The 264,157-nt window shown below is 39.9% G+C and overlaps 15 protein-coding genes, 1 long non-coding RNA gene, 1 other non-coding gene and 1 pseudogene across 52 annotated transcripts; 7 read left to right on the plus strand and 11 right to left on the minus strand.

Annotated features, from left to right (window-relative positions):
• Nucleotides 1–1,378: 1,378 nt before the first annotated feature.
• alkbh3 (alkB homolog 3, alpha-ketoglutarate dependent dioxygenase) lies at nucleotides 1,379–12,336 on the minus strand. The gene is made up of 10 exons (XM_086299425.1): nucleotides 12,222–12,336; nucleotides 10,037–10,122; nucleotides 9,718–9,827; nucleotides 9,587–9,621; nucleotides 9,402–9,449; nucleotides 8,624–8,727; nucleotides 6,102–6,190; nucleotides 5,645–5,854; nucleotides 5,189–5,284; nucleotides 1,379–2,783 (listed from the first exon to the last, which is right to left on the minus strand). Exons 2-10 carry the CDS (start codon nucleotides 10,110–10,112, stop codon nucleotides 2,664–2,666), a joined length of 888 nt encoding a protein of 295 aa, XP_086155551.1. The 5' UTR covers nucleotides 10,113–10,122; nucleotides 12,222–12,336; the 3' UTR covers nucleotides 1,379–2,663.
• Nucleotides 12,337–13,092: 756 nt separating this feature from the next.
• On the minus strand, nucleotides 13,093–32,358 carry hsd17b12a (hydroxysteroid (17-beta) dehydrogenase 12a). The gene is made up of 11 exons (XM_086299426.1): nucleotides 32,059–32,358; nucleotides 21,623–21,669; nucleotides 20,297–20,372; nucleotides 18,446–18,553; nucleotides 17,517–17,581; nucleotides 17,274–17,318; nucleotides 16,817–16,851; nucleotides 15,880–15,961; nucleotides 15,667–15,732; nucleotides 14,816–14,965; nucleotides 13,093–14,670 (listed from the first exon to the last, which is right to left on the minus strand). Exons 1-11 carry the CDS (start codon nucleotides 32,225–32,227, stop codon nucleotides 14,530–14,532), a joined length of 984 nt encoding a protein of 327 aa, XP_086155552.1. The 5' UTR covers nucleotides 32,228–32,358; the 3' UTR covers nucleotides 13,093–14,529.
• An 802-nt stretch (nucleotides 32,359–33,160) lies between these two features.
• Nucleotides 33,161–92,341, minus strand: LOC147325114 (uncharacterized). 18 transcript variants are annotated; one of them, XR_015130274.1, is made up of 11 exons: nucleotides 91,638–92,341; nucleotides 87,634–87,661; nucleotides 87,053–87,178; nucleotides 81,279–81,513; nucleotides 61,367–61,647; nucleotides 54,247–54,297; nucleotides 54,046–54,122; nucleotides 39,873–41,084; nucleotides 36,363–36,438; nucleotides 35,795–35,828; nucleotides 33,161–34,174 (listed from the first exon to the last, which is right to left on the minus strand). It is a non-coding gene; the product is annotated as an uncharacterized LOC147325114 (long non-coding RNA). The 18 variants fall into 18 exon arrangements; XR_015130270.1 differs by lacking the exon at nucleotides 61,367–61,647 and adding an exon at nucleotides 71,343–71,583 and having other exon boundaries at nucleotides 91,638–92,340; XR_015130271.1 differs by lacking the exon at nucleotides 54,247–54,297 and having other exon boundaries at nucleotides 91,638–92,340.
• Nucleotides 92,342–101,116: 8,775 nt separating this feature from the next.
• On the minus strand, nucleotides 101,117–108,820 carry api5 (apoptosis inhibitor 5). Its single transcript, XM_086299427.1, has 14 exons — nucleotides 108,531–108,820; nucleotides 107,478–107,639; nucleotides 107,211–107,304; nucleotides 107,055–107,120; nucleotides 106,646–106,797; nucleotides 105,483–105,689; nucleotides 105,242–105,346; nucleotides 104,519–104,608; nucleotides 103,518–103,699; nucleotides 103,272–103,365; nucleotides 103,068–103,124; nucleotides 102,822–102,901; nucleotides 102,549–102,691; nucleotides 101,117–101,834 (listed from the first exon to the last, which is right to left on the minus strand). Exons 1-14 carry the CDS (start codon nucleotides 108,600–108,602, stop codon nucleotides 101,755–101,757), a joined length of 1,584 nt encoding a protein of 527 aa, XP_086155553.1. The 5' UTR covers nucleotides 108,603–108,820; the 3' UTR covers nucleotides 101,117–101,754.
• Nucleotides 108,821–109,355: 535 nt separating this feature from the next.
• On the minus strand, nucleotides 109,356–122,023 carry samm50 (SAMM50 sorting and assembly machinery component). 2 transcript variants are annotated; one of them, XM_086299429.1, is made up of 15 exons: nucleotides 121,852–122,023; nucleotides 120,838–120,948; nucleotides 120,441–120,542; nucleotides 120,262–120,349; nucleotides 118,636–118,742; nucleotides 118,341–118,471; nucleotides 117,943–118,030; nucleotides 111,874–112,002; nucleotides 111,643–111,714; nucleotides 111,454–111,540; nucleotides 111,155–111,225; nucleotides 110,662–110,731; nucleotides 110,425–110,578; nucleotides 109,955–110,096; nucleotides 109,356–109,538 (listed from the first exon to the last, which is right to left on the minus strand). In XM_086299429.1, the coding sequence occupies exons 1-15, from the start codon at nucleotides 121,870–121,872 to the stop codon at nucleotides 109,493–109,495; spliced, it is 1,419 nt and encodes a 472-aa protein (XP_086155555.1). In that variant the 5' UTR covers nucleotides 121,873–122,023; the 3' UTR covers nucleotides 109,356–109,492. The 2 variants fall into 2 exon arrangements, with proteins under 2 accessions (XP_086155555.1, XP_086155556.1); XM_086299430.1 differs by having other exon boundaries at nucleotides 110,425–110,571; nucleotides 110,664–110,731; nucleotides 121,852–122,022.
• A 126-nt stretch (nucleotides 122,024–122,149) lies between these two features.
• On the minus strand, nucleotides 122,150–123,692 carry efcab10 (EF-hand calcium binding domain 10). The gene is made up of 4 exons (XM_086299432.1): nucleotides 123,414–123,692; nucleotides 122,858–123,022; nucleotides 122,495–122,585; nucleotides 122,150–122,396 (listed from the first exon to the last, which is right to left on the minus strand). The coding sequence occupies exons 1-4, from the start codon at nucleotides 123,514–123,516 to the stop codon at nucleotides 122,351–122,353; spliced, it is 405 nt and encodes a 134-aa protein (XP_086155558.1). The 5' UTR covers nucleotides 123,517–123,692; the 3' UTR covers nucleotides 122,150–122,350.
• Nucleotides 123,693–123,888: 196 nt separating this feature from the next.
• Nucleotides 123,889–128,226, minus strand: uqcc6 (ubiquinol-cytochrome c reductase complex assembly factor 6). 4 transcript variants are annotated; one of them, XM_086299435.1, is made up of 3 exons: nucleotides 128,136–128,226; nucleotides 126,655–126,786; nucleotides 123,889–125,212 (listed from the first exon to the last, which is right to left on the minus strand). In XM_086299435.1, the coding sequence occupies exons 2-3, from the start codon at nucleotides 126,760–126,762 to the stop codon at nucleotides 125,102–125,104; spliced, it is 219 nt and encodes a 72-aa protein (XP_086155561.1). In that variant the 5' UTR covers nucleotides 126,763–126,786; nucleotides 128,136–128,226; the 3' UTR covers nucleotides 123,889–125,101. The 4 variants fall into 4 exon arrangements, with proteins under 4 accessions (XP_086155561.1, XP_086155559.1, XP_086155560.1 ...); XM_086299433.1 differs by lacking the exon at nucleotides 128,136–128,226 and adding an exon at nucleotides 127,307–127,449; XM_086299434.1 differs by lacking the exon at nucleotides 128,136–128,226 and adding an exon at nucleotides 127,307–127,361 and having other exon boundaries at nucleotides 126,655–126,820.
• tdg.2 (thymine DNA glycosylase, tandem duplicate 2) lies at nucleotides 127,561–134,744 on the plus strand. Of its 8 annotated transcripts, XR_015130286.1 has the most exons (12): nucleotides 127,776–128,171; nucleotides 129,079–129,428; nucleotides 129,750–129,949; nucleotides 130,074–130,143; nucleotides 132,548–132,683; nucleotides 132,782–132,864; nucleotides 132,975–133,069; nucleotides 133,155–133,326; nucleotides 133,505–133,661; nucleotides 134,130–134,210; nucleotides 134,309–134,356; nucleotides 134,443–134,744. XR_015130286.1 is itself a non-coding variant. In XM_086299431.1 (9 exons), the coding sequence occupies exons 1-9, from the start codon at nucleotides 128,083–128,085 to the stop codon at nucleotides 133,609–133,611; spliced, it is 1,302 nt and encodes a 433-aa protein (XP_086155557.1). In that variant the 5' UTR covers nucleotides 127,776–128,082; the 3' UTR covers nucleotides 133,612–134,744. The 8 variants fall into 8 exon arrangements, 1 of the variants encoding a protein (XP_086155557.1); XR_015130284.1 differs by having other exon boundaries at nucleotides 134,130–134,356; XR_015130285.1 differs by having other exon boundaries at nucleotides 134,309–134,744.
• Nucleotides 134,745–135,703: 959 nt separating this feature from the next.
• Nucleotides 135,704–143,100, plus strand: LOC147325120 (G/T mismatch-specific thymine DNA glycosylase-like). 2 transcript variants are annotated; one of them, XM_086299440.1, is made up of 11 exons: nucleotides 135,704–135,862; nucleotides 136,482–136,556; nucleotides 138,392–138,558; nucleotides 139,256–139,542; nucleotides 139,645–139,714; nucleotides 139,973–140,108; nucleotides 140,200–140,282; nucleotides 140,373–140,467; nucleotides 140,890–141,061; nucleotides 141,411–141,563; nucleotides 141,934–143,100. In XM_086299440.1, the coding sequence occupies exons 2-11, from the start codon at nucleotides 136,498–136,500 to the stop codon at nucleotides 142,059–142,061; spliced, it is 1,350 nt and encodes a 449-aa protein (XP_086155566.1). In that variant the 5' UTR covers nucleotides 135,704–135,862; nucleotides 136,482–136,497; the 3' UTR covers nucleotides 142,062–143,100. The 2 variants fall into 2 exon arrangements, with proteins under 2 accessions (XP_086155566.1, XP_086155567.1); XM_086299441.1 differs by lacking the exon at nucleotides 136,482–136,556 and having other exon boundaries at nucleotides 135,707–135,862.
• Nucleotides 141,972–147,430, minus strand: LOC147325121 (patatin-like phospholipase domain-containing protein 2). 3 transcript variants are annotated; one of them, XM_086299438.1, is made up of 9 exons: nucleotides 147,140–147,430; nucleotides 146,349–146,581; nucleotides 146,196–146,261; nucleotides 145,292–145,501; nucleotides 145,147–145,207; nucleotides 144,888–145,058; nucleotides 143,989–144,130; nucleotides 143,759–143,857; nucleotides 141,972–143,543 (listed from the first exon to the last, which is right to left on the minus strand). In XM_086299438.1, the coding sequence occupies exons 1-9, from the start codon at nucleotides 147,342–147,344 to the stop codon at nucleotides 143,285–143,287; spliced, it is 1,446 nt and encodes a 481-aa protein (XP_086155564.1). In that variant the 5' UTR covers nucleotides 147,345–147,430; the 3' UTR covers nucleotides 141,972–143,284. The 3 variants fall into 3 exon arrangements, with proteins under 3 accessions (XP_086155564.1, XP_086155563.1, XP_086155565.1); XM_086299439.1 differs by having other exon boundaries at nucleotides 143,378–143,568; XM_086299437.1 differs by having other exon boundaries at nucleotides 146,196–146,581.
• An 858-nt stretch (nucleotides 147,431–148,288) lies between these two features.
• On the minus strand, nucleotides 148,289–163,778 carry LOC147325122 (patatin-like phospholipase domain-containing protein 2). Of its 2 annotated transcripts, none has more exons than XM_086299442.1 (9): nucleotides 163,129–163,778; nucleotides 157,710–157,942; nucleotides 151,336–151,401; nucleotides 150,795–151,004; nucleotides 150,668–150,728; nucleotides 150,319–150,501; nucleotides 150,048–150,189; nucleotides 149,560–149,667; nucleotides 148,289–149,260 (listed from the first exon to the last, which is right to left on the minus strand). In XM_086299442.1, exons 1-9 carry the CDS (start codon nucleotides 163,313–163,315, stop codon nucleotides 148,975–148,977), a joined length of 1,476 nt encoding a protein of 491 aa, XP_086155568.1. In that variant the 5' UTR covers nucleotides 163,316–163,778; the 3' UTR covers nucleotides 148,289–148,974. The 2 variants fall into 2 exon arrangements, with proteins under 2 accessions (XP_086155568.1, XP_086155569.1); XM_086299443.1 differs by lacking the exon at nucleotides 163,129–163,778 and adding an exon at nucleotides 159,267–159,315.
• Nucleotides 163,509–167,870, plus strand: LOC147325123 (uncharacterized). The gene is made up of 7 exons (XM_086299445.1): nucleotides 163,509–163,786; nucleotides 163,869–163,993; nucleotides 164,067–164,133; nucleotides 165,822–165,978; nucleotides 166,533–166,675; nucleotides 166,921–167,031; nucleotides 167,296–167,870. The coding sequence occupies exons 1-7, from the start codon at nucleotides 163,634–163,636 to the stop codon at nucleotides 167,473–167,475; spliced, it is 936 nt and encodes a 311-aa protein (XP_086155571.1). The 5' UTR covers nucleotides 163,509–163,633; the 3' UTR covers nucleotides 167,476–167,870.
• nucb2b (nucleobindin 2b) lies at nucleotides 167,684–174,674 on the minus strand. The gene is made up of 13 exons (XM_086299444.1): nucleotides 174,517–174,674; nucleotides 173,834–173,971; nucleotides 173,445–173,552; nucleotides 173,217–173,349; nucleotides 172,657–172,760; nucleotides 171,044–171,229; nucleotides 170,698–170,788; nucleotides 170,498–170,556; nucleotides 170,307–170,399; nucleotides 169,920–170,009; nucleotides 169,437–169,607; nucleotides 169,142–169,196; nucleotides 167,684–168,838 (listed from the first exon to the last, which is right to left on the minus strand). Exons 2-13 carry the CDS (start codon nucleotides 173,969–173,971, stop codon nucleotides 168,726–168,728), a joined length of 1,341 nt encoding a protein of 446 aa, XP_086155570.1. The 5' UTR covers nucleotides 174,517–174,674; the 3' UTR covers nucleotides 167,684–168,725.
• A 5,307-nt stretch (nucleotides 174,675–179,981) lies between these two features.
• pik3c2a (phosphatidylinositol-4-phosphate 3-kinase, catalytic subunit type 2 alpha) lies at nucleotides 179,982–223,100 on the plus strand. Of its 3 annotated transcripts, none has more exons than XM_086299447.1 (33): nucleotides 179,982–180,130; nucleotides 183,594–184,836; nucleotides 197,444–197,541; nucleotides 198,822–198,982; nucleotides 203,238–203,358; nucleotides 205,874–205,985; nucleotides 206,129–206,208; nucleotides 207,131–207,194; nucleotides 207,613–207,759; nucleotides 207,877–207,910; nucleotides 208,148–208,388; nucleotides 210,192–210,314; nucleotides 210,428–210,595; nucleotides 210,892–211,009; nucleotides 211,589–211,731; nucleotides 213,180–213,371; nucleotides 213,499–213,592; nucleotides 213,755–213,849; nucleotides 213,986–214,166; nucleotides 214,272–214,376; nucleotides 215,568–215,660; nucleotides 216,259–216,388; nucleotides 216,637–216,773; nucleotides 216,947–217,116; nucleotides 217,861–218,017; nucleotides 218,637–218,746; nucleotides 219,226–219,433; nucleotides 219,535–219,659; nucleotides 219,936–220,053; nucleotides 220,141–220,222; nucleotides 220,492–220,598; nucleotides 220,716–220,841; nucleotides 221,045–223,100. In XM_086299447.1, the coding sequence occupies exons 2-33, from the start codon at nucleotides 183,676–183,678 to the stop codon at nucleotides 221,225–221,227; spliced, it is 5,184 nt and encodes a 1,727-aa protein (XP_086155573.1). In that variant the 5' UTR covers nucleotides 179,982–180,130; nucleotides 183,594–183,675; the 3' UTR covers nucleotides 221,228–223,100. The 3 variants fall into 3 exon arrangements, with proteins under 3 accessions (XP_086155573.1, XP_086155574.1, XP_086155575.1); XM_086299448.1 differs by lacking the exon at nucleotides 179,982–180,130 and adding an exon at nucleotides 180,226–180,341; XM_086299449.1 differs by lacking the exon at nucleotides 179,982–180,130 and adding an exon at nucleotides 180,589–180,690.
• Nucleotides 194,406–196,233, minus strand: LOC147325126 (uncharacterized; annotated as a pseudogene).
• Nucleotides 223,101–224,750: 1,650 nt separating the features above from the next.
• On the plus strand, nucleotides 224,751–227,649 carry rps13 (ribosomal protein S13). Its single transcript, XM_086299450.1, has 6 exons — nucleotides 224,751–224,858; nucleotides 225,348–225,396; nucleotides 225,495–225,573; nucleotides 226,481–226,650; nucleotides 226,847–226,947; nucleotides 227,576–227,649. The coding sequence occupies exons 1-6, from the start codon at nucleotides 224,836–224,838 to the stop codon at nucleotides 227,607–227,609; spliced, it is 456 nt and encodes a 151-aa protein (XP_086155576.1). The 5' UTR covers nucleotides 224,751–224,835; the 3' UTR covers nucleotides 227,610–227,649.
• LOC147325128 (small nucleolar RNA SNORA19) lies at nucleotides 227,120–227,252 on the plus strand. The gene has a single exon (XR_015130671.1). It is a non-coding gene; the product is annotated as a small nucleolar RNA SNORA19 (small nucleolar RNA).
• Nucleotides 227,650–232,923: 5,274 nt separating the features above from the next.
• Nucleotides 232,924–237,017, plus strand: LOC147325129 (uncharacterized). 2 transcript variants are annotated; one of them, XM_086299452.1, is made up of 4 exons: nucleotides 232,924–233,375; nucleotides 233,918–233,968; nucleotides 234,089–235,227; nucleotides 236,099–237,017. In XM_086299452.1, the coding sequence occupies exons 1-4, from the start codon at nucleotides 233,213–233,215 to the stop codon at nucleotides 236,321–236,323; spliced, it is 1,578 nt and encodes a 525-aa protein (XP_086155578.1). In that variant the 5' UTR covers nucleotides 232,924–233,212; the 3' UTR covers nucleotides 236,324–237,017. The 2 variants fall into 2 exon arrangements, with proteins under 2 accessions (XP_086155578.1, XP_086155577.1); XM_086299451.1 differs by having other exon boundaries at nucleotides 232,931–233,375; nucleotides 233,918–235,227.
• Nucleotides 237,018–264,157: the final 27,140 nt, after the last annotated feature.

Genomic DNA, 264,157 nt, shown 5'->3' on the forward strand with positions numbered 1-264,157 from the left:
CAGAATATTTACATGACAAACTTTTCATTACAGCTCAGGACTTTGAGTCTGCCTAAGTAAAATTATGATCGTCCATGTGTGACTGTTGTCCACGTGTGTTTCTCTTACTGTTCGTGGAGGTTTGGTTGCTGTTTTGATTCTGTTGATATTCTGTGTTTCTAAGGCTTTTATTTTTCTAGTCTGCATTTGTCTTTCTAATGTTCACTTCTTGTGCTTCTTCGGAAATCGCTTCTCCTTATGTGTTACCAGAACTTTAACCCCCTTTCTTTTCACCGCGGCCTTGTATCTTCTCTGTCTGCAGTCTGTCTTCTTTGTTTCTACCTGTGGCCTGTTTCTGTCAGTGTTTCATTGTATAAATACAACTTTATATATCAACAAGGCTTTTCTTAATTTCCTTGGTCTTCATTTTTATGTGTGCATGTATGTATATGGGGGAGATATTTGGCTTTAAAGGGATAAAGGATAATTCTCCTTCACCTCCACTGCTTGCATGCCTCCATGTCTGGTGGGCCACACCAAGATGTGTGGAGAGGAAATGAGGATGTACAAACTCTTTCCCTTTGTGAGAATCTGCTTTGTCATCTCCTTTTTTTCTCACGATTCTTGGGCTACACTTGTGGATTCATTGAGTCGGCCAAAAAAAGGCTCACTATTATCTATTATCAGTTTATGTTCAACCTGCTTCTGTGTCCTGTGTTTGGGCCTTCTCATTCAACAACAGGACAACAATCCTTCCATAAAAAGTTACTAGTAAAATGTTAATACACAGAATGTATCCCTAATTTATTATTATAGTAGTTTTATGTCCAAACAAAAAAAATCAGGAAGATAGCTTAAGTATACAGAAAGCTCAGTAAGAGCTGTAACCACACAGGGTCAAACTTTTAGCTTTAGGACTTTGCCAACAATTCCAAAAAGTGACATGGATGGCAGCATACCATTTCCCTGTGTGCTGCTTGGTGCATCCTTGGCTATGTGAATCTGCCTTGTGTAATGCATTTGAGATACCTGTATCATTTGCATGACCATGTTTTTAATGCCTCTTCTTTTTTTGGATGCTTTCATCGAATACAAAGACACAAAAGCAATTCCTCATCAAGGTAGCATTCATGTATCTGAAAAAATGAACAGAAATGTTACAGATGCTGTGTCTAAAATTTTTTTTTATGTAGAATAGACATGCTCCATCATAGTGGTTTTATGACTGTGAAAAGTAGATGCATTCTTGGCCTTTGACAAGTGCAACGGATGGTAGATGGTACAAGGGTAGAAGTGAACCTAATCCGAACCAGGTTTCCAGAGACGTGAATATTGAGAGACCGTAAAATTAACCAGGACAGAACCTGACAGACAGAAAACACAACAAACAACAAAAAAGGGCCTGTAAGTTTTTTTTATTTACCAAAGAAGAAGTGTAGTTTGCAGGTTTTAGAACTTATGTTCATTCAAAAGCAGGAGCAGGTGCTGATATGAGAACCATCAACGAATAGCACACATGCATAAACATTTTAACAAACTTTGGGTCCACCTGTAAACTCCTGACCTGATTAACTCTGAGATGGGAAACACAAGTTTTGGTTCCCAAACTTTAACCGATCAGTTATTTCAATAAACTCCAAGAATTCATAAAATGAAAAAAAAAGACTGATCACTGCTCAGTGTCTTATATGTCTAAAGTTTCCTACAGATATATGACTGCTACACTAATGCAGGGTAAATGATTCATTGTGGAGGAACTGCTGACAACCTGACAGCTGCCTTAATGTCAGTGCAGTCAGTCCTATAAAGAAGGAGAATGTACAGATTTTATTTTGACCTGATCTGTCTTTTTTCTGAAATGGAAAACCCAGTTTCCGTCATCTCTATGTGAACAAACTCAGAGTTTTTAACCAAACAAGCTGAACCACAACATACAACAGAGAAAGGAACAGTTGAGGTTTCCAGCAATCCCCAGTGATTTATTACCAAATATACATTCATTTGAATAAATAAATTCCAGAATCTAACATTGTAGTGTTCCCTTGACTTTGAACATGTTTCAGCAACAATGCAAAATGAACTCGCTCTTTAAGAGACTCATTAACTTTTATTCAAAAGAAAAATAAAATGCATTTCAGTGGTTGTGGCCACTTTACTTCATTCTTCTCTTTTTGTGGTAGCTCTTTATAAAAAGCTCCAAAGATAGAAAGCTTTAAGTAAATTTACTTAAAGGACATTTCCTTACAGTGAGTACTCAGATCTTGCTTTAGGACAAACTTTTCAATAACATGGTACTATTGACATCACACATTTTGGCTTCAAACTAAAACTCAGCCTAAAAAATGTGGCTCAAATGAAAATTGAACAAAAGGTCAAGTTAAATCAAATAAACGTACGTAACTCACCAAAGCAATATTCAGACCAAAGAGATGGATGTTGTTGGAACTTGTTCTCATTCACAGGGCTGGTGTGGCTGTTATTGTTGTAAAAGGGGCCATTTGGCTCTTCTGATATAATACTAATATCAGATAATCTTGACTGCTCACAACACTGATATTAATAATCACTTACACAGTCTGGAAATCCAAGCAGAGCCGTTCACACCTCAGATCTAGCACTCTGTTTGAAATGTAGAATCAGAGTTTCTTCAGCTTCAAGTACCCGACTCTGAGGAAGATTTACAGTCACTTGGCTGTGAATCGCATTTTGGTACCCGGCCTCTGGACCTCTGGCTCCGGGTAGATAGTTCTGAAGGTCAAGTTGATGCGTGGGCCCCTGTCATGGTACTCTTTAGCCACTTGATGCTGGTGGGAACAGAGAGACTCATAAGCAACATATTTAAAAGTTACACTACATTTTTATGAAAGAATAAATGAGCAATTAACAATCTTGGGCAAGTATTGCTCTATTAAGTTTCTATTAATGGGCAACATCTACAAATTTTCCACTAGAATCAAAAGAAAGAAATGTATGAATAGCCATGAGCTAGGCCAGCTATATTTTGTTCTATGTAGAAAAAAAGAGTGTAAAGTGATAATAGACAAATCTGAGAAAACAAACGAACAACAACACAAGTATACAGTCCGGAGAAACACCATCAGACATGGAAAAGTCCGATTTATTCACTTGTGCAAAGCCAGCACTACTACCTTTTGCACAAGAAAATAATGGCCTTCATACATTTTGTGCAGCTTGTGGACTCAACGACACACACAAGTGCAGAAACACCACTACACCTCCATCAAAATCTGAGAAGGAGGTGCAAGGTTTGCTTATACACAACAGTGTGAAAAGAAAAAAAGAGCTACGTAAACACAGAATGATTCCTGTATCCATTTTCAAACACGTGAAGTACTTTAGCAGGACTGATGGGTTTAGTTAAATATTTAGCCACCACTTCTAAACCTTGCTCCGTGAACCAGATGGTTTTGTTAGGCCAACCATGACTGCAATAATGGAGATAGAATTAATGTCTGAAGTGATCTTTTTCTTGAAAGAGAGTAATGAAGCCCCTGTTAAGTTACTCAGGAGGGTGTCGTCATAAAACACCTGTGACCTTATCCTCTCCTTCTTTCAGCTCAAACCTTTTTCATCTCCTTGCCCCAACTTGTATCTCTCACTCTCTCACCTCACTTAGTTTTTAGTAAGTGAACATTGTGTAGTGGAAAGTTGAGGATAGCTCCATTTGGAGCCCGTCCTGATTTATATCAGTGGTATTGTTTTGATCATTGAATTCCTCTAGCGGTGGACAAAACTTGTTTAAATTTGCTTATGTAATAAACCGTTTTATATATGTACAGTCAGGTGGAATTTTTTTTCTCCACACAACTCTGTATAGTCCAGTGAAAATATGAAAGTGTCCTTATTGCTTTCATAGGAATTAAGAGCCAAGTGTGAGCGTCTCTCCAAGCGTCTATGTTTTGCTATGCATCCTTGAACAAAGTTTAAAAAGATACCTAAACAGCATGGCCCATTTTACCTGCTCTGCAAACAGATTTGGCCATAATGAAATTCAAGCAGCTGTAATATGCTATAATAACTCATTCTCATACCTGAGTGTGATCCAGTTATTTTCAACAGAACCCAGCTACTCTCTCTGTTACATACACAAGAGCCTTGCACTCATATAAATCTGGCTGCTCTGACTTTGATCGTAAAAAAAAAGAAAAGAAAAGAAAGAAGACTCTCATTAGGTTGAAGCCTTACTCTTCTCTCCAGGCCTCTCCATTCATCCTTGTTACTGGTTGTCCAGGCAAGAGGAACCTGACTGCCTTCACCACACATCTATATGCTCACATGGTGAGTCAGAAGCACTAACACTCCTCTATCGCACAACAGCGAGGAGACTATTCAGTGTGAATGTCCAGTGTTTCATTAGAAGTGTTTTTTTCAAGGTTGCTGTTTTAATAATAACTTAGTTTGTGCAAGAAAGATAATTTACAAAAGCATCACAGTACAAAACTATATGTAAAACAGGCTGAAAAGAACCTTAAAAACAAACTATCAGTGTTCTTCTGTTATCTGAAGATGTATGTTGTTCATTTTGACAGTAAATATAGTATAATGGATAAAATCATTGTTACCAAGCAGGTTAATTAGGTCCAACAGCTAAGCCAAACATTGAAGTAATAATATGTGAGTTTTATATTTTCATTTTTCTGCACTTTATCCTTACAAATGGAACACAGGAACCAACTCATAATATGTGTATAGTTGATTTCTAATATGTAATGTGAGTTAGCTAACAAATAAATCTGGCAACGTGTAGTGCAGGGGTATCGAACTCCAGGCCTCAGGGGCCTGTGTCCTGCAGGTTTTAGATCTCACCCTGGGTCAACACACCTGAATCAAATGATGAGTTCATTAGCAGCTTCTGGAGAACTTCAAGACATGCTTAACCATTTAAATCAGCTGTTTTGGATCAAGGACAAATCTAAAACCTGCAGGAAACTGGCCCTTGAGACACCCCTGGTGTAGTGCGAATGACCCGGCACCTTAATTTCTGCCTGAATCTATCCTGTAGCTGGACTCTCTTTGAATAAAGCTTTGGTCATACTCACTGAAGACCCAGCAGCTTAGTAGCGATTACTATTACACTCACACTCACTTTTTGATGACAAAGTTTACATCACTCAGCCCTAAGCAAACCTTAGCGGGCTTGTAGAGCGTGATCAAGGCTTGACTTTATTGCCTGGCTGGTGGAGCCTACCTGCCAGTCGTCCTGTGTGGCTCCTTCCATCAGCAGAAGTGTGCCATGACTCAGAGGAATCCGAATCCGCTCCACGTAAGTGTAGTCACCCTTCTCCTAAAGGACAAAAACACACAGTGCAGTCCAAAGGTTAATCTTCAGTCTATATGCAAACACCTAATGCTGATGCTTTGCTTCACACAGTTTGCAAAGCATCTCATTTTTTTGGGCATCGAATGTGAAATGTGTCCATTAATCTGCTTCACTCTTCCTCCCAAGTTGTACTGTTTCCTGAGGCAGATCAAATGTGTCCATCTAACTTTAATGCACAAGGAGATTACTTCTGATTGGATCACTTCCCAACTCGTCTTGCCTTTCTTCACAAGTTAAGTTAGTTGTGAGACGATCTCATCTTACCAGAATACTTTCATCTTGTTTTTATTATAGTTAAGAATGAAACCCAGTGAGCTAACTCACCGGTGGAGGCTGCTTGCGGAGACTGAAGACTCTGGTGTCGCCCAGACTAAGAGAAGCAATAGTTGGCTTGGGACCCAATGAGGCTTCGTCGTCACTGTGCCAGCCAATGCTGTCATGGCCATCCCGATACAAGTTACACAACAGGGAGTTGAAGCTACATCCAGTCGCATGCTCCACTGCCTTGCAAAGGTTTACCAGCAATGGATGCCACTTGGAGGAAAAAGCAAGAACAATACGCAGAGTTCAGCAAATGAATGTATGACAAAAGGATAGAAAAACAGAATGATGAATGAGGAAAATGAAAGACTCAATGTTAAAATAATATAACAAAAGCAAATATTTCACTCTGTTTAGATCAATTTTTATTCTCCCTACAATTAGACTACAAACCAAAGACTTTGCCAGAGATTGTGTGAAAAAAAAAAATTCTGTCACATTTTTGTTACAGTTGTCAAACCTGCATGTTTGCAGCCATTGTGGAGCGAGCATAGGTATATGGGAGCTCTCCATACCAGCAGGTCAGCCTGGGTTCCTCGTATGCTTCACCTGGACCAGAATACACGCACACATCCAAACAGATCAGGAAATTGCCCAGATTAAACAAGAGACAAAAGTTTTTTTTGGTATTGCACAGTGGGGGACACATTTCTGTGAATATTTAAAATCTGCTGATATTTGATACCCAGTCTTAGTGCACACACACACACAAAAATAACGTGGTTATTTGAAAGCTTAAATAAAAGAGCTGTGCTAGTATTTCCGGGTTAATAACAGAAATTTTATCTGATGCACACTGTACCGGGCCCCTACGGTCCCTCCTGCATGTGGTTGGTCCACAGGAAATGTGTCCATGTGGCTCTTTTGAGCTGAGCCTGACCAGCACTGCAGGCTAATTCCCAACCATCAGATGCTCATTGACAAGGCCCACCCTTGGGTCTGGCTCCGTTAACCCTAATCTGAGTGTGGTACACTGGCCCACTGGTTTTTCCTACATAAAGGTCTTGTGAATCGCACTTCGTCTGTCCCTTCATCTAGAACCAATTTGCCTTGGGAGACCCTACCAGGGACAAAATGCCCTAACAATATGGGACCTAGGATCACCAGAGTACACAAACCCCTCCACCACAATGATGTGGTGATTTGTGGAGGCAATCAGGTGGCAGTCAAAAGCGGGGGACTTGGCGGTCTGATTCAAACTTGCTGAAACGGGCTTTGGGTATATGGAACACCACCTCCCATGAACACGAAGAAGTCTAAGCTACCGCTTCAGGTGGAGAGATACTGGCTAGATATGGTAAGGCTTGCCTGAACACACAATTACAACCAGTCTCCTGGAGAGGGGATGGATTCTGTTTCACTCTGGAGTTGCACCTTAGTGAGAGGCAGGGGTGGGTACACTTGTAGAAACAAGCTTCCATAGCGTGGCTTTGCTCAGCTCTAGGGATAGAGTGGGGGGCTCGGCCCTTCAAGAGTGTCTTGGAGTAGAGCTGCTGATCCTCCACATCTAAAGGAGCCATTTGAGATGGGCATCTGACCAGGATGCCTTATGGGTACCTTATAGGTGAGGGAGAAGGCAGACCCAGGAGACACTGGAGAGATTACACCTCTTGGCTGGCTTGGGAACATCTTGGTATTCTCCCTAAAGAGCTGTAGGATGTGGCCAGAAAGAGGGAGGTCTGGGTGTTTCTGTTTAGACTGATGTCCACAACAACCCAGACCCAGATAAACTGCAGAAATGGATGGATTGGTCTTTTGAGTATAAAACACTCAACCACTCAAACCCCAATCCAGACCTCTGCCTGTGGACAGTTTCATAGAGTAAACCATCAAATCAATCTCTATATTGCGTCAGTAATTTGATGAAGGCAATTCAGTCAGGGCAGAAAACTGACAAATTTGTTCTTACTGGATTTTCTTTCAGTGTCTAACAAACATGTACAATAATCGCCTGTTTTGTCACTGGTTTTCTAACAGGGGTCACGTAAACATCTAAATCCAATTTCTCTGTCTTCCTCTGTGGGTCTGAGTGTACCTCCCTTTCTTGGGAAACCAATAGTTCTCTTCCAAGAAACAATTTTTTGCCTTCGGTGTATTTTGGCCAGCCGTCTGGTATCAGAATACGGTGAAACCAAAACAAACTGCTTGAGCAGCCATTGCTTTTTATGGTGCTGAATTATTACATTATTATTTATCAACTCTCAAATGCCAGAAAGATAAGCAAAAGCCAAACCCATTCAAAGTATCCATTTCAAAGTTGTGAGACCAAATGATCGGAAAAACTGAGTCAGTGCATTTAAAGGTTGTTTTAAAGCAGGGCAGGATAAATGAAGGAGTGGTGATACATTAAAGAGCCAGCCACCACTTCTTTTTCCACTCTTCCTTAACCCAAACATTGATGATTTCACACCCTGTGTCTGTGGTGAGTGTTTGGAAATCATGACCACTTGTCTTCATCATTCTGTTTGTTTGCTGTGTAGCTACTGCAGAATTGCACAAAAGATGGACAAGAGCCAGCTGAGAGAAAAGGACGATTGTGAGGCAAAGTCTGGCTTCATCTCAGCACATTCCCCTGTATATCGTCTGTCACCGTATATGGAATACAATGTGAGTGTTCTCAGTGTCAGCTTTTTTTTCAAAATAAAGTTCATACACAAATTACCACATGAGCAAGGCACCTAGTTGGATTTGGAAAACTTTGCATTAAAAAGCTATAATTTAAAAAAAAGAGTATATTAAACAATCACCCAAATCTATTGCCAACAAAAAGTATTCTGTTATTATTTAGAGATCTTTAAGTACTTTTAAAATACATGTACCGAAAACTGTTTTAAAAGGTCACCACTGCACATACATGAAACAGGAACAAACCTGAATCCAACAGCAAACTTCCTGCAGTGGGGAATCCTTCTTTACGCTCCTCTCTACAAACCACAAACTCACATTTCACCTAGTTTACAATGTTAAGAAACCAGTGCTCACCTTGTCTGTAGTTGGTCTTTTGGGACCATGGAAGCTCTGCAAGCAGCTTGCTGAACATCCAGTCGGCCTCTTCTGGGGAGAGAAATCCAGGCAGCAGCCGCAGCCTCGACAGATGAAAGATAAATAGACACAGACTAAATCCCCATAAACATAAAGTAAGAGTATACAGTATGTACTTTACCCTGGTTTTCTAAGAGTTTAAAGTCTGGGCATTCCAATTATTTCTGTAAGGCATAAAATTCCTCCTTAACAATATGAACGTGTAACCTTAAATACACAGGGAAAAGGCTCTTGTGTAAAATAGTAAAATTTTTCAACATCCAGATCAAATAGCAAAATCAAATGACTGACAGTTACTTTTGGTTTATTATCCACTACAACCATTCTGTTAAGCTCACAAAATGACCTGCTGAAATTCAAACTGAACCTCGGTAACAAAATACAGACTACAATAACATTGTCTCTCTGTAAATCAGATTTTTCTAATAACAATAAAATCAAAATTGACATGCTAAAAATCTATGTGAAAATAGCCTAATTGTACCTTCCACTATATAATAAAGCACAAGTTATGAAATATACTTAATTATTAAAAACAAAGCTCATTTTATGTGTTTTACTGGGGACCATAAAGTAAAAAGCATGACTTTTATTAAGAAAAAGCATATTTATTATGCGACCACTGCCACCTAGTGGATTTAAAACTCAGGCACTGATTTGTGCAATGTTCAATAAACACACATTCAGCTATTTTCCATTTAATTGTTTTTTTACACACCTGGACACCCCTGATGGTCCATGGCTGATCTCAAAATCACCTGCCTGTCTGACCAGAACAAAATGAATCACGTTAAAAGTATGTAGTAGAGGACTCACTAAGCCACCTTAAAAATTGTGTGATTAAAAACGTTATCTGTCATAAAAACAAAGCTGTGGAAGTAAAGATTGAAATTAGTAACTTACTCTATCATCTTCTCTGGTGGCACATCTCTAATTGGCTGCAATAAAGGAAAAAAAAATAAAAAGTAGTATCCTCACATTCATTTTTATTGGCAGCAAAGACTCATTTTGACTTCTTCACGTGGACAGTCTACCTGGGAGGGCTGGAGAAACTCAAAGGTTTTAGTTGTTTTCTGAGGCCCAAAACCCCAAGAACCAGAGGCCACGTTGGCATTTTTGGATTCATTGCAATTTGGGCCTGCACCTGTTTAAAAAAACAGAATAAAAATCTTGTTTCCTACGTAAATGTCAGCCCAATTTATCACACTTATTTAAACACATAACTGTATTTCATAAGAGAGGAAGAAAATTCCTTATATATATATATATTTTTTATCTACCTCTATGAATGACCTGAGCTGGCAAAAGCATGCAAATCCTGCATTTCACAGTACACACTACACTTTGATTTACCTGTTGGACTTGAGTGTTTTGGCAGTCGTTTCGCCCAGCAGCCCTGAACTCTGGCACGCTGACGCTTATCTGACATCACATCAAGTCTATGATGTGAGAAAGAAGAGAAACAGATTCATTCACAACTATAGGATTTCTTTATTTGAACACAGAAACTGGCTCTGTACACGCCATATCATAAAAAGGAATTCACACAAACTGACATTAGGGAAGAATCGAGAACAGTTCCTAACTAAGAACCAGTTCTAGATTATCTTAGCTACCTGACTCTAATCTCAAGCTTATCAAGCTTTTTAGTCAATGCTGGCATGTTTTTTTTGACAGCTGTACATTGCAAAACGGGAATGTCAAACATTTGACAGTGGAACGTTTTCACGCATGTGAGCCTTTATTCTATTCAGCAGTTTCAACACTGTGAGATAATGAGACAAAAACAAATCATGAAGAGTCAATATCAGAACTGATAAAGATCTTTTACAACCAGAAGTATTTGGACAATATTCTCCCACCTGTACAACACCACACTGGAGTTCAGTTCATCTATCAAGATTTCCTTCTTTAATTCAAGGGGCTTAACAAAAATACAGCATTAAAAATTTAGGAGTTATAGCTTTTTAAATGTTTTTCGTATATATAGCCCCCCAAAATTAATTGGATAAATTAATACAATTGTAAACATAAGGACTGTTTTTAATACTGCTTTATAGTTAATGACTGTCTTAAGTCTAGAACCCACAGCCTTTGAGAGCCACCTTCAATTGCTGCTTGGTTGTGGGTCTCCCAGTCTTCACCTTTGTCATCAGTAATTTAAAGTTTCCTCCAAGTGTCAGGTGACTGACTAACTCAGCTTTTGAAGAATATTTAATTTCTTTTCCTTGAAAAACTCTTGGGTTGCTTTTGCGGGTTATTTTGGCTCATCATACATTTGCAAGTCCTGACCAGTTTTGCCGCATTTGGCTGAACACGAGCAGAGAGTATAGTCCTGTACACTTCACAATTCATCTTGCTATATGTACCAGCAGTCACATTAACAATAAACACTAGTGACCCGGTTACAGTGGCAACCATACGTGCCCACACAATAACATTATCTCCACAATGTTTTACAGATAATGTGTTATGCTTATAATCGTGAGTTATTTCTCTTCTTCTGTTCCCGTCATTCTGGTTAAGATTGCTTTTATGTGTTCGCAGAATTCTTTTTAGCTTAAGTGTGAAAGCTGTTTTAGATGTTTTCGGACAAAGCCTGATCTTGTTTTTACGTGCAACCAGTGATTTACACCTTGTTGTAAATTTACATTCATGAAGGTGACTCTGGACTGTAGACTCTAAGTACACCATTGACTGAGATCCATAGACCTACCTCTGTGAGAATTTTCTACACTTGCATCACTCTTTCACACCACATATTGAGAGTTCCAGAATAAAGACATCATATGCAAGCAAGGAAACAACTCCAGAAATGTTATCTTCTTAGTCCATCATGAGATGAGAGAACAGACTTCACCTGGCCCTGAAACTGCTTATCATCCATTTGTCCAATTACCTTTTAACCTCTGAGCAACTTTGTATAAAAAATGGCTGTAATTTCTGTATAGTTACCACAATCCAAAAAATCTAAATTTCAATCACGTCTTCATAATTTTATTTAAAATCCACTCTGCCACTATCCAAATACTACTCTATAAGTCGAACGGAGAATGGCACTCCTACTAATGTCTTATCAATGTCTACCCCTGCATGCAGTTTTTTTTCCCTTTATGTGAGTGCGTGGAGTGCTGCTCAGATCTGCAGTCCTTTGTGATGCGTAATCAGATGTTGTGAGTTATATATTTTGTTCGAGTGGTAGTTGTACTACGTTCTTTTCCCTCTGTGCCTAATGAAAAGCACAATTTGTTGGATTTGTCGTAGAATCTTAAGGTTTCTGAGAATAAAATATGCAGCCATCAAATTGAACAAAGCAGCTTTTAATAAATTGTTCGATAATTAAACGAAATAATTTGTCCCTTTTAGTTAAAGGATAATTTCGATAGTAAACTGGCTATTCTTAACTGAAATACTTGATTAGCTTGGTGCTCAGTATACGTAACAAAAAGTTACTTTAAATAACACTTTTTAAATGTCATACTTCGTAAGAAAATACCAGGACTAACTAATGTTGGGGAAAAAAACTTGAATGACTTACCCAAGTGGTCGCTAAAGCATATCTACAGAACTAAGAGAAGATGGGTTTTTTTTTTAATTTAAGCTGTAGCGCTGTCAGCCATGGCAAGAGTGTAACAGGGAAAATAAATCCTACCTGGAACCGAGATGTGAAACTATAGTTCCGTCTCTAGCTCTCCTCTCTCCCGCTCTTTTTTTAAAATATATTTTTAGCACAATTTAATGTGAACTATGTCACGAATAAAACTAATAATACATTTTTGTAGAACACATAAAAAGTGAACGTATATTAACACATGGACACAATGAACGTTTCTAGACAGTGAGAATTAACAATTTAAATAAATCATTTTAATTAGTGACCATCATTCATTAGAATATCCAAATGGTGCAGGTGAAGGCAAGACAGTTGTCAATTAATAAGCTTCCCTTTTCAAGCTTAATAAGATTGGGCTTCAAAATGTTTTTAGGATAAGGCTTGATTAGGGGACTATGCTTTAGGCATTAGACTTTCCAGGATATTCTGAGCCTGTCCACTTTTCATTCTCCTTACAGGGATTCCCGTTGCATGCCTCCAACAGATCCGTGTTCCTGAACTTAAGTTACTGGCACATGATTTTTCCAGGGTCCATTCTTTCCTCTAATCATATTAAGAATTTGCTCATAGGGAGCACATATTTGGTAATATGATTGTAGGGTTTCTCTTTGTAATATTATTTAACAATTGCTAATAACTTGTTATTTGGTGCTATATAATTAAACTGAATTTCCCCAAGTCTGGAAATTAAATTTGCTACATCAAGAAATAAAGACTTTTATATTGTGATTTCTTATCACAGATTTTTAAAGTCGTTAAAAATCTGCAAGACCAAACACCAGGCAAGACACTGTGCTATCTGCTAAAGCTTTTATTAACAAACAGTAGAAAAGACAAGTTGCAATCGGCAAGATAAATGTAAACAGTGCATTTTGATGTACATATTCCAGTTTGGATCTCTACGAAATGAATGGCGCTAGAAAAGCCACTTAGTTGAGGTACAGCTCAATATGGGGGACTGATTTGGGAAATAAAGAGAAACAGTTCCCCCATTTTCACAGCCAACATTTGGTGTCATGTGAACCAGTCTTCATGTAAAAAAAATGTTCCACTTTGTCATTTCAACTCTAACTGGATGTAAATTTGCCACACAATTAATGATCTATCCAACATAATCAGATAAAAAAAAAAAAAAAAAAAAAAAAAAGGAAAAAAAAAACCAGTGGAAAAAACAGACAAACAAAAAAACAAAATAACAACAAAAAACTGATTAGAGTAGTAAGAAAAAGAACAATTCAGTAGTTCCTTTGGACGTAGCACCAGTTAACATCCTTTCATAATAAATGGAACCATTAAGCACCCGTTCACAAAATCAGACCATTTCCATCATTAATGCCAGAAGAAATGATGGAAGAGTTAACCATCAGATGCTTTGGCTTACAACAAATATTACACTGATGCAATTAAAAACCCACCACAAAGTGTCATTTTAAACATTCAATCAGAAAAAGAAAAAAAAAAAAGAAAGAAAGAAAAGGAGGCAACATAAGATGAGCTCAGTGGTGCAAATAAACTGGCACAACAGAAAGCAGGCACTGCCATCATTTAACAGCTCAATTTGTAAATAGAACTAAGTTAAAAATTTGTTGTTGTTTTTTTTTTAAAGTCAGAGTTTGGCTTCTGTGTTCATACAAATATAAAATAAATAGATCATAAATACCGTTCAGCCACAACATTTAAACCACCAAGTAAGGTGAATAAATTTGATTATTTTTCCACAATATAAATTTTAAACATTTATGCAGACCGAGCATACCCCTGTCCATGCAGACAGTCTGGAGCAGTTTTAACAGCACAAGATATACCTAATCAATTTTCAGCAAGTCGTTTTAATGTTGTGGCTGATTGGTGTAGCCTATAAATTTATATAAAAAGATGCCCACCACCATTTTCCACTGCTTACAACAGCAGGGTTAACAAATCCCTCTGTTTTTGGCTGTATCATTTCCACCATCAGTGTCAGTGACTAATATCAATGTCCTTTTCCAAAAGCAGCATTTTATCCTCATTTCACTTCCAAGCTTCTTTGGTCATGTCTGCCCAGATAAATATAAGGATAGAAGGTTGCAGTTTTAGTCAGAGCCACACGTGCCCTGATGTGCAAATTTACTGTAGGCACAAAAGGTGAAATCTCAGGCAACCCTGGCGGATAAATCATACACATTCCCCTCTTCCTTAAATGCTGCAGTGGGTCACAACAATGTGGCTGCTGGCAGCGTCATCAGCCACAGTCCTATTCAGTTTTCAAACTCTGTCCGTTCTTCTGCTCTCGCAGTTTCCTCCTCTGCAGGTATCCCGTACGCTGCAGGCGGTTCATTGTGGCTCCCAGGAAGATAACAATGCTGGTTGGAACCAGCTTGGTGGTCACCCAGCCCTGGATTCACAATTAAAATGAATTTAAACTGCAACTTTAAAATGTGTTCAGCATTCAAGCTTTTCAATAAGAATTATTCATTTGGGCCCCAACATTTTGCACATCTATCAACATTACTAATTTTGTTGAGGTTGCCATCTCTTACCATGACAGCATGAGGGAAGTAGCCATTGGTCTGGCTTTGCAGACCCACAGTGGTGAGCTCAGCTGCTACATAGCGCTCTGGGGTGGGCTTGTCCAAGGTGGGTTTCTTGATACGAGTCATTTTAGTGACCACAAAGAAGGGGAGCACGCTCTGCAGGAGCAAGAAAAAAAAAAAAAGATGCAGCAAGCTTAGAAAATATGCAAAGCACTCCCAGCAGACTGTTTAAATCACGAAAGCTAAACTAACTTCGGGTAAGCCATATTTAATATGTAACATGCTCTTTAACCCAAAAGACAAAATCTTTGCTGTAAAGTGATGATTTGGAATGCAAGGAAAAAACAAAAGGCAGACCCTGAACTTTGTGTTATACTTAAACTCCTATACCTGGTCCAACCACAAGGTGGCACATGAGTGAAGACTACAGAGTTCTAAAAACAGAACAAACCAGCTTTATGTGGAACATCAGGTTTAAAAAAAAATGCTTCTCATTAAAAGCAGAACACTTCTGTGTGTTCATTTCATTACTCCTTCAATGAAGACTCTTTGAAAAAAGATGTTTAACTTTGTTATTAAAAACCTAAGTGCATTAAGATTTCCAAAACTTGCAAGATTCTGTTTCAAGAATAGGGCTGACTGACTTTGGTCTAACAGCCACTCCAGTCTTTACTTTGTGTCCAAAAGAGTGAAGTTCAGAAAAGCTTTTAATGACCTTTACATGATTTTGTACAACATTTTTAAAAGTTAATGTGCACACACGCTGACAAATAATGAAAGCTCCTAGTTAGTCTCTCATAGATCATAGACTCATATCCAGGCTTCAATGATTGTCATGTTTCTCAGACTCTACTTACCTGGATGAGGATCCCCTGACGTCTGTACTCCTCCTGAAGGCCACGAGAGAAGAAATCCACAAACGCCTGCACGAATGAAAGATCGCCAAAATTACTAAGACAGTCCAAAATATACCAAAAAAAAAAAAAAAAAAAAAAAAGGTTGTGTTCATCTTCTCATTTCCTAGAAAAGAAGTCTTGCCTCTTTAGAAGTGCCAAACACACTGTACATACCTTAGTTGCAGAGTAGACAGTGAGCAGAGGCAATGGGTACATGCCACTGGCAGAGGAGATGTTTAGGATAACACCTTTGGACCTGGGGAAAGCACAGGAAGGTAAATGTTGAACTTATTTTGTATGTGAAATGAAGATGGCTCTTTTTGGGCTACAGCACACAGAGATCATCAAGTTCCAGGAACAATCATCACTTAAAATTACACATTACAGGGTTGATTTTTACTTGCATATTTGCCACATCAAAACAAACAAGCAAACAAAGCCTAAGTCAAACCTGGAATTTCAGTATCATGACAATCCTACATTAAAAAGCTTTCCTGAAACATTGATCACAGATCAATGGCTACACTTTAAGACCTTATTTTTAATCATCAAATCCACAGAATAAGATTTTTACCCGTGGAAGCCCTGTGTCTATGCATGCTTATTGCACCGACAATTACAAAGTGATACTGCGCACGCACACACACACACACACACACACACACACTCTAAAACAGTGTGGTAGTGGCTGTTTGCGTTGCCATGGCAGCCGGTTGCTGCAGTGATGTAGTGGAGACGCTCCAGCCTCACACGGCACCAAATGTGCCTGCACTACCATTGGCTGGCAGGAATCACATGGGAACGCAGCAGCCAATCGGGTGGGAAGAGCACTTTGTGTGAATTGAAAGCTTGTCAGCATTGCGAACAAAGGAGAGGGAAAGAGATGCAGTCATGGAAAATGCTAGGTGAAGATTTCTTGTCCCCCCCCTAAAAAAAAGCCATCTTTTCTTACAGTCATCTCCTAAATACTGCTCTAAAAGAAAAGGGTGGAGGGGTGTTGTTAAATATAAAGATTCCCTGAGTAGCTCGGTGCCACCATCCATCATTTACTACAGGAATATTTTGACTGCAGTAATGTCGCAAAACATGGAAGCCCCATCATATAACTCACCTCTCACACATTCTTGGTAGCACAAGACGGGTCATCTAAAAATAATAACACAAGTTCAGTGAAAAATCAGAGACAATGACAACTTAGAAAGGGGGGGGGGGGCAAAACAGAGGATAGTATTTCTTTTTAAATAAAAGTCTAAAAGTAGGGAGAGAGAAATAGAGAGAGAGAGAGAGAGAGAGATGCGTGGGTGGTGAGCACAGACAGCGTTGGTGTAGTTCACCGTTGCTTTGGGAACAACTGAGACACTGCAGGTACCATGGTAGGAACAGCAGAAGAGGAAAATGAAAATGGAGAACAATGACAACAGGGGGAAATAAAGCCTGAGCCATACAAAAACTAATCCAAGCCAAAACAAACAAACCCCAAAACACCAAGTACATGCATAAGTGTATGTAGTTTGCAATCACTGGGCTCAATCCATTCGGAAATTTTTTTCAGACAGAAACACACTTACCTGGCATACTGAGGTCATGTTGACGTTGATCATATTTGTGATGAACTAAAAAAAAAAAAAAAAAAAAAAAGCAAAAAAAAAAAAAGCACCATTTGTGTTGATTGCCTGCTCTTAGTTGTAGAGACAAATACTTAGTATGTCTTAAACAAGCAGGAAAGACTAAAAATATCGGGACTTTACACTTGCAATCACAGAAAACATGCAATAACTGAAAGTTCCCATCTTTAAGTAAAGATTACTCACATTATCCAGAGCAGGAATGTGGAGGTAGTACTCCGGGTAGGGGTAAGACACACCAACATTGTTAACTGTTAATGACAAAAGGGGAGCAATCATCAATTATTCTGCTATTTTAATTCAATTAAATATAGCTGGAGAACTGGAACCACCTCAATTATTCACCACTAGGTGGCAGCAAAAGCAAAAAAGGTAGAAACGGGCATTCAACTCCACAGTAGACACAGCCACACCTTGTAACCAGTAGAGCACAACTGGTATCATAAAAAGAACAAAGGGTTCCTTAAATGTAAAGCTGAAAATGACAGTGTGAATTCTGGAGCCTAAGCAATAAAGAAAAAAAAAAAGCAACAGCTGAACCAAGAGTGCATCTATAAATATGTAACATGCCTTGAGAAATTCAGTTTGAAAACACTTGTTTTATGAAACACATGAAGATTAATCTCAGGACAAACAAAAGAAAGGTGGAATATATGAAACGAGTCCTTGACTAAATTATTATGAAACTATGCTGAAGATGACCCAACACCGCTAAACATGACTGAAAAGCAAGTACAAGTCGCCAGCTTTGCCCTTAATGTTAAACTAAAAAAAAAAAAGTGCCTAAACCTGCTCTTCAGAAGAAGTTCAGACCAACTTCATTTTTATTTGATTCGCACATGCAGAACGTAAGTATGAAACATCTGCCTTCACCAAAATCTTCAATATCAAGTTCAAATTCTATAATAAGCACGGCTTGATAAACATCGCACCCACATGCTAAGGAAGCAATTTATGATGACTGAATGTATATGATAGGGGAATGTCCATTTTTTTGTTGACATCTAAAGAGAAGCCGTGTGAAGTTGTCTACAGTAAAGTGAAGATCAAGGAAGCCTCTTAATGCTGTCCTCATCAAAAGGTAAAGAAGAAGAAAAGCTGCAGTCAGCCCTTACCAAGAACTCCAATCTCCAGACCAGCCAGACCTTCCTCAATCTTCGAGTAGATGTCAGTCTTGCCAAAGTCAACAGCAATAGTCCTGGTCTCCACTTTAAACTGCTCCTCTGTGAAGCAGACACACGTTTCAGTTATTCATAGTTAGTGATATTTAGGAATGGAAGCATAACCCCCCAGAACCCAAAACCATTAAAAAAAAAAAAAAAAAAAAAATCCAAGTTGTATTGAACAAATTGTGTGACAACAAGTTTTAAAAAAAGGCAAGGAGGATGCATGACTTAGGTTTTGTTTAAAAGCATTCATGCAAGTGGGTGATGCCTTCACGTCAAATATTCATATTATGTCTCACAAATGATCCAGGACTTTGTTTAAAAGCTCATTACACGGCTCAACAACAGTGCAGCTCTGTGTCTCAAAACCTTCAAATGAACGTAGATAGCAGCATGAAACCACTCTGTGACAGATCAACTGCAGAGGGCACTGTGCACCAACAAACCAGCCTGCTGGTCTCCCCCTCCGTCATGCACCCTCCCCCCCATTCCTTCGTCATGTTTGACGTGCCTGCTGCAATTAGAATTTTGTCCAAAGACTCGTTTAGCTGATAGGCGGCCAAGGGAGTTACAAGAGGAAAATTCCTCTGATGTGCCTTGGCCAAAACCAGTAGTGTGTCAGTGTGTGTGCAGTCAGACTTGAGACGAGATTTACAGGGGGAAGAGAAAAAAAAAAAGAAAAAAAAAAAAAAGAAGCAGAGGGCCTCTCTGAAAAATGTTTATCGACTTCAGATCATCATTAGCCATCATAGCTACTGTCAGTGAGATTGCTAAATGCGGCTGGTGATGTGGTGATGAAGCACAAATATTAATTCACTGATTGCTGAACGGGATAAGTAATTTGACGTGGTTGATGAGTGCCATCGAGAGTCAAATGAAATGACTGCAGTGAGGAGAGGAAGAAGAAAAAAAAAAACCCATGACGATAGGTGGGACAGGGTGGGTTGTCTTGGTTACATGTTAAGGAGGGACATTTTTGTCAGATTAATCGTGAGGGAGGAGTGCCAGAGTTTGGCACGCTGCACCCTGCTCGTGACTACCCATCAGCCCCCTCTGTGGACTTTAAGCACGACAGGGGAAATTGCGCTGTGGGAGACGTCAGAGACATGGAAAGAGAGAGTTGCAGAGAGGACACCATTAAACAGCAAAGGGGGTGGGGGTCTCTGTTTAGATCTGGCAACTGGACAAAATAGGAGAGGACAAAAGTTTTTATCCACCCACACCCAAAATCATACGGACACTCATTTACCATTCATCATGTACTCAAATATGGGGAAACCTCATCCGTGTGAAACATATTGCAACAGAAATACGTTTGAGAGTTTCCTCAATCAGGCCAGATATTTGACCCGTCAGCCTTAATCCACAAAGGAAATAAAACACACCCTGCTCTGTTCGCTTACAAGTTGGTCAGTGTTGTAGCAGAGTAAACCTTGAGTTGGCAGGGTGCACAAAGCGTGAAATAGCGGGATTTGGAGAACAAATCTAAATAGTGAAACTGCTCTCAACAATGCTACAGTCTGTAAAACAAATTCTTTTGAATATGCACACTAGTACCTTCCCCAACAAAGTGAAACATTTCAGATCTTTTTGTTTTAAAATAAGTAAACTTTCTGGCTAAAGTCCAACTCCTCATTTTCAATATCTAAACACTTGAGGAATGGAAATCCTGTAGCTGACGGCCCGTTAGGCAGCACTGCGCTGTCATACACGCATCCTCATCATCCCACTCGCTGTGCTCTCAACCCTGAACAGGTTGAAGAGACAAATACACACACGCACGCTTTTATGCACGCTTACCAATTGACCTGGCCACATCATCCAGCTTCTCCTGAGAACGACTGATCAACATCATGGCAAATCCTCGACGAGCCAACTAGAGCACAAAAAACAGTTAGTGACACAAGTTCAACCATACTTTCAACACACAGAGGACAATGTCACAGTAGGTAACAAGCCATTAGCTGTAAATGTTTGTTCTGTAGCATTGCAGATGAATGCAACAGATTTTGTTAGTCTATTATATTCTTCCATTCAAGATCATCTTCTCAAACCTGTCATCATTGCTTCCACAGCAGCTTTTTAATGTCACTCTCCGGAAATTCTGTTTGTAAAACCACTTTCACTGCGCACAGTGATTTCTTGGCACACAAACATGTGCAGAGTACACAACCTTGCTTTAAATAAATTTAAGGTGGAGGATTGTTGCTGGTGATCAGAACTTCAACCATGAGCAAAAGGTTTTCAGCTGAAGAACCCACAGAGTTTCCAAAAGTTCAGATAACAAATCAGGTCGGAACAGCCTTTAAACAGCAGTAATTTGGACTGCTGTGACTACAACTGTGTACCACACAAAGCTTAGAAGGCAAATTTGTGTTTTACAATACAATAATTTTTCAAAGAAGGAAACCCAGCATACAAAAATAATGCAAAAAGTATCCAGTACAAAGACTCAAACTTTCATATATGAACACATTTGTTCTGTCAACTGTGTTGTGGAAATCCTTCCAACTAAAAAGGCTTTAGACTAGCGATTGTGACAATTCAGATCTTTGTCCTGTTGACCACTTATGTTGTTTGTTGCTTCTACAGCACAGGTCGAGCCCTTTGACTGAATCTGGTGTGAATCTCATTATTTTGAACCGATACACAAATAAAGTAGCATTTCTATCAAGTGCTTGTGCACAATTACCAATATACCTAAACATTTAAGGAACAAAATGCTGCCCATCACTGCATGACAAACAACAAGACACATTGTAGCCCTAACAGTATGAGTCAAAGGCTCTACGTGACCATGATACAGCCGGATCTCCCACTCTGTTATGTGCGAAGACACGTGGCAGGGTAGCCCCTATTCAACGTGTGGCTGTTACCTTGTACAAGCACCAATAAGAGAGAGGTGTGTGTGTGTGTGTGTGTGTGTGTGTGTGTGTGTGTGTGTGTGTGTGTGTGTGTGAGAGAGAGAGAGGGAGGACTTTTACATGTTAATAGGCCTTTAAGAGCTCTCCCCTACGAGTGTACATGGTGTATATCTATATACACACACACACACACACACACACGTGCATGAGTCATAGATTTTCAGTGAAAGAAATGAAATAAATAAGGGTTCGGGAGCCTCACCTCCTCCGCATAGGATTTCCCGATTCCATCTGTGGCTCCTGTCACAACTGTAGAGAAACAGAAGCCAGGATTCAGTACAGATTCTCTTGAGACAGTGACACAGCAAGGCCGGGGTCAAGTTGAATTGTATTCAAATAATGAGGAAGACTTCAGGACTGAAATAACTAGTTCCCCAATCTAGGTAAACTAAATTGAATGAGCCACAATTCATCATCAGAAGCAGCAGGTGACTGCAAAACGGAGTCAGTCTGTCACCATCTTATCGGACGTCATCTCTGCATGTCAATCTCTGAACGACATGTACATAAGTCTGATTTATGTGGCAGACACGCCCTACAATACTATTCACCTGCCGTTTAGGGAGGCCTTGCTTTAAGTTCTATGACGACAGCTTTTCCGATAAGTCAAGTCCAGTTTGACTTAAATACTCACCGATTTTCAAATTAAGAGTATATGCACAAGGGGTGCATATATTGCAAATTGTAGGTGAAAGCAGCAAAAATGAAATTGTTTGGTAACAGCAGAGAGGATTAACAAAAAAAAAAAAAATACAAGACAAAAAAAAAAAAATTAATGAAGAAATGCCAAAAACACAAGGAGACCACAATGCAGAGATTGAGGCTGATGTTCAGAGTGAGTTTTCCCTCACCTTGCAAAGCAAACGGTTATTTTTAAACCTTCACTGCCCATCAACCCCAGCCTCTGCTTGACTGATAGAGGATTGTGGGGAGAAGGGAGAAAAAAAAAAAAAAAAAAAAAAAAAAAAGGCTGTGAGAGTGTGAGGGGTACTTACAAATATACAAGCACATAGTTGTAAATCATTAATATAATAGGAAGGCATGATGAAAGATTAATGGAGGCATAGGACATTCTCTGGCAAAGAGCTGGAAAAAAAAGACAAGATGAGAGAGGGGATGCAGAGAGGAGGGAGCGATGACGAACATAGAGCAGGAGAAAGAGGAGGGGGAAGTGGGGTAGGGAGAGTGGCAGTGGTGGGGAGGGAGAGGAGGGATCCTAGGGGTGGCTAAAAATAGAACAGGAGCGAAGCAAGAGAGCGACTGAGTGAAGGAGAAAGACACGGAATAGGGATTGCGGTGGAGGAGAGGGAGATGGGGAGGGTAGAGGGGATAAAGGGGAGTGAAAGGAGTGAGAGAGAGTAGCACAAAGTCGGAAGTGAAAAAGAGAGCAGGATCCCTGGTTATTTTTAAACGTCCCCCCTATGTTACGAATGAAATGCTCCTAGCAGAAAAGCTTCAATGGGCATGGGATGTACCAAATCAGGCTCTTGATGCAGATGCAGGTGGCAGCTTAAAAAGGCAACAAGACAGCCGCTGCAAGGTAAAAATGTCTATAAAAATATATTTTGTGGTACATTCTGAAACAGATAGGGTTTATTTCCTGTGAGCTACAGGCCTTATTCTTTTAAATAAAGCCATAAACGCACAATATAACAGTAAGTGAAAACTAGAGATGGACCGATCCGATATTACGTATCGGTATCGGTCCGATACTGACCTAAATTACTGGATCGGATATCGGAGAAAAATAAAAAATGTAATCCGATCCATTAAATATCACGAAAGCACCTCACAAAACTTGCAACACGCTGTAACTCACCTCAGAACGTTAGCACGTCGGAGCAGTATGCATCACGTGATAGAGCGGCTGTGGCATGCGGGACCTGTGGTGGTCTGGATAGCATTTGGAGCTTTGCTAGCAACCCGGCATTTCATCTCCGACAAAGTTATCCCGAGAGAAGTAAAGCAAGTGTGTAAGTCCATCTCTGAATGTTTGTAAAGCATTCCTGCGTTAAGCTTAACAAGCGATATATGGAGCGACTGCCTCTTCTCGCTGCTACTTCAATCATGAAACTGCTTAACGATCAGCTGATCGGCTTTTCTGTCGCGAGTCCGTCTCTCTGGTTTGTTTTTGGCCCACTTTGCACCAGAAAGAGGAAACCAGCGGCTGAACAACAGAAGCACGTTTAAGCTTGATCAGCTGTTGTTAGAATGTATTTAATATTACTTTCTACTCGAGGATCTTTTTCTACGTAGCTGACGCTGGTAACTGTGCAGGGGCGGATCTAGCAAAGTTTAGCCAGGGGGGCCGATAGGGCATTAACAGGGAAAAGGGGGCACAAAGACATACTTTTCTTTCTTATTCTCATTTAAAATGTCGAGCTTTTAATAAATAATTATCTGACACCCAAAGTTTTAATTTGATGCAAAATGAATAGAAGTCCATTACTGTATATAGTGACTATTAAGTCTAATATATATACCCTAGTAAGCTATAGTACTTTTTCCTTTGGGAAGGTACCATCTGTGCAGTCTGCAATTCTGTTGAAGAAAGATGTTGAATCTATTTAATATTTCTTGAAAAATAATTGATTTCTGTGCATTTTTTTCACACTGCATCAAATTAAGGTTAAGCATCATGAGGTGGAGCGTGAGGGGTGGTTCCCCATTTTTTATTTATTTATTTTTGTTGTTGCTGGGAGTTGGAACCCTATTAGTTAGGTTGCTTAATATTTATGCTAAGTACTCTTTCAAATACCAGAATAGGGAGGATGGTGTAGGTTTAAGTTTATTAGATTGATCAGTATTGCTGAACTATGAAATAATTTTTTTTGCATACAGGTATAACAGAATAGCTTTAGTGTAGTTGTTGTTTTAAACTTGAGTATGAACTTATACAAAATGCGGCAAGATATTTAAAAAACAGTTTTGTTGATTAAAAAACACTATATCGGATTCATATCGGTATCGGCAGATATCCAAATTTATGATATCGGTATCGGTATCGGACATAAAAAAGTGGTATCGTGCCATCTCTAGTGAAAACATCATCCTTCCATGAGACGTGCTTAGCGAGAACTGGATCAGCAGCCTCTTTCCTGATGACCTTCATGCGAGTTTTGATCTTAGCTCTCATCTGTTCAAGTATAATGAACTCAAACAAAGATGAGTGTGAAACTATTTTAGATGACAGAAATGAGCACAGCTGGAGTCACAAGGTTGCTGGAGGTAACGGAGAGAGAAAGCTTTTTCTGAAACAACTTGCATCAACATTTGAGGAAAAGCCCTGACTAAAAAGGGGAAAAAAAGGACGACAAACTGATAAGCCATGAAACCAAGAATGACAAGAATGACAGCTGAAACCAAAGTACTAGATGAACCAGTTGAGTTTCAGTACACTGGGGAAAATTCACCCCACAGATGGGCAGCTGGGACACGAGTATCATTTTCTTGCATGACTAACCTGCGGATTACACTTGTATGCAGGAATGCATCAAAAATGCAGCAGAAATGCGTACGCATCAACGCTGCTTGAACTTTAACCTGAAAGAAGATCCTGTGCAAGAATACATTTGCATGCCTTACAAATGCATCATCTTTTGCAACATGACATTACTCATCTGATCTATCACTTAGATACATGCGCTCAGGTTATGAATATCAAGCATTTCAAGAATACAAAAACCTTTAACATTTTTTTTTCCTGCCCTTAAAACCCATTTGGCCTATCTTCCATTTGATGAGCAATGATTCTGGAGTGACAATTAGAGAGTGGAAACCTAAAGTTTATAATGGTGATGTGATTTGTTTGCTGTACAGGAAAGTGGGAACAAAAGTCAACAATGAAAGAGAAAAATACTCAGAACTCATCAGAACTCTTTAAGGTCACCATACTGTGAATTGTGATTTTCCACAGTGCATCAGACAACCAAGTCCACCCTGCACACTTTCCCCAGGCCTTATGCCCCCTCGCCGCACTCTCCAAGTCCTCGTGCTGCACTTATGAATGACTATACTCCTCCCACCCATTATATAATAGGACCATTTTCTCAATAATAATTTCCTAGGACTGAGTTACAGTCAAATGTGTGTACGTGTGCGTCTTCACCCGTGTGAAGAATGGGGAAGCTAGTACAGTGGGATGACGACACGGTTCTTCTGGTTTTAAGAGATTTTGTGTTTGAGCCATCATAAGTGGAGCTAAGCTGCATAACCTGAAACTTACAAGTATGGAATTATGTAAGGAGAACACAATGTTCAAAAGACACAGTTCAGTCAGTGACACCCATGTGCCAGTGGCCTCCCAGCAGGAGAGAATCGCTCTTACGTGAACAAAAGTGACACACAGATGCAATTTCGCAAGGAAGGATCTACGCAAGCAAGCACGTGAGTGACCGTAACACTGACGCCACACGCTGGCACCATTGTGTGTGCACCACTGCTTCTCATTCAGCTCTGAACCCAGTCCCCCCCAGTGTGTCTTCCCCCACCCCACCCCATTTCAACACCTCAGAGAAAACTGGTCCATCATGTAGGCTTTGATGCGCCCTGACGGGGGCGCGTTTGCACTGCAGCTCTGCTGTGCTTAGTGCTGCACAACATGTCCTGAGGTATTGACATCCCCCCAGCCTTTTCCGTCTCCCTCCCTCCCTCTTCAGCAGTGGAGCAGCCCTGCCACTGCCTGCTCACTATTTCGAGGGTCTAAAAAAAGCAGCAGGAGGAGTAAAAATAGCAGCGCCTGCACTGCCTTGTCTGGGAGCTGCCTGCTTGCCTGCCGCAACACCTGAATACCAACAAGATCCCCCACAACCATTGTCACAACAGCCAGGCTGCTGCTGCATCCCGATCTCTCCAACTGAAGCCCCAACACCAACTAAAGCACTGCAGGCTAGGGGGAAAATAAATAAAACAAAAAGGATATGGTGAGCGGCAGGCAAAGAGCACAATGTCTTCATCTCATGATATTTAAAGGATCTTCGGTTTAGACTAACCTGCATTGCATGAGCTGTTATATGAGAGGGTAAGCAGCTGTTAAAGGACAAAGACACAACATCCAATCTTTATTAATATACCGATCATTCACTGGCACAATGAGAGTAAAATAATTAGTTTTTAGGGGTGTTTACCCGCATGGTGTAGTCTTATTTCATCTCAGAAAAATGAACTTACAGACAGGAGGGCAAAACTAAAATAATTCTATAAACTCCCCAGAACCCTCCCCGCCACCAACACCAAACCCCCAATTAAGATTCTCAGTGAGGAGAGACTGCGGTCCTTGTATGCCCCACTCCTGTTACGTACTGTTATGTAATCTGTCGCACCCTAAACTTGCCTATCAACGAGCAGCCCCTCCTATGTCTCCCAAAAAAAAAAAAAAAAAGGGGGGGGGGACGGAGGGAGGGATGCAGCAGAAGAGCCAAAGACAAACCCGCCCCTTCCTCCAAAGTCTACATCCCTTAACCAAAATACCCCTCCCCCCCTATTCTCCAGCCCCCCCACCCACACAGCTTTAAATAGCAGGGGAGGCAAGTCACATGGTTGATATAAAATAAGCTTGAACAGGGAGAAGAGATGAGGGGAGGGTGGGTGTGAGACAGAGAAGAGAATGTGTATTTCAGAGCTGCCAAAGATAGAAGCAGCATCTATATTTGGGTACAGAGCAAAAAAAATAGTCCTGTCCCCCTCTCCCACCTTCAGTCACATGCCTTGTTTAAAAATCTATTTCTTTTCACACAAGTACTTGGTTTGAGACTAGATGATTTCTGAGCTGGAAAAACTTTGCTCTTTGACCGTGTGCTGCTAAGGCAAGGATGGAATGTGCAGTGTGTTCAGTAAGGAGATTTGTTTTCACCTTTCAGACAAAGCGTAAAGCATGTGTTTAATGGTATTAGTCCATTGGTACAAGGACAATGAAATAGCATGCTGTACAGAACTAAAGTGAATTACACCCATGCTTCTATTACTTACTAAAAAAAGAAAAATGATAACTTTCAACCACTTGTATGCTTGATTACATCTTTAAAACAAGTGTAAATGTAGCAGTTAGTTATGTACCCATCTTCAGAATCAGAATCTTTATTGTCATGAGAACAACGAAATTAAGAATGGTCCCCAATCATTGCATCATCCCTAGCAATATCAAAATATAAATAAAACAATAAAATTCAATAAATAAAATAGATCGAATACTTAAAATACTAATAAGATTTAACAGTAAAACATTCACATACATTCCCACACACATGCTTCAGACCGTGCATAGATTAACACAAGAGTGGCGTGATGGACATTTTTTTGTAGTATTCAGATGTGTTATTGCAGTTGGATAACAACTGTGTTTGAGTCTGTTAGTCCTTGCTCTGATTGCCCTGTACCGTCTGCCTGAGGGCAACAGTTCAAACAGGGAGTGGCCAGGATGTGAGGTGTCTTTTATGATGTTTTGGGCCTTTTTAAAACTTGATACAGTACATTATTGTGCATAGGTACAACCCAGAAAGAATGACACCCAAAATGTTAGCAGTTCATTTCAACAGACACTTAAAACTGAACAAACTGCCTCGCTGGCATGTTGGCTCGCAACCAAATTACTGATGTAACCTGACACGAGGCAGTAAAACCAGCAACAAGAAATATGTTGCTGGTCCAGTTACGGCGCTTTCAGATGACAGTTGCTGAACTGTTCTACATCTTGGTTATGTGTGCATGTCTTAAAATGTCAGTAATCTGGAAGGTGCTGGAGCTTCAGCTAGAAACACTGCAGCCAAATAAATGTAATTCATTCATATTTTAACATTTGGAGGGATTTCTGCTAGTTTTTTAAAGCTTAAGGGCTTTAAGTGGCAGTTTGAAAGCAGAAATGTTTAGTGGAGCAACAGACAAATTTGTAGTAAAGTTGTCTAAGTTCTAGAGACGCCAAACAATCATGCAAGAATACAACTGTCAGAATTTAGTCGCAAATGGATCCAAAATACAGATAATATACAAAGAAAGGATCAGATGTTTAACTGCTCTTCTATGAGCCTCAGTTATTGAAACCCCAATACATTAATTTTCAAGTGATGCAGAATTGTGAAACAAAAATAAAACTGAAGCCAACATACTCAGAGGAATATACTGTAGCTATAAACAGACCCACTTGCTGTATGGGGAGATGGGTGAAATGAAGTGAGGTGGGGGGTTGAGATGAGGAAGATTTTTCTCTGCCCCCCCTCTTTTTTTTAAACCCAACATCCCTGGCTCAGGCACGTGTCACAGAGCGTGTTCATCACATGAACAGCAGTGTTCTCCTCTCCGCCCACACTCACACAAAGCAGTAAGGGAAGGCACATTCACAAGGATAAAGTGGAGACCCTGCCTCAGTTGAAACGCACACACACAAAGCTGGCTTTCATTCACACATGTGGATGTTTTTTTGTTTGTTTTTTTTAACATGAATGAAGCCTTATGTCTATTCACAAAAAATGCACTGAAGATTACTCTCCCATAATAATCAGCACTGAAACTCTGGTTTGCCTGCTGGGTCTGTTGATAAACTCGCAATCCCTGGTTTATTCTCTGAGCCGAACTGAGCAAAATTCTTGCATAAGTGCTGACCCAAGCCTTTGTCACTCATGTGCTGAGCTGATGAATGGCTGCATCCTTCTTATATAATGGGACCATTTTCCTCAATAAACTCTGCTGTCAAGGGAATTGGGGGAACAGGGCCGGAGGGGTGGATTCCAGGGCACATGTAACATCACTATGCCCCCCACCTTTGCTTTAGCAAAAAAGGAAAGGGGGGGGGGGGGGGGGGGGGGTGCATGTCTTTGGTTCAGTTTATTTCCCTGTATCTACACACATGCAACAGGACCGACACCGGCTCCCTTACATAATACAGGATGCTGGGGGCTAAGACTGGAGGAGGGAGCACGGAGCAGAAAAACCAGAAAACCGAGGGCTGCTGCATGTTAGACTGGAAAGCTTCCCTACTGGAACTGAAAGCAATGCTAAATGCTAAACAATTTGATAACATTATACCACCAAATATTAAATCCTTTAAACCGTTATCAAATGCCTGAAAGGCAGATTTGTGCAATATACCCCCCCATGAATCCACAAATAATCTTAAAAAGCTGCTAAATAAAAATAAATAAAAGGGCAATTAAATGTAAATTTCAAATGTCTTTTAGAGAGCTGCCATTCTTTTGCTGAATATCTTTAACAGAACTGAGCTGTAGAGATGGTTCAGACTGGCAGGGGATGGGGAGGGTGAGTATGTGAAAACAGTGCAATAGAGAGGCTGGGGAAGCCGCCTTGACTCATACTGCAGCGCTGCTGTTCAGCCACTAGGAGTCCCATCCACTAAGGGGAAAACCACTGGCAGAGGAACTCCTGAGAAATCCCTGCTCTGCTCTGCATATGAGAGCAGCAGAGTTTTAGCCCAACACAGACAGCGTGTACAGTGATTACGAGGAAACAAAACCTTACAAACTAATATCTGAATAGAAAGCGAAGCAAGTTCTTCACCTAAACCTACCTTCAAACGTTGAAACTCGTTTCAGCAGGAAATACTAGTCGCCTCCTCTGAGATTTTTATAGAAAGCAAGCCCGTTCTAGAAATATGCATCTAAAATAAAGTACAATGACCCCCTCCCCCACCAAATACAACTTCACATACGTTTAAGAAGCTATACGTTTAAATTGCATTTCTGATCAAATACTTCAGTTCAGTTTCAAATGTGTTCTTAGACAAAGAAACTGTATATGACAGACGGAATATTCACTGTCATTAGTAAATAGAAACTCTAAATTCTCTAAAATGATAAAAGTTATAAATTCAGAGGACATATTGTTCTTGTAGGAAACTAAAACTGAACAGCACTGGCCAAACCCGCACATCTGGTGTAACCGGCGGAGGCGCACGCCTCATCCCGATCACACATGCCCCCACCTCTCCTAACGCGCACACCTGTTTTCGTCCTGCCATCTCCGACCGTTGTGATTGGAAACGTACGCCAGACTTGTCAGACTGGTGGCACCAATTGGTTTCAGGGAGTGGCATGTTCACATCTTACGTAAAGCGTAAGAGAAGAACAAATGTGACGGAGTGGGAAAGTTCCGTAAGAATCCTTTCCAAAAAAAAAAAAAAAAAAAAGATCCATGTAATCTTCTAGTTTAGAGCATCCTTTACGCCCCTAACTCAGGAGCTTTACAAATAACGAAGATCACATTTATTTGAAACGCACACAAAATGGGCTGTGCTAGAATAAAACTGTATAATGAAACATTCGAGGTAAATAAAAATGCAGGAAAAAGATTAATGCGAAGTTTAGTGCTGCACTTGATAACATACTGTGGGTGGGTGGGATGACGTGAAGGTGGCATTCCTATATGGCCAAAGGATGACGAAGCGATGAACAAGCGCATGACTCATCGGTGTGCACCGACATTCCTCCGCATATTCCATCAGAATCACTTAAAAACGTGCATTAGTCGTTCTTAAAGGCATCCTACCGCCCTACCTTTGCGTCATACATTTCAGCCCCTCTAATGGCGCAAAGGGCCTCAATTAAACATACATTTTACAAAACTGACGGTTTCGTCAAGAAGTGCGCCACAATGTACAGATAAACATCTGTGTGACTGAAAGAAAAAGGAAAACAAGCATTTATATTATCCGCCTGGCTTTTGGAGAGGAAGGGGGTAGAATATCCACCTATCCCGACGCGAAAGAGAGCGCCTGCCAAACTGCGCAGCAAGACGCTCCAGACGCAGCAGTCTTCTCCAAACAGGGACTAGAGAAGTGGGTCAAGCCATGGCAGGGCGATTCCTATGAGACAAGTCTCTATCAAACCATAACGCACTTAGGTATGACTCCGAAGTCACTTCCGTTTTGACAAAAACGTTTTTTTAGTGTAAATTATACAGTCAAATCCAATAATGACACATTAATCTTATGAGAAAGGTTTGCAAGGCAAACCGAAGGACAGGACAAGAAGACCTGATTAGTGAGAAACCGGCGACATGAGAAATACAAAAAATGCCGCCAGTATAAATATGCTGTGGAAGGGGAACACATTTTTCAGGCACGTTTCAAGAATTACGGGTAAACCACTGAAAATGACATGCAAGATGATCTAGATGTAGGTCACGTTTTAATTAAGCATATGGGTTTGTCCTACATCATGCGGATGGGTTAATGTGGTTCAGTAGTGCTCCGGCTAAGAGCTCACCCACATAAAACAGCTCTGTGAAAAGTGCGCATAGCCTGCGCAATTTGGCTCCTGGCTCACCAATGTGGGGCATCCCCGCACCGTTCCAAATGTGCTTTGAAAACGCTGACTGGAGCCCTTGGCAGGAGACTGTGTGCTGTGTTTGACGTGAGAAGAAATGAAAACAGTTGGAGGTAATAAGGACAATTATCTTCTCAGTCAATCAGCTGCTTACCTGCGCCTGTTACGCAACACCAACTTCCCCTTGAATGAATCCACAAAAAAAGAAAAAACGCAGAACGCAGTTTTTTGTGTGCCAAAGTCAAGTTTGCGCTCAATAACCTCATTCTGGTGCTCGAGCAGAGTCCACCTGCCTACTTCTGAGCTGCCCTCTTCGTGACCGTGAATGTGCTGTAGGTGGCTTGGAAATTGATGTGACCCTACTCACCTGCCCATTTGCCTAGCTTCGGAGACAGCAGCTGTCCATTTCCCAAAACCCAGATCCTAAAGCCTGTGAGCAGCCTGTAGAGCAACCACAGCGTCAGGGAGGCCACAGTGAATGCACCGACCCAGAAGAGAGGCGTTTCGGCCCAGCTGATCATTTCCTCAACGTTCATCCAGTTCACGGCAGCGGCTCTCGGTGACTCTGCGTGTGTGTGAGTGTGTATGTGGAGACCTCAATTTTAGGCAATGTGCTCTAATTTCCAAGCCACAACGTGAGAGAGTCCCTTTATAAGGAGGTTGTAGCATCACACACACTCCCCCAACACTTGTCTAGCCTGATTTAAAGTGCACCGCCCACCTCCTACTCTGCACCGCCCTTCCCTGTTCCTCACTGCCTGCAGTAGGTGCCCGTCGACTGATCCAGCCCCTCTATAGGCTGCTTTGCGCGTCAGTCAAAAGCAGAGCTTCCCCCATTCATTCGATTTTCTGTATGAAATGGGGTGGGTCAAAGGGAGACCGGGATGAGGAGTGATTGGACAAACATTACGGCAGCTCCCATCCTGAGTCAGGTATTGGCTCTCACCAGAACAGGTTTGACGGTTTCAGTCAGGATTATGAAACCCTCCAAACCCACGCCTGCGAAAAAAAACTGCCCACACCACTTTATGAATGAAAGGATGCTCTCATTGGTGAAAAATGTGCGCGTCCTCCCGCCCAATGGAGAGCATTTGGACATGCTTTATTGGCTGAAGTGATTGCCAATCAGTGAGGTCAGCCTGTTCCTAGCTAGATCCGAGTTAGTCATCTATTTTAGGTATTCTGTTTGCATCACACTGCTGATAACTACTAAATATGCAGAGATAAGTGCGGCGAAGGGTTTTTTGGTGCCCCGATTAAGTTCTTTGTTCCAGATAACTCCGTCACAGACATTTCTGTCGTAACATGCAAAAATGTGCTCCCCAAAAGGGAAGACTACAATGCCCAACCACACTCTTGTTAGCCACACTCTCGCGAGATTGCCCGATCGTAGTAAGTTCCCCATCATCCAAAACATTGAGCAAGGATGAGATGTGTGTGCGCGCGTTACATAAACATTGAGACAGTCGTGTGAATGTTCCGTCGCTTTATTTTATTGTTTTGTCTACATTTTCATACACACAAATGAGCCAGTCATGCTTACAGAGTCCAGATGTTTCACAAGAACAGACTGCCATGATTTTAAGCTCGGCAGTATGTGCTCTGTTTCCCCAACTCCGACCCCGAAAGGCTATTTGCAGCAGCTTTTGGAGTCTCCAGCACACCCATCTGCCGCCATGCTTCCTCTCTCTCTCACACACACGCAAATTAAACGTAAAATTGTGACAAATAAAAGGTCTGCGAGACAAAACGAGGGCTGTCATGTACTCAGCAGAGGGACAAAAGTATACGAATAAGATTGTTTGCTTGTAGACATAATGCAGCTGCTCGTATTCTTTGACAGAAGAGAAGAGATCGAAGTCAACGTGACACTGACGAGAAGGAGCAGCAAGTTGTGTAACAGCTTCAAACAGGGTAAAATTAAGAGTATAGTGACTAGCTGTCTCTCAATCACCCTTACATACAGCAGACATAAAATACATTTACAAATGTCGTGTTAAATTCTCATCTTTTACAAAGTAATCTTTAAAAAACACATGTTTAAAATATTTTTTAATACCGATTTACATCCTGCAACCTCAACACAGCCAATATCACATAGCTGAATTAAATAATAATACATAATAATCAACACACAGGCTCTGACATAAGGCTGTTTATTCAACAAATATATGCAGGCAATTTCTTAACATTAAAACAATAGACTTAATGTTTAATTGTGCCAGGGAAATGTAATTTCCCTGGCACAATTTATGTAAGAAAGATAGTAGCATCACATTGTCTTTAAATGGATTTCAAAAATATATATAATTTTATTTATTTTTACTAATGACACACACACACACACACACACACACACACACACACACACACACACACACACACACACACACACACACACACACACATACACAGGCACACGGTCTATCAGATGTTTTGAAAGTCCACAGTCACGTCACGGCCACGTCCTCGCAGTCCAATAGCTAAAAAGAGGGAAAAAGTTAGGATTTAGACGTGCACAATTTCCCCGTGAAAATGTTCACACGTGTCTGTATCTGTAAGACTTTAAACACGCAGAGAAAGTGAACCACACACATTTGCATATCAGTTTCCCCACCGACTCTTCACGTGCACGATGTTGGATTATTTTGGCACATTTAATATTAAATATACCAAAAGGTACAAGCATGTTTTTATTTGTATGTTTCTACCAGCTTGTCACGTAATCACAAATATAACCACAGCTTCGGCTTGTTCCTATTTCAAGGGTTTTATTTTGTGTACATGAAAATTGTACCCACCCCACCCAGTATCGATAACCCTTAGCACCTCTCATCTAAGTCGCACAACACAAAGCACTGCCCATGTTTAAGTTTCTGCCCCGCTCCTCTCACCACACTGGCACACAGTCTTTCGCACACATGATCAGAGCCTATGCTAACCACATTTTACCCCCACACACCCTAAAGCCACTGTGCACTTTGGCTTCACAGCACCACAAATCCGTTTTTACTCTCACAATATTTTCTTCCCTTCCCTTCAGCATTAGTTTGTCCAGATGTAATCTGCAATATTCCTAAATTGATTATGAAACATGAATTATAAGGGTAGTAACAATTGCTAGAAATTAAGAGGTATATGGTAAATGGTAAATGGCCTGCATTTGTATAGCGCTTTTCTAGTCCCTAAGGACCCCAAAGCGCTTCACACTATGTATATATATATATATATATATATATATATATATATATATATATATATATATATATATATATATATATTTAAAAAATCCATAACGACACAAAGTTCAGAGTAACGAGTGACGTTGACAAAGTATTAAAAGAGACATCGACGGTCGCTGCTGAAGCTAGGAGCCTTTCATTTCATATTTTAACATGAATATAAGTAGCATTTAAAATATGAAATATTTCTTCTAGCAGTATTTCACTTTATATTTAAATAGCACTGACCAGAATTTAGAAGAGACTCAAACAATGTGTCGAGGTTTCCTTTAATTCTGAGCCCTTTGTGCGTTGCTGTCCACCTCCGTGGTGCTGAAATGCGCACGGCCTAAGACGCACAGAGAGCGTCCTTCAACGGGAACAAAGCTTCATAAAAGTAAACAACTGACCTCTGCTCTACACAGGTCGATCCACGTCTGTCATCAGACATACATTTACCAGACATGACCAGACTAGTCCTGGGATGCCATTTACGCACAGCTGTCCACCCCACAGCGACTACTCCCTGTCCCATTTGTGCCTCTTTACCTGACAATATAACGTCTGTAAAGCAGCACGTTTATTTCAGCCCGAAACACAACTTTTATCACAAGCCTTCCAGCAACACAGCACAGCAAAATGGGGCGTAATTCTCCTTTTACATGCCCCCAATGTTTTCCGTGAAAGTGGCAACACTCAGGACTTATAGAAGACGCAAACGGTCTCTAAAATCTGATCACTCCATTCACAAATATCTGCCCCGAGAGTCATATTCAAAGCCTTAAAAATATATGACAAGAGACACAAATTCAGTGCAACTTCTCTACAATATCATTACCAACTATTATAATTAAGTTTTACATGTTTTGATTTCTTACATACCTGCGGTCCGACGGCGGTAACAAGGTCACAGGATCTTTGAGAATGACCGATAGCATAGTGGCAAATACACATGTACACACACACACACACACACACACACACACACACACACACACACACACAGAGAGAGAGAGAGAGTCAAATTTTATTTTCATCAAACATAACAAAGCAGTCTAACAATCTTAAGCAACTCGTATTTTCATATATTTTATAAATGACTGACGACTGAAACATCACAGCAAATATGACTCATCTGGGTCGTTTCTTTGCATTTACAATTTAAGCAATTTTAGCATAATATACACACTAAAATATAAAACCATACTTCACAGTATATTTTAACAGTCTTGAGAGTAGAGACGTTTGCTTTTGCTTGTGCCCCAACGTTTTAAAAAAGGTAAAATCAGCTGTTTCTAATGAAATTATAGTATTTACAGTTTCCCTCTGTTAGCTAATAAACAGTTTCTAAGGACAGGCTTATGGATAGATTATTTTAAAATGCATGCAGTTTGACAGGACATACATTTACTCCTGTTTTTATAAGATAACATATACAACACATAATCACCTGCCATGTGTGTGTCCAGCTGAAGAGCCACCCATGAGCATGTTCAGCCTCCTGTCCATGTGTGTATCTCATTGTTCTGCAAGAAAAGACATCATATTACAAACTATTACATTTACTGTCACTGTACATACAGTGGAGTCTTTTTTTTCTAAGTGAAACATGCTCAAGCACACACATTAAACAATGGCACACACACACACACACACACACACACACACACACACACACACACACACACACACACACACACACACACACACAATCGCATGGGCAAGCAAACATATTTATAAGAAGGAATCCAAACATTCCACATTTAATATTTATTCCTGTCTATACCATCGAATCAAAGTCTTACTATTACAGACAAATGAAAAGAAAAGAAAAAAATGTCCATTTTGAAACTGAGCACAGAAACACACACAACTCTGAATCCTGCATGTCCACAACATGGAGACACACAGACGTACAGTGTCTGCACTCCCACTCTCACATATGCACACACACACACTCACAGCATCACACCCTGCACCTCCTGAAACATATAGCTTTTAAACTACAAAAAGCATCCCTGAACATATAAACTGCTAATTTACCACACACCCCCCCCCCCCCCCCCACACACACACACACACACCCACACACACACACGCACGCACACACACACGCACGCACGCAAAAATCACCCTGGATAATAATGACTCTCCTTCATTACAAACACATTAAAATGAACAGAACAGCAGCTAATTTCTACCCAAAGCTCTGTAAAAAGTGTTTGTCATAAAATAGTTTTCTCTCAGATATCAAAAAAGAGAAAAAAATAAGCTACACATTTATGCGTCACGCATGTCACACACTCTTTCTCACACATTTTCAGAGCCTACACTGACCACATTTTACTTATGCACACCCCAAAACTACAGTCCACTTTGACACTACAGCACCACAAACCACCTTAAAATAAGCTTCACATTTATGCATCACACGTCTCAGTTTTGTTCAGCAATGTTCAGAAATGCCTCGTAGTGCAACACACAACTAAAATTAGTGTTTCCTAAATTGTAAAGTTGTACCCAAGGATTATTAAATATAAGGTTATAAGTTTGAATATTTGTCTATCTAAGCTTTTTCTGCTGTGGTTACATACACACACACACACACAGATTGGAGCCGTTAGGCGTGCGTGTGTCTATGTCTGGGGATCCTTCTGCATGTTTACAGTTTCAATTTTGCCTTTAAAAAAATCCAAACCACAAAGCATTGCTCATGTTTAACTTTCAGCCAGTCTCTCCTCACCACACAGCTACACGCTCATTCTGACATATTTTCAGAGGCTAAGCTGATCACATTTTACCCACTTACACTCTAAAACCACCGTCCACCTTGACGGCACCACAAACTAGTTTTTACCATAACCTTAAAATAAGGTTACCTTAAAATAAGCTTCACGTTTATGTGTCATACGTGTCACAGTTTTGTTCATAGATGAACGCCTCATAGTCCCACACACAGGTAAAGTCAGTGTTTAATTAATATAATATTATATATTTATTATATCTCTCAGCTTTGTCTATTTCACACACACACACACACACACACACACAGGTAAAGTTAGTGTTTAATTAATATAATATTATATATTTATTACTGTTATATGTTTAAATATTTGTGTATGTCTAGGTATCTTCCTGCAATTCTACATTAACAATTTTATTAGAAGTGTTACTTTTTCATGTCCAGCTCTGTGGGAATGAGTGGGTTAATGTGTATTATGTTGCACACACTTGGAATATATCTACGTAGGTGCTCAGAAAGACATTTAGACAAACACAATTTCCTACACACACACGGACAACTATTGACGCTCACGTTTTTGAAGGCATTGACATTCATGTGCATGAAGTCATTCTTACACACACTGTGCACAATTTTACATTTAGTAGCTATATACGAAAGTGATCAGAAACAGAATTTCTGTACACACACACACACACATAAACATGCACACACATACACATACACGCACACAGAATCTAGTAAATTAGAAAGCAATACCACCATGTGAGCAAAATTTAAAGGAGTTAAAATAAAATGTATTTTTTTTAAGTTTGGCATTAGCAGTTTTACATCTGCATTAAAAGCAGTTTCAAATTTACATTCAAATTACACAACTTTTTACATTTAATCTGCTGCTTGACATTTCAGACGTTTACAACATCAGTACGATATCTCAAAATGCCATTTTGCCACTTCACCAGCTCTTACTGTATCTGCTGTGAGGAATTTTCAAAATGACGCACAGGACAGCAAGCCACCTGGCACCAAGTGTGTGCCAAGGCACAATAACCTCTGAGTTAGGTGCTGACCCTGCAGTAGAATTTCTAAATACTTCATATGTGAGGTATTTAGGTCTCCAGTAAGTACATATATATGTTAATTTAGGCTCTCAGATTGTCTCATATTTGCCTTTAGAAGAATACTTCAATATGATGAAGATTTAGACATATTTTTTTTTATTCAGCCAGTTTCTAAAGGTGTCTCTCTGCAAACCTTGCCACTAACCTTCAAAATTAAAATAAATTAATAATCCTTGGTATTATGATACAACAGTCCTACAATAAATCAGTAAATAAAATCAGTACAACAAAAAGTGATTGAAGGTTTAAAATGGTTTAAAATGAAAGATTGGTTTTAGAGAGGTTTAGATTCAGCTTTATCCTGTATTGTATTGCATTATACTGAAAGATGTTTCCATTATTTTGTCCACCCTATTGACATCAATAAACAGAACCGTCCATCAGTATAACACAATATCGCTTTTTTCCATTTAACAATTTTTATTACAAATATCAAAGTTTTTACAGTCCTCATAAGATATTTTTGGGAAATGAATTCAAACTGTATCAGAGTGTGTTAGTCTTTCCTTGCCGTACCTTATAAACTGGTGGTTGACTGTGTAAGCAATCATTAAGCTTAAATCCAGACACAGAAGCATCGGTACAGACTCAAAAAAACCCTTCGGATCATTTCTTGTCAAGACATTTTTACAAATTTTGTAGAAAATACTTAATCCTGTAGGGCAGAGATTTACCCAGCGCATGTTTTCAATGTTAAAGGGACTTTAGTGCCGTTTTTCCTAGAAAGCTGAACTTCTCTGTTTTTTTAAGTGGTCTTCCCATTGTTTTCATGTCCTAAGTCTTCAATATAGAGTTTAAAATTCTGGCGACATACAAATTTTTATATTTTCTTGTGGTTGAAAGATAAAGAACTCCGATTTGGTATTCTGGAATTCAAAACTCTTCCCTAATTCAGGATCCAAAGTTCCTTTATGGGGTCCCTAAAGAATTGGTTGTCAGGGTTTCTGGGTCGTTGACCCAGTATTTTCAGTTCATGTTCACTGTTTATCCTCTGTACGTTCCACTTCCTGTTTTGTGTTACGTTACTCTGTGTGCATTATGTTCTAGTTCTTATTCCATGCATCATTAGTTCAATTGTGTTCAGCTGCTCACTCACCTGTCACCTATCAGTCATTGTTCAGCCAGTGTATTTAAGTCCTCAGTTGTCTCCTGGTCGGCGTCGCGTCATTGATGTTGTCACTGCTGTCTATGACCCATGTTTGCCTTCCAAGTTCAGATCAGTCAGCCGTTCATTCAGTTATTCAGTCAGTCAGCCATCTCCTGTTTTCGTCATTCGTCCCTCACAATAAACACCCTGAATCTTCACCGTGAGTCCTGCGTTTGAGTCCTTTTCTCCACATCCACTCAGCAACCCCTGACATTGGTTTGATAATCAGAGAATTAGTATGAGATTTAATTTATCAATAGCTGATAGAATGTCTTAAAATAACAAAGTTTTACTAACAAGAAATAAAACAAACAAACAAACAAACAAACTCCATAATCAGCGATGTCACCTTAGGTCACATTAGGCCGGGGTAGTGTTTTCGCCTTATGTTCCAGAAGCTACTTAAGAGCTGGAATACAATTTATCTACCTGCATTGTTTAATCATGACTAAGTCTCTCTCTTTCTGCAGCTTTAAAGAGTCTCAAATATGCTGACGTAGTCTAAAAGGTGGTTTAAAACTGGTTCTTGGAGGTGTACTTAAGCGGAAGCATAATTTCCCTGCATTTACTGACATAAACTGGTTGGTTCATTGCTATAGATGTTTTTTTTTTAACTGAGATTATTCCTGCTGTGCTTGTTGGAACTTGACTGGGCTCTTTTCCTTTCCTTGCTCCACCTTTTTTGCTTGTTTTTGCAATTTGTTTTCCACCTGTACCTGTGCAAACTTGCCAAATGTATTTAGGGTTTGCCTTGATTTTCTAATTTTTGAAACTGAGATAATTGTTTTCTGAGTTTGTGGTGGAAAGAAATGACTTTAGATTTTGAGAAATGTAGTTTCTTCAAAAATTATAACTTCACATTCAATAAGAAAAGATTTCATTCATACTAGAGCAATCACAGGTCACACCCTGTTTACTTTGCCCCAGGATTAGGCCACTCTGACTGGTTCTGAGTGCAGGGGGTGTGGATGTGTCTTACTTAAACCTGTTTGACTTTCTGGAATTTCAGGCGGTGCTGATGGAAACAAAAGTGTTGCTTGATCTGAGTGTTGCCCGTCCAGCTGCTGCTCCCATCCTGCTGGATCCAAGAGCTTTTGTTTTCTAACCTTTTCTTCTTTTCTGTCATTGGTCGTGTTAGTTTCCATTTTCTTTCTTTTTGACCTAATAATACACACAAAGATTAAAGATAAATCTCGTGCACACACTGTTGGGAACATCCACACATACTGACCCCAAATTATGTGCAGCAAATGACCAGGCTACAGCTAAGATGCCATAAACATATATCAAGCAGTGGAAAATAAACATGCAAAAAAAAAAAAAGTATAGCTTTCATATTTAATCAGTGCTCGGTGTTGGGACTGTAATTAATGGTAAAACAGTCAGCCAGGATAACAGGGCTGGGACTCTTTGTTGGTGTGGGACACAAATAGTGGGTGTCCTGCTTTTTTCAAGCCCTCCAGCCTACAGGACAGGCCGCTCACAGTTCGCCTTCTAAGCAGGACTGATTTTGCATCTGCTGCTATGTTATAGTGACACACACACACACACGCACACGCACACACACACACACACACACACACACACACACACACATACACACACACACACACAAACATTAAGTATTGAGTAAATGTGACAGTAACTTTATATAGTATGTGAGTTACACAAAATAGTCATGTAGTAGCAGATGAATACAATTGCAGACACACACCAACTGACATGCACAGTCAGTCTATGTGATGATTTTTATTAGTTTCAGCAAGGAAATACAGATGCACACACACAACAATGATGAATTATAATAAGCGCTGTGTAATTCACAAACCATAGCCAGTGATCACTACAAATATTTAAAGCACATCATGTAGATATCGTTTTTGTTTTTTACTCCAAACTGACGATTGTACACCTCTCACCTGCTGACATTGCTTCTGTTTGCATGTGTACATGTTGTAGTTGAACCCCATCACACAAAACTCAGTATGGTTTTGTGTGTTGAAGATTTTATAGTATCATATATCAACTATATACAGATCTTTTATGTTTTTTTTCTTGTTTTTGATATATGTATACATATATATACATTTTATTCATGTTTTTTCTTAAACCTAGAACAGCAAAATAATAATAATAAAATATAATCCTAGCTTGTATCTGTGGATTAAGACTGATAATGGGGTTTTTTTGTTTTGTTTTTTTACGTTTACTACAATTAATATTTTCTTTAAAATGAGCGTCTCCATTTAATTTTTAAGGTCTCAGTGTGAACCTTCAAGGATGTCTGTGAGTGTGTGCGCGTCTGTGCGTATAGATCCTCATAGTTTTATTGTCTCTTTTATGACAGACACACACTCACTGCATGTGCATGTTGCTTGATGTTCTGTGTATTGTAATGTAAAACCAATATTAATATAACTGTAGTACTTTTCAAAAAGATGACCACAAATTTTCCTCTTTCATAACATCTGTTATCTAAAATGCCATCATTTCTAATTTCTGAGTGTTTGATGTCAACCTTTTTTGGAACATCCTTGCCATAAAAGCAGAGATGCAGGAGTACTGCTCTGCTTCTCAGAAGCTCTGTGCTTTCAGCTGTACAGTCAGCCATTTTCTGTCAGACTAGAGGAGGCTACACTGCTTATGACAGGCTTTTATAGCCAATTTTGCTAGGGAAAACCCCCCCCTCTTACATCTAGATATGGAAACAAGATACATGGAGATATGGAAAACAACCACAATAATGACACAAGAGGAGGTTTTTATCCTCCAACCTCTCATATGCCTGACTACCAAGCCATAGAGTGTTTGCAGCAAAATGGCTGCCGAGCATCGGGTCTCAATAGAGATCAAATAAAAAAGCAAGGACTCTAATTTTGTCTCTATGACATTAGAGTTTCTGCTCTGTTTCTGTTTTTAATTTAATAGTCGTTGTTAATCTTACAGTATCACATGTGATGTGACTGAATTCAGAAAACAAGAAATTGTTTTCAGTAGGCAGATTAAAAAGGATAAAATCAAACAAGGGACTCACAGAACATTTAAAACAACCTTTTAGCTGAATGAGGTGTGAAATTATGGTGTTTCTTTCTCCATCCACACTGAGACAAGCTTCCTGTAGAAAATCAGGTATTACAATTTGACTTGAAGTTTGAAGCCGCAACACTGACGTACATCTGTTCCTTTGTTTCTAATCCTTTAAATCATAAAAATCTCCACAAACAAGTAAGAGCATATAAGATCTTAAAGGAAATAACACTCCTCCCTGTTTGATCTCAGCACATTAAGCACTGAATCTTTGTATTCATGACAGAAAAGTTTCTGCACTCCTGGTGATTGTTAACAGTCCCACAGTCAGGCACCAGTATTAAATTAACTTGCTTGAAAGAGCCAACACAGGGTACAGCTGAAGTAACTCTTACCTCTTTTGTAAAACCAAATAAATATTGTGTGGTTCTTAATCCCATGGTAGTGTGGAAATGGAAAGTTGATTACAATTTCTTGCAATGTCCTTTCTAGACCTTTAATCTACCCCCCAAAAAACTTTATAAACTACAAACAGTACTCCCATAGAACTTGTTTCATATTTTTCTGTCATACACACTGAAGATATATCAATGTGCAGTTTTCTGGGGACCAGCATCTTGTAGACTGAGCAGGGGATTGAACCATCAACCTTCCAGATAGTGGATGAATAAGTCTGCATGCTAAGTTATAGCCAACCAATGACTAGCTGCATGAAATTACTTTAAAGTTGATATCTACGTTCTTTTTTTGTGTGTATGTGTGTGTGTGTGTGTGAGTGTGTGAGAGAGAGAGAGAGAGAGAAAAACCCCCCAAAATAAAATAATAAAATATCAACATACTCATCCATTAAAACAGTTATGGATTTAGCTACATGTGTAGAATGCATAAGCCTCGACAGAGAATCACAGTTAGGAAAATATACACAACGAAGAAAAAGTATTAAGCTGTGTTGCATATGGTTTCATAGTTAAGTAAGAAACTGAAAACATTTTTAAAAATTGACAAAGAAAAATACTGAAGTATGTACCATAGCAGGTAAAAAAAGATGCTATTGTATAAAAAAAGATTTACAAATTTTCCTCAACATGGCTTTGAATGGTGTAACTCAAATCATCATGTCAGCCTTCAGTTAATCCATAAAGGAGACATGATGAAACTCGGTATTCCGAAGTAGGTAAGTAAGCATAGGACTGAAGTTTTAGATTAAAACAGCATGAAATTTGCACAGTGAAGTGTAAAAATCCTAAATCACAGCAGTATAAAATGATCTAAACAGGTTATTCATGAACGCAAATGACTAATGATGCTGAAACAGTACAGGAGGCCCTACAGTGACCATGTCCTATCAAGATGATTAGAACACAAGAGGGTTTGCTTTTCCTAAGTTTGGATAGCTGCTGTTGTTTTGTTTATTTTTTTCTGACTTATACCCAAGCCAGCAATTAATGAGAGTTAGAGACACTTAACTACATTAGAGACAAAATATAAAGTTGTTTAAAAATCCTGTATTCCTTATTACGTTCAACAGTTTTCCTACAATCAGATGAGCTTAAAGTTATGTCAAACAGTCAGTATGTTGTGAATTCACATATAAAATAGCAAAATGCCCCTTTTAGTAAAGGTAGTGTGAGTATTTGTGACTTTTCATAGCATCTAAAATATATATTAAAAAGAGGAAATTATGAAAATTATGAAAATATTATTGCCTAAAAATGGGATTCATCAGCTCTATGGAGCTGTGAGACAGATGAAAAACCTTTTGACTCAACAAACTAAAGTATGTCATGACAATGTGATGTACGTGCAGTAGCAAAACATTTGATCAGCACTGAATGTTGAGCAAAGGTTGATCTGTCATTAACAGCACAGAACACATCTGTCCATATCTGCACAATAACAGGTCCAACATTCAAAAACTTTGCTGTTCAAAACCAAAAACATTTGCTCAAAGTTTTGGTGCCACCTCTAAAAACAAGAACCAGGATAAAGAGAGAGCAAAGAGCAGCTGCAAACCAAGGACATTCATTTTTATTCAATCTGAAATCATGTGATAGTGATAGATGGAAAGCTGAGGCCCTCCCTGTAAGCAGAATACATGTAAAAATGCATGTTGTCTTTGTCTGCTTACATTTTACTCCAGCTACAGCTAAACATAATCGCATTTGTTTTATTTTATGTATAAATTAGATCTTAAACTACTGGAGGTCGCACACGTGATGATGCTGAACGGATAATTGGAGGTGAGCTTCCCTCCCTCCAAGACATCTACAGGAAGCGCTGCCTGAGGAAAGCGGGGAGGATCATCAAGGACTCCAGTCACCCCAGCCATAAACTGTTCAGACTGCTTCCATCAGGAAGGAGGTTCTGCAGCATCCGGTCCCGTACCAGCAGACTGAGAGACAGCTTTTTCCATCAGGCCATCAGACTGCTGAACACGTCATAGACACCTCAGCTTCACTACTGGAACTTCAACATTATGCACTCCACACTGTATATAAATGCCACTTGTTTTGCACATATTCAACTCTGTATATTTTATATATTTTATTATTATTATTATTATTATTATTATTATTTTACTATTTAATTTGTAAAAATGTGTATACACACACACACACACACACACACACACACACACACACACACACACACACGTAGGAAAATATTTAGTATACACATCCAGAAATGCATACACTATTATATATTGTACATATATTTATTAGTTTCAGGTTGGCCATTCTTGTATTTTGCTCGTTTGTGTTGTTGTGTTTGCACATCTCTGTTGCTTGTGGGGCTCGCACACAAGAATTTCACTCGCATGTGCTGTGCCAGTGTGCCTGCACATGTGATGTGACAATAAAAAGTGATTTGATTTGATTTGATTTAATTGTACTCGTGTGTGATGAGTGTCCAAAAAGAGAAGAGCTCTGTTTACAAGTTTGCTAAGTGACTTAATGTTACCTATAGATAAAAGCAAAGAAAACAATTTCCAAGAAAGCAAACAAAACCATTGAGACGCATTCAGGTACAGAAGGATCCATTAAAACTCTTTAGCTTACAAATTTAGCTCCAGCCTTATTAGAAAAGAAAATAACAGGACTGCTGAAGCAGCTGAAGAGTTCCCCACAATTACACTTTTCACATAAGGGAAAAGGATGTGGAAGTGAAGGAAAATTGGAGCTTCTGAGAACAGAATTACCTCTAAGATTCTTTGTATTCATTTCTATTTAATAAATTAACTGAATTTTTTCTCCGTTTTTATCTAAACATTATCATATGTGAGATGAACCTTTAAGCAGGTTTGCTTTCAAAGTTTGTTTAAACTTTTGTTTTCTTCTTTACCTGCTTGCATCGTACTCTTTTCCAAACTGTAACTTTAAAGTTAAAAAGATACCATAAACAATCAACAGTAAACAAGCTGTAAGTCTGGACTGCTGGATTAAATGCAATACTGTTTAGTGCTGTGGAAAAACTAGTGTAGTGAATATGCTGGGAAAAGACAGTGGATTTAATCTGTTCATTTTCCACATTCCAGTTTTGCCTAAATGTAATTAGATTTCTTTTATTTATACATTTGAGTGCCCAACAGCTGAGGAGCTTTGTTTACAAGTTCATTGAATGTCATCTGTTGGGAAAAGCAAAGACAAAAATCTGCACATAACCATTCAGAAGTCTCTAAGTACACAAGACTCCATTAAAACTCTTTAGTTTGCAAATTTAGCTTCAGTCTCTTGAAAAATGAAAATAATAAGACAAGATGAGCACTTGAAGACAGTCACACAATTAGAATTTATGCAAAGGTGAAGTACACATGCAAGTGAAGAAAAATTACTTTGAAGATTGTTTGTATTTATGTTTACTCCTTTGTTTTAATAAGTTATGTTAAAATCTAAAATAATAAAGCACAGGCTTTGCAATTTGTCAGTTTGGTTACACGCTGCAAATTTAAATTATAATGTTGAATTACTGATGCACACCACTAAGTAAGACACGTATGAGTTTAGCACTGCTCTGATCCTGTGGAAAGACTGTAGTGGAGTGGCATACTGGGAAAAGACAGTGGATTTGATGTGATGGTTTTCCAAAAGTGATCTCTAAATAATTTGAATCTAATTTGTTTTGTTTTATTGCATTTTTTTAAAATCTAGAATTAATGAAAGTAGTAAACGAGAGGACTATTTCAATTCTATGCTTTTTTCTTAAATAAGTATCCTGACAATGTCATGTACACTATATGGTCAAAGTATTTAGCCGCATGTCTTAATCTTTTAATTCAGTTGTTTCCAGTATAATTTATCACATTCTTTGTGACTAGATTTGTTGAAACACAGTCAAAGCTTAGTTTCTGTTTTTTTTTTACTCTTTTTTTCATGTGTGTCATAAATTGAGCTGACAGTTGTATTATACTGCTTTTAACATGCTTTTTTAGTGGTTTTCTTTAATTGTAATCAGTGTATCTGTGTAACACAGCTTTTAGTCAAGGAAACACAAACCCTGAATCCTTCTTATTTTAGTCTCCTGTCCAGTTTTCCCCCCTGTTTATGCACTGTTTAGTATCACAACTTAGAGCACATCTTTCTGGATCATTTAGTTCAAAGTATGGAGGGGGTATGGCTGGAAGAATCTAACCAGGTTAGTCATAAAATTAAACCTGCACATTAGTATCCTAAAACCTTGTGGGGAGGCTCTTGGGTGATCTGTGATGATCAGCTGATCCTGTTTATTTTTCTAGAGCTACACTGTACTTGAATTTTCATGTCAGGGAGACAGTACAAAAAAGACTAAATGCATCAAAACATCATCATCAAAACAGGAAAAACTGCATTTACACAAGAAAAATAAATGAGCTAAAAGAATGTATATACGTCATCATTCATGCACCCTGTTTATCACTGCTGCTGTGTTCAGACTACAACCAATAACTACACTGAATGACTACATGAAACTAAAACCAATGGTTCTAAACACAAAAAAGGTTGGTTACTCAGTTTTATTTTTTTGGTTTTCTCTCTCCTGTCCAAGTTCTACATTAAACTGAATTAAGGAAAAGTAGAAGCTAAATTAGACAGAAAAATAAATATATGTCTTAGTTTGACAGACAGAATATTTAAGTTATTTGAAAAATCTTTTTTCTTTTTGACACTCAAAAAAGTTCATAACTCACCATAATCAGGTGGGCTTGAGGCAACCAGTGTCAAACCCTCAGTACATAAGAACTCACATTTATGCCCTGAGTAAATTACCTTGTTTACGAAGTAAAGTAGTGCTAAAAACATCCAAAGGAAGGAAACGTATGAAAAACAAGAAAAGAAAAGAAAAACAACAAGAACAAGAACAAACAGAGAGCAGCTGCAGGGCAGGGACATTTCCACATATGACGTTTGAGATTTTATGAGTGATAAATGGAAAATGGAAAGGCAGCATTTCGTGTGTGTGCGTTTGTGCGTGTGTGTGTGTGGCTGGAGGATCATTTTAAACCACACGTAGCCAAAGTAAATACACTTTTTAAAATGTACCCTTGTATTCTTTGAATCAGGTCAGCCTGAGAAGATTCTTTTTAAGAATCAGTTTTTGTATTTTACATTTTTTGTACTCTTTTGTTTAAATAAATTCATTGTGCAAGTATCTTCAAATTCTCTTGTTCCTGTATCATCATTATAATGTGTAAATTAGCTTTTGTGTCCCAGCAACTCAGTGTTCATACCTGTGAGAAGGTCTACAGGTATAAAGCTTTGGTAACTACACATCTGGTGACCCTAAAATTACTCTTTCTATATTATTTACATTACGACAAGCCACATGAGTGGACGTTTAGTGTAAATGGACATCTGCTCTGTCCTGTGGAGAGAGCATAGTGGAGCAAACGTGCTTGGGAAGACTGGGAATTTGATCAATTAAGTTTCTAAAATTTACTTCCAATTAAAGGCAATCATAGTTGTTCCAGTTTATCTATAAATGTTATATTTTATTTTATATTTTATTTTTTGACTTTCGACAAATTAAAGAGTTTCCTGATAGTGTGATGAGAAGAAGTTTGTTTACAAGTTCACTGAACAATTGAATGTTACCTGTCAATAAAAGCAAAGAAATCTTTTTCCAAGTAAGCAGACAAAACCACTCAGAAGTCTCTAAGCACACAAGAGTCCATTAAAACTCGTTAGTTTACAAGCTTAGCTCTGACCTCTTGAAATGAAAATAACAGGAAAAGCGGAGCAGGTGAACATAATTGTACTTTCCACCAAAGTGACGAAGATATAGAAGTGAAGGAAAATTGCCTTTTCTAAGTAAAATTATTTGTAAGATTATTTGTACTCAACTGTATGCATTTGTACTCGTTTATTTAAAAAAATACATTGTCCAGCATATACATTTTCTCTTGTTTTGATCTGTGACATGAACTTTTTATTAGAATCTCAAAACATTTTTAGGCTTTGCAAGTATAACTTTGTCCCATTGTCGTTTTCCTTCTTGTCTGCTTTCATCTTAATCCTGTCCGAGCTTCAAATTTAAAGTATAAAGTTAAATTTCTAACACATCCCATAAACAATATAGCAGCCAGTGTGGACTGTTGGATTAGGGTCAGCACTGTTGTTAACCAACTAAAAGAAATTATATGTTTTACTAATAGATTTTTATCGTAAACTAGAGGAAATAGTAAACATGGCCACCAAGATGTTTGCGCTATTTTAAATGCACCATTTTGACTTTTTATCAATTAAAGTGTCCTGACAATGTGATGAATACCCAAGAAGCACATTTTGGACACTTTGTACAGTTTAACACAATATACACTCGTGAGTAAAATCAAAGGAAATATGTGCCCACAACATCCACAAGTAGCTTCCTCTTAAAAGAACAATAAGAAAAACAAACAAAAAACAGGCAGCTCCAGATCAGAGGCATCCGCACATAGTATGTGGACACCGTTTAAGATTGTACAGGCTTGTGACAGAGAGAAAGAAAAAAGTTATTTAGTTTTGTCTGAGTCATCTCAGGCTGAGAAAAGATCATCTGTATACTTACAGAATCATTTCTGCATTTTCTTTCATAGTGTAGAAGTACGTGCAGTGCTTTTTATGTTCTTGTCTCATTGCTATGATCTGTAAGCTGAACTTTTGTAGGAACCTGTAAAGATTTTAATGAGGTTTTTGGTGACACTGTTGATTTCTTCTTTGCTTGTGTGCACCTTAGACCCATCCAAGAATCAAATTCCAAATATATGTTAAAATGCTATTGCAGACCATCAACAGTATAGGTATGAGAGCAAACTGTGAAAAAAAAATAGATTTGATCCATTAACTTCCTTACAACTTAGACTAAATAAAATTATACTGATTTTAGTTATGCATTTTAGCTAAAATGACTAAAAGGAGTAATGATGATCTTGGAGATCAAATTCCCAGCCCTTTTTCCTGAAGTAAGACCTTAAATCTTCCTGATATTGTCTGACTCACATCCTAATGGCAAATTAAGACAGCAGATTAAGAATACTGTACATGTCTGGACAATTCAAGTCACACTGCTCGTACTATGATCCTCATATGTTATAAAGATCCGATAAGTTGAAAAGAGTTGGGGTTTTTTAAAATATATTTTAATTTATATTACTTACACCATTATTTCCTATGCTGACTCACTGCTTGTTTGCTCTAGGCTTAGTGAAACTGTGATGCAGTTTGTCAGCTCAAGCTTTTTTTTAATGATTTTCAATCAAAATTATGTTGTTTTTATACACAAATAAATGTCTATTAGTGAGGTAATTGTAACATTCTGTGCAAAAAATCATTTAATCAAAAAAGCTTGGTGTAAAATGTGACAATATTTTTGTATTTCTTTCTCTTTCAAGCTGTAATGAGTGTATGCATACCTGGCTTTGAGAAGAACTACATCGTGTAGATTTAAGTTTTACTCTTCCCTGTGGACAACACAACCATGTTTTGATGTTTACTGCTGGTTTTGAACCGAGAATCCTTGTTGACCTCTGTGGTTATAAAACTTTTTCAAAGGTGACTGCATAAACTTCAAATAGCATGCTGTTTCAGAGCAAAAAAGGAAAAAAAAACAGTTTGTTTTTCAGATTTTCCTGTAAAAACGGCTGTCTTTAATGGGCAAATCTGTAAAGTGTACGCAGGAAGCTGGAGTTAGGTTCACATATAATTTGCTGCTATAACTACTCTTATTTGGTCTCCTGTTGACCACTTTTCTGTCTACCGTTTAGATACACGCAGTAATTGAATAATACAATTTTCCCCTCAGTGGGTGAGTCTAAATTTAGTGAGAACCTTCATGAACTGCTTATCTAAACCTTCATTTCTGTTACTAGTTACTACTTGTGTTTACTAAATAAATTTATTAACAAAATTTATAAACTGATTTATGTGTGTGTTTTTGTGTGTGTGTGTGCCTGTATATGTATTTGCCACTATGCAATCGGTCATTCTCAAAGTTTATTAAAAATGTAAGTAATTTCAATAAAACTATTGTAAAACTGATTTAGGAAGATTAAGACTCCTAGATATAATTGAGAAAAATATATTTTTGGTTTTAACTGCGACTTTACACAAGTGACCTTGAAGATGTTAAATTTCATAGTCAGTCTAGGTGTATGTCTCGATATTCACCCCACAGTATGTGCACAGTTACCCTTTTCTCTAAATCCTCTAAATTCCTTCAGTCTAACGGTGAGTCTTCTTCTAGATTGCAATTACAGTCTTCTACATAAAACACAAACCAATTTGTATTAACTCTAAATGTTTAGAATAAAGAAAACATTTAAATATACTGAAATCATCGTATTGCAGTAAGGTCTTGTGTTATTATCTGAGTGAAAAGTGATCAAGGTAGGTCAAGTCCTCCTTAAAACAATACTTTTCTCAAAATTATTTTTCCCATATATTTACTTTGTTGCTTCTAGTAACATTAACCTGTACCTCTCATATGTTAACACGTTCCTCAAGAGGCTCAAGACAGGAACATTTTGAGAGTTAGCGATCAGTGAGCCTCGTGGTGCCTCATTCTTTAGCTCCATAGGATTTCAATGCACATAATTTTTAGGCTTTGATTGAACTTTAGTCGAGGCCTCATTTAAAGTTAGACTGTGAATTATTTCAAATTGAATGTTTCAGAGAATAATATTTTTATGTCGTTCAGACATATTATTTATAAAAATTTTACAAGAATTGATCCTAAATTTGTTTGGCTAAGGCCTGTGGCCTTTGTTTCCTGATATGACACTAATGGCTTTTAAAATCTTTCACATTGTTCCAGCTGAACTTATACCTCCAGAACAAATAATGCTGGTTACATCTGTGCGGTGGCAGGTAAGTGAATTTCCAATAAATCTTGAATGTATATTAACTGTCTCTGTTGCCTGCTCTTGGGCCTACTACTGAAAAAATTATGTGTCCCACAAAGCAACATTTACAGTAATGGAGGACATAACCTGCTACAAGAGCAGAAATTATCCTGCCCAAACAAAACTTAAAATCAAAGATTAAGATTTGCTGCTAATAAATTCACCTTAAAGTTCTATATTTTCTTCTAGGTTTACCTTGACTAATTATACATTTTGATACGGGGTGCACACGTGGTAAAACCCATGAAAAGGCAAAGTTCAAAATGTCTTAAATGTTAAAAAATTGCAGCAATTTCTAGTTCTGTTTTTTTTTTCTCTTCCCAAATATCTTTTAGAACCATTATAACTATAAGAAAAAGTCATATGTTGTTTTTATGCATTAGTCCTTTAAGTTTTGAGATAAAATGTACCCAGAAGAAAACTCAGTCAGGAGCCTCTAATTTTTGTTGCAAGTGTCAGTGAGGGAGTTTTAATGAAATATTCTGTGTGTTGCTGTAGCTACTGATAGTGTTTTTTGAGGCAAATATAATTTTGTAGTCTCTGAAGGAAAAGGCCTCATGTGGACTCAGTATATAAGTAAACTCACATTCAAAATGTTAAATACATCAGACAACACATGAATTACAATACAATGGATCTGAAACAGTTGATGAAAGGACTGTAGTTTCTGGATGAGTTGTTATTAATAGAAAGATTAAACAATAAAACAGCAGCTACATATTTTGTCATGTTTGTCTGCATCTGTGCTTTCTTGTTTGTAAGAAGAGAAGTTATAGTTATGAGAAAATACAAGCATACATTTTAAAAAGCGTATTTATTTGGCTACATGTGGTTTAAAATGATCCACCCCCACCTTCAGCCACATACACACACACACATACACACACACACACACACACACTGCTTAATCTTTTTTCTTATCCTTACCTCAAACACTTTTATTTAACTTTTAATTTCATAAAAATTAAATCTTTGAATTTTTCAAAGCTGTAAGCTATAAGGGATCACTACTTTCACAAAATGGTTTAACATCTGCATTATTGTAAAACTCTCTGATTAGTGTTTCTCTTCACACTCACATGCTGCTTCTTTAAGTTGCATCAGACCTAAATTGCTTTTTCCACAAATTCCAAAATAATGTTATTTGGTAGTTAGAACACGGTTAAATTTTTATTTATTTATTTTTTATATGATAATCACTAAAAAAATAATTTAAATAATAATTTCATCGCCCCATGTTACAAAACCAAATAAATACTGACTGAAATAATATGACAGTGTGATTTAATTAAAATAAGATATTTAATTATTTATGATTAAAAGCAAATGATAATATTTAGTTTTTTTTAAACATGGTTATTTGTGCATACCTGTGTTCATGAATGAATGATAATGTTAAAAGTCCGCTTGTTCACTGTTACTGTTTTAGACTACGTTACATGTTGGGAAAAAATAAACAAGATAGTACTTCAGCAGATTTATTAATAAATGTGTGTGTGTGTGTGTGTGTGCGTGCAGTGAGAGGGATGATGACGAAAGATCAAGTGGAAGAGAGAGTGTGAGAGTGAGTCAGTAACTGTACAAAAGCATCAGTATACGAGTGAGAATTTACTTGTGAAATTGTGTATTCCTGACATATGCAAACACTTGCGAGAGAGTAGTGTGTGTGTGTGTGTGTGTGTGTGTGTGTGTGTGTGTGTGTGTGTGTGTGTGTGTGTGTGTGTGTGTGTGTGTGTTTACCGTCATCCATTAACTGTGAAGACAAAGTGAGGAACAGTTTGTTATCACGTCTGATTCAACTTGTTCGTGAACATCTCCTGTTTTGGAAAAAAGAAAAAAGAGAAAAGAAATATTTATTTAAATAAAGTTGAGGTATGAGACTAAGCTATAGTTTGACTTTATAGTTTGAACTGACTAAATTAAAAAGTAAAGTGAAGTTACTCTATTAAAAGTTGTTTTGTCTCATCGACAGTTCAGTCCTCAAAGTAACAGCTGCAAAACAGGAAAACCATTAATAGCTCCTGTCTGTACATATGCATGTGTGCATGTGCATGTGCATGTATGCCCATTGATGGGACAGCATCAGTGAAATATTTCAAGGAATAATTTAACCCGCTGACGTAAGTGTTTGAATGGGTTAGAGGAAGAAAGGCTCGGATGTGAAATTTTGTCTATTTATATTTGTGCATTTGCGTGCGTCTGTGTGAGAATTAAATGGATTGTATGCTGTGATGCTTTATTCATCTCTGTCTATGAAGCCACAGAGACACCCTCAGAGTGCTGTTGACGTCCGGACATGCACTGGTGTGTGTGTGTGTGTGTGTGTGTGTTTTTGTCTGAGTGCATGTGTTCCTCCCTCCTTCCTACTTTGCTGAATCACTTTTCATGACCACCTATTTGGACAAGCAATTTTTTTGACTCACTTGACAAAAAAAGCAGATCTGTGTTGGTTAGGTGAGGCTAGACAACAGATAAAAGCCTCAGATTCAAAGTCAAATACATTGTCAGTAAAAGTGTCGCTCAGTGCTCCCCTAACCAGACAGAAGGGTGGAACAAGGTGGTGGAAAGGCGGCTACAGGACATGCAGACGAGGTGATCTAAACTGTGCCTTTTTTCCCTTTACTATTACATGGATAAATGTCTACACAGAGCCACACGTCTTTTTAAAAATATGCCAACTTTATACCAAACAACCTTAAATTTAATAGACATTACTGTCAAATTAATAGTTTTATCATGGTTCTCAAAGGTAACAAAGGCTCAAATTGCCCTTCTTTTATCAAAAATAATCAGCTGTAAAAAAACAACAAGAGTATTTTCCACATTTTTTAGATGAGCCTAATCCAAAAAAGGAGTTGTTTTTATTTTCCAGAAAAGGGTGTTTTTCTTTTGCTTGTTAGCTGTAAGAAAGCAAATGCTGACCAAGAGTCTGTGCCATGATGATCAAGGATTTGAGCAAGAGAGCTGCTTCATATGAGGAGCATGTTATTTATGTACTCTAACTGGGACATACATTAACATAGACTAATCAAACACATATCTTGGGTACCCCTTATGCTTACTGAAACAAGTACCTGGCATAACTTTACATGATCATGTGAGGTGTTTGCATACGCAGGTATCGTACATGTGTGAGAAGGGGCTTGAAGGTTATAGCCTAAACTAAAGACACAATATTACAGCCAAGGTCTTGATTCACACTCAATCATCCAGGTAAGGAAATCACAGAAAATTGATTCTGCTCATCTGGACGCCGCAGTTTCAGTGGCGAAACCATTTCGTCACTCATCCAAGAGGCTTCTTCAGTCGCAGCTGACTGCAGCTTTCTCCAGCCTTATAAAAAGTATATTGGCATAATGACCAAAACTAACACCATTGCCTACTAATGGGCTGTGAGTTCTGTTTCATGATCGTTAATATACAAAATGTCATGAAGGGGGGTAATTAGGGAATGGGTGTGCAGCATTGTAAGATGCTAAAACGGGAAAAGAGAACAACCATTCCTGAAAGAGTTCAGTTGAGTTCACCATCTTACAATGCTGGAACTACAGCCATTCCCCAACTCTGCGAATGGCACTCATGGCCATTGATCAGTGGTCATGATGTTTTGGACATCATGACAGTTTCAGTTTCACTGAGCTCATGGCCCATTGTTAGTCAGTCTGCTAGTTTCAGTCATTTTGCAAATATACTGTTGGTCAGGTTGGGAAAACCTGCAGTCAGCTGAGACTGAAGAGGTCACTTGGCAAAACGTTTCTGCAACTGAAAATGCTGCGTCCGCGTGAAGAGAATCAACTTCCTGGGATTACATTTAATCCTTAAACTATCCTGATCAGGGAATACTGTGGATTTAAAATTTGTGCAACACTCTAAACAGGAAATCAAAACACAGGAAATAGTCCCACTATTAGTCCCTTAATAGTTCCACCTGTGAGTCAGATGACAGGAGATTTACACACCTCAGCTGAAGAAGATAGTATCGATACCCACACATAGCCCGGGAAAATAACCTGAGAACTCTCACAATGTCATATAACTCTATGAAACAATACTTGAAAAGTGAATCAGCATGAAGCGCATTTACAGTAATTAGAAATTGTGTTAAAGAGATAAAAACATGACAGCGTGTTTGGACTTCTCATTTCAACTCATATTAAACCATATAACAAATGAAATCTTACTACTCCAGACTCAATACATAATGAAAAAGCTTATGACAAGGGGAGGAAAAGTCTCAGTAGAGTTGCAAAATAATGATAATGTAATATTTGTAAGTGTAAAAGCTTGTCTTGTCTTTCAAGGCTCAAGTGGCATAACCATGTAAAAGTGTGGATGACATCAGTAGGGAAGCTGAAACAGCTGGATGGTTGCCATAGCATCCAAAGTACTGCATACGATTGACAAATTTAGAAAACCAAACACTTTGTGGATTTACTCATAATGCTTTGATGGAACAGTAAATTTTAGACAGCTCAAACCAAAAGTTCAACCACAGAACTCAAAACAATAGCACACCTGATTACCTCTATTTTTGTAAGTCAACAAAGGTAAAAGAAGGCAAATATTTTTATTAAATGTTATATTTTAGATCCATGAGTAATTTAAAAACTATTTTAGCATTCTAACATGAAGAGAATAAAAATGTTTAAAAAAAACAAAACAATTTCAGCACCAAAGCCACAAACATATCACAGCAAAGAGAACACCTCTAATACTGGAGCGTGTGTAACTTTTGACATTTACAGATTACAGTCCCAGAATTTCATCCTCATCCTCACTTAAGACAAAATAGCAACCTGTGGCACAAAAAGATGAGGCCAACAGAAAAGCGCCAAAATCTGCAGTTGTTTGAGTCTTCACTTGAAGCTGCCTTCCAATTCAAGTCAGCCCTCACAGACTCCCATGGGAAAAAAAAGTCTGTTTATAGCATAGTAGCACAGACACAATTAGGACTCAAATTTATGGGTGTACCTCCTTTAATTGATAAGTTGCTAACACACAGCTGTAGGTCCATGGGTCATTGAACTGGACCTCTGTGATGATTGTGATGGGACCCTTTAGAGGATTTTTAATGGAAACTTTCTTAAAAAAAATAAAATGGCTTGCTGAGTAGTAAAGCCTGTACAAGAAGTTTATGCTTCACTTTTATTGAATGAAACACTTGCATTTTGCTACATTGTTACTTCGCACTAATTGGCAGACTTGTGTGCCTCTGCATTAAACTCATATTTTCAATGAATGTATTGCTATTGAACCTTGCTGATCTCACTCCAACCAGTGTTTCAGAAGGGTAAGTTCTGGCTACAATAAAACAAAGTCTTAAAACTGTAGGGTCCAAAAACCAATGGGTGATGGCACAGTACTATCTCCATCTTTTACAGTGGGGCAAAAAAGTATTTAGTCAGCCACCGATTGTGCAAGTTCCCCCACTTAAAATGATGACAGAGGTCAGTAATTTGCACCAGAGGTACACTTCAACTGTGAGAGACAGAATGTGAAAAAAAATCCATGAATTCACATGGTAGGATTTGTAAAGAATTTATTCGTAAATCAGGGTGGAAAATAAGTATTTGGTCACCTCAAACAAGGAAAATCTCTGGCTCTCACAGACCTGTAACGTCTTCTGTAAGAAGCTTTTCTGTCCCCCACTCGTTACCTGTATGAATGGCACCTGTTTGAACTCATCATCTGTATAAAAGACACCTGTCCACAGCCTCAAACAGTCAGACTCCAAACGCCGCCATGGCCAAGACCAAAGAGCTTTCGAAGGACACCAGGAAAAGTATTGTAGACCTGCACCAGACTGGGAAGAGTGAATCTACAATAGGCAAGCAGCTTGGTGTGAAAAAATCAACTGTGGGAGCAATCATCAGAAAATGGAAGACATACAAGACCACTGATAATCTCCCTCGATCTGGGGCTCCACGCAAGATCTCATCCCGTGGGGTCAAAATGATCATGAGAACGGTGAGCAAAGATCCCAGAACCACACGGGGGGACCTGGTGAATGACCTGCAGAGAGCTGGGACCAAAGTAACAAAGGTCACCATCAGTAACACACTACAACGGCAGGGAATCAAATCCCGCAGTGCCAGACGTGTTCCACTGCTGAAGCCAGTGCATGTCCAGGCCCGTCTGAAGTTTGCCAGAGAGCACATGGATGATACAGCAGAGGATTGGGAGAATGTCATGTGGTCAGATGAAACCAAAGTAGAACTTTTTGGTATAAACTCAACTCGTCGTGTTTGGAGGAAGAAGAATACTGAGTTGCATCCCAAGAACACCATACCTACTGTGAAGCATGGGGGTGGAAACATCATGCTATGGGGCTGTTTTTCTGCCAAGGGGACAGGACGACTGATCCGTGTTAAGGACAGAATGAATGGGGCCATGTATCGTGAGATTTTGAGCCAAAACCTCCTTCCATCAGTGAGAACTTTGAAGATGAAACGAGGCTGGGTCTTCCAACATGACAATGATCCAAAACACACCGCCCGGGCAACAAAGGAGTGGCTCCGTAAGAAGCATTTGAAAGTCCTGGAGTGGCCTAGCCAGTCTCCAGACCTCAACCCCATAGAAAATCTGTGGCGGGAGTTGAAAGTCCGTGTTGCTCGGCGACAGCCCCAAAACATCACTGCTCTCGAGAAGATCTGCATGGAGGAATGGGCCAAAATACCAGCTACTGTGTGTGCAAACCTGGTAAAGACCTATAGTAAACGTTTGACCTCTGTTATTGCCAACAAAGGTTATGTTACAAAGTATTGAGTTGTATTTTTGTTATTGACCAAATACTTATTTTCCACCCTGATTTACGAATAAATTCTTTACAAATCCTACCATGTGGATTCATGGATTTTTTTTTTCACATTCTGTCTCTCACAGTTGAAGTGTACCTCTGGTGCAAATTACTGACCTCTGTCATCATTTTAGGTGGGGGAACTTGCACAATCGGTGGCTGACTAAATACTTTTTTGCCCCACTGTATATACAGTTTCTAAAAGTCACAACAATATTAATAGGCAAGTGCAGACTTCGGGAGATGCACACAGTGGAACGATATCCTTAAGGGATGTTACTTAATCTGTAAAATAGCTAATAATAATAATTAATAACAAAACAGAATCAGTGTCATCAGCTCACAAAGAGATAAAATATCACAGAATAACTGAATATTTATAGAGATATAAAAATGTATTATATTTATTATGAATAGCTCTTGGGGGTTTTGTACATTTTGAACATATTCTAACAAATCTACCAATAACTCAAAATCAGAGTATCGTCAGCCATACAAATAAAGAACAGTCATGGTTAAAAAAAAAAAAACTGCTGGCAGGGTGTGAGAAATGAACAGTCGTCTCTTGCAACACACTTTGAAGCCCATTATCTTTTTATGATATGTAAGAAGAAAGAGAAAATATTTTAACAACAAGATATTAATTGCCTGACAGACAGAAGTGATCACAAGGCCAGTTAAGTGACACATCAGTTAAATATGAATGTTTTTTATTGTGATTTTTTTGTTGTTGAGGAGACTCGATATAAAAAACAGTTAACTTATAGCTAATATCTGATAGTTGTAACTATTTATATTCTATAAATGGTTCAGCTTTGTATATGGTAATGGTAGTTCACATTGATCATTGAGGTGTCTTAGAAACCAATCTGTACAGTTTAGATGGAAGTTATAACATGACACATTCACATTAAAGGTGATAATTAAAGATATGAATTATAGGTATTTTGGTCTCCCTAATAAGGATGGTTTACCTGAAAACAGCTAAGTAGAAATGTTAGGGCAAGTCTCCAAACTTGTTTGCAAGACACTGCATATAATTTCATGTAGCTTTCATTCATGCAACTGTTCTTAATAGTTCATGCTGTATACCCTCTTGGTCCCAAGCATGACCATATGTAATTAAAACAGTCACAGCGATCAATAATCAGGCTATCAAAGGCCTGGCCAAGGTAGAATTTAGATTTCATCACTGCACATACACTCACTAGCCACTTTGTTAGGTAAGTATGTTCACCTGTACATTAAGTCGATTATCTAATCAGCCAAATAAATGGCATCAAAATGGGGAACAAAGGTAATTTAAGTGACTTTAAAAATGAAATGGCATGGTTGCTGGTGCCAGATGGACTCTCAATCTCAATATTTCAGACTGACAAACAGAAAATGCCTTGTTGATGTCAGAGATTGGAGGAGAGTGGCCAGAGTGTTTCAAACTGACAGTAACTAAATTGATCACTCGTGATGATCAACGTATGCAGAGGAGGATCTCTGAGCATGCAATATTTCAAACCGCAAAGCAGCTTGACTACAGTAGCAGAAGCAGAAAACCCCAACAAGTGCCTTTCCCGACCATGATGGTGAGTTCACTGTACTCAAATGACCTCTACAGTCATCAGATCTCAGTCTAATTGAGCACCTCTGTGATGTCGAGGAACAGGAGGGTCACATCATCTATGTGTAGCTGAAAAATCTGCAGCAGCTGTGCGATGCCACCGTGTCAATATGTAACTAAATTTCTGAGAAATGTTTCCAGCACTTTGTTGAGTCTATGTCATGAAGGATTAAGGATTTTTGAAGGTGAAAAGGGTCCAACCCAGTACTAGAAAGGTGTATCTAATAACATGTTCTATGACTTAAGATTTTCAATTTTGAATTTTTTTTTAATTACTCCAAGTTGAATCTTACTTATTACTTACTTAACTTATTTAAGACTGTACATAAAATACATAGTGCTGACAATTTAATGCTTTTATGACTTATGTAAACTGTCATTAACACCTAAAATATACATGATGGAGAAAGTGTAGCGTTAGACACTTCATTTATACAAAGTGCATTTCCTACTGGCTACCTGCCAGTTCAAAGCAGCTTCTTAAAACTTTCTGTATAACAGTGAAGTCCCAGCTAAAAGCTAGCTATACCTACCCGGGGTAGCGGTCATGGCCAATTAGGGGCTCTGTTGGCTCTCAGGTGACTGTTTCCTCGTGGCTGCGTGCAGCGGGGTTAGGGGAGGGTCTGTGCTGACGGATGTGGGTTACTGACCTGGTAGCCTGGCTGCCCCTGGGTGGGTCCGGGATGGGCGTGAGATTCTGGGGGCGCTCCGTCTCTGGGCTGGGGCCCTGGCTGGGCCTCGGGGGCTTGGGTCCTGGTTGGTGTGTTGCCGGGGTTGTGGGCGGGTGGGTGCATGGGGGCCCAGCCCTGGCACAGGGTGCCGCCGGTGCGTCGAGCCACCTGGGGGGCTCTTCAACTGGTGGGGGAGGTTGTCACATCTTGGGGGAGGTTGTCACATTTTGCAGGAGCTTTCCTCTCTTCAGGAACTCTCTCTGCAGGAGGGGGAGATACAGGAGAGGTGGAGGAAGATCTCAGCCTGGGTGTTTTTTGTCTTATGTACACAGCAAAATCTCCAGTGTTAAATTAACACTGGAGAGTGTCTATATGGGTCCACACCTCTGAGTGTTAAATACAACACTGTTGAGTGTTAAATGAACACTTTTGACAGTGTTATATGTTTAAAAGTAACCTAGTCAGTTTTGAAGATTAACAATGGCTAACACTGAGCAGTGCTGATTTCCTAACACTGGAAAATAACTCAAAATGTTAGAAATATTCCAGTGTTAGGAAATCAGCACTGCTCAGTGTTAGCCATTGTTAATCTTCAAAACTGACTAGGTTACTTTTAAACATATAACACTGTCAAAAGTGTTCATTTAACACTCAACAGTGTTGTATTTAACACTCAGAGGTGTGGACCCATATAGACACTCTCCAGTGTTAATTTAACACTGGAGATTTTGCTGTGTAGTCTGGAAGATGAGTGGATGGTGGGGTGGGTGCAGTTTTCTCTGTGGTGGGGTTGGGTGGACTGTCCCGGGCTCTGTGGGGCCGGGAGGCGCTCCTGCACTGAGCCCCGGTCTGGATGGGCCTGGGCCCCCTTTCCCTGGCGGGTCGTGGAGTATGGGGGTGCCTACTGGGGTCAGCGGGGGAGCTGGCCCCAGGGAGGGGTCACTTGCCCCTCCCTTCCTTCCCTCCCCATCTCCAGCTGCCTCCCTCTTCCCGCTCCACCACAACCACCCACACATGCAGGGCCTTGGAGTAGGGGTATGTCACCAGGGTGCAGAGGAGGCTACCCCCCCCCCCCCCCCCCCCCCCTTCCGGCTGCCTCTGGCTCAATTTTATCCCACAACTTAGACATTCACATTACTCACACTCTCATTACACATACATATAGGATCTTGGGGGTGGGCACGATACACGGAATCCAAATTACCATCAGGGTGTACACCTCACCCCTGGCGTCGTTGCCCACCTCTCAATGTTAAATACACTTAGACATTGAGGGCTAGCAGGAGGGACCATGCGCTTACCTGCTGCTCTCTGGCAGGTAGCTCCATGCCCTCCTGGGTTTTAAATGCACCTCAGAACACACATGCATCAACACTACAATGAGCGGGTGGAGGGAGGTTTGGAGTCTTCTCTCACCCCCATTCTCTGCGGCCTGCTGGAGCGGGGGGGCTAGGAGGAGGAGTTGGCCGTCCGACTGCGGTCTGGAGTGTGGGGCCTCCCTGCTGCTGCGGAGTCGGGGCGGTCTGCCTCCCCCCACCGCAGGGAAAAGGGTAACACCACCTGGGTCTGGGTGCAGTTCCCCCCTCCAGGGGCAAGGGTACCTAGACCCGGTTCGTAGAGTACGCTTGGGGAGTGTGATCGTGTGTACAGCGTCTCTTTATGTCTGTCTCCACGTTGGTTGAGTGTGGAGTAAGTGCATATGAGAGCATGAGGGTGGGAATGGATGTTTGTATCTGTGTGTGCCTGTATGTCTGTGTCTATATGTCAGGTTGGGTGTCAGACGCCACCTCTCTGGGGACACCTCAGGCCCTCCAAGGTTTGGAGGCCTATCTCCCCCCACCACCACTTCCCCTGCCAGTGGCGGACTCCCTCAGACATCGGTGCGTTGGTGGTTCTTTGTGTCTGGGGATGTGCGTCCAGGTACACACCGGCTCACTCCTTGGCGGCCGCTTATCGGGGCCTGGAGCCTGGGGCTCGCTCGGGCCACTTCGGAGGTGGGGTGCCCCCGGCCTCTTGGCCTGGGGCTCGGTCACTCAGGCGCAGCTGGCTGCCAGCGGAGCTCACGGGCGCGTCACTGCAACTCCCCCTGGCTTCTGCTCCGCGGCTGCTCAGTGAGCCCTCATCTGGGACTCTCCTCAGCTCTTTCTGGGACAGTGGCGCGGCTGCCCCTCTGTTGGTCTTCCTTGGTCTCTTGTGTTCTGGAGGCCTCTGGATGTCTGGAGTTTTGATCTCCTCCATACCTGCTTCATGCCCTGGAGGACGGGGCTGTGGCCCCCCCACACCCTCTAGCAGATCATTACATGAAGGAACCTTTAAAAAAACAAGCGCGTCCATGCTCACAGGTGTACACACGGGTGATCACACCCACAAACTACACCCTTTTTGGCTCCTACCTCAAAGCACACTGTGTTCTGTTGATCTTATGTGCTGCACAATAATGTTTAATATTTAGTATTTACTGTCATATTCCCATATATCATTGTGATGTTGTTTATTCTATTACTCTTGTTTTCTTCTGCTTGTTTTCTTTTTTCTTTCTCAACAGGTGATCCAGGTGATTGATATACGCATTTTTTTTCTCTGCCCATTCTGTTGGTTTGTGTCTTTTGCCCTTCTCCCCCGTCCCTCTTCTCAGCTGTTTTTCTTTCCCTCTTTCTTTCTCCCCTTCTTTCCCTCAGTCAAGTCTGTCCCATATTCAGCAAGTGAAAATAAAATAAACAATAAAAGGTGAATCAAATGGACCATTACAGCAAGGCTGGGATGGTCAATTTGGTAAAGTAAATCCGTTGGGCATCTTTCTTTGCCTTTAGACAATAATTCTGATGGCAAAAGAGCCAAACGGGACAGGCAAAAATAAAAAAATAAAAAAATAAAAAAATTTAAAAAAATAAATAAATAAAAGCTAGCTATACGAACTCTTTCATATAGAAAACTCTTTCTGTTTGTGTGCTGTGTTTTATTTTTTCTTTTGTAGGTACTTGCTTTAATCTAGTATTATAGAAAATACATTTCAGACTGTTACATGAGTTAATGCCTATCAAGGGACGGGTGTTGGAAATTAACATCATCCATACACATGGTCGGTACACTGGCCATAACCTCTGCAACCGCCAGTGTTAATCTGTATTTAAAGCTTGCAAATTGTATGATGATTTGAGCTTTCTGACTCACCATGTCACATAATTGAAATAATAATTAGTATTTTATAAAAAATAAAATAAATAAATAAATTGTAAAAGATGATTGTTGCGATTAACATTATGGTATTTATTAAAACTGAGAAAAAAAGAGAAGATTGCAGAATAGTCACAGAACCAAATTCAAATTCAAATTTTATTTGTCACGTACACAGTCATACACAGTACGATATGTAGTGAAATGCTTGGACAACTGCTCGTGACCTAAAGAAAACAAAAAAGGAAAAGGCTATGAATAAGATAGGAAATAAATATGAAAAATTAAAAAGGGTAAATTTAACTAGGAAGGAATAAAATATAAATTAAGGTTAAAAATGAAATAACTGTACAACACAAATTAGAATGAAGGGTAAATTTAACTGGGAAGAATAAGATAAAGATAAATATATAAATTAAAGTTGAAAATAAAATAACTGTACAACAAAATACACAATACACAATATAGAACTATATAAGAATGTATGAAGAAATCTAAATATAAATAAATATATACACAATAACAGCAGCTGTACAACCAGCACCTCATCTCACATTTTTAATAGATTAATGTCTGTTTTTGAATAGTTGGATACAACCAGAAAGAATTGAATATTTTCATTTGTTTGGCAAAATTATTATTTTTAGATTAAAAAAGGCAAGACCAAGAACATTTTTATTCAGATTTTTTCTAGTTCTGTACTGTTGGTTTCATACTATATATACATTTCATCCTTCTCAGAACACAATCTGGTCCACAGACCCAGAGTTCTAAGGCTTGTTGTTGCCCCATGTCTATGGGGAAACATAAGTTGGATAAAAATCAAAGATGCATTGGTACAAGCTGATACTGTAGGAGCTCCAAAAATATGGTGGAGTTATATTGGAAGATTTCCTTGGTGTCCCTTGGTGGGAGGATAGTTTGAGTTTCCTCTATGTTGAGAACCTTTCTGCATCATCAACAGGTATCTCAGGTTCACTAGCTTTTCCCCCCCTCTTCGTGGCTGTTGTATTTGTCCTGGGAGCCTGGTTGCCTTGAAGGTGAAAATGGATGGCTACACAAGGAGGTACCCGGTTCTTGTGGGCTATAGCTTTCTGGAAGCCCACCTATTTGGTGATTTCTGTTGGAACCTTGTCATGTCCTCTCTCCCGGTGCTTTTGGACATCCTCCCAAGATGTGGCTCAGTGTGCACAGTACTGCGCCACATTGCAGGCATGATGAGCTTTCCTCCTTCCCCCAGATCTTTAAATTGCTTGGAGTTGGTAGATCAGCCATGGTGCATGGTAAGAAGTTCTTTCCAGGACATTAGTCCAGCAAGTGCTTGGTCCCACTGCATCCAAAAGCCTGGAGATGCAAGCCCCATCGCCTTCACCCGGCAGTCATCTTCTGCTGCCTCTGCACCCAAGCAACCTTCACAGACCACACTGATGATTTCTTGGGGCTTCCAGTATGCTTCTGGCTCCAATACTGCTTCTTGTGACTTCCACTTCCTGCTGCATCCAATAGATTTGTTGGCCTGTTGGACATTCTCGTCTTTTGATGGGAGGAGTGTACCCACTGCTCTTGCCTTGGTGGCTTTGAATTCTTCCACCAGTGATGAAACTGGTAATGGCTTTTAAGTGCTTTACAGGTTTACCAAGCTAAAGGGAATTAGAATGCCCAACCATTTTCTCAGAAATTTGCTGCACAGCCTTTCCTTTGCTTCCAATTGTGGCATGGGGAAGGCATACAGTAGGAATAGCCATTGTAGTCTGGGTATGATGTCATACTGAAAGCACCAAACCTTGAACTGTCAAGCAGCAGGCTGTTGTTAATTGATTTGAGCGAAGTACTTAACTGAGATTTGGCATCCCTGGGATTGCCGGTGTCCTTCAGGGAGCTATCATAATTCTTCCCAAGACATTGGATCCCTTGCTCTTGAGTTGTTAGAATCTCTGAAGGTTACTGAAAGTGTTTCTTGCCCATTTTCCATTAAGGATGCTTCTGGATTTCTCCTGTTTAAATTCCACCCATGTCCATGTTGCCATCTTCTCCAGTGCACTCAGGATCCACTGTGTTGCCCTGGAATGATGAAGTCATCACAGTTAGATTGTCTAAGAACACTTGACAGGCAGGATGTCTTGTGCTGTCCTCTGATTTAGGAACTCTTTACCTTATCGTGGCTCAAGGGCGATCGTGGCTCAAGAGTTGGGCGTTCGCCTTGTAATCGGAAGGTTGCCGGTTCGAGCCCCGGCTTGGACAGTCTCGGTCGTTGTGTCCTTGGGCAAGACACTTCACCCGTTGCCTACTGGTGGTGGTCAGAGGGCCCGGTGGCGCCAGTGTCCGGCAGCCTCGCCTCTGTCAGTGCGCCCCAGGGTGGCTGTGGCTACAATGTAGCTTGCCATCACCAGTGTGTGAGTGTGAATGGGTGGATGACTGGATGTGTAAAGCGCTTTGGGGTCCTTAGGGACTAGTAAAGCGCTATATAAATACAGGCCATTTATCCACCTGCCACTAGCAGTAGAGTCATTGCAAACAGGACAACAGAAATTGTACATCCTGCTATGATGCCCTTCTCCAGCCTATGTCACTTAAAGGTAAAGTTTTCCACAGCGAACCTCATCTTCAATCTATTCATGTATAACATTACAAGCTGCACTATCTCTGGTGGTATTAGATAGTTCTCTAATGCAGGTTGAACGAGCTGTTGGATTACATTCAGGTAATGCTTTCACTGGATCCAGCCATACATTAGAGAGTTTAGTGTTGTTACTCTTTGCTTTCTTATTAATCTAGCCAATCACTGATGCATGCTCCATACAACTAGAATACCCTAACTCCTGCTTTCTGGGCACTAAGATCAATGTATTCATTATTGAACAAATAAGATGTCAGTCTTTTAGCAACAGTGGACCAGAATATTTCCCCCTCACCATCCAGTAGTGAATTCTCTTGAAACGCTTCAATCCCAACTGACATCTTCCCTTTAGGTACAAAGCAGCCCTCAGCAAGTGTCCAGAGGTTGAGCTCTTTCCTCTTTTTCCAGAGTGTGTGTAAGGGTTTGTATAAACTTTTCAGCTGAGGATAGTTCTTGTAGATCTTATATGAGGTCCCTGATGGTCCAGGGGTGAACCAGGGGTGAAGCTTGGGCTTTTTTCACAACTGGTCTCACTTTGTCCATAGTAAATCCTGCTATGTTAAACTGGATGTGTGGCTTTAGCCTTGGTAACTGGTAAGGATATTCCACCAGTGGAATGTTTCTGAAGAGATCATCATGTGCTACCACTACACTCTCTCCATTCACATTCCTTGTTTGAGCAACATGAGTTGCCAGAGGGCCAGAGCACTGTGGTGTGCCTCCTGGCTCAGGTCCTCCACTGACTGACAAGCATAACTCATATACTCAGAGATTGCCCTCTGGGTCCTTTGCATTGCTGCAGTTGGTGAAGTCTGATGCTTAAATATTCTGCCATAGCTGGAGCAACTTCGTTTTACCTCACGTACCTCTTTTGCCCAGTTTAGTTTTGTAGTTCTTACGCTGCTTTCCGGGTTTTTGGCTACATGGTCTGTCCATTCTGGCAGAGTAATACCCCCAATCTGCCTAGCCTTATTCTCTTTCTTTAGTACTTGTAGTTTACTCATGCAGAGTGCTAACTCTAACACTATTGCCTGCTGCCTTTCTGAGCTGTTTTCTGTTTTTTCACAGATGTCTGTGGGTCTTCCCCCACTGCCAGTGGGCCTTTCCCCGTGGTCACAAGAATGCAAGTGAGATAAACATTGACAATGCATTGCTACAAGCTGACGTCTTTGTAGCTACAAAATATGGTGGAGCTAGACCATAGCAAGATTTCCTTGATGTCACTTGGTGGGAGGATTGTTGGAGCTTCCTGTATGCTGAGGACCCTTCTGCATCATCAGCAGGTATCTCAGGTTCATAGCATTTCGCTCCTTAACCTGTACTCTTCAAAAGGCGGTTAGGCTATTTCCCTAAATGACTTTCTTTAAGTGCTTCAGTTGCAAGGAGAGCTTTTGCAGAAAGTATGGATGTTGCATAGGACCTCAGCAGCCCATTTCAATGGGAAAAATGTTTGCATGGCACCCTTTGATGACAGCTTCACCTATCAAGTCCAGGTACTTTGCTTTGTTTTGCTGGTTTAAAATTGCTAGCCTATCCTCCCATGGTATTGTAAGTTGAGCTAATAAGATACACCTACGAAAAAAAGAAAAAAAAATTAAATAGAAATATACATATGCAAGAAATTTGTGAGATTCAAATACAATCTCTCTCATAGTACAAACTTGCTAAACAAAGGCTACGTTCACACTGCAGGTCTTAATGCTCAATTCCGATTTTTTGATCAACTCCGATTTTTTTTGTCTGGTTGTTCACGCTACAAATAAAATGTGACAGCAAACGCACTCTAGTGTGAACGGTTCATGGCCCTTAAAGCGGGCCGCATGCGCAAAAGAAGACGTCACACACAACACACTCTGTTTACGGAAGTAAAAATGGCAGCTACAGAGCTTGTAGGTGTTGTTGCAGCAGTCTATCAGTGTCTGCACAGTCGTAACCGACAGAATTTTGACAAATTAATTAGAGAAAGAAAGACAGAGAAAAAAGAGAGCCTGTGCTTTAACAATTGCCGCCATGCTTTCTCGTTTGTCTTCTCTGGCGCTGATAATTGGCAGCTGTCTTGTGTCAGTGACGTAAAAGATGGATTTAATGCGACATGACCATTCAAACAGCAGTTGCTTTCTAAAACATCAGATATCTATCGGATTTGGTACGATATACGAAAGTGACCTAGGTCGGATTTGAAAATATCGGATTTGTGTTGTTCAAACTGTCATACCATGATCGGATATGGGTCACATAGGGTCAAAAAAGTCAGATTTGATGCGCTTTCGCCGTGCAGTCTGAACGTAGCCTAATACTCATTTAAAATATTTAGACTTTAATCACCTCTTGTGTCACCTTTTTGGGGTTTTTGTTTTTATTTGAAATTTAGCAAGAGCGATGAAAACAAAATGCAGATTTCTGATTGTGTATATACATAGGATGAGATCATATTACAATCCAGTCTTGTTCAAATACGAATCCTTTGTAGTGAATACACACAGAGCAAACTGGAGTAACCAGCCCTTCAAGCCAATGTTTTGGTCAGTTAAATGTTTTGCTGTTTTTCTATGATGTCATCAAACCATGATGCTAAGGCAATTTCAACTTTCCATGGATTTAGTAGCAAAGAGAGAGAGAGAGAGAGGGTCTTACTTTTCTTAAAGCTCTTTAAGAAAATATAGCATCATCAATGCACATATAAACTGACATATAACTGACATAGAAAATTAGTTTATATGTCAGACAGTGCAAAACTAAAATGCATTCAGTTTACAGTTATGCATGCTAGATAGTGTAGTGGTAAGACTACACATCTTTGGAGCAGGAGTCGCAAGTTTGATTCCCACCCAGTACCCAGTAAGGGTCCTGGCTAGACCCCTCATGCTAACCAGAAAGCCCTGGAATGGCACAGCTACATCTGTAGCCTGTCTGCAGCACGGACACAAGAGCATTTCACTACACATTGTACTCTGCATGATACTTTACGTGACAAATAATAAAGCTTGTTTGTTTTGCTAAAAAAAATATCAAAAGTGTGCTAAAAGCGTTCATTCAGTGTCTAGTTAAATGACACATTTCAGTCTGCTATTTGAAGACCATGGTTTATTTCTAGTCTCTGAATTGTAGAGTACAAAACCAAAGACCTTTGGCATAGACACTTCAATACAGAAAACAAGTTAACTTCCAACTGGAAGTCAACCTCAAAAAGTTATCCAACCAGAAAACAGGAGATAGATATTTTTCACCTTATTTTGTTTCAGTTTAGGAACAAAAGCAACTTAACAAATTGTTTAGCTTCAAAACAGGATTAAAAGGATTAAAATAATGGATCTTTCTTATGAAAGTATTGTCAAGGTATAAAAGTTACTGAACAAAGGAAGGCCAGAGCAAGTGTAAAAGTCCAATGAGATGGACATCTGAGGTTTTTTCATAATGATGATCGCTAAGCATATCATTTTAAAAACAGTAACACATCTTTAAACACTGGCCTGATTTCATGATAACATATTCACAAACAGGACTGACGTGCTCACAGTGTGTAATATCTCCATCATTGAGGTAAACCTGTGTAATTCAAATATTGAGAATTTTCCTAACGCTATTCCATCTGTCACCACAGTTCAGTTATGCACTGTCTTAAATATTGTAACATACAGCTTGTGGCCAGTTTTTTAAACATGCCTCGATGTTCAGATGCCTGTAATTTGTTTTTACTGATACAGAAGTCTTTCAGGACAAAGGTCATGTACATCAAACACACATACAACAAGTTTCTAATCACATATAAATGGAAAGGCAAAATGATCGTGTTTCACTAGATTACCACGTTTAAACTTGGCAGTCAACAATGCCCCACTGCTAACTGAACAATGAGCTCTGTAAAACAGGTTATGGCATTGGATTGCTTTAGGTTGTACAGTTGTACCTGGTAAAAATTAGCCCTGAGTATAATTTTAATGTTTTCAAAAAAAGAGGGTGTGATTTGTCAATGTAGTCCATTCCCTAATATCTCTCCTTTTTCTAGTGTCTGTTTGTTACTTTGTTTGAGACACGTATCTGGTGATGATACAAAAATGTTTGATTTTGATTAACAGGATGACAGCGTTGACCTTACAACTAAAAACATGTTCTTTTTTTGTTGTTTGTTTTTTGTTTTTGTTTTTAGGGGGAGTATGTATGTACCTTAATCCAAGAAGCCAAGGCTGGATCAGGAACAATTAGCTGCACGGGGTGAGGAGATGAAGGACACGGGTGTGAAGGAGACGAGAGAGACAAAGTAGCAGGCATTCAGGGTGGAGAAATGGAAGAGCAGAAAGCGAAGGGGTGGGAGGTAAAAAAAAAAAGAAAGAAGAGAAGAGAAGAACTCATCTGCTGGGTTTCAGTCAGTCAGGATTTCCCCTCTGTCAATCCTCACTTCAGGCCCCTGAGAGAGATGGAGTGAATGAGAGAGAAGGATAAAGAGAGGGAGAGACAGAGACAGATGAGAGGGAAGGGGGAGAGAGGGGAATCACAAGTGAGATGGAAACTTGGAAACAGGAGCAGAAGAGATGAGGGATACAGGCAAAAACTTGAAAACATGGAGAAAAAAAGGAAAAGAAAGGAAAGCAGTATGAAACTGTAAATCAGATCAAAGTAGAAAGGATGGTGATAAGGGACGGGATGGACTAGATGACAGTTACAGGTAGCATCGGTGTAGCTACCAGATGAGATGATATGTCTTTTTCTAATGTCCCTAAACCCTCAAACCTTTTATATGTCATTCATGGTCAGCAGTGTAATCACATGCAATCACCGGCACTGGTCTTCCACACCTGTCCTGTATTCTGATTACCTGCACATATGGGAATTGACCGATAATGATGAGATATAGGTTATCCAGAGCAACTTATCTAATCCAAAACTGACACTTCTTACACCACATAAAAGCTGCCATTTTTATTTTGAATCATTTTGTAATTTACTTTGCTTTTAATTTGACATAATCTAATTAATTCCTACCTCTGCAACTTCGCATAATACGGAATAAGGAACTAAAGCAATATGAAGGTTTGTAGAGCCAAATAGGACTGTAACATATTTTTTGTTTTGCCTACCAAAATATGGTATTTTTCATAAGCATATGCACTTTTTTAAGGCACTACTATAACTAGAAGGAGTAGCTATAGTGAGCTCTTAAATAATGCACTGCAGGAGGCAAGCTGGATACCTCTACCTCCTCAGAAAAGTGACCAGCTTTACTGTGCTCTGCTGTGCTGTGATAATGTACTGCTGTAAGATACATGGAATCATAAAATATGTGAATTTATATATAGTGGTGAAAATGAACACATACATGATTGTGATTAAGAGGTTCCTCTACTGCCCATCTTTAGCAATATTTACTTGTTCTAAATTTGGCTAAAGTCCACTTCAAGGTTGCCTCCTTACGCATCTCTGAAATTCCTCAGTAGAGCCAGAGGCTGAAGGTATTGTTTCCTATGCCTTTAGAATATTATCCTGAACTCTCTTTCTGACCACTTTCATGAGGGCATTTGCAGTTTCGTTGTGGACTTCAAGGTTAAGGTCTGTCCTTTGACTGGGCCTTTGCAGCATTTTATACTCTTTTTCTCAGCTATTCTGTTGTACCTGATGTTCTTGGAATCATTGTCCTGTTGCATGGCCCAGTTTTGGTTAAACTTTAGCTATCGGACAGATGGCCTCACTACAAGCCCAAACCATTCATCCTGCGTGACAGTTGATCTGAGGTGTTTGTGTTGATTTGGTTTTAATTGGGTACTATGGCCAAACAGCTCCACTTAGTCTCTTCTGTCTTAGGGACATTGTTCTAGTCTTGTGGTTTATTTAGATTCTGCTTTGCAAACCTAAGCCACTTTTTTAGAGAGAAAAGATCCAAACAAGGCATACTTGTTCATTTTTTTTTTAGTATACCATCATGACTTTATCATTTAAAATGCTAACTGAGATGTTGCTCTTGCTTTTTTGTAGTCTCTCAGAGCATTTCACAGTCTGACCTTGGGACCTTGAATTTGTTGGGATGTACACTCTTGGCAAGATTGGCAACTGTCTGAATGTTTCCTACTTCTGAATAATCTTTTTCACTGCAGAATGATGGACATCAGATCATTTGAAAATGACCAGATAAATCCTCCCAGATTGAGAGAAAGCAACAATTGCTCCTCTAATATCCTTCATTGCTGATGTATTTCCAGTCTTTCTAAGATCACTACAAGCTTCTCCTTACTGTCTTAATTCCGATGGTAGTGGTAAGGATGCACCTTTTCTCTTAATTTTTTTTGCCAATTACATGAAATAATGTGGTATGTCATGTGTTGGTCAACTCAGATGAGACAGTTTGTCGATGCAGTGGCTGCCGCTCAGCAGATCATCTACAAATCAGAAGGCTGGTTGTTGGTGGCTGCACCACTCTGTATGCCAAAGTATCCTTGGGCAAGATACTAAACCCTGAGTTGCTCCCTAATGCGTTCATCGGAGTGTGAATGTGTGTTAAGGTTAGAAAGCTCTTGTAGAAAAACAGTGTTTTTATGAATGCGTGTGTGAACGGGTGAATGAGACATGTTGTATAAAGTACTTTGAGTGCTCAAGTGGAGTAGAAGAGCGCTATTTAAGAACCAGTTTAATTGCCTAAATTTAAGGACCAGAAGTTTTTTTTTATTGTTATTATGTCCAGATATGTGAGTACGTACTTGACTGTATTTACTTAAAGAGCACGGAGGTACAAATTTGAGGTTTGTGTATGATCTTTCCATGCTGACACACATTTATACATTACTACAGATAGATACTTAATCTGTACATAATGGTAACATTTTAATTGAGACACGCACATTAACCCAGTGTGCAGCCACATACAACTAATGTAGTAATGTGCAGGTTGAACACTTCCACATATTTAGGGTTCTGCTACAACAGCCATTTAATGTCTATAATTTAATGAGAACCAGAATACAACTACTTAAACTTTTTAACTAAATATAGGCTGGTGTTTGTAAGAAATTGAGAAGACTTTTAACCTGAAGATTTCCAAATCAATGCATACACTCAATCTGCAATTATAATCTGAAGAATTCATTTCATATTCAAGATAATCCATTGTAGCCATACTCCAGTGTCTGTTCACAGGCTGAAATAATTATCATACAAGTAATGTGATTAACAGCAAAGCTCATCAGGCTCAGATATCAATGCAAAAAAAAAAGAAGTACAAAATGCACACACACTGTGGTATCTTGGTGTGGATAAATTAATGTATGTTCTGCATCACATGTGTGTTTCATCTTGTGTGCAGGCCTACAGCTCGGGCGTATAAAACGTTGCTCAGCTAAAAATAAATAAAGGGCTCGAGAGAGAAGCGAAAAGCATTGTGCGCTGTGAGTCACGGCCAGCAGTGGTGGTGACGATACACTCCCCCCATTACACACACACACAGAGCCAAAATCACACTTTCTCCTCCCCATTCAAATGCTGAACCATCCGGTTCTCAGCATCATCACACCAAGATCTCCAGAAGCACCAAAAGACTTTGCTCTACACAGTGAGACACACACTGCAGCGAGCCAGACAAAAATATTCAGCCATTATTAGAAGACAAACAAAATACACAAAAGCATCAATTATGCAGAAAGGGCTCATTTCTGTGTTGTCTCTTGAAGGTCCCCGTTAAACTCACGCTACTTCTATTTAAGGTTTATAATATTGAAGTTTAGATTTATTTTTACATTTTATTCATATGAATAGTTACCTAAAAAATGGATAACGCATCGCAAAAATTAATGAAATGGGACAAACAATCAAACACACTATAATTGTGAACCCATGAAAAAAAAGTTAAGCCCTGTAGCGAAATTTCACTTGAAGGGAGGATTATTATCACTTTGTTATGCATGTTTTCTTAGATAGATACTTGTCAGTATGCCAAGGTTCATCACCATCACCATGGGTGGACTCGTTGTTTGTTTGTTTGTTTGTTTTTTAGTTTTGCATGACAAGCAGGGATTTTTTTCTTTTTTCTCAACAAAAAAGAGAGAAAAAGTCACCAGTTGGATATATGGGAAAAATGGATTTTGTAGAGAATTTTAGCCAACATATTGATATAAGATTGATCTACAAAAAAAATGTTTTCTTCTTCTGGCAGCTATAAACTGTTCAGTTACAACCTGAATTTAATTAGTAAAACTGAATGAATTTCAACACTCAACACTGACTGGCCAACACCAGCACAGTATTTAATTCTGTGCTAATGCTGCAGTGACTGTCACTTTGTTCATGACCGGCCACTCCTGCACATGCAGCTCAAGAGCAGACTTTCTTAGAGCCCCATAGTTTCCATCACAGGATCTGCACTTAAATCTTTGGCAACTATTTGTGTCAAAGTGTATCAGATAAAACTAGTTTTCTCACGAACATCTAGACAAAGACCGTTACTTTTGGATTATGGTAAATGGCCTGTATTTATATAGCGCCTTACTAGTCCCTAAGGACCCCAAAGCGCTTTACACATCCAGTCATCCACCCATTCACACACTGGTGATGGCAAGCTACATTGTAGCCACAGCCACCCTGGGGCGCACTGACAGAGGCGAGGCTGCCGGACACTGGCGCCACCGGGCCCTCTGACCACCACCAGTAGGCAACGGGTGAAGTGTCTTGCCCAAGGACACAACGACCGAGACTGTCCAAGCCAGGGCTCGAACCGGCAACCTTCCGATTACAAGACGAACTCCCAACTCTTGAGCCACGATCGCCCCGGATTAATCGGATTAATGTGCTCTAGCTAAACAAAGGAAGTCAATATGGGTTTTTACACAACAGAGTCATGCCTTTGCATTTGTTTCATTGTCCCTGAGCAGCTTGCAGTCACTGACTCATCTATGAATTCTGTATCATACAAAATACACAGAGCACTTGATGTCTGAAAGTTGAAGTTGAAGCAAAGTCGAAGCAAAAGTGAGGCTTTTACTGAGATAATGATCCTAAACACACAAAAGCATCCATCAAAGGAAAAATAGAAAAGGTTAAAAAAAACAACAACAATTATGTTCTTTGTTCAATCTTGCTGAAATGAGCAATACTTTCAAAGAAACATCTTGCAACTGAAGGGATTTTGGAAGAGTAGTCAAAAATTTTAGAAAGCTGAATTAAGAGAATGGTAACCATATAAGAAGTTATTTGCACCAAAGGGGCCAATACGAGCTTCTGATGAGTTGTGCTTTTATGATTTTCTTGTGGAGTTAATTATTACAACAGCTAATTCCCCCTTTTGGATTTGCTGAAATACACCGATTTTATCTGTAAGTAATAGTTCAAAGAAAAACAAAAAAGATACCAGCAGCAGATTTGACAGCACAACTGGTTGGGACTCAGTGGCGCAGTGGTTTAGACTGTCGCCTCGGTCACTTGGATCTGCACAAATACATCTGCCAAGTACAACTTTTGAATTACATTAATGTTAGTAGACTGACAAAGAACAGAAGGAGATACCTTGATTAATTTGTGATTAATTTATGAGAAAAACTGACTGGGCACAGCAACAACAACAGTAATTGTAACTGACATATGTTAACATACTCTACATATGGGATGACTCAAAATAGACTTATCAGGGCAGAAACACAAGAGTTCTTAGGGTGTCCTGTGGTCATTTTGGGTCGATCATTTGTTCAACTGGACTGGGACTAGGGAGTTTGAAGGTCAAGTAATCCCCTGAGCTTTTCTCAGCCATTCCTGAGTTGTGTGGATGGTAGAACAGCCCTGCTGGGGGAGGAAGCTCTCCCGTGTGGTGTGTGCTTGGTCACTGTTTATGAATATGGCACTTAATGCATGTCAAAGTAATATGCACATATATGCCAAGGCCCCAGCTGCACACTGTATTTTAAAGACATGATCAGTGTTCATCACGTCAGCTCTCAGTGTTTTAAAGCTGTGGAAGACTTGCGTCTAATACCACTACAACACAACACAATCATACGTGTGACACACACAAAAAAAGACTCCATATGCCTCGTACAAAAATATATGAATAAGCATTAGAATGAATGAAGTTTAATTTGATTTTGAAGGTATTAACTAAGGAGCTCTGTTTTTAATTCAAATTCCAAATTCCATTAGAATAGTATCTAAAGGAGGATCTGGGGTTTTTCCACTAATGTAGCATAATGGTGATAGTTCAGTGATGTCCGTGGCAGTCTCTTGCACTATTACACCTCCTAAGTGGGGAACGTAACTGTAGGATGTTACATGGTAAAAACATATGCGCATGTTTTAAGACTACATACACCTGTCATTTTTAAGAAAGCATAAAAAATTCCTATGAAACCTTTTTTCTCTCTAATGGATGCAAATTTAACCATTAGCTGGGGATAGTAGGTTAGGTTAGTGACTTATATCAGTGCTACATTTGACTGAGTTCTAAAATAAAGCGTTATAAACTATGCACTGAAGTTGTCACTGCTCACATAGTGATCTTAAAAAACTTAGCAGCCCAACAGATGGATGGACAGGTCAATAAATCGCACAGCTTGCGCAGACTGAGAATCATTTTCTGTTTCATATTAAAAGTTCCTTTTTGTGTTGCCGCAATTGCCCTCGAACTTTATCCATGCTTATTATTATAACCATAATAAACATCAACAATAGCATCAACAAAATCAAAGGTATCAGAAGCACTAAGCTTCTGTAGCCTAGACAAAAGCACTCAATGTAAACCATCTATTCTCATTCTCCAAAACAAATATTAATTGGCATAGAATAGCAAAAAAATTTATTTGGTGACTATTTCCATTTCAAGACTGAAACACAAACCATTTTGCTAAATGCAATATTCCTCGCATAGGGGATGCCTTTGCAGGACTGACTCAAACTTTACTACAGTAGCCACTTTCCTCATCCTGAAGGAGTGTGTCGCTTAGTGCAAACATGTCACTCATTGGGTTTTTACCATTTTCTAAGAAACTATGAGACAGTGATAGAAAATATACAGTGGAAGGCTTTGGCATACACTCTTTATTAGCATCAATTAATGTCATTCGGGGATTTTGGTCTTTCCACTATGAACATTCCCATCAAGGAAAATGTGGAGCTGCACAAGCCTTGTTCAGAGAAGCTACAATCTTTAACCACAGAAACACAAATAAACAGAGACAACTCATCCATGTTCAAAGGTGAGATTGATATGGCTTCAGTCCAGCATAAGGTAGACAGAACAAACGTGCTGCCATTTACAGCGCTTGTGAATAAAACAGATTTGATAGATATATGAAACGGACGTGGTTATTTTTCCTGCTTGCGAAACGAATGATGAAAATTATGAATGAATCCCCCTGGAAAAAAAGATAGAAGGATAAAAACAAAAGTCATGAAAAAAAAAACCATTTGTTGTTGTTTAGTTCTGTTACATGACTACCTTTAGTGTTTGTATTTCAAATAGTTGATTGACGGCAAATATTGAGGTTACACTAAAAATAAAATGCAGTCTGTGATAAAGCCCTGAACGATAGCTTAGCCTATTGAGTCAATCCACATAAATTTTGAGTGCATCCACATGTGGTTTTCAAGACTGCTGAAACCAAATGGATGCTGCTGTCCATGGGATAATCCTCAAGGATAAATGCTTATTATCTGTTTTTGATGAGAAGCTATAATGAAGCACACACCCGATGTGTTATTAGCATCCGGAGTTTAACATAACTCCCTCTTTTTTGTAGCACATGTCTTCAAAGCCCTTTGGTCTCACTTTTAACCATGACGTCATCCCCCTAAATATAGCTCCGCACTGGTAGCTAACAACAGAAAAGATTACAAGAGGAAATTTAGGAACATGCTGTGATTTGTCATACACAGGTGGGATGATGTCAGGAAAAAATGCTCACCACTCATTTCAGGTAAAATATATCACGTGACTCTTATGAAGGTGAGTAGACTATTAAATTATGAGTATATGATCACAGCAGAGTGTGTATTTTGACCTGTAGTTGATATGTATACAGTTTTTAAAATGCGATGAGATTTTTGGCTTGTGTTTTTTTAAAACAATGGACACATTCAGTGACAATCACATGACAAATTATGTTACACTCCACAGCATGAACACAATCACATTTTTTCATTGCCAGTTGTTACCCCTACCAATTTACTTTTCCATCGTGGTGATTTACTGTTTGAAACATTATTCTGATTCTCTGTGCACAAGAGGGGGGAAGCAATGTCAGCATACAGTTTGATACGGCTACAGTCCCAACAGCATCATACGACACTGAGCTAAGACATCAAATGGTTTTGTGGTGTGATTAAAAATAAGAAAAAGAACATGCCAATTTTCAGAGAAAATGATGCTTATATTTTTCAGACGTTCCCTTATTCTAATTTGGTGTGACGAGAACTCTGAGGCCATAAGTTATCAGTTAACTGGTTTGTTTGCCTAGATTTCAAATAGAGATATTTTCCCACAAATCTGTCTGATCATCACCACAGGTGTATTTGCTTTTGAGATTTTTCTGTGAGATTTCTGACACCGCCCAAATGGAAACTACTGGTAAGTGGAGTTCTGCTGTGGTCACAGCATTAGAAAATTGCAACAGCAACTTACTAGACTTGGTGTTATGTGTCAACATTTTTCCACCAAAGAAATAGTGTATTTTGCAGATTATTATGATAAATTATTTCATACAGGTTTGCTGTATGGAGGCAAAAGTACTGGAGATGGAAATTTCAAAATATGTTCAAATAAAAACCAAGATGTCTTTCTGACTAAACAGACACACACACACACACGTATCCCACATGAAATTCCCTAACTTTCAGAGCCATGATCATTTACTGAACACGAAGAAATTATGACAATTTTGTACTAATATCAGGCTAAAGAAACAGCTGTAAGAAATTCAAATTTGCAATGCGCTGTGAAACTAATTGTTGTGCTACTTTAAGCTGTGTGAAAATCATATTTTCAGGTTTTTATCCTCACACACACACACTTACACCTGCTAAACAGCCATATTATTATTTTGACAGTTACAGCATATTTCTCAATCTTGAACTACCACTTCCTGTCTAAAAAGTTGTGGAACACCTGAATACACCATCTGTTATATAACAGAGATGAAAAAATAAAGCTTTCCATAGGTTCCCCATGGGGAAGAACTAATTTACCCAGAGGGCAAACACCAGTCATTACACATGATCAGACATGATTGTATTCTCCATAACATTTAACTTGATCTCATTTTTCAGTTTACAGTGGGAACATATAATAACTTATAATAACTTCAACAATAACAATGGATTTTCAGAAGCTGGATGACACTTTTTTGCCCCCCTCTTTACAGAGTTATCACAAAGGCAAGTAAATCTAACATGACGCCAAGGTTTTGCCTGAACTGTGTACGATATGATGACTCACAATGAGAGGTGACATAGCAGGTAAGAATTTACATCTTCTGGTGCCAAAAACATACAGTATGAGCCAGATACAGTGCAAGTTATAGACAGGATTAAAGCACACCCACGCTCACACCAACTCCAATATAGATTATGATAGAAAAAAAAATAAAAGAAATTACAAACAAGCAAATGCTCATCATATACTTTGACATCCAACTGTGAAACCCATACCACAAATACCACTGAGTATCTAATCGGTTCTCTTGAAACCACGTGAACTCGACAATTACAACATCAGACTGACAGCTAAAACTTGCGCATGGGCTTCTTTCATACTATTGCACATATAGAGGTGATATAGCTAAAAAGCACGACGGACCCGTGTGACAGATTAAACAGAAAAAAAGCAAAAACTAAAACACGAAAAACCACTAACTCACTAATACACAAAGTACAATGCAGATGTATAGTGCAAATTTACATTGTGCTACTTCCAGCTTCTCAATAAATCACAAGATCACGGCAATTATTTTCCATTTGACTTAAAGCTCCATGATAACTTTAACATATAAATGATAGAAATCTAGAAGCACGAGACCCTACACAAACACAACTCTTGCTCACATGCACCGAGCTGTCATTACGAGCCTTACGCAAAACACAATTTGAAGGGTGATTTGTGTTTGACGTCATCCTCAAACACATTTCAGCCCGTGCAATTACCTGTCTCAAGATGGAGAAGAGAGAGAGAGAAGGTGAGGGAGGACAGAGGAAAGGGGGAGGAAGGAAGGTCGATCGGTCGGTCCCTCTTTCAGTCGATCCTCGGTGCATACATCCAAATCGTAGGTCACCTTTTCTCACCGGCGCCCAGCTGAAGGCTCCAGCAGCAGCAGTCAAGTCCACCTGAGCTCCTAAGTCACCCCGTTTCCATCTTCACTCATGTTGTCATTGTTCTCTCCTGCAAGACAAATGGACAAAGCGCACATGGTGAGACTTAATCGTCTAAAAATTCGCAGGCCTAAAGGGACAGACGGAAGACATAATGTGAACGGGGGATTTGGGGACGGGGGGAGGGGGGGGGGGCAACTTATCATCAGACGCACCACCACAAACCATTGAGAAAACCGCTTTTACGCGCTGAAATGACGCGAATCCTCGCAGTAAATATTCAGTAATTAAGCCACCTTTGAAAGGTGCCAAGATAAGTTTTCATTCACATCCCCACCCAGAAAGCAGGAGACAAGCCAGTGCCCCGTATTCTTGTAGACAGGTGTGGCTTTTTATCATTATGGCTATTAAGGCAGAAAAACGGAAGGCGAGTCCGAGGGTCAGAGGTCACGCTTTTTTGTTTTACGTAATCTCTGTGGTCGTTTCAATACGTGTTTATGCTTTCTTACACTTTATTGCCAGTTCATTAATCCTGCTCTATGTTTTACACTCTTTAGATAATTTGGATTATCTAAAGAGTGCCTCGTTGAGATCTATGCGTTGCTCAAGAGTTGGGTCAAACGTCACTCTCGAAATTAGAAACATGTTCTGGGAAATGTATTTTTACACGGTGGGTTATCTAGTACGTCACGAACTTTTTTTCCTCCCCCCCACCCCCATCTCAGTTCATTTTTCTGGGAACTCTGCGTTTTTAGCCAAAAGACACGGGGCCGCAACTGAGCGCTTTGTGATTAAGTCGTTTTTGTTCCCTGAACTACACTTTTTTCCTCGTTTTTTGAAACTATATTTTCCTGTCAGCGTGAGTGGGACTCAGCACATTTAGCCAACCGTTTTTTCCATCCTAGGGTTACACTTGCTGCTCTGTGGATCTGTACTGCAAATACGCGGAAATGTTTATTTATTAGGATCATTAGTACACTTGATTTTGATCATTCACACTTTTCATTCCCTTTACCTGTGATGGGACAGCAGAGAGGAAACAGGGCACAAAGTCGCGTGTGTTTTTTCTTCTCCGCCCTAAAATGAATTGAATCTCCTTTCGTTCTTTTTACTGTGTCTTCTGAAAGAGCTGGTGCTCATGTCTTGCTTTTATTTTCATCGGCATGACTACTTTTGCTGCAGAAACCACTTACTGCATTCACACGAAGCTTCATGAGCCATAGTTTCGTGCTACTGAAGTTGGTAGTATAATGACCCAATCGCTAAGCTGACGAGACTAAAGTTGATCTTTTTCATCTTTTTTATTTTTTATTTTGTAATCTGTTGGTTCGTACTGGAAGGACGTGTTCGTGGCCGGCTCTCTGTGTGCTCTTTGTGGGGAACGTTGACAGGGGAACAGTGGTGGGCGATGCTTGAGGTGGATTAACTACTATTCACAAAACTGTGAGGGAGACACGTGCATTTTCAGTGTGTGTGTGTGTGTGTGTGTGTGTGTGTGTGTGTGTGTGTGTGTGTGTGTTAAAGAGGAGGCTGTTTGAATGTTCACGGACGCTACACACACAGAGTAACTACGTGTATGAGACAGGGATGCAGCTGTTCCTTATTCCTCTCCATCTGCCAGTTTGGATGGTCTTGTTGGGGAATCCCTTGCATATGCACTTTGCTTACAGGTGTGTGTGTGTGTGTGTGTGTGTGTGTGTGTGTGTGTGTGTGTGTGTGTGTGTGTGTGTGTGTGTGTGTGTGTGTGTTTGAATGTTTCCCACAGTTTCTTTTTTGAAGGGAGTTAGGGGTTCAGTGACGTCCAAGCACCACACCCTCCAGAACACACACACACACACACACACACACACCTCCACGTGCAACTTGCAAGGGTCTCCCCATGTTTACACTCTGCCCTGCTGGGCCTGCTGTCACTTGTTCAGCGTGGTCGACGGGGTTGGGTTTGGGTGTGTTTGGCTGAAATAATGACTTGATGTTACACTGCTCGAAGTTTGGGGTCCGCCGAAATGTTTGTTACCAAAACTGTATTATTTATTTTGTTTTATGAGCACAAAGGCACGCAAGAGTTTGAAGAAAACTTGGGTGCGACGTGGCTGCAGAGCTTCGACACAATTTCTAACAAAGAAGAAAACTGTTGACTACGAAAAAAGGACACACTTAGGGCTGAAAAAACAAACATAACAAAAACCCCACAGCCGTGGCAATGATAAAAACGATAAGAGTAAATAAAGACAAATATGAACCAAAAGGAAAATCTGAGTAGAAAAAATAAAAGAAGTCCCTTAAAAGGAAAGATTGTAAAATTCCAGAGTGCTGTCTTCTGATGTCGGTGTCTCGGCGCGGCGATTGCGCCCTCCGCAAATGCTTTTTGGGGTAAGGGCTTCCCAGATTAATAGTTATGAACAGCAAGCCCAGACCGCAAAAAGATTCGTGAAGGACATTATCTGCTGCTGCTACTGCTGCTGCCGTCCTACGGAGACTCCGTGACACCTCTGCTCTCTGCTTCCGTGAATTTATCTCCCATCCCGACTCGGTTGATTATATCTCCAGCCTTCGGAAACCCGAGGCGAGTGTATCCTTCCAACATGCACGCACACACACACACACACACACACACACACACACACACACACACACACACACACACACACACACACACACATTAGGAAGAGAAAGGATGGAAGAAAGAAAGACAGTGGAAAGAGGGGGGTCTCCGGATGCCAAGGCGGTTGCTGCAACTGAGAGCTGTCCAAGGTCCTTTCGCTCTGATTCCCCACTCCTCCAATTTAAATCCTCCTCTATCTCCCTTCTCGTCTCTCAACCAATCCTTTCTCCTCTCCCCTTCCCCTCTTACTCTGTTTCTTTCATATTTTCTCCTATTTGCTATAATTATTTTTTATCCAAACGCTCGGATGTGCAAAGCCCGTGTGATCCACGGGAGCTGTGCATCGATGCGTTTTGTTGTCAGTGTGCTCTGTATTATATTCCCTGGTCCGTGGTGTGTCTCCCTATAGTGAAGCGCTGGCGCTCTGCAGCCGCTCCAGAGCGCTTGGTGAGGAGGGAGCAAGGCTGTAAACTGCTGGCAATAAATAGAGAGCAGGGAGGGATCTTATTGGAGCAAACTAAACCTCGTCATCAGCCAATCGGCTTCTCGCTCATATAGGGACCCCCCTTTTTGAAAAAAAAAAAAAAAAAAAAAAGAAAGGAAAAAAAAGATGGCTAACCAAATTGTGGTCTATGGCAGAGTTTATACTTTGGATATATGCATTTATATTAGGATCTACGACTCTGATGCGACTATGTCAGTGTTAGCAGTTTCTATTTTTCAGCCTTTTTGCGTTTGCAGAGCCTCTAACGAGACTGCGAAAACAACCGTCGCTCCACGCGTTTTATAGTGTGATAAATAACAAACGTATCAAACGCTGACGATAATAATAAACATGACACGTGACAACAGAAATTAGCTATTTTCACCTCATCAGAAGTAAAGGCATCCTGGACTTTCCTTACGCGCCAGCTACAAGCTGTATACAAAATAATGAGGGAATGCACACAAACGAAAATATGGTACAAAAACAAAGCTAACAATAATAGCAACCGGACTTTGGACAAGTGCGAACAAGCTTTGTACAGCCCTCTACATCGCGTCACATCTTAGCAAGTAGCATCTGAGGCGACTCATGGTCACCTACAGAGTTCACCGGAGGGTACCACTGCAAAAACCGACACGGGGGTCTCCGTGTAACAAATTCAGTCCCTACGATCCTTCAGTCATTTACAGGTGGGAAGCGAACATGACATTAACCATATGGCATGCGATTCACTGCAGTAGTTCACAGCTCACACAGCAACAAATGTTTAACTTAACAAAAACAACAACACGTTGCTGAGCATGGCGTCAGGAGTCAAAGAGTTAATCACGACCGTAAACCACTCGTCCTCACACATACAAAAAGTTGAAAGAATCTTTAATGATCTTCGTTTTAGAGGAAGGACAAATAAAATGAAAAGAACAACTTACCTCTTTTCTCTGGAAAAGTTCCATGTTTAATTTGTTTTTTCTAAGTTGCAGCTTTCAGTGCACCCCCTTCCCACCCCCCTTTCTACATAACCCCCTCAACTCCATGCACCTGGAAGTTACTGTATACCCCCCTCATATTTTCACCGCCCCACTATCACTGATGACACTGGTCTGCATTCAACTTGGCTCCCAGCATCCCAGCAAGCACACACTAATCACACGCTTATGGAGAAAGGAGGTATTTGGAATGTCGGGGGGGGCAATGGTTAGTGCAAATCCAACCCCAGACTCCTATCCTCTTCCCTCTCGCCATGCGCCCTCTACCCCACCCCTACCCCCACCCTCCCCTCCTCCCGGTGTAGATATTTTTTTATTGGGTGGTCTTTTCATTTGCAACCCAGTCAGTCACGATTCTCCCCCACCGTCTGCACTGCACAGTGACTGCCTCTCTTGACGCAGCCAACGCGCACATTACTCACTTTAGCAGTCACGACTCGGGAATCCGTGTTTTTTTCACCGAAATTACACTCTTGGCGTTGAATTATTGAGCAAAATATGGTCCCTCGAGTGCGTATTTGCGGGTTTTGCCCGAAGAAGAACGACAGAATTGATGAGAATTTCTTTTTGGGGGGTTTGGAGAGGTGGAGCAGTGTATCGCAGGTGAACGGGATTTTTGTATGACAAATACCGGTGGCTGGTTGATTTTTATCTGTTTTGTTATTTTTTTGTTTGTTTGCTCGTTTTAATCCACTGTAGCTCTTTAGCCAGAATGCAAATGTACTGAGGAAATTGGCCAAAGTCGTGCACAGACTCGGGGTGAGCGCGCTCGTCGAGTCCCCAGTCGGGCTGCAGAGCTGTGCAGACGCCTGTAGCCTTGTTGTGATCTTTCCGTTCGCTAATTTAACACAGCTACCTTAAACAAAACGGGCTGATTCCTTCACAATTTGTCGTGGAGTAGATGGCTCTGATAGAAGCCCTCGCCGGGATGAAAAGTTATCGTGGGAAGAGCTCTCAAAAAGAAAGAAAGAAAAAAAAAACCCACAGAAAACCCTCAGCTATTTCGCAACTGCTCTTAAGAGCACTGCAAACTCTTTCAGTTCAAACCGCTGGATTGGTAGGGATGCGAGAATATATCCTTTATGATTTTGACTGGCACGCCAGGAAATCACGAGGCTGACGCCAGCAGGAGAAGAGCTGATCCAAGTCAGTCCGGCTGTACCTCTTTCTCTCCTTCTCTCTGCCCATGGCATCCGTCGAGCCAGTTCAAACTATACAGGCTGGAGGAACTGTATTAGAAACATCTTTCTTTTGGGGGGGGGGGGGGGGGGGGGGGGTGGCGGCGGCGAGTGTCCCTCATTAGTAGATTTGGGCAACTTAGATAAGGTGGGGTGCTTCAATACTCTTTCCAGGACAGATGATTCGCTCAGTATACGAGCTCCTGGTTTCCAAACAGGAGTAAACAAAGCTTCTGGCTGCCGGGATCAACACCAACAAGCCCCCTTAACACACACACGCATCCATACAAACGCACATACAGTGAAGCACACCAGCAACAGCCCACTACTGCCACTTGGTGTGGTTTCAGCACCATTGCTGCTGGACAGCTCCCGGGTTTCCCCATGCGGTGTGCCTGGTCTCTGCTGCAGCAACAGCTCCTTCACATCACTCCCTCCTCTTCCTCTTCCAGCGTCGCTTTTCTGTCAGTAAGATTCCTCTTTTAAAAAAAAGGGGGGGGGGAGAAGACGGGGGGAAAGGCGTCCTTAAGCGCTCATCAGAGAAGGGTTCCCCTCGCTTTCGCGGTTAAGCATAGAGATGGGAGGGAATAAAATAAATATGTGATAGAGACTCAACAGCGCCAATAGACAAAGGGAGTTTTTGCACTAGCTTATTTACTAAAAGGGGTGATTCCTACTCTGCAGGAAGGGTTGCTTCGGCTCTACAATCAAACATGGCTAGTAAAGCATGCCAGCAAAATCCATGCGTAGGACCGTAAGTTAAGGGGTTGTTTTTTTGTAAGTTTTATTTTTTATTTTTTGTGCATGAGCCAAAGTGTAAGGCAAAATTGGAGGAATAGAAACCGCACAGACACTCGGCAGCATGCACAAGCAATTACCACACAACAAAAAGTACACGGAATTAAATAAGTGTGTGTGCAAACGTCTCACTCACCAGTTTGCAGTCACGTCCTTGTTCGACACTGCAGAAAGAGAAAGACAAGAATTGAGATTTTAGTAAAGGGAGGGGAAAAAAGAAGAAGCCGCAACAAGAGTCTGGTAGAAATGCAACAGATTAAGTCCTCCATTTGTTGTTATGTAGGCTTACAGTGGCACGTCCAAGTTTGCTCAGGATCGCCTCCTTTTTATACAAGTGATACCCGTCTGTCTATTTCTGGCGCACGATCAAAACTATGATGCTATTTTTAGGTCACAGTACAAGGAAGGAGAAGAAAAAAAAAACACCCACAAAAAAGGCACTGCTTGGGATCTTTACGTGAAGAGCATGTAATGGAAATTAATTTTGCTTCTCCAACTCTGCAAAGATCCCCGAGTCCCCTCCGTTGCATCATTGCAGTGATTTTTTTTTCCTTTCCCCCCCCCCTCTCAACCCAGCGTGCCTTCAACAGCACCACCACGTCCGTCTCTTCCTTAAAACACGCCACTTTCAGCACCTAACAACTGAAATCTGGAACTCGTCGACGCTGCCATTACCATCGACAATATTTGATGTCTTGTCGCCCTCTTCAGAATCTTCTCGTCCCAGTGTCACTTCAGCAGCTGAAACTCATGAACGCTAAATAGGTCCAAATGCTGATCAGCACGGACTGCCCGGCGGTCCCTGAAGGATTTTATTTTTTCTTTTAGTCGACATACGACATAGCACTCTTATATTTAATAATTAAGCTTTGCTGACGAGAAGACGAAAAATAATAAATAAAAAGCCTTTTTTTTCTTTTCTTTTTTCTAAGGGCTGCGTCAGTTACTAGGCATTGACGTCACGTTCAGATTCTCTCACTTTACAGCCCGGAGAGTCTGATTAAAGGCTGCCTTTCTGTCATCAGCTCTCTTCGAAAATTTGCCATGTGGAAGGAAAAAATATGAGTGATAAAACACGAGGATATACTGGTGGGTAATATGGTATGGACTCGTGGAAACTGCAGCTTTAGAGTAGGTTATCTCTTGGTGAATACCCTCCTCTAAGCATCTGGCTTTCCAGCCACCCTCCTCCCACCCATGTCTCCCCCCCCCCCTCCCCACACACCAAGTGTCGGTGCTGTTTTGGTCTTGGAGAATTTATATCCCAGCATCCAGTGCATTTGGCGGGCAAAACACCCGTATCTCTACAGCAAAGGAGAGGAAAACACAACCTTAATCTCCTGTTTTCCACCGGTCATGCCCACGCACCAGACCCCGCTCGCCCACGGAACAAACCCCCGGGAGCGCACACTTGTCGGTGCAAAGGTGTACAAACAAACCTCCCTCCACAGTATGCTCAATCTCTCTCCCAGCCCTCTTCTGTATCTATAACATCTTTACTGTAAGACCCTCTTTACGCGCACCAGGCCGTCCATCTGCACTCATGCCGCGTGGACATTCACGAGACTTTATCCGATGGGGCGGGCTGGCCTATGGTGGATGGTGCTAGGGTTTTAGAAATGAAGGCAGTGAGTACCAACTGAGTGGCAGCTACCTAGAAAAGTCGGCTCTGAAAGAGAAAAGGGCTGCGCCCGTCGCATCGGTTTGTGCTATTTTTATCCCTGCCTGTAGGCCAACTGTATGTCCGTGACTGCTGGCGAATGCATGTATAGGGACACGCTCAGAGAAGGGATTTAGGATATCCTGAATACCGAGATGACAAAAATGCACCCCGAGTAATCAAAAAATGAAAAAAGGAGTTTTATTCTTTGCGTATTTTGTAGTCTCTTTGGCTCTTATCACAAATGTATGAGTATAAAACATGACACAGCAAGTAAATATCTGATTTAGCTCACACAAAACAAACATTGGCTACACTACATGCAAGCACGTATGAGCACATACAGTGGTCTACAATCATTCAATCAAGGAATAAGCAGTGTCAGTGGGAGATGAAGCCAAGGTTTGCCAGCGCAGTGCACGGTGATCACCGCGTGGTGTCGACAAACCCAACCAGAGAACCTCCTTTAATTTTAACCCAAACTTTGTCTATCCCCACCACCTCCACCCTTCCAAAAAAAAAAATAAAAAAAAAAATAAAACATAAAAAAAAAAAACCGGAACTCCTGACTCCAGCGAAAACCAAGACACAACACACTTTTTGTCCGAGTTCACATCACAACGAGAAGGTACTGCTCATCCTTCTGTTCCTTTCACTATCACAACTACTCCGACACAGGCAGGAGGCGTGCCTTCTGCAAAAACCACACAAAGATCTTTGTACACCAAGTCTGTCAAATGGATTTCTCAATTTTACCGGCCACACCTGCACAAAGTACAAAAGATTCACTTTTAAACGACCTTTAAGGCAAAAGAACAGTACTGTGCAGCGGCTTTAGCCACTCGAGGCGATTAGCTGCTTCTAAGCAGTTTTCGTTGAGTCATTTCCTCCCCCCCGCATGCCAACGAGTTCAACCATAAAGTCAAGGATATAAAGAACTATCTACGGCAACCAGAAGAAATAAAAGTCCTGGCACCGATGGTGTGGCATCCAGAGAACTGTGATCTATGACAGTCTGAAACCACAGAGTAACTGTGGCAAGTTTTTGTCAAGGATATTCAAAATGTGTACACAAATGAACGTAGGTGAAGTGGTGCTGACTTGAAGCCAAATGTTACACAAAATACTTACTGATTCAGTTTCCGATTACCGCTTTTTGTACGAGGTAAACTTATCATCAACCTGTAACAACCTCTCCGCATTGGCACAACTTTAAAATATTCGTTTTCACAGCATCAAAGAAGTAATAACAAACTATAGAAAATAAAACAGCCTTATGCGTTTATTTTCACGTCATTAAACATTTTGGACCACAGTTTCTAATTTACCTTAGGATGTGAGTGCGTAAACGAACAGGGAGCTCTCCGTGGTGCTGAACAGCTCAGTCGCTGTTTGAGCCATGTGAGGGCAGCTCAACCTGCCTGTTCTGCTGAATCTTCTAACTTCCCTCCCAGACTTGAGTTTTATAACGACGCCACCTTATGTTGCTCCGGCGAATGCAAGTAGCATTTTGAGACTCACGGGACTAACAAATGCGGTTATATCGCGGCCATGAAAGAAAACAAGACAGCATGTACCTCCGAGGCAGCTGGCGACACGTGTGGGCTGACGCAAGTCCGCTGCAGAAAGTTGTTTACAAGTGGAGGACTAAGGACCCATAACCTATAAGTTTATAACTAATACTCACGAATGAGCATCTACCATGCAGTTCTACTTCTTTGTCACGACGGGGGAGAACGCCGTTGTTGAGGCCGTAAAAGAAAAATCCATAAATATATACAGATTATGTAAACACAGCCTTGGGGAAAAAAGTGTTTTTTCCCAAAGTTTCCCTCTCTGTCTATCTCTTAGTAGTTACTAGGCATCTCAGTAGATCAGGCAGCCTGAAGCAGAGGATCCCCAACACGTGAATACTCCTACGCATTACCGCAGCCCGCTCTCTTTGAGTGTTTGCAAAATCCCATCTGCTGCCAGTATGCACACACAGACACAACCAAAAAAAAAAAAAAAAAAAAAACGTCTCACTGCTATTTTTAATACCCTATTCTGAACGTTCCCAAAGTTATCAGTGCGCAGACACCAAACGGCATCCCCTGCAATGACCCTTAAAAAAAGTCGCGCTGAGTATCCCTTTTGCAGGGAATAAAGACAAGTGGTGAGGTTAAGCTTTAGCAGGCAAACATTCACGACTACAAGCAGCATGTAAACGGATAGGCAACAATGAATACGTCCTCTTAAATGATCTGCATAACATTGCGGTCTTTTTTTTTGAGTCCCAGTGAAGGCGAACCTCACTTTGGATGGCGTTCCCTGCCACTACAGAACGTCTCGTGAGAATGCTGTTACCTTTGTCTTCAGATCAACCGGTTATGATGGGGGTGACTAAGTCCCAAAATATCCAAGCACGGTCAGGCTGCAAACTTCCCTAACTAGCTGCCCACGAATTGGGTTTCGCGCAACAAATAACAGAAAAAACTTACCTGCAATATTTCTTGCTTTCTGTGTCTTTATAAACTCTGTTTGAATACATGATTTGAGCAGAAAGGGGGACAGGGCAGCCTACAGTCTCTCCTCCTTCGCCAGGATGGAGAAAGTCAGTCCGTTGCGCGTCCTCTCCCTGTTGTTGTCGGAGGGTAAAATATTTGGTGTTTGCATTCAAGATTCAAGGACCCTGCTCAAAAGAACGGTGGGTTTGGATGGATGGTCTCGGGGAGGGGTGAGGGGTTTGGAAATGTAAAGGTGGCGGTGGTAGCCGGACAGGAGGGGAAGAGCACAGAGTTACAAATGTGCGCCTGATTATAGAAATAGCCCGCCAAATCAGGGGGACTTCACGCATTCGGGGAGGCGCGCCACACGATTCACCTCACGCCAAATACTCTTTTTTTTTTTTCTTACTGTCTATGCGTAGGCGTGCGTTGGTCTGCGTGTGTGAATTACTTCCAGACAGGGACGGAAAGCATGAATGGTGCAGGGTAAGCCCGACTGAAAGCTCGTGCAGTTATTGGAATTTCAAAAAAAAATAAGTATATAAAAAATGAATAAATGATTCAGGAGGAGAAAAACAGTCAGTGTAAAAACACTGGGAACTGTCTTGGGTGTTTCGACAACGAGATCTGAAAGCACCTCTCTTCCACTCCTTTCTCTCTCCCCCTCTCCATTTCTCTGTGCCTCTCTCTCTCTCTCTCTCTCTCTCTCCTCCTCCCTGGTCCTCTTCTCCAGCAGTGTGCTATTGACCTGCATTGACGTCATTGCGTCATTAGGTATCCCTTAGAAACACTGTCTTTCAAAAATAGTATCAGATTAATTCAGCTGGCAAGAAGAGAGGGGTGGGGCTTATGAGTGTTTGGGGTTGGGGCGTTTGGGGTGGGGGGTTGGTGGGTAGGTGTGGATGAGATGTGCCAGCATGTTTTATTCGAAGATTTTTACCCCCATTCACCACCATGACTGGGGCTGAGCGCTAGACCCGGCACCTCATGTCTGAGTGCTAAACAGTGGGGAGGGAGAGACACAAAAAACGAACTCTAATTCAAACTGAATTTCATATACCCTTATTAGCCACTGTTGCCGCAAATACACAAATAGGCATGGATAAATTACAGCACAAATAAGCAGAACACTGATTCAAATACAAATGATTCAGAAGATATACAGGTAGTAACAGCTTCAGAAAGTGGGTCAAAAATGAATTTCTCCCTCCTTGTTGCCTGTCTGTCTCTCCCTGCCTTCCTCTGGTCTTTCCAGTCTAAATATATCCTCCAGCCTCAAGCTGACTATGTTGACAACCTTTTCCCCATTTAACCTGCAGCTCTCGAGGTCCAAGGACGGAACACCATGCAGAAAGACAGAAATAGAGAGAGACAAACAGGTCTCACTAACAATAATTTTACAGCCTGTTGGGACACTTAGCAATGTAATTAGGCAACTCCTTTTAAAATAGGACTGATTGTTTTCACTGTTTTAACTTTGGCTTAAATTCTTAATGTATGCCTGCAACCACAGGACAGTTGTTACTGTCAGCACTTAACAGGTCCTTTAAGATGCTGGATCTCTAAAGGGTACTGTCCTGTTTTCAGTGGGACATTTTAACCAGCACAGAGGGCAAAAACAACATTTCCATTAAGCATCAGTAGAAATTCCAGTAAGTTTTGACAACAAGCTGCTATCTTTGTTGTCATTATACAACATTAAGGATATCAAAAGTAATTGCCAACTTTTGCGTCAATGACACATGCGTGGCTATAAAGCACACAAATGCAAACAGATGATGTTTAAGAATTTTTAGACTCATGTCTCCTCTGAAAGGTTGTTCTGCCATTCACGCAGCCTTCAGTAAGTCAGCATGAAAGAGAAGGAAAAAACGAACGAGAGAGAATGTGATGACAAGAGGTAGAAAAAGAGGCAAACCAAGAGACCATGGCTAAAATACTTCACTATCACAACTGAATTAGACCTTATGATTCATCATCTTGAACTGAGAAGCACATAATTCAAACACTGTAACAATTTAACACTACAATTCTTAGGTTTATCCTGTGAGAAATCGTGTGCCAAATATTCTAAAAAAAAAAAAAAAAAAAAAAGGGTGTAAGTGCTATTTGGGAGGAGGAAGGTGAGGTATGTAATCTTCAACAGGGAAGAAAGATTTTATATCTTCACCTAAATTTGTGAATGTGTCATTAAGCAGCTTAAGTTACTACCAAAAAGAAATGGCAGATTAATGGTTTATCAAGAAAACATAGGTCATCTTAAGTGTCCTTAACCTCCTAGGACCTGGCGTCCATATATGTGGACATGACATTTTGGGTTGTCTAGACCAAAATACAAGATTTTGGAAGGGCCTGATATCCACTTACGAGGACATTATACTTCCACTGTTCTATCAAAATTTTAAACGAATATCCTCATATGTGGCTCTCATTTTTCTTAAAAACAAAAATCTAGTAATTCTTTGTTTTTACATTCATTGGGTCCCAATATGCCCAAATATCAAAGATAAATTACAAATGTATGCAATGGAAGAGCTCGGGTCTTATAGGAGGTTAAGAATCTTTGCTCTGGAGGTTCTGTAGCTGCACCTAACCTTCAACCTCTGTGCGCATGAAATGTTTCCTTTCATTATCCAATAAGAAATCCAAAATGAAACAACATGGAAAGAAGTATTGTCACAGGTACAGGATGTGGGGCTCAGATATGTGTAATCACAGGACATGTTGAGGAACCCACATGGGGAGAAATGTATCACAGAAGACGTCATCAGCACCAGTGGAAGTCACGCAGCACTCAGGGGTCAGTGCCAAGGCTGACGACAGTGATAGAAAGACAGAGAGTGATCCTGGGTGTGACTAAGACACTCCAATCATGGAAAAAACGGTGTGCTGTCCTTTCCTCCTCCATAATAACATAAACACACGACTCAGGCTGTTTGAGAGGAAATGTTAGTCTTGAGCAAAATGAAAAGACCACTCTCTCACTGTAGCCTATAAAGCTTCAACCCTCCGCCTTGTCCCCTTTTAGGGCATGTCAACAATAATACCTTCCAAAAACATCAGCTTTGGGTGTGTGATGGCCCCTCATCTTTTCCACTTGGATCTTATGTGTGTATATGGCTGTGTATCCATTGTATACACACAGGTCCTTTTAATTTGTTTGATGTCTCATGGCTTTCCATTTCAACTTGGGGGCTGCAGTCTCTCTAGGAAACAGTCGGTGTTTTGATCTGATGTTTACTATTGGGCCCTGGAGATGAAAGCAAGCATGCACATGGAAAAAAAGAGGGCTGCAAAAGATTCTTAGCAAGATGGTTGCAATGCTTTAGGCACTGCAACCATCACAAATATAGAAAGACGGCTTGATATAAGTCTGTCTAAAAAAAATGCCCTAAACATAAATAAAAAATGAAGATAATGTATAAAGGAGTATGAATTTGAAGTGAAATTAAGAGAAAAATAAGGATCTAAAAATATATATATATATATCGCAATTTATTTATTTATTTTGCCAGGTCCAAGCAGATGGTTGGTAGCATACAATCCATGTAACATTTGGGTGACGGCAGTTCAAGTTTCTGGTTCTAATGATTCGTTCAAAAACTTAATGAAGCCCAAAATCAAAGGAGAGTCTAGACCAGAAGATGCATTTCCATGTTTACTGTGTAGAACCATTTTTTGTTGAGAGTGTGTACACAGGGATGGCTGGCCAGGTTTTGTTTGAATTTCAAGCCCAGATTAAGCACCCTCTGCTCCCCTCCCTTCCCTGCCACCTATTTATTTTTCCATCTCTCCTGCCTAAATGATGTCAATGGAAGCAGAGTTATAGTGCTATTTATAGAACACCCCCCTCCCACACTCTCACTCTCTCTGTCACACACACACACCACCACCACAAACACACACACATAACGCTAGGCATCCTTAGCATCAGTCGTGTGTGTACTGTATGTGTTTGTTTTCCATGCTTGGTTATGGTCCGTGCAGGCGCACTTCCCTCTGCAGGAGGAAAAGGAGAGGGGGGCGAGAGAGAGAGAGAGAGAGAGAGAGAGAGAGAGAGAGAGAGAGAGAGAGAGAGAGAAGCCATTAAAAGGGACAGAAGCTAAGCGCGCCCTCTAGTTCTTATTCTTCTTCTTTGTCGCTGCTCTTCATTCACTCATTTCATTCATTCATCCCATTCCCGCTCACTCATTCACAGAATTCTTTTCTTCCCGCGGAGTCTGTGAATGGACAGACAAATGAGTTTAACGCTGAAGAAACCTGTTCAGCTGCTGTCATTTCTGGTTGGTATACTTTCCGTGCCGTTGGAATCTCCAGGTCGTGTCCATGTGCACACGCATGACCGTGCGGGTGTGAGGGGATGGGGTCAGGGGTCGAGGGGTGTCTTACATATTAAGTCTCACGGGACTACAGAGCACATAGTGTTCCCTGGGTATGGGTTGGAAGCTGTACGCATAGACCAATACTCTCTCTCTCTTCCTTTTTCTCTGTCTCTGTCTCTACTCGAGCCGCTCTGTCTCTTGACATTCACATGCTAGATTACGTAACGTAGTTGGGTGGTGGTGGGTTTGGGGGGGGGGGGGGGGGGGTTAAATCTCCTTCCATCACAAATAAATACACGGTTTGCTGCACAAGTCTCTTCGATTGAGAAGAACTCATAAGTTTTTTTTGTTTTTGGTTTTTTTGGTTTTTTTTGGGGGGGGGGGGTCTTTTTTTTTTACTACCTTTTTTTTCTGAAAGGAGCTCGTGATAAACCCCTCATGCCCCCACCACCCCTACACACACAGATTCAGAAAGCATATTTTCAAACACATCTTTCATTAACAGGATAGTGTAAGCAAATTCCTACCTGCAGATGATGCACGTCATCTTGTCGCTTTACGGCCTGATATTTTTTTTTCTTTTTTTTTTGGGGGGGGGGGGGGGGGGGTCCAAGGGCCCAAAAGCGAGAAACATAGAAATCGATATATGCCCCTCTTTTACATCCTAAAGCACGACTTTGGCTCTGTTGTGAGGCGTATAAGCCATTCCCTTGTCTACAAATGTTTCATGCGTGCTTCTTGGTTGTAGTGCTTATAGGGTCTAAAGGTTCTCTTGATTGCCCAAAAAAGCCAAGCCATCCTTGCCTGTTTGGCCATTTGCGTTTGTCTTTTGCGACCTACTGGATTAAAGCGTGCCTTCGCGTACACACACATGTAAACCCTCCCCGGGCTTGGCGTGCGTCTAAAACACGGCAGCGGAGAGAACGGCGAGTTAGTATTTATAGCGAAACTGTGTACATCCACAGCGGTCACACGTGTAGCAGCCGCTTCTCTGCACTCCTGCTGAAGTTGACATGTTAACACTCACTGGCTGCTATATTTAGCCCAGCCTCACAGTGCTGTTACTATTCCCAGCATTGTACATGAGGGGGCGGACGGTGCGGGCTTTTTTTCTAAAGGGAAGAAAAAGTTCCCTTCTCACAAGTGATTTATTTTTGCACGCACATTCCGGCGTGCTTTCTGCCACTGACACCTTATTAATTCAGGGACGCTGCAGTTAGGGCTGTCACGATTCCAATAATAAAGGGCGATGAGATAAAAGATTTAAGATTTAAGAAGAAAAATATGTGTGATTGAAAAAAAGGCAACAGCAATGAAAGTGTAGTCTGCAGGTGACAGCTGAAAGAATCAAACTACACTTTTATTCTGGATGAGCACACTGTTGTTAAACTCACACCTTCTACACTTTGAAAAGACACATAATTTTGTCCTCTAAATTCGAGCCGTTCCACGACAATTTAGTCAAAATCTGCTGTCACAGAGCAAAAATAATTGAATAAATAAAAAAAGTTGCTGCAAGCAAAGCTTCTTTTAGGTGCAGTTTGAGGTAAATCTTACACATTGTGTTTTCAGCATCGAAGACAACTTCTTCAGGCTCCATCTACGCCCAGAGAGCTTCAGCACCTTGGACAGCTCTCGTTAGGCACACAGACATTCATGAGGGCAGGGAAGGGTGAAAATCCAGGAACGGTCATCTGTGGTGGATATTTCTTTACATTAAAGAGTTAACCTAATGATGCTTGATGCCAAAAGTGGGGAGTACTTAAGTTTATTACTTCAGGGGATTTCTCATAGATACCTTTGGTTGGTCATTCTTAATGTCTTAATGTTCTTACCCCCGCAAAAATCCCCTTCACTCTTATTCCCATTCTAACTTCTGTATTTAAACAGCACCCCTATAAATTAAATTTAGAGTTCATGTGAGGCTTTTCATGCTGTTGGGTATAGAGAGGACACTTGAATATTAGAATAGATAGAGGAAAAAACCTGATAAACTGCTTTACTTCCAAGAAGCAGTCTTCCTGTCTACTGCTCTCCCTCATGTCTGTTCCTTAACTTCAGAGGCAGCTGCTGCAGTTTATACTCAAACTTTAAATTCTCTTTTTTCATGCATGCATTCCTGAAAAAATAATCACAAACAAAATTCCACTGCAGTCAATCACAATTCTGCATCGTATAGTGTACATGAGTGGAGCTTGGAGGACAAACAAGGAGCTTGTTAAAAGTCATGATACAAGGTGCCACGACACAACCTAGTACATTTGTCAGAACTGCAACAATTAAATGTACACAATACACAAAGTCATATATGCTCATAGCAGTAAACAATAAAATACACGGAATAAGCTTAACTGCAGTATGTTTACCAACACACACCCATTTATGACAGGTGTAGATTTGGTCTCAGCTCCGTTGAGGTATGAAGGCCTTACTTGATCACCCCACCAACAACACCCCCTCTCAAAGGTTGTTAATGAAGTGAGGAAACCCATCGAGTTCCACCGAGAGCTTCAAGACTGTTGATTTACCTTTACTTCTACTCTCACATGGGTTCGTACAGTCGCTCCTTCCCTCTCTCTTTCTCTCTGAGGGTCGTCTTCGCTTCTTCTCCCGCTGCTGCCGCCCACTCCTCCTCCACCATTTGATTATTTTCAGCTCCGTCATTGGTGTCTGTGTGCGTGCGTGTGTGTGCGTGCGTGCCACACAAAACGCATGTGCCAGGCATTTGCTGGCTGGCGGCTGGCAGGCTGGTTTGGGAAATACCTGGTCACGATCAATGAAGGGAGGGTTTTTCTTGGTCTCATAGCGCCCCCTACTGTCCCCAACCAAACTCTGCCCCAACGGCTTACCATAAACATAAACTTAGACCATAAACGCTACATAAAGACAAAAACGGTACAGTAAGAGCAAACAGAAACGATCAGACTATATTTAGTGTAAATATATTTTTTCAAGAAATGAAAAATAATGAAATAAAGAAAGGGAGAAAACGTACATTACCACGAAATTGTGCTAGCCATTATATCACAGACATTTATGTCGGTTATTCGTGGACCATTAGCAGTTTTCTAGAGTACACCAGCACTCTACATGGCAAGCAGTGACCGACACAAACAGACCGGGTGGTAAATAATTCACCTTCAGTCATGACAAAGGGGGCGAAGCTTATGGGGGTGAGTGATTTAGGAATATTATTACTTTCTTTGCCCGGATCTCAGTGTTCCTCCATGCGCCTGAACACGAGCAGCAATACAAAGAGAGACAAAAAAGACACCGTGGAAGGTTTAAGTGACTCGTTCGGTGGAATAAAAATAGATCTGGCAACGTTTGGGAGGAAAACCCTGGCCTGGGTCGCCCTCTAGGGGGGAAACTCTGCAAAGACAAGAGACAACCTGTGGACAGGTCTGGTTTGTATTTAAAATAAGATAAGATGACCTTTATTAGTCCCACAGGTGGGAAATTTGTTTCGTTACAGCAAAAGTGCAAAGTTATGTGCAAAGTTATGTAGCAGAAATTAGAAAACACTGGAATGCAATAAAATAAAATACTATATACAATAGAATAAAATAGAATAATATATACAATAGAATACAAATGCTATATACAACTCAGTAAGAAAATACAACGCTTATTTGTTCCTGCAGCAGCTGTGCTGCAGTAAAGCAACCAGAAAGAACATATTAAAAGATGCCACATTTATATAATGATCACTTTTGAATGCCGGATCATTCTTTCAGTGTAATTTAAATGTTCCTCCACCTTATACTTGGATCGCATTTCAAGCAGTGAGACAAGCTGAATGTTGTGTTGCGCTCCTCTCTTAACCTGTAGGCTTATATTTTCTTGTTTTTAACCGTTCGGACGATTTGATTTTCTCACTGTAAAAAGCTGCCACAGACGATTCAGAAAAATGGAGAGTTTGAGCGCCCCCACTGCTTCAAAACATCCACCTACACACACAGCACACGTGTTTTCACATGAGGACCTGTAGCGCCCACTGAGAGCTTACTCCGTGTGCATGTGTTTGTGTCTTGAATCTTTATTAGAACAAGTTTTGAACGGTTTTTTTCCCGAACACATTTTAGGACTTGCTTTAAAGTTACTATTCAACTTCAAGAAGCAAGATTAAACACATAAATACATGGTAAAATCTATTTAAGATTAGAAATCACGACAGCCATGCACCAAGTTAGGTTTGCTTTAGAGATGGACTGAGGTAATCCAGTACAGCTTGCCTCGTGTGTTGCTTCAATTACAAGTAAAACAACGTACAAAACCCTTTATCCTCAAAAATTCAGTCACTAAACTGTGAATCCAAACAACTGACTAGAGGGAGACGGTTAAATGTGTGTTAAAAAAAATAACATGTACTAAAACACCAGTTTCAATTATATTCAAGGAATAATATTCCTTAATCTTATCACAAGCACGGGTTGTGCAGGAAAGGCAGTCATATCAATGGTGACCACAGTTCCACATTATAAGGTGAAGTATTTAGGCAAAAGCCAAATCACAACTCTGGGCTTCAAGGACAAACACGCAGATGAACTGGGGCTATATCAAGCACCAGTAAAGGCTTATAAGTTATTATGTTGAACTGTAAACCAAAGTTTGTAGTTGATCCTGAGACTAAAAATATAAAGCTAAAAATACACAAGTTAGCCCCTTCTTATTACGATGCCTGTATGCATGTCTCAATGTGCCTAAAAGAAGCACATCCTCCACCACCTGGGTGTTTAAATAAAGTCTGTATTTAAACAAGGCAGCAACTATTTATATTCCTTTCTATTACTGAGAGCCAAATTCTACCCTTTTCTTCTTCAAAGCTCTGAGACACACACACTTACCCGATTGGGGAGGGGAAGACTGATGAAGTCATATAGACAGGGGAGAAGGCACTCATGTGTATTCTATTTGTAGATGCCAGAAATCGTGGGCTAAATTTATCCCGTCTTCACTCTGGTTTGGTACAGATTTACGAGAGCAAACAGAAAAAGGGAAAAGGAAAGGCAGGAGGGTAGAAATGCCAAATGAGATGAACAGGTTTGTGAGTGAAAAGGTGGTGGGGCAGAAAGAATGGAAGGAGGAGAATTCAACAAGCTTGGAAAAGGTTTCAAAGTTTGATTCAAGTAGTGCTCTGATAAAAATCTGAAGATTTAGGGTGGAGGTGTTTTGTGTTATCCTGATGTGATACCAAATTTGCAATCTGACAACAAATACAACAAAACCTTATAGTTCATACTTCCATACAAGTTTATCATAAAAATCCAATGAAACTACTTCATTGATTCATACAAAGTAGCACAATCAGCCAATTGAAATTAAACTCAAATAAAAAAAAGAAAACCAAGATTAAATAAAACAGAAACAAAAAGCATTCATTAACATGTTGCAAAACAAGAGGATCATCATCTTTTTCTACTACAATCTGACAAAAATATTTATCGGTTACAACTTGGCAGTCTTTTGTTCCACAAAAATACACAGAATAATGTTTAAAACTCGAGGGGCAAAAACACATTTACATTTTTTTTATGACCACACATGAGAAGAATACAGGAAGTAAATGCTGAAGTGGCAAGTAGAAAAGTCTGTTTTCTGATGTTCTGAAGGCAGAATTCCCCTCCCCTCCCAAAACATAGCAAATAAAAATCCTCCGTACAAGTTAAAAAAATAATAATAAAAAAAAAAGTTAAGTAGATGAAAAATAGTCCGTGGTGGTGTGGGAAAAAAATCCTGATGTGATGCAGTTCTATGAGCAATATGTACTCTGCGTTTGTGTGTCCGCCTCAGTAGATCCGGCCTCGGCTCCTGTTGCCTCTGCCTCCGAAACCTCTTCCGCGGCCTCCTCTGAAGCCACCACGCTGCTCTAGAGTGAAAAATGTCAAAAACAAGCAGGTTAGTGTCATATTGGACTTCAATCACGTTGTAAAAATGTCTTAACATGAGTGTGGCAATGATCTGATGGGGAGTTGTGTGTCACAAACACATTTAAAATGTGCAGTTTTTCTCCAGTAAGCCATCCTTTTACCTAAATGAGATCCTGTTGCCCAACATTGATACGTAAACTGATATTTATTGTCAATGTACTATGAACTTATTTGTACAGTAGTGTAGGTATTTGTAGACAAAGGGCAGGATATTTGGTGGTGGAAATGTTCTGACTTACATTAGACTGTAGTCAGAGCAGTACTAAGCACTGTCATTGAGCAGTCTTTGGCTACATGAACTTCAAATGCAGTATATCTTTTAACTGTATACTTTCTCCAAGTGGTAGTGTACAATCAATATCATGGGGCTACACACAGTTTTGTTTTGGAGGAGTGTCTGGGTAAGTTGCATACTAGTAATTCTTCACTAGCCAAAGATGTCCACAAAATGACCCACATGTGAATTCCACTCAAGTTAAGGGTTCCAAGATTAACCCAAAGTCTGGGCAGTTATCCAAAGTTATACTGCAGATTCCAGATACAGAAAGGAAATTCTATTTGTTTCCTCTACTATAGCTGTCTTGACATAAAATAAATAATGTCAACATGTGACACAACAGTGTAAAAACCCCAAAGTGCCACCAAACACTCACCATAGTTAAAGTTTCCAATGGAGGCGCTGTACTTGCCACTGGGAGGATTGTAGATCTGTCGTGCGTCCCTCCGGGACTGAGGAGAGATCTGTTTTTTTGTGCTGCCTCCTGATCCCATCTCCTCAGTTGATGGACGCTTAAGCCTAAAAACAAGAAGAAAGGTATATGAAGCTCCAATTCAGATTCCACACATCAAGCCTCACTGCTACATTACAAGTATTTCTAACATCTCTGACTAGAAGTAACATTAACAAGAAGGAGGAGCTGACTTACGCTACAGCCTCTGCCTTCTGTACAGGTTTCCAGGACAGAGTGACTGTGCTCTTGTATGATGGAGGGTTGTGGAAGAGATCCTGCAATGGAGAAACGAAAAAAAAGAAGAAAGAAAACAAACCCAACCAATTAGAAGACAGAACACAGCAATCAGCAAATTACATTTTATTCATCTGGTTTATTAACTGACCACAAAATATAAGCAACCTAGTGTGGTTTATTAAATTAGACAGGCTCACGCCTTACCTTGATGAGGACGTTGATGTTGTTTGTGATCTTGAGGGCCACCACTTTGATCTTGTTCTGATTACATAAACACAACTTAGTCAATGATACTTTACAGCAGGGCTGTTGAAAGAACAAAATTACCCTTTTCTGATCTGTCATTGATTGCTTAGTTAACTAGTTCCTAGTATATTAAACAATTACATGTCAGCTGACAGATGTTACCTCTTCAGTCTTTAGAGCATCTCCCGTCTTTCCTTGCAGTGCTACTCGCAGCTGTCTGATGTAAACTTGCAGGCCTCTGGCAAAATACTGTAACCTGTAAAACAGAAAGTACATTTAAATTTATAGTGACTCTATTAATTTAGTCAAAAGTCTGCCGATGATCTACGTCAAACACAACAGACTTGCTAAAATTCACACTTCGTGTAAACCATTTGATTTTATCAACAAACTGAGTTGATTCCTCACCTGATCTTGAAGTCTTTAAGGCGCTCAGCGTCCACTTTGTCAAGAAGGAAGTCTGGCAGCTTCTTGCCCAGCTGGTGGAAGCTGTACAGGAGACACTCTACATAGCTGAACTGTAGTTTGGGTTCCTCGCTTGCCGAATTCTCACCATTCTCCACTTCTTCTGGAGGCAGCGGCATAAACTCCTAAATAAACAAAAAAAAAAAGTATGAAAAATAATGAAAATATTATTTGGATTAACGCAGCATTTGTCTGAGGAAGCTCAAACTTTCATGGTGATTTGAAATAAATGAATACAATATTAGACTGTTCCCCATTCAGACACTGGAAACATCTGTTAAAACAACATTTCAAACAAATGATGTGCCAGCATGTCAGTGTTTTCAGACAACTTTTTAATAAAAGGAGTTTATTTTATTGTTATTTAAGTACATGGGAAGAGCATTCCTTTTTTTTTTATATTAAACTAGGTATTGAGAATGGTTTAATTCTATTTATATTGGTACTGACGACTACATTTTGGGGATCGTATTGTCACTAAAACAGACCATATCCTTCTGAGAACCAAGGGGGAAAAAAAAGAAAAAAAGAAAAAAAGAAAAGAATTTTCCCGCTTTTTGGTGATTTCCTTCCTCTTTGGAGCTTAAAGAGGCCACCCAAACACATGCGATATCAATGGAAAGCCCAAGATGTCCTCTATTTAGTACATCAGGACTAAGCAGGGTAGCTCAAATGAGTCAAAAGATACAGACCAAAAGCAAATGTCCAGAGGACATAACTGAATAGGCTGATTATCAGGAGGATATGGAACAATGTAATCATGGAAAAGGAAAGAGCAAAAACTGACTGACCAGCCTGCATAAATGTTAACATAAAACAAAAATTAAAAAAAAAATAAGAACGTTTCAGAATCTGAGAGAAACTACTGGTGGACTTGGATGATTCTGATGCATTTCCATGTATTCCTTATTCAGTCCAAGTAAAACAGGACAAGTCTTTCTTACCAGCAGCTTGGTAAACAGCATGTTGAGGTTGGCCTCCAGCTTTTCCATATCTCCACAGAACGGACTCATCTCAGCCAACAGCTTTAGCACCTACACAGAGACAGAGATAGAGAGAGCTTAGCAGATCTCAGTGTAATATGCATCGCTAATGAGAAGCATTGTTACATGGTGCAGACTAATGACCCATTAGCAACATGCATTTGGCTAACACCCCTAACAGGTGGCTGTCATGCTGCCTTTGTTTACTACTACAACTACTCACCAAATGTCAAAAGTTATGAATCTTGACCTCACACCAGTCACCATATTTGTCATGCCAGTCATTGCTGGGCTGAGCTGAATAAATACAACCTAGAAAACTATACTTTGTGTGCACCGCTACTGACCAGCAGAAATTTGGGGGTAGAATTACAGGTTTTCCACCAGAAAAGTCTGAGAGGGTGTGATCTGAATGTGGTTGAGGAAGTTTGTTGTACTCAACATAGTGATATCAATTTGCGCTTGATAGGTGCTCTGTCATCTTTAGAGATCACTGAGAGAGGGACACCCAGCAGGTTGATTTCCTCTTACAAGATATAAATACTGATAATACACAACTGTATTAATATTAAACTAATTTCACAACATCCACATACAACTACATAAGAGTGAGCGTGATACACTAACCAGTATTACATTTTAAACTCACTTCAGGATCACTCATTTACAGTTAAAGGTACTCACTTCCAACTGAATGTCCAACTCAGCCACAGGACTTGTCAGGGCGCTGAGGTTTGGCAGGACGTGTTCACAGAAGTAGGTTACAAAACGTGTGGAATGGACATTTTTCTACAAAAGACAAAAAAAAACCCAAAAAAACATGACTAATTATATAAAGTAACATAACTCAAAGTAAAAGTACATTTTAACTGAATAGACCATTGATTTTAACACCTCTGCTTTAAAGTGCATAAGTTGTACTTACAGAGAACAGTGGTAGGGCCTGGCGTGTACACTGCAGCAGGCGGTCCACAGTGTCAGGGTCAGCTGGGTTGAGGGCCTGCTCCAGGAAAGCTTGCTCCACCACCAGCTCCACCAGCTGCTGCCTCCCATTTACAGTCTGCAGTACCCGTAGACCCGACACTACACGCATCAACAGCACAAACTCCTCTCCTGTCACATCCTCCATCACCTGCAGAGAAGAGAAACAACTGCTCAGAATGTGTTCTTGTCTTGTTATGCAAAAATGTTCATTTGTGACTTGTTGCAACTTGTCAATTTTTTTTTTTTTCCTACAGCCAACCTAAATTTGGTCAACAAAGATTTTTTTGCAATGCTAAATGCATGGTCCAATACCTACTGGACAGCTATACATGCCAATGAAGGACTGGGCCATATCATACCGTTCACGTTAATACCGGTATAATGTTGGGCAACGATAAGAAAATTAAATATTGCGATAGAATATGGGTAAAACGCGCATGTGCAGTGCCTTTGTTTTCATACGCACATGGCGGCGATGGAGAATGAGAAGGGCGAAAGCGGATTGTTGAATGAAACGGATGAACCAGAATTGGTTTGTAAAAATGCTGCAACTTCAGTGGTGTGGAACTGGTTTAGCTTTCGTCCATCAGATACACGACAAAGCACTATTTTTGGTAGAGCATGTTAGCGGGCCGTCGTTATTAAAGTGTTTTTTGGAAGATACGGCACACTCAAAATTGGTCCTTTGATTTACATAAAAAAAAAAAAAAAAAAAAAAAAAAAAAAAAAACAAAAAAACACACAGCTGCTTGTTTACGTGTTTACTCGCCCTTCTCTACGAAGGACCACTAAGGGTAGCTCAGTTTCGATGAAAGTAGCCAATAGGCAAGTGAGAGAAACTCACCTCTGCTTTTTAAGGTCATACCCAAAACAACTGCACTTAAATGGATTAAGCAAGGGTTGAGGGATTCACATCGTCACAGGTTAGTCGATGTCAGTAATTAACAAAACAAAGACAAGATCATCAGGCACACCCAAAACAATCAGCACTCTATACACACCCCTAGTCTAGACAGCCACGTGTCTTCTCATGTAAATTACCCTTGTTACATTCAGACACAGAGCAACGATCACTCGTTAATCAGTTCTACACTATCTACAAACCTTCTTTGTTTCTGCAAAGACGTACTCCTCCACCTCCTTTGTCATGACATCCTCTGGCAGGGTCTTCAGTTTAGTTGACAGAAACTTGATGGCCCTTTCTCGCACTATATCCTCTCCCTGCAGGATCTGAGAGAAGAGTCCCCCAAGGGTTCCTGAATGACAGAAAAAAAAAAAAAAAATGTTGTGATATATATGGAGTGTCCTTTCTGAATAAACATTTAATACATGTGTTACAGCATGATATTACGCACAAGTAAATAAGTAAATATATTCTCAGGTAAATGTTTGCACTCCAATATCCCAGGGTTATAAGCAGAAAAAAAGCTGGCAAGGTGAACAACGTCCATTTTAATAATTAAAACAGGCCTAGCTGCATTTCAGTTTTCCCCCAGGGGAAAGAGAAACTCACCCCTGGCATCCATTTTGAAGATAGAAATAAGTGCTGCATTCACTTGGTTAAACTCAGCCGTATCATCTGAAAGCACAAAAACGTCAATAAACATTAGCAGAGATAAACAATACTGGTGGGGTCTGAGTAGCTTTGTGAAATCTGAAAAATTGTTACCTGTCTGAAGAAGCTGAGTGAGAATATCTGCAACTCTGGGGATGTTGTCACCAGTTGCAAAGCGCGGGAGCTCTTTGATGGCCTGACGTCGGATCTGGTCAATGAAAAGTACACAGAAAAATAAATAAATAAAATAAAAATGAATATCGGGAACACATTCAGTCCCTGAAAGATCCCCAATATCAATCTGGAAACAGGCAAATCAAAATTTGTAGCTACTGTTGGAGGTATTTAGATTCATGGCTACATATGTTAGTTAATACTCACCGAAACATCCTCATCTTCACAGAGATCTAGTTGGGCATTAATAGCTGCATCTGCAAGTTCAGGAAAGCTGCTGAAGAACTTGGGAATAAACTGTGCTGCCAGACGCTTCTCCTTGGGGCCACCCTTCACACCATCCACTATTACCTGGTAGGCATCTTTGTGCTGCAGAATGATGGGACATGGCAGTCGTTACTTGGGACAATAAATATACCCCAAGGTTAAGTATAGATCGAGTTAAACTCTGGGGACATGGGGATTCGAGAAAAACTAAAAGGTAAGAAATAAAGAAATAAAAATGGCATACATGTTGAAGGAGCACAGCATACTAGTCACTTTCTTTGTTGTTCTACCAACAAAAATCGGTTAACTGATTTTCAAAAGTCAATCTAATGATGGGTCTGGGAAAAAAAAAAAAAATCACAAAAAGTGATTACAGTTCTGTAGTTTTCAGTTTATTTGCAAAATGGGTTTGCTTATTTTTTTAAGTTTACCTCACTTAATCTTTTCAGCTTATTATATGAATAGTTATTAAAATGAAATCACTTTGTAAAAAAATCTAGCTCAGTCACAATAAACATATGCACCCCAGATATATCCAACATATTTTTTAAGATGTCAAAATGTTTAATAACGCTTTCATTTAGCTTTTTAATTTCTAAAACCTGAGCTTTATCATGGTTTCTGTATATGACCAAAATGTCCACGTATAGGATAACATCCTAAATGAGATAGATCGCGGTGAAATTTGAATAAAACTATCGCCGCTTCCTATTTGTGGCCTAAGTGAAAAAGTGTTTTGCGAGTGGACAAGTTTAAAACTTCATCTTGAAAATAATGAATGTAGTAGTAAACTTGGTTTGGCTTATGGATCGCCACGGCGAAGCTATTAACATTAGCCCGGTCATTACTATAACTAGCTACAGTTAGCTTAGCACACACAAACAAATGTTATGTAAACCAGAAAAGTTATCAACGTTGAAAGTAAAAGAATACACTGCTGCAAGGCAACATGAAAATGTTCAGTTTAAAACGTACAAGGTGATGTTTATTTACCTGACTGAGGTTGTCCTTGGCATCAGCAAGGATCCCGTAGCTACGATAGAGATCCTCAATTGTGACCGCCATCAGCGTGATTTCAAGCGACTGCTACTCACAGATAAGACCTCTGAAAAATCCACAAAGTAAAACCCGTCGCAGGTTGCTTTTGCTCCGCGCCGGACGACTGCGAAACAAACAACGCCGTAATGTGGAGAGCTACCTTGTCAGGAAACGGGACGGAAAGATGAAATTTCAAGAAGCCCCTGAATGAATACCCCTACTGCCTGTCTTCTTCGCGCTACTCTCTGGCGTGCTGGCTAAAAAAAGCTACGGAATACCGAGTGCAGCGCATGCGCGGGTTTGGCCAATCGCATAGCGTCAGCAGGCACGTGACACGAGTGTGCGCCAAATCGATGCGCAGTTAAACTACTCATGTCAAGAAGTTGTGTGGTCTGTGGCCCTAAACTAAGCGTAAACAGATAATACATTAACTAATAAGTACGGGTAAAGTAATACTATTTTTATTGGTATAATGCCCCTTATATATATACATATTTTTTTTGTTTTACACTGCTTGTATAGGCAGTGTAAACACGTTTATGTTTCTTTTAAAAAAATATATTTCTAATCAGCCACACAAAAATTCTAGTTGCACAAAAGGAAGGAGGCAGTGGTTTAAGGCTGAATGCCCATCGGTTTGTAGCATGTATTTGTATATGCCCACAAGGCAAAGTTACAGGTCTTAATTTAGTCTTTGGAAATAAAGACCTAGATTCATAGAGCTTTCTTTGTCCATCCGTAGCTAGTTTTGTGGCATACTCAAGGTCAGGTCTGTTGACCAGTTGTTTCATTTCTCACTAATGTAATGATAAGAAAACACAGATCACAACAGAAAGTCAGTGCAAATAGTTTTATTGAACTAAACTGGTTGCAACAATTATGTACAAGCAATTATCTGGCAGGAAAGAAATGCAGTTTTATAAGAATCTGATTCCCGCTCCAAACTGGACCCCGTCACATATCCTGCAAAGACAATAAAGAATCATTGAAATGTAATTGAAAGACAATTATTAGCTTATTTCTGTTGCACATCATTACAACTGCAATGTAATACAGATTTTTTTTAAGTAATCCATTTCTTAATTTTCCCATAGCAATGTTCAGACACAGTTTCACACTTGTCAAACTTAGAGTAATAAGTTCTTTAGTGTCACATTTAAACAGATCTGTAATGTACAGTAAATTAATTAGTGACGTTAAAGAAACCACCACTATACTTAATTTGATTGCGGTCAGTTAGAATGTGTTGTTCTTTTCAGACTAAAATTCATCATTCATCATCTATTTACAGTGATTCTATTGGCCTAATATTTCTTTAAAGAAACCGTAAATAAGTCCCAATCAGCTTAGCTTAGACTAGCTGATAAAATTAGCATTACCTGTCTCCACTTTGGACTCCCATGGGAATGCAGTAATTCAGCTCAAGCCTGGCAATGTTCCCCAAGCGCAGCACAATGCCCAGTCCATATGACCAACGTATACATTCAGCCAGTTTCTTCAAATGCGCTTGTGGCCCCTCACCTGAACAAAAATGTACATATGAACCCAACCATATAGGCAAATGCATGTATTCATAATCTGAGCAATACTTGTCCTAACAACATAAAATCCTAATCCGGTCTTGGTAAAAAATAAGCATAAGAGAGAGATAAGATAAGATAAACCTTTATTAGTCCCACACGTGGGAAATTTGTTGCAGAAAGTGGACAGTGCAAAGTTACAGTAGCAAAAATTAAGAAAAACAATGGAATAGGATAGGATAATAAGAATAAGATATTATATACAATAGAATAAAACACTACGTTGTCAGAAGAATTACACATAGTGCTCATCTGTTTTAAAAGCTCACCATAGTTGAGGTTACAAAGGTTCCCGGCATTGAGGAAGAAGTGGGTTCGGAAGAGGTCACCAAAGCCTCCCATGCCTGGTCTGAAGGGTAGAGGGGTGTAGAGGTGGAGGCCTCCAGCCCAGTAGGCTTCTCCCCCCAGGTAGTCACCTGCCATACCAGTAAAGCCAGCACATAACCTTTCAATTAATCATCAAACTTCATTCTGGTTACCAAGCAGCTTATCTGAGATAATGCCTCACCTTCACTCTGTGGGCCCATACTGTACATACTGAAACCCCTGATACTGGTGGGGCCACCAAGATAGAACCTAGAATATCAACAAAGTACAAAACACACAACAAATTTAAATTAAACTGAACTTTATATGTCTTTTGCTAAAGCAATTGGAACAGACTCCAGCCCACCCACAACCCTGAACTGGATAAGTGGAAGAAAACGATTGATGGATGGTTTTAGGGATAAGACTAGACAGTTTAAATTTTTGAGCCACACCAGAGTCAGACAGTCATTAAGGGAGGCAGATAAATCTGCTTTGAATTAGTAGAAAAAGATCCTATTTGTAACTACAGACACCACCCAAGTTTCCCATTATAAAAAGTGGTCTTTTAAAGATTTAAATGCTAACCATTATAGATGTTGGACAGCAACATCACTTTCAACAGCCTAATTTACAAAGCTCTAGGACCATCAAACCTCTGGTTAGTAATGCCAGTGTGCTGTGAGTTTTTACCTGTCTGCTATACTTGTCGGCTTATCACCAATGGGTAGAAGCAAACCACCCCACAATGAGGCAGAAAGGACCTGAGGGAAAAATTCAGTGTTTAGTCAAGCTGAATCAGCAAAAAGAGGCCAGCCGTTAACAGGCCATTTTTTCCATTACTTTATTATTGGACATCAATAATCATTAATCATATATAGTCAATGAATTGGCTAGTAAAGCTATCTAATCAGCACAACAGCCTTTTTAACAGGCTAATTTTAGGGAAGATTTTGTGGCAACTGACTGAAATGTAAAATGAAAAATCTCACTGAGTCCCAGAAGAGTGTTTTGTTGAGCTGGATCTCAAAGTCTTCCTTTAAGAAACTGGCATCTCCCCCAGTGTAACCAGCAAGTTCCTACACAACCACCAAACAAAATGTCAAGCTTGTGTATGATAATAGTCACTAACTTTCTACATAGCATTTAAAATAGATCTAATTTAGTGGTGAACAACAAACCTGATGGATCTTCAACAGACCACCCTTCCTGGGAAGGATGGAGGAGTTTCTGGTGTCAATCACCATACCATGCTGCAATTCAAAACATCATATTTGCAGGTTTATTTCCATGGAGCCTTTGAGAAAATTCAGGCTTTTTCCACTTTTCAAAATAAGCATTTAACTTCACTGTAACCTCACTGTAAAACAAATAAATTTTAATTTAAAAACAAAAAACAAACAGAGAAATACCGAGAGTGAGGACTTCAGAGAATGGCCGCTCTCCTCCCGTATAGGAAAAGAGGCAGTGCGGGCCAGACAGCCAAGCTCTCTCCATACTCCTTCCCACTTCAGAGTTTGGCTGGTCTTCCACACAGGAAACTATGGGTATTGATAATCAGATGTCATTTAATAACTGTTGTTTGTATAGAATTCAATTCTGTATAACCACAGTCTATACATAAAAGATGGACAATTTGATATCAGCGATTGATTAATGAAAACCCATTGTGAAAGCATTTTTAGTGTTGATTCCTGATTGTTTAGAAACTGGATGAAATGAACGATGGGTGGATCTGATTGAGAAACAAAAGAACAATGACGTCTGAAACGGTAACGACTGTCAATCACGCGATGACTGAGACACACCCTAAAGCAGTAAGTAGGGGCTGTAATTTACAAAATGAAAGTCTTGTTGTTTAAAATAAAGACTTCAAACATGTGACTGAGCCTTTGAATTTATCAGGAAATTGTTTACCGAGTGAGCTAAATGGCCCTTTTTCCACTTCTACACAATCTAATCAAACTTCTTTTGGCAAGCAGAGGAGACGCCTGCTACTGGTGATCAGGTTTATGGCTCTTCAGATTTAGCTTGACTTTCCAGAGTTTCCAGAAGCTACATTAATTTTTTTATTAGTGCTGTCAATAGATTAAAAAAATTAACTAATTAATCTCACAATTTTCTGTAATTAATCGTGATTAATCGCAATTACTTGATTGATAGCTGTAATTACACTTTTTCAACTTTATATTTAAGCTTGTAACAGACATTTATGCAATATAATGAAGTCAATGGGGAATAAACACAAAGAATGTATGCTTACACTCAAAGAGAATTTTAATAGTTTTCTTTTAGCACAGGTTCAGTCCTGTGAAATACAATTTAAAAAAAAAAAACTATATATGTATATACACACACACACACACACACACACACACACACACACACACACACACACACACACACACACACACACACACACACACACACACACACACACACACACACACACACACACACAGGGAGTGCAGAATTATTGTTGTATTTTTGAGGAATAATGTTATTATTGAACAACAACCATGTTCTCAGTGAACCCAAAAAACTCATTAATATCAAAGCTGAATGTTTTTGGAAGTAGTTTTTAGTTTGTTTTTAGTTTTAGCTATTTTAGGGGGATATCTGTGTGTGCAGGTGACTATTACTGTGCATAATTATTAGGCAACTTAACAAAAAACAAATATATACCCATTTCAATTATTTATTTTTACCAGTGACACCAATATAACATCTCCACATTCACAAATATACATCTCTGACATTTGTTGTTAAAGACTAGTAGTTAAACATATGCCATTTTATGACCAGTAGTCAATGTAGTAAATTAGCTTAACAGCTGCAGGCCATATATTATCCTTTAGTTCTAATGGTGTGCTATGTATGTAGTTTAGTCTCTATTATACTCTTGAATAAAAGAAACATAATCATTTGTAGTTCATTAGACAAAATGTGCATTACTCTGTATCCTTGATCAGCTGTGAATGTCTGACACTGTTTTCTTGAGAATGTTTTATTGCTGAATCATGTGAAGAAGGCCGTAAGAGGGAGACTAGGTGTCTGGGCAGAAGAGATAAAACCACATTCTTTACCCCCCTTCCAATTTCACACAGAAAGACAGGGAGGCAAGGTCAGGAGCCAGGCTCACTAAGAATTAGAAAAACATGTGAAGATGCAGCTTTTATGACAAAGAGGGGGGCTGGGATTAGCTATAAAAGTCTGTGAAAGTTGCCACCATTTTGAGACATGCTGTCGAACCTCTGCAGGCATCTCTCCCGTCCGGACGTTGTAATGCTCTTATTGTTGAAATGTATGGAAATAAATGATTGTTGATTGAGCATTTATACACCGAGTATTGTCCTTCCTTCAGCCCAAAGATTCAAAGAATTGGGAGAATTCAACACATTCAAAAACAAAACAAAAACAAACCAGCGACCAATATAGCCACCTTTCTTTGCAAGGACACTCAAAAGCCTGCCATCCATGGATTCTGTCAGTGTTTTGATCTGTTCACCATCAACATTGCGTGCAACAGCAACCACAGCCTCCCAGACACTGTTCAGAGAGGTGTACTGTTTTCCCTCCTTGTAAATCTCACATTTGATGATGGACCACAGGTTCTCAATGGGGTTCAGATCAGGGCCCTATTTCAGGAAGCCGGTTTAGTGCAAACTCTGAGTAAGTATACCCTGAGTTAACGAAAACTCTGGGTTTTCGGTTTCACAAAGCGAGTTTAGATTAATTCTGAGTGAGTTACTATGACGACACACTCCGTGAAGCTAACCTGCCCCCTAGCAGGTTTACTTCAACTAACCCTGACGTTCTCCGCCTCTTTGTCAGAAACCTGACTGTAGGAAGTGTCAGACATGGCGTGCTCCTTCCTTGAAGAGCCAGTAGATGCTGAAGCCCAAATTCTCCGCAGAGCTCTCCGCCGGGAGAGAGTGATTAGAGCGCGTTTGGACATTTTATCATTTCCTGATGATTTCCTGTGTGAACGTTACCGTTTTTCAGCACAATCTACAATTTATTTGAATAACATCCTCAGGCCTAATATTGCTCATGTGACACATCGCGGACATCCTCTCAGTTCTGTACATATTATTTGTATCGCACTTCGGTTTTTTGCAAACGGGAGCTTTCTGTATAATATTGGTGACGCTGAGCACGTTTCCAAGGCTACCGTCTGTCGGGCAGTCAGGAATGTTACAGTTGCACTGAAACGTCTCCTGTACTCGTCTGTGGTGTTCCCCGGTCATAGACCCACAAGATTTATCAAAGAGGGATGCCACAAAATTGCAGGTAGCAGGATGAACAAAACTTAATTCATGATGTGGTGATACTTGAACTACTACTTAAATTTTACATTTATTTTCACGGTTCCCAGGCGTGATTGGCTGTATAGATGGCACTCACATTCCAATCATTGCTCCTTCAGTAAATGAAGGAGACTATGTGAACAGGAAGTCTTTCCACAGCATCAATGTACAGGTACATAGTTCCCTGTAGCATTTCAAACTAACAAATTATTTCATTATTAGTAATGGATGCTAATTTGTGTTCTCTGCACTGTGAAGATCATATGTGATGCTGCCAACATTATCACAAATGTGGAAGCCAAGTGGCCAGGCTCTGTGAGTGGTGGTGGTGGAGGAGGACCCCCACCTGTTTTTCGGGCCTCCGCTTTTTTTCTAGTGGCCATAATGGGTCACATTTGAGCATACAGAGTAAGCAAATATGTACTTGTAATGCTCAGATAATTTCAATAAGTGCTTACAGAGGGGAAATTAATGTAGCCTCTAACTGCAATTGATTTACATCGGACAAACAGACCAAGCACTATGGCTCATAATACAATTACACCTTACCTGTTTGGACTATATTTTTATATTTACTTGCTGCCAGGAACGTTTGGGGCCTGTTGGGTTGCACCTGCGCTCACATCACGTCACAAAATAAAATGTATGAAATAAAAAATGAAATAAAATATAATAAAATAACGTGTTAAATGGGTGGAAATCCCTAGATCAATGTTTAAATTAACACTCACGCATTGACTCTGTCGGCTATGTTTTGCCATGCATGCTCCCTTTCTTTTGCAGCTGAGGCTGTGTTACTTTTTTTCTGCAAAATTTGCATGTTATCGGCATATACTGCCATCAGAATTTCGGCCTCAAGCGCTGTAAAATACATTGACCGCGCCTTCTTTCCCTCCGTCTCCATGGTGTCTCGCTTAATCTGTGCTCCACTAATCAGGGCTTTATGTATCCTCGTGCGCGCGCTTAATTTGGGGTTAAAGCAACTCCGCGTTGATTGAACTAATTGTTATCAGCCTTTCTGAAACCGAATATTCCGAGTTGGACAGTTCGGGGTTACTCAACCCTGAGTATCGTTTTTCACTCTGAGTTTTCTAAACCGGCTTCCTGAAATAGGGCCCAGGTGAACGAGGTGGCCATGTCATTAGTTTTTCTTCTTTTATACCCTTTCTTGCCAGCCACGCTGTGGAGTACTTGGACCCGTGTGATGGAGCATTGTCCTGCATGAAAATCATGTTTTTCTTGAAGGATGCAGACTTCTTCCTGTACCACTGCTTGAAGAAGGTGTCTTCCAGAAACTGGCAGTAGGACTGGGAGTTGAGCTTGACTCCATCCTCAACCCGAAAAGGCCCCACAAGCTCATCTTTGATGATACCAGCCCAAACCAGTACTCCACCTCCACCTTGCTGGCGTCTGAGTCGGACTGGAGCTCTCTGCCCTTTACCAATCCAGCCACGGGCCCATCCATCTGGCCCATCAAGACTCACTCTCATTTCATCAGTCCATAAAACCTTAGAAAAACCAGTCTTGAGATATTTCTTGGCCCAGTCTTGACGTTTCAGCTTGTGTGTCTTGTTCAGTGGTGGTCGTCTTTCAGCCTTTCTTACCTTGGCCATGTCTCTGAGTATTGCACACCTTGTGCTTTTGGGCACTCCAGTGATGTTGCAGCTCTGAAATATGGCCAAACTGGTGGCAAGTGGCATCTTGGCAGCTGCACGCTTGACTTTTCTCAGTTCATGGGCAGTTATTTTGCGCCTTGGTTTTTCCACACGCTTCTTGCGACCCTGTTGACTATTTTGAATGAAACGCTTGATTGTTCGATGATCACGCTTCAGAAGCTTTGCAATTTTGAGACTGCTGCATCCCTCTGCAAGATATCTCACTATTTTTGACTTTTCTGAGCCTGTCAAGTCCTTCTTTTGACCCATTTTGCCAAAGGAAAGGACGTTGCCTAATAATTATGCACACCTGATATAGGGTGTTGATGTCATTAGACCACACCCCTTCTCATTACAGAGATGCACATCATCTAATATGCTTAATTGGTAGTAGGCTTTCGAGCCTATACAGCTTGGAGTAAGACAACATGCATGAAGAGGATGATGTGGACAAAATACTCATTTGCCTAATAATTCTGCACTCCCTGTATTTAATATATATATCATTCATTTCTAATCTATATTAATTGCAATTCATTTTGCATGAGCAAACAGACTCGGAAAAAAAGGTAAAATATATGCACTTAACATGTTTACTGAACATCTTGAACATTCATGTTAAAAAAAACATTTATCCACTCTCTCTCTGTGTAACGCTTGGGGAGGCACTTCAAGTCCTTGAAATGAGGAACCAAAGCGCGTGTTCTCAACGACATTAAAAGGTCTGCAGTTTGTTGTAATTCACTTGGCAATTGTTTTAGTCAATATGTCCGAGGTAGACTTTCTGAGCCCCCGATGCTCCGTGAGTGGTTTGTCGCAAGCTGGATGACGTGTTAGCCAAAGTCCTAGCAGCATCCCTGACTAGAGTATGCTTCGCGTCAATGTGATATTTTAAGCTGCAAGTGCTTCAGTAAAAAGAAAATTCCTTCTTGCACAATGTGATTGGTTCAGCTGCCCGTCACTACCAGATTTACTGCCCATTTGCGCGTGTGCGAATGTAACTACTTGGACAAACTGCTAGAAATGTGTGGACAGAAACATTTCAGGAATTTTGAGTCATTCTGCCCTCCATACTCCAGATGCGTTAATAGCATTAAAAAATGTTTATCGTGTTAATCGTGATGGCGGCTTAATCTACGTTAACGCGTTAATTTTGACAGCACCAGTTTTTATATATGTCTATATTTATAATATAGCAGTTTCCTTACAAGTAAAAAAGAATAATGATTAAATAAAGGCCTATGAAATGCTAGAGACAACATATTATCCAAGATATATATATATATATTTATTTTAGATTATGCAAGAAAAGTCCAAACTATGTCTTTGGAGCAATACTGCAACTCAGAAATGAACTTTATGGCTCTTAAAACATTCTTATACTTTCTGGTAGTTTTTCTTAAACTCATCTAATTTGAAATATTACTCAAATGTGTTAATTCATCAAAACCATGTTCAAGAATGTTCCAGTTTAAATAGGTTTAGTTGTACAAAACAGAAATAGGCAGGTATTTACGCTCAGTTCTGCAGATATGCCTCGATCCGTCTCCCGCAGTGAACTCCATGGAAACTGACCTGTGACTTTGTAGACATTCAAAGTGATACTGAAAATGATATGAAAAGTGGAAAACATCAGTACAATAATGCTTTGCAATTACAAAATACACCCACTGAAAGTTACGGCAAAGAGTGCTCAAACATTTACCTACTTAATCCACAATGTCAACAACAGCATAGTGAGGGTACTTACAGCAAGTAGAGAAACACGTATAACATTATGATTTAATACATTTTAAAATATTTAATTTTCTAGACTGAAAAAAATGTAAATTCTACTGTTTAACTTGTTTCTACATTGATATTGGGTGACTCAATACAGGTAATGCCTATGTGCACATCATTTTCATGTCTTACTTGCGTTCAAAGTTTCCTGGTTGGGGTTTGAAGAAAGACAGACCGTATGATGTCTCTTTGGTACCATAGGAGAACTGGAATGTCAGTTTTTCTGCCCGACCCAATACATTGGGTAATTTTAGGCCTAGTACCTGAAATGAAGGAGAATCAACAAACTGATCAGCATTTTCCTAATATTTATAATATTCAAAATACACTGAACTAAACAGCTGCATTAACACACACAGAGAAAAATATACAACACTGCATTACTTTCAGAGAGTGGAAGATGACATAAGCTCTTTTTGGCACTAACCATACTGCCTTCATTGTTTCCAACCATTGTGTTGTAGCTGCCTGTCATACGTCTCAGCTCTGTGACCTCAAAGGTCACATCAAGGCCATTAGGAAGAGCATCCTCCCCTGAAGAGAAAACAAATCAAAATATCTAACTGCTATACATTTACTCAGAAGCAATTACATCAATGCAGTACCAGTAAGGAAGTAGTAGAGTTCTTTCCAGTTACCCGGGTTTGTTTATAAACTTGTATAAACTGATGTGGAGTGTGTGTGAGCAAACTGCAGAAGTGCAACAATTTTTCTGTTGTGTGTCAACATGGTAACCTGCATATTGTAGAGACATGTATTGGCACATTAACCAGCTCCTATAACTCATTTAAACCTTAAGCTGAATCTAGAGACCTGAACCTGAGATCAATGTTGTTTCACTTCATGGACTAAAGGTTTGCCAACTCTAGTTTCCACTTTAAATGTCAGTAGTCTTGGTATTCATATTCTGAATCCAGACAAGTGACAAGGTCAACTTTGGGCCACTGGATGTAAACTGTGAAAGTTGCAGGGTGGTAAAACACTGTTTTCATGTTTGTTACTACACAAGCATGAAAATGTATGTAGAATTAAAAGTATTTCTAGTTCTATACAAGTTAGTTGTGCCTTTTCCAATATGATCTGTAAATTTATGTGTATATCTAGTAACAGCAGAAAATGAACATACAAAAACAGAGCTCTATTGCACAGATTTTGGGGACTAAGCTGTCTTTAACTTTGCTTTAAATATGATGAGATTATCTGTCCTAAGAATAAACTTGTTTTGCATTTACAGAAAGGTGAAAACTGAAGGAAAAACATTGTAATTATGTAGTTATTATGCATTGGTTTTATTTCTCCAGCCCACTTGAGAGCAAATTGGCATGTATATGGCCCATGACCTAAAAGTGAGTTTGAATAATGTATTCAGCATGAACAATAAGATCAATTGTCTGCTATTAGTCAAAACTAACTTGTGTTTATACATTACTGTGACCCAGAAAATTGGCTGGCCATATTTTAAGACAACTGTATTCATAAATACAACATTTCAAAAAGGTTCAGTTACTTTTTCTTGCCACTATATCTCACATGAATAAGCCTGCAATTGGACAGTCATAACTTTTAGATTTATGTGTGGACAACAAGGAAGAGCATGTGAATAGCTGTCTATGGAGTAAATCTGGAATAGTATGGAGAAGAATTTGAACAGATGCACAAAATCTGTGTGTTAATCAGTTAAAAGAATATATTAAAAACACTTACAAAGAAGTATTTAGATGAGACAGGGTGTTAAATACTTAAACTCTAAATTTTGATTGCAGTGGTCAAAGTTTAGTGTCATAACTATTAACATTTAAAGCTTGTGTGCATGTATATATTACACTCTATAACAAAAAGAAATATGATGAGTTAAATAGAGATATGAATGAACAAGCATTTGCTTCCTCCTATGTCTTTTTGAGCAGGACATGGTCAACATTTTTCATCACGAGAATAGGTTGGCTTTCTTCCATTTCTTCTTATACGTTTGAGATAAAGACTTCATTGTAATATGTCTGATATGTAATCATAACAAAGTCATTTTTGAAGACCACACAGTGACTGCCAGTACCTCGTGAGGTGTCGATAACAACTTCAACTTTTCTGAAGATCCCGAGACGCAGAAGCTTCTGTCGCGCTTCATGGGACTTTCGCATAACCTGCACAACAGTTTGAACCATGTGTTACAACTACTCACAACCATAAGCTGAACAGGAAACAATCATTTCACACATATTAATATGTACCTACATCAATCAAGTTCTTTGCCTGGAAAACATCTGAGATTTCATAAGTCAGCAGGTCCTCTTTGGTTCTTCCAAGCCCGTCTATATGCACTTGTTGAACCACAACCTGAAAAACAGAGAAGACAGACGCACAAAAAAATGGTAAAGATCCCAAAGAGAAAAAAATATACATTTATTTATATATTTGTATTTACATAAATGTTATTATTTAGATAAATTGGCTAATTGTAATATATATATAAATAATACTAAATAATATTAAAACAATGATATTGTCAAGAAAACACCTTTTTTAAGAGTTATCAAGCAGAGTGTAATTATAGTGTAAAGATGGGTATTGCAATGTGACAGTGGTAATCAGAGTACGTCCCATTTACAATCTGGCACAGAATAAACCTTACATCTTTATTTTCAAGAACTTCTTGTTTCGGCTCTTGGTCCATCTCCGGAGCATCAATGTCGTCAGCTTGAACTCCTAACTCTGGCCCATGCATGGGCAGAGGGTCTAGGCTCTGCAGGACATAGTAAAATGGATATATTGGATAATTGGATATATAATTACTTCACAGAGTGTTTTACTGAACAAACAAAAATGACTGTGAAATTAATTGTGCATATATGTGAATATGTGCATAGAATCTATTTTATTTTTACAGGGTGATTCAGGCTTGGGGCTCTATATACTGTTGGGGACATTGAGGTCAGGTCTGTGGAAATACTTCTAAAAGGTTAAGGTTTCATAACGGGAATTACAATAATTTACTTTTCTTTTTTTTTAATTTTTAAATTAAAAATAAGTTCTCCATCATTTCCAAAATTCAGATGAAAAAAATCAAAACAAATATTTAAACTACTTACAACCAAAACTGTAAAAAATTTTTTTACAGTTTTGTTGTTGTTATTACTTATTAAAGCAAGTCAGTAAACTGCATCTATCTGGCTCAGTTTTAAAGATATGGTATCATCGATAAAACATGTGAGACACTCGTTATCCTATTCACATATGACCCATTTATTAATAAACCCATACCCGCAGCCCTGTACTAGATAAATACATAAACATAATAAGTACAGCAGTGGGGGGAAAAAAACAACCCTCACTTAAGTTCATTAAGCACACCAAAGCCTTTCAAACTGCAGCAAAAGGAAAGACACCACTAGCATGCTATGAGTCTAAAACACACAGTTGGAATAGCTTCTTAGCATTTTACCGTGGTTAATAAAAAACTACAACTTGTGGCCTGAATGAATCCAGTCTCTGTACAGTGAGCTGAATGCCTGAGCCTTGTTTGTATCTTGTTGAATTACAGTGCAGAGGGCCTCTCACTCCAGCAGCCGCTCTGTCAGATAACTCACTTAAACACAGACACGGAGGTCAAAGTCCCAGCTCGCACGTTTAGCGGAGTTTTGCTTACCCTGGCATGGACGGTACCCATGCTGAGCTCCGCAGGGCGCTGTCCCAGCAAAAACTGACGAAACTTTGAGACGAAAAAGATAAACTAATTTAACCTACAAGTCACCGGAGAAAGGCGAGGGTCCTCCGTATAAGGACGCGGACATGTCACTTCCTGACCACGCCTTCTACCAGTGCGCGTTCAAGACAACCACGACGGATAAAGGGAACGCAGTCAAACTGCAATAAATACAGTCGTTATTCCACAAAAACTGTTTTACTGCGGTTCTAGTGCTAGCAGAAGTACTAACAATCGTGAATATAATGTTAAACATGAACATAGATGTGGATAATGACAGACAGAGGTCATTTCAACAGGCTGTATTGACTACAAACAAAGGCAAAAACAAACCATTAATGCTGTGCCTTTTTTGGTTTGAATTTATTGGTAGATAAAGATACACATTTTAACATTTCAAACTAAACAGTTCAAAGCTGGGCTGGGCAGTAGCCTCAACACTTCACAGCTGTACATAAGTTGCTGAGCACCTCTCCAGACCTTGTGTCCTGTAACAGAAAAATAAGTTAACAATCGCCCTCGCAAAACGCTGCGTATTAAAATTCTGGTAAACACTGTGTTTGTACCACTGCTAAGCTCTACTTACGCTTCTGTTTTGAACGTCTCATGGGATATCCGATCTTCATTTACACCATCGGGACATTCATTGATGTCTTTTATGCCCATCATTGTCAAAGCTGTGGGGATGAATGGTTATTATTATTACAATAACATTTTGCTATATAAAGAATGAATACATTTGCTACATAATTTTGAGGTCTGTGAAGAGAAACAATAAGGGGAGGACGTTCAAACTCGTCACAGAAAGGCCCCAGACTAGATTTGAACCCAGTATCTTTGGGTTGTAAAGCAACAGTGCTTCATTGTTGATTCCTTCATTTTACGTCTCATTCAGCTCCATCCCAAGTATTTAAGGTGTCGCTTCCTGTCCCTGTAGTTCAGCACTCACCTTGTTTGTACTGGACAAAAGAGATGTATTGTTTATTATCAGGGTCCATAATCCTAAAGACTACATCCAGGTTAGAGTCATCGAACAGATTTGGCCCAATCACACCACTCTGTTGAGACAGCTTTAGCTGCTCCAGTTTTTCAATAAGAAACTCCCTGGGTTTCTCTGAAAAAATACACAAGAAACAATGTAAAACAAAACAATCATGGTGGACATATGGTGATGAAAATTAAAAGCAAAATGTTAGTACCATGTTAGAGTAACACAAAACAGACATTTCTCTCAAGAGAAAGAGCAGTTAACCAATGAATATTTTATCTAGCACAAAATAAGTATGTAGAGCAACAAAGGCTATGTCTGCAATATTTTACAGCTGGATTTCAGTTCATTATAATCCCCTGCTCAAAAACTGTTCTGGGTAAACAAACAGGTGTTTTAGTCCTTTAGTTTCCCAGTAAGTACATATGAGCTAACTTTCCAGCTTTTGCAGTAGCTTTTTGTTTTTAGCACAACCGGATGCAGTGCCTGTATAAGAAAAGACCAAATAAGCTCTAACCGGGTCTGTAAAAGAAGAGCATGCTAGTCAGGTTGTCCATAAGCTCGATGAGTTTGTGTTTCTCCAGATAAACAGCTGCGTCTTCCTCCCTCCGCGCCGCCATCTTTTCCCCTTTTGTTTGAACCTGTTGCTATGATACGCAGGTCGGGGTCAGCCTGTGTCCAGGATGTTTTCACTGGGTTGGCACACCGAAACCATGAACAGGGAAGAAAAGATCTGTCTATAAACTATCGAACCTACAATTTAAAAATGTACGGCATGGAGTACAAAGCACGACATCTGCATCCATATAGCGGAGCAGAAGCAGAAAGTAGCACAACACAGAAATACGTAAATAAAGTATGAAGTACTGTTTTTCAGTAAAGTACTTGAGTAAACGTACTAAGTTACATTCCTTCTGTCTTAGCCATATTCTTATCCAACAGTGCTGAGCAATACAAGTACTGGTGACTGTGCTTTTGTTGTGACCACCAGGTTTTTACCACTTTGTAAAGTACTTTATTGTGAAGTTTGTTCTTGGAAAGTGCTACATAAATAAACCTTACTTGCTTATGAACTGGTCAGAAGAGAAGCAGGGCAATAATATTTGATCGGAAGCCAGTCTTCCCATCAAATATGCTGCCTGAAACATTATCTACAATACTTGCATGGTAAAGCCATTTAAACAGCATTTATATAACTATCAACTGAACACGATTAATAAATGTGTAAAAGCTAGGCCCAAATTAAAGTTTTTAAAAAAACCTTTCTCCTCTGGAAATTATAACACCATCTTGGCTTATGTGTAACCCTCTCAGTTATAGTGTCAGTTTGTATTGATAGATAGGAGCTCCCTCAAACAATCAGTGTTGGGGTCTTATTACTTTACTTATGTACTCCTTCGTAAAAAATAATTTGACACTCTACTTCTCTGTAGCACTTATCAATTGAAAGGCATTATTTCCATTGTTATTTAACCTTAACTTAAACTTTACGCCTGCCAACATGTAGGAGTTTAGACTTGTGATCTTAAAAAAAAGGACTGTCAAAAGCTATTTTGATGAAAAGCACTTCAAGCTTGAATACAACAAAAAATGTGATCAAATGAATGCATTGCATGCCACACTATACTAAGAACACTTCATATCCCCCTCCCTAACCAATTACAGTCAACATTAAAAATCATAAGTCTCATGCTGTCATCCAATGAGTGGAACAACTCCCCCGCCCCAAAAAATATCTATTAAATTTTTTTGTTCCAAAAAAGGAAATTGTATGCATTTCAGTTTAAATCACTCTCATGTACCACAAAGTGCTGCCAAAATTCTTGTTTGATGTCTTTTTTTAATTGAAAACATTTTTATCTCCATGGTGGAGGCCATAAACTCTTTCATGACTCCAACTCCCGCTATATGTTTTCATGATTAAAACCTCAGAGTATTTTGCACTTCAACAATGCAAACACATTCAAGAAGGAAGAAGAAATGCAATAACAGCGGGGGGGGGGGGGGGGGGGGGGGGGGAGACAATCCGGATAAGATCCTTAAGATCCCTGATAGCCAATGGTATGGTACTTTATTCTTCTCCTGTTTGTCCCATTAGAAGAAACCACAGAAGATATTTATGTGCAGACATCCCACACATGACATAGTGGGGCTAGTGCTATCCGCTTCTTTCAGTGTCTGTCACACAGAGGATGTAGATCCACATCAGCCGGTATCTCGTTCAGATTTAACCTTCTTTAAGGCTTCTTCTCTGACTTTGTAGCCCTGCAGCTCCGTTCGAAGCTCACCAGGCTTTGGTGGGACGTCTGGTATACTCTGAAAGAGAACAGCAAGCACGTTTAACTCAGCCTGACAGGTGAAAGCTCATTGGTTGGATGCATCTGTGAATACAAACTGCTCACAAATTCCAACCACAATTTCCCTGCATAATATGTCAACTCTAACCAAAGAATCGGACATCAACATACTTCCAGCTGAGAAACAGTGACAGCAGCTTGAGGTGTCTGGGTTGGCAGTGATGCCATTTTTGATGTGATGCTCAGCAGAATGGCTGAGTTGATGGATTTTGAGTGACCACCACAACAGGTAGTAAACGCAAACTTCTCTCACCCCAACCGGTCACAGCAGATGGCCGCCCCTCCCTGAGCCTGGTTCAACCGGAGGTTTCTTCCTGTTAAAAGGGAATTTTTCCTTCCCACTGTCGCCAAAGTGCTTGCTCATAGGGGGTCATATGATTGTTGGGTTTTTCTCTGTATCTATTATTGTACGATCTACTGTACAATATAAAGCGCCTTGAGAAGACTGTTGTTGTGATTTCAACATTATCTTTTTTTCCCACATTAAGGCAACATCAATACAAAGAAAGACTGCAGTCTTCCTTTGAAATCAAAGGAAACAATAAAGATGTACTTTCATATAGTATGGTGGGCCAATGGTAATGTCTTTGTCAGTAAGGAGGCTGTAAAACTGGTCATAACACTGCTCTACAAAAAATATTTTTTGTTTGCTACTTATAACTTCACAACGTCAGCTCTTTATCGATCCGATATAAGCTTACTGATCAGATTTCTGAGATACACGTCACTGACATTCTGAAACTTTTCAATATCAGTGTAATATAATAATAAAACATCTGGAATTTAAAGAATGTACCACCAAAATTGTTTTAAAGATTATTTCTGTTTAATTAAATTCCAAATAAAAAGAAGTCGGTGTGCTCCAAAAAGGTTTAAGGCACTTGCTTATACGCTTGGACCGCACACCCGTCTCTCTCTGCAAGAACAAGCAGTTTATGCTCAGATTAAATTTTCGCTGCTATTGGTTTTCTTTTACTTTGATATTTCTACAAAATCATTTCCCGTGTTCATTGCTGACATCATCAAGATTTCCAGATAAAAAGGAGAGATGAGAATGTAAAAAACTCTGTTAGCCTGCACAAATGCTTCCCATGCTGCTTACTCACTTTCTTTTTGAACTCATCGTCATGCACCAGTTCAGGGATTTCAGGACCAAAGAAAACAACTCCCTGAATTTTGGCTTCACTTTTCTGGTGACCAGAAAACCTAAATCTTGGCATCCTTGATGAAGGTCTCTGCATGGGATAGACTGAAGTGTTTGTTCGACCAGGCCAATGTTTGACAATGTTTTCCCATACTAGACAGTATAGTACAATCCTGGGTCGATTTGGTAAATAGAAGCTTCCAGTTTTGGCCTTTGTTTACTTCTGTTGATACCTAAGGCTTAATTTTGTCCCTCACCAGATCAGGCAGGTAGTATTGATGGACAGCCTGTGCTCCTGCAAACATGGCCAAAACACTGGCTCCTAACATCCGGACGTACCGAGCCCAAGACACCCCAGCTGGCATCTTCACAGACTGATCTGACTCAACCTGGAGGAAAAGATAAGTGACCAGGTTCAAAACACTGGTCAAAAACAGCACACAATATATGAAGAGATAGAAATTAGTATAGATAAACAATACATTTTCAGCTCTCCTTTTCAATCTGGTGCTAAAAATATAAGCATCCCCTTTTCTTCTTAAATAAAACTATAGCTGTCTACTAAAATTAGCACCACTGCCATTTAGTTGAAGATGTTTAAAAACTCAATACAACGCCGGGACGCTGTGCATGCAGCACTGTCAAAGTACTACCATGTAGCTAAAGTATCCCTTTTCATATTACAAATGTATGGCAGACTGCACATATTGTACAGATGCACTGTATATGAATAATTCACACATCCACAGCCGCTATCCATTCACATGATGCTACTGATTAGCCATAAAACACGCTGTTTAAAAACATCCAAACACGGAGACTGTTAACACAGAACTACACTTTAAAACCTTAACTTAATTGTTCCCGTCACAAATAAGTAAATGTCCACAGTCTAAAGCTCATTCTTACTAGCTTAAAGTCAAGTGTCTGTCATTGAGGACCAGAAGCAGATCGTGACGTTTATCTAACTACTGGCAATTCTTTGATAGAGAGTCCTCACTCTGTCTTTTTTTCCATGGACTCTTATTTCCTCTCAATTGTACGATAAATCCGCCTCTGATTTTATGGAGAAGTAATGAGCTTTCCGTAAATAAACCATCTTCGGTTGCAGTACTCTTCTACAGCATAAACTCGTATTGATACACGGCGATAAGTGCCGTCTGTCGCCGCTTAGCGGTAGCTTGCGTTATCTCGCAAAGTTTTAGTACAAGGCTCTATAATAAGTGTTATGTGTCAGATTTCACGAATACAGTTCTAAATGATCTGCAATGTTCTTCTTAGTTTTCTATCGATTATATGACGTCACCGATGCATTTAAAATACTCGTCGAAATCCGATCCCTGCAGTACGCACAGTGACCACAAGGCGGCGGTAAGCATTTCAGCCAACCGGATCAAATCGAAATGTTGAGCGTTTAAATGGTCTTTGTTTTGGGAAGACTCCCAGTCCCTATTTCCTTATTTGAAAGCTAAAGAAATGTATGACAGGTATGTTACTTTACCCATTTACATTTATGTTTGTTAATATTAAATTGCGTTTTTAAAACAACTGTAGAACTTCGAAATCTCGTCAGTTTGCTGTTAGCTAAACCTTCCTGTAGCATCTGCCTTTGTGCCAACAAGCTACTGTGTGCGCTTTACCGCTTACATTTCTCATGTTTATCCATGAGTTTGGCAGCAGAATAAATGTTAATGTATTCAAATAAGTCAACAGTTAAGATGGAAGAAAACCAGTTTACTTCACTGACGGTTCCCTCGGATTATTTTCAGCAGTGGTGAGTTGGTGTTGGAGGTGGCAGGAGGTCTGGGGAAACTTGTCATGTTATCTCCTCGACTCGTTTTCATTTTCATGCATGATGGAGGAAAATAAATGTCATTTGACACTCGACATCATAGCCTACACATTTGTATACTTTATATTTAGGATTGTAGCAACTGATAAGTGTAATTGTGAAGGATAATTGACTACCGTAATCCATGATTCCTGATTAAAGGGAAGTAGGGGTAATTATGTAGGAATAATATGAAACAGAAATACTCTGGATTTAAATTTAGGCATGCAAAAGAAAAACAATACTTGTGCAATCTGAATATCTTGATATATTCTGTTATGTTTGTCTGACTAATTTAAAATATTTTTTCTTACATTTTTAACATACCAGCGCATTATCCAGCATTTATTACACCTTTGTTTGCTACAGGCCTTTTTTTAACTGCACTTGTAAACTTTGTCACCTGTAGAGAGTCACGTCAGTTCACGCAAGGTTAAAATGAATAGTTTACACATTTGGCCTCTGTTTGTCTTTGTATCGTCATATTCTGCAAAAGTATCTTCATTCCATTCTAGTCAACCTTGTGATTATTGTAAAAATACACAATTAGAGGTGCAAAAAGGTTAGTTTTTGTAGGTTGCATCATCAGAAATGATCAGTAAACTAGATAAAAGCAATGAACAATAATTGAGGTGCCTGTTTTACATAAAAAACAGTAAATGAAATGCAGAAAATATGAACTAGTGGATGTCAGCGCATGTGTTTTTGCAAGTATTGTGTCCTGTGTTTAAGTTTTATTCACCCACTTCTCCACACACCACATTTTCCTGATGTACCTGGATCCTGTTTCATGTCCCTTTTTTTTCTTTTCTTTTTTTGCTTAACTTCTTCACGCCCTCATCTCTACTAGGTACCAGTCCAGCCAGCAGTACCCTGAGGTACAGCATGTGGCACCCTATCCCAGCATGGACCATTACACTGAAGGTCCCGTGGATGAGCCTGTCATGGCCGAGCTATCTGTTCACCGGGATCCAAATTTTTATCAGGAACCTTTTTACACGAACTACCTTCCAGCCCCAAATCATTACCCGGAGCAGGTGTCTCAGCAGAACATCAGAGAGCACCAGCAGCACCCAGATCTTGCACTCCTGCACCACCCACGGCATCAACATACACAACACATACAGCATGCTCAACACACACAGCATACACAGCAGCACGGGCCAAGTATTCAGCACCAGCCTTCAGGTCCACCTAAAGGTAATGGAAGATGCTACAATCACAGTAGTTCTTCCCAAGAAGTTTCAGATCTGATGTATTTTAAATATGTGTGCTGCCATTTGTACAAAAAACTACTTTTGCCTTCTGTTTCCCATAGAATAATTTGGAGACATTTAACTACAGTTTAAAGGAATGAGCTGCATATGAACCAGACAAAAGACATCATAAAATACAAATCAAAATTCCTCAATAGGTTGTTCAATATACGTTCTCTGAGATCCTGTCACCTGTATTTTAATTGTCTTTTTTTTATTTGTTTGTTTTTGATTCAGTACTCAATAAATTCCTCTTCTTTCTTAGACGTGACACCAGTGAAGAAGAAGAGAGGTCGACCTCCGAAACAGCAAGCGGAGGATGGTCAGACACGTGAGGAGGACGACGAGGTTGAGGCTGCCAAAAAAGCCAAGAGAGCTCTCAACCGCTTCAACGGCATGTCAGTGGCTGAAGTTATGGCTAAAACACTGCCAGATGTGATTACCTACAATCTCGACATTTTGATAGTGAGTTATTTTGTATTTCCAGTTTTGTTCTGTGTTTTTGTTTTTTGTTCTAATTGTGATTTAGGTTTGTGACATGGCCAACTTGCAGTCTTTAGGTCTTTAATTATTTTGTGTCTCTCCTCAGATTGGAATTAATCCAGGCCTATTGTCAGCTTACAAAGGACATCATTACCCAAACCCAGGGAACCATTTCTGTACGTTTAAATTCAGTTTCATTACCGACTATAATAAATATGAGCCAGTGTTCATTTTCAGTTCTACCCTGTTTGACCCACTCTGGGTGCATTGTCACTATTGTTTTATAGCTAAGGCTTGTTCTAAGAGACCTTAAAGGTGGCCAAGATGCCAATATGATGATGAAATGCAGCTGAATGTTGTAACTTGTCAGGTTTGAATGCAGGCAACAGAATACATCAAATTTTAAAGAGCTTTTCAAAGGTGAATATTGATGTTTAAAGAGTCAGCAAAACATTTATGCAACACTATTTCTGATGTATCCCCCATAGAGTATTAGGATTTGCTAGGTAGGTTTTTCAGAATAAGGGAGTGTCCTTGAAGTTTTTAGATGTATCCACAAAAGTTGATTCTGGACGTTCATCTGGATGTTGCGTTTTCAGTGAAAGAGACGTTTTACCACTCATCTAGGTGACTTCTTCAGTCTCAGCTGACTGCAGGTTTCAACAATCTTATAAAAAGTACATTTGTATAATGACTGAAACTAGCACCACTGAATGAACAATGGGCTGGGAGGTTGGTTCCTTGATCATTAATATGCAAATTCTCATGACCACTGATCAACAACCATTGATCAAAGCTCAGTGATCAAAGACCAGTGATCAATGGTCATGAGTACCATTCACAGAGAGTTGGGGAATGTCTGCAATCACAGCATTGTAAATTGGCGAAAGATGTACCCTTAGGCCCCCTCCTCGATTCAGAGATGGTCTTTCCCTTTTCACGTAAATGGCCTCCTTGACTCCGTGCTCAAACCAGCGTTCCTCCCTGTTCAGGATGTGTGCATCCTCATCATTGAAAGAGTGTCCACTGGCCTGTAGGTGTAAATAGACTACAGAGTCCTGGCCTGACGAGTTAGCTCTTCTGTGTTGTGCCATCCACTTCGCCAGAGGTTGTTTGTTTTCCCTGATGTATAAATCCTGGCAATCCTCCTGCCACTTAACAGCATACGCTATGTTACTCTGTTTGTGTCGGGGGACCCGATCCTTGGGGGGGGGACCAATTTTTGGCACAGCATGTTTTGGGGTTAAAAGCCACAGAGACATGGTGTTTAGAAAAAATGCGTCTCAGTTGTTCCGATACTCCTGACACGTACGAGATCACTACAGGTTTTTGCTTAGGCTGCAGTTGTCCTTCTCTCCTAGATCGGCTGGAGCTTTTTTTTAGGCGCCTTCTCAGCTTTGACAAATGTCCAGCTGGGATAACCACATTTACTCAGGGCCTTCTTGATGTGATGTTCTTCTGCTTCCCTGGCCGCTGTGTCAGTGGGGATGGTGTTTGCTCTGTGTTGCAGTGTCCTGATGACACCCAGTTTATGCTCCAGTGGATGATGAGAGTCAAACCTTAAATACTGATCCATGTGCGTAGGTTTACAGTACACATCAGCTTTTAGATGTCCCCCATTACTGATGGAAATAGAATAGAATAGAATAGAATTCAACTTTATTCTCATTGCACACGTCACAAGTACAAGGCAACGAAATGCAGTCTCACAGTCTAAGAAGAAAATTGCCACTTTTCATATCCTCCCTGGTGAATTTGATGTGTTGGTCCACTGAATTAATGTGATCCATGAATTGTGGTACATCCTGAGATTTGATTTTCACCCAGGTGTCATCCACATATCTGAACCAATGACTTGGTGGTGTTCCAGGGTAGGATAGCATGTACAAATTGGCCACGATGGGTGAAACTGGGGAGCCCATGGCACACCCATGTTTCTGCCAGTAGAACTGACCCTTGTATGTAAAATAGGTGGAATTAAGACAAAGTTCCAAAAGCAAACACACTTGGTCGATGCCGAGAGTGGTTTTGTTGCTGAGTTGGGGGCATCCTGTAATCTCTTACAGACTACATCCAACGCTTCCGTGACTGGGATGCACTTTCTCCGACTGAAAACGCTACGTCCAGATGAACAGAATCAACTTTTGTCGATTTACTTACCTGGATGATTGAGCATGCATCAAGACATTTTTAGATGTAGCTACTTAGAAATATTAGCTATAAAATTTTCTGTTGCTTATTTCAACTTCAGGATGTAAAATATCAACATGGATCATTACTTTAAAATAAATATATTTATATATCTCACCTGAAGTAGCTCCATGCTTGTTCTGCAGGCTTATTGCCTTACAAAGTAGTGTTGATCAGCTATGATCATATGGTATAAAAAACAAACAAACAAACAAACAAACAAACAAAAACAAAAAAAGTAGCAATGTCTGCTGATAACAGTTCTGTAAATTTAGAGCTTCTACAACTGGAAAACATGATTAATCAGGAGGAAAAAAGCTGGTTTGAGTCCAGTGTTGTGCTAGACGGCCACTTGGTTGTTTTTATACTCAGCTCCTCTTTTCTGTCCAGGGAAATGTCTGTTTCTGTCAGGTCTAACTGACCAGCAACTTAACTACATGCATGACCAGAGCCTGCCAGAGAAATACAGCATCGGCTTTACCAATATGGTAGAAAGGACCACACCTGGCAGCAAGGATCTCTCCAGGTAAAGTTAACTAAAGCGACTACAACTAAATGCAAAACAGACAGTTTGTAACTTAAAATAAAATTTGTCCTCTTTTTTTTTTTTTTTTTTGGTCCTAGTAAGGAGATCCGTGAAGGAGGCCGACAGTTACTTGAGAAGCTACAAAAATACAAGCCATTAATAGCAGCGTTTAATGGAAAAGGTAAAATGATGCAAACAATTTTCTTTTTTCCATTTTTGTTGAAGTGTTTTGATACTAGCACTAGCTGATTGATTTTATTTTTTGAAGGTATTTTTGTGTAAATTTCACAGGTATTTATGAAATCTTCTGCAAAGAAACCTTTGGTGTGAAGGCCAAGAACCTTGAGTTTGGACTACAGCCGTACAAAATTCCCAAAACTGAAACGGTAGGTGGAAACAGGAAATGATTTCAACATAAATCTGCTCAGCTATACAAACAACAGACTTCATAGCATTTGATGTTCTTTTCAGGTGTGCTACTTGATGCCGTCATCGAGCCCCCGCTGTGCTCAGTTTCCTCGTGCACAAGATAAGGTGCATTTTTACATCAAGCTGAAGGAACTGAGAGACCAGATGAAAGGCCTGGCACCGAGCCGTGAGGTGGAAGAGACAGAGTACTCTTTTGACCTGCAGCTAGCTAAAGGTAAATATCACAGCTGCACAGTACAGCTGAAACATGAGGCATTCGATTGCTATTCCGTCTTTATCTCAGTTAAATTCAGAAAGGGACCTGCTTAAAAAGATGTGCGTCTTTTCAATTTTCACAGATTTATTTGTCTTAAATAAATCATTGACTCCCTGCTGATGTTTTTGTTCTGCAGAGGATGCTAAAAGGATTGCAATCAAAGAGGAGCAGCTAGATCCAGAGTATGAAAGCTGTAGTGCACTGCATGAAGAAACCAGGCACAGCAACAACTCCTCGAAATAAAAGAGATTCAGGGGAGGAGAAAAAACAAGCCTGCCTACTGGAGCACTCAGGTAGTGTAGTTATCATGTAGTCGGAAGTTGATGAAATGGGACAACTAAACAACTTTTATATAAAAATCTAAGGAGATTTTTATGTACTTCTTCTGGCACTTCCTTTCAGAAAAAGAAAAAAAAATCCAAGTGTGAATTTTAGTAAAATAAAGGTTGGCACATTAGCATTAGTGAACTTTTGTTTGTTTCTTTTACCTAAAGAGAATAATACTCATACAGTGTAGTTTCCCTTCACGGTTTTACTCTGGAACCACATCCCACCTGCAGTAGCTCTGTGCTCCATCAGTGGGGTCTGCCCCACAGCTTGAGAACCACTGGATTAAACAGTTTGGAGCAAATGACATAAAACACATGAAACTTGACAACTTGAGATTGTTTAATCTGTGTGTTTATTCTATCAAAAGTAGCTTACGTGTCCATCCATCCATTGGTTGTTGTTGTTTTTTTTTTTCTGCTTATCCAATTTAGGGTTGGAAGGGGGCTGGAGTCTATCCCAGTCACAGCGAAAAAGGCGGGGTACACCTCGGACAGGTCGCCAGTAAATCACAGGTCTAGAGACAGACAAACTTTCATGCTCAAATTCCCACCTAGGGCCAAATAAGAGTTTTCTTTCAACCTAACCCTTGTCTGTGTTTGGACTGTGAAAGGAAGCTGGAGTACCATAAGAGAACCCAATGCGAGCATGGCGAAAACATGTAAACCCCACACATAAAGGCCCATCCACATTATATGCTCATCAGCTTATAATGATGTGTAACACCTCGGGACATTTGCTCAACAGATACCAAATACCAGCTGACCTAGTAGCCTCACCAAGGATGAGAAGTAACACTGTGAGAGAAGAAGACCTCTGTTCCCCAGACAGTGTCACGCACAAAACAGAAAAGCCCCCACAGCACTCACACATGTGCATGTTTTTGGTGTTATTGTTTTTTAAATACTATTTATTGAATTTTTATTAAACATGTTTCCAGTGACTTATTTTGTATTTTCATAGACTTGTATTTTTTTTGATTTATTGACTGTATACTCTGGAATTTCTAATGTGTAAGTGCAGAGTTATTAAATCTGTAAATTAACGCTGGCGTGTTTCTATTCTCTGATTGTTTGAGTTATCATGAGAAGCTATAAATGTGTTATAACCTATAGGAAAAGAAACACAGTCAAGCATTCATAAAGACTGAATAATGCTTATTTTTGAGTTAAAAAAACATATTTTCAAAGCTTGATGAGAACAGGAGCATTTCATTATTTAGAGTTTCTCTCATGCTTCTTGAAAGCCTTGAATGAAATACTTGCATCAAAATACCTGATTCATGATTTTGTGAGAATTTTGCATTTTTATTTTGCACTGGTCTTTAAAAACACTTGAGTGTGAAAATGTTTAGGCTTCTAAAGGGAATAATGAATCTCATTTTGAAAAGCGGGATAGTCGCTGTTAATTTGCATACAAGTCTCCTAAAAACAAGGTCTTAGCAGGCTAAATTTACTGATTTTTGCATAACTCTTGCATCCAGCATGAATTTAATAATGGAGATAATTAATAACTAATAATAAACAAGAAATGTATGTCAATGTAGTCTTTAAACCTGTAAGATGTAATAAGATGCTGCAATAGTGGTAGCTGAGCTGTTACTACTTTATTGTTATGAATCATCTTATCATTTCTAATTAATTCTGTAAAAACAATGAAACTGTCCTCTTATTTTTCCTTGTTTTGTCATAGCTGTGGGACTGTTAGTTGTAAATAAAATATTTTAATACAGAAATGCTGCACCTAATTGCAAAATTAGGGACTGATGTCAACCAATAGACAGCAACCTCACGGAGTTTAAACCGAGCAGCTCATACCAATCCGAAAATAGGGGCGTGTCGTTTTCATTTCTAACGATTTATACCGTCAAATTTGCATTAAAAACACTATTCTCCGATATGCTTATAAAAATAACATATCAAAAAATATTTTATAATGCAAAAATATTCAATAGGGCTATTTTTCCCTATTACAATAACGAACAGTTTTCATATTCATCCCTACATCTTACCCTTAAGATGTTCCGGTGTCAAAGTTGAGTAGCAGGATTGTCATGTCTTTGTTGCATCTGTTCCACCTCAAATGTTATGAATAGAAGTGTGTGAATATATGGAAAAATAATAACCATCTTACCTTAAAAGAAGTGTTTCATCAGTGCCCTCAACAGGTATGTTTTACGTGTAATAATATTAAGAAATTGTTTACAATTTCATGGGGAGAAGTCTTAGTGGAAGCGAAGCCATTCATCCATGCTAAGTTAACTGCCCGGCTAGCCGTTGGCTAACATTAGCTGTACTTGTGGCACGGCTACTGAATAGCATTAAATCTTAGCATTTATATTACCACAAATAGTCATCATTATCTGAATTGATAGCCACAAACGCGAACTTTTACCTCATTGCACCGTATTCTAAACCTGTTTTAAAACAGGAAATGTATAACCGTTTTAATTCATGTTAGCTTGTTAGTTAGCATAGCCATGGAAGAAAAGGGTAAACATTTTAGCAGGTGTATACTGTATGCTCTATTTAAAATATCCACTGTTATAAATACTAAATCTATTCGGCTATTAGTAATTTGACTTTACTTTAATGTATCACGGCCATTTAAGTTATCTTTTGTTGGTGTTTGTGTTTTGGTTTATGTCTTGTACAACTCCACAGCCTGACTAAAGTATGCTGTCACATGCGTTCAATTTCATGTACTGCCAAACTCTTATATGTTAAACCACATGTACATCACCTAGCTGTGTTTCTTCAACATCCGTATTGATTTATTTAATAAAGTCAAACCACCCAAAAGATGGAAGAAAAGCTGAATGGATCACTGCCTGTTGTATCTCCGGAGTACCTTCAACAGTGGTGAGTCTTCCTCCTCACCACAGTGTGGCCAGACTGGACCCAGATTATGTCAGCTGCCCTCTAACTGGCAAAGTGTGATACTATGAAATGAAAGCATGTGCACATAGTTGCCCGTTTGACATTTTGTATTGTTTTTTACATCATTATTTTTAATAATATGCCATTTGGGATCATGAACAATTGTTATAAAGGTGTATATTTTCTTTAATCAGAGCTCAGTGTTCTTATGATGTGATCTGATACGTGGAACACAATTGGGGGAAAAATGTGGTTGTGTTTGATTTGCTAACACAGAGATGTCAAAATCATTTCAGTTCATTTACAGGATTTTTTAATATTCAAGCTGTTGCTTTTCTTCAGGCACAAGAATCAAGAGGGGTTTTTTTTTGGGGGGGGGGGGGGGGGAGTTTAAGCAAAAACCATAAGTTCAGTTGAATCGGACATATATTAAATGTTTTGAAAAGAGTATAGAGTCAGGTGCCAGTTTTTCTGCTCTACCTACTATATTTAGAAGTGATTTAATTCACAGTAAACCTGCTTTATAGCAGAACCACTAAGGCTGTTGATGTTTTTGTTTAGTTTTAATTAGATTTAATCTGTTTGTGCTATACTAAATAGTTTATGAAGTTGCACTACTGTCAGAAATGCTTGAAATTAAACATGTGGGATCTTGTAATTAGTAGAAGTGAACCAATCCGATATTACGTATTGGTATCGGTCAGATACGGACGTAAATTACTGGATCGGAGAGAAATAAAAAATGTAATCCGATCCATTAAATATCAAAAAAAGCTCCTCACAAAACTTGCGACACGGTGTAACTCGGCTCATAGGCACGTCGGAGCAGTGTGCTCACGTGATAGAGCGGCTGTGTGTATTTGTAGCCTCACTACCAAACCGGCATTTCATCTCCGATGAAGTTATCCCAGAGAGAAGTAAAGCAAGTGTGTAAGTTCATCTCTGAATGTTTGTAAAGCATTCCCACGTTAAGCTTAACAACCGATATATGGAGCGACTGCCTCTTCTCTCTCACTCTCCTGATGCTACTTCAATCGTGAAACTGATTAATGATCAGCTGATTGGCTTTTCTGTCGCGAGTCCGTCTCTCTTGTTTGTTTTTGGCCCACTAGGTGTTGAATCTATTTAATTATTCTTGAAAAATAATTTATTTCTGTGCATTTTTTTTCACACTGCATCAAATTATAGTTGATTACGTCGATTAAGCATCATGAGGTGGAGGGTGGGGGGTGGTTCCCTTTTTTTTTTTTTTTGCTGGGAGTTTGCAACCCTATTAGTTAGGTTGCTTAATATTTCTGCTAAGTACTCTTTAAAATACCAGAATAGGAAGGATGGAGTAGGTTTAAGTTTATTTGATTGATCAGTATTGCTGAACTATGAAATATTTTGTGGGCAGTGTATTTTTTACATACAGGTATAACAGAATAGCTTTAGTGTTGTTGTTTATTTTAACTTGAGTATGAACTTATACAAAATGCAGCAAGATATTAAAAAAACCGTTTTATTGATTAAAAAACACACTATATCGGACTCATATCGGTATCGGCAGATATCCAAATTTATGATATCGGTATCGGACATAAAAAAGTGGTATTTTGCCATCTCTAGTAATTAGATGATTAAAATCAATGTGTTTGCTCTTTTATCACCACTCAGCTAAATACAAAAAGACCTAAACAAAAAGCACATAGTTTATGTAATCCAGCTAACATCTGTTTTAACTCCACAGTGCATCTCACACAGCCAACTTGATTGTTGTAAAAATACTTAACCATTTTGTGCTTTTGTTTTGTTTTTCTAAATTTCCTCCACCTCAGGGTTCGGTCTGCCCAGCAGTTTCAAGCTCTCCAGGCTCAATATTCAGACGTCATTCCTGAACATCAGTTTCACTATACAGAGCATCAAGCTGGAGAGCCAGCTATGGCAAACATGGTTAATCCGGAACCCGTGATGGATCAGCTGGAACCTACCAACTTGACAAAATGTACTTTGATATATTTATTGTGTTAACACCTAGTTATAAGTTAGGATCAGGGTTTAAAATGGGCTGGAATGATATTCCTTCAGTTAATCTGTAATTTAGTCTGATAGGGGTCATCAAAACATTATGAGTTAAATTGCCTATCTGGGCACTAGGCCTTTATGTTTTGTTTTCTGCTGCATGATGTTCAGCAGGAGCAGGTAAATTGGCTGGAGCTACACCTAAGCATGATGTGCTCAGCTTTAAAGGCTTCCTCCTTCCTACAGTCGCTCAGAGTTCCTTTTGCTCATAGACAGTGACAAGGGAAGTAAGTTTATTAACCAAAGCATGAATATTGTGTAGTCAGTAACTCAGTTGTGTAAAGTATGTATTGATAAGTTGGAGGAAGGAGGAAGCTTTGCTAGGGCAGCTGACCGCAGCCTGTTCACAAAGAAAAATCTACTGCGGGTTATAAACTTTTTCCCCTTGTTGCACTTTATCCTCAGTTTAGGATCTAATGTTAGTTTAGTGTGACAGTCTTACCATTATATATGGTGTTTTTTTTTAATAGAATTTATTTGCTGTATATTAGGGCATGATGATATATAGAAATAGTCTGCCAAAACTGCAGTTTAACACCACACAAGAGCAAATGACTTCCAACAGTATTTACATCATGGTCTCTTATCTTTTTTTATTTTTGTTTTCTCAATTCTTGTAGCTCCAGCTAAAAAGAGAGGCAGACCAGCTCAACCCAAGGAACCAGGGGCACCCACACCACCAAAAGTCCCAAAGGCACGAAAGCCACCAAAAGACCCAAATGCACCTAAAGCAAAACCAGGTCCAAAGCCCAAAAAGGCAGCTCAGGCTGATGGGAAACAGGAGAAGATTGATGAAACTTTCAAGAAGGTAAAGAGGAAAGTAGACCGCTTCAAGGGCATGTCAGAGGAGGAGGTCATGAAAAAGACTCTACCAGACCTGCTGGACTACAACCTAGACTATGTCATTGTAAGATTCACTTTTTAGTTGGATAATTATATATTATGTCTAGTTCACTGCTAGACCATAATGTGAACATAAGCGTGGCTAACCTCACCGGTTTGCTTTCAGATTGGTATCAATCCAGGTCTGATGGCAGCTTTCATTGGAAGATGGTTTCCAGGTCCTGGAAATCATTTCTGTAAGTTATGATACTGTAATTATTTTGAGTTGTCTTGTGGTAACATAAAAATGGATCTTAGGCTTCAGAAAGGTTATTGATTTGCTGACACAGTGGTGCAGATTTTTACCTTACAGAATAAAACATGTCCTGGTCCTTTCTCTGTGAAGTTTGTAAATTCTCTTCCTGTATGGAATTCTTCTGGGTACACAGGTTCAATAAAATGTCCGTATTTATTAGCCTTTGGTGCTGAATCACCTGGTCACTTTTTGATTTCAGGGAAGTGTTTGTTTCTGTCTGGATTTACTGATGAGCAGCTCAACCACATGCATGACACCGTCCTACCTGTTAAGTATAAAATGGGCTTCACCAACATGGTGGCCAGGGCAACACCAGGGAGCAAAGATCTTACAAGGTATATGACTGTAAAAGATTTCAGTCATCATATTAGAAAATAAATATTTTATAGGTTTCATAAACCTTTTTCTTTCATTTCATCTCACCAGTAAAGAGTTGCGTGAAGGAGGCAAAATTCTTGTGGAGAAGCTGAAAAAATACAAGCCACTTATTGCTGTGTTCAATGGAAAATGTAAGCCCACCTACTAACAAAGAGCAATAGTTGCCATAAAACAGTTTGCTTAAGTCAGTTAAGCTAATAGTTATCTTCTTTTGTCCACAGGCATCTATGAAATGTTCTGCAGAGAACTGTTTGGTAAAAAACCACAAAAACTCGAATTTGGTTTGCAGCCACACAAGATCCCCGACTGTGACGTGGTGAGAACTCAGTTTTCAGTCAGGTTTTTAAAAGTTTCTTCAGATATTGGTGGAAATGATACAGATACATGCTGTTCTTCAAGAATATTTAAGAAATATTTTCATCTGTTATTTGTATTTATTCAATAAATTTAATAGACAATGTTCAAAGTGTGAAAATAATATTAAGAATAAAATGTCAAAAATGTAGGATTTTTCTAGTATGTTGTTCATAAAGGCTTAAATTTGTAATTATAGGAACTGACCCGAAATTGAATGTGCAAGCCTTTATATTTTGTGTTAGAAGTGATATGATCAACATATTGATATCAAAGGAAATCAATATAGACAACTAGAAAATTAAGAACTGCAAGTGTGATACTTAAAAGTAACTGATACTTCATTCTGAAGACTTTACTTAAGAGTTTATTTCTTCTTTGCAGGCTTTGTTTCTGATGCCTTCATCCAGTGCTCGTTGCGCCCAATTCCCTCGTGCTCAGGACAAAGTCCACTTCTACATCAAACTGAGAGAACTCAGAGACCAACTGAAGGGTGTCCAAAGAAGCACAGAGATCCAAGAGGTCAACTACATGTTTGACCTTCAGCTGGCCAAGGGTAAGCATGACCAGGGCTGGGTGGGTGGGTGGGTGTGTGTGTGCATGCGTATGCGTGTTTGGGTTTTGTTTTGTTTTTTTCTTTTAAAAAAATGTGTAACTTGGCTGTCTAACCTGAATTTCACCACTAAGTACCTTTACAGCGGCTTTAATTAGAAATTTTAATTAAAATTCAATTTTTAAAAAGTAAAACTACTACGCTGTTATTTACCATAGATACTTTCCCTACTTTTAATATTGTAGAAATGCCTCAAAGCCACTAAAATTAGTGAAGTCATTAATTTAATATCCTGTCCATTTTATTAATTTTTTAAAGCATTTTGTTAATTCTTCCCCTTTTATATCAACAGAGGATGCCAAGAGGCTGGCAATAAAGGAAGAACAATACGACCCTGGTTATGAAGATGCCTATGGCGGAGCATATGTCGAGAGAGGACCTGAAGGAAGCCAAGCTGAAAGCCAGAGCAACGGTCACTGCACGTTTTCATCTGCTGAAAATACAGGTAAGTCATTCAGATAGGGTGAGCCTGAGGGCGAGCTCGGATGCACCCAACATTCATCTACAGTCCTCGGCGCTTATGGTTCCTAGTTTCAGGTAGTTGTATTCTCCACCTGTTGAGACACTTGAGTTTGTATGATTTGCATAAATCTGTGTAGTTTGTATAAATTTCAGTTTTTATAAGTCCGTCTGTTACTCAGATGTGAATGTAGCGTTATGTAATTGCACGGACATATGTAATTTGTCTTAAAGTGATGGCACAATCCTGGCCAGGAGCTGGAGTAACCATGAGCATGAACTTTGCTACAGACATCATTCGTTCACATCTTACATGCATAGAAAAATGCTTCTGTTTCTGTGTTCTCCACCCCCAGAAGGAGCGCAGGAGGTGACTGTATCACAAACAGCTGATGGCCAGCTCCCAGACGGACAGTGGATGACCCAGTCCTTTGCAGATCAGATTCCAGACATAGGCAGCGGACCAAAAGATGGTAGCATATGAGGAAAAGGGCTTGCCTGTGCTACACACAGAGACTTGAGCAAACTTAGCTCTTACCTCTTTTTTTGTCAGGTTTTAAAATTCCTTTTTAATTAGTGTCTGAGTGGAATATTAAAAAAAAAAACATATAGTGGACTTTTTAGAAAATTTGCAGAATATATTTTCTGCACCTTTTTAATTCTTTGTGATCTTGTAAACATATACAGCATGATCGTCTTCACTGCAGTCTTTTTAAATATGTGAAATCAGGGACTTGACAGTAGCCTCTTTCAGACACAGTGCGTTCAACATCGATGGTGCTCTGTCCTGACATAAGTGATGGTAATGTTCCTCAGAGCTTTTTTCACACATACCATTATTCCAGAGAATTTTTTTGACAACCACATGAATCATTATGCCGACCTTTGGTTTAAGGTGCTTCAGCACCAGTTTTTATACTGTCTGTTTCTTAAAGTGATTCGTAAATATTACTAGGTTTGGCCCAATAAGATTGCCCTTCTGACTTTTAGAACAGAGTGACCAGGGGTGCCCATTGATAAGATGCTGTAAGATGAATACAAATTAATACTTGTCTGAAAGTGGCTAATGATGTGTGACTGTCTTTTCAAAGACAGTCACACATCATTTAAACCTTTGTTTTGCCTTTTTACTGTACTGTACTGCACTGCACTGCAATGCAGTAAATGAGAACTTTCACATCTGCTGTTTAAACAGCAGATAAGTTCCAGAAATTTTATTTTATAAACTTGACTGATCAGTGTGAGCTTGTGTGATCCTCTGTTTGCAGGGAGGACTTGGTTAGCATTAAAATGTTACATTCATGGTGCTATGAACTGATGAGATGCAAAGTGATGACTCGATGTCAGAGGTCCTGCAGAGGCATCATCTCACCAGCCTTTAAATGTGTTACGAAACATATAATGGGTTTTATTTTATTTTTATTTTGCTTTAGGAATTGTAGAATTATGTTATGTTTATGATTATATCGGTCACACGGAATGACTCATTTGTCCATTAAAATTTACTGATGATGCTTTTTCTATACTTTTGTTTTACCTTTGTTTCAATATCACATGGTAGCTATTGTTCAATCTTTGCGAAGAAAAAGGCTTCCTTTTATTTTCCTGTTGTACATTACAATTAGACTCATGGTGTTGATAAGATGTCAACAAGTTCAGCAAATGCTGAAGTTTTTTTGTTTGTTTGTTTTCCTTTGTTGGTTTCCTTTAATCAATCTTTTTTCCACTTTCTTTATGGTTGATTACACGTCCCTTCCCTGGTGTGTTTAACATCACCTGGCCAGATGCAGTTCTAGTTGAGACTGGGGGCATAAGGTCCATGTTGCCATTGGTGTCCCAGCAGAGATTCATTTTAGAATTTGAGGTCATCTTTGATTTCAGAGTTTGTGTATTTATGTCTCGTCCTCTCTGATTCCTGCTGTCTGAACCAGATGACCTGCAGATGCAGTTATTCTCTTGAGATGCGCTGAAGAATATGAAGAGGAAAAAAACTGAAAATCACACAAAGGATGAGCTTTTCATTAATGTTACCTCCTTATAATATTAGCAACAGATACAGTTTGTTGGAGTGACAAAGACACGGCATATGTAAAGAAAGCCAAAAATGAGATTTAATAATCCTAAGGTTAAATCAGGTTTTTTTTTAAAGAGGTAAAATTGTGAATTTTTATGTACACATACCTGTTGATGCTATCATTGCTAATACTCCATTTCTGCTTGTAGAAATCTGCAGACCACAGTAACAATCTGCAAAGTGCTGTACAGCTGAATGACACCATGCTGTCACAGTAAAACACAGAAAAAAGAAAGAAATTGAAGTACTAATTGCTGTTGTTAACCCAAGTTCATTCCAAAGCCCAGTAGAGAATAGGATATTAGGGAACTCTCAGATTAAACAGTTCACACTTTACCTTTTGGTAAAAAAGATGGTCAGCTCAACAGGTAAGATGAGGAAGGTAAGTAGATGGGTAAACAAATTCATTGTGAGGAAGTCCCTGTAATGCGGCCTCCAGCTGCTACTGTCATGACTATCCCTGCATGCCTCACATAGCACTAACACAGACACACAAAGGGTGGAAATTACATAAAATTATGTGTCATGCTACCTGTGAGAGACCTAGTGTGTGGTATAAATGACACTGTTCATTCATTTAAACCTCAATTTAATACATTTTACATAAAATGGGAAATTTAAATCATTAGTTTAAAATCTTAAGATTACATCATATTCTGCTGCTCAGTGGACCTGGCAGTCTATATAAATCCACTGAATAGATCAGAAAGACTGTTACAGCCTACCATTTTACTGAAAGCAGAGAGGATATTGTAAAGAAATATTTTATGATTATTTAAATATGAGCTACATTAGATTCCTCTATCTTCTTACCTTGAAGAATACAGCAGTATCAAGATGGTGGATGCAAGTAATGCCCTCCTAATGTAATACTTTTTCAATTTGTTAGCATTAACATATAATCGATTTAACTAAATGTCATTAACTGTCAGAAGTTAATCTTTGAAAAGGCTTTCAGGACCCCTTGTTTAGGTTTGTACACCACAACTGATGTTTTGTGAGTCAATGCAACCACCTCCACTGGGGTTTATCCAGGACCAATGGCCATGAAAGGCGAACATAAAGATGATTGTTTTATGTTCATACCAAATCATTACACTCTTCCTGTTCCATTTCTGTGTCCTCTTTACCATTTGAACCAGCGCTCTTACAAGGACATTTTTTTTCAATTAAAATAAAGTCTTACAAAAACTTCTGTATATCTGATGATCAGCTCGTCTCATTTGACCTCCTTACCTTTCTTGATAGCCACTGGGAGGTTCTCAATGACTCTGTGGTCCAGATGGTTTTCCTTGTGACACTTCATCATCCTCTCTTCTGCACGACCCACTTCCTTCGTCTGCTCACAGCAAGGAGATTTGGCTCCTACCACTGCACTGCTGTGAATATTTTGTGCTGTAAGCAGATCTGAGACAGTTGGTTGATAACATGTTTTAATATAACTTTATGGTGTAAACCAGAAATGCTAAAGAAAATGAAGGTGGAAAAATCTCACCTTTCTCTCTCAGGAAACAAAGAGCATCCATGTAGCCGTTGTGGCATATCTCAGCCAGCTTCTGCCTCACAAAAAACAAACAAACAGTTAAACATTACTGTACACTCTACTGCTTTAAAGTCGTGAGCTCTGAACATGAACCCACCTCAAGTCTGGGGGGGAGGAAGGATGTACAGACTCGATATACATTCCCTGTGTTGGCCTGAATGCTGACGTTTCCGTAGTGGACTTCAAAGAAATTGTATGACCCTTCTCTGGGGCAAATGTCACTCTCTCCTGAGAATGGCGCCATGGTGATGGTGTTTCTCTGCTCGGACAACGGCATCATGTTGCTCAGTGCTCCATCCACGTAGCGCTTAGAAGAAAGAAAAATGATCAAAATTGATGGCAAGCTGAGATGACGAAGTAGATCTAGTGTGACAAAAACATGTCACGAACTGTCCTCATATACCAAGCAGCCATAGCATTTATAAAGTAAAGGTGGATTACTACTCTCAAATAAAGATCATATGTATGCTGTGTGCTCTGTTTGTATGCTCAATCATAATTTAAAGTGTGCTTGCCTCTTTACCTGTGTGCTCTATGCCACTTACCTTATGTAAACCTTGAATGAGTTTAAAATTAACGTGTGAGCAGAGAAAAAAATTAAAAGCTTTGGCTGTAACAAAGCCTCCAGATATTGCGTCTTTTAGCCAAGAAAGCCATAGACTGTATTAGATGGCCATGCCCACCATAACATCACCGACCGATTAGTAAGGTTATGTTATGAAACTTGCTGAGACTGCTGAGATGGTTGTCTTCGCTCAACTGCAACAGGGCGTGATGAGAAAGGATTTGATATGATATATGAATGATATCCCGTTCCACTTCTATGATTCCCAAATTTACCTGCCTCTGAAATCTGGCAATAAAATGCTCCTGTAGCTTTGAAGCGGTTTTTCTTTCCCATTCTCTATGGTCTATGGCACAGAAATCTCTACTCATTTATTTCAATAATAAGACCAGTAAAAGCAAAGAAAGCATACAAAAAAAAGTTAAGCTCTACTGACCATGCCATGGTATGAAGGTGGAATGAAACCACAGTAAACAGGGAAAAAACAGCTGCACATGAGAACCTGCAAAGGTAAAGAGGTTAGATCACTAGAACAGAGAAGCCTAAAAGATCCCAACAATTTTTCTGTAAAGTCACCAATCTGATCAACCTGAATGAGCTCCTCTCTGCTGGCAAACTCGGACACCAAAACATTTTTCCCATCAGCTATTCGGGTGAGAGACACGCAGAGCCTTCCAGAAGCCCGGAGGTGGGCATCTTCTGGAAGCTTTTCCAGCAGGGAGTCCCTGACTGTCCGGAGCAGGCTGAAGGTCGGGTGGAAAACTCCAAAGGTGTGTTTTCTTGCCTCCTTCGCTGTGGTTAAAATATCAGCACACAACTGTTCTGAGGGAGAAAATGGAGCAGAACCAAATGTTCAGGCTAATGTAGAGAACCAGTGACATTATGATGTATCATTGCATTATCCACATGTCTGTTTTTTATTGCACAGCAGTTGTTTTCCTCTACAGTCCGCTCACTTGACCTTGAATTCTGTGCGACCTATGGAATTTGCTCTCACTGTTGTATCAGCTGTTTGTGTGTCAGGAACTTATGAAATACACTGCCTAGTGTCAGATACAACACCATTTGTTTTGAGATATGCCTGAACTTCATGAATGGACGGGTACTTCAAGTGCAAATGAAAAAAAGATAAAAATTTCATACAAAAATACAACGCATTGCAATAAACATGAATTATGTCACACAAAATGTTTTCATATATTCAACAAGGCATGTAGAAATAAAATAAACTTGCATATTTTTATTGGTCAATTTTGTGTATGAGAATGATACCAAGAGTTACATTTTATTTATGAATTCCTCTTTAATTTCTCTTTAAGAAACAAACTGTTGAAGAGCTGGACAAACTGTAATCTGCAGTGTACATTAAATGTGACTCACCAATGGGAATGCCAACAGTGAGAGCTGCAGCCACGAGACACCCAGAGGAAGATCCACAAATTTTAGAAGCACCATGAACCAGCTGTGGAGCCCGCTCCAGGATACAGCTCAAAGCTCCCACGTAGTAAATGCTCCTGAATCCACAGCCTGCAAAAGAGATGTTCCACTCCTCGACCCAGTTAAACATCTTACCTGGTTTCTCCATTGACTGTAAGATTAATTAAAACTCAGAACGATATCTATAATATTGTCATTTTGTCAGTCGTGTCTCAGAGTTCAGCTGGTGCATTTAGGAACCTCCCAGGTTTGACTTGACCTGCGTTATCTGCACTACAGTCAGATGTAAACGGGGAGTGTTTTAGCTGGCTATGGTGTGGTATTGCACAACTTACTAGGCTCAAACATTTCAAAATAGAAAACAAGCTGGAGTTGCTCACTAACTGTAATTTGGCCCGCTGTATGACATGTGATTCAGTTTTCATTAGTTACACAACTCCGCACTGTGTACAAAAATATGGGAGGCACAAGTGGGAAAACGCCATGACCATTCTGACTGGTTAGTAGGTGTTTGTGAAGGGCTATAATTTATGAGATACAAAAAAATCCAAGAAACACGTGTGTGTTATATCATATTAGCCAATGAGCATTGTATTAGGTGAAATAAATAAACAATAAAAAATAAATAAATAAAATAAATAAATAAATAAAAAATAAATAAAGTGATTCTATTTATTTGCCCCAATATTGAACATAAATGTGTGACTTTGTTCAAATCAAATATTTGGCTTATTTGTATTGTTTATATCTGAAAAATATTTATGTGGTTACAAGAGCTATAATAGATATTTTAAAAAAAAACAACATCAAAATCAAAAATACCATGAGATACATATTTACTTTTACAGCTCCAGTAATACACCCCAGCTCTCACACACACACACACACACACACACACACACACACACACACACACACACACCTTTCTATTTATTTACTTGACACTTGGACCTTACATCAAACTGTTCATTTGTTTGTTAATGCTCAAAAGCTCCAATTTGAGCATTATGGCTGTGTGTGAGAAGAATGGATCCAAATGAAAGCCAAGTAAACATTAAATACTCATACGTAAGTAAAATATTAGGAGTTTATTGATAAAACACTTATACAGCTATGTAGTCACAAAGAGCCATACAAGTTTACGGAATAAACAAAATAAAAACTTGGAAGAATCACAATAGAAAATAGCAGGAATATATACATATGAAAGACAAGTTTGCAAATGCATTTTAAAGGAGTCCACAGAGTCAGGTATGTATAGTTGTAGTAGGAGACCATCTCAAGCCCTTAGTGCCAGTGTCTGAAAGGCTCTGTCCACTCTTTAGTGTTCAGTGATGTGTGAGGAACAACTGACTGAGCCAATAGCAGTGTGTTTAAGGAGAAGATGGGGTAAATAGACTACAGCCTCTCTATTTAGCGTAAATACAATACTTTTAAATTTAAAAAATGAGCAATGTGAGCTTGCTTACTAGAACATGGTAATCCGGCCATGCCATTTTGCATAGTTTGTAGGCAAGAAAGAGATGATTTATCTAAGCTTGTAAACAGGGCATTGAGGCATGATGACACAGATAAATGATTTTCTTTTTCATTATATCCTATTACAGTGGCAAAAAAGATTATTGTAATTCATTATTTGTTTATTTATTTGTTTTCTTTGTTTAGCTGATGTTGCCAGCTGCTGGCATAAAGATAATATGTCTTGCAGTTTCTCAGACTGGGCTACACACAATCACAGTTGTTTTTGCTTGTTATGGGGTTTTTTTTTCCTTGAGATTTCAAGTTTGTTTGGTTGAATTTCCCAGCCATCCCGTAACTCTGCCCAAACCCCAGCCTCTACCTGCACTTGGTTTTAGGGTGGTTTCATTAAACCCAGACGTGCCGCTGCCAGTGGATGGTATCAGAAGCATGTGAGCCAATGTACTGTGTGTGTTGCACGTAAAGGTACGACTAGAGGCAGAAGTGGCTTCTGGGGTCACTGAGGAATTGTTTATATCTCCTTCTCCTTCACTGCACAGGTTCAGGCCTAACGGCAGGCTTTTAGATCTGCGCAGAGGTGGTTCACTGGAAAAACAAACATTGAAATTAATATGTGTGTGGAAAATCTTCTGAATCCACTGTCAGAACATCTCATGGCCATTGTTCCAAGAAATAAATCTAACGATAGATTTTTCAACAATTATCTTATCTAGATTTTAATCATGTTATCCAAATCTTTGGTTCAGGACATCTATAAAACTAAGGACTACATTTATCACATTTGTACTTTGACATATGATATCATGTCTGCACCAGTGAAATCACATTACATCCTTTTATCAAGAGTGGAAGAATGCACAGCATATCTTCCTTTCACTGCCTACCTATCACTCTCCTCCTTGTTGTCCTTCAATGCTTGTTTGTATATGTCTCCAACCATGCTATAGAGCCAGCTCATGTCCCTCTGTAGATCTGGAATCCAGTAAACTAATCTGAAAGAAGCAATCAAAGAGAGAGAAACACATTAATCCATAATGGCTGTGAAAGGTCAAAGCACTTGGCACTTTGAAGTAAAATCGGCATTATCACTAAAGGGGAAATAATCTGTATAAAATCCTACATTAAAGGTTAGACTGAAATATTGGTCCAGAATGAAAATCCCTTTTAAATTTTTACTTCTGCCAAAAATAACTGACAGTAAAAACTAAATAATGTTTGCCTAGTTTAGTAGTTGAGAATGAAAAATACATTTTTGGCATCAACAACAAAAGAACAGTTTTTGATTTTAAGATCACAGGGAAGAAAAGGGCTCAGTGTAAGCATAATTCATTTGAATGTTGTGGATCCAACATAAAGAATAGTAAGTAAGTACCTCTGGGATAGAGAGCTGACCAACTCAACAGGCAGAAAATAGGGGATCTGTATGTAAGAAGTCACTTTCTTTGGCAGGTACCCAGTCATGTAGGAGAACAGACCATCAGCAGTACGTGTCTCTCTGCAGGCCACGCATAGCACTGACACAAATACAATAAAAAACATATTTACTTTGACTGCATTAAAAAAATGATTGCACTGGCTCAATGGTATATTATTTGTCTGCTGTATTTTCCCTGCTGATCTCATCACAGGCGAACTGTCCTTACCCCTTTGAATTTCAATCGGGAGATTTTCTACGAGGTGTGGATCCAACCACCAGTGATCTTCCCGAAGTGTGTTCAATCCATCCTGCTGTGCCTTCACGCTGGACTCCTTCACCACTTCACAGCAGACATTTTTAAATGAATCGATCGCCAGATTTCTTATGGGACACTCACTGCTGATCAGATCTGTGATAAGCAAAGAAGTCCAATGTGATAAGGAGTAAAGAAAAACAAATCTGACAAACGCTTCTATGGAATGGTCTATTTTGTATCTTTTGTTTTATTTTGAGTTGAATCTTTTGGAGCCAGTTTATTCTCATGAATATTTAGCCGCCATTATCAACGTCCTTACTGTTTTCTTGTAGGAAACGAAAAGCATCCCTGTAGCCATTGTTGCAAATTTCAGCCATTGCCTGTAAAAATTCAAACTGATGAAAACTGATGAAAATAATAGAAATCTACACAAATCTGTAACACACCTCAGGCTCTGGAGGGAAGAAGGTGCTGGTCACTCTGTAGAGGTTCTCTGAGTTGACCTGGATGCTGACATTGTTGAAGCGTACCTCAGGGAGGTTTAGTGTGCTTGCCCGGGGACAGATATCACTCTTGCCAGCATATGGCGAGAACGTGATTGTCTGTTTCAGTTGACAACCGGGCAGGTTGTCAGTGATGGCACCGTCCACATAGTGCTGAATGGAAAAGTAAGCTGTTTGTCATTAGGTATAATCTTGGTCCATGTCACAACCACATAGAACCAGATATTCAGATTATTTAACACTGAAAAAACTGTACACAGTTTCTGATGAAGGCTCAATCACTTTTAGCATATCTGTCATCCAGAACTTTAATTCAACTTGGTTTCACAAATCAGGATAAGACACAAGCAGAGTTTTGAGATGTCTCCATATGCTGCCAGCTGCACAGATAGAAACCAGAATACTGTTACACAACTAAGTGTAACTCTGTTTATGTGCTGTAATGTCAACTGGGTTGTCATTTCAACCTTTCTAATATACTTACCACTCCACGGTATCTGGGTGGAATGACACCACAGTAAAACGGGACGAAGCAGCTGCATATGAGGGCCTAGGAAAGGTCAGATATTATGTCACATTGGATGTAGAAACACAAACTCATCCATGCCAGAGAGGACAACAGAATTATTCCTCTACCTAGTTTCTCAAAAATTCTCTTCTACTTGTCCTGTCTTGTCTCTTGTCTTTCTGGTCAGCCTTTAACGGTACAGTAGGTACTTTGTTTAAGTTATTTAACAGAAGAAAATGTACTCATAAACAGAAATTAATTATTGTGTAAATACATCTTCCAGCAAATTGATCCGTTCTTGAACTTGAATTTATCCTTTAAAGAGACGCCGAAAGAGAGGGAAGCGAGCTGGCGCACTCGTGCGTTTGAGGAGACGCGGACTGCGAACTGCTCTTCCTGAGATCTTCCTTTCCAACGTACGCTCACTCGGGAATAAGATAGACGAACTGGCCCTGATGAGAAGCATGAACAGAGACTTTGCCTCCTCCTGTGTCTTATGTTTTACAGAGTCGTGGCTCAGTGAGGACATCCCGGACTGCGCGCTCAAGCTGGAGGGCTTTCATCTGCTGCGCGCGGACCGGCAGGCCTCTCTCTCTGGTAAGACCAAAGGTGGAGGTGTCTGCTTCTACATTAATAGTGGCTGGTGCACAGATGTAACAGTGATTGCTCAGCACTGCTCTTCCTCTCTGGAATACCTTTTTATTCACTGCAAACCGTTTTATTCTCCGCGGGAGTTTGCTTCATTCATCCTGGCCGCTGTTTACATCCCGCCAGACGCGGATGCGCAGGCAGCTCAGTGCGCACTCGCGGAGCAGATACTCCACATGGAGCGGACATACCCGGACTCTCTCATCATTGCTCTTGGGGACTTTAACAAAGCCAATCTGAGCCATGAGCTTCCGAAATATAAGCAGTATATTAAATGCCCGACCAGAGAGGAGAGGACATTAGACCACTGTTACAGCACGATCAGCGGGGCCTATCGCGCGGTGCCCCGCGCTTCACTCGGACTTTCTGACCACGTCATGATCCACCTAATCCCCGCGTACAGACAGAGGCTGAAGCTCTCCAAACCTGTCGTGAGGACAAAAAAACTGTGGAGCAACGAAAGCTGTGGAGGAGCTTCGCACGTGTTTGGAGTCTACAGACTGGGACACAATGAAGGCTGCTTCTAACAGCTTGGACGAGTTTACGGACACTGTCACCTCCTATATCCACTTCTGTGAGGACAGCATTGTGCCATCACGCACCAGGGTGAGTTATAACAATGACAAACCCTGGTTTACTCCTAAACTCAAAAAGCTGTGGCTGGAAAAGAGAAAGGCGTTCAGAAGCGGAGACAGGGACTGCTACAGAGAGGCCAAGTACAAGTTCACTAAGGAAGTGGACATTGCCAAACATCAGCACTCTGAGAAGATGCAGCAGCAGATCTCAGAGAATGACTCGGCCTCTGTGTGGAAAGGTTTTAGGAATATCACAAACTACAAGCCTAAAACCCCCCACTCCACTGATGACTTGCTCTTAGCCAACACCCTCAACGACTTCTACTGCCGTTTTGACGAGCCATCAGGCAGCCTTCACACCTCCAACGGCCCCAACAATAGAGACACTTTGGACACTCATTCCCCCACCTCTCCCCCCTCCATAGAGCCATCACCACCTTCAAACTGTTCACCTACAACACCCCCCTCCTCACCCCACACAAAAGAGGATTTCACACCACCTCCTCCCACCACAACTCTTCATATTCATGAAGCAGATGTGAGGAAGCAGTTTAGGAGTCTGAATGCTCGAAAAGCTCCCGGCCCAGACGGTGTGTCTCCTGCCACCCTCAGACACTGTGCAAACGAGCTGGCCCCAGTGTTTTCTGGCATTTTCAACTCCTCACTGCAGGCATGTCATGTGCCTGCCTGCTTCAAGTCCTCTACCATAATCCCTGTCCCCAAGAAACCTAGGATCACTGGACTAAATGACTACAGACCCGTGGCTCTAACATCTGTGGTCATGAAGTCATTTGAGCGCCTAGTTCTCTCCCATCTCAAGACCCTCACGGCCCCCCTTCTGGACCCCCTGCAGTTTGCATACAGAGCCAACAGGTCTGTAGATGACGCCATCAACATGGCCCTACACTTCATCCTGCAGCATCTGTACTCCCCAGGAACCTACGCCAGGATCCTGTTTGTGGACTTCAGCTCTGCCTTCAACACCATCCTTCCAGACCATCTCCGAGACAAGCTTTCCCAGATGAATGTGCCTGATCCCATCTGCCGGTGGATCACTGACTTCCTGACGGACAGGAAGCAGCATGTGAGGCTGGGAAAGAATGTCTCTGACTCTCGGACCATCAGCACCGGCTCCCCTCAGGGCTGTGTTCTTTCTCCTCTGCTCTTCTCCCTGTACACCAACTGCTGCACCTCCACCCACCAGTCTGTCAAGCTAATCAAGTTTGCAGATGACACCACCGTTATTGGGCTCATCTCGGATGGGGATGAGTCTGCCTACAGGAGGGAGGTTGAACGTCTGGTGTCTTGGTGCAGCCACAACAACCTGGTGGTGAATGCCCAGAAGACAGTGGAGATTATTGTGGACTTCAGGAAGCACACAGCCCCACTCCCCCCCATCATCCTGACTGACACCCCCATCATCTCTGTGGACTCATTCCGCTTCCTGGGTACCACCATCACTCAGGACCTGAAGTGGGAGCCCACCATCACCTCCGTCATCAAGAAAGCCCAGCAGAGGATGTACTTCCTGAGGCAGCTGAAGAAATTCAACCTGCCAACACGGACGATGATGCAATTCTACACCGCAATCATCGAGTCCATCCTCACCTCCTCCATCACCGTGTGGTACGCTGGAGCCACTATCAGGGACAAACAGAGACTGCAGCGTGTTGTGCGCTCTGCTGAGAAGGTGATTGGCTGCAGACTCCCATCTCTGCAGGACCTGTACACCTCCAGGACACCGCGGCGTGCAGCTCGGATCTCAGCTGACCCTTCTCACCCTGGACACAGTCTGTTTGACCTGCTACCCTCAGGCAGGAGGCTCCGGTCCATTCGCACCAGAACCTCTCGCCATAAGAATAGTTTCTTCCCCTCTGCTGTTGGTCACATGAACAATAACCGTATGACTGTTCCCACCACTAGCTCATGACCCTACGCTGTGTTCACTGCATGATTCCATGTTTTGGCACTGATCACCACCTGCACTCATGTATATATCTTTCTACGTAGCACTTTTAATTCTTATTCTCATGTATATATCTCATGTATATCTCATGCATATATCTTTCTACGTAGCACTTTTAATTCTTATTCTTACTTTTATTTTTTCATGTCTATTTAAGCGCAATTTATGACAGCATGTTTGCACTGAAGCACCGCAGCAATTTCCTAATGTTGTAAACCTGCTCAACATTTGGCAATAAAACCCTTTCTGATTCTGATTCTGATTCTGATTCTGAAAATCCTTTAAAAATAAATAAGAGCCATGTTGCTCTCCCATCTTGAATACAGTGGCTGAGACAGACGTCACTGATCCACCTAATAGATGCAGCTAGAGATCAAGCACATATATACCTTATGAGTATGTATATTGCCATCATGTCTTTCTCCTCCTCCACTGCTCTCTCCTCCCTCATTTCTACCTCAGCCTCTTTCTTCTCACCTCAGGCCTCATCTCCTGAACTGAAGTCAAGTTTCTATCACATGAAAACATGTTTAAACATGCTTGTTTATTCCTAGTTGCAGTTACTTATTGTCAGAAGATTAAATATGTGACCCTCCTGTCTGTGCACAGCTGACAATGAGTTGGCCAAACAACAACAATAGCTGGTTGTAAGCTGACATTATGCCAACTAACGTGAGGTTTGAGTATCCTAAAAATCACACTTTCCGTCTAATAAACAGTTTGATTACGTTCTCACATCATATGAGAGTTTATTCATTGTTCAAGTCCAACTACACTCAACAAAAATATAAACGCAACACTTTTGTTTTTGCTCCCATTCCCCATGGGATGGACGTAGAGACCTAAAATTCATTCCAGATACACAATATAACCATCCCTCCCAAACAGTGGTCACAAATCAGTCCAAATGTGTGGTAGTGGGCACATCTGCTATATTGAGATAATCCATCCCACCTCACAGGTGTGCCACATCAGGATGCTGATCTGACATCATGAGTAGTGCACAGGTGTACCTCAGACTGCCCACAACAAAAGGCCACCCTGGAATGTGCAGTTTTTTGCGCTATTGGGGGTCTGGGGACCCAGAACCGGTCAGTATCTGGTGTGACCACCATTTGCCTCATGCAGTGCAACACATTGTCGCATGGAGTCTATCAGACTGTCAATTGTGGCCTGTGGAATGTTGGTCCACTCCACTTCAATGGCTGTGCGAGGTTGTTGGATATTCGTGGGAACTGGTACACGCTGTCGTATACGCCGGTCAAGCACATCCCGAACATGCTCAATGGGTGACATGTCCGGTGAGTATGCTGGCCATGCAAGAACTGGGACATTCTCAGCTGCCATCTGCCCTGAACAATGTGAACCATGATTCATCCGTGAAGCGCACACCTCTCCAACGTGCCAGACGCCATCGAATGTGAGCATTTGCCCACACAAGTCTGTTACGGCAACGAGCTGGAGTCAGGTCAAGACCCCGATGAGGACGACGGGCATGCAGTTGAGCGTCCCTGAGACGGTTTCTGACAGTTTGTGCAGAAATTGTTTGGTTGTGCAAACCAATTGTTCCAGCAGCTGTCTGGGTGGCTGGTCTCAGACGATCTTGGAGGTGAACCTGCTGGATGTGGAGGTCCTGGGCTGGTGTGGTTACACGAGGTCTGCGGTTGTGAGGCCGGTTGGATGTGCTGCCATATTCTCTGAAACGCCTGTGGAGACGGCTTATGGTTGAGAAATGAACATTCAATGCACGGGCGACAGATCTGGTTGACATTCCTGCTGTCAGCATGCCAATTGCACGCTCCCTCATTGCTTGTGGCATCTGTGGCATTTTGCTGTGAGACAAAACTGCACATTCCAGGGTGGCCTTTTGTTGTGGGCAGTCTGAGGTACACCTGTGCACTACTCATGATGTCAGATCAGCATCCTGATGTGGCACACCTGTGAGGTGGGATGGATTATCTCAATATGGCAGATGTGCCCACTACCACACATTTGGACTGATTTGTGACCACTGTTTGGGAAGGATGGTTATATTGTGTATCTGGAATGCATTTTAGGTCTCTACGTCCATCCCATGGGGAATGGGAGCAAAAACAAAAGTGTTGCGTTTATATTTTTGTTCAGTGTATGTTAGATCCACTTTAAAGAAAGTTTCATTAACAGCAGCTAACAGCAGCAACCTGACCTGACTTCTGTAACAAAGTTTTATAGCTTCCTGCAGTGTAAATAGAAAACAGAAATTCAGGAAAGGAGTAATAAAACAGAGTTCGAGTGACTGCTATCTACTGACATCTAGTGTTGAGATTTTACACACTGTGCCTTTAAATCCATTTTAGCAATGAGGAAAACAGTGATAGCTGTATAATTGTGTGGATGCTATTGAGTTGTAGCTCAGTGAGTTGAGCATCCGTTCTCAGACTGGGAGACCGGGGTTCAAATCCCGCTTATGGCAACATTTCTTTCAGTTAACAGTTAAACTTTTTTTAAACTCTCTTCGACACAAATTTCAGCTTTTTCACCCCTTTTCATTAGAATTTTAAGTTTTTTCACCACTTTTCAGCACAAATACTAGCTTTTTCAGCTGTTTTCAGCGAAAAGCTCTTTTCAGCAGAAATTCTGCTGATTGAACTCTTTTCAGCAGAAATTCTGCTGATTGAAGTCTTTTGAGCAGAAATTCTGCTGATTCATCTCTTTTCTGCAAAGTTTTCAGCCTTTTCACCTCTTATCAGCACAAATCTCAGCTGTTTTCAAAAAAAACTCTTTTGAGCAGAAATTCTGCTGATTGAACTCTTTTCAGCAGAATTTTCAGTTTTTTCTGCTGTTTTCAGAAAAAACTCTTTTGAGCAGAAATTCTGCTGATTCATCTCTTTTCAGCTCATCTTTTTGCTTCTTTACCTCTTTTCAGCAGAAATTCTTCTGATTCACCTCTTTTCTGCCCAAATTCTGCTTATTCACCTCTTCTGAAATTTTTTTTAGCCTTTTCACCTCTTATCAGCACAATTCTAAGCAGCTTCTGCTAATTTCACCAGAATTGTCAGTCTCTCCACCTCTTCTTTGTGAGAATGAGTTTTTTTTTTGTATACTTATAAAGTTGGGAATTCTGAATCTTGAACCTTGAAGAGTTTTGCTGGATGAAAATGGCTCCAAGCTGTAAAATATACCTGAATGAGCTCTTCTCTGCTGTCAAACTCTGACACTAGTACGTTCTTCACATCAGACACTCTGGTCAGGGACACGCTGAGCTTCCCAGAGGCTCGAACAAGGGCATCTTCTGGTAGATGCTTCAGCAGAGTGTCCTGCACTCTCTGAAGCAGTTTGAAAGATGGATGCAAGGGTCCCAGTTTGTGCTTCCTAGCCTCTTTGGCTATTGACATCAAGTCGGCACAGCACTTCTCTGCATAAAGAAAAGTAACTCAATATCACATGCACTGGAATGGTTATTTGTTGTAAAAAAAAAAAAAAAAGGGAAAAAAAGTGTTTTTTGTTTAATTAATCTCTCAGGACTTCTTTTTCAAAGATGGCGCCGATGTGTATGGCAAGCTGTCCTCGTCCACGTCTGTGCCTCTGCTTTTTACCTTCCCTACCCCTTTTACTGGACCTTGGCATAGTACTCCTTATTTTTTTGGTTTTATGCTCAGCAGATGGTTGTGCACTAATAACCTACGACAGACAAACACTTTTAAATCTCAGATTCTCTTACTCACATCGCCCAGATCCATATTGGAACCTGGGTGACGGGTATCCATATGCTCCTCTATCCTTGACGCTGTTGCACCTAGTAAATTGAAGCACCCTAGAACCTTTTCCCAATACTGGTTAAACGTCTGCCGCCGTGATGAGAGGAGGTGGAAAAAAGATAAACGCCAGGTATCCTATGAAATCCTACGTGCCAGCCGCTCGAAATTTCAAACTGCTGCTAAAATGGCTAAAGTGGCTTTCTTATCAAAAATTATCCTGGCTCATGGTCACAACATTTGAACGCTATTTAAAATTTGTAATTCTGTGGTCAATCCCCGTCCTGATATGCCGCTGGTGTGCTCTCCGGCTCTTTGTGAACAATTTTTAATTCACTTCTTAGATAAAATTTCTTCTCTTAAGTCCTCGCTTCCTTTAGTGTCGAGCCCTGTTTCTACTCCTGGTTGTTCATCAACCTTCCATCAGTTTGAGCCCGTGTCACTCCTTGCTCTCAAGTGATTAGTTGAGCAACTGAAGAATACTAATCCTATATATGATATCCTCCCATCTCGCATAGTCAAGGACTGCTTCGACGTAATTGGATCCAGTATTTTATCTTTAATGAATTCTTCTTTACTCTCTGGCTGTGTCCCGTCAGCTCTTAAACATGCTGTAGTCCAGCCGCAGTCTTAAAAAAAAGAAACCTTGATCATAATGATTATGCGAATTACAGACCGATCTCTAAGCTCCTGTTCCTGTCTAAAATTCTCGAGAGGATAGTTCTTTCACAACTCCAGTCGTATTTGGATGCGAATGATATTATTGATAAATTCCAGCCTGCCTTTAAACCACGTCACAGCACTGAAACAGCTTTGCTTAGAGTCCTAAATGATCTTCTTCTAATTGCTGATACTGGACGCTCTGCGGTAGTTCTATTGGATTTATCCTCGGCTTCTGACATGGTGGATCACAGCATCTTGTTAGCGAGGCTTGAGCATACTGTAGGCATTAGAGGTGTTGCCCTTGATTGGTTTAAATCATACCTCTTCAATAGGTCCTTCTCGGTCAACCCGGGCACCTGCTCTTCCTCCCCTACACCTGTCTACTGTGCCGTGCCTCAAGGATCTGTGCTGGGTCCTATTCTATTCTCACTGTATATGCTCCCTATAGGCGCAATCTTTGAGAAATACAATATCGCTTATCATTGTTATGCTGACAGATCTACTTTGAACTTGCTGATGATCCTGCTCGGTCTCTGCACTGCTTTCAAGAGTGCATGTGTGAGGTCAAAGAGTGGCTCTTAGGAAACTCTTATCTTAAATGATAAGAAAACTGAAATCATGGTATTTGATAGCAATATCCTTCACAGACAATTTCGTGATGCCTTTGGTTCCCTTGCCAGCTCCCTCTCTGACACTGTTAGCAATTTGGGCGTGTTGCTGGATAGCTCTTTTAAATTTGATTTGATCATTCTGCTCTTCTTCATAGACTGTAAGCTGTTCAAAATGCGGCAGCACGCCTTCTGACCAGAACTGGGAGGTATACCTCTATTACCCCTGTTCTAGCTGACCTGCACTGGCTACCCATTAAATACCGCATCCAATTTAAACTACTGCTGCTTATTTTTAAAATTGTCAACAAGGCAGCCCCGAGCTACCTTATCGAGCTCCTTAGTTCGTACATTCCCGCTCGAGCACTGAGATCATCTACTCAGTTACTCCTGGTGAAGCCAAGATCTTGTCTGAAGTCTAGAGGTGACCGTGCAATTGCCTTGGCTGCCCCAGATTTATGGAATAACCTTCCTATTGCTATCTGCGCATCTGATTCTATCCAATCATTTAAATCACGGTTAAAAACCTATTTATTTAACCTTGCCTTTCCTGCTAGTTAATGCCTGTATCTAATCCCTGGACTTCGTCTATTTTACCTTTTATACATATTTTAAATGGCTTTGTCATTTTAACATGTTTTAGTTGATATGCATTTTATGGTATTCCTGTGTATTAGTGACACTGACCTGTTAGCATACTTGGTACTTTGTTATGGTCCTATAATATTTAATAATATTTAATTTTTATAATATTTTTGTCTTATTTTCTGTCTTTTATGTGAAGCACTTCGGCATACCGTTGGTTTTTAAATGTGCTCTATAAATAAAGTTGTATTGTATTGTATAATTTGCTTTTTTTTTAGTTTACTTTTTTTTCTTTCTACATCCACACTATAAATGATAACATTTTTATACAAATTAGGGAAGGTTTAACAGTAAATATTCCACAATTGGATAACTTAAAATCTTGCAAATAAAATAAATTAAAGTACTATCTGAAAACTCCAGATTTTTGTTTGAATTAGATGAAACTATCTTCTGATATTTTTCTTTTTGTGGTACACCTTGTCACACTTGGTCAATCCAGCATGAAAGCTGAATAAAAAGGGATTTTTTTTTTTCATGCTTGTGGCTAAGAGTCTCGGGCAAAAAAGAAGTCTTCATACTTTATTTTGCAGTATTGTAAAATTCAGCTACATTCATTCAAAAACTGTCACTAATTTCCTTTTTAATTTTTTTTTATTAATGAGTGCTCAAATATGGGACTTTGCAGGAGCACTGGACTTTTTTCATATTTTAACTAGCAAGTTATCACACATTTTAATGTCCGTCTCAAACTATAGAGCCTGGTTCATTGTGATGTTAAGAAACTTTGTACCAGCAGGAAAGCTTTTAAGAATTGGCTGATTTGAGATAAAGTGACCTATTATGACTGTAACACATGAGTGATTCTGCATCTAGCTAAAGGAAAAATCTGAACCCTTGATCCTTGGGTCCACTTGGTCCTTAAGACACAAGGGTTGCTGTAAATGAATGCAAAGTTTTTCTGAATGGTTACCTTTATCCTGTGATTAAACATTTATAGCTTGTTGGGATCAGTGTCTTCTAGGCTTGGAAAAGACCTCACCCTATTGGCTAGACAATTCCCTATCCAGAGGGTGTTAGGGGTCACTGAACGGTTAGACAAGTCTTAATGATGTGAATCCAATATCAAATAGACTCACCAGATTCAAAACATCACCAGATTAAAAAAAAAAAAATACAGAACAAGATATTAGAAAAATCATAGCCGATAACTGTTACAGAGACTCGGAGAGCCAATTCTTCAGTCACTGTACTAAAGTTGTTTTCCTTTCCCTTGTCACCAATCAGAGATACTGAGTAAGCTCACTAGGCTAATGTACTTTACTTTTCCTGTGTATGTGTTTTTCTTTAAATCAAATAAGATGCAGCAACACCAGAGGGGACTAGAACCATCTCTGGCAAAGTGCAGACAATCAGCCTGGGCGTCTATTGTCTCATGTAGTCTGGAAGATGAGTGGATGGTGGGGTGGGTGCAGTTTTCTCTGTGGTGGGGTTGGGTGGACTGTCCCGGGCTCTGTGGGGCCGGGAGGCGCTCCTGCACTGGGCCCCGGTCTGGATGGGCCTGGGCCCCCTTTCCCTGGCGGGTCGCGGAGTATGGGAGTGCCTACTGGGGTCAGCGGCGGAGCTCACGGGCGCGTCACTGCAACTCCCCCTGGCTTCTGCTCCGCGGCTGCTGAGTGAGCCCTCATCTGGGACTCTCCTCAGCTCTTACTGGAACAGTGGCGCGGCTGCCCCTCTGTTGGTCTTCCTTGGTCTCTTGTGTTCTGGGGGCCTCTGGATGTCTGGAGTTTTGATCTCCTCCATACCTGCTTCATGCCCTGGAGGACGGGGCTGTGGCTCCCCACACTCCCTAGCAGATCGTTACATGGAGAAACCTTTGGAATGCAAGCATGCTGATCCACACAGGTATGCACACAGGTGTACACACGGGTATTCACAGACGCGGACTACAGCTTTCTTGGCTGCTGCCTCAAAGCACACTGTGCGCTGTCTATCTTGCGTGCTGCACAATATCGTTTATTATTTAGTATCTACTGATATCTACTGCTAGCTAGTTTATTGTGATGGTGCTGTTTTTTTTATTATGTTGCTCTTTGTTGTTTGCTTTCTCTTCTGTTTTTTTTCTCCATACAGGTGACCCAGGTGTTTTGGGTTTTTTTTGTTTTGTTTTTTCTTTCTTCCCCCCTTCTCACCATCTCTTCTCCCCTTTGGTTTTCTTTCTCTCCCTCTCTTTCTTTCATTCTTTCTCCCTGTCCTATCCCCCAGTCATGTCTGTCCCGTTTGTAGCAACTGAAAATAAAATAAATTCATAATTATAATAAAGGTCAATCAAATGGACCAATATGGCAAGGCCATGATGATCCACTTGGTAAAATAAATCCGCTTGGCATCTTTCTTGGCCTTAAGACAACAATTCTGATGGCTAAAGATCCAAACGGGACAAAAAAAAAAAAAGTGCAGACAATCAAAGATGGGAGAGAGGAAAAACGTGAGAATTAAAACAATAACTTAGGGGTGCCAGAGTCATTTTTGTTCAAGGGCCAACATCTGCATATAAATTCTTCTCTTTTTTAATAATATCAGACACATACAAGTACACTGCATATCTCAGTTTTTCCATCACAGTGGCTCTTTTACATAGGACACAAATCTTTTAGTTAGTTTTTATAACTAAACAGCAAAGGTTGTTTTTTATGATTCAGACAATTGATTTAGCTCTAGCAATACTTTGTAATTTCCCATAAATGTTTGTTTGTGCTCAGTTTTCCACCATCGGAACAGCAATACATTTTATCATAAAAAAAAAGTAATTTATGACTTAACTGCAGTTTTGCAAAGACTATATATATATATATTATGCTGATAGCGGCATTGCCTCTTTCTTCACTATTGTTATATCTGCCTATTAGATAATCAAAGTAGATACTATGTTTTGTCTACATAGAAGATAAATGGAGGTCGTGAAGGTATAGAAGAAGCTAAAATCTCACCTAGTGGTATTCCCAAAGTAAGAACAGCAGCCGTCAAAGCCCCTGCAGAGGCTCCATAGATTTTAGAGGCGTCTTGTATGAACCGAGGGAACCGTTCAAGGATACAACTGGTGGCACCAACATAGTAAATCCCCATGAACCCGCATCCTGCAAAGGAGATGCTCCACTCTTTCTTCAAATCAAACATTTGAGATATTAATGTTCTGAGAAGGAAAATGTACGGCAGAAGCTAATTCTTTTTTTTTTTTTTAGCTCAGTTATTGCCCGCTGCCACATTTACAACAACACACCTGAGGATATCCAAAGGTGAGAAGATAGTCCGCTATTGCACAATTTGGCATTATTAAGAGAATTTTTCCTATTGGCTAGACAATGTCATGTGACCGAAAGCCTAGATACTAGTGGTGGACATTTGCGATTTATTTTTACTGTTCGTGTTCAGCTCAGACTGTCTTTTAACCCGACGCTGTTTTTACTGAAGAAACTTTAGCTTTTTTTTTTTACAATGAACATCCCAGTTGTGGATTTCGGCGCCTACAGGCTGAGCGAGAAGGATGTCGCTGACGAGCAGTGGCAGAGTTTAAGCACAGAGTTGAAATCAGCATTTAGAGATGTTGGTTTTGCATTTCTGAGGAACACGGGGATTACTCAGGAGGAGGTGAGGCCAGTTAGATAGAATAAAATTATTATCGAGGAACTTACACTGGAATCCGTCTTTTTCTTCTGGTGTGTTTGGACAGGTGGACTGTGTCATGGAGATATCCAAGAAATTCTTCCTGCAGCCAGATGAACTGAAGCAACCCTTCAGCAGGAAAAGTTTCGTGAACAACCCTAACCACGGTTGGGTGTCATTGGAGACGGAGAGGTAGGAAGCATACGTTTTATACTTTAATGTGTATCTGCGGAAGAGAGTTTAAATTCGGATAATTTCTTTATAGGTTGAATCCACGTCGACCTGGGGACCTGAAGGAGTCTTTCAACACTGCCTCCCTTCATCCTGATATAGTAATAACTCGGAGGCAAAAGCCTTGATCGTTTGTTTTCATCAGTTTATTTATTTTATGATTAACCTTAAGAGTTTGGGCTCAGACACAACAACTGCATGGTGCCACAAGGTTATTAGTCAGGGGGTTAAAGTACAAGTTACTCAGTATCTGTTACTTTAGAGAAAGCTCTGTTAAGTTTGGAGAGGAATCAGGAAAATAAATGTTGAACTGCAGTACTGAAAAACTATGTACACCCCTATTAAGAGGAAAGTAGCAGCAGGGGTGCTGCTTATTGAATACACTTGATTGCATCAAATGCACATAATTAGCTGATAATCAGCAAGTGTAACCAACTCTATATGAGCAGAGGTTTTGGCAGTTTGCTGACCTGGGGGAGACTTTCTCCAGAGGCATTTCCTTAATCTTAACACAATTACACAGTCATCCCTGGAATGGACATCCTACAAGTTCACTCCAAGGTCAGATCATGCAGTTCTTAGTGAAATAAAGTTACATCTCCATAGGCCTCAGTTGGAAGTTAAATGTTAAAGTTCATGAAGTTCCAGTTAGGAAAAGACTGAACAAATATGGCTTCTTGTTCATAAGGGTTGCCAGCACAAAGACTCTTCTGTCCAAGACTCCTCAATCTCTTCTTTGGACGAATGTGAGCAAAGTGGAGATGTTTGGCTACAGTGCACAGCACCTTGTTTATCAGGGACCAAAAACAGCATATTAGCACATATACCTCATCCTAACTCTCAAGCACACTGGTGGGCAGGTGATAAATTGGGCTTGTTTTGCAGCTACAGGATCTGGGCCCTTAGTCACTGGTTGGCCATGAACTCCCCTGCATGCCAAAGTATTTTAGAGTCTAATGTGAGGCCATCTGTCCAACAGCTATAGGGTCATGCAAAAGGACAAAGATCCCAGGTAATCTACAACTGAATGAATGAAAAAGAAGAGAATGAGAGTGTTGCAACGGCACGGTCAAAGTACAGACTTCAACCTGTTTGAAATTATGTGGTGGGACATTAACAGAACTGTGCATAAGCAAAACAACTACACACCTCGATGAACTGGAGCAACATTATAATGAAGAGTGTGAACAGTAACACAATCTGAAAGAGTGGCACAGAAGGCAGTACTTTAAATATTACTACCACAGGTGGTCGTACAAGGTGCTGAAACATGGGTGGTTTTTCTCTGGACTCCAGAGTGTCCTTGTTTCTTGGATTTTGAAGTTAAAAGCCAAAATCCACATCAAGTCACTGACATATCCTGCATCTTAATATCACAAAATTCCAGATAAACTTGTTCTTTTTACATATTTCATTCTTTGTTATTTGACAGCAAAACAAACATTAAAATAGTGACACAAACACACCCCGTTGAGAGTAATACAAACAAGCCATCAGAATTGGAATCCGTTTTCAGCTGCTATGCACTTTTAATAGTACCAGCAAGGTTACAGACTCATTCTCTACATTAAATACACATTATAACAAAACAACACGAGCTGGTACAGTAAAGTCCAGGATAACAGGATACCAAAAATTTTGATGTATTGAACATTAAAGCATAAACCCATCTTATTATAACACTGAAACTATAAGTAGGTCAATGAGCATACTATGGGTACTTTAAGATATCAATATCAGTATTATCATTAGTCAGACTCTGATGTGGTTCTGTTGTTTTCTGTTGTAGAAATGGCCATCATCAGGCAGTTTGAAAAGTTTTCAGGAGTTCCAGACATCCTTTTTTCTGCACTGCAAAGAGCTGAGTCTTCGGTTGCTGAGGGTGATGGCCCACAGTCTGGGACTCGACCCAGAAGTCTTCTTGCGTGCACACCGTTTAATAGGAAGTATGTTTACCCCATACACTGTACCCAGTGTACAGTGGCATATGATCAGTTTTACTAAGTGTTCAAGCTACATGTCATGAGGGGCGGTCACTGATCCCAGATCATATGGACCTTGTGAGAAGGTTTTATTCACACACACACACACACACACACACACACACACAAAAACTGGCAGTATCTAATTCTACAAAATTAGGGAGAATACTAATAAGGGCAAAATGTTCAACCAAGACATGTTAGCTTAATTTATGTACTATATATTATATTCATTTAGTACTTTATATAGCTCTTCTCCTAAATTAAAAAATAACAAAAGTACAGCACAAAATAAAAGAAAAATGAATATAAATACAAGACACATGTAAATGCGAGTAACAAACGAGGGAAATGACTGAAAATCTAACAAAAATTAATCCTGGGAAAGAATTTTTTTTCTTTTTTGTAAAGTGTAACCTCAAGGCAGACCAGATTACGGTTTTGGAGGATTGGTCCATAAATTGGTACAAACAAACAAGAGATACACTGTATTGACAACACTGCTGTGTCTCCTCTAGCTGACAAAAATGGCACTACGATGCGATCTCTCTACTACCCACCAGTGAATTGTGAGAAAGCAAAGGAGGGCCAGCTGCGATGTGGAGAGCATTCAGACTATGGCAGCATTACTCTGCTGTTCCAGAGCTCAGAAGGTCTGCAGGTAAGGCCTGTACCACTGGGACACACAAGCACATAAGTTGCTTGGTAACATACTGAAAAAGGGTCTGATTAATTTACAAACTCACTTAAGCTGGAATTCCTGTGGTGTGCCACTTTAAACAGCTGTCATCACTGTTTCTTCAATTGTAAGTCATGTGTTTTGCTTAGTTAGTAACACATTATGTGTTAAAGTCAAGCAAAGTATCAAATAATCCTGTTATCCTCCTGACACTTTTTGACCGTCAGGTGCGTACACGCTCAGGTGAATTCATCCCTGTTCCCTGTATCCCCGGAGCCATCCTCATCAATATCGCTGACCTGATGCAGCGCTGGACGAGCGATCAGTTCGTCTCTGTGGTGAGTGAAGGGGATATTTCCGCCCCAAGGTTTTATGACAAGGTTATGGAAATGCACTGTAACTAGAAAAGTAAATGCGACTACATATGTCAGATTGGGTCATTTATAGGAAATAAGAAAGGTCTCACCTACTTTAACTTTAGATATGTTTTTGTGACCCATGATCTTTTTTGAAGCCAACAGAGTTAAAATGCTTCCCAAAAAAGTTTTTGCATATGGCCATGGCATTAGGATTATAGTTTAGTGTTGCCTGTTGTTTCTTAGCTCCACAGGGTTTTGCTGCCTCCTGTCGGAGACTCCAGCACACGGCAGTCTCTGGCTTACTTTGTCCAGCCGGATGACGAGGCTCTGATCACCTGCTGTGATGGCTCCAACAAATATCCGCCAGTTACAGCAGGCGCCTATCTCACTGAGCGATTCAATGAATCATATGGAAGAAGCTGAATTTGAACCCACCATTCTGACCATTTGATTAAGAAAGTTTTTTTGTTTGTTTTTTTAAATCATGTTCAGTGAGTTATTGTCAGAAGTATGATTATGTCACTTCAGATTCTACAGTAATTATAAAACTGAATGTTAACTTATGACTGTGTTTATAAGATGAGTTGAACTTGAGGTTTGTGATGAAAATAAGAGACAGAAACATTGTATCTGCAAGCTCATTCACCTTAATTTTAGACATTCAAACCTTGTACATCATTTTCATGATTTTTTTTCACAGGACATTAGTTGGACATTTAAGTACTTTTTTAACAAGTCACATAAACATAAACTGTTCAGCACATATACCAGGTTGGAGAGAGGTTGTTGTTTGAAAATAAAGTAACCAGTGTATTTTACTTCAACTCTTCAAAGTATTTTGTGTCCATCTTTTCTTTGCTATTAGTCTGTAGTGAAAAAAAATTAGTTGTTGTTTTTTACCTTGTGCTTCCTTCTGGAGTTTAATTCAGATTTTTACAAGGCAAATTTCAACCTACTGCATTCATTTCATTTACAGTGGTTCGAGAATAAATAAACACAAATTCACAGACACTCCTAAGCACTGACATCCAGGCAACCACTTACAATTGTCACAATCACAAACACAATTATTAAAAATTATAACATTTAAATACATATTGTATATATTTAACTTCATCTCTTATTCTGCACTAATCTGATCCAGAGGTCACAACAGCTTGAAAAGACATTGAAGGAAACACTTTTTCTATAAAACTTCATTTCGGCTCTAATCTTACTTTTCTGGCATTTATTTTTTCCAAAATAATTCACAATTTACCATAAAAATAAATAATATTCTGAAAGGATTTCCTTAAGGAAAAAGTGGCAGTGAAACTACAGTGTGAACAAAACTAAACATTCAGTTATCAGGCCAGCTGCCCTCCCCATTTCACCCCAAAGAACTTCCAATAGAGAACAGAGTCCTTTTGTGATACAAGATTAAAAAAACAAAAACAAAAGGGTTGATTGTCCACATAGAAAACTGGAGCAGCTCCACATTTCCAGGCTGGCTCATTCAGTTGATTTAACCAGCAGAAGGAAGGGCATCATTGGCACTAAGAGATCTTTCCCCCCCCCCCCCTATGTGTTGCTGTGTGTTTTGAAAATTCTAAACAATAACCCAAAATTGAAATCATGAAAACACAAGCACACTTGCATGCTCACTCACATCGCACACAGGGTGGTGAGGCCTGCTAAGAATGTCCAGGCACGGGTACATCTTGCTGCTGGTGACCAGGCGGAGGTGGCTGACTGTTTCCTGGTACAACTGGTGCATGTTCACCTGCAGTTAGAGGAGCTGCAGGCTCTGTAACAAAGATTCATATGTGCATTATTAGGATATGATAAAAAGCTTTTAATCTCGTCTTATTAAAAAGGATAACAATGCTTTTCCCTCACTGCATCTTTTTAAGTGTATTTTGATTGGGGATGCACAAGTAAATAACTTATTTTGGCTGTTCTGTGGATCTGGATGCAGGTTTTCGACTGGGTGGTTAATTTTCACTTGATTTTAAAAAATGTTAAAATGGAAGTAGAGTGCAATTAAGAGACCTTTAACATCATGTGATTTGTTGTTTCCAGCATCATTTATCATAAATTTCATACTCACGTTTTACATCAGCATTTAAGCTTTGGGATTTAACCCTTTCCATTTCTTCCATTGCCTGAGCAGCGAGAGAAGGACAAAAAAATGTTAAGAGCATAAAAATGGTTTAAGACTTTGTTTGCTATTGCCTGCATGTTTCAAGTCTACAAGTCTCTAAAACAAGATTTAAGTGCAATTCAGCATGTTTCACACTGTAAGCCAGATTCTTACATCTGTAGAAAGGGTCAAGCAACTGTATAGAAAAATCCTATTTTCAGATTGTATTTCATCTGCTATGGATAGTTGACAGATAATTCACCTGTTTCAGCCCCAGCTTCTGAGCATCAAGTTCTTCCTGTTTTCTTTCAAGTTCCTCTCTCTCTTTCTGCAGCTCAGCCGACTTCTTGTTGATGTCATTCTCCTCATTGGCCAGTTGTTGTTCAAACTCTCTCAGCTCCTCTTCGGTGTACAATGGGTTCTGATCTAAAGTCTGCAGAGGGCACATAAATAAATGATGTGATAAGAAATCATATACATTTCTGATTTCATGATATAATGTCAGCTGTTAAATCTCTTGGGGAGTTTAATGATTTGGAATCTCACCCTTTGTAGACAATTTCTGAAAACAGCTGTTTATTGTGTTGCACTTACGCGAGCCTAAGCTCATAGTTTCATAGCTCATATTGATGAATAATTGAATTGAATTTTAATACACTAACATAACATTGGGTTCACATTAATTTTTAATACTACTCTATACACAAAAATGCCAGGAGGGAAGCCAAACCTTACTAGCTCTTACCTCCCATTCGTCTTTTTCATAGAACTCTTCCTTCTTTGTGGCTGCCATGAATTCGCTCAGTGATACAAGCCTGTCTTTATTGGTGTCCACCTGAATGTCAATACATGAAGCAATTTTGAGCAACAACTGTCATCGAGATAAATCACTCACCAGATACGTCCCAAAGGCCCTGACCTTTAGCTCCTTGCTAAAATAGCTACTCCACACACAGATGTTTAAATTCATTCATTAGATTTCAGGCAGCAATGCCACACGTTTGTTATGAAATATACATTATGATTGTATTCTGACAACAGAGAATACCTTCATAACATACTAATCAATACTTTAGAAATGCTAATAAACATGACAATGATCTGTACATTTTATAGTTTTGTGGTGGCTCACCTCGTTCATAACATGCTCTCTCATTCGCAGTCTCTCTTCCTCCATCTCAACCATGTCATCCTCTTCATTTTCTGGGTTGTAAACCTTCTCCAGCTTAATGAAATGCACAAATTTTACCTCAGAGACTTGTTCATTTGCAGATTACATTATCGCAGACTATGCAGAACCAGAGTTAGACATAAAACATATACCTCTTTAGTAAAGAGAGCTTCAAGCTCACTCTCATCAAAGAAGCCATCTCCGTTGCTGTCTGCAACACAAAACAAACAACGGAAATCTGTGTCTGATTTTAACCATCCATAGTTTTGGCACACTAGCAAATAAGACAACATTTGAATGCTATATTCATTCTTTGCTCTTAAACGACCTTCAGTGTATGGTCTATGGTTACCGTGCATTTTGAAGAAAGTTTTTGGATCAAAATCTTCTGGATCTAAACCATCTGCCTCCTGCCACACCTCTTTTAGCTGGTCCTCACTGCCCTGCACACACAGAGGTACACATCAAGGTTTCTCCTTTTTCTTGTTTTGTATTTAGCACTATTTAGCATCTTTATTCTATGGCTTGCATATAAATCTAAATAAAATTGGCCCAACTAAATGAGTTAATTTTATCATAAAAAAAAAAAATCATTCATGTTTTCCAAATAATATCATTCAGCTTCAATGTCATTTGTTCCCCCGCATTGGCTATAATCTTAGCATTCGTAATGAACTGCTTTATAGCTGGCGTCTTACAGGGTGGTTGACTTTAGGGTGGCTGGCGTGTTTCTTCTTCATTTCCTCGTAGTGTTCCTCTTCCTTCTTGCGATCCTCCTCATTCAAGTTCTTCAGGCGTTGCCGTCGCTCATGCTCTTTCATCATCTCGTATTGCTTGAACTCATCATGGCGGTCCTTGTCAAAGTTCTCCAGGTCATTAGTCGCCTAGACGTAAAAACAAAAAGTTGGGAAGTGGAATTCACCTCTTAATTCTGCAGATTTATGCACCTCGTTGAAACAGATGGACTCTATTCAACATCCAGATGCCTGATCAGAGTTGTTCCATAGAGGATGAAGCAAACTGTTGAGCTGAATAATTACTAGCCATGTCACAGTCTTAGCATCACTCAGCATTGAATGCAGAGACAACCCAGGCAGATATAGCATGCTTTTTGTGTTTAGCTCATGCGGTGAAATTTATTCATCCATTTAGTGCTAGCATGCTTACTAGTGGATACTAGTGAGTGCTAACTGGGTATGAATAAACAGTACCTCTGACTTCCTAAACCCGAGAGCTGCAGTAACAATAAGTTGATTTATAAAAAAACATATTTGGACAAATGGTTTGATTGCAAAAGTATTCTGGTGTGTGTATCTAGAATCTAAAAGCTCTTTGTATTGGTAGGGCTTAATAACAGACAATGCCCCACAGTGGTGCAATGCTTAGCACTGCCACCTCACAGCATGGGGGCGTTTCTGTTTGAAGTTCTACCAGTACCTCTTTGTTTACTATGTGTTAGCCAACAGACTGGCAACCTGTTCAAGGTGGACCCTATCGCTCTCCTTATGACAACTGTGGTATGCTTCAGCCCCTCAAAACCATGAATAAGTGGAAGAAAAGGGATGTATGGATATATGGATGTAGGGATGGATGGATTTCTGATAGTGACTGTACCTTTTGCTGAGTACTATAAATACACTGTTGTCATAGTTCAAAATCTGGATCTGTGAGTTTAAAATTATTATTTTGGCCTGATTTTATTAGAACCTCTGGGTGGCTCTTTATTCTAGAACCCTGCAAGGACTTGCTCAGCATAAAGTACATGAAAATGCTATGGTAATACAAAACAAAGCAAATGCTCATTTATCACCATTCTTTGCATTTCTCAAGCAGTGCCAAGGCAAAATAGTAGGTCAATGATTATAGAGCAAAGCTAAATGCTACAGAAAAGTAAAACTTATATAAAATATTTTTAGGATTTACATCTGCATGACTGGAAGCTTTGTTGTAAAACTACAGAGGCATGCAAACTCATTAAGCCGGCCTCCCCATTACTATTCTTTTATACTCATTTCACACACAGGAAACATGTTGGTCTCGCAAAACTTACACATTTACCTCTAATGAGTCAGCACTCTCCAACAAAGGGAACAAAGCTGTGAATGCCTCCAACTTATTACATCTAAAATTTAAAAAAAAGCCAGACTAGTTAAACATCCCTCACTGAAATTCCCGATACGCTATGCTAAGTATGGCAATATTTCTGCATGAGCAACTGTCATTATAAATGTGACTGTGCCATACCAGTGCAGAGAAACAGGGTCAGTATTAACCTTCAAGTAGCTGCGCTAATGACTAGGTGTATGTGTACCGATTTGATGAGACGGTCCAGGTCATCCACCTCGAAAGTGTGTGGATTCTTGTGGTTCAGGTGCTCAAACTGTTTCAGCAGGGCCTGGTGGTCCACTGTTTGGCCTGCAAGAAAAGGAATAATGATTAGATTTATTCAACTGTAAAACAAAGACACTTGGTTTTTTGGAGTTGTGTCATGGTTATTCTTTTCCGCTGGGTTTTACAAACACATTTTGTACCAAAACTTAATACATTTATTCTAGAAAGCGTTAAAGGATTACATGAATATCAATGCATTTTTGTTTTTTAATAAATTGACCTATGACTTCTATCTTTGCTTCTTTTCTCTACCTACACTTGTGTTAATCTATTCTGTATGAACATTTATACAGCTTCCTCTATTAATGATCAAAATTTAAATTTGAATAATAATTTTCTTTCAAGAGTTAAGTTCTGCATTCAATAACATAACTAATGGACTGACTTAAACTGCGGAAGTTGTTGTGCAAACTTATGAAGTTTCAAGTTCAAGTTTCTCAGTGACACATCATTTTTTTCCCCTTTCTTTAAGATACTTACCATTTCCTTCCTTGATGTCGTGTTTAGCTTTTATGAGCATTCGCAGCCTGTTCATCTCCTCCCTCTTTAGCTCATCCAGCTTGGTCCGAAAATTGTGCTGAACAAAGTTCAGCTCTTTGGAAAGTTTGCCTTGCTGCAAGCAGACAGTCAACATACCATAGTTCAATAAAAAATGTCCACGTCGACAACCAGCTTACAAAATATTGGGCTGTTTTTGCAAGTGTGCACCTTGATGTCATCCATATTGGCATTTTTGAGCTTTTCTCTAAAGTGGGGGTCCTTCTCAAGATACTCAATGACCTCCCTGAGGTAGCGGTCGTAGTGCAACCCAGTGTCCTGAGAAATAGACCACATTTAGCTTGTCAATGCATAACATTATTCAGTCCGATTATGGGTATTTTTTCCCAGTCAATTAATTCTTCTAATGAACAGTTACACCTAATTTAACAGACACTGCTTTTGTTTGTTTTTCAATCAATCTTTAGTCAGTAAGCATTTCTGAAAGGTGTCTGAAACAGCGGACTTCATGTCTGGATCACCCTGAGCTTTATCTACTTAGCTGTAAGACTCCATTTTAATAGGATATCCCTTTATTTCACACTGCCCGTGTGACTCACAGCACTCTCGGGTGGACCAAGTTCCTCCTCTTTAGCCTTTTCTTTGGTCTTGTCCACACTGATAGGCACTGACTGGATACACAGCCACAAACTGAGCAGAACAAGGCCACAGCGGGCCAAGGCTTTACTCCTCACCATCTGGTCAGGCAAAGCATACATAAAATAGATAAGAAAAAAGATAGGAGTTAGTTTCAGGTTAGGTGAAGATCGTACATCTTTTAGAAAGCTCTGCAGTCAGAACAAAATGAGCACTTGCCGTATCTTTATTAAATATATATATATATATATATATATATATATATATATATATATATATATATATATATATATATATAATTTTAAAAAGTGGTGCAAGTCAACACTTCAAATAGAGACAGAACACTGATAAGGTTATGCAAATAACTCTTAATCTGAAAAGCAATTCCCATAAGAAAGGGCCCGTGCAGCACACGTGTTTGGTGGCTTACTTTAGAATATTTTCTTAGAGATTTCTAAGTTGAACGCTGTGAACCTGTTAGTCACAGTGAATCAAAATCGGACTGAGTGTGTAAAATTAGGGATCATGCAGTGAGGATGCCAGCTAATTCATTATCTACATGGATGTAGAAAATGCTCTAAACTAAGCCTCAGCAGACAGAGAGAACGGCGTTAGTAAACGTCACCTCGCGTGAAATAATACTTACTTGTAACGTGGAGCTTATTTTGCTCTCCTCTTTTTTTATTCTTCACCTGGCTTTCACGGTTTAGTGTTCCTCAAAGTGCCTGAGCTTCACCGGAGCTTGTTTACAACGGTCATCTGTTAACCACCAATACAAGCCTCCCTTGGCTACAACCTATATAAAAAGGTTGTGTTCACCATGGCAACGCACCGCCTCTGGCTTCTCTTATTGGCCTAAAAAAGTATACTTTCTTTCACAAAACAGTCGCGTTGAGAGGCGATTGGTCAATACACCTGTCACTCATAGTGTATCAACAACCGCCCCCCGTTGGCTTAAGGTGCGTTGAGCCAAACTGTACGTGGCGTTCGGTCAACCCCAGACGAGGGCGGAGTTAGTGTGCAACACTACTCATATTATAAAACTGTTTAACAATGACATTTAATACTAGGGATACGCGTAGGGATACACAACATAAATGTTTTATTTCATCTTATATTTCATTTAGATATTCTAATTAAATATAGATTACACTTGGACATGCTGCAGACCAACATAGAGCTGAAAATACACTCGTTCGAAAACATAGCAGGAAGCCTTAAGCCTTAAGAATTATTATTGTTATTAAAATGATGGCCAAAAAAGCAATGAGACTGCGTAGAAAAACTCTTAAACTCCCTGCATTTAAATATTATATTAAGTCAACTATTATTTATTTATTTATTTATTTATTTATTTCAGCAAAAAGCTGGCGAGAAAAATGAGAGAGTGAGTTTAAGAAAGTCGAAATGGGTACTTATAATTAAGGTGTTCAGCAAAAAGAGAGGGGGCAAAAGCGAAGGAAAACTCTTATTGTGATTTGTATGTGAGGCTGAACAATAAGGAAGGAGAAAAGCACAGACTGAGAGAGAGAGGTTATAGTGATTAAAGATAGAGATGGAAATGTACTAATGAGTGAAGAGAGTGTGCTGAGAAGATGGAAGGATTACTATGAGAAGGTGATGAATGAAGAAAATGAGAGGAAGTGCAGAGGATTAGTAAGGAGGAAATGAGGGGAGCTATGCAGAGGATGAAGAGTGGAAAGCCAGTTGCTCCAAATGACATACCTGTGAAGGGTCAAGGCTTTGGGGAGAGAGAGCAGTTTAAAATAATCTTAGAGTCGGAGAGGATGCTTGAGGAATGGAGAATAAGTATACTGGTAACAGTTTTCAAGAACAAGGGTGATGCGCAGAGCTGTAGTAACTACAGAGTGGTAGAGCTGCGGAGCCATGAAGCTATGGGGAACAGTTGTTGAAGCTAGGTTGAGAAGAAAGGTGATGATCAAAGAGCAGCCGGCTTCAAACCAAGAAAGAGACCACAGTTGTTTGCTCTGAGAGTGTTGATAAAGAAGTCTAGGGAAGGTCAGAAGGAGTTTTACTGTTTCTTTGTGGATGCAGGGGAAGCATAGGTGCCAGGAGAGGAACTGTGGTACTGCATGAGGAAGTCAGCAGTAGCAAAGAAGTGGTGAGGGTGGTGCAGGGCATACATGAGGACAGCAGCACAGAGGGGAGGTGTGAGGTAGGAGTGACAGATGGGTTCAAGGTGGGGGTGGGGTTGCATCTGCTCAGAACTACTTCTTGTTTGTGATTGTAATGGACAGGCTGTCAGATGAGGTCAGGCAAGAGTTACCACAGACGATCATGTGTGCAGACGACATTGTGATCTCTAGTGATAGTAAGGAGCAAGTGAAAGAGAGTCTGGAGACATGAATGTATGTACTGGAGAGATGAGACATGAAAGTCAGTAAAAGCTAGATATACCTGTGTAAATTAAAGAGAGACAGATGGAAAAGTGAAGCTGCAACAAAAGAGGCAGTGAAGGTGGACAAGTCTAAATAATAGTCTAAAGAGGGAAATACAAGAGGGAAACTGAAAGTTAATAAGATGGTAGTGGCACCTGCTATGATGTATGATTTGGAGATGGTGCCACTAGCAAAAAGAAAGGAAGACAAGCTGAAAGTAGAAGAGCAGAAAATGTTAAGAAAGGCCAAGATTAGAAATGAGTACATCAGAGGCACAGATTAGCTTGAGCAGTTTGAAGACAAAATCAATCAGTCATGGTTTGGACAGGTGCAGAGGAGGGTTAGTGGACATAGTGGGAAGGGATACTGAATATGGATCTGCCAAGCAAGGAGAAGTGGAAAGACCACACAGAAGGTTCACGGATGTAGTGAAGGAGGACATGCAGTGGGTCAGTGTTACAGAGGAGGATGCTATGGACAAGGTGAGTTGAAAGTAAATGATCTGTTGAATGATGATCCTTAAGAGGAGCAGCTGAAGTACTTCTACTACTACTGCTACTTTTACTAATAAAAAGTAGTAAGAGTAGATAATAATAATTTGAGTAAAGAGTGAATTGTAGTTCACAGTAAGAAATGACTTACTGGAACAGTAAAGTAAACCAAAACACGATTCTCCATTTAATATTCAAATGTATCTTGTAAAAATTAAATGCATTTTATGCATTAATCAAGTCTGAATTTATTTAGCATTTTCTTTAATCCTCGCAGGGTGAAAAGTATACATACACCCTCACTAATATTTGGCTGTTAGCTAGCTACAGCTCGACCAGGCACTTTTGGTACCCATCAACAACCTTCTGGCAAAATTGGCAGTTCATTTAAATTGGTTGGTTTCCTGGCATGGATCCATGTCCTCAATTTTTCAACAGGTTGAATTTTAGGCTTTGGGAAGACTATTTCAAATGGTTAATGTTAGCCTACTATATCAATGTTTACATGTCCAACTATCTAGCTGTTGATCTGAGGTGAAGATGAAGAATTTGGAGGTAGTTCTCCTCTTTCATTATTCCACCACTTTGTGCAATGTACCAGTACCACTACAACCAATTAAGACCCGTAGCATGATGCTTCCCCCACCATGCCTGACAACTGGTACAGTCTTTTAGGCTAGAATCTTCACTTGTGCTCCTCTAAACATATTTCTTGTCATCATAGCCAAATAGCTCATGCTTTGTCTTATTTGAACATAAAACTTTTCTTGAGAAAGCATTTGGGGTGTTCATGTGGCCAGCTAAAATTTTCATTTTAAAAGTAGGTGTTGATTTTGGAGCAGGGGCTTCTTTTTTGGTCAGCATCCGATTAGGAGGGTAATCCATCTTCATGGATATTGAAGATGGATCAGTGATGCTGTTTGGACAGTGATGCTGGTCTTCCAGCAGTTTCCAGTTCATGGCAGGCTTAACACTTGGTGGTTCCAGGGTTGAAACCTGAAAATCCTTACTAATTTCTATTCATTTATGGGTGATAGTTGGGTTTTCTTCCAGACCTTTGCAAAGTGATGGTGACATATCTGAATAACGTGTACTTATGTCAGTGGCCTATGGTTACTTTTACAGAAAGGCAAATGTACCAAAAGTTACCAAATAAACATTTATTCAAACCACTCCTTTAGGAAAAGAAGCAATAAAATGTTTAAACTGTTGATCTTCTCTACATAAAACACACTGGCCAAGGTGGTTAGTAAAACGAATGTGTTATGATGATAAATCACTGAAGTTCATTTCTCAGTGCTAGATGGGGAATGCCACTATTATCTGCCAAGAAGAGTGCTCAGATATCCAGCCAGAATTATGCCAGAAGCTTGTTGATAGCTACCAAAAGCACCTCATAAAAGTGAAACTCGCTAAGGGGTATTAAACAAACATTAGTCAGGGAGTATATACACATTCATATATACTCCACATTAACATTCTCTTTTTTCTATGCTTAAGTGCTTTCTATCTAACATTCGCATACATTTATACTCTGATAGATGCAGACTGGAGCAACCAGGAATCAAACCCCCAACCTTCTGAATAGTGGAGAACCTGCTTTATCTCCTGAGCTTCAGCCATCCCATGCATTGAAACAATAAGAACACAACATGAATTCATTAAATGTGTGCTTTATTTACTTGACTTTTACTGTATTAAATAAGAATTGCATTGAATTACACATAAAAAGGTATTAAAAATGTCTTTAAAAACAATTTGTTGGGTAACAATAGGCCAACAGGCCAGGATGTGAATTAACAGAAATCAGCAACAACAAACTTTTTCAAAGCTTGTGTTTTGCTCTGTTTGTTGTTTGTGTTCCTGCTATGCTCCTCTTTTGGCTCTTCATTTCCCTCATTTCCTAAGGAGCTACTAGTCTGGTTCTCGTGGCACTCTTTTCCTGTCAAATGGTAGTTCTTTCTCTCCACCTTTGCCAAGCACTTGCTCATAGATTATCTGATTGTTGTCTCTCTTATACAATAAGACCTTAATCTTAAAACAGCTGTTATGAACTGAACTAAAAAAAATCTCAAGTGTTCATGCACCACAGAATATAACTTTCTTAAAGTGCATTGCTAAAGTATTGGGGCCAGAAGGTACAGTAGGTCATGTAGTTATCGGAAGGCTGGCTGCTCCAGTCAGCATACCTAAGTATCTTTGGGCAGGATACTGAACGCCAAGTTGCTCCCAGCAGATGTCTTCATTAAAGTATGAATCTTGGGTAGTAAGCACTTTGGTGTAGAAAATAGGTGCTTGTATGATTAAGGCAGGTTTTATAAAGCACTTTGAAGGCTCAAGCAGAGTACCCATATGGAAAAGATATATATAAATCTTATAAAGTTTTTATCTGTCTTGTATGAAACTTGTATGAAAAGCATACAAGAGTGAAAACACATATAAGATCCCTTGAAAAATTATATAATGAAACTTGTATGTTTTGTATACCTACTAAAAAAAAAATATGAAAGTAATGAGAAAGTGGCCACTTTCATGAGTAAATCATGTAAGCCTTATATGATTTATATATGATTTACTCATGAAAGTGGCCACTTTCATGAGTAAATCATATATGTTTTTACTATTTCTTTTCCATATGGGTAGAAAAGTTATATATATAATAGTTATGATCCAATAACATAATGTATATGATTCTGCATAATGTATTTTTTACTTAGGAACTTTACAAATTCCAAAACTTTACTTAATTAAAGTATCTGAATACTTGTTTAACTTTGAAAAACAGCTTTTTAATGCAAAATAAATGTCATTCTTAATCAGAACCAGATTTCAAGTACTATGTTTTTATTATGGTCTGGAGCATAACTGTGCAAATGTGAAAAACCTTTATAAACAGTTACTGGCCAGTACTGAGTTAGTTTGCAAGACAACTGTTATTATTTCCTAAAGGTCACTATTACCACAAGATAGTTTTGACATCTGGAAAATTGTACACAATGTTTTCTTTATTACTTTTCTAAACTCTTTTTGTTTCTGGTCAATTATTCTCATTTACTGTGCCCTCCCTGCCTTGTTCTTGGTCTCACACGTTCCAGTTCATTTAAAAGACCCCCAAAGCACCCCTCAGAAATGATAGAATTTCTATAAATAATAGAAATATGAAAACTTTTCGACACCGACCACTTTAGTCCACACAGTGGAGCTGTTGTCACAAAATGAAAACGAGACCCAGCCAGGCAGAAAAGCTACCCAACTGTGTCCAACCAAAAGTCCACCAACGACCTCAACAGGAACTGACGTTCCCTCTGTGCAAGTGGATGGAAAAATGCAGCTGCAGGAAAAATGGCTCCAAACGCCGCACCGCTAAAAGGTGAGGAATAAAGCTTTTTACAGCCCATGTCTGCCTGTAAAAGTTTGATCTTGTGGTTGCCTGCAGTCATCGGTTGTGTCTGAGTCGCGTTCGACCGTTTCCCGTTTGAGGAAATCAGCATTTCTTCGTTACTGTGGGTGCTTGGCAGGACCAGAGCAGTTGCCCGGTTACTTTTAAAATATTAAATCATTGTCTCCCACGGAACAGTCCTGTAAGTTGTCCTTGTATGGTTAAATTCAAATGTGTTTTATGTTTACTCTCAGTTCCGTTCTTTTTGGTTGTTGTGTTCGCGCATTTAGCAGGTTTAGCGGCTAACTTAGCATCCAGCACAGGCAAAAGTTATAGTTAAAAAAAACAACTAATAAAACAGCCATTAAAAGTATCAAGGAGTGGAGTTAAACCGAGCTAACCGGATGTTTGCAAGAGAAGTTTGTTATTATTGGTTAAAAGTCACTGTTCTCGTTTGTTTATCACAAGCTGGCTTTTATTTTAAGATGTGTACAATGGGAAAATACTAAATGTTCGTGATTTATTGACAGTACACATCATGTTGGTGTCAGGTGAGCATCAGCAGACGTGTTAGCTAGCTGTCAAAATAATCTGTAAATAATATATGTGTGTTTGTTAACGCCAGAAATTGCTCGATATTGTTCTGTTAACGTACAGATCATGCTTTATCAAACGCGTCGTATTTACAATCTTTTTCTAAGTGTTACGTAATACTACATTTCTTGGCTGGCCACAGAGCTAAGCTTCTAACAACAGATCTGAGCTACAAACACAGGGTATGGGACCAAACTGTGTCTTCCTTGAAGTTATTCCCAAAAAGATGAGCCGGGGGATTACGACAACACGATCTTAATAGTATCAGAAAAACTACTCAGCACTCTGGTCTTATAAGACGATTATCAATTGAGGGTCGTACCTTCTTTGAACATATCATCAATTCAAACTGAATATGAACTGCTTGTGGAGCAGGGGCGCTTCCAGAATTTTTAAATAGGTGCTATAAAATAAATCGTTTAATATACAATGTATAAATCCTAATAGAAAGTTTAACTATGAAAATATACTCAAAGTACCCAATATTAAATCAATAATTATATTAAAAAGTATATATTAATGTATATACTTCTTATAATATTATATAATGAGATCAAAATGGTTGGCTTTTTATATTTTTAAGTCTGCAAAATAGTAAGTAACTTAAGCTTTAAAATACATGGTATGATGTGCAAAGTACATTATTTGCACCCAAAGCATAGAGATGGCATAGAATAGAACTAGTTAGAAGTTTAACACCGGGTTATACAGCATAATCCTGTCAGCTTTTGTTTTAGTTTACAGGCTTGGATTCCTGCCTTGGCAACAAAGTGACTAGTACCGAAAACAGAAAATAAAAACTTGTTACTTATTTTACTATTTAAAAACAACTTGAACTTTGAACAGCTCCACAATGTGTTGCTTACTTCTGCACTTTTTCTTAGTTACTGGATGTGTAGACTGCCTGTCACTCATTAGGGCTGAAGTCAAAGTGTGAGTTCAACCTCATCGTGCTATGTTGTGCAGCCAAATGTTGCTCAAAACAATAAAACTTTTTTAAAAACTGATAAATGTGTATATCTCAGTATGTAAATCTAATTCCATGAAAACAAGCTAATAAACAATATAAATGCACATAATAGTGACAGGTAAAGCTTCTTAAAAGGTAAATTAAAATTAAGGAGGACATTTAAAATCATGATTGAGGCTTTCTGAAATCACCATTTCCAGAAGAAGAACTGTGGATTTTTTTTTGTCCATAAACCTTTTCACTTAAGCAATAATTTTTACTGGATGTGACTCAGCAGACTGATTCTCTTCTGAATAATTTAGCAGTAGTGAAGTAATGCTCAGATGTTGAATTAAGGTTAAGCACATCCTGGTATCTGCCATCAGTTGCCACAGAGAGATGGCACAATTTGCAGTGCTTGACTTGGCTCTAGTTGTTTTTTTTCTTTCTTGGCTTCTTCTCTAGAATCTTTTTTCCCCTTGTATGTTTAATGATAACGCACATTCCTATCTTAATTCAGCATCTCCTGAATGCAGTCGTTGTTATAATTCTTATAGTGTAGCATCAGTGTAGTGTTGGATCATTCTAGTAAAAAGAAATTAGGTTAATCTATTCTTTATTTTCCTTAGTCTTTTCCCTATGTTGGTTCATCGGCTCAGTCTGCAGTGCAAAACAGTTAAGTAAACCAGAATAGTATTTTTGAACATGCTTTCTCAGATTAAGCTAGTGTTTACATTCAGAATCAGGAAGTAGCTACTATTTAGTGATCAGCGCCCAGTGTGCTAGCAGTTAACATGCTCAGACCTTTTTGATTTATGACTACATAAACAAACACTAAGCTGCATTCTACATTCAGTGCAAAATCAGTTATATCTAAATCGTCTGGCATGTCTGCAGGGAGTTATGACATCAATGGCAGCATGGACCAAAGGATTGTGACACTTTTCATGCATTTAATGTCTCCGAGCTGTTTTCTTGGTAAAGTTGGCACCAACCTATCTAAGTCATTTGCTCAGTGACTGCAGCCACATTGTCACTGCGTGCTGGGGTTTGCACAGCTGAATAAGACAGTCTTGGGCCATGGTGCTAACATAATGCTAACAGATTCAGACAGAGCCAGAGGAAGCGAGAGAGAGAGAGATAGAGAGAGAGCCATTGGGCTGTTTAGCATGCCAAATTCCTCAGCTGCACAATAGTGTTAGGCTAGACTGAGCTCCAGCACAGCCAGCCTTCTCCACCACAATGGGAGGGGAAGCTCAGGAGAGGTTGGTGACGCCTGGGGAGAGAAGGAACTCACTCAACCCCAGGGCTGTGATCGTTCGATGAATGGTTGCTTTGAGTAGGCGCTGTGTCATTTTGGAATCACAAAGCACTCTTTGCAGCAATGTTTTTCACATATTATAGACGTGGGATACTCTTGGTCGTTTCCTGTTGTGGAAGGTTAGCCATAAATAGTTTGGATTTGGGGAAAAAAAGTAAAATGCAAATATTGTTTAGATTTTTGATTATGATCATTTACAAATATTTGTAATGTACACCACATAGAAGTGTATAAAAATATCATTTCTGGCTATGAGTGAGTGAATCAGGTTCATTGTCAGTGTGACAGGCCTATGATGTAGCCCAGGCTAGTTATGTGACCTAATTGATGCCCCTAGCTTCAAAACACACATAAGTAATTATTGGCTCTGCGTATGTGAAACTAGGAGTTGATCAATACAAAAAAAGCATGGTGGGCACACAGTCTCCATTCTATGCAACTACTTGTGGCCCCTGGATATCTGTAGCTTAATGGGTAGAATTATTCAATAATTTTATAGGTTAATATTTCAATTCCTTCTTCCTTGCTTTGATTCTGTTTGACCTCATCCTGTTGTCATAAATAGCTTTTCTCTCTCTTTTTTCTTTTAGGTGTTTAAAACCTTGTTCCTCAACCCTTTGGGCCACGCTGACTTAAAAGCCATCATATTCATGGCACCTTCCACTTGACAGAATGGCCCAGATATCAAGTGGTAATGGGTTCAAGCTGGATGTCCCCCAGCCAAAGGGGGTTGTGGGTAAAGAGGAAGCCCTTCGTATGGAAGAAGAGGCTTTAGCAAAATTGCAAAGGGAGAAGAAACACACTCTTACAGCTACAGCCTCCTCATCTTCCTCTGGAGCAGCATCCTCGTCTTCCTCTAAGCCAAAACCATCTAAATCTACCACTACTGTTCCTCAGCCTTCAACTTATACTAATAGACCGGACAAGGACCTCATTGTTTTCCCAGAGACCAAGAAACAGGCAGAACAGGATACGTTCAGGGATATTGATGTTGAAAAACTGACCAATGAGGAACTCGAAAAGCTCCTACTTGATGAAAACTTTGGAGCTAACAGCTCCAAAGTGTCCCGCCCCTCGTCACTTCTGGGGTTTAACCTCAGTGCCTCCTATCCTGGAGGCCATGCTTGTAGCTCATCTCCTTTCCAGAGCAGCCAGTGGACACCTGCTCTGTCCAATCCATCTAGCTCTGGTGTGTCCACTCCCACCCTTCAGCCCACACCAATGTTCCCATCAGCTCCATTTCCCAAACCAGGAACATTTCAAAATGGATTCACTCCAGCCATGACACCTTTCATGGCCTTGCCGACCATGGCTTTCACTCCCATCCAGCCTGCTGCTGCCATGGTCTTCCCACAGCCAACTGTAGACCCAGAGATGGCTAAGTTGTTTGACAAGATTGCTAGCACCTCAGAATACTTGAAGAATGGTAGATTGGCCAGCACTGATGTTAATTCCTCTCAAGCAGGTATAGCCTCTTTGGCACCAAACCCACCACCACAACAACCGGCAGTTATGGAATCTTCTTCCATCAGCCGTTTTGAATGGCTGGATCTGGACCCACTTACAAAGCGAAAGTCTGAGAATGAGGAAGCACCTCTGGAATCGGTAGATAGTTCACAGACTGTGTCAGGAGCTTCTGCGGGCGATCCCTGGGATGCAGTGCTTGAGACTAAAGGCAACAGTAGTAACAGTAGCAGCAGCCCCAAACTGGAAGGCAGAGTTTCTCACACAGGTCGGTCACAACATAGGCGGGCATCAACAGGAGCGCCCGTCGCTAGGAGTCACTCACTCAACATCCCCGAGACCTCGTCACAGCACAAAACAATCAATCAGGTGGGAACACAGTAAAATTGAAAAGTTTGAATTTTTAATTCACACTAATCATCTTTTTAGTGTTTACACAATTTTATAAAGGAGGAGAAATTTTTATCATTTTATGTCTCAACATGGTTTAGTTGTTTAGTTGTTTGCCTGTTTAGTCAGGTCACCATCAATTAAATATCAGCAGTTATACTAAGCACTGCTACTCGTCACTTCCAACCATTTACCTTATCCAGACCTTATTTATCATCCACTGTTAGAGTGCTCACAGCATAATTGCAAACGTGCATTTTAGAATGAGTGAGGGTATAAAACAAGTGGTCTTGAAACATTGGTGAGTGAGTGGGCTTAAATATTTTGTTTTAGAGCAGATGATAGCAGATTACCTCGTTCAACCAAAACACCCATGAACATGTTGCTTACAACTGCATCTATATTCCTTATTCATTCACAAGCAAAACATCCTCCTTACTTCTGCTCCCTGTAATTAAGTATTTCATTGTGGTTAGCTGCCCACCGTTTCACCTCACAATTTCCTCACAGCTCCATTTTCTGAATAATTTTGCCGTGCTGGATGGGAGTGATCTAATTTCTCAAAATGATTATTTAGATCATTCATTTGGGACAGTGCTGTGGGCAAGTGGCATGGGTTTTCTCAAATTTTTTTTTTTTTTTTTTGTTAAAACTGAACAACCATCTGTCATCGTTTGGCTTTAGCTCTGAGTTGTGGTTGCAAGACAAGTATTTCTGTACAGAGTAGCATAGCCATACTGAGGCCTACTAGCAAAAATATACATGTGTCATTATATGTTCCTCTTTCTACTCTGAAACGCTCCTACTTTGAAATGAAAATGTTTAATCGGCAGTGCTTTTCAGACATACTGGAATATAAAAAGGTGCTATGGTATGTTTAGTTACTACTGTCTACAGCTGGTAAAAACGAGTAATGTAAATGCAGACAATACACCGATCCTTTTACTCAAATATTGCATTGCTTTACTCACAGTGGTCAAAACCACCTGAAAATCTTGATTTATTTAGACAAAGCTCCCACTTCCTGGTCATTGTGTTTCAGTGTGTCAGTACCAAACAATGGGTCTTGGGTGCCTTTGTCACACCAGGATATATAGAGAGTATCATACACCCCCCCCCCCCCCCCCCCCCCACCTTTTTTTTTATTTTTATTTTTTTATTTAAGGATTTCACACATAATTTGGCATGGTTAAATGGTTTTTTTTAAGTGTGTACTTAGGACATACAGACATACCTTGCCTTTTATCAAAGGCAGCTTGTATACAGTTCATTCCACAGTTGATCTCTTTTTGCTCAGGAGGATAAAACGGTGGTTGCTTGCTTACTCTTGCATGTATATTAGGCCTAGGGTCAAGCATGTGGTGAGTCTACTGTGCCGTGTAACTTGAGCCTTTAAAGCTTAGCCTACTACAGATATGTCCCTCTACACTCTGTTTTTATCTGCTTCAATCTTGTCTGCTCTCTTTGTGTATGTGAGGCGATGATGATGTGTGTACTTGCTATCTCTCCTTGTTCAATCTGCTTGCTTGCTTGTTGGTGCCCGTGCTGTTATAAACAGGAACAAGTCTTCACAGATCCCCAGTGCCCTACAGCAGCAACAGAATGACCTAACAGATTGCCCTCTTGGCTTGCTATGCCAGCTCCACTCGTTTACACTCACTAGGGAGAACTGCTTAGCTACTGTGTTCTGAGCATGTAATGAAAACAAATTGGCTTACATTTCCCATCTTCCAGTTTTTTTTTGTTTTTTCATTTACTTTTTTTCTTTTTCTTTAAATGTATTTTGACACAGAAAGTGGCTAGCTAGCTTCTTTTTTTTTTACTCCTCCTTTATTCACAAGATAACACCACAGCAGGTGACTCTTGGTTTAGGTATTTGTGTCTTCTCACATGTCAGGTGAATGTATAAACCTCTTTATTATTGAGCCACCAATAAAGAAAGTAGCTAGAAGACAAACAGAAAACAGTGAGGCTATAGTCTGTAAGACATGAACAAGAACTTAGTAGTGAAACTAGACTTCAAACCACATTGTGCAGGAATTGCTAAACCATGTCTGAGACTGCACACTAGGGTGTAAATTTCCTCCACACCATGCATGCAAATCCTGTCTAAGACTTTTTCATTTTTTTTAAAGTTAGTAATAATATTTTTTAAGTCAGTGATGATAATAATGAGGGTTTATTTGTATAGCACTTATCAAACCAGTATTGTAAAATGTTTCGTCAACATTGTTGTGTTTGTTGGGGAGAAAACTTACAAACATACAGTACAGCACTTCAGAGTCACACTGCTAGCGATCGAAGATTTATGCAAGTTTGACAAGCTGAATGCATTCTGTACTGTATAGGAGACACGGTAGGAGTTTTATTGACAATGGTCTACAGCCAATCAGGATGCAGAACATAATGCACTGTCAAAAAAACCCAAAAAACGGAAAATTGCACCAAAAGAAGTCAGTGAAACAGAGAGGTTGTGAAAGGTGAACCGCGTTATAGCGAGGGACCACTGTAAACTCATTTTTTATTGGGAGTGGTTGACCTTGTTTATATTGTTCATTTGGACAACTGGATGCTAGATAACTTACCGACAAATAGACAATAATATGATGTAATGAACTTACCATCAATAAGTATCTGTTATGACAGAAAACATCTACAGTAGAGCCCGTACACAGTACACATATTAAACACAGCCCTACCTCTAAAGCTTCAATAGCACAGCAACATATATTGAAATATATGGTTTCACTTGCTTTGTGATTGTCAGTGCTCTGTTTTAATGTTGTTTATGAGCTGAATTTATACCAGCAAATGTCAGAAATCACAAGACATTCCCAAGATTATTGTTTGAATGTCTTTAAGTTAGCCTGTGGTTGCCAGCCCTTGTTATATCTGGCAAGAATGTATTATAAGATGCGGTCGTGTGGGCAGATGGGGTGTAAGATGGAACAAATGTGCTTGAACTTGAAGACTTTGAGTCAGAATCAAGCGATCGGCTGTTGTGTCTGCCCCTGTTTCCTTTTCTACTACACTGCCCCTACCCTTTGTCTTGTGTTGTCTTCTGTCTTTCCTTTTTCATTCTGTCATTTTTATTTGTCTCTGGCTTGTTGTGTCCTTGCATTCTTTCAGTATGTTACTTCTTACTGGTGTCAATTTCATTCCTTTCAATTTCTTATAGTTTTCAGTCTGTTAAATAACTGATGGCTTACAGTGCTCAGCTATGATTTCTTAGTTTAGCTTTTTAGGATCAAATGTGTAAATTAATGGTAATCAGCAAAGTAATTTCTCTTTCTTTAGAACCGGTGATACACCCTAAAGCATCAGTGTCTGTTCAGGCCTTGCATTTGCTTTTTGCAAAGGGGCCCTGAAATGCATCATTCTTCAAGGGTATTGGGGCCATATACATTTTCATTAGCTGTATGCATAAATTGTCTGAAATGAGGCTAACTCATAACTCTACAGAGAATTGAAAGATGTACGAAAGATTTGTTTTAAAAAACCATTAGCCTGTATGTTGCCTAAATAACTCAGTTTTCAGTATTATAACTGATAATGAACAGTATGACTATTGTTAGTAGATAATATTAAATTTAGGGGAGTAGTGTTAAATTACACAAACACTTCTGGTCTTTCAGTGCAGGTTAGTTAAGCATGTGTGCGGCTGTTTGCTCATGCTCTTGTTATTAAAAAGACTTGCAGGGAGATTTATCTCCACAGGCCATTTTTATCTGAATGTGAGTTGTGAAAGAAGATCGCAATGCGTGGTGTGTATTGAAGCCTACACTGTACCTTTTTTTTTTTTCTCTTTTTGTTAAATCTATCACACAGACAAATCTTTTCTTCCCCCACATATCTAAAGGCTCGCACAACCTATTTTACTTCTCTCACACCTCCACACTGCCACATTTTCTCTTATTATTGTCTAATTATACATTGTGAATAAGTGTAGTGAAGTGCTAAAGTGCATTTAAGACTTAATTTTCTTTTCCAACCAAATGCATTATTAGAAGATGTTGCAGTGCTGGGATGTGATGTGCATTCCAGTTAAATATCTGACTCACTGGGAAACAGCTGTCTGTCTTCTAACCTTTGAACTTCCTTACTGGTACAAAAGAAGAGTATTGTGGAAGAGTAATTAAGCAATTAGAAGGGAGATACTAATGCACACAATAATAATCCTGCTAACAGATGTAAGAGAAATTAGGAAATGTTTCGGACAAAGTCCTTTTTCCAGTTACGAATATGTCACAGTCTCTGCTTCATGAAGACTTTGTTCATTAAGATACTGTTTGTTTGGGGTTTTTAAGCTAGGTGTTTCAGTTTATTACAGGAAGTATGACTTCGATAGACACTGGTCACTTCCTTATTGAAAGAAGAAGTAGATTTGTGTTCTCGAAGCCATTTGTTCCTCTGATGTAAAGCTCAGCATTTCTTGTTGAAACAGCCTCCAAATTGTTAAAGACTTTCTTGTATGTGAAGCTCAAACATTTTAGCTTAATGGAAGCTGCTTGTATACACAACCCATTAAAAGGAAGCAATATCCTATCAGTAATTGCTCGAACTCTGTGAAAGCCTCACTTACCCTTCCTTATGTTAATTTATATTGGAATATAAAACCTAGACAATACCAAGAACTAGAGAGTTTGGAATATTGGTGGCACTTGGTTTGAAGTATGTAAATATGTGTTTGTTTGCCAGAGGAATTATATCGTATCTCCCACAGCTCAGAGGATGGGATCTGTGTGCCAGGTTACTCACTACCTTCCTCCTAGTTCCATCTTTAAAAACTTGGGTGTGGGTTTGCCAATTGATTTTCTTGACATTGGCAAGAAAATTTATCCTTAGATCTACACTTCAGGTAAATACCAGGAAGAGAGGTGAAGGGGTAAAATAGTGTTAAAGATATTTTTTTTACACCTGACCTCAACTCAGACTCAGGGCAATAAGTCTTCTAGGAAGACAAACTTTCTGTGAGCATCTCTTGAGTGTATTTCCAGACAAGCACACCTGGGAGTCTGGAATGGTTTTCCATGTTTCAACATGTTGGCAGTAAGTCAGACTGCCTCTGTTTTTACACCTTGGCCTTTGCCAATGACTAATGTAGTTCTATTTTGCCCTCCATGTTGAATCGCGGTCATTTGCAGGTTAAATATTAATTATTCAATATTTTTTCTATTCTGACACAATCTGAAGTTTGAATTGGCCAGCCTTTTTTTTTTTTTTTGCTAAGCAGTTTCAAGTTACTCTGTAACTTCTCAAAACTTTATGGCTGGTCAGATATCCATATTTGCCAAATACTATTTGTGTGCAGGTTTCATGTTGACAGTCTAGGGTAATTCTCATTTGGCTTGCACATAGAGGTAAGGACTTATCTGGTGTCTAGATACACACTGTAACTCAATGCTGATGCTGGGCATGGAATTACTGCCAGCCACCAGCTGAAACTGTACTGCCACTTTGTTCAGTTAGAAACAAGCATGAACAGACTGCATATGTAGTATACACGCACATGGTCCTTCATTCATGCACTTAAGAAATTAGCTTTTCCTTTCTTAGTTATTTATTGCTCATGGTTAAATGATAATATAATTTAATTTATTTATTTATTTATTTTATTTTCCTTGTGCTACATTTCAGCTCATTTCTGTATGGGATCAGCATGCCAAATTAAATTTTGAAGGGAAGGGCAAGTCCTACAGTCATTCCACAAGTGAAAGTGTGAATAGTTGCTCTCAGCAGCTGGACAAAAAAGCAAAAAAAAAATATATGTGAGGGTTGCATCAATTGTGAAATTCTGGGCCAATACCACTCCAGTTGGACACTTAACACTCTCCTGGCTACTCTGTCAGAACTATCAAAATGAAGATCAGATTATTAGAAATGGCTAAACATATACAAATGTTAGGGATTTTTTTTGTTTTATTTTTTCCTGAGCCTTTTCACACTCTTTATGTTTGTCACTAAACATCTTTCAAATGCTAATATCTGTGGCACTTTGCTGCGCAAAAACACGATGCCAGATTAGTATACGGAGTATGGCAAATGTTAGCAGTGCTAGCACAATCTATTCTCTTTTCTGGTAGGTTAGCATCTATATGTTTGTTCAGGATGTGGTTATGTCATTTTAATGTGACACGGCCTCTAGACAGCTGACATACTTTTCTAGGTCTAAGTGCTGTAAGGCCGCACTATTCTGCAGTGGGTTTTATCTGTCTTACTCTAAACATCACAATGGTGCAACAGGGGGCTGTCATTTGTTGCATGTATCAGGTGGCTGTTTCTGCACACCTTAACTACACCACCTGGTTATATGCTAACCAGTGGTATCCCATTGGTGCTGGCTTTTATCACTGCATAACTTGGTAACCAGTTATTTCATCTGTCAACACTACACATCACATTTGTCGTTGACATGCTATGGTTTCTAATTGTCAGATCCATGCTAGTCTTTTTCTGTCTGTCCACCCTTGAGAATGAATTGTTCTAAAAGTGTTTCAGCATTTCACATGTTCATTGAACATTCAACCAGTGTGAAATCAATGTGGTACAGCACATAAATATGGGTCATCTTATTTGCCATTTGCCTGAATGCTAATATTAGTCAACTAGGCCAGAAGTAGTTGGTACTGTTTATCAAGTTTATCTTTATCCTAAAATAAAATAAAAAATTAGTAAATGTAAGTAAATGTTTGATTGTGACTCAAGGCAGACTTTCAAGTACTCTTTTCCTGAAGGCATTCGTCAACATCACCTAAACTACAAATTGTGACAGCGGAAAGGTGTGGATGTTGGAGGTAAAGCTGCATTTTGACTGTCTGACAAGAACTTAGTTAAAGTGCTCTGATACATTTAGGCCATGTGTCTCGCATGCCTTAGATGGCTGCTCATCTTCAGAAATAACTCTGGTCAGTCACTGTCTTAATGTTGGTAAAACGTGGATAGATTCAAGCCCTTAGGTCACAGGTGTCGAACTCCAGGCCTCGAGAGCCGGTGTCCTGCAGGTTTTAGATGCGTCCTTGATTCCTTCGCACCTGATTTAAATGGCTAAATTACCTTCTCAACATGTCTTGAAGTTCTCCAGAGGCCTGGTAATGAGCTAATCATTTGTTTCAGGTGTCCTGATCCAGGGTGAGATCTAAAACTTGCAGGACACCGGCCCTCGAGGCCTGGAGTTCGACACCCCTGCCGTAGGTGTTCTCTTTAAACAATTGCTGAGGAAGATATTACTGAAATTTTATGTCTTTCAGTGTTATTTAGTATGCCTGTGTTGTATAACTGTTGTATATAACCCCAGGAAAAAGACAGATAATTTTACATCTGTCATTTTGATTAAGCAGGAGTCTTGTGTTTTATAATTGATGTGTCTCAGTCTGAAGCGGAATGTGGCCAACTAACTGATGCGTGACATCAAGGACAAACAAGCCTGTCTCCCCGAACTGAATCGAGCCAATAGGGACATTTTTCAGGATGGTTATATTTTCTACCTTTTCCAAACCTCTCAGCAGGTTTGGAAAGTTATGAGAAATAATTTGTGACAAGTTTCAGTCTTTTTGTCTGTTAGCTGGAAGAAATTCTCACCAAAGTTGGGTTTCAGAAAAAAACATATTCATGTAATTTTTCAGCCTTTGTGCACCAAAATAAAGATCTGTCCTGCAAGTCTGTAAAGTGGTAAGCTTGACAACAGTTAGTAGTGCCTTTCTGAGAGTGTTTGAGTGTTACCTGTGACCACATTTGTGGCTATGTTGGCGCCCCTCAAGCACAGGCAGACATCGCAGTAGCCATTGTTTTTGAATGCAGAACTTTTTTTCTGTTCTTTGGCTTAGTTGGTCAATCCTTAACTATATCTTGTCATGAGTACATGTAAACAAATTGCCAGAAATAAAATAACATTACAAAGATGTCTTTTATCTTTTATTAAAAACACACACACAATAAGAGGGATGAGAGAATGAGAAGGGCGTTGACTGAGAGGGAAAGCCAAAGAAAGCTCCTGAATTACGAATGGCTGATGAAGAGAGTAAAAGTGTAGGTGGGAAAATGACAACTGAACCAGTAGAAAAGAAAAAAGACTGCTTCTTTCAACTGCAGTGGTTAATGCAGTACTTGTGATTGCATTGTGATGAAAAGGGAATGCTTTGTGTGTTGTAGAAAACTCTCTAAACTAGAGACACATTACAATGAAACAAAGTATTGGATAACAGAGAATGTTGCTGTTGGAATTTCTCCGTCCATGAGTGTGCTAGGGAATGAGCAGGAAGGTTCTTTCAGACAGAGACACTAAATTGTAGTGCAGAATCTATGGTTATGCCATTCAGGTGGACTTCAAAGAAGTCATTATTCATGGTGTTCATGTACACAGCAGAGTATAATCCCAACATCAGCAGAAGCTGGCTGTCATCTTGCTTGTACTTTGACTTTTCCTCTCTTTGAAAGCAACAGTGAAGGTCAGCAGTTTCAAAGGGAGTGGTTCACATAAGCTACTTAAGTGGCTAACATCGCAGATCACAACATTCTCTGTGGATACCATTGCTCCCCTGTACTATTGGATATATATCACTTTTCTAGTCACCAGTTAGCCTAAAATGACTGTCCTGGAATATGTGTGAGGAAGTCAGTTGCCAGAAAAATCCCATATGGGCACTTGAAAAACATACAAATTATGCTCTGAAAAGTCTGACCTGATGAAGGTATTTGAACTTCTCGCTGTGAGACAACGCTGGTAACCAATGTTGTTGAAAATCTCCTTTTGAAGCTGGAGAAAACTCGACTTATCCCAGCTCCTTTTCAGCTGGCAAAAACAAACATGCCTTTCTTTTCTTTTTTCGTTCTTAAGACGTTACCTATATTGTCAGCCATTGTTTATGGCGAAGGGTCATGGGATCCATGACCTTTTTAATATTAAAGTTTTTTCATTTTTATGTAGTATCCACTCACCATCAATGCATACATCATTCAAAACTAGGTTATGCAAATAAAGCTAGCATGCAAGGTTGAATAATACCATGCTGTACTAGAAGGAAAGGGTGTTTGACTAGTTTGTGTACTGGTGCATTCATTGGAGAAATTTGGTAACACCAGTATACTTGTGGAGAATTTGGTCTTTAGTAAGAATCTGAGATGAAAGTAATTGTTCAAGACATGACTGATAGGTTTGATGTGACCAGTCCCACAGCATACTCTCTGTGTCCTTTAAGGCCAGCCACCATGACGATCATAATCTGTTGTACTCAGACTGTAAAACCAGAAACACAATGTCATCACACATCACAGTAAACGGAGGCGGAGCGTTAAAGACTAATCAGCTCGTGAAGCATACGAAGCCATTCCCATGACTCTGGACACCAGGATCTCTCAGTCTGGGTCTAACAAAATTGATCAACCAAAACAAAGACTGGCCTGTCTCACTGTACAGCCCGGTGTGTGTGTGTGTGTGTGTGTGTGTGTGTGTGTGTGTGTGTGTGTGTGTGAGTGAGAGAGAGAGAGAGAGAGAGAGATGTACTATGCCTGTCAGCTCACACGACCTCATTGGATTATCTGCTCATGTTTGTTTTTGGTGCAGCAATCCTGCTCCAAACATAAACACTTCAAATATCCTCTACTGGTCTCATTCTTTGCTGGGTTTCTGAGGTTTACTTTGTTCCTTTCCTCGCATTTTCTTCCTTTTGCAATTTTGATCCTGTTTTTTGGGTTTATTTTGTTTTTTAGTTTCATTCTCTTTTTTGTTTGATACCTTTCTCTCTCTCACTCTGTTTGTCCTGTATGTATTTATTGATTTTTTTTTTGTTTGTTTGCTGTTTAAAACTTTTTCCCCCTTCGAACCGAGATTCCTTCACGTATGCGGAAAGTAAAACATATGAAAATGTGATCACTCAGTACTTTTCGGGTTACAGAATTGACCCTTATTTATTTATTTATTTAGTCAACCTTGATAATTATGTTTTGTTCAGACATACCATGTTGACAGATTTGCTACTATTCTCCAGTAGAGTAATGTGTAGATGATAATACGGTATTTAAGACAAAGTTTGACACCAAAAAAACTGCAGGGCAGAAACCCACTCTACTTCATCCCTGCAGGGATTTTCGGTCCCAAATTTTGGCCTTGGGTCCTCTACCCGAGACCTGGGAGCTTGATGGTCCTGCACAGTATCTTTACAGAGGTCTCAGAGGTTGTTCCTGGGATCTGTTGGAGGCACTTGCCTATCTTGGGAGTCATTGCACCGAGTGCTCCGATTACCACTGGGAGCACTGTTGCCTTCCCCCTCCACATCTTCTCGAGCTCTTCTCTAAGCCCTTCATACTTCTCCAACTTCTTATGTTCCTTCTTCCTGATGTTGGTGTCATTTGGTATCGCTTCGCTCTATCACTACAGCCATCTTCCTCTGTTTGTCTACCACCACTTTGTCCGGTTGGGTAACCATCACCAATTTTCCGTCTGTATCTGGAAGTCCCACAGGATCTTAGCTGGGTCATTTTGGACCACCTTAGGGGGCGTATCTCATTTTGATCTCAGTCCTTCCAGGCCATATTTGGCACAGATGTCTCTGTATACTATGCCGGCCACTTGCGTTCCATGTATGTCCTGCCAGCTAGCATCTTGCACCTTGCTGTTATGTGCAGGACTCTCTCAGGGGCAACTTTACACAGCCTGCACCTGGGGTCTTGCCGTGTGTGGTAGACCCCAGCCTCTATGGATCTTGTGCCCAGAGCTTGTTCCTGTATTGCCATGATTAGTGCCTCTGTGCTGTCTTTCAGTCCAGCTTTGTCCAGCCACTGGTAGGATTTCTGGATGTCAGCTACCTCCTCTATCTGCCGGTGGTACATACCGTGCAGGGGCCTGTCCTTCCATGATGGTTCCTCCCCTTGATCCTCTTCTTTCTTGGGTTTCTGCTGCCTGTATTCACTAAGCACATGGTCAGTTGTGACAATCTTCCTGATGTACTCCTGGATGTTTGTTGTCTCATCCTAGACAATGATTGTGATACTCACAAGTCCCCAACCCCTCTCTCCTTCCACTTAGTGTATAGCCTCAGGGTGCTGGATTTGGGGTGGAAACCCTCTGTGCATGGTCAGGAGCTTCCTTGTCTTGATGTCAGTGGTTTCCATCTCCTCCTTTGGCCAGCCTATTATCCCAGCAGCGTACCTGATCACCGGCAGGGTGTAGGTGTTGATGATCTTGTTCTTACCATTCAGGTGACTCCTCAGGACTTGCCTGACCCACTGCAGGTACTTGGTGGTTGCAGCTTTCCTAGCAGCCTCTTAGTGGTTCTCATTTGCATGTGGGATCCCCAGGTACTTGTAGCTGTCCTCAATGTCTGCAATGTTGCCTTCCGGTAGTGCAATCCAGTCAGTTCTGACTACGTTCCATCTCTTTGTTACCGTATGTTTGTTTGTTTGTTATTATTTTTGCTCGTTTATATGTTCATTAATTTTTTAATTTGCATTGTTTAATTATTCAGTCATTACACAAGTCTTGCGTGATGACTTCCATAAAACCCACAAGACTTGATCCAGGAGCAGCTCAAGAAAATCTGAAAAAAAAATTCCCATAAAAGGAATTGTGTGGGTTAAATTAGCAGGACATTACAAGCTGTAAAAAAAAAAAAAAAAAAAAAGAGAAAAAAAAAGCTAGTTGTCCAGTTTTATTGTCATCAAAACATAGAAGCTCAGCTCCATACTCCCCACCAAGCTCCTCAAAAAACTGGATTCAGAATTCCTCAGAAGTCTCTGAATGGAGAACCAAACTCTTATTATGGCATTTAAGATATTTCTTTCATCCCTTTTCTTTCTTTCCCTTCCCACAGTCCTCAGACTTCTTTGGGAATTATGTCAGAGTCACAGATTTCCAACGCATGACTGAGCACTTTATTTAGACCGCCTAGAGCCTAGCACCGGAAGGGGCAGGACCCTTTCACTTCTCATTTCCTGTACCACAGGAAGTGCATTCCTCAGCTGCTGGCAGTCGAACCACAGTTAAGAGCACAGTGTAACTGTGAGTTCCCGGCACTGGGCCAGCCTCCAGGAATCTTGGAGTAACTCCCAGTGGGCTGTCTCAGGATTTGGGCTGTGAGTGACAGAGCTGGATCAAGACAAATTTAGAACTCTCACTTCTTAAAATTATTTTGAGATTAAAAAAGAAAAAAATTGTGTGTAAGAAATATCCAGTTCAGCTGTTGTCATGTTTATTTTGACTTGAACCAAACTACTGCTTGACCATAGGTTAAGAGGCAGCAGCATAAAATAGCTGGGAAACTATATAGGCATCAAGCTTTTGCCATTGCTGACATGTTCATTCCCTGTAGGATTCATAGCTCTGAGCTGTCTTTAATCAAACTGCCCTTTCAATAGTCCACCACCAACAATCAACACAAATCACCGTGAAGACCTTTAGCATTGCTAAACCTTAGCACCTTTACACTGATATATGGAGATTTTAATTGAACGTACTAAAAGCGAATGCCACTGAAGCCATACCCCCGCTGCTTTCTTTGTGCCCTGCTTGTCTTTTGAAATATGTAGGTAGGTTATTCATGTTTTATTCTAGTTCTCTGACTCGGTATCTACATGTTTGACTGTGCTCCTGTAGGAGAAGGGAAAAGGAAACGCTCTGGTAAAGAATGACGCCCTGGAAGAACAGGATGCACAGAACCTGGAGATCGTTGCCTTCTGTGAAGACATAGCATCGTAAGAACCCTCTTCTTGCCATTGCCTTTCTTATATGCTTAAATATAAACATGAAACAATTTATTAAACCGCTCACAAAGTCACGTTTCACATACCACAGGATCTTCACAAGTTGGAGCCATTAGTTCTACTGATAAGTTAAAACGGTGTAAATGATGGATGTAGAGAAATGTATGAATGTAGGGAGATGTTACTCGTTTGCAGTCTCAGTTCTTCGCCATATTGGTTTTCAGAGCAAAAGAATCACTATCTTTGGATGAAAGAGTGGAGCCACAAGTCAATAGTTAAGTTTAAGGGGAGTCCTTGTAGGCTACTGCTACTTTTGTCGAGACACCTGTCTGTTGAAGGATCCATTCACCCTCCTCATAGTTTTTATAAATGAAACGATCCACAGTGGCCAAAGGCTTCTTTTTTTTTGTTCCAGGCTATAAATACACATTTTTAGTTAGGCATGTGGGATTCTGTCAATTTTAAGATAGTCTTAAGTGACATTTACACTAACTGCAGTTTTTTGCCCTTGGATGTTGGTTTCATTTTTTTTTTTTTTGATCCAAAGGCTGCCCCTTTAGTGCGGCCTGTAGGCAGTGAAGCACACAGCCACAGAAATTACTTTTAGTTGGTTGTAACTGCCTAAAAAGATGCTTTTACCAAATATAGAATTTCATGCATGCATTTGCTTAATTGCATGGTTTCAATTCTCTTCATTGCTTGAGGCTGTACAGAATTTCTCACTCCGGTAGTTATTTTGGGTGGAGTAAAGATGACGCTCTGCTTGGAGAATCCATTTTCATTGTGTTAATAAAGTCAACACCCACTGTCGTTTGCCAAACAACTTCCCTGCATGCTTGTGGGTCAACAAATGGTTTGCATGGATTCTGTTGAGAGAACATGGTGGGGGGGTAGGGGGGGCATTTTCATAACATTGTCGGTCAACATCAGACACTTACAGATGACTAATTTGAGGCCTTATGGAAGCTTCTTGGGACTGGAGAGTAATTGGTTTTCAGTGATTTTATAGGATCTTTTCCATGTGTGTAATCATAATGTGCTATTCAGATTTGCTCTCCTTTCTCCCCTCCATCCATTTTTCCTGTTACACTGCCCATCCTGCATTTAGTAGTCTCATCCAAGCCAGCTGATTCATATGCTTGGCTTGCCTTGGCTTCCCCTAATGTATTTTCACTGGCCAAGTAGACCAAAATATGAATAGCAGAAAGTGCTGTACGTTTGTATTCTGATTTTTTTTTTCTTTATTAACATTTTTATTCTCCCCCTACCAGCCTACGTTCCAAATTCCCTCATGATGACATTGCAACCAACCCTGGCTTCGTCCTTAGCCCTGTCATTACCCAGAGAAATGGTGGTGGTGATAATAGCTGTTCTGTCAAGGTTTCTATCGAAATCTCTGATTCTCAGCAGCCTGTAACCTTCACCTGTGACGGTAAGCATCTGAACAAAGTCAGAAATTGTCTGTTCTATGAGCCGTGTTTCAATCAGTTCTTTACAGGATGAAAGGACAGAATATGTGCTTGATACGTCACGTGATACAAATGCCACTATGAAGGAACCAAAGAGGTGTCAAGTTTGTTTTAGCTTATTTGTTGGATGCACCCCTATTTGATCTCAAACTGTTCTAAAATTGTTGCATAATAACCTGTTAAGAAGCCCAAAGAGTTTGCTGTTGGTGCAAAAGAACAAAAACAAAAAAACTACTGTCATAAATCCAATTTATACACTCGCACATCTCCTTACTGCAGGGGGTCCATAGGCAATGTCTTTGTTAGTCAGAAAGCTGAAAAACTGGTGATGATTCAAACCTGTGGTTCAGACTCTTCAGACAATTGCTTGATCCATTCTTAGCGACTTTCAAAACAGTGCTTCCTGGTGCAAAATGCCAAATTCCTGTACGGATGGGACACCACGTGAATTGGCTAAAAAGGAAACTTGTGCCTCTTTGCCTTTAAGAGCGAGCAGCTCCAATTTCAGATAAGAGAGCTCTGAAGGAGGAAACAACATTCACAGTTGCCAAACTCTTCGCACACACATTTTTCTTTTCATTTTTTTTCTGTCGTGGGAATTATATTATGTTCCTTTTCCACACAGATAAAGGTTTGTGCCCTCACCATTCAGTAGCCATGTTGGGCAAAAGGAAGTGGAGTTAGTTTTTGTTGTGTTTTTTTTCCCTCCTCAAGGTCCTATTAAGGATTTTGGTTTAGTTCCCTGTTTATTTGGGGAGCTGTAATTGGCTAACCCCTCCTTATTCACATACAAATCTACAACCGCTCTGACTGACATGTCTTTAAGGATCTGAAGCCAAACACACTGGAGGCTGTCAGGCAGTCCACTGCGCTCTTTTGTTGGACATGTTATTCCAACTGTGTGACCAAATTCACCACTGTCTGGGTCTTTGAGGATCAGTGTGTCTGTGTGTGAGTGTATATCTAGATTATTTTGCATCTTACTGTCTGTGTCCATACCCGAAAAAAAACCATGATGCTTGTTTCGTTTTAACACCAAACATATTTTCTTAGACATAGACAAGTTCTCAGGCCTTAGTGTGTACATATATATTACTTATGACATAGGCACCACTCTGAAAAGCCCAGTTCAAAATCAAAAAACCTATGAGAAATGTATTTAATACTTTTTTGCTTTTTGTAGGTTCCTGCTTCTTATCATAGTTTACATTGTCTTCCCAGTCACTTTCTAAATAGGGTTCTTTTGTCCATGAGTGATGTCTTTTTCATTAGTTCAACTCAAAGCTAACCCTAAACCTTTCTCAGTGTTGCTCTTCATTCACCCACTTTTTGGTCTTGTCCTTTTTTCAGAAACTACAAATTAAAAATGCCACATGAGAAATTTTTCCCATCTACTCTGCACCTTCTTGTCTCCATCTTTTTCAGTTTTTTCTTTTCTTCACACATTCTATTTGATCTTCATCTTCTCTTATTTATCACCCAGTAGCTCATCTTTTATCTGTTGTGGAAGCCTCAAAATTTTGTGACTTTGTTAGTGGTGCATCCACTTGCAGCTGATTTTCTTATTATAAATGAAAGTGTATTTTATTAAAAACAATGTTTGTGCCCTTCTGAAATCTTTGACTGTGCTCATATTGTAGAGAATAGGCCGACAGAGAAATAACTGATTGTTGTAAAGTTTGGCTGTGAACTGCTGCTGCCTTCTCAGGGATTCCTTACATACTGTGGCTGAAGAGGGAAGATGGAAGAGAGTGAGAAGGGGAGGAAGCAATACATTTAAGAATTACAAAAGAGGATGGAGCAAAAAATGTGACAAGCTAAAGGGAGTAAAGAGATGATTTATAAAGGAGAGAAACCAAAGAATGATATTTATGAAGAAACTCTGTGCCAAAGGTACAGACTTCGCGTAAGAGAATGAGAATTGCTTGAAGTGAGAAGTAAATGTGTAGAGAATGACAGAAGTGAAATTCTAAGACCCGGGTTGTCGTCTGCTGCTGGGAGGGTGTTGGAGAGGCGACAACACCATGTTTCTTAAATCTTTCACCTACAAAAAAAAAACCTCTGTCAGAAAGAACTTTTAATAGGTAACGTCTAACTAAACTAAAATGCAGAAATCAAACTGGCTGTGGCTGGAATGGGAATTGGCACCTAGAAGTCTAAGCCCATAGTACTCAACCGGAAAAGGGTGGAGTACCCACTTGGAGTTGGGAATAAGTTGCCAAGTGTAGTTTAAGTATCTCAGGGTCTTGTTCAAGAGGAAGGGAAGAAGGAGCAAGAGATTTACAGATCGATTGGTGCAGCATCTGCAGTAATGAGTGCGATGTACCGGTCTGCTGTGGTGAATTGATGCTATAGATGTACTCTTCAATCTGCATTCCCACCCTCACTTTCGGCCACGGCCCGTGGATAGTGACTGAAAGAATAAGAGCGTGGATACAAGCAACGGAAACTGGTTTCCTCTGAAAGCTGTCAGGGCTCTCCAGTTGAGGTTGTTTGGCCCTCTGCCTAGGATGCCTCCTAGGTCAGGTGTGTTAGGCATGTCCCACTGAAATGAGGCCCTGGGTTAGACCCAGGACACACTGGTGACATTACATTTCTCAGCTGGCTTGAGAATGCCATGGTGTTCGCCCCATAATAGCTACAGGAGGTGGCTGTGGAGATGGGCAGTCTGGAGGTCTTCTTAGGCTGCTGCCCCCATGGGACGGATGGATGGCCTGAAATTCTTAGTATCATAGAATCACTAATACAGTATGCTTTAATTATCAACTTTAAACTCTTCCACTTTCTGTTATGTTTTAGCATGGTACTTTTCTTCTTATTGTGGTTTTCCCTTTGCTGTTGTGGGCCTCTTTTTCTTTTTTTTTCTTCTTCTTTTTTTCCCCCTCTTTGATTCTCTCTGACAATTGGACTTGTTACAAAAATATAAATCTCTATTTCCTCTCTTCACACCTTTCCGATCTTTGCCTTGTAGATTTAACAAGTGTAGAGTGACTTCTGACCCTCTTACTCGGATTCTACATAAAAGGGATTTGACATGCACTGTAACAAAAAGTAACTTTTGTTGGTCTCACTTTGTTTTCAGTTCTGTGCGCGTGCGTGCATGTGCACTAAATCAACCATTAATATTTTTGTTCGAGTGTGACTCCACCAACACCATTCCCCAGTCATGTGTGAAATGGTTAACATGTGATTTCGGAATGTTCTCCTCTTGTAACTGGTGCCCTCAAATATGCCCGCTGGGAATTCCATTACCAGTTCAGAATACTTCCAAAATGAGGCATAGTCTGTGTAATTGCATTGTTATAAAATGCTCTTGTAGCACATATATGACCACCATTGCCACACAGGCATTGCAGTGCTTGCTTAAGCAGCAAGAAAAGCCTCACCATTCCTCCAAAGGGTGGAGGGTGGTGTGTTATTGCTTTAGGCAGGGGTGGTCCAGCTCCGTGTGTGTCAATATGAACTTCTTTTAAGTAACCTGAGCATGTGTGCTTAATCCAACGTCTAGATGTTTCTGTGTGTGAAGAGTCTGTGTCTGTCTTTTTATCTGTCAGCCTGTGTTTATGTATATTCAGTGTGCTTAAAAACTCAGTTGAAGAAGGTAAACAGCAGAATAATCTGCTGTGTGTCAAGTTACGCTCTCCACCTAAGCTTCGCTTGGCCTGATACATCAGGTATCGTAGGACACGCAAATGCCTAGAATCCCCCTTAATATCATTTCACAGCGTTCTGCGGTAATGCCTTTGATTCGAGAACTGGTTTGATTTGAAATATGAAACACGAACTGTTCAGAACCTGGGAGGATGTGTTTTGTGGTTAGAAAGGAATTTTGATCACTATAAGATTTAGAGTTCGGTTCCTACACCTGCAAAAACAGCTTTTTAACAGCCTCAGAAACGTATTGTGGTCAAGTCTCACAAAAAAAGCAACTGGAACTGGCTATTTACCTTTTAATCTTTCTAATTCAAATTAGTCTTTTTTTTGTTTGTCAGGTATGCTGTGGTGAATTGTTTTGAGAATGCTCCAAATGTATTTTTTAATGCTAACCCAGTAGGTCGTGTGCTCAGCTTTGTTCCATAATTACCTTTTCCTCTCCATCTGTTGATCTTTCCATCTTTTGCCTCTGCTCCACGTTTACCTCTCTTTCATGATTACCTTCTTCTCTTTTCTTCATTATTGTCTCTGGATAATTCTCATACCTTTTTTTTTCTCCTTAAGTGAGTTCTCCAGTGGAGCTGTTGATCAGTCAGACTCTGTGCTGGGTCCATGATGACTTGGACAAGGTAGACTTCTCCAGCTATTTGCTCAAAGTCTGTGGCCGGGAGGAGGTGCTACAAAAGTGAGTATTTCTAATACACTGGCATGTGAGAAGCCACTTCTCCCAGGAGTTTCTAATAAGTTTATTTTCTCATCCATTTTTTTACTCTCTTTCTCAGTTTCTCTCTTTCATCTCTTTGTCTGTGAGTCTCCTATCTTGGCAACGTGTTTAATCTGTCATCATCAGTTGCTGGCTAAATTAATGCTGTGTTTGTTGCACGACCGTTTGCTGGAATAAAGCTTAATAATCTTGCACTGGCTACACTCAGAACTACGATACCATTTACTGTAAAATCATTATGTATGTAACCATCACTTTATACTTTTAAACATATGTTGTTTAAGTGCTTGTATTTTTATTATGGATTACATCTTTGGATTATTGGAATTTATAGTAAGCTAGCAAGGAAAACTTTTACTGTATTAGAAAAAATACGAGTCTGGTATCAACATGTGTTTTAAAACCTTTAAGGAGAACGGTAACTTGTTTTGACCAGCACCATATCCCACTTGATAATATGATCCTACAGAGTTTACCAAAAATACAGTTTTCAGAGTTTTCATCAAAAATGGATAAAAATATGTGAGGTACCAGTGCTTGTTTTTGTCACACAGACACAGTTTTGTTATTGAAACAGAGATTTGGATTCTTTAAATATAAAAGGAATCTTTTTTTTCCCCTTTAGAATCTGACACTGCGAGTATAAAAATACTGATTTATTTATTTTGTTTTTAACAGAGCTTACAAATGTTTTTTAGCCCTGAACATTAAATATGTCTATCTTCTGTAGTTAAGAAATTATCGTGGTTAAAAAATGCTGGGGAAAAAAAGTGCAAAATTTCATCCCACCTCTGGGATGAAATTATTCTTCGAGGGTCTGTAACTCTGTCACTGGCATTGATTGATTTTGTTTTCATTGAATGGCCCATTTGCTAAAAATAGGCACAAATATAAGCAAATATTATTTTGTCTTTTAGAGAAATGTATACACCATCAGTGGGTTAACCCCTTTCTGTTAAAACTAGAGATGGACCGATCCGATATTACGTATCGGTATCGGTCCGATACTGACCTAAATTACTGGATCGGATATCGGAGAAAAATAAAAAATGTAATCCGATCCATTAAATATCACGAAAGCACCTCACAAAACTTGCAACACGCCGTAACTCACCTCAGAACGTTAGCAGTCGGAGCAGTATGCATCACGTGATAGAGCAGCTGTGGCATGCCGGACCTGTCGGTGGTCTGGATAGCATGTGGAGCTTCGCTAGCAACCTGGCATTTCATCTCCGACAAAGTTATCCCCGAGAGAAGTAAAGCAAGTGTGTAAGTCCATCTCTGAATGTTTGTAAAGCATTCCCACGTTAAGCTTAACAAGCGATATATGGAGCGACTGCCTCTCGCTCTCCTGCTGCTACTTCAATCGTGAAACTGCTTAAATGATCAGCTGATCGGCTTTTCTGTCGCGAGTCCGTGTCTCTTGTTTGTTTTTGGCCCACTTTGCACCAGAAAGAGGAAACCAGCGGCTGAACAACAGCAGAACGTTTAAGCTTGATAAGCTGTTGTTAGAATTTATTTAATATTTCTTTCTACACCAGGATCTTTTTCTACGTAGCTGACGCTGGTAACTGTGCAGGGGCGGATCTAGCAAAGTTTAGCCAGGGGGGCCGATAGGGCATGAACAGGGAAAAGGGGGCACAAAGACATACTTTTCTTTCTTATCCTCATTTAAAATGCTGAGCTTTTAATAAATAATTATCTGACACCCAAAGTTTTAATTTGATGTAAAATGAATAGAAGTCAATTACTGTATATAGTGACTATTAAGTCTAATATATACCCTAGTAAGCTATAGTACTTTTTACTTTGGGAAGGTACCATCTGTGCAGTCTGCAATTTTGTTGAAGAAAGATGTTGAATCTATTTAATATTTCTTGAAAAATAATTGATTTCTGTGCATTTTTTTTCACACTGCATCAAATTAAGGTTGATTACGTCGATTAAGCATCATGAGGTGGCGCGTGAGGGGTGGTTCCCTATTTTTTATTTATTTCTTTTTGTTGTTGCTGGGAGTTGGAACCCTATTAGTTAGGTTGCTTAATATTTACGCTAAGTACTCTTTAAAATACCAGAATAGGGAGGATGGTGTAGGTCTAAGTTTATTAGATTGATCAGTATTGCTGAACTATGAAATATTTTTTTTGTATACAGGTATAACAGAATAGCTTTAGTGTAGTTGTTGTTTTAAACTTGAGTATGAACTTGCAGACTTGCAAAATGCAGCAAGATATTTTAAAAAACAGTTTTGTTGATTAAAAAACACTATATCGGATTCATATCGGTATCGGCAGATATCCAAATTTATGATATCGGTATCGGTATCGGACATAAAAAAGTGGTATCGTGCCATCTCTAGTTAAAACCTTCCTTTAAAATGTTTTCAACAACTGCTCTATAATATTAACATATAATTGTTTGTTTTTTCTTTTCTTTTTTGATTTAAACCCTTTTTATCTGTCACTACGTGCCACAGTAAACACAGCCTGGGCAGCCATGAGTACGTTCAGAACTGCAGGAAGTGGGAGAATGAGATCACATTACAACTGCTCTCTCACTCAACTATGAGAAGGGACTTGGCACGCACTGTGAGTTACTCTGTCATCCTATCATATGGGCTCCTTACCCACTCCTGAAAACCAACAACATGCAGTCTTCATATGGTAAAATCGTGTTTTGACTGATATACTTTTGGTTGATAGACTGTTGCTGTTTTCCTTCTTTTACTTAGGCAGAAGATGACAAGTCTACCATAAACTTAGAGAAGCACCTGGGCCTGGTGGAGAGGCCTTTTAAGGAGAATGTCACAAGGTCTGAGCATCCTACATTAGTTAGAAATGTCACAAACAACTTCAGAACAAGCAGACTTAGTATTCCATTTTCAGTTGATGATTAGTCCTGTATTTTCACTCCTACTGTTATTTTACTTATTTTAAATCCTCTCTTGGCTCTTTCCAGAAAAGTTAGATGTGATTAAAAAAATAATTGAAGCCTGCCTTTAAAAACCCCCCAGAAGAAACATAAACTCTACCTGATATTAATTTGGCTTTCTTTCAAAGTCTACTTCTCCTCTGGGTGGCTTCCACTGCTGCTGCTATTTTTAGACTGCTCCCTGGGAGTCTCTTTCTCACCCCTTTTTTACTGTGCACTCTGCCATTCTGCACTCTGGTTCTCAAATGTATGCCAAGAGCAAATATACATTCATCAAATGGTGTTGAAAATTTAGTCCCCACCTCTGAATGGAGCACTTTTCAGCAGCTTTCATTCAAAGAGAAGAAGGCAGCACTGTGATGATGTTGCCTATGTAATTTCCTGAGGTGTCTAAGGGAGAAGAACTATAGCACTTGTCAAACATGACTCATTGAAAACAAATATGATTTTTGTTTTGTTTTTTTCTTGTTTTTTTGCCACATAAGCACAGTTGTCCCATCTTGCTCACCAGACTTGTATCCCTACTACTTCATCACGTTCCCCAAAATGGAAATTAAGTTGAAAGGTAATGGTTTTAAAACAGTGGAGGGACACACAAGCAGAATGTTCACAGAGCGATCTAGAAATGGCAGCTGCACTAAAAGCAAAAGTCAGCAAGAAGATTGTCTTGATGGAGGGATTCGCCAAATTTAAATCACATGAGGTTCATCTGTTTTTGGAGGGGGATTTTTTTGTGTCTTTTTCAATGTCTCTGATTCAAGAACTGTTTGATCACGCCTAATATCTGTGTCTCTTCATGAAGACAAGGTCTGGCTGATTATTTGGAAGGCTATCACAATCAAGTCAACATCTGTCTACAGAATGAGGTACGTGCAATTAGAGAAAATATTGTTAAATGATTAGGATGGTAGTTTGTTTAAAAAAAAAAAATTCAAAGTTTAGTCTAATAAAAACTAATAATGTCGTAAAATACCCCAAACATTGTTTTCAAATTCCCTGCCCGTTTTTGTGTCTGTTGAAATGCGTGTTAGTAAACCAGGTCATTCTTGGAAGGCAGTTTTCTACAAAAATGTTTTTCAGCCATTGCTTGTTGTTGTGAGTTAATTGAATGCAGCCTGAATGGGGGAGTGAGACAATACAACCCTAAAACTGGCATGTTGCTGATGAGTGCTTCAAGATGTGTTTGAGCTACCTTCTCCAGAACGAAATAATGTTTACTAAATGATGCAATTTTAGCATGCAGAAGTTTGTTGCTGTACTAACCTGCTCTGTGTCTCTGTTTAGAGTACCCAGTATAAGACAGTGGATCGGCTGGTGCAGACTGTAAAGAACATGTGCTGTGCTTTAGATGAGGTGGAGACCCAAGCCATCACAGAGGCAGTCAAAAGACTAAGACACTCTGTCAATTTACCCAGGACACGCTCACCCATGGTTCGTTCTTCATATATACTTCACACACACACACACACACACACACACACGCTAGCTCATTCATACCATTGCTTAGTTTCATTTGCCTTTCTAAGACCAACATGCTTTCCTTTCTAGATGGGATTGACATCATCTGGCCAGTCATCAAATGGTAAGTTCTATAAATAATATACAGTGAGACTCAAACAGCTCAGCTCAAAGTTCTTTGTCACCCCTTACGATGAAACAGCTTTTGTTGAAAAGTGTTACAATTTTGGCAAATTATTTGCAGTCTAAGGAAAATGAAGTTAAAATCATGTACTGTGTTTGCTCTCCCATCTATAATACACTGCAACAGTGAGCTGTAGATGCATTGTTAATAACATATTGACCTAACATGGATCCACAGGTCTCACCAGTCCTGTGGAGGAAAGCATGGCGTTGCTAACACAGGCCATCTATGACCTGGCCAAGCTCTACCTGCGCTCCTTCTCCTCTCCATCCTCCTCCTTCCACTCCCCTCCATTGCCCCAGGTTACCGATGGAGACGCTGTGGAAGTGAAGAGAAGCAAAGAAGCTTCTGGCACCACAGACCACCTTCAGTTCACACTGTTTGCCTTGCACGGCATACCAGCCAACTGGGTCAGCAGGTAAGCAGTCAGTGGATGAATGCAGATCTGAATATAAACATACTGGGTGGGGTGATTATATTTATGCGGGACACCTATTAAATCTACATGTTTTGGGTGTTTGTAACAAACTAACTCCTGCTTGCTGATACAGTAGGTCACACTTTACAAAGTACAGATCTCTCATTTTCATCTGCATTTTCTTTATTATAATCCAGTTGCTGGTCATTTGTGCATACAGCTGAAAGCCACATGAAACCTGAAGTTGAAAGTTTGTTGCAACAAAACATTTTATTTTCTACCAAACCTTATCAAGGCTGCTGTTTTGAACAACTTTATTCTTTCCTGTAGGATAATTAAAACTTTTAGGTAAGAACAAATGGATGAACAATCACCCACTTGCTTGGTTTTATTAGTACCACCCACACTTCACCCAGTTTTACTTATGCAAGATAAGATCAAAGAAAGACAGAAGGTGGTGGAAAGCAGTTTGAAGTTATAATTGCTTCATTTTGCAGGTGCATGCAATGCTTACAAGAACAAAGAAGCGATAAATTCTCTTTTAGCAAATAGCAATATAAGATTCAACAAATGTGGTGTTATAGAGTAACAATTTGTTTAGCAGCTAGGAATGAGGAGCATATTTCATTGGTGCCAGAATAAGCAGTAGTCACTTAAACTGTACTGTCACAGAATGTCTTGTTTTCTTCTACTAAACAAATGGCACTGGTGTTGCTCCCCGTGTCTTATTTTTCCATGCCAGTGTCCAGTTTCAGTGCGTCTGGAACACAGTTGAACCGAATTTTCTGTTCCCAGCTCTGTCACGCATTGGTGAACAGCATCAGGGCGTTTCTGACAAGCCCCCTCCACGTTAGGATCTCTAAAGATCTGAAAAGAATTTGTATGCTCTTATCAAAGAAAAAAGGAGCTGTAACCCTGACTGTAAGACGGGAAGAGTTTTTAATCTATCATTTTGGATTGTTGCAGTGTGCCTTCAATAGTAATTTTCTGGTCATCCGTTTAGGCCTTTTATAAAGAGAGGAACTGTCTAATAACAGGCCTGTTTACTCTGGTTTGGCCTCTTCCAGCAGCTGTTTTAAGCCAGCACCAAACATTGCTGCAGTGACAGTTATTCCGAGGATCCCTCCAAAAATATTTATAGCAGAGGGACACAGTGATTCCAATATTTCTGGTCCCAGATTAGTGGCTAAGTATGTTTGTGTTGTGGTGTTATACCAGTGCTGCCTTACTGAAGCTGAGCGTTTGGCATTGTTGTTGCTAGCATGTCCTCCATCTGGAGTGTCAGTAGAAGCCAGCATATTGAGACACCACGGCTAGTGGTAGAGCTGCCAGCACAGATGGCTCTGAGCAGCAGATCAGGCTGATTGTAGTGAAAATACATTATCAGTTTTCTTTTATTTACATGTATATTTTATTTATTTAGTATACAACAGAATATGGTCTGCATCAGACTCAAGGTCATTACTGAAAACGCCAATTAGATTGTGTTGGAGACAGGACATGTGGCATCCACTCGACACCTTCAATTTCAATCATTGCCATTCAAATTTACATTCTCTCTGTTAGGTAGAAAAGACATGCTCTGGTGCACGTGTGGAAATCACTTTTTGAAAACAGACCTGTGTGAAAAATTAAATACTGGATGACTTTTTTTTTTATACCTTTATTCTAGCAACATGCCATCAACAGACTACTAGAGTTCTACTAGATAGAACTCCGTGTTTTGCCCAATGTTTTCTGTGTTCAGTAGAATATGCAGTTAGTTGTGGACAAATAACCACACGTTTTCTGGGGTTGTTTCAGTTACGAGAAGTACTTCCTGGTGTGTTCCCTCACCCACAATGGCAAGAACTTGTTTAAACCAGTCCAGTCCAAGAGAGTGGGCACGTATAAGAGCTTCTTCTACCACATCAAATGGGATGAACTGTAAGTCTTTCCTTTTCAGTGTACTCAATTCACTTTCTTTCTCTGTTTTTTCAAACAATAATGTAATATTATTGTCTGTCCATGCTGCTGACACTGCTTTTTGTCTGTCCAAGGATCAATTTCCCCATAGCAGTAGCTGTGCTCCCACTGGAGTCCATACTGAGCCTGGCTCTGTTTGGGGTGCTGAATCAGAATGCCAGTGGCTCCCCAGACTCAAACAAGCAAAGGAAAGCCCCAGAGCTGCTGGGCAAGGTCTCAATGCCACTCTTTGATTTCAGACGGTGAGGAAAGAAGAGCAGCCGGTAAAGGCTGTACCTATGTTTTAATGTTTTTCACTTATTTTACCTAGTATGTTCATATTAGTTATCACACGTTCTGTATTATTACATGTTATTTTAATCACTAAAAGTAATCGATGAAAGTAAAGGAACTTTTACTTTTTTGAATCTCTAAAACAAAAAATATAAAAAAAATTAGCAAGCCAGAAATTAACATTAAAGGATCATAAAACTTTATATTCTTGCCATTCTTCTTAGGATTGCTTGCTCTTGTTGTTTATTGCCGACTGTTTTTGCAGAGTGCTTGCTAGGGGCACCCGACTGTTGTGTCTGTGGACGTCTGCCCAGGGAGCAGCCGCTGCTGCCAGCTCTGCAGGCAGCCGCAAGAGGGTACCAACAGAAAGAATCGTACTGCAGGTTGGCAACAACATTAGTGCAGACTTCTTCCCAACTATCTTTTTTCTTCTTTTTTTTTAAGTTTCCATTTTTGATGTATTGTCTTTGTAGTGCAAATCATTACATCTTATTTATTTTATCTTTTTTTTATCACAAATGTTCTTTGGAAACATGATTGCATATGATTGGTATTAGCACTGCTGTTCATGATGCTGAACTAAGTCATTTTACATCAAATACAAAGAACAGTGTGTTGGATTAACATATAGTACATCTGTAGTTGTTTACAACCAACTGGACACATTTTAAGTCAAACAGGATCATCACGTTTAGTAGAAAATCTGTTGCCGGCAATGACTGCCTAAAGTATTGGACCCCTAAACATCAACAGACACTTTGTAGCTTTCCTGGTGATTGCAGACATCTTCAGCTTTTGCTTGTTGAGAATATCTTTAAAAGACAAGTAGATACTGGTGTGCAAGTTCCTCTGCAGAAATATGTGAGGTTGCTGTACACCTTGATTCAAAATTTCTTTCCGCTTAAAAATTTAGTCCTATTAATAAACTGAGCCCTGCTCTGGTGTTTTTTTGTTACCTTCAGGTGAACTTCCCCAACTCACCAGTGGATGTTTTGTATGTTGGACCCAAAGAAGCCCCCAGCCCTGAGCCCCACACACTGGAGGAGCTGGACCCTGACCTCCGACGAAAACTGGAGAAAATTTGCAGCCGAGCTTCCAATTTTGGGTAGGAGATTATTCCCTGTGTTTTTCTAAAGTATAAGGGAAAGATTGTAATGCAGAATTCAGAAGTATTTAACAGTTAATGTATCAGCATTTTGCGGTGTCAAATAAAAGCACTGATATCAGTTAAAACCACTAGAGAGCGAGTCTTGGAGTTACTCAGCCTGATGCACGTAACAGATGTTATTCAAGAGGCTCAAAGCAACTACTGCATTTAATAACTTCTCAATTTTTGTAATTATTTTGTCTTCATATGTCCAAAATCCAACAAAACCCAATATTCTTTTTATTAATTTTTTCCTTGTTTTTTTTTTCTTTTCATGCAAATGGATAAATGACTCTAAAGCTTATAAATAGGATGTGTAAGGCAGTCTTTGTAATAGAATTCACCTCATCAAATTTAATGTATACGCTTTCAAATTCTAATCGTTGCCCTTTTGATGCCAGTTAGGCTTGTACTAGACTTGCAGTGCTTGGGGTTATGAGAGTTTAAAAAGATATGCACAGAAAGAGTATTTCTAGTTAAGTCTCCCATTAAGCAGGCAGCTTTTTGGCTTTCTTTCAGGCCACCTAAAATCCATTAGACTTAATAGATTTAAGAAGGGATTTTAAAAAGATGCTGCTGACTTTGCCAGCCACAGTTCCCAGTACATGCCTCTCTGTTGTCTGCTCCAGCGTGTCTGTGTTCATCCAGCTGCTACGGGCCCAGTTAAATGCTCTCTTATGCCTGCTGCCAGCCAAATCTCCTCTCCACGCTGCCAACATCCGCGAGACTCAACCGGCACTTTAACGCAGAGCTCTCTCTCACTGGGCTCTCACCGCCTGTTTGCTGTCCTGTCCATTCATTTCTGTAGCCTCTGTGGACACAGGGCTTGTGGAGCCACATCAGTGCTTATTTAGCGGGAGCTGTCTTTTTTGTGTGTGCAACACTCCTTTACTCCCTGAAGCAGGCAGTTTAATTGTTATTTACTACTGGAAGGTCGGGGTCAGGTACAAGTTGGAGTTTTTTATTTGAGGGGTCAGGGGGGGAGGGGGGGAGTAATCTCCAGGATTTGGGTTTAAAGCAGAGCATCAAAAAGTGATTTAGTTGTCTTTCAGGGACTAGCAGTCGACCTTAGTGAAACATGCGACAGATATGTAACCATAAAAGGAGGAAGTCCTTCCAATTTGTGTTCAGTTTCCTGTTTAAACGTGCATTGCAACTATAGAGATTTTATTGCTCGCTTTGCATTATGTAGGATTCTGCTGAAAGGGCCCAGTCTGTTTTAAATATCACTTTTGAGTCTTTAATAATTTTGAGATTTCTGAGTTTTGAGATGTCATGACCAAATCTTTTTAAACACGTGTGTAACTCAAAAACTTTTGAGTTGAAGTCTTTCTTTTAATTTTATGTAAACAGCATTTAGACATATCCCCCCCCCCCCCCCCCCCCCCCTCCTCCTTTGTCCCCAGGCTGAAGCGAGCAGACCACCAGCTGCTGTGGGACCATAGGCTCCACTGTCGGAGGGACCACCCCAGCAGCCTCCCTAAGGTACTGGCCAGTGCGCCCAGCTGGGACTGGGCCAGCATGGCTCATATTCACTCCCTGCTGCACCACTGGCCCACCCTGCCCCCCGTAACAGCGCTGGAGCTACTTGACTCAAAGTACGGCGTGAGCTCAGTACTTAGACACACACAGATTTTTACAAATACAAAAATTCCTTACTTATATAAAGGAGGATAGAATGTGTGCGTTGTCTCCCATCTCTCATTGTAATGTATGTTTGTGTAGGTTTGCAGATACTGAGGTGAGAAGCGTGGCTGTTAGTTGGATTGAGAAGAGCAGCGATGATCAGCTGGCTGACTACCTGCCACAGCTCGTACAGGTATAGCTATATGTACAAAGGTCTGCACTAAAATATGTGCTTTACATCCACTTTAAATCTATTTATTCCCTCTTTATTAAAATTCTTTTTCTCATGTGCTCACTCACAATTCCTTCAGTTAAAATTCAAAGTCTGTTTTTTGTTTCCTCATATGCCCACCAGGCAATAAAGTTTGAGTGTCACCTAAAAAACGCCCTCGTCATGTTCTTGCTGTCCAGAGCACAAGGCAACATAAACATAGCACACTACCTCTATTGGTAAGTGTACAGCCAAAAAATAAATAAAAATTACAATCCTAAAGACTTTAAGAACATGTATATGAGAAATCATGTGATAGATGTGAAGAAAATGTATTTTAAAAAGTGGTCATCACCATATCTACAATGGTTGCAGGCTGCTAAAGGATGCTGTGCAAGATTCCACCTGGGGACAGCGCTATGAGCGGGTGCTGGGTGTCCTGCTGTGTCTGTGCGGAGCCAGGCTGAGGGCAGAGCTGGAGAAGCAGACTCACTTGGTCACGCTGCTGGGAGCCGTTGCTGAGAGGGTCCGACAGGCTGGTGGATCTACACGACAGGTTAGCATGTGCACATGTGTGTTCGTGCGTGTGTTAAAGGCCATGTAGAATGTCCTTTCTAAACGTGTATGTGTATTTACCTATCTGCATGTTTGCGTTTGTTAGGTTGCACTCCAGGAGGGCCTTGAAAACATTCAGAACTTCTTTCAGAGGAACAGCTGCCGACTGCCCCTCAGCCCCAGTCTGGTGGCAAAGGAGCTAAACATTAAGGTAACACACACAAACACAGTTAAACAATTATCTGAAACCATTAGCTGTACCTGAAGAAAAAGGATTGCGCTCTATGCATTAACTATGCGTTGTTTAAAATTGTATCCAGCTCAGCAGACCTTTTACACTATACTGACTATATCTGATGACAAAATTATCAAGTGTAGAGAATAAATAAAATAATCGTTTAATGGAACCAACCACAGAGCAGGAATAGAAGAAAACCTCAACTGAATTTTGCTGCTGTAAATGTTTCAGTTCAAACAATTGAAGAAATGAGCTTCTTAAGTTACAACTTGAACAAAATATAAAGCATGTGAACAAATGTTCCAAAATATTACAGAGATGGTTATCATGGTTAATGAGATCCCCTAAATGATGTATTTATACTTCTGTAAATGCTGTACTCTTCTAAGTAAGAGGAGGATCACTGCTTGGCACAATGGGAATTGTGAGAGATGAGACACAAAGGATTACATTTGGTGATTCATGCTGCCTGCCTCCATCTGCACATTTTAGCTTTCAGCTTTGCCAGCTATAAGTTAATTTGCAATTAAATATAAATTTATATTAAGTTTTACATCCATGGCTCTCAAAGTTTGGTCTTTGTTAACATTTTCTGTCCTCTTGAATGCAAAAAGGACAAAATGTACTACTGTGCACATTATGATTTGATGAAGAAGTCCTGAACCGGACTAATTGTAGCCACTCTCTTCCACCAACCACTGCACAATAAAGCTTTCTAGCACTGGTAAATGTAGCTTGTATTAAGAAATGCTACAGCTACTTTCTCTTATGGTATCAACTACAAACCATGACAAAAATGACAGCTGCCAGTGTGAGCCCCCATCCTGTGAGCCTTAATCAAAACCTTGCTGTACCTTTTATATAGCTTGTATGATTTATGCAGGCATGATTTTTCACAATTTAAAAAAAATTAATATATAAGTGTCTTTACATTATTCAAAGTCATTACTTTGTTTTTCCTGCTGAAGTTACTGGATGATAACATTTCAGAAAATGCTAAATGTTCACAGGCTGTCTTTTCCGAGTAACATGCAGGTTTAAAAACATCCTCGAATAAATCAAAACCGTAGAGAAATCACTAATCACTAAATCACTTTGGGATGTGTCTCGGAAGACAACATAACAGTGTGATGTAATGCAGAGGATATTGCTGTTTGTGTGTAGGCCTGTTCCTTCTTCAACTCCAACGCTGTTCCCCTCAAACTGGCATTGGTCAACGCCGACCCCTTGGGAGAAGAGATCAATGTTATGTTCAAGGTAGTGTATGCGCAGACACACAATCACACACGCCCAATGTAAAATGCTGAAAATGAGTACACTGATCAGCAAGTCAAACAACGCCTGAGAACAGGTTCGAGTGTGTCTTTCATGCATGTTTCCATGTTTTATGAGTGGAGCCCACAGTAGCACACAAACATGTTGTAACTGTTTACATAGTCTTGATATGAACACTGCACCCCCTGGTGGCTGAAGTTTAAACCAGCCAGTAATTGATAGATACAGTTTACTCAAACAACAAATGCAAAATGAAGTGGCTTAATAAAAAAACAAAATAATGTATTTTTAAAAAATTAAATATCTCAACAGAAAAAGAATAACAAAACAAATGATTTGATAATTAAAGTGCCTCAATAAAATAAAAATGGGTAAAAATAATATGTAATTACTCTTGTGTATAGTGTGCTTACTGTAAGAAACAGTGCAAGGTATTTAAATAAATACTATACTGAACTAAAAAATGGAGTGCTAAGGATTCTCTGATTGACAAATTTTGTAAAGACTTATTGCACAGAGTAGAAAAGATTCCCTATGTGTGTATAAACTAGCTCTCTCTTGATCTACCTGCATGCATCAGGTCGGAGAAGACCTGAGGCAGGACATGCTGGCTCTGCAGATGATTCGCATCATGGACCGAATCTGGCTGCAGGAGGGTCTAGACCTCCGCATTGTAAATTTCAAATGCATCTCCACTGGCAAGGACAAAGGTAACAGACAAGCACATAAAGACACACTCCCGTCAGTCGGCTTTAAATATCCATTTACAAACCAAGCACACATGTGTACTAAAAATACTCCTACACCTTTTTGTCTGTTTAATCTGAAATTGCTCCTAGCATTATTAGAAAGCATTCCTGCCATGTAGCTAATTTGTTGAGTAAACCAATTACCACATTTACAGTTAAATATACTATATAGCCAGTGTAGTGTTAATAAAAGATTTGCTGTTGTGTAGGTATGGTAGAGTTGGTGCCTTCTTCTGACACCCTCAGAAAGATCCAGGTGGAGTACGGCGTGACAGGATCTTTTAAGGACAAACCACTGGCAGAATGGCTTCGCAAGTACAACCCCGCTGAGGATGAGTATGAGAAGGTGATACATATTCTCATGAAATTTAAAGCACTTGTTAGTCTGTTTGACCTTTGACCCTTATAAATGTGAATCCTTAATCCAAACATGCAACCTTTTTTTTTTTTTTTTAAATTTCATTGCAGTACTCGCTTTATTTAGCCATGCTTAAAATACCCTTTTCTCCTCTCCTTTAGGCTTCGGAGAACTTCATCTACTCTTGTGCTGGATGCTGTGTTGCAACCTACGTGCTTGGCATCTGTGATCGTCATAATGATAATATCATGCTGCGCTCCACTGGTCACATGTTTCACATCGACTTTGGCAAATTCCTGGGCCATGCCCAGATGTTTGGCAGCTTCAAGAGGTGATGATCAAATCTCACATGTATCATGGATGCAAGTGTGAAATTGCTATAGATAAAGGATACTTTGTCGCGCTATCAAGTTTTGAAGGTGTGCCGTAGTGATATGATTGATTTACAACCCTCGTAGTTCCCAGGGGACTCCCACAGCACACAGGTGTTTTTTGGTTGTTGTTTGTTTTGAGTGCCTTTAGAACTAATGTGTTAAGTTGTCACAAACAATTTAAAAAGTGTGATCTTCACTTTTATGGATGAAAGGTATGTCAAGCACCCAAAATGAGGTGAAAAAACAAACAAATCCCGAAAAATTATATACCTACCCCACCGAAGACTTTGTGCATAGTAAGATATTAGAGTACATCCCTGTGCTCAAAGGCCCCACAATTCCTTTGTGGGTGACTGTATTTCAGGAGCAGAGGATAATGACTTTGAGCACAGTAAGATTAATGTGTGTTTTCAGTCATGACCTGATTCTTAACTGAGATTTTCACACAGTGTCCAGGTTGGCTCTGTTACAACTACACTCTTCTATTTTTGGCCTTGGAACATTTTCTTGCTGAAATGTTTATACATTCATTTATTTATTTATGTATTAATTCATACATACTCCTTTTTTAGTGTTTTACGTGAGGGAGGATGTCAATTTAGGCCATGTTTTCCCAGAGGTTTAAACAAGTGATGAAAAACTTTTTGCTCTTTTATGAGAAGCTGATGTCAAATCTTGTCTCCACCCTTTTTTCCCATCAGAGACCGAGCTCCGTTTGTTCTGACCTCTGACATGGCGTACGTCATTAACGGAGGCGAGCGGCCCACCAGCCGCTTCCAGCTGTTTGTGGACCTGTGTTGCCAAGCCTACAACCTCATCCGCAAGAACTCCGGGCTTTTCCTTAACTTGTTGTCACTGGTGAGAGAGAAAACAAAACAAACAAGCCCGAGTACATACACACATGTGCATAGTACATAGCACTCTAGCTGTTCATACACACATTGATGGTAAAACGAGTTTTGTTCTTGTACTTTTGTACTGCTGACTGTGCCATTTAACATCTTCATCTGTCCCTATTACTGGTATTGGCCTCCTTTTTGTCACCCTGTTTTCTTTTACACCTGCAAGAGCCAAAATAACAAGATATGCAAACCAAGAGCATTCATAATAAATCAACGCCTCTCTGTCCTAGAAATTTGTGTGCAATAAACTTAGAGGCTCTGCTTAAGTGAAAAGACTTCTGTTTATTGCATTTCTAACGGAGACAGTCTTGGTGTCACTGAACTGAACTGAATTATACTGATTCTTTGCCTGACCTCGCTGATTATACATTGGACAAACAAAATAGTAGACACACCTGTCGGTGCAATTAAGCAGCACCAGTAAGCACATATTCCAAACTGAACACACAGCAGAGTTAGAAAGTTCTGAGTAATAAGTGGGCCAACATGCAGAAAACTACTTCAGATAACTCAAAAAAAGTCACCAAGTGGTATTCACCTCAAATATCAGGCATGTGTTTCTCTGTCTGTTGTAGATGATGTCATCAGGTCTCCCAGAGCTGACCGGCTCTCAAGATTTAAAGTATGTGTTTGATGCACTGCAGCCACACAACACAGATGCTGAAGCCACCATCTTCTTTACCAGGTAAATGTATTAACATCTTTCTCCTCCAGTCCAAAAAACAAAACTAAAAACATTTTGACATGTTTATTGTTTGGGGGTTTTTTTTAGCACATTTTTGTTCAACTTTAATACTTTTCTCTGATTCATTCCACTCTACGTGGCAGGTTTTGTAGCAAGATATACTTTAGTGTACAGTTTATGATGTCAGATACTAAAAGTCCACCAGGTGGCAGTACATGATTAGGAGCAAAACAGGAATAGCTGCTATCTCGCTATGCAACAACACAACAAAAGTACAACCAGAACAAGGCATGCTTGTTTTTTGAAAGACCAGTCAGACTGGATTGAAACTGGAAATGTGCTTTGAATGTTTATTTCTTCACATAGCCAAAGGTCAAGGGAGCATAGTTAAAAATTGTGTCTTTGGCATGTTAAATATTTAGTTTCATTTTCACCTGATCTAATGCAGATTTCCTCCCCTTATTTTCTAACTGTCCCAGGCTCATAGAGTCCAGTCTAGGAAGTGTGGCCACCAAGTTCAACTTCTTCATCCACAACCTTGCCCAGCTACGATTCTCTGGTCTGCCGGCCAATGACGAGCCAATCCTCTCTTTCTCCCCGAAGACATATACTCTGAAACAAGAGGGACGCATCGTCCACGCCTCCATCTTCTCCTTTCAGAAGAGATATAACCCAGACAAGCACTATGTGAGCACCAGTGAAGTCTCATTTTGTTTTCGATTTTCCTTTTTCGTCTCATACTGGATTTTGCCCAAACTGTAAACTGGCTGTTTCTCCGCTCTGTGCAGATCTATGTGGTGAGACTCCTGAGGGAAGGTCAGAATGAGCCACAGTTTGTCTTCCGCACTTTTGACGAGTTTCAAGAGCTCCACAATAAACTGACTATCCTCTTCCCTCTCTGGAAGCTGCCAAGGTAGTTTTGTCACCACCCGCTTACTCCCTTATCATCCAACAATGTCATCAATCTAATTAAAACCTGTAAGATAGTGAACTGGCCAGTTAATTATCATGTTTTGGAGATGATGCAATCTTCGCTAACACTCCCAAATTGCCATCCTGCTGTAAGCCTAATAATGAATTGGTGTTTTGTTTTGTTTTTGTAATCAGTGTTGTGACTGCCGGTCTAAGTGTTACATCAGATTCTGTAAAGTAGATCGGCTAATCATACCTTGCTTCTCTTTTTCTCTAGTTTCCCCAGCAAAATGGTGCTTGGCCGAAGCCAAATTAAAGAAGTAGCAGCCAAGAGGAAGCTGGAGCTCAATAACTATGTCCACAACCTGATGAGAAGCTCCACAGAGGTTACCCAGGTATGCACACACACAAACAAACACACTCCGTATACTGGAATGATAGTAATCAGGAATAGATTTTCAGTCTTTCTGGTCTTCTTCTAGTGTGACCTGATCTACACATTCTTTCATCCAATTGCGCGGGATGACAAGACAGAAGGTGTGGATGCCATGGCCAAAGCACCTGGTAAATACCATCACTTTTCATTTCCATTTACTGTTTGTCATTTTCTTGACACTGTTTGTGCTTTTGCTTTCATTACTGTGCTATCATTAAGCCATGTACTGTTTATAAATATCGACAAGTAATTTACCAGTTTGTCAAGTCACTCTGAGTTTGTAGGCAAAAATATTTAATGGTTCATTGAATAAAAATTTAAAATGCATATGCATTTTAAAAGGCATTTGCATGCATCCAGATTCATGAGAGTTATGTGTGGCGTGTGACTGTTGCAGAGCCTCCACTGAGTCCCACTTCTGGTCGGGTGGAAGGAGAAGTGAAGCTGTCAATCTCCTACAGGAATAGTACTCTATTCATCATGGTCATGCACATCAGAGACCTGGTAGGCTTCAAGAATTAAATATATATTTTAAAATACTGTTTTGATCTGTTCATGTCATTTCATTCTTTTTCTATTTCTCTCTGTTGTCATACAATTAACCCGTCTCTTTCCTGTCAGGTTTCTGAAGATGGAACAGATCCCAACCCGTATGTGAAGACTTACCTGCTTCCAGATCCACACAAGACTTCCAAACGCAAGACAAAGATCTCAAGGAAAACCAGGAATCCTACCTTCAATGAGATGGTTAGGAAATACTATAAGCTATATTTATTATCTAGTATGGCATTGTTAAGAACCATGATCGTAAAAATGTTAGACTATTTTGATATTTACAGATTTATTTTTGATATGAAGATGTTCTACTGAGGTACTGAAATCCAAGAACTTCATGGTCAGCTGCCTAAAGACACTCACTTTGCTAACTTTTCCATTCTCTTCTTCCACAGCTGGTGTACAGCGGCTACAGCAAAGAAACTCTGGGCCTTCGGGAGCTGCAGCTGAGCGTGCTCAGTGCTGAGTCGCTGCGTGAGAACTACTTCCTGGGTGGCATTACGCTCAGGCTCAAAGACTTTGACCTCAGCAACGAGACGGTCAAGTGGTACAAACTAACGGCCGTTCCATACTTCTAACCCCTGCCCACCTCCCTCTGCCGAAGCAACAGTTCTGACTCTGCCTCTTCAAGCAAAAAACAAACAAAAAACAGCGCTGCATTCAAATCATATGGGAAATGCAGCAGATGCTTACTTGAAAATGGTGGTCACCTCAGCTTTCAGTTCACTTCAGCACTGCTCTTTCTTTTCCTTCTTTTCTTTTATGGATGAATTTCCTACCATTCAGATCGTTCAGTAATAATCTGCAATATTTTACTTTCAAATCTATTAAACCAAATTAACTATTTCTTCCACATGAATTGTGTTGTAATTAGTATTCTTAAGATTTCATAAGAAGAATACTTATGTTCTCATTGCTGACAAACATATACCACGAGCAACAACATTCTGCTGAATTTTACCATGAGGTTGCATGTAATTATGTTGCCACTGAGGTTATTCCCATATGACGTGAATGTGTGAAAAACTCCTTCAGACGTGCCCTCAAAGGGCGATCGTTCGGGCTAATTCACAAATCTTCAAACGGGGGAGCCTGGTCTTCATTCTTCACCATTTCTTTTTTTTCTTCCCTCTACAGCTAATCAAGATTGTTTTTGTGACAAACAATCTCCTCCTTTTGTCTCAGTTTTCCTAAAGTGTAACAAAGAGCTGTAACGTTTTGTACATTTTGATATTAGAGGACCAAAACGGCTTACTTTCAGAAGAGTATATATAGGCTGACACATTTATTTTTTAAGTAATAGAAAAGGGGCTTGTTTTGACATTTTCCTTGTTTATTTTCTATATAGACAAATAGGAGGCATCAGGGTTTCCTGCTTTGTAGCAGATACCTCTGGGTTAGAGCAGAGCGCCAGGAAATCAACCATGACCTTAATATTCCCCAAAAATGTGCCAAAAGTAATGAAAAGGACAGTAAATCAAACCACACTTTCATCAAGGTGCCTTTGTTTGTGCTCACGCTCAACATGGCCTTATTACAGGTTATATTTTATTAACAATGTGATGTCCTTATTAAAGAAAAATCTATATTCTATAAAGCTATATCAGTAGTTCTTCCACAGCAGGTCTAAGTGTGGGAGTGCAACCTTTTTTGTGACAGTGGAATGCCACTAAATGCACAATACTAGGTCTTTCACTCGTGGTATTACTTGACTGTTTTCACACAGCACACCTTAAAAGGGGAATTTGTATAATAAGCTTCAGAACATGCTTTTATACTTGCTCGGGTTGAAGATTATGATTGTTTGAAGACACTGATTGGTAGTCTGTTTGGTGCGTTCTTCAGATGGTTCAAAACCACAAGTCAGGAACTGAGTTACTTCTGGAGTCTGGACCTGAGGCTGTTTCACCTTTGGGCAGCAATGCCACACTCACCCCTAGTGCCTAATACTGGTGTAACAATGCCATGAGTCACTGGATGGTAATAGCTGCCAGTGAAGTCCAGAACAAGTCAGGTTTTGTGACATTTAGTTGAGGGAATGCTTTGGCAAAACGACACAAATCAGATACTGAAAGGACAACTTTACCTTAAAACGTCTTCACAAAAAGGGAACAGGAATCGTGAGCATGAGATTAGCTGCTTTCTTCTCTACTTGCCTAACTATGAATCTAAAGTTGTTGTTAATGTTTAATAAAGAAATTAAGATAAATGTTTCTAAAAAGTTTTTTAGAGATCCACAAGACAACGTCATGTTATGATTATTAGTGGCTTCATTTGTTCTTTTAGCAGCTGTACAAAGAAAGGAAGCATAGTTTGTATTAACATGGCCAGTTATTTATTCCTAATTGGTGACCTCTTGCCTGAATGGATCAGTGTGTACTGTAATCCTTCTTTCTTAAAGCAAATTAAATGTTTTTGGAACGTATGTGTCAAAATTGTGGTCTTTGTGTGAAATTTGTTTGAAGGTAGATTACACAAACCTGCTTACTGATTCTATTGTTTCAATTTTTTTGCCCGCAAGTTAGGTACAGTACTGTGCAAATGTCTTAAGCTACCCCCTAATTTCTTTATATTTTGCTCCCAAGAGACCTTTCTATTATATATTTTTTCTTTAATTGTTCTTGAACAATAATTCTTCAGGCTTCCTGAGTGGCTTTTTCAAGTTTTTATTTGGATGTTGCCTGCTCTTTCCCTCAATTTGAATCCAGTCTTTGTACCCAACCATCTTCTGAGAATTTTTGTGTTTAAGCTACTTAACTCTGACCTGTGAGTCATTCAAGCATAAAAATGGAAACCAGTATGGTATCTACATATTGAACAAGAACCAATTTTCCATCGTCTTATTTGCATGTATTTTGCTCACATTACTTCATTTGAATGTATGCAAATTGCCAAAGATCACTCAGTTTGACAGGCGTAAAATAGTATTTTTCCTCCAACAAGCTGATTCCTAAAGGACTATTAACCAGAAACTTGGCATATCTTGTCATGGTTATGGATACTTTGAGAAAACCTGGAAACGTGCAGATAAACATCTGTAAACGGTATTCTTTAAACTGGAAAGAAAAGAAATAATCTAATAACTGATAAAGAATCTGGGAGTACATCTGTTTTCTTGAGAAATGGTTTCAATGTAAGGGTTTACAGCCATTAAGAGAAATGAAGGGAAAGTATTGCAAATTACAAACTGCACTGAAAATCAGTGGCAAAAGGTCTTTGTGTGTTGAATCTAAATTCAAATGACTGGTTTAAGTCATTGTCATTATTTATGGAGAAGGTCAGAAAAGAGTTACAACAGTGACCCATTTCTAAAACATTGTGGGGGCTTTCATCCACCATGTAATACCAGCTGAAAATCATCTGATTGGCAACAGCATCATTTTCAACATAATGATCCCTAACACACTTCCAATCCATTGGTCATGGACTGGCATTCGCATTTCCACAGCACTCAGATCTCAATGTTATTGAAGCAGGGATCATCTTCACAGAGAACAGAACAAAAGGCAGTTAAATTCCAAAGGATGTGTCCTTCAAGAGGCCTGGAGTTATTTCTGAAGATATTTGAATTTACAAGAAAGCTTGCTCAAGAGTTCAGGCTGCCGTGAAGAATAGAGGTGATCAACAAATACTCTTTGAAACTGTACAGACTCTATTTCAGCCTTATATTCTGGATTTCCATGTGTGTTCCCTCGTTTCATTAAATTACTGCTCCCATTTCCCGTTTTATTTTTGCACAGTACTACATAACACTACAGCTGGATGAGAAATACCTTAATTTCTGCAGATATGAAGAGAAGCTATTTTACGAAAAAATCGTATGTTGCGGTGGACCACTGTCTGTGTTTACCTCCACAATGTATATTGAGCTTGGTGTCCCACAAATTCCGCTCACATGTCAGTGGCCAGTTTCTTCAATTGAGAAAAAATGGCGCTAACTAAAGCGGTTTCAGTGTGATAAAAATTAGCGTCCTTTACAAGGTATCGTTGTTCAGCTATTACAAACTCAAGTATTCAGTCAGACTGAAGAAGAATGAGGGCGATACTAAAAAGCTGAGCTAGGGTAGTTTTGTTGACGTCAGGTAGCGTCAACAAAACTCCGGTCTACGTCATTGCGTCATTTCCGACGCAGGCGCAAAATACCATTTTCTGTCGCGTGTGCGGCCTCTCTTCCTCTACCGCCATCATGGGTCGCATGCACGCTCCCGGGTGAGCTCTCTTTTTGTCTTTTAAAGTTGGTATTTTCCTTCTGTAGACTGGTTTTGTTTGCAGGAGATAGTTTCTAAACATGTTGTGGCTGACTGGGGTCAAAAATGAAATCTGGGATTCAACCTAAAAGTGAGAAATTGACTTACATGCACACAGTCAGTCGACATCCTCCTTTAGCTAGCTTGTGGTAGCCAAGTTAGCACATTTGCGCATCGAAACGATTTTAACTCCCCGAGTTGTACATCATGTTGCATATAAATGTATAACTTGCAAAGTTTAAGTCACGCGTGTTTCTTCTTACTGATAAAGTTAATTTACTGTGAACTGATCATTTAGTTAAGATTCATGATCGGTAAGCCAGCACTAGTATGAAGCGAGCATAACCCGGCCTAGCGTTTTTTCCCCTGTTGACTTGACGATAGTTTTTGCGTTGTTCTGACCAAACTGTCAAGTTCTCACTACTAACGGGATTTTGTTTCTCGCTTACAGAAAGGGCTTGTCCCAGTCAGCTCTGCCTTACAGGCGCAGTGTTCCCACTGTGAGTACACATTCATTATATTTCGCTAAAGCGAAGTGATTATTGCACATTTTTTGAACACGCGTCCTTTATTTTAATACCGTCCCCCATTTTTGTAGTGGCTGAAGCTCACATCTGATGATGTCAAAGAGCAGATCTTCAAGCTGGCCAAGAAGGGTCTGACTCCTTCCCAGATTGGTAAGTGCTAGTTTAGGTTTTCTTCCCTGCAACATGCAGATGTTGAGATTAATTACATGACATGACTATAATAATTGAAGATCACCACAGTTCAGTTCACAACTTTTGGCAGACTCAGATATTGCTGAGCAGTTTAAAAACGTTTGGCTGCACATTACTTGTGCTAGATGCCCTTCCAGATATTTGGCTGACCATGATGTTGATACCATTATGCTAAATTTCTGCAGTAATTTTTAATTCAGAATTTCTCATAATTGTAAACGTTGGGGTTGCTGTTATCATGTTCTTGTTGTTCTTTGTCCTCTGAGCTTCAGTGCAATGTAAACCAGATGTATTACACACTGTCTAGTCTTAAGTTTTTACACTGTCATTCTAAGCCATTATAATACAATAAGAAGTGTATGTTGTTTTCTCTGATATTTACAAATTAGGATAGATTGTCTGTATTGTGAGTAAAGTAAAGACGAGATGGAGCAGGTATACATTTTCCTATTGACTGATAGCTACAGGCCTCAAGGGTCCACAGAAACTCATGTCAAATCAAAACGTTTGGAAAAGTCCTACAAAGATTATTGCCAACTTATCTTACTGTGCAAACAATCATTGAATAAAATGACTTGTCATCAGTGACAAAAAAATGTGATGCCATTCAGAGAAAACTTCAACTCTTTCTCTGTTTAGGAAAATTACATTAGCCAGATGCCACTTGTGTTACATAAATCCAGGAAACACAATTTACTCACTTTGAAAAAATTTTAGTTTTGCTTTTGAATCAATATGCAGTCTTCATTTCTCTGGAATTTTTTAAATCTGTTTTAAGACTGTTTTGGCAGATTTATGCAAAACTTAATTTGTTGGCAAAATCCCATGCCTGTTTCAGTTTTATCATGTCTATAAACCTTTCTAGGTGTTATTCTGAGGGACTCCCACGGTGTTGCCCAAGTACGTTTTGTCACTGGCAACAAAATTCTGAGGATCCTCAAGTCCAAGGGTCTGGCCCCTGACCTGCCAGAGGATCTGTACCACCTCATCAAGAAGGCTGTGGCGGTCAGGAAGCACCTGGAGAGAAACAGAAAGGTACAGCAAAGCTAGGCCAATGACCTGGAACAAGATCCTATAGCATAACTTGGAAGATAAGTTTGTTTTCCATGTAAAATTAAAAATGTAATTTTGATGTTGTCATCAACAGTTTAAAGGATTTTTATTCTTTGGAATGCAAGCAATTTGAAATATAATGGGAATTGAATGCAACACGTTGTTGTTATATTTGCAGGACAAGGATGCCAAGTTCCGCCTGATTCTCATTGAGAGCAGGATCCACAGGCTGGCCCGTTACTACAAGACCAAGAGAGTACTGGCCCCCAACTGGAAGTAGTATGTATCTGTGATGCTTTTGAGATGCTTTTCTTGTTATTTGGATCGGAAAATTTAATTTTTGCAAGTCGGTTACCTGTTTGTTATCAAAAAAATTGTCACAAATGGTAGTTTTTATTACAACACTAATCGTTTAACTGTATTGTAATGTTCACTAAGTGTATACATGGAAGTGCACAATTCATTGTCATGCTCCTCATTGTTTATTAGGAGTATTGATATTTCTGTTGTGCTAGAGAAAAACTGGAGGTAAATTAGCAGAGCAGCTACTTGGTGCAGTCTCTGCCAGTCCCCTTCACACAGTGAAACTATTTGTGTACATGTGTGGTTTAGTGTGGATGGACACATTGATGTTCTAAAAAGACAACTTGGTCCTTTTTATTCAGCTGTAGTTTTGTAGGTTTGCACATGTGGCGTTTTAAGCATGTTGTAATTTATGTGGCCAACATGAACTTAATTTTGAATATAAAGAAATAATTACAACAAAGTAAAAATCATGAGTGAGTAATAGGAAAGAGATGGTTATACTTGTTCCCCTAAAAAAAATATATATGAAGATTTAATGGGTTTTTGTTTTTAAGTCAAAGGTTTTTGTTTACTAATGTTTTTTTCCCCTTTCTGTTTACAGTGAGTCCTCTACAGCTTCTGCTCTGGTGGCATAAATTCTACACTTTTGGATTAATAAAACCGTTTAAATTGGGAGTTGTTTGTTTGTCTTTTTGTGTGTATGTTAAGATTTAGAGATGCACTTGAAATACAGGCCAAACACCGAATACAAAAAAGAATACATTTAAATGGACCGGTACTTTTACAGTGCTTTTCTACTCTGAGCGCTCAAAGCGCTTTACACAACTTGCCTCATTCACACGAGCAATGTTTTTTTTTTTTTAATGCTCTTTCTACATAAGTGCTTTGTAACACACACACACATTCATACTCCAGTTGATTCATGGAAGAGCAACTTGGGGTTAGACTCTTGCCCACTGATATTTAGCACACAGACTGGTCTAGCCACCAACCTTCCGAATAGTAGGTGACCTGCTCTACCACCTAGGGGAAAACAAATGCAGCAATACATGCCCATTGAGAGCAGGGCCCTATACTACAGGGAAAGTTCAACATACCCAGGGCACTTTTCATCATCACTTACCAACATCAGGATAAAAGGTCACATAAAGCTGGTTATCAGCTCACTAACTTAAACCAAAGGTTAATATTCTAATTTTCTGTAAATGTAATGTTTTTCCCCACAGTGGCTGTTTCTGTTTATTTAATGTAATATAAAGTGGAGTAGCTTTTCTTTAAGCAAAGGCCAAATTCCACCCTGGATCAGACTGATTTTAGAGAAGTTATTTGGGTCTTTGCACATTTTACTAACCAGTATGTCCTAATTTGATTGTGGGGAATTTAAACTGAAGAAAGGAACACCGTAAGCACTATTTTTATTAGACTTTTATAAGTTCAGATGGCCACAAATTTTGAGACCTACCTGAAACACTGCCGACGTGCTCATGTTTGTGTTTGGGAAGGTAGGATCCCTTCAGGGTTGTCACAAAAAAATCAATATTCGGAAGGTAATCGTTACTAAGAAAATTACTTTTGAATTAGATACTCATTCGCAATACTATCTATACCAACAGTGCTGTTTTTGGGTCCTCTTTGAGATCATAGGTACTTCACAGGGTACCATTGAAAACAGGCCGGCATACAGCTCCTAACTAGCAGCTGAATACACGAAGAGTAGTTTGCATTCACAGCATTTTATGAGGAATTTCAGGATCTCTTTTTAAAGCTTGTGTCTTTAAACAAAAATGAAGTACTAAATAATCGAAGATGTAACTATATAATTTTAACTATTAAAATTTACCCAGCGGTTAGAGCAAAACAGTTGAAGTATTGAGGTTTCATTCTATTTGTAGCATCAGTGTGCAAAGCGGGATATGTGGAAGATACTAAAAGACTTGATTCTAGAAGTGACATTGAATTTCCTCAGGCCATGTGTCAAAGGCCTTTGCATGTATTTTTTAAGAATTACAAACAACATTTAGTTCATATTGGTTTATTCATCGTGACATAAGACAGTAAGTTGTATTTAAATTGTCTGTGTTAACGTGATGTAGCAAAGACTGATGAAGCTATGCAATGGTAAGATGTCCGCCCATTGATCCCTCCATAATCCACATTGCTGCTCCTCTTATAACAGTGAAACTTGAACACAGTGATTACTTACTGGGCCTACACCCAAGTTGTGCCCAAGTTCAAAATCATATAGGGTTTTTTCAGGGTTGGGGGGTTCCCCTTATAGCAGGGGCTCCCAAAGTGTGAGGTGCAAATCTGCAGTTTGAAATTACAAGTATGTACAATTTCATATTTATATACATTCATTGATTTATATAAAAGTGAATTAAAACTGTTAATAGGAGGATGTTACTTTAAGTTAAATTTACTTTTGTGTCCCATTGGCTAGTGGGTCACACATTGCTCTTATCACTTAGCATATGATTGGGTTGCTTTAACAATTTATAACCAACAGCCTATGATGTTGATGTTTTTCTAATTAAATTCTCAAGGAAATTCATCACTTTATCTTGTATTTTGATCAGAGTGAAGATTTAAGATTCGGTGGGCCTCAGGGTTTTTTTGTTTTTTTATTTTTTTCAAGTGGACTGCAGTATTCTTTGGCAATGGCTGCTCTGAAGTATTGGCCATCCCAACAAGCAGACGATTCCCTATGACCAAGCACTTAGTGGGGCAATACTTGGGAGGAAAACCTCCCTTTTAACAGGAAGAAACCTCCGGTTTTGAAATATTAAGCTGTTGTAATCAGAATTAAATAAGTATTTGGTTTTACAGATTTAGTGTGTATAATTTAACCAAATTTGATCAAAATGGATAGGTAAGCAGAAGGAGTAGTAATTTTGCTGCTGAATTAACCTACCCAACCCCATTTGTGGTTTCAAACTGAATGTCGATCACTGGTCTGACTCAAAGAAAGGATGGAGAACCTCCACCGATGCATTTGTTGACATCTAAGCATAACATCAGTTTAATTAGGCTCAGCCAGTAATAAATGCTGGGTTTTTGTGGTATTATCCTGTCTCATATTCAAAGTGTTCATCTGTTTGAAATTAGCGCTGCAGCTTTCTTCTATAAAATAATTATTAGGGGAGACCGGGGATAGTTGTAACGTGGGTCAGTTGTAACACTTCCAATTTCTCCAATCAGGGCTAAGTTTCAAATGATGTGACTCATCCTGTGCATGCCCAACTCAGTTCTGCTATCACATGTGAAAAATCAGCATATTTTGTCAAACACAGACAATTTAACACGAAAAAAAGTAATTTATATGCCAAAAAGTAAGTTTTTCTACTTTATTTCAATTTGTAATAGCATTATCTGCTTTGCAGTTAAACTCATCAAACTTAAGGTAGTGGATTCAAAATGTAATGCAAAGTATTTACATGTCTCTGCTATTAAATAGTGCAGCTATTTTCTCTGCAGCACAATTACCCATTGCATGGTATGGTCTCAAACACGAAGAGTGAAATGTTACAATTAACCCCATAGTCTGGGTTAGTTGTAACATATCCTGGGGTGAAATGTAACACAATGAAATAAGGGTACTAACAAAACATTAACATGTAATCTTTGTTTATTCAACACATGAATGCACTTAGAGCCATTTATGTAGCTGTGTGTGTGTGTGTGACAGAATGCAGAAATCTAGCTTTTGAACATATTCCAACCCCCCAAAAAAGACAAATTATGGAAATTTCTGCAACTGAATATTTCATTCATTTTGGTTGGTCTTCCTTGAGTTTGGCCTCATTGGCTCAGTGGGCATTATAACCTACAACTCTTGCACCAATTTTGAACATAACAATGAAGCTGAAAAAATGTAGTTGTTCACCAGCATGGCAATTCCATTACTTTTTATCATGGCTTACCTTGGTGTGGTTTGCAAAGTGCTTCAGAAAGATGAGGAAATCTGTTTCTTGCACCCATCCTGACTTATTTCCACTTCCTACTGGTCCATCTCTGACACAGTGGTCTGCATAATGTATGTGTGGGAACACAAACAGTGGAGGAATTGTGTTGCCAAGAGTTGGGAGTTCGCCTTGTAATCGGAAGGTTGCCGGTTCGAGCCCCAGCTTGGACAGCCTCGGTCGTTGTGTCCTTGGGCAAGACACTTCACCCGTTGGTGGTGGTGGTCAGAGGGGCCCGGTGGCGCCAGTGTCCGGCAGCCTCGCCTCTGTCAGTGCGCCCAGGGTGGCTGTGGCTACAATGTAGCTTACCATCACCAGTGTGTGAATGTGTGCGTGAATGGGTGGATGACTGGATATGTAAAGCGCTTTGGGCTATATAAATACAGGCCATTTACCATTTACCATTAACTGCATATACAAATGCGACCAGTGAACCTCTCTCTGCTGATGTCGTTGCCCCAACTTGTTTAATATAAGTTAAAGTAATAGTGTGGCAACTTGTAACATTTGCATTGTTACAACTAACCCAGACTGTTGCTGTTACAACTGACCCAGACTAGCTAACATTACAGCCAACGGCTAAAACATTAGCACTAAAGACCCACACAGAATATATCCCCATAGACATACAAATAACATAATTTAAAAGAGCTTCAATTTACAGACAGAAATGTCAAAAATGTTACAACTATCCCCGGTCTCCCCTACATGTAGTGTTTCATGTCCACTTTAAAACATGCTGTGAATAAAAGGATCAATCAGCGTGCGCTGCTTAACCTGCTCCCAACAGTTTTTATTTTTTATTTTCTCAGCTGCAAACTCTGTGCTGAATAAGGGTTTGAGAGTAAAGATGATATATAAAAAACATAATTCAAACATAGGTTTAGTTTACATACACAATTTTATATGAAGTCAACAAGTACAGTGTAGGTGTTTTTCTTTTTAAATTAAATTAAATTACTGGAATATCGCTTGCTGCCAAGAGAAAGAAGAAATTGAGAACTAAATTTGTCTAAACATCTATATGTATATATGAAGCTCATCTGGGAAACTGTCTACTGTTACATATAATTTGCAGTGTCTAAATGTTCACAGATTAATTCCAAAGTTAACTCTTCTTCCATTTCAAAGGAGACAAAAATGTGGGATAAATGACATAGAAAGTACACTTTAGCAAAAATACATTGATTGAGTACATTGCCATTTATGCACTGATCTCCCTGCTTTGATATCTGCATTACATTATGCCAAACAATAGGCTTTTGTTTATGTACATGGGTTTGAAAAAGAAATTATTCAACCAAGAAAGTGTCACAAAAGGAAAGTTAAACTGCATTCGATGAATGACGTTCCCTCCTTCTCTCCCTGCAGAGGTCCAAGGGATCTTCTAGGAATGATGATGCTATTTTCTGGAGTATTGATTGGTCAGTAGGCAGTGGATGTAAACACAAAACATAAAGAGCTAGCGCACTCCAGTGTTGTCTGTTTATAACAGCGTGACAACTCTTTTGAGCACAACTGCTACTCATCAGATGTTTCTACTCTAAAACATAATTTGCGCCTAATGTTTCAATATTAATTCCAAAGTTAACTCTTTTTCCACTTCCCTGGGACAAAAGGTGGAATAAGTGAGAGTAAAATCTAACAAAAATACATTTCTTCTCTGCATCACTTTATGCTAACCAATAGGCTTTTGTTTTTATACATAGGTTTGTATAGGAAAACAACCAAAAAACGTGTCACGCAAGGAAAGTGAAAGTCCATTCATGAATGAAATGCTGCAATCTCTATACATTTTGTTTTTATCTCTGGGAAACTCTACAAGTTTTCGTTATTATCTAAATTCACTTTTAAACCCGGGTTTTCCAGGAAGCTGAGGAAATTACGGGCACTTTCTATGCGTCACACGTTACGTTACCTGTGGGAGGAGTTAGCAGACGAGTAGGGATCTAAGCGAATACAGTTACTCTGTCCAATCACGGTGCAGCGTGACGTCAGTATGTTTATATTAACGGGAGTGTTGCAACCTCGCGACATTCAACTCCTGCTACTACAACGACGAAAATACAGCTGAAGAACATGGAGAAAATACATGAGAACATTTGACGAAGGACACCAAAAAATGGCACAGTCTTGCCGAAAAATGAAGCGACAAAACATCGACGCATATCTGTCACCGACGAATACGCGAAATCTCTTGGTTTTCGACGAGGAATACCAGAATACGTGAGGAGTTGTGTTCAACACAGTCGCCGAAACTCGAGAAGAAAGACGTGAAAATGGCTACGGTTGTTGGTTCCCAGACTAGCTCTGAGCGGACGGCGATGGAAAGGTTTGGCAGCGGAGGGATGGCTATTCTGCCGTGGACTAAACAGATACTCACCGTGCTGTGGGAACAGCTTCGGTTGCTGGTTCAAGTCATTTACTACACTTTCCTGTCAGGTAAGAGTGAGACGAAATCAAAAGTTTTTTCCTTGCGTCTTACGCCCACTTTATAGCTGCTAAGGTTAACCTTTGGTGTGTTTACTGATGTTGGAAATTATAAGACCACTGTGTAGGTGTAAGATATGTTTAGTTTTTTTAATATAGTAACTCATTAAACGACATACCTTTTAGCAAACTTAATATTCTATGGGGCTGACACTATGCTGTGTTTTACTGTCTGAATAGTTCCTCGATTTTTTTATTTTTTATTTTTTGTAGATGGTGTTTCTTTTCCAACTTCCGCAATGTTTACGTGCGTTTTCAGCATTTGAACATTGTTTAGACATCACAGTAACACTTCCTGTAAAACACTTGAAGTACAACACACGGACTTGTATGTTACACTCAGTAAACCTTCTTTGAAATAATACATAAAACTGCAGTACAAACACAAACCTTGTCTTGGCCTCATAGCATGAATGGAATAATTATTTCTTCAGAAAATTTAACTTGATTACATTTTATTGTACTTAAAAGCTTTTTTTGTTTTCTTCTTCCAGTTTTCCAAATGTTCAGGTTTGAGGTTCACGTGAGAATCACAGACGAGACTGGTCAGCATATCCAGCACATGACCACAGCCACAAACCCAACAGAATCATTCCTCTTCACCTCTTTGTTTGAGGGAGACAACATGGTTGGTGGTTCAAATCCCCTCTCCAACTTCTGTGCAGACGTTGGTGACCCGTTTGCTGGGAAATCCACTGCTGAGGCCTTGCTGTCCAGTCTCCGTGCTGACGACCTGTGTTGCGGGCTTGTGGATGAGTTTGTGTCCAGAACAGCTGGCAACGAAGAGGGCATCTTTCTGGGACACCAATCTGGCTGGAAAATGGGCTTCCCTGGCGACTGGAACTTCTTTGTGTCGAGCGGCGAGGACTCGGGTTCAAACGACACCTGCCAAAAAAATAGTGAGGAAGACCTCAAATGGGATATTTCCAAGGAAAAAGTTTTCAAGCAGGACACATCAGAAGAAGATAGAAACTCTCACTGGAGCAGTGAGGAAGACCAGAACACAGTAGAATTTGAGAGTGACGAAAGTAAAGCACTTTGGGAATCTCTGTCAAAATCCAGTGATCCTTACAACCCTTTCTTTTTCTCCGCCTGCATTTCAACTAACACAGATATGGGTAAAAGAAAAAGTGAAGTAAAAGACTGTAGCGACACCGACCTCATGTCCGTAAGCAAGGCCAGTGAGGAAATGATGGGGTCTCAGGGCCTAAAGAACTGGGTCTGTCGCTCCGACAGCGAGAGCAGTTGGAGCAGTTGGGCCAGTTCGGATGGTTCGAGCCCTGACATCGACAAGGAGGAAAGTGAGAGGCTGTGGGACTTCTTCAGCAGTCCTGAAGACCCTTACAATCCCATGTGTTTCACTGCATGCACAATCAGCAGCACAGCTCCCCAAGCCACCATGTTATCTAATTGCGAAACCCCAAAATCTGACACAGACACAGAGGAGAAGGAGAGCACCATCCCCCCTTCATCCGAAGAGGATGAAGAATCACTGTGGAAATCTCTCTGCCTAAAGGATGACCCTTACCACCCTTTGAACTTCCAGGCACCCCTTCAGAGCTCTCCAAAACGAACACTCCTGCAAGACGATGATTCAGATATTCTTAATGTTCACCACACACCAAATTCATCCACAAAAGCAAAGAAGTGGGCAAAAGCACCCCAGAAGCCTGTGCTGCCAGAGAGACAGACAAAGCATCACTCCCATCCAGAGACTATACTAGTGCCCTGGAAAAGATCTGGACAAACACCCACACCAACTTCAGAGATGAAAGAAAGCAAGGCTGACACCACCCAGAAGAAGGTAATTGTCTGATAATTTCTTTTTATTCTTTCACTTTTTCCACATGGAGATGTTAAAGGAACCCAAATACAAAAGTTTTGGTGTATTTATTATTGTTTTTTAGCTGTGGGCTAAATATATTAAACTGAATGAGTGTGTAAACATATTGTCAGAAATCACACTCAGTTCATTGACCCAAACCAGGGGTAGGCAACTCAAGGCCTCGAGTGCCAGTGTCCTGTAGGTTTTAGATATCACCCTGTGTCAACGCACCTGAATCAAATGATTAGTTCATTCCCAGGCCTCTGGAGAACTTCAAGACATGTTGATTTGGTCATTTAGCCATTTGAATCAGCTGTGTTGGATCGAGGACGCATCTAAAACCTGCAGGACACCTGCACTCGAGGTCTGGAGTTGCCCATCCCTGACCCAGACAAATATAGAAGAGGAGGTGATCTCATATTTAAAGTTAGAATGTTAATATCATGAAGAGGAGGGCCTACTGCTGACTCATGTACTGCGTGTGTGTGAAACAGAGATAAAGATAACTGTTTATTCCTTCCTCCAGACTGAGTGTCTTAAGCTGAGTTGTTTGTTTTCGCTTAGCAACACTGGTCGTCATGACTAAGCCAGTCATGTGACACCAGCGAGTCAGGAGAGACTGACTTCCATGTGTATCGAGTTGCAGCAGTATTGCAAAGTTAGCACAAAGGTCTTATGATTGGACAAAGTCACGTCATATTAGAAAAATCAGTACTTGGAGTTGGAAAGAGTTGACTCAAATGTAGCTTTTAGATATTTAGAGTTTATGATCCCTAAATACAAGCACTTAAACGTCATATGACTTCCAGTATTGTTCAATAAACTATAATATAATTCTTCTGAATTTCAGGTTCGATTTTCTCCTGTTGTCAAACTCCATGTCCTGCGGACCTGGCCGTTTGCGCGGCAGGCGTCTCGTAAAGGACACTGGGAAGAGATGGCACGAGACCGTGACCGCTTCCGGAGGCGAATTGATAAATTGGAGCAGGTCATTGGCCACTGTTTCACCCAGACCCACAGAGAGAACATGCGGGCCTACCTGGACAGTGCCTTGAAAAAAACAAAAGGGTCCTGAACACTGACTGTTTCATTTCCTTTTAGGATGAGAACTTGTGATTGGTTGCAATGCAACAGTGATTTTTGATTTAGGCCAATTAGAATTTTGATGTTAGGCCAACGTAAAATGTTTGGTGTCGAGTTGAACAACTTTGTACCTCAGAAGGTTTTATACATCGTGTAACTGTTGCACTGACTGACACTTTCTCATTTTAAGCTCCGCGTTACTGTGTGGAATGTTGTTTTTGTATGCCTTATATAATGACCTAGTAATGTAACTTATTGGTGAAGTTTGCCATTTATTTTTTACCTTTGTTTTCAGCAGTTTTTATGTGTGAAGAAACCACAGTCGTGACTCTAGAAAAAAGTAGAAAAGGATATCACAAAAAAAGCAGAGCTTTATATTGCAAAGTGTTTTGAGAAGTTTTGTTAAGCATGATGGATACGCGTCAGGTTCTGGTGCAATTCTTGTCTTACTGTCTTACAACTTTAGGATTTGATATTTAAGTCTTTGTCTTGTATTTTCTTATATTCCTGCACATAAATGGCAGCTTTTTAGTGCTGATTGTGAAGATGGGCGTTTATCTGATTGTATTTGCTGCATAACACTTTGTCCTCTGTGACTCACTCAGCTTGTCACAATAACATTGTGTGGCCAGACTGTCCCGAGCAAATTGATCATTAGGTGCTCTGAATCAATAAAATTTGTTACATTGTAACTTTTTTTCTGTTTGGCTTGTTTCACAACCTGACAAATGATTGGACAAAAAAAGAAATGAGTTCATACGTATGAGAAATTGGTGAAGTAAAGGTGGCCCTGAGGTCCCAGAAATTTGCAAACAACACAATGCTGAAAAATAAGTAAATCACTGGAAAAGTGATGAGATTCAAAGCGTGAATGGCACAAACATGGTGTGGGGTTGTGTAAACGTGCAGAGAAAGACAAGTTTCTCTACATTCTGAAAAGAAAGTGTGGATATCAGCACCTCCAGCCTGACTCTGACCAAACAAACTGGTTTAACCTTTTGACCCCATCTGGACACACCCAAGTGTGGTCATCCAGGGTGTGAAATTTCCAACAAAGCATGTGCCTTTGTGGACTTCAACCACTGAAGAGATAAAGGTAAGTGCATTTCTGATAAGGTGATTTACAGGTCAAAAGGGTTGCTTGGTAACTGGAGGTCTGCAAGACAATTTTATTGTATACAAAGTGCTGACTTTGGCCTGCTCCCTATCTGAATATGAAAATATATATATATATATATATATATATATTTTACTTCTCATGTGTTTTCCCTTACATGTTACCACACACATGCACACAGGAGCTAATAATTTCCCACTGGGACGTGAGTCTCCGTGCAGAGTGGCTGCCGTAAGGCTGTCGTAAGACGAGGGTTAAAAACACAAAGTATGATGAAATGACTTTCCTGAGGGATGAAATCAATTAGCAGGTCTCCCCACCCCGTCCCCTCCCACATGTGCACACACCATGGTGCAAAGGTGAGCAATCATTGACATTGTTGCTGTGTCAACGCAGCGGTAAGCCTACTGCTGATCTCCCACCACCTCCTCCCCTTGCAGCATGTTGTGTATGTTATTCACCATCTGCTTCAGTCTTGCACCCACCCTTGAGTGGAGTTCATTATACTTTAATATCACTAACTTGGGTTATTTCATACATTTAACCGCACCAAAAATAGTTCAAGCCAGAACTTAATTTTAACTCAGTCTAAAAATCTGAAAAGAGTATGAAATCAATTTATCAGAAATTCAAACAACCCAGACAGACACACAGAGCTTTTATGGGAACAAGAACTCTGTACTGCTTGTGACGGCCTTTCATCTAAATATGATCTGCTATTAAATTTATTCTTTTAGCCCTAAAAACATGTGAAAGTCTTTCACACGATGTGCTCAGACCGTCCTTGCGTGTATGTTCTTTACAGACATCAAAACATGCTTGTTATTCAGAGTGCAAGGCTGTGGAATGAATTTTGTTAAGAGAGTACATTTTCTGGATGCTTTGCTTTTGTTCTCAGAGGCTGGCCTGATAACGTCGTCTGTAAGCTGGAAAACAAATTTTCACATCTATGGGGTTTTCTCTTTTTTTTTGGTGTTTGCATACAGGGTGGTGAAGGTGGGGGAGGTACATCTGTCCCTCTAATTTCCTTTAGCCTGCCTGTCTGATTTTACAGTCAGATATGACTTGACTGGCTTAACACTGAATAACCAACCAAGGATTCTATGTCCTGCTCAAGGGCACTACAAGAAGACAGACAGTGATGAGGGCCAAATGAAGCTCATCACTTCACCATTCCGGGAATATAGTAGCTTCTCCTTCGTTGATCCCTTCCTTCCTTCCTTCCCATTTTCTTCTTTAACCCACTCCCCTCTCTTTGTATCTCTGTCTCCATCTTTCTCCTCCTCATCTGCTCCCAGTACCATTAGCTCAGTGGCCTAGGCGACCCCGTCTCCAGGCAACCGGCAGGAGTGGCGAGGCGCTGAAAGGATTGCAGGTGATTGCAGCAGTGGTGGAAGCAGAAGCAACAGCAGAGGCAGTGGGCTTTCAGTCAAACACACACACACACACACACACACACACACACACACACACACACACACACACACACACACACACACACACACACAAAAACATTCGGTTGCCCCCTCTTACTCGCCTGCCAGAGAAGTGTATCTCCTGGGTCACAATTAGCTGATGATGCAACCTACCAGCAGCTATTGTGTCTGACACCACCTCATACAGACAGAGTGCATGAAATACAAAACGCAACAAGTCTGTTTGTCCTGCCCATTACATGGATTACGCGATCCAGGCTGTCTGTGTAATAAGATGAGGTGTTTGGTTCATCTATACTCTCTCTTTGAGACACATGTTCCCTTTTAAACTTGCTGTTTGTGATTCAGATAATTTCACAACCCTTTTGTTCAATATTGAAATTGAATGCGCCAGGGAGAATACTCTGTCTCACTCACCGATCAACAAAATCAACTAAAAGGTCCTTTCTGGGCCCTTCAACTGGCTCCAGAGAGAGCAACATAAGGAGTGGTTCACCACCAATTTAAGTGCATGGATGAAAACAGTAATAGAAGAAATGCTTACTGTTATTATCTTTCTCCCTATTATTTTCTCCCTAAGATCCACCTCCTTAAGTAAGTGTGAAGTATTGCATAGTCAGACATGAAGCTATGTGGTAAACAGTGATCCATGGCAGTATATAGCCCGTTTATGTGGATTAGTGCGTCTGAACAACACCCAGACGATACAGACAGATGGTTCAAGCTGGAGCTGAATTTAGATGTCGTGTTTAAATTTAACCACTAGGGGACATTGCCTTCTTCAACCGTCTTCTGGTACGTGACATAGCACACATAGACATCATGGTTACTAATTGATGACTGCAAGAAACGGCTACAAGATGTGCTGCAGACCCCTGTCACGTTTTTTAAGAGTCACGTGAATGCATCAGTTATTCATGTTATTCACATTCAAGGGCTCGCCGTTTAAAACCGACAACAGCATATTTATAACGTGACTTCTTGTTTTGTTTTTTTATTAGCTTCCAGCCTTCTCTGAAACATTAATCTGTAACTCAAAATAGTCTCTTTCCTGGAATGGCATGTATATTTGGTGCTTACTTCCGCAACTAGATGACCATATCTGGACATGGTCATTAGTCATCTCTTTGAGACACAAGGCTATGTGGACACAAAGAAATGATGTAGGTCTGCTGCCCTCATGTGGTGAAGCTGGTAACATCACGGCAAAAGGGTTTTCTTGTTGATGTTGTTGTTGTTGTTGTTTTTTCTATGACTTGCTGTTGATTTAACTCAAAAGAGAACCCAGTTTTAGGCCAATGTTAGGCCTGAGTCTAAAATTAGATTAAGGTATCTGCAGAGTTTTAATTTGTTTGGACCTGCATACAAAAGGGAACAGCTGTTTGTGCAAGGCAAATAAACAGAAAGGCATGCACATTTCACAACTTTTAAGGAACTAGACTCTGGCTTAATTTTTAACAGGAAATGAATGGGGCGAGAGAGAGCGAGAGAGAGAGAGAGAGAGAGAGAGAGAGGGGTAATGAAATGCAACAAAATTCCCTGCTGGATACAAAACAAGGAAGTTCATTTTTTCGGTCAAATATTCAGTCCCCGTAGCACAAAATGACATTTACAATACTTTACTGCAATGTTTTAGGGTTATTTATTTATTTTAAATTTTTATTATTATTATTATCATGATTTTTCCAACTTGCAAAACCAACTAATCCACTGGTGTTTGAGAAGGTGATGGTTACAGTAGTGACAGTAGTGCTCAGCATGATTTTTAGGCACTAAGACTGCATTAGTCTCTCTTATGTGTTCGCCAGTTTTCAATGCTGTCAAAGGGAAAACAGAACAAATTACCCTTTAATCCAATCTAGTCTGGTTTTTGTGAGATCCTGCACTGACCCAGCTGATGGAAAGGCCTCTGATTGACCAGGATCACTAGAAGTGTTGTCTTATTAAAAAGGTGAGCTCTTGTCCATAAAGCCTCACATTTAAGTATGTGATGTCTGTGAAGGTTCTCAGTCATCCAGGTCATGGTAAACTAAGGAGCTTGGAGAGAAAAGTGACTGTAGTTCTTTAAGTTTCTTGAAGATATTTCACTTCTCATCCGAAAAGCTCCTTCAGATCTAAGGGCAAATGGTAGAGCGTGTCAGATTTTTAAGACCTATTGGGAGCATTCCTAAGAGGGTCGTGGACCCACTATTGATCATCTGCCTAATCACATGAGCCAAGGTGTGAAAACCAGTGTGGATCTCCATCAGCCAAGGTTTCAAGTGAGCCCATTGTGAGACCTTGCCCCACCCTATCATGTAACTTACTGATCCTTGAGGTGATTGCTGTTGTTATATTATGCAGTATAAATTACACTGAACTGAATTATTTTGATGTTTATCCTACAGCTAACTCAATCAATACAATTTTTTTTTCAGTAAAGGCCTTTAGAGATATATTAAAGTCATTGTTTTTTTTACATTTACAGTATTCCAGGCTTTCCCAGTATCCTTTTATATCATGTGTATCATTATATGTCATGTATCAGTAATAACTAATGATACCTGTATTTTTGCCCTAACTTTGAAAGAGCTTTTTTTTATTAGAAAAACTAGTTGCGTGGGAAAATATGTGCTTTTATAATAATAACCAACATTTGGGATTAGGTCACGCCTGACTGTTATTGAATGCCACAACTGGGGCAACCTTACTGGGATCGTGCCATTGAAATGGTCGTGGCAGGGCAGGCAACCAGGCATGTTGCCTGCCCTGCAACATGTAGAGTCGCTTGAGTGACAGAGCTTCTCCTCCACAGATTCAGCAGCAACTCCAGGCAGCAGTGATTGAAGAGTGGGAGCCACCCCACTGGATGACATCCGGAAGTTAAGCCTGTCCATGGGGCATATTAGTGCAATGATCAATGCAGATGAGGGGCACACTAATTAATGATTGTGTGTGTGTGTGTGTGTGTGTGTGTGTGTGTGTGTGTGTGTGTGTGTGTGTGTGTGTGTGTGTGTGTGTGTGTGTGTGTGTGTGTGTGTTTTACTGTAACCTGCAACATACAGTGCATATGTTAATTGGGATTTTATTTTTATTTTTTTTTGGCTCTTTTTCCTTATAAAAAGATAATGATAGTCTCTCCTTGTCTTCTGCCAGAATGCCTGTATTTACTGCCTGTCTGTCATGTGTTGTGCTGCTCAGGAAGACTTTTTGACTCAGCTGTGCTGCCTTAAGATTCCTACATTTGAGCCCTGGATCTGACACACAAACACACATGCAGATGTAAAAGGAAGCTACAAGCCAATATTTTCATGTAAATTAACTTATTTGTTTGTAGAATTTATATGACAATTTTTACACATTTTTGCATATCCTTTTAAATTCGGACATATGCTACGGGGAAAATGGATACTAGATCAGCTAAAAAAGACAATTATGATAAGCTTAATATGCTTTCTGCTCTACAGCCAGCTTGAAGATGCCATCTGAACTCCACCAGAGGGAGACAGAGCAACGCTGAAAATGTCCCAGATGGTCCGGTAGGCATCAACAAGTCTTCTGATGAAACTGACTGGATAATTTCTCATAACTCGAATGGAAATATGAGCAGCATAGTGGAGAGAATTCACACTTATAGTGAAATTGTTTCAGAAATATTGACCTTTTCACTTCAGGCAGATTTCTTTCTAAGGAGAAAACCTTTTTTGTCTTTTTTGACAGAGAAAGACAAATTTATAGGTTTTGACCACATTTAACAGCCTCAGTGAAGGGAACACATTTCATGAGTCATCGGGTGATGATCATGATTTGCAGAAAGGTTAAAAAAAACAAAACAAAAAAGTTAACTATGACTTATATAACACAGACAGCAAAGAAAGCACAATTAACTGTGATGATTGTATGACTTTTTTCATTAAACTGACTGTAAACTTTGCATTTACATGTTTTCACTAATACTGCCAGAACATCCACATTTTCAGCAGCTGAACGCTGGAAAGACTGAAATTAACAGAACAGTGACTTTACTTTTTTCTGTGTTGTTGGAGTCTAAAAGTGAAGCTCCAAATTTGGTTTTCCAGGTGATGTTTTTAACATTTAGGAAGTCCACACAGGATGGGTGAGGCTCTGCCAGGCCTGCGGGCTGTTCCACAAGTTACAAACCCTCGTATGGAGCAGAGCCATGCATTATTCAGCCCACATTTACATAAGACACAATAGTGAGAACGGTGCCAAAAAAAGTGTATGGCTGAACTGTGTGTTTGTGTGTGTTTATCTGGCGTATCAAGAGTGTTTCTGAACATTCCCGTGAATCTCTTTGCCACCTGAGGTTTTTGCTGTTCTGCCAACAATTGTTGACGCAATCTAGACGAGGGCACAGACCCCAAGGCTCATCCTCGAATCCATGAAAGCTTTGGTTACCCATTACAAGAAGAGAGAGCAAAGAAGGGAGCGGGCAGATAAAGGCTGATAGTTTCTGTTCACATTTATCTTTCTGTCTGAAAGCTCTGTTTACTGAGGACTTAAAGCCAAACCAGGTTCTCTGGCATTTTTGAAAAAACACAGGTTAGAGTGGCCATGACTTACTTCAGAATTCCTTCACGGTGACAAATGATGTAATATGATGCTCAAACAATCACAAAGTAATACTGTTATGTTCCTGTGATGGCATGCCTTTGTGTTGAGTCAGAAAGAAATCAGATAAGCGCTCAAGTGTTGATATTAGCATATCACTCATGGGAAGGGTCGCCACTATAAAAATGATGATCTTGCCAAAAATAAATTACTTATTTTTGATGATCCCTAACAAACCATCACAAGATTGGTTCAGATCTCTGGATTCATATATTTCCAAATTCCTTTGGAAAGATAAACCCCCGCGTATTAGCTTAAAAACGCTACAAAGAACCAAGGATAGAGGAGGATTAGATCTGCCTAATTTTCACCAATACTTCTTAGCCAACAGGCTTCAGTTCATCTCAGAATGGTTAAAACATACCTTCTTAGTTGAGCCCTGGCTAGATGTTGAACAGGCACTATGCAAGGATCTAGAGATTTCAGACCTACCATTTATTAGCTCAAACATCAAAAGACATGAATGCTTTAAAAGTATCAACATCAGCTTTTCTCTAACAGCATGGTGGGAGTTTCTAAAAATAACGGAGTCAAATCAAATCAAATCAAATCAAATCACTTTTATTTGATTTGATTTGATTTGATTTGACTCCGTTATTTTTAGAAACTATAAAAAAAATAAAAAAAATAAAAAAAATAAAAAATAAAAAATAACTTTTCTCTAACAGCATGGTGGGAGTTTCTAAAAATAACGGAGTCTTCATTAATCCCATGCAAACGTACACCTATCTGGAATAACCCTGACATATTACAAAACAATAATATGATTAATTTCCCAGAATGGAGTTGTAAAGGAATTAAATACTTAGAACATATATTAGAGGGAACAGAATTTATTCCATTTGACAGACTAGTTGAACAATATGGGATCAACAAGACAAGGTTTTTAGAATATCAACAAATTAAATCCATAGTAAAAAAGAAATTTAACCTCAGTCAAGTTGAATTACAAACACCACTAAGTGCGGCACATTTTCTTACTCTTAAATCCCCCAAATTATTATCTAAAATATACAGAACACTTTCTAAATTAGATGAATCAATATCCCTTCCTACTGCAAAGTGGGAAGCAGATTTATCAGTCAACCTAGACCAAAACTTCTGGTCTGAGATTTGCTTAAAAACTTTTAAATTAATTAAAAATCCCAGTCTGCAATTAATACAATACAAAATACTTCATAGAGTGCACTATACAGGTCATCGGATGTTCAAGATGGGCTTTACATCTTCCAACAACTGCTCACACTGTCAAGGCAATACTCCAGACAATTACATCCACGCTCTTTGGTTCTGTCCACCAGTGCAAAAGTTTTGGCGCGAGATATGTGAAGACTTATCAAAATGTCTGAAATGTAACATTCCAACCTCCCCCTTAGTGTGTTTGTTGGGCAGCTTAGATAATGTCACTTCAGAAAAGAATATAGCCCATATGATCTTCACTGCCCTATGCATAGCCAAGAAAACAGTCCTCATGAACTGGAAAAATAAAAATAATCTTAATTCTAACCAATATAGAAATTATCTATTAGATTACATTAGTCTTGACACAGCCTCTGCCACCACATTAGATCAATTGCTCTGGGCCCCTTTTATCAGCTCCATCACCTAGTGGGGGTGGGGGGTCATAGTTTGGTCCCGCCTTCACTGTTGTGATTGGTGAGGGGGTAGGGACAGGCTTAGGGCGTCGGGGGGCTCCCCGGAGGCATCTTCCTTGGGGGGCTCAACCCGGGGTAGCGGTCACGTCCGGTTGAGGGCTCTGTTGGCTCTCAGGTGACTGTTTCCTCGCGGCTGCGTGCAGCGGGGCTAGGGGAGGGTCTGTGCTGACGGACGCGGGTTACTGACCTGGCAACCTGGCTGCCCCTGGGTGGGTCCGGGATGGGCGTGAGGTTCTGGGGGCGCTCCGTCTCTGGGCTGGGGCCCGGGCCGGGCCTCGGGGGCTCGGGTCCTGGTTGGTGTGTTGCCGGGGTTGTGGGCGGGTGGGTGCATGGGGGCCCGGCCCTGGAGCAGGGTGCCGCCGGTGCATCGAGCCGCCTGGGGGGCTCTTCAACTGGTGGGGGGGATGGTCACATCTTGCAGGAGCTTTCTTCTCTCAGGAACTCTCTGCAGGAGGGGGAGATACAGGAGAGGTGGAGGAAGATCTCAGCCTGGGCGTTTACCGTCTTATGTAGTCTGGAAGATGTGTGGTTGGTGGGGTGGGTGCAGTTTTCTCTGTGGTGGGGTTGGGTGGACTGTCCAGGGCTCTGTGGAGCCGGGGGGCGCTACTGCACTGGGCCCCGGTCTGATGGGCCTGGGCCCCCCTTCCCTGGCGGGTCGCGGAGGGTGGGAGTGCCTACTGGGGTCAGCGGGGGAGCTGGCCCCAGGGAGGGGTTACCTGCCCCTCCCTTCCTTCCCTCCCCATCTCCAGCCGCCTCCCTCTTCCCGCTCCTCCACAACCACCCACACATGCAGGGCCTTGGAGTGGGGGTATGTCACCAGGGTGCAGAGGAGGCTACCCCCCCCCCCCCCCTGTCCCCTTCTGGCTGCCTCTGCCTCAATTTTATCCCACAACTTAGACATTCACATTATTCACACTCTCATTACACATACATATAGGATCTTGGGGGTGGGCACAATCACGGAGTCCAAATCACCATCAGGGTGTATACCTCACCCCTGACGTCGTTGCCCACCTCTCAATTTTAAATACACTTAGTCATTGAGGGTTAGCAGGAGGGACTATGCGCTTACCTGCTGCTCCTTGGCAGGTAGCTCCATGCCCTCCTGGGTTTTAATTGCACCTTAGAACACACATGCATCAACACTACAATGAGCGGGTGGAGGGAGGTTTGGAGTCTTCTCCCACCCCCATTCTCTGCGGCCTGCTGGAGCGGGAGGGCTAGTAGGAGGAGTTGGCCGTCCGACTGCGGTCTGGGGTGTGGGCCCTCCCTGCTGCTGCGGAGTCGGGGTGGTCTGCCTCTCCCCACCGCAGGGAAAAGGGTAACACCACCTGGGTCTGGGTGCAATTCCCCCCTCCAGGGGCAAGGGTACCTAGACCCGGTTTGTAGAGTACGCTTGGGGAGTGTGATTGTGTGTACAGCGTCTCTTTATGTCTGTCTCCACGTTGGTTGAGTGTGGAGTAAGTGCATATGAGAGCATGAGGGTGGGAATGGATGTTTGTATCTGTGTGTGCCTGTATGTCTGTGTCTATATGTCAGGTTGGGTATCAGACGCCACCTCTCTGGGGACACCTCAGGCCCTCCAAGGTTTGGAGGCCTATCTCCACCCACCACCACTTCCCCTGCCGGTGGCGGACTCCCTCAGGTGTCGGTGCGTTGGTGGTTCTTTGTGTCTGGGGGTGGGCGTCCGGGTACACACCGGCTCACTCCTTGGCGGCCGCTTGTCGGGGCCTGGGGCCTGGGGCTCGCTCGGGCCCCTTTGGAGGTGGGGTGCCCCCGGCCTCTCGGCCTAGGGCTCGGTCACTCAGGCGCAGCTGGGGGCCGGCGGAGCTCACGGGCGCGTCACTGCAACTCCCCCTGACTTCTGCTCCGCGGCTGCTGGGCGAGCCCTCATCTGGGACTCTCCTCAGCTCTTACTGGGACAGTGGCGCGGCTGCCCCTCTGTTGGTCTTCCATGGTCTCTTGTGTTCTGGGGGCCTCTGGATGTCTGGAGTTTTGATCTCCTCCATACCCGCTTCACACCCTGGAGGACGGGGCTGTGGCCCCCCCACACTCCCTAGCAGATCATTACATGGAGAAACCTTTGGAATGCAAGCATGCTGATCCACACAGGTATGCACACATGGGTATTCACAGACGCGGACTAAAGCTTTCTTGGCTGCTGCCTCAAAGCACACTGTGCGCTGTCTATCTTGCGTGCTGCACAATATCGTTTATTACTTAGTAAATACTGATATCTATGACTAGCTAGTTTATTGTGATGGTGCTTTGTTTTCTCTATTATTATGTTGCTCTTTGTTGTTTGCTGTCTCCTCTGTTTGTTTTTGTTTGTTTGTTTGTTTTTTTTCTCCATACAGGTGACCCAGGAGTTTTTTTTTTTTATGTCTCTCTTCCCCCCCCTTCTCACCGTCTCTTCTCCCCTTTGGTTTTCTTTCTTTCTCTCCCCCTCTCTCTCTCATTCATTCCCCCTGTCCTATTTATTAAAAAAAAAAAAAAAAAAAAAAAAAAATGACAAAGGATGAACTGAAGCTCTGCCATCACGTAATGTCGCATACTGCTGTTTCTGATGTCATTTAGAAAAAAAAAAAAAAAAAAAAAAAAGATATTAGCGTTGCTATTTTGAACACATTAACCGAGTTTAGCAGTTTCACCAGAGTGAATGAGCAAGTTGAAGATTTAAAACAAAACTACAAAATAGTCCCAGAAGCACCAGAATAAGTGTCAGAGAAAGCTGGACAGGAAACAGATTCTCCACAAAACAATGCTCACTGTGAGACAAGGTGATCACTGGGCAAGCTATCTTTCAGGAGGGCCCTAGCAGCTTCAATATACCCTAAATATGTTTCCTCCTCCAGTCAAGGGTACTTTGCATCTGTTGTTACAACAATTTGAACTCTTGCGCTACCTTCAGGCAATTAGATACGGATAATTTTTAACCTCCATGGTGGAGGTTATGTTTTTCTGTTAGCATTTGCTGGCGTGCCTTCTGTCATTGCGTCTGTAAACACAACAGCACAAAAGGTTTTGAATGAATTTTGGTCCAACTTTGCAGGGGTTCAGAATGGGGTCATGTTAACAATCCATTCAAATTTGCCTCAGATCCACCAAGGTCTTCGAGGTCAACTTAATGATTTAGTAGTTGAAAATGAACAAAAAGCCTTAAAACTGAGCTGAGAAACTAGTATTCTTACAATTGTTAACATATAGAAAGTATCACATAAAGATTTAAAATATCATGTCACATTTGACTTCTGACCTCTCCTTCAAGGTCAATAGATAAGTCAAAGTGATAATAATGCTATATAGAGCTATTCAAAACTATGTTTCTTACTGCCATTGTTTGTATTGACTGCATATAGAGAATTACATACAGGTGTTCTAAATATCATTTTATTATGACTTTGTTATGTTCATTACAGTAAGAATGGTTAAAACTGTTTAAATACATTCAAACAGTTACAATACAAATATTTAAATACATGTACAATGTTCCTGACTATTTTTTATTTTGGAAAACATAAACCTTTGATCAAAAACGTTTTCCACTTAGCTTTCATGTAAACTTTTAAACAAAGTTTACCAAACAGTGAAATGAATGCTACACGTGTGTTATGTCCACATAAATCCACATGAAAAATAATTATAGTCAAAATTATGTCAGGTATATAAAAATGGGTTTCAACAGGGAAAACAACAACTGCTTGCACTTTTTTTTACTGCACTAACATTTCTTAAATTATTTTTAAAAAGCTCAAAGAAAACAAAATGAATACAGAGAAAACACTGTGATATTTCCTTAAAGGTAAGTGAGCTGCCATGTCGGAGGTTTGTGCTCTCGGAGTGCTTCTTGATCATTTGTTATTCTAACTTTCCAAATGATCAAGAAGACATTCTTGACCCTCAAAAAATGTCCTGTTTTCCCCAAAAAATCTTGGGTTAAACTTAAAGTGACGACTCAGACCTCACAGATGAAACCTGAAATAAAGCCTCAAATACCAAAAGGTACAAAACTGTCAAATTCAATTAATTTTTGCATCTGTTTGGTTGTTCTTTCAACCTGGAGACTGGATCTGTTATTATTTATTTTGCATTATTAAAAGCACTGAAGTTGACATTAAACTAAGGCTTTTCAGGCAATTACCAAGATACATTCTTCTGGGGAAACAGCTACACTTCTACACTGAAAAATCATTTACTGGCCTCAGTGAATTGCAACTACTCATGTTTAGATTTCTGTTGTTCAGCCTTGTGATAAAAACAGCCAGCAGCCGTCTGTAGGTGGCACAGCTGTCAAAATCCTGCAGCTGTTGCCTTCCTTACCTGCAGATGGCACACATCAAGAGTCTTACATCTCTAATGTAAAACTGCTGCTGCAGTTTCTCTTCTGGATTGGAACAGCGAGTCCTTCATTGAAAGTCAGCAGAGTGGCGTTTACTTAGTGTGGTTCTTTGTTGTGTGTGTGTGTGTGTTTCGCTACTTTCACATCGATCTGTTTCTTGAGGCAGGTTTTATTGCTTGAGAATTTTGAAAACTATTCTTTACCCCACTGGCCTGCTATTTTCAGAGACAACTTTTTGATATGACAGATGCATCAAGAAAATAATTTCTAAAAAGAGACTGTTTCTTTAAGTGAGGTGGATGATTTTAGAGGTTCAAAAATTAAATATGAGTCATTTTATTCAAGCATACTTCCCATTTAAAATCTCCACAGATGGTCACTCATTTCAGTCTTTGAATTTCATGTGTATAAAAATATACTTTTCTATGTGAGGTATCGTCACAATTGTCAAAATTTGGTCCACAACCGTTCCGCTTCTTTGACACACATCTGCATTTTTGTTGCCTCGCTGGCAGCTCTGTGTACACACAGATCCACAGTGTTCCCATCCTGCATCCAGATCCGGGTGTCTTGTTTCTCTGTGTTTGCTTTCTTTGTTTTCTCTTGTGTCTTTCAGTGCTTCACACACTACTGGCGATAATGGATGTCCTGGTGACTGCTGTTTTTGTGCAGTATAAATAAAAAAAGGGGAGCAACAGGCACAGGCTGATAAACACCTCAGCTGGCTGCTGTCTGCTTTGTAAAAAAAACCCAAAAAAACAACAACCCCACACTATTCTCTAGTCAAACTGCATAAGATGAGACCACTTTTTTCACATAGTAGATATTTTCCTCCAGATGATAGCATAGAGTTTGAATGGGCCAAAAACCAGTAGGAATTAAACTGCATTCACTAGAATGCGTTGGAGTGGAGAAGCAACAAATTACAGTGAGTGAACACAAGATGACAAGGACAAGCACAGTAAAATAAAAATGTCAGCACGATGACAAAATGCTGCAATAAAATGCATGAAAGAAAAGTCAAAATAATTGAGTCTCCCTAATCCAGGAAATGGAGTCATCAGGGAAGTGAGTGTGGCAGTCGGTGAGCAGATGTATCTTTTTATGTGTGTGTCACTGTGTATTAGACATTGCATGCACTCATGTTAAAGAAGGATGCAGGAAGAGAAAGAAAGAGGAGGATTATGCAGGATCCAGGGCCTCCTTCTAGGTGGTTTATCAGTAAGGATATGCACAGATTCAACAGCAGTGTGCAAAATCATTGTACCGTGTAATCTGCATATTGACAGATGTTAAGCTGCAGTAATACACATTTTATATTTATAACTGAAAAACAAAATATTTCAAAGACCCAACAAAGAACTGGCATCTGATTCTATTTAGTGATGACAGTTAAGCACTGACTGGGTTTCCATGAAAAACATTGCACTGGGATAATTATGTTGCTTTGTGTCTGCAATATGTGTAAAACAGAGTAATCACTTACTAACAGGTTCAGCAACAACTGTCAAGTGATGATAGGCGACTGTTGTTTTTGCAGCTCGATGTACTACGCCACCCAAGAGGGAAAAAAAAGTTCATTATAACAACAACAGTTGCCTCAAGGCGCTTTATATTGTTAGGTAAAGATGCTACAATAATAAAGAACCCCCCCCAGCAAGCACTTGGTGACAGTGGGAAGGAAAAACTCCCTTTTAACACAAACAAACATCCAGCACAACAAGGCTTAAGGACGGGTCATCCATCTGTCATGACTGGTTGGGGGCCGGTACCATGTTGCTGCAGTCATGCTAAATGGAGTTACCATGCTTATCATGCTTGTTTGATTGCATGTAAGTAGCTTTGCATGATTGAAAAATTCAAAACGAATGATTATTTATATGCTTCTGTGTGCTCACCCAGAAACTCCACCCATGTGTACAATGAAGAATATCCACTCTTAATGACATCATAAGACCTTAAGGAGAGAAAAAACTGTATGAAACCAGGGTTTAGGGCATTTTGAGTACATATTCGAGTACATATGCAGACCTCAAAAGCCATTTAAGGTCTACTTTTAAGCGTTTTGGGGCCATGTATATTGCTTCTAATGCATTTTTGTAAATTCAATCATTCATTTTAATAAGTGAAAGCTGACAGCTAGTAACACACAAACATTATTCGTATATTTTTAAAAAAAGAAAGCCTTAAAGACAAAAAACTCTCAAATATTGAATTTTAGTGGGGCTGTGCCTTTTTTTAATGTTCTGGTATGCAAATCTGCAGTATGTGTATACTGTAAGTTCAGGGTTAGGTGGGCCAGCACCTCAACACATACATATAGTGCTGCAGAGCTGTTAGCGTCAATTTCCTGACGTGTGAGCCTGTGATATCATGACTTGGCTGGAAAAGTCTCTCATTGTTTTTTTCATATGCGAGCACTTTATCTTTCCACACAAATACACTCCAAATGGTAGAAAAATCCCCTGGGATTTCAGTGGCCGAGGCTGTGCGTGCCGACCTCTACCTGCCCTTCAGCTCACTCTGCCTTGTCAGGAGTTTCTGTTGTTGATTTGGCGGTGCCTCCACAAAGCAAGTGCTGGCAACTGAAACCAGACAGGGGAGAGGGTACCAAACACATGTACTCGAAAATCCCCAGATGTGAAAAATGTGCAAAATTAAACCAGCAGATTATTTGGCCATGCTTCCCTGCTGGAAACAAGTGTTGAAATTGGAAAATTGTTATAACTCGACAACAAAATCAAAATCAAAATGGAGTTTAACATGCTCTAGTGTTTGGAAATCAATGGAAAACATTTGTGTTTTTAGAATAGGCTCCAGGGAGTTGTAAATGAAGACCACTGTGACAAATATCAACAAAGGCTTTGTGTTCTTCACACTGCATTGTACCCTTTAGGAAATGACTGTTTTTGGTGAGAAGATTTCTCCTGACTGTGAACTTAACAACAGCTCACACGGAACGCTTTGTTTTGTTTTCTCCCAAATGTGGACTTCAAAATAACAGGTCTTCATGGAAAGTGTGTCAGAATGTTGTCATAAGCATGCCATCACATGTCTCATGGATGTGGAGTCACTTCGGAAAATGAAATTCCAGTGAGCTCAGAGTTCCTGATGAGTGACTCAGAACAACAGCGTCTGACAGCTGATGGAGGCTCGTATTTATCTTAATGAGCCACCGAGGAAAACCAACGATAACATGTTTGCTGCAAGTAAACATTACAGTCTCAAACTACAAGTCTAGACAGTCATCTTATTATGGGTGTAAGTGTATGAAACATATTTTGAATCTTTATATAGTACTTTCTCTATGTACAGTACACACCACACTTGAAAGAATCATAGTTTGTAAGTTATTCTAAATTTTATTTGCCAATTTTCAACCAATAAATCATTAAGTTAACCTTGAAATGCTCAGTGGATATAAGGCAAATTTACAAAAATTTAACATGACCCCACTCTACACCCCTACAAAGTTTGTTTAGAATCAATGTAAAACCTTTTCAAGCTTACAGACAGAAAGAGAAGAGAAGATAATAATAAATAAAAACTAAACCCATTTTGGGGGAGTTTAATTGGACATTTCTTTGGTAAATGGATGGTTCTTGGCAGCATTTTATACTTTATACAAGCGCTTTATACAGCATGTCTCATTCACTCTTTCATACAAGCTCTTGTTTTCTCTCTTCCCCCCCCTGGGAAAAAAAATCTAACATCTATCATGCAGGTGGCACAGTGATTAGTACTGTCACCTTGAAGAAAGAAGGTTCCAAGTTTGAATCCACTGGTTATTTTTGCGTGGAGTTTGTACTCCGATTATTCGGGCTTCCTCCTGCAGTCCATAGACATACATGTTAGGTTAACGGGTGTTTTGAAGTTGGTGGTAGGTGTGAATGTGAGCATAAATGATTGCGTAGGTCTCAGTGTTAGACTGGCAACCTTTACAGGATGTACTCTCTTGCCCTCTGAGAGCTGGAATAGAATGCAGCAACCCTGTGACCCCTGAACTGGAAGAAAAATGGATGGATGTATCTATCATGTTGTGTGTTCAGTCATTACATAGCTTCCCACTTACATTGTCAACTTCACATGCAAAAAAATTAAAGACATCTATTTTTAAGAAACTATTTTCTAAATTGTAGAACAATAACAAAGCACTAAAAACAATGAAACTGGGGACTTCCGGTGTGGCGGTAGAGCAGTATGGTCGCATAAGTACAGAGCTCCCGTAAGCCAAGTGGATAAACTCCGCTAAAACACGAATTGAAGCGTGAGACAGAACAACTTTGGAAGATGAGCGGAGGGACAACAAAAGCAAAGAATAAAAAAACTACGGACACCCAAGGTAAAGACATAAAACATCCGAACAACGAGGACAAGCTAGCACCTGAAGCTAATATGGCCGCGCTTCAAAACGGACTGGATTGTATTAGCAAACAAATTCAATCACTCCAAAATGAATTGAAATCAGACTTCACGACGTTCAAAGAAGAAATTACTGGCCAAATGAAACACGAACTGTCTAAATTCAAAGAAGATATCGACCAGAAGTTTAAGAGCATGACTACAGAACTCAAAGAACAAGAAGGGAAATTAGAAGCTGCGCTGACGCGCACGGAAGAAATGGAGACGTGGAGCCACGAGGCCAATCAAACCCTGACAGAACTAATGAGAGAACAAAAAGCGATGATGACCAAATTGGATGACTTGGAACTGCGATCCAGACGTAACAATCTGCGGATCTACGGAATACAAGAGGGAGCCGAATCTAAGGCAGAATCGCTGACCCAGTTTCTGGAAGCCTGGCTCAGAGAGGAGCTTAATATTAACATCAACCTCCAGATTCAACGCGCACACCGAGCATTAACCCCGAAACCGGCAGCGGGTCTCCCCCCAAGGTCAGTCGTTGTCAATTTCCAGCAATTCACAACTAAAGAGATGATACTTAAAAAGGCATGGGAAAAGAAAATAGTCACTCTGGACGGAAGCAGGGTTTATTTTGACCACGACTACTCGGCGAGAATGGTGCAAGAACGTAAAGCGTACGTGAATATCAAAAAGATATTAAAGAAAGAAGGCATCCGCTTCCAGACTCCTCTCAGCAAGATGCGGATCCACTGGCCAAATGGAGTGAAAACTTATGGCAACGCGGAGGAGGCTGCTAACGACCTGCAAGCGAGAGGATACAACGTGGAAAAAGGGATAAACAGCCGGGAGAGAGCGAGCGCCGAGGGACGTCTGTCAATCGGGGCAGCGACATGGAAACCGGTCCGGCCCACGTATGCTGGTGCGGCTAGCAGTCGAGCTCGAGAGAGACTTCAAGAATTTCAGCATAACGATAACCATGCATGAGAGGCGTATAAGGAGACGTATAACAACAAGATGGATTCACGGTGTGTCTGGTAGGATAATATGGAAACACAAAGTTGGCTAGGGATGGACAGTACACAATAATGACTAGTATGAGTGTGACAATCTTTCGTGAGTCATATCTCATTACTGGAGGGGGGCCCTTTCAATATGAGAGACATACCCCCCAAAAACAAAGAGAGGAACAACAGGTGGGGAAGGTGGCTGGTACCTCTTTATTGAAGTCCTCTTATCTGTATATAGTTAAACTAAGTTGTAACTTGTTGATGAAAATGTTTTGTTTAAACAAGGGTTCAATGGAGTGCCTGTGGGGGTCTCAAAAGATAGCCGGTAGATCACAAAAGGATAATGCTCACTACACATGAAGAAATAAAGTGTATGTCCTTAAATGTTAATGGAATCTGTAACCCAGTTAAAAGAGCCAAGATTATGACTAAACTGAAAAAGGAGAAGACACAGATAACTTTCCTACAAGAAACTCATTTATCAAAAATAGAACATGAAAAACTGAGGAAATTTGGGTTCAAAAACACCTTTTACAGCTCTCATAAAAACTCTAGGAAAAGAGGGGTTGCAATTCTCATAACTAACTCCCTTAAGTTTCAATCTCACAAAGAAATAAAGGATAAGGAAGGTAGATATGTCATTGTCAAGGGTGTGATTGATCAAACAATGGTCACATTGATGAATGTGTATGCCCCCCCTGAAAGTAATAAGGAATTCTTTAAATTGATTTTTGATATTCTTGTGCTTGAAGCAGAAGGTATATGCATATGTGGAGGAGATTTTAATGTGATACTAGATAGTGACTTGGACACAACCAGCCTGAAGAAAAATAAAAATTCAATTCCAAAATTAGTAAGATATACATTGGAAGACACTAACTATTTTGATGTCTGGAGAGCTTTGCATCCGCTACAGAGGAATTATAGTCATTATTCAGCAACACATTGTGTATATTCAAGAATAGACTACTTCTTTATGCAAAAAGGGAATAGAGATATAATAACAGACTGTTGGATTGGAGTGGCAGATGTGTCGGACCATAGTGCTATCTACTTAAAAATCTATCTTAAAGGTAGACCAAGAAACACAATATGGAGATTAAATGTGGGGCTATTAAACAATAAATCTGTGGTAGAACAAATACAAAAAGATGTCAAAACTTATTTAGAAGAAAATGACAATGGTGAAACCGATCCAATTATTTTATGGGACTGTTTGAAGGCAGTTATACGTGGGAAACTAATCGCAATATCAAGTAACCTTAAAAGAGAAAGAATGAAGCAATATAATGAATATGTGGATGAATTGTCACAATTGGAGAATAAACACAAACGCAAGGTGGATGTCAAGATACAACAACAAATGAAAGATATTAAGAAGAAAATTAATAATTTACTCTTATATGACATGGAAGTAAAAGCGAGATATGTAAAACAGAGCTACTATGAATCAGGCCCTAAAGCTGCACGACTATTGGCAAGACGTTTAAAAAAACAACAGGCAGAAACAACAGTCAACAAATTGTATAATTCTAAGACAGAACAAATGACACATAACCTAGAAGAGATAGAAAGTATCTTTACCGATTATTATAAGGACCTGTATCTACAAAATGCACCTACTAATAATGGCCTAAATGATATTAAAACATTTTTAGACTCCTTAGATTTACCCTCTATTGGAACAATACAAAATGATCGCATGACGGCACCAATAACGATAGAGGAGATTCAGAAAGCGATTGGAAAATTACGAACAAACAAGGCACCAGGCAGTGATGGGTTTCCTGCCGAATGGTACAAGAAATGTGGAAAAGAATTGATACCCTTACTCCACCAGACTCTTAATTGGACTCACACTAAACATGTGATTCCCCCCTCTTGGAGGGAGGCAATTATCACGGTGCTGCCAAAACCACAAAAACAAAGGGAATACTGCCAAAATTACAGGCCTATATCGGTGTTGAATGTTGATTATAAAATCTATACTACAATCCTATCAAATAGGCTCCAGTCGTTTATACCAGACCTGATAGATGAGGACCAAGCAGGTTTTGTCAAAAATAGACAGGCACAAGACAATATTAGAAGGACCCTACACATCATACACCAAATACATAAAGACAAGATACCGGCTGCATTGATAAGTTTAGACGCAGAAAAAGCCTTCGATCGAGTCAGCTGGGAATTCCTGTACCTAACCATGGCAAAGTTCGGGTTCACTACGAAATCAATCCAATGTATTAAATCTCTCTATGACAAACCGACTGCAAGACTAAAAGTTAACGGCTCATTGACAAAGACATTCCAACTAGAGAGAGGAACTAGACAGGGTTGCTGTTTAAGTCCAACCTTATTCGCCTTGTATATTGAGCCATTGGCACAAATGATTAGACAAGACGCCCTAATAACAGGAATAGAAATCAATAGACAAGAGCATGTAATTAGTCTATTTGCTGATGACGTGTTGATAGCCCTCAAAAACCCCATAAACTCTTTTATGCAGCTTACAGAAATGTTAGGAAAATTTGGTACGCTTTCTGGCTACAAAGTAAATATACTTAAAACTCAAGTTCTAATGTTTAATTGTATACCAACTCAAAATCTTAAGGAATGGGAAATAAAGTGGGAGGCAAAAACCCTTAAATATTTAGGTATAAATATAACCAAAAACTATGACAAACTATATCAAAGTAACTATGGACATATAAATAACAGGATAAGGCAGGATATGGAAAGATGGAATACATATCCGTTAGGATTTAGTGACAGGATAAATGTGATAAAGATGAATATCTTACCACGATTGCTATATTTATTCCTCTCTCTTCCGATAAGCATACCTCAAACCCAATTCTCAGAATGGGATAAGTATATATCTAGATTTGTCTGGGAAGGCAAGCGGCCAAGGGTACGATACACTACTTTACAGCTTACTAAGGAGAAAGGAGGAATGTCGCTTCCTAATTTAAAAGAATATTTTCGTGCTGCACAGATACGCCAGATAACATATTGGTGTAGTGATGATTACGGGGCTCGCTGGAAGGATGTGGAGCTCTCCACACTCAATGTCCCAATCCAAACAAACATGGGTATGAAAAAGACCCCTGAATACGTAACTAAAGACCAAGATAGGAACCCGATAATATCCTTTACATTAAATGTATGGTATGATACAGTAAGGGAGTTCAGGATTGGCAAAGAGCTTGGTTTGCTAAAATGGATAGCCTTCGATGAAGAATTTAGACCAGGAAAATTGGATCTTGGTTTTAAAAATTGGAATGAAAAGGGAATCACAGCAATTTGTTTATTAATCAAAAAAGGAGAAATTAAAAGTTTTGAAGAATTAAAACGGGAATACAACTTAAATAACAAGGATTTTTTCAGATACTTACAGGTGAGAGATTACTTTAATAAAAACATAAAAATAGAGGAAGACAAAATCCATCCTATTATAAAAATAAATATACTGGCATATAAAAGTGTTATTCCAAAAACAGTGTCTACCCTATACAAATGTTTGATGGAATCAAGACAGGAATCAACTGTATATGTTAAAGTAAAATGGGAAAGAGAGCTGAGTGAAGAAATCACTGAGAGGGTGTGGTATGAAACATGGAAAGAACATAAGAATACAACTCACTCATTGAGGTGGAGAGAATTCATCTGGAAAAATCAAATTCGCTATTTTATTACACCTAAGATTAAAAATAAACAAACCAATACACAACAACAATGTTGGAGGCTGTGTGGATGGGATGAACCAGACCATACACACATTTTCTGGAAATGCAGAAAAATTCACACTTTCTGGGTTAAAATTCACTCGGCTCTCTGTGATATATTAGGTTATATTATTCCTAGAACCTGCCTTGTTTTGTATCTAGGGTACTTGGAAGGTACTGTAGATGTAAAGGATCGTTACCTGGCTAAGATTCTCCTTTTGGCAGCAAAGAAGGCCATCACCAAAAACTGGCTTAAGACAGAAACACCAGGAAAGCAGCAGTGGGTAGCAATTGTGGAGGACATTATGGAGATGGAGAACCTTACATATAAACTGAAATTAAAGGAAGAACGCTTTTTGAAGGACTGGGGAAAATGGTTGACGTACAACGGAAGGGGAAAAAACAGACTGAACTGAATGAAGATGAGCATACAAGAAGAAAAAAAAAGTGAAATGAACGATGGAAATGTTTGACACCACAGGCATGTTTCCTTTTTTTCCTTTTGTTTTCCTTTATCTTATTTTTCTAATTATTATTCTATATGTATCTATATTTTTATACATATATATTTGTTTGTTTCTTTTTCTTTCTAATTTCACTGTCTTGAGTTTGTGACTCTCTTTGTATTCTGTTATTCTGAAGAAACTGTATGCGTAATGGACAGGTGAGTTGTTCAAATAAATAAAATAAAAAGTTAAAAAAAAAACAAAAAAAAAAAAACAATGAAACTGTATGGTAAGCTCAAAGAAACGTAAGCAAAGTTAAATATGTAAATGTAGATATAATAAGTCCCCCTCCCATGTTTCATGATAATACTAAACTTTATTTTTAAACCAAAATTACAACGGCGTTTCACCTTATGAAACTAATTTGCAAAAATAGCAGCATTAAGGCTTAACTACAATGAAACAGCCCTACTTAAAGACCCTGTAAAAAAGAAGTGGGCAACAAGTGTCTGACTTGGCTGGGAATCAAGCTGTGTGCAGCATTTATAAAATCAAATCAGACCTTTCCTAGTTAAATCACCTAAGTGGCAAATATTCAAAAGAGCCCACAATCAGCACATTTTTCATGCCCTCTGCCCATTACCTTCAGAAACAGCACTGGCAGAGCACCATTCTTGCTTTGCTGTTTTTTCACTGTGGGAGCCCGCTAGTGGTGCCTTTAAGTACTGGCTAAAATTTTGTAATCATGAAAACACTAGTAACACTGGTAACGGGTAACAGAAATGACCACAAATCTCTTCACCTTAATGACTTCTTGGGGTTTGTTATATCGTAATAGCGTTCACTGAGGTCAGTGTACCAACTGAAAACAATAGTTACATGAAGAAATTCTGTGGAATTCTGTGTTTACATTATATCCTAATTCTATGTGCTTTGTCAATATTCCTCCTACACGTACACTAGCAGAGTGTCAGGAGAAATCTGGGTTTCTGTATCGTCATAGAACCACCAAACCCATCATAGCTGGCCTCATATTTTTAAGGTTTGGGTGCAAACAGGAATACAGCAGTAAATCAGAATGAGATTGATTTGATTTCCAGTATCACCTTAATCATTCTCTCGCCTATTAAAAGCATTTCTGTGTGCATACAGAGATTAAGGACAGTAATGAAGTATTTGTACTTCGTTACTTCCCACCTCTGCCTAGTGGTGGCTCAGGTTCACAGTATCAGTTTCTCAATGGCAAGATCTCCACTCAGTTAAAAAAAACAACCCAAAACATCTGCACACTAGGGATGTTCCTGGTAATTAATTTCTTAGTCGACTAAACAAGGGGGGGAAAAGAAGACTAACCAGCTAGTCTAAAACTAAGAAACACTCAAATATTAAGTTAAATTTGATAATCGTTTAATGAAAAATGTCAAAAACTGATAAGAAAATAGTTTCAAACCATTTATGACATTCTTCAATAATGAATCATGCCACTTGACTGCAGCACCTTGCATTGTGTATTGTCAAGGTTACACGTCCAGACAGTGTAGAAGAAAAACACTTAAACTGAAGTTACATATGACACGAAAACATGTAACTATAACAGATGTTCATGTATTACTAAAACACGATTAATACGTTAACATCTGGAAAACAAATAAATTGCGACCCTAAGCTGTGGCGTGAATGACAACGGAACAATATTGGCTTTCGGTGAAGTAAGAAGCAACAACTTTTAGTCCATTATTCGCAGCATTCAATCGTTTGCCAGAGAAGCATTCTGAAACATTCGGATCCTTTTCAAAGTCACTGTATCCAGACTCCAGCATGTCTCAGAGAGAAGATCCAAAAAGACAAGCTTACCTCAGCTCTCTTCCCTGGGGTGAACAAGTAACGCTTGGAAGAAATGCAGAATGAAAATCTCATGAACAGAGAGAAGATTATGTTCCTCATGGAAGAAAATGAGAGAAAGAGCGCTGAATTAAAAAAACTGTCCGACCAACTTCAAGAAAAGGAAGGTATTATTGGCGAGAAACAATGAGATCTCCAAGACATAGACAAAAAGCTCCAGGAGCTCCAAGGAAAGCTTGATGAAGAAATCCTCCAAGAGAAGAAACAACAGAACATAAAACAGAGAGAGATGCAGTGTGAACTCCAAAACATGGAGAGAAAATACAGTGGGGTGCAGGTAAGCCTTGATAAAACCCTGCACAAAAATCAAGAGTTGCTTCAAGAGAAAACGCAACATGACATAAAACAGAAAGAAATGGACCGCAAGCTTGAAGACACGGAAGAGAAATACTCTAAATAACGCTTGATGAAACAAAATAAAGAGTTTCTTCAAGATAAAGAGCAATAGAATATAACACAGAAAGAAGAAAAACTTCCTCTTCTCCAGGACTTTGAGAGGAAAAATAAAAAAATACAAGAATTTTATAATAACATGAAGTACAAAGCAACTGAACTGGAAGAAGAAAAGGACAAACTGGAAAAACAATGCTCAGAGATGCAGAGTAAGATCATTGAAATGCTGAGAAAAAACAGACAACTTGAGGAACTTTCTAACAACTTGAAGTCCCAAAACACTGAAATACAGGCTCAAAAGCAACAAGAAGAAAAATCGCATGAAAACCTGCAGTGTATGTTTCAAGAAATCCAAAGAAGTCAGCAGTTAGAAGAAATGCACAACAGAGAAATACAGAAATGCACAAGGCAAAGCTAATACAAGAGGCAACATCTAAAGAACTAAAAGAAAAGCTTGATGAAAAAGAAGCAAAATTTGCAGAAGTGAAGAAAAGATGCAAGAAACTTGACACACAAAATGCAGAAACAATCGATGAGTTGAAAACCCTCATCCTAGAGAAAAAAAGTGCCGGATCAGTGCCTGAAAAAGAAGCAAAAACGCTTCCTCTTTTTCCAGAGGAGGGAGACTGCTGCTCCTCACCTGATATAGCCTCCTTTTTCTCCACCTCTGTTCCATCTTAATTTTCACCCCTTCTCCCCCCCCCTTGCTTCCCTCTTTCCCTTTTTCTCCTAAAACCTCTCCCCTCACCTTTTCATCCTTTTTCTTTTTCACCCTCACCCTCATGTTTCTCCCTGTTGAAAGGCAGTTTTTCCTCCCCACTGTCGCCTAGTGCTTTTTCCTCTTCTATCTTTCCTTTACTCTCTTCTTCACAAGCCCACCCCCATCCCCCCTCCATTTTCTCTGCCATCTCCCTACCACAGGGTAGGGGGATGGGGGGGACAATAAACACAATTGGCTACATTTTACTTGTGTCTACGGAAGAGGATTAGGGCCACTGGAAAAAAAAAAGTGGGCACGTCTTTTTTTTTCTTCTTTTCTTGAATTCTGAGAAAAAAGTCAGAATTCTGACTTTTTCATCAAATTTTTTTTTTTTCAGAATTCTGAGATTAAAGTCAGAATTCGGGGTGCGACCGTGGCTCAGGAGTTTGGGAAGCGTATCTGTAACCGGAAGGTTGCCGGTTCGATCCCTGGGCTCTCTGTCCTGGTCGTTGTGTCCTTGGGCAAGACACTTTACCCTACCGCCTACTGGTGTTGGCCAGAGGGGCCGATGGCGCGATATGGCAGCCTCGCTTCTGTCAGTCTGCCCCAGGGCAGCTGTGGCTACAACCGTAGCTTGCCTCCACCAGTGTGTGAATGCGCGAATGAATGAATAGTGGCATTGTAAAGCGCTTTGGGTGCCTTGAAAAGCGCTATATAAATCCAATCCATTATTATTAATTCTGACTTTTTTCTCAGAATTCTGAAAAAAAAAAAAATTTTGATGAAAAAGTCAGAATTGCATAGGCATGCTGGGTGGTAGGTGGAGAGCGGTTGATCTGATATCCTCGTGTTGGTGTTGTTCCCAGATCATCATACTAAATGTTGTTCCAGGATCAACATTGCAAGTGACCAATCAGAATGTTGTGACGTCAAACTTTTGCGACTTCGGGAAAAACCGGCGTAAAACAAAAAACTGTACTAAAGCTGCGTGAAACCGCCTCTGTCCGCCGATCAACGGACCCTGACCCTAACCCTAACCGTAACCCTTTAATAAACAGTAAGCAGAATTGATATCGTCCTTGCAACATTGGAATTTCATAAATGCACGAATGGCTTGGCGCGCAAAAGAATAACGTCACAACAATGTGATTGGTCACTTGCAATGTTGAACCTGGAACAACATTTTCATGATGGTCTGGGAACAACACCAACACGAGGATATCAGATCATCCGGTGGAGAGCAGACCCAAAATGCAGGAACCCTCAGACAAAAGTAAACTCAAAGTGCAGCTTTATTAGGTAGAAACAGCAAGGCTAACAAAAACATTAGCTGAGCACACAACATGGAGGAGTACGGCAATGACATGATGAAGACAACAGGGAAACTGAGGACTTTAATGCACACATGAGGTAATTAGGAAGATGCAACACGGCTGGGCAAAACAAGACACAGGTGAACTAAGTCAGACAAAGCTGAACATAACACAAGCAGGACAAGAGACTATCAAAATAAAACAGGAAACTACCACTGAGAGTGCGACATACAGACATAACAAACACAAAGGGAGACAATAAACAGAGACATGACTGGGGAAACAGACAAAGAATACAAAGAAAACAAACACTCAAAACCACTATGAGAAAACTAGAAGACTTCAAACATATTGTGCTCATATTGTGTTGGGCTAGCTATATGCTGAAGTACTGCTACCACGACCTGCAGTCGTTCCGATGTTGTGCATAATAAATAAATAAATAAAAACACCGGCCCACTTTAACCCCTGACTATTCCACACCATTTTGGCTCTTTTATCTATTTTTATGTGACATTCCCTGGTGACTAATAGGTGAACAGGACTTCCTTTCCTGTGTTGCTGTTCAGACTCAGATCAGTTTGATGTTTAATGGCCTGCATTGACGAAATAATAACTTCCCTCAAATGACTTAAAGCAAAAGTAATGTTAAGGTTCAAAGATTGAGGAAGGAGAGTACAAACAACCAGGTCCAGAAGATCTTGGTCAAACAATTGATTTTAATGATTACACGCGTGGGAAGATCACCACAGACAGCAATTGATCTTCGACTTAATCAAAGCATACACAGATTTTTATAGCATCAGGGTTTGAATTA

Source organism: Aulonocara sp. 'chitande type north' Nkhata Bay, linkage group LG7, assembly GCF_057382095.1.
Source record: "Aulonocara sp. 'chitande type north' Nkhata Bay isolate Kocher_YH1m ecotype deep benthic linkage group LG7, A_spYH_male_GT1.1, whole genome shotgun sequence".
NCBI classification, from domain to species: Eukaryota; Metazoa; Chordata; class Actinopteri; order Cichliformes; family Cichlidae; genus Aulonocara; species Aulonocara sp. 'chitande type north' Nkhata Bay.

Excerpts from the sequence above, each read along its gene's own strand:
- alkbh3 (XM_086299425.1), bottom strand. The coding sequence starts at position 10,112 with ATGTCAGATAAGCGTCAGCGTGCCAGAGTTCAGGGCTGCTGGGCGAAA. Across the intron at positions 9,450-9,586 it reads CCACCAGAGAAGATGATAGA|ACAGGCAGGTGATTTTGAGA; the intron begins GTAAGTTACTAA and ends TGTTCTGGTCAG. Across the intron at positions 6,191-8,623 it reads AAAGACCAACTACAGACAAG|GTGAAGCATACGAGGAACCC; the intron begins GTGAGCACTGGT and ends ATTCTGGTCCAG.
- hsd17b12a (XM_086299426.1), bottom strand. The coding sequence starts at position 32,227 with ATGAACGTTGAGGAAATGATCAGCTGGGCCGAAACGCCTCTCTTCTGG. Across the intron at positions 17,582-18,445 it reads TCTGGAGATTGGAGTTCTTG|TTAACAATGTTGGTGTGTCT; the intron begins GTAAGGGCTGAC and ends TGTCATTAACAG. Across the intron at positions 15,962-16,816 it reads CTACCAAGAATGTGTGAGAG|GTCCAAAGGTGTTATCCTAA; the intron begins GTGAGTTATATG and ends TGCTTTCCCCAG.
- api5 (XM_086299427.1), bottom strand. The coding sequence starts at position 108,602 with ATGGCGGTCACAATTGAGGATCTCTATCGTAGCTACGGGATCCTTGCT. Across the intron at positions 106,798-107,054 it reads CTTCAAAATGGATGCCAGGG|GAACCCTTGGGGGACTCTTC; the intron begins GTGAGTTTCTCT and ends TCTGTCATTCAG. Across the intron at positions 102,902-103,067 it reads ACATCAACGTCCTCATCAAG|GATCTCTTCCACAACCCTCC; the intron begins GTAAGGCGTGAG and ends TCTCCATTGCAG.
- samm50 (XM_086299429.1), bottom strand. The coding sequence starts at position 121,872 with ATGGGTACCGTCCATGCCAGG. Across the intron at positions 120,543-120,837 it reads AAGTTCTTGAAAATAAAGAT|GTTGTGGTTCAACAAGTGCA; the intron begins GTAAGGTTTATT and ends TCTGTTTTTCAG. Across the intron at positions 110,579-110,661 it reads TGGGCCCACAGAGTGAAGGT|ATGGCAGGTGACTACCTGGG; the intron begins GAGGCATTATCT and ends GGCTTTACTGGT.
- efcab10 (XM_086299432.1), bottom strand. The coding sequence starts at position 123,516 with ATGGCGGCGCGGAGGGAGGAAGACGCAGCTGTTTATCTGGAGAAACAC. Across the intron at positions 123,023-123,413 it reads GCTCTTCTTTTACAGACCCG|AGAAACCCAGGGAGTTTCTT; the intron begins GTTAGAGCTTAT and ends GTATTTTTTCAG. Across the intron at positions 122,586-122,857 it reads TTTTGTCCAGTACAAACAAG|CTTTGACAATGATGGGCATA; the intron begins GTGAGTGCTGAA and ends TCATCCCCACAG.
- uqcc6 (XM_086299435.1), bottom strand. The coding sequence starts at position 126,762 with ATGCCAGCTGGGGTGTCTTGGGCTCGGTACGTCCGGATGTTAGGAGCC. Across the intron at positions 125,213-126,654 it reads AATACTACCTGCCTGATCTG|AGTATACCAGACGTCCCACC; the intron begins GTGAGGGACAAA and ends GTTCTCTTTCAG.
- tdg.2 (XM_086299431.1), top strand. The coding sequence starts at position 128,083 with ATGTTAATGTATTCAAATAAGTCAACAGTTAAGATGGAAGAAAACCAG. Across the intron at positions 128,172-129,078 it reads TCGGATTATTTTCAGCAGTG|GTACCAGTCCAGCCAGCAGT; the intron begins GTGAGTTGGTGT and ends CATCTCTACTAG. Across the intron at positions 133,327-133,504 it reads TGACCTGCAGCTAGCTAAAG|AGGATGCTAAAAGGATTGCA; the intron begins GTAAATATCACA and ends TTTGTTCTGCAG.
- LOC147325120 (XM_086299440.1), top strand. The coding sequence starts at position 136,498 with ATGGAAGAAAAGCTGAATGGATCACTGCCTGTTGTATCTCCGGAGTAC. Across the intron at positions 136,557-138,391 it reads CCGGAGTACCTTCAACAGTG|GGTTCGGTCTGCCCAGCAGT; the intron begins GTGAGTCTTCCT and ends CCTCCACCTCAG. Across the intron at positions 140,468-140,889 it reads AGATCCCCGACTGTGACGTG|GCTTTGTTTCTGATGCCTTC; the intron begins GTGAGAACTCAG and ends TCTTCTTTGCAG.
- LOC147325121 (XM_086299437.1), bottom strand. The coding sequence starts at position 147,344 with ATGGAGAAACCAGGTAAGATGTTTAACTGGGTCGAGGAGTGGAACATC. Across the intron at positions 145,059-145,146 it reads TTGTTTCCTGAGAGAGAAAG|ATCTGCTTACAGCACAAAAT; the intron begins GTGAGATTTTTC and ends CAACTGTCTCAG. Across the intron at positions 143,858-143,988 it reads ACCATCTTTTTTACCAAAAG|CATGGTGTCATTCAGCTGTA; the intron begins GTAAAGTGTGAA and ends TTACTGTGACAG.
- LOC147325122 (XM_086299442.1), bottom strand. The coding sequence starts at position 163,315 with ATGTTTGATTTGAAGAAAGAGTGGAGCATCTCCTTTGCAGGATGCGGG. Across the intron at positions 151,005-151,335 it reads CACCCAGATACCGTGGAGTG|CACTATGTGGACGGTGCCAT; the intron begins GTAAGTATATTA and ends TTTTCCATTCAG. Across the intron at positions 150,502-150,667 it reads TCGTTTCCTACAAGAAAACA|ATCTGATCAGCAGTGAGTGT; the intron begins GTAAGGACGTTG and ends TGCTTATCACAG.
- LOC147325123 (XM_086299445.1), top strand. The coding sequence starts at position 163,634 with ATGAACATCCCAGTTGTGGATTTCGGCGCCTACAGGCTGAGCGAGAAG. Across the intron at positions 164,134-165,821 it reads CCTCCCTTCATCCTGATATA|AAATGGCCATCATCAGGCAG; the intron begins GTAATAACTCGG and ends TTTCTGTTGTAG. Across the intron at positions 165,979-166,532 it reads TGCACACCGTTTAATAGGAA|CTGACAAAAATGGCACTACG; the intron begins GTATGTTTACCC and ends TGTCTCCTCTAG.
- nucb2b (XM_086299444.1), bottom strand. The coding sequence starts at position 173,971 with ATGGTGAGGAGTAAAGCCTTGGCCCGCTGTGGCCTTGTTCTGCTCAGT. Across the intron at positions 171,230-172,656 it reads TGGACCGTCTCATCAAATCG|GCGACTAATGACCTGGAGAA; the intron begins GTACACATACAC and ends TTTTACGTCTAG. Across the intron at positions 170,789-171,043 it reads ACCCTAAAGTCAACCACCCT|GGCAGTGAGGACCAGCTAAA; the intron begins GTAAGACGCCAG and ends CTGTGTGTGCAG.
- pik3c2a (XM_086299447.1), top strand. The coding sequence starts at position 183,676 with ATGGCCCAGATATCAAGTGGTAATGGGTTCAAGCTGGATGTCCCCCAG. Across the intron at positions 211,732-213,179 it reads AGCCGAGCTTCCAATTTTGG|GCTGAAGCGAGCAGACCACC; the intron begins GTAGGAGATTAT and ends CTTTGTCCCCAG. Across the intron at positions 213,850-213,985 it reads ATAGCACACTACCTCTATTG|GCTGCTAAAGGATGCTGTGC; the intron begins GTAAGTGTACAG and ends CAATGGTTGCAG.
- rps13 (XM_086299450.1), top strand. The coding sequence starts at position 224,836 with ATGGGTCGCATGCACGCTCCCGG. Across the intron at positions 224,859-225,347 it reads GGTCGCATGCACGCTCCCGG|AAAGGGCTTGTCCCAGTCAG; the intron begins GTGAGCTCTCTT and ends TCTCGCTTACAG. Across the intron at positions 226,948-227,575 it reads CTGGCCCCCAACTGGAAGTA|TGAGTCCTCTACAGCTTCTG; the intron begins GTATGTATCTGT and ends TTCTGTTTACAG.
- LOC147325129 (XM_086299451.1), top strand. The coding sequence starts at position 233,213 with ATGGCTACGGTTGTTGGTTCCCAGACTAGCTCTGAGCGGACGGCGATG. Across the intron at positions 233,376-233,917 it reads TTACTACACTTTCCTGTCAG|TTTTCCAAATGTTCAGGTTT; the intron begins GTAAGAGTGAGA and ends TTCTTCTTCCAG. Across the intron at positions 235,228-236,098 it reads CTGACACCACCCAGAAGAAG|GTTCGATTTTCTCCTGTTGT; the intron begins GTAATTGTCTGA and ends TCTGAATTTCAG.